At 43.7% G+C, this 244,444-nt stretch overlaps 5 protein-coding genes, 1 non-coding gene and 2 pseudogenes across 12 annotated transcripts; 5 read left to right on the top strand and 3 right to left on the bottom strand.

The window, feature by feature from the left end:
* Positions 1 to 3,962: 3,962 nt before the first annotated feature.
* LOC118720861 lies at positions 3,963 to 7,240 on the bottom strand (annotated as a pseudogene).
* Positions 7,241 to 8,122: 882 nt separating this feature from the next.
* CEP89 (centrosomal protein 89) lies at positions 8,123 to 70,876 on the bottom strand. Of its 3 annotated transcripts, none has more exons than XM_045582578.1 (19): positions 70,727 to 70,876; positions 67,919 to 68,025; positions 59,319 to 59,477; positions 55,833 to 56,016; positions 50,612 to 50,708; positions 47,107 to 47,141; positions 45,905 to 45,947; positions 43,467 to 43,685; positions 41,533 to 41,678; positions 38,422 to 38,472; positions 38,172 to 38,255; positions 36,016 to 36,119; positions 35,065 to 35,180; positions 31,432 to 31,612; positions 30,149 to 30,316; positions 29,477 to 29,618; positions 26,488 to 26,577; positions 15,311 to 15,480; positions 8,123 to 10,402 (listed from the first exon to the last, which is right to left on the bottom strand). In XM_045582578.1, exons 1-19 carry the CDS (start codon positions 70,763 to 70,765, stop codon positions 10,165 to 10,167), a joined length of 2,373 nt encoding a protein of 790 aa, XP_045438534.1. In that variant the 5' UTR covers positions 70,766 to 70,876; the 3' UTR covers positions 8,123 to 10,164. The 3 variants fall into 3 exon arrangements, with proteins under 3 accessions (XP_045438534.1, XP_045438535.1, XP_036296868.1); XM_045582579.1 differs by having other exon boundaries at positions 41,533 to 41,675; XM_036440975.2 differs by having other exon boundaries at positions 47,107 to 47,135.
* Positions 70,877 to 71,130: 254 nt separating this feature from the next.
* On the top strand, positions 71,131 to 74,044 carry FAAP24 (FA core complex associated protein 24). Its single transcript, XM_036440616.2, has 6 exons — positions 71,131 to 71,174; positions 71,354 to 71,474; positions 71,589 to 71,728; positions 71,913 to 72,065; positions 73,089 to 73,943; positions 73,979 to 74,044. Exons 2-5 carry the CDS (start codon positions 71,369 to 71,371, stop codon positions 73,335 to 73,337), a joined length of 648 nt encoding a protein of 215 aa, XP_036296509.1. The 5' UTR covers positions 71,131 to 71,174; positions 71,354 to 71,368; the 3' UTR covers positions 73,338 to 73,943; positions 73,979 to 74,044.
* Positions 74,045 to 74,512: 468 nt separating this feature from the next.
* On the bottom strand, positions 74,513 to 129,638 carry RHPN2 (rhophilin Rho GTPase binding protein 2). Of its 3 annotated transcripts, XM_036440614.2 has the most exons (15): positions 129,488 to 129,638; positions 116,160 to 116,275; positions 103,805 to 103,933; positions 101,447 to 101,522; positions 94,160 to 94,237; positions 93,665 to 93,789; positions 91,973 to 92,139; positions 90,037 to 90,224; positions 89,485 to 89,641; positions 87,307 to 87,426; positions 85,706 to 85,900; positions 83,535 to 83,611; positions 82,871 to 83,017; positions 82,427 to 82,582; positions 74,513 to 75,819 (listed from the first exon to the last, which is right to left on the bottom strand). In XM_036440614.2, exons 1-15 carry the CDS (start codon positions 129,554 to 129,556, stop codon positions 75,556 to 75,558), a joined length of 2,064 nt encoding a protein of 687 aa, XP_036296507.1. In that variant the 5' UTR covers positions 129,557 to 129,638; the 3' UTR covers positions 74,513 to 75,555. The 3 variants fall into 3 exon arrangements, with proteins under 3 accessions (XP_036296507.1, XP_036296508.1, XP_045438533.1); XM_036440615.2 differs by lacking the exon at positions 82,427 to 82,582; XM_045582577.1 differs by lacking the exon at positions 85,706 to 85,900.
* Positions 129,639 to 140,835: 11,197 nt separating this feature from the next.
* GPATCH1 (G-patch domain containing 1) lies at positions 140,836 to 199,245 on the top strand. Of its 3 annotated transcripts, XM_036440726.1 has the most exons (20): positions 140,836 to 140,968; positions 149,866 to 150,000; positions 154,562 to 154,647; positions 157,584 to 157,744; positions 158,294 to 158,391; positions 159,261 to 159,319; positions 159,940 to 160,182; positions 161,618 to 161,765; positions 166,227 to 166,306; positions 169,718 to 169,922; positions 172,115 to 172,411; positions 173,394 to 173,572; positions 175,428 to 175,555; positions 181,702 to 181,838; positions 182,163 to 182,326; positions 189,738 to 189,942; positions 192,615 to 192,722; positions 195,716 to 195,813; positions 197,343 to 197,488; positions 198,974 to 199,245. In XM_036440726.1, the coding sequence occupies exons 1-20, from the start codon at positions 140,896 to 140,898 to the stop codon at positions 199,002 to 199,004; spliced, it is 2,781 nt and encodes a 926-aa protein (XP_036296619.1). In that variant the 5' UTR covers positions 140,836 to 140,895; the 3' UTR covers positions 199,005 to 199,245. The 3 variants fall into 3 exon arrangements, 2 of the variants coding, with proteins under 2 accessions (XP_036296619.1, XP_036296620.1); XM_036440727.1 differs by lacking the exon at positions 192,615 to 192,722; XR_006741828.1 differs by lacking the exons at positions 197,343 to 197,488; positions 198,974 to 199,245 and having other exon boundaries at positions 189,738 to 189,984.
* LOC118721043 lies at positions 183,525 to 183,649 on the top strand (annotated as a pseudogene).
* An 899-nt stretch (positions 199,246 to 200,144) lies between the features above and the next one.
* Positions 200,145 to 234,282, top strand: WDR88 (WD repeat domain 88). Its single transcript, XM_036441220.2, has 12 exons — positions 200,145 to 200,554; positions 210,375 to 210,485; positions 211,607 to 211,695; positions 212,562 to 212,625; positions 214,804 to 214,942; positions 216,718 to 216,847; positions 220,300 to 220,487; positions 222,197 to 222,279; positions 223,996 to 224,064; positions 230,700 to 230,792; positions 232,521 to 232,664; positions 234,043 to 234,282. The coding sequence occupies exons 1-12, from the start codon at positions 200,219 to 200,221 to the stop codon at positions 234,280 to 234,282; spliced, it is 1,686 nt and encodes a 561-aa protein (XP_036297113.1). The 5' UTR covers positions 200,145 to 200,218.
* A 327-nt stretch (positions 234,283 to 234,609) lies between these two features.
* TRNAT-AGU lies at positions 234,610 to 234,683 on the top strand. The gene has a single exon. It is a non-coding gene; the product is annotated as a tRNA-Thr (tRNA).
* Positions 234,684 to 244,444: the final 9,761 nt, after the last annotated feature.

Genomic DNA, 244,444 nt, shown 5'->3' with positions numbered 1-244,444 from the left:
GTTACCACAGCCGGCTCCCCGTGGGGTAAGTTTAACAGCATTCCAGAGGTCCGGCTGAGGCCAAAGGTCACGGACAGAGCTGAGTGGGTGCCCGGGGTTCCTTAGGGAACATTTGGGACAGGCTGCCCGGGGAGAAGGGCAGGTTTCTCTGGTTGTCTCTTAAAGCCCCCGGGAGGACGTGGGGACCCTTCGGTCCCAGAGTCAGGGGCCTGACGAAGAAATGTGTTGCCTGCCCCCTTGAGAGGCCACACCTACTTGTCGGGGTGCCCACCAGTCTGCCCACCAAGGCCGGAGCCCCCCACAGAGCGCTCCTTCCTGGGCTCCCCACCAGGACACAGAGGCCAGAGGTCAGGGTGGGACCTGCCCACCCCAGAAGGACCTGCCGCGGGCTCGCCGGAGGCAGCTCTGCACGCCGCCAGCCCTCCTAATCCCAGCCCTGCAGACTGTCCCTGCCTCCCGGTGGCCGCAGAGGCTGATATCCTAACAGCAGCCAAGAGAGGGGGCGGGGGGGGGGCGGGTAGAAAGCACCCCCACCAGACACGTGGCTTCAGAGTCACTTAGCCTCTCTCCACGAATCGAGCTCTGCATGTGTGCCGGGGGCTGCTAGGAGCCCCCCAGGCCCCCCCGGACCAGTGAGGACACGGGACGGCTCACTCAGTTAGCGCAGAGGCTCCCTGCCTCCTGGGCCTCTGAAGGCCTGAGTTTGGGAATTCTGGGGTGACGATCCTCTGTTGAGGGTCAGAAGTATATTTCAGTTAAATTTTGGTCCATCGTGAGCATTTCTTTTTAGGATGTATTTTTATTGATTTCAGAGGGGAAGAGAGGGAGAGGGAGATAATGTGGTGTGCCCCGAGAATCGCACAAAGGACGCCTCAATCAAGAAGTCAAATTAAGGAGTCAGCTCGGCGGGCGTTATGGCTCCAAATCTCGCAGCCCCGATCCAGAGCAGCAGCCAGCTTATAAAGGCGAACACCACATCCTGCGAGACATTGGAAAGTGGAATTATCTTGCAAAAGCAATCTTTCAGAAGCAAAGTTGAGCAAAATTAATAGTCTCTAAAGGTTATCTATAGTTTCAGTCCCTGGAGCACTGAGCCGTCGGAAAGTATTCCCGGAGCCCTGGAGACAAGGAAAGCACTTTGTGGTTCTGGTCCCAGCACAGGAGGATAACCTTTGTGATGTGGGCTGGCAACCCACTGGGGTGATGCATGTGAGCTCCCAGGTCTCAAACTGGAAACTGAGGCAACTGCCCTATTGTTTAAGCAAGCAATAGGGTGTGTACAGAAGCCAGAATGGCAGGGTTAAAATTCAAACAGCAGTTTTTACTCGAGATGAATGTTACCATGCTTCACTGCTTCAATAGAAACATCAGTGATGAGAGGGAATTGTTGATCCATCAGCTGCCTCCTGCACGCCCCACACTGGGGATTGAGCCAGCAACCCGGGCATGTGCCCCGACTAGGAACTGAGCAGTGACCTCACAGTTCATAGGTTGTTGGTCGATCCATGAGCCACACCAGCTGGGCAGCGTTTCTTTTCTTGAAGCTGTTGTTTCTTTTTGTTGTTGTTGTTTTTTTCTTAGCAGAGTGAATGTTCAACCAATTATTATGCCTTCCCTCCACCCCTGAAAAGTAATCTGGATTTATTTTAAAAACACATCCCTCCCCCCAAATTCTTCAAAATCTTTGGCTCATTTTGTGTCTCATTCTTTTACCACCGGGCTGATATTTTACCTCATTGCAGTCTTACGGCTCATTTCCTAGGAAGTTTCATGTTATTTTTTCTGTAAATTCTACTGTTTACATTCCTGCCAAAGCGTTTGACCTTCACTTTCAAATTGTGTTTTTTTTCGATTGCAAAGGTGCTTGCTGTTTGAAGATATGAACACCACCTGCATTTTGTTTTGTCATCGTTTATTTGATGCATATTTGGGTCCCTTCTCCTGGGATGGTTTTAATTTTATCTATTTAAAAAGTATTTTATTGGTTTCAGAGAGGAAGGGAGGAGAGACAGAAACATCTACGACGAGATCGAATCATTGTGCCCTGATGGGGAATCAAACCTTGACCTTCATAGGTTGATGCTCAACCACCTAGGCATGCTGGCCAGGCTCCTGGGATGGTTTTAAAGCTGCGTCTCCTCAGCCTCCTGGCATCGCACTCTCTGGTTCATCTTCCTCCACGGACAGGCAGAGCCTTACATATCTGCTGGCTCTTCCTCTAAGACTGAAAGTCTGTTCCAGATCTGCTTCTGATTGTCAGACTTTCTTCCGTTCCTAAGTTCTCTGGTTCCTGCATCCCTTCCTGCTGGGGGATCCAGAAGACCAGGTAGCAGGCGATCACCTGCCTACCTGAATGCCAACCAGAAGAACCAAGGAGTCAGGGGAGTGAGCAAAGTCTCTCGGTGTCAAGGATTTACAGTCCAACCACCAAACAATCCACAAGGAAAGTACAATTTAAAACTCTTATCTGGGAAACAATCTAAATCTAAATATATCTGGGAACTACAGAATAGTGCAATACTACCTTTGAACTTTGTCCATGTAGTTTTTTTATATATATATTTTTTGTGTCCATGTATTTTTGAGATATAATCGACATATCTTCATTTCAAGGTGCAAGACATGTTTTAATATTTGTATATATTGCAAAATGATCACCACAGTGTTAGGGACAGAAATAAAATACGAGGGACTAACTATAGTTATAAGAAGTATTAATCATGCTCTATTAACTGTGATTGTTCTGTTCTGAATATAGACAGCCTGTTCTGACCGGCTGGGAGTTATACGCCCAGCACTTGGAGTTAACCTTGGAATGCAGTCCATTCTCCTTATCTGAGAACTGCCTATCTTCATGGAAAGATCAACAACCTTGTTGCCAAAACAATGGAGTCCCAGACCTGCCCACCCTTTGCAACCTCCAGCCCACAGTCCTGTAACCTCAACCATTATACCTGGCCTACTTTGCCAGGCCTGTAATTCCTACTTTCCCATCTACTCTTTGTCCTTCTGCCCAATATAAGCAGCTGGCTTCTGGGGTCGGGGTGGGGATGAGGTAAGCAGATTTTCATGGATGACCTGCTCCTCTCCATACTGCTGGAATAAATGCTCATACATGATTCAACACTGTCTCTTTTAATTGGCTCCAGTAGTGACAGGCAGCCTGGATGCACTTGTTATCTGGTTTCAACAATAAGTCCACTTAACATCTGTCAACTCAATACTTACAAAATTATTTTGTAATGAGAACTTTTAATATCTACTCTCTCAGTAACTCTCAAATATACAGCACAATATTATTAACTATAGTCACCATGCTGTACATTGCATCCCCAGGACTTATCTAGTAAAAGACTAATATGCAAATTGGCCTGTCACTCAAACACACAAGATGGCCACCCCCATGTGGACACAAGATGGCCGGCAGGGGAGGGCAGTTGTGGGCAATCAGCGTCCTGGGAGCTCATGGTCGGACACTGTCAACCTGACCTGATAAATTCCTAACTGGGCAGGACGCTGATGGTGGAGTTCAGAACTGTGGCCCCTCCGGGCAGGCAGCGCTGGATGGGCATGAGGACACTGGCCCTGCCCTGTGTCTGGATTTGGGTGGCTATGGAGGCAAACACGTTACAGACTTCAGAGTGGGACATTTGACCATATCAAGTAGGTTTCAGTAAAGCATTGTTTTTATTATTTTTTAATGCAACATACAAACTTTATTAAACAAAAGTAACAGGTAAAGTCAAGCAGGTACTTATATTTAAGAGAGAAAGTAACTAGATGAAATTTACCTTAAGCACCCTACAGCAGCCTGCTTGTGGTTGCGTTTGCTGGAGCTCTGCTGCTGTGAACACAGCTCACGCACAGGTGTGGGTGAATGATTTGTACACTTTTCAAGTGTTCACTGAAGACTTCCTTGTATACACACAGGCATCAAATTTTAAAACTGACGATCACCAGTATCTTCATTTTTGTTGATCTTGTGGAAGAGGTCGCCTAAGGAGAAGCATTTGTGGTTCTGGCTCATGAATCATGTAATGAACCAGCCAGGACTCTGTTGGACCTCCAGTGTCCTCCACTCCTCTGCTGACATCAGAGGGGTTTGGGTGGGTGTTTGGAAAGTTCTCTGGGGAACCTGACATGCCAGTACTCGCAGTGCTCGTCCAAGCATTTGTCTGAGTGGCAGATCTGCTGTGGGCCATCCTGCAGCAGAGGAGCGGTGCGGAGGGCAGCCACAGGGCGAAGGAGCAGGCACAGGTGTCCACGGCCCGGAGGAAATGACTGGCTGCCCTAAAGCATTGTTTCTAAAAGGTGCTAGCTATTTCCCCTCGTTCCCCTGGGCTGAGAGCCCGCCACTAGGACTCCTCCGGCTCTTCCTGTCCTGCCCCAGGGCGCCCCAGGCGTGTGCGGAGCCTGCAGGAGCTGCTGCGTGTGATCTGCTCCTGAACCCCAGGGTCCCTCCCAGGTGACTCCTCTACAGAGACAGACAGGACTGATGGGCATTTCCAGAACAAGACCCAGAGTCATGTAACACCTTTCACACATGTGAGGGCCCCAAAGGTAAAACCTGCTCCATTGGCAGTAAGTAATGACAATAAGTATGACAGTTCAGGAGTAGGAAGACCCTGGGGCCACAATAAAAATTAAATAAAACTGTCCAATTCTGTGCAGTTTTATAAAGGAGCCTCCTCTGAGGGGACTTGGCGCTGTGGCTCTGAGAGGGCAGGGCGGGGCGAGGATGCGCTCCCGACTCCACTGCGGGGCAGGATGGAGTTATCCCTAGCCCTCACCCAACCAATCAGGGTTAGCCGAGGCAGTGACATCACCACCGACCGGAGTAAAACCCCTGGACTGGGCGAAATTCGCTCTCTTCCGCCATGCTGCCGGCGTGAGTGGGACAGAGCCCCTGCTAGCATGGAAAAGGCTCTTTTGTTTATTGCATTGACTCAGCTCCCTGGTGGTCCTTGGGGATCACGAAGTCTGGGCGGAGGGGGGCAAAGGGCATGGGCCGGCCAGGGCAGTGCGGGCACCAGCCCATCACCCCCCAGTTGGGGCTCTTGGGCACGAATCACACGGACACACAGGGAGGCCCTGCGAGGGTCTGTCCTCTGATAGTGAGCAGTCCGTTCTGACTGTCCTGAGATGGTTATACGGTTATTACCCTTTCTCTGAGTTTATTCTTTATTTTATTTTGAATATTTTTATTTTTATTGATTTCAGACAGGGAGGAGAGAGATGAAACATCAATGACGAGAGAATCATTGATCAGCTGCCTCCTGCATGCCCCCCACTGGGGATGGAGCCCACAACCCAGGCCTGTGCCCTTGACTGGAATCAAACCCAGGACCCTTCAGTCCGCAGGCCAACGCTCTATCCATTGAGCCAAACCAGCCAGGGCTCTGAGGGTGTAGAATACTTCCTGCCCGGGGCCGGCAGGTTGATTCCCGGGAATCCACTCCAGGGCCCCAGCCTACATGGAAAGCCGGCAGAGGCAGAATGAAAGCAGACGCCCTCCCACCTTGTCCCCAGGATCTGGGCAGCTGGGTTTGCTGGTACAATCAGGGCTGATGGAAGGCTGAGGGGAGTAAATGGACACACTTTTTGCTAAGAATAGTGGACGTAATTCCAGAAGAAATAGCTAGAAGAAGGCAAATGGCAGCCTCTGAGCAGGGGGATTCTGGGGGCGGGTCTTGCTGCGGGTTCCCACTTCTGGCTGCGGCCTGTGTCATCACTCCCTGGCGGTGCCCTCCTCGGCCTCAGTGCCCGTCTGCGGCCATGTGCCCTCTGGGCACCTGAACCGGAGAGAAGCTGGGGCTGGGTCCTGCGAGCCCCCAGGGAAGCCCTCCTGTCGCCTCACACCTGTGTAGGTGTCTCCCCTCCCCCATGCCTGATTGGCAGCCGGATGGGGATGAAGAACAGGCCTTCATCTCTCTACCTGTCCCCGTCAGGCTTGCCCAGGGTCCACGCTCCTGTCTTTGCTGGAGTCCTGTCCTGCCCTCGCCCGCTATGCTCCTTCATTTTCATTCATAAACCCCAATCTCCCACAGTCTCCTCAACCCCACAGGGCCCTCATGCCGGCCCCTTCCCAACTCCAGACAGCAACACTTCAAAGCTGGGCTTCCATTTGGTCTCATGTCTTTTACTTTTTCAACAATTTACTGGAATCTTTATTATGCTATTTTTGACTCATTCTCCCCTCCCTGACAATTGGTTTTTGAAAGAGAAATGGGGGGAGAAAGAGAGAAACATCAATGTGAGAAACATTGATCAGCTGCCCCTTCCCGCCAGTCCCCTTGCATGCACCCCAACTGAGGATCAAACCTGAAACCTGGGTATATGCCCTGACTGGGAATCAAACCCACCACCCTTAGGTGCACAGGACTACATTTCAACTGAGCCATACCAGCCAGGACTGACTCATGCTTTTAAACGTACAAAAGAGATCATCCAGTGTCTATGTTTTAAAAATAATAAATGCAATGTCAGTACCACTGAGCGCGGGAGCAGGCCCCTCCCAGGCCTCCTGAGTGAGGAACTGCATTTCCGGTTTTCGGTCACCTTGCTTTTCCGTATAGTTTTACCAAACACACACACACACACACACACACACACACACACTGCTTCGTTTTGCAGTTCTGAACATTATGTGATTGGAATCACACTGCAACTCTGTTGAGATTCGCTGTGTTGGTACAACCTAAGAATGTTTCCTGTTGATGTGTGTGTGTGCTTCATTCTACATATACCATCCATCCTCCTGCCCCAAGGAAATTTTAGGGGCTCCATTTTCTGACTGCTATGACCATGCTACTCTGGCCATGCCCGTGTATTTTTTCCCTTGGTGCACACACGAACAAACTTCTCTAGAACATATACATACATACAAACACACAAGAGTGGAATTGCTGGTGCAATGGCTACTTGCACTCTCGGGGGAGGGGAGAATGAGTCAAAATTAGCATAATAAAAATTATGCTAATAATTAAAAATAAAACTCTCGGGGTTGAGGAGACTGTGGGAGATTTGTGTTTATGAATGAAGATGAACCAGCATAGCGGGAGAGGGCAGGCAGAACTCCAGCAAACACACACACACACACACACACACACACACACACGAGTGGAATTGCTGGCGCAATGGCTACTTACACTCAATCTCACCATTCAATGACACTGTTTCCCAATGCGAAGTGGGCATTGTCGGACATGGTTGTGCTGCTGACAGGTTCAGGGTGTGGCATTGTGGCTCCGTGTTTGCCCGTGGCGCTGTCAGCTGTCGGTATTGCTCCCGCTCATGGCTTGTCCTTCCACTGGGCAAAGAGTTCTTTATTTAATGCAGTCAAATGTACGGCTCTTTCCCTCTGCGGTTACAGCTTTTTGCATCTTGCTTAAGAAATCTTTCTCTGCCCTAGCTGGCTTGGCTGGGTGGATAGAGCATCAGCCTTTGGCCTGAAGGGTCCCAGGTTCAATTCCAGTCAAGGGCACAGGCCCGGGTTGTGGGTCCGATCCCCAATGGGGAGCGTGCAGGAGACAGCCAATCGATGATTCTTTTTCATCACTGATATTTCTACCACTCTCTCCCTCTCCCTTCTTCTCTGAAGTCAATAAAAATATATTTAAAAAATAAAAGAAACTCTTCCCTGACTGAAAGTTATGAATTCTCTTCTAGAAACTTAGTATTGTTTTCCACTAAGGAAAAAAGGTGATTTGTTTAAAATATGGTGTTGGAGGAGAGCTGTACGGATACGTTGGACCACCAGAAAGACGAACAAGTGGGTCTGAGCTAATTAAGCTGGAAACCTTGCTGGAGGCAAAAAAGACGAAACTGAAGCTGTCCTGTGTCCAGTGCATCACGAGAAGGCGGGTTCTCTGGAAAAGACAAAAGTCCTGGGAGAAACAGGAGCAGCAGGGAAAGAGGAAGGCCAGATGTGAGACGGGCTGACTCAGAGGAGCCTCCGCACGCATGCGTCCGCAGGGGCTGAGCAGGGCACTGACAGGACACTGGGCACCACGCACTCACAGGCTGCCAGAACGGCACACAATGCACACACGCACGTCATTTAAACACTCCTCGTGGCCACGTTTCTTAAAAAGTAGAAAAAAACAAAAACAAATGGAATCAATTTGAATACTTTATGTAACCCGATAGATACAAAATGCTATCGCAACATAAAAATTACTGAGACATTTGACATTCTTCTTTTCACAGTAAGTCTTCAAAATCTGGCATATATTTGATGCTTATGGTACATTTCAATTTGGGTGCTATTTTCATCAGAAATACTTAATGCTTGGCTGTCACAAAATTTACCGTGGAAAAGTGAGGCTCCCATACCCACGGGCTCACACGCAGCAGCTCCCCGGGAACTGCTGGCTGTGGGACCTCACGGCTCCAGTCCTGTGCTGGCAGTTCTTCTGGGCACGCTGGGCTGTGCCCAGGTACACCTGTCACCCTGTTCTCAACAAACAGTGCAGACAGAGATAAGCACCAAACATATAGTCACTGAATAAATAAATCAAAACCAATACAATTCAGACTTTTCTCCTGGCTCCTTAGATAACCACTGCTCTAAGAGAATGACACTCTGGGGAGAGGATGGCGTCTCCCGTTCTTCTCAGAGGTCAAGGGGCAAAGGGGTCACTTGTGACCCACTGCCCTCCGCAGACCGCACCTCCCAGGACTGCTGTGTGCTACGCTAGAGGCAGCGGGCTCGTGTGAGATCCGGGATCGTGTTTATAGCTGTTTGCCTTGGGTTACTTTGAACTTGATCAGGACCCTTCCACAGCCACACAGACCTCACCAGGACCAGGCCAGAATGGAACCCGTCCTGCTGACTGGAAATCTGCATGAGGCACTGGAACAGGTGCCCCTTCCCAGCAGCCCCAGGTGTCCGTGAACCAGTCTGGCCTCATCGCCACCCCAGCCTCCAGGCCCCGAGCCCCTCCTCTGTTCCTGAGTTCTTGCCTCTGCTCCCCTCCGTCTGTCCTGCTCCATCTCCCGAACCCGGTCCAACCTGCAAGGCCCGGGCGTTCGTCCCGCCCCTAAGCACCCGACAGCCTGCCCGTTCCTTGCCTCAGCTGCCTTGCTCTTGCGAGTCCATTTGTGTGTGTGATAAACAAGACACAATGTACACATGTTCCCTTCTCCAGGAATGCAACGTTCTCCTGGGCGCAGGGAAAACCCAGGACCAAAGCGGCTCTCCAGGGGGGACAATGGAGTGACCCCACAGACAAGCCACCCTCCCACACAGGCCCTCTCACCGACTGCGGATTATTGGCGCACGTTCCCCTGAAAGAACGAAGCTATTTGCTGAGCTAGCACATAGTTCTAAATCCTGGTGAGTCTTCTACCCCTGGAAAAGGACAATAAAATAAAAAGATCTATGATATTCCATCTGTTTTCCATCTAGCAATCAAAGCGCTCGGACGTAACTTTTACAGACGACCACGGGCAATGCTAGAGCTTATTTGCTCATCTGAGACAGCACAGCCCAGCGAGGAGAGCTTCTGTAAGATGCTCCAGGATCCCCCTCCGCACACTGCCTGGGTTCTTTCAGTGCCGGGGACAGGCAGCCCCGTGAGCTGGCATAACCAGCAGCAAGTCCCAGGGGTGGTCCTGAGAGGCCGGGCCCGAGGAGGTGGCACCGAGCGGAGCAGAGCCACAGCCGCAGGCGCCCGTCTTGGTGGTGGCAGTGGGCAGGGACCCCACCTTGGTGCCTAAAGGAGGGCTCTCAAAGGGGGAGGGGACTCTGTGACCCTAGAAGTACCTTCCCGGGAGGAGGGAGAAAGCCCTCCACTGGCTTAGGGAAAGGGTGCAACACGCTTTGCACAACTTCCTTGCACGAGTACCAGCTCCTGGATTTCCACTGAACAATAAAATGGCACCCGGAGATGCACAGAGACCATCGCTGTGCTCCCCACCGGCCATTCCCGAGGAGCCGGGGAGCAGCTCAGCAGGCCCGTTCCCCGAGCAGTGGGCTCAGGAGCCGTTCCGGTGGCGGTGTGGAAGACACGCCCGGGCTAGCATGCAGTGCAGCAGCACATTATTAAAGCAAAGCAAATGTAAGGCATGAAGTAAGCTTCTGGAACAGTTTATTTCTTCCTAGTCCTGAGAAGGAAAACACTGCAGTGTTAGGTGGGAGCTTGCCCTTCCCTGTCCTGGGCCCTAGCCCAGGGGCTCCTGCAGGCCCTGGCGGGGGGAGGGAGGCTTCATGTCACAGTAGCTGAGGCTGCCGTCCTCCAGCGCGTCGCCCTGAGCGAGGCCGGCGGGGCGGGGCTCCTCGGCGGCTCCGGTGCCGGTCCTCACGCCCGTCCTCTCCAGTGTCGCTCGGAGAAGTTCTCGGATTCTCTGGTTTTCCTTGGAGGTAGACTCCCAAACAACTTCCAGCTCGCCTTCCACGGCTCTGAGGAATCACCAAAACAGGAAAAACCGCACCATTAGGAAATACCTGGAGAGCCTATGAATCCCAAGGTAGCAAGCATCGAATGGAAGTCTGCACAGTTCTGTGCCCCAGCATACGGTCTATCTTTGAGAACGTTTCATACGCACTAAAGAAGAATGTATAGTCTGGTTTGGGATGAAAACTTTGTAAATAACAATTATGTGCAATTGGTCTAATGTGTCATTTAGGGTCAGTATTAATGCCTTATTGATTTTCTATTTGGTTGATCTATCTATAGATGTCAATGGGGAATTTAGGTTCACTACTATAATTGTATTTTTGTCAGCTTCTGCCTTTAGTTCTTTTATTAGTAGTTGTTTTTTTTATATTTTGGTACTCCTTGATTGGTCCATATACCATGTTCCCCGAAAATAAGACATCCTCCGAAAATAAGACCTACTTATTTTCTAAAACTACAGGTTTCCTTCTGAGTGAAATATAAGGCATCCCCCCCGAAAATAAGGCCCCCCTAGGCTAAACATGAGAGATTTGGTCCACTGATTCTGAAAGAAATGGAGTCACAAGAAATTCACCAGGAAATTCAGGAATTGAATTGTTATGATGATGTTCCAGAAGATGATGACATGATTGTCATTGAATAAATGAGTAAATTCACAGTTTGTCTGGTTTGTGTTGACAACTACCGTACTACCGTACCGTATACAGGTAATAAATTTTCTTTATTTTCATTTAACAATAAATGTGTACCGTATTCTTCTTCATGGAAAAATAAGACATCCCCTGAAAATAAGACCTAGCGCATCTTTGGGAACAAAAATTAATATAAGACACTGTCTTATTTTCGGGGAAATAGGGTATGTTGTTATGTCTCCTTATCATTATAAAATGCCCATCTTTGTTTCATTATCTTTTTTAGCTTGAAATATATTTTGTCTGATATAATGGCTATATCCGCTTTTCTCTGATGCCATCTGCTTTAGAGCAAGCATGTCAAACTTGCAGCTGGTGGGCCACATGCCTCGTTCTTTGGAGTATCATTTTCCATCCTTTCCCTTTGAGTCTGTTTGTCCTTGCAGCTGAGATGTGTCTCCTGAAGGCAGCAGACAGTTGGATTTTGTTCTGTAACCCATCCTGCCACTGTGTGTGTGTGTGTGTGTGTGTGTTAATCTTCACCAGAGGATATTTTCCCCATTGCTATCAGGGAGAACGAAAAGGAAGGAGAAAAGGGAGAAACATCGATGTGAGAGAGAGATATCAATTTGTGGCTTCCTACATAAGCCCTGACTAGGGCCGGGATAAAACCTGCAACTGAAGCATATGCCCTTATCAGGAATTGAACCTGCAACCTTTCGGTGCCTGGGATGACACTCTAACTATTGAGCAACAGTATCCAGGACAAGATGGACCTTTAAAAAAAGTGACAAAAGATACCATAACAGCCAAGACGAAACAGAGAAGACAATGGAATATGCTGAGAGAAAAAGCCTGTTGATGTAGAAATCTATACTCAGCAAAAATCATCTTACAAGACTGGGGTCAAAATCCAGTGTTTTCAGATAAGCAAAACTAAGAAAGCTTACTACCAATATCCTCTCACTAAATAATGTATTTTAGGAAGAAGAAAACTAATCTAAGAAAAAACTATTCTGAGATGTAAGAAAGAATATGTTAAAAGATTAATTAAGGCATATTTTTGAGTTTTGGTTTTTTTTTAAATCAATTCAAATTGGGCAGTATCCAATTAGCAGATAGAAAGGAGCTCTTGTGAGCTATATAAAATAAAGGATTTTACAGGTAGAAGAGAGCAGAAATAAGGAAGTTAAATGCACCTGGTTATTGGAAGGAGGCCTAATTAGGTAGATTACATAACTAGTGCTAATCAGGTGATTCCTACATGACTGATTTAAGACTCCATTTCGGCAAGAGCTGAAATTGTACATTTAGACTTTAATGGAATTGTGGGGCTTAGTATAAGCAATTCCATTTTGGGCTAGTTGTCTTGATTTTAACAATTATTAAGCAAAAAAATTGGTCAACTGCAGGTATATAAAAATAAACTATATATAAATAGTATTTAATTTGGGATGGATAAAAATAATGATATAAAAAGACATATCTAATGATACTAGATAAAGCATATAAACCAAAGGGGAAATCATTAGAGCTTGCATTTGGGGGGAAGAAATGTAGGTATGCTGATTAAATATATTTTTTAATGTTAAATATCTAGGGTGGAAGTTCAAGAGTAACTACTCAAAAAATATATAAATTTTAAATAACTAAAGGCAAAAAATGGAATGAGGATAAAGTTCCATTCTACTAATGGAATTCTTTTATTCTTTTTAAAAATATATATTTTATTGATTTTTTACAGAGAGGAAGGGCAAGGGATAGATAGTTAGAAATATAGATGAGAGAGAAACATCAATCAGCTGCCTCCTGCAGCCCCCCCCCCCCCCCCCCCCCCAACACACACACACTGAGCCAAACCAGTTTTGGCCTACTAATGGAATTCTAAGCCTCCTGTTTGGCAAGAAAGCTGGTATTGGTTCAACTTTTTACAAAGTGACTATTTAGATAGATAAGAACTTCTGTGACTACAGAAATCATGTAGATAAGACTTCATTCTGCTTGGCACTATAAGCATCTGGCTGATGGGAAACAGATAACTGCATTCTGCATGACATCAAATTCATGGATCCTACTAAAACTTGAAGAAAGTCATATCAGAGAGTCCTTCTTCTGCAGGCATCAGTTTATATTCGTCTGTCAAAGGCAACACAGCCATTATGAAAGGGTGGGCTTAAGTGTGAACCAAGTTCACCTTCACATAGCCTGCGATATTCCCCAATGTTTGTTTTTTTTTTAAATAACGTCTTTTTCATTTGGAACAATAAAAGACCCCGAATAGCCACAGCAATCCTGAGAAAGAAGAGTAAAGTAGGAAGGATCTCAATACCAGATTTCAAGCTGTATTACAAAGCCACTGTTCTCAAAACAGCCTGGTACTGACACAAGTACAGACATATAGATCAATGGAGTAGAACTGAGAATCCAGATATCAACCCAAATCACTATGCTCAACTAATATTTGACAAAGGAGGCACGAATATACAATGGAGTCAAGACAGTCTCTTCAATAAATGGAGTTGGGAAAATTGGACAGATACATGCAAAAGAATGAAACTAGATCACCAACTTACACCATACACAAAAATAAACTAAAAATGGATACAGGTCTTAAACATCAGACGGAAAACCATAAAAATACTAGAAGCATCCACAGGCAGCAAAATCTCAGACATATGCCAAAAGAACTTCTTCACTGATACTGCCCCTAGGGCAATGGAAGCTAAAGAGAAAAGAAACAAATGGGACTACATCAAAATAAAAAGCTTTTTTATAGCAAAAGAAACCATCAACAAAACAACAAGAAAGCCCACTGTATGGGAGAACATATTTGCAAATGTTACCACTAATAAAGGTTTAATCTCCAACATCTACAAACAGCTTATACAACTAAATAAAAGGAAGATGAATGATCCAATTAAAAATGGGCAATGGACCTAAACAGAATATTTTCAAAAGAAGACAGAAGAAAGGCCAAAAGGCACATGAAAGCATGCTCAAAGTCACTAAATATCTGAGAGATGCAAATCAAAACAACAATGCGGTACCATCTCACACCTGTCAGAATGGCCAACATCAACAAATCAACAAATGACAAGTGTTTGCGAGGTTGCGGAGAAAAAGGAACCCTCATGCACTGCTGGTGGGAATGTAGACTGGTGCAGCCACTGTGGAGAACAGTATGGAGTTTCCTCAAAAAACTGAAAATGGAACTCTCATTTGACCCAGTAATCCCACTCCTAGGATTATATCCCAAGAAGCTATTATAGAAACACCAATCAGAAAGGATATATGCACCCCTATGTTCATAGCAGCACAATCTACAATAGCTAGGATTTGGAAAAAGCCTAGGTGCCCGTCAACAGATGATTGGATCAGAAAACTATGGTACATCTATACAATGGAATACTATGCTGCCATAAAAAAAGAAGTAATTCTCATCATTTGCAGCAACCTGGATGGAATTGGAGAACATCATGCTGAGTGAAATAAGCCAGTCAATGAAAGAGAAACACCACATGACCTCACTCATTTATGGATAATAAAAAACATTATAAACTGATGAACCAAAAGATAGATATAGAGACAGTAAAGCAACAAGCAGACTGTCAAATTACAGTGGGGAGGGTAGGGAGATCTGGGGGAGATAACAGATCAACCAAAGGACTTGTATACATGCATATAAGTACAACCAATGGACACAAAACTCTGGGAAGGGAGGGTATGTATGGGAGGGTGAGCAATGGTAAGATGTACACAGATAATAATTTAATTTAAAAAATTTTAAAAAAACAAAAACAAAAAAAAATAACAACAACAAAAATATGTCTTTATTGCTTTCAGAGAGGAAGAGAGAGGGAGAGAGAGTTAGAATCATCGACGAGAGAGAAACATTGATCAGCTGCCTCCTGCACATCTCCCTACAGGGGATGTGCCGGTAACCAAGGTACATGCCCTTGACTGGAATCGAACCTGGGACCTTTCAGTTTCCAGACCGATGCTCTATCCACTGAGCCAAACTGGTTAGGGCTGTATACATGTATTAAGTCGTCACATTGTACACCTTAAACTTACTCAATGTTACATGTCAATTGCTGGGGAGATTTAAAAAAAGAAAACAGCAAGGAGCAAATAAAAATCAAGAGCAACATTAAATTCTGATAAGACCAAATACAAAAGCAAAAGTAAGTAATTAAATAAACAAAACAGATCTAGAGGGTTTTATTGGAAAATTCTACCAACATCCAAAACACACACATGACACGGGGGCGGCCCTACCTTTTCTGCTGCAGCGCCTCATCCAGGACGTCCTGCTTGTCCTGCAGCATCCGCTGGAGGTGCCGCATCTCCTGCTGGTACTGCGCTGTCTTGCTAGCAAAGTCCTCCTGCTGCTCTGACAGACAGTGACTGATGTCCTCCAGCTTCAGTGCAGCCAGCTTCTTGTACCCCTGGTGGAGGAGGAGGGCGCTGTGAGGGAGGGAGGCTGCTCGCTGCCCAGGCCGAAGCCTCGGATGCATTCCAGACCTACCTCCGTGTGCTGTCAGAGACCAGTGAGCTGAGTGAGCCCTGCAAAGGTCTGATATGGAAGGACAAGTCTGGATCATAAAGGTCATATAAAGTAACAAAAAATTTCAAGTATAATAAAACCAAATTTCTAATTTATATCATGCTGTAAATTATTTTTATATATTATAAATAAAATTAAAACAGAAGGTTCTGGCATACTCTGAGATGACTGAGATAAAGGACTAATTCATTTTCCTTCTCACATTTTAAAAAAATATTTTTATTGATTTCAGATAGGAAGGGAGAGAGATGAGAGGGAATCATTGACCGGCTGCCTCTTTTTTTTTTTTTTTTTTTTTAAATATATTTTATTGATTTTTTTACAGAGAGGAAGAGAGAGGGATAGAGAGCTAGAAACATCGATGAGAGAGAGTCATCGATCAGCTGCCTCTTGCTCACCCCCCACTGGGGATGTGCCCGCAACCAATGTACATGCCCTTGACCGGAATCGAACCCGGGACCTTTCAGTCCGCAGGCCGACGCTCTATCCACTGACCAAACTGGTTTCAGTGACTGGCTGCCTCTTGCACGCTCCCCACTGGGGATCGAGCTTGCAACCCAAGCATGTGCCCCTGACCAGAATGGAACCCGAGACCCTTCAGTCCCCAGGCTGATGCTCTATCACAGGCGTCCTCAAACTTTTTAAAGTGGGGGCCAGATCACGGTCCCTCAGAGAGCTGGAGGGCCGGACTATATGAACTACTGATTCCTACTGTAACACCTCGGCTGCGCTCACTGCCCAAAAAACCTGGCGGGCCGTAGTTTGAAGACGCCTGCAGCCAAACCAGCGAGGGGGTCCTTCTTACATTTCTGTGCATAAAATTTAAGGTTATGAATTTCCTTCTGAGCATTTCTAAAACTTTGTCACATATAGTCTGACTAATGGTATAGTTTACCTAGATGAAATTCTCTTTGGAAGTTATGACATTCTGGAAGGCAGTCCAAGATGGTAGCGTAGGAGGGCTCTAAGCTCACCCCTCTGGAGGACACATTAAATTTACATCTATATAATCAGCCATTCCTCAGGCGACATCTAAGTGCCAGCTGAAGCAGCTTCTGCACAAACAGGAAGACTATACAGAGAAGGCTGAGAGCTGCGAGTGCCCTGTTGGCGCTGAGGGGATTGTCCAGATGGAGGAACTGGTGAGCACCACTGTTTACAATTCTCCTGCACTTGGATGGGGCGGGCGCTTTATCTCAGTTTTCTGGCCGAGCTGCAGGGGTGCAGAGGCGCATCCCCAGCCACCCCTCCCAGAACTAGATCCAGCAGGAGGGCAGCACCCAGCCTATGTAAATGGGCCCTTTCAGCTGGAGATGGACCTGGTGGGTGTGGCAGGTGCAGCAGCATGCATCTGCTGAGCTGCACGCGGACACCCCCTGCCCAGGGTGTGGAACCAGCAAAATGCTGTGCCCGTACGCAAGGCTGTCCTATTGAGAGAAAGTTCAGAAACAGTGGGGAGCAGCTGCGTGCACATGTGGGGCTGCTGTGCCCAGAGAAAGTGTGGGGACACTGGGGCTCTGCAACCCATGCACTCAGAGTAGCCCTGCCCAGATCAGGTTCAAACAACAGACAATTAAAGTAACAGGGCACATTGCCCACATACTGGGCAGTGCAACCCTCACAGCATAGCCCCACCCAGAGCAAAAGGGCAAGGAAACACACTAGGTTGCCCTGCCCAGAGCCCATTCCTTTTGCCATGTGCCTTGCTCGACTATAACTGTCCTCCAGAAACATCTGGCACACAGATTGAGAAAAAGCTATTTCATCCAACTCATAGGAACAAACACAGAAAGTCAAACAAAATGGGGAGAGGAAGAATATGTCCCAAATGAAGAAACAATTAAAAAATCCAGAGAAAAACTCTGATAAAATGGAGATAACTCATTTGTCTGAAAAGAATTCTAAGAAATGGTTGTAGGGATGCTCAATAAGCTTGAAAGTAGAATAGAGAAACTCAGAGAACATTTCTTTTCTTTTTTTTTTTTTAATATATTTTATTGATTTTGTAAGAGAGGAAGGGAGAGAGATAGTTAGAAACATCGATGAGAGAGAGTCATCGATCAGCTGCCTCTTGCACACCCCCTACTGGGGATATGCCCACAACCAAGGTACATGCCCTTGACCGGAATCTAACCCGGGACCTTTCAGTCCCCAAGCCGACGCTCTATCCATTGAGCCAAACCGGTTTTTAACCTTTCAGTCCCCAAACATTTCTAACAAAGGGTTAGAAAATATAATAAAGAACCAATAATAAATAAAAATAACTGAAATGAAGAATACGTTAGAAGGAACAGAAATCAGATTAGTTAATACAGAAGAATGGATTAGCAACCCAGAAGACAGAATAGCAGAAATCACTCAATTAGAACAGCAAAATGAAAAAAATAATTTTATTAGAGAGAGAGAGAGAGAGAGAGAGAGAGAGAGAGAGAGAGAGAGAAAAACATCAATGATGAGAGAGAATCATCAATTGGTTGTCTCCTGCAGGCCCTACACTGGGGATCAAGCCCAAAACCCAGGCATATGTCCTGAATAGGGATTGAACCATGACCTCCTGGTTCACAGGTTGATGCTCAATCACTGAACCATGCCAGCCGGGCCGAAAAAAAGAAAAGAAAAAAAAATAAATAAATAAAAAGGGGGAGAGAGAGAGAGAGAGAGCGAGAGAGCGAGAGAGAGAGAGAGAGAGAGAGAGAGAGAGAGAGAGAGAATAAGAGATTTCTGGGACATTAAATGCCCTAACATCCACATTCAGTGATTCCAGTGGGAGAAGAGTGAAAGAAAGGGGCAGAAAGTATATTTGAATAAGTAATGTCTGAGAACGTCCCTAATCTGGGAAAGGAAACACGTTCAGGTCCAGGAAGCACAGAGTTCCAAACAAGATGAACCCACAGAGACACACTGTAATCAAACCAAGACACACTAATTAAAATGGCAAAGGTTACGCGAATAAAGAGACAAGAGACAGGCAAGAAGGAAACAAGGGAAATCCCATGAAGTTATTAGCTGATTTCTCAGAAGCAAGTTTACAGGCGAGGGAGTGGCAGAAAATATTTATAGTGCTAAAAGAACAGAACCAATGACCTAGAATCTGGCCAGGTTATCATTTCGAATTGAAGGAGAGATAAAGAGTTTCCCAACTCCCAGAAAACTAAAGGAGTTCACCACCACTAAACCAGCTTTACAAGAAATGTCAAAGGTCTTCATTTGCAGGAAAGAAACGGTACAACCAGAAATAAGGAAATACAGGAAAGAAAAATTCTCACTGGCAAAAGCAAATATACAATAAACACAGTGAATCAATCACTTAAAATGCTAATATGAAGGTTAAAAGACAATGTAGCAAAATTAATTATAACCACAATAGTCAAGGGATACAAAAGACAAGAAAAACATGATGTCCAAAACAGAGTGGAGGGGGGAGTAAAACTGTAGTGCATTTTGGATGCATATGAATTTAAACACCTATCAGCTTAAAATACTGTCATATATATACTAGAGGCCCGGTGCATTCATACACTAGGGGGAGGGGGGTATCCCTCAGCCCAGTCTAGGACCCTTTGCTCCTTACCTCCCACCTGCAGTGGAGGTAGAAGAGGCTCCAGCCACCACTGTGGGCTTGCCAGTTGTGAGCCTGGCCTCTGGCTAAGGGCTGTTCTCCCTGTGGGAGTGCACTGACAACCAGGAACCAGCCTGTGGGTTGAGCGTCTGCCCCCTGGTGGTAAACGCATATCATGACCAGTTCCACTGTTCAGTCGCTTTGCATATTAGGGTTTTATTATATAGGACTATTGGCCCGGTATATGAAATTCATGCACAGGGGAGGGGGTGTCCCTCAGCCAGCCTGCACACTCTCCAATCTGGGACCCCTTGAAGAATGTCCTACTGCTGGTTTACAGGGATTGGGCCTAAACCAGCAGCCAGACATCCCTCTTGCTAGCTCCTAATTGCTCACCCGCTGCCTGCCTGCCTGATTGCCCCTAACCACTCTGCCTTGCTGGCCTGCTCACCCCCAACTGACTGCTGTGCTCAAGTGCTCACCCTCAACTGCCCCCCCTGCTGGCCTGGTAGCTCCCACCTTCCCTCCCCACTGGCCTGCTCGCCCCCAACTGCCCCCCTGCTGGCCTGCTCACTCCAAACTGTACCACCCCCATCCCTCCCCCATCCTGATCACCTCCAACTGACCACCACTGATGGCCTGCTTGTCCCAACTGGCCTCCCTGCTGGTCTGCTTACCCCCAACGGCCCTGCCTGATCACCCACAACTGCCGTCCTATCCTGGCCTGATCACCCAAACTGCCCTCCCCTCTTGGCCTCTAACGGTCTCTACCTTGGCCCCACCGCCATGGCTTTGTCTAGAAGAACATCCGTAAGGTCTCCTAGAAGATCTCCCAGTTTAATTAGCATATAGATAGAGGCCTGGTGCACAGGCGGGGGCCGGATGGTTTGCGCTGAAGGGTGTCCTGGATCAGGGTGGAGGTCCCCATTGGGATGCCTGGCCAGCCCAGGCAAGGGACTGAGAGCTGTTTTCAGGCTGGCCATGCCCACGTCCCCCCTTCTGTCTCCCCCCACCCCCTGCAACCCAAGCTCCCAGCCCCTCTTTTCTTTTTTTTTCTTTTTTAGCACCTCCTTGAGCAGAGGCTAGAGCTGGCTGAAGCAGGTATCTGGGATTTATTTATCTTCTATAATTGAAACTTCGTAGCCTTGAGTGGAGGCTAGGCCTGGCCAGGGAAGGCAGGAAGCTTGGCTTCCTCCATTGTGGGGGGTAAACCCAAGCTTCCTGCTTGCTCCAGCTCCATGGCAGCTGCCATCTTAGTTGGGTTAATATGCATACTCGCTTCTGATTGGCTGGTGAGTGTAGTGGAGTGATGGTCAATTTGCATGTTCTTCTTTTATTAGTGTAGATATATATATATATATATATATATATATATATATATATATATATATATATGTATTTCATACACACACACACATATATATACATACACACACACACACATACCTCATGGTAACCACAAACCAAAAAACTACAAAAAAAATGCATAAAAAACAAAGAGAAAGCTATTCAATCAAAACGCAAAAGAAAATCAAATCAACAGAAAAGAGATCAAGAAGAAACAGAGAATAAAAAAAAACAACCCCAAAACCAAAACAATGAACAAAATGGCAATAAGCACATACCTATCGATAATGATTTGAAATGTAAATGGACTAAAGTGTTCCTATCAAAAGATATAGGGTGGCAGAATGGATAAAAAAGCAAGACCCACCTTTATGCTGCCTACAGGAGACTCACTTTAGTTTGGTCCTGGGATTTTGTTTGTTGGGAGTTTTTATTACTGCTTAAATTTCATTGCTAATAATTGGTCCTTTTAATTTAGTCTTAGAAGGTTGTTTATTTCTTGGAATTTATCTGTTTCTTCTAGATTATCCAGTTTATTGGCATATAATTATACATAGTATTGTTTAATTATCCTTTGTATTTCTATGGTGTCGATTATAATCTGTCCTCTTTCATTTCTGATTTTACTTACTTGGTTTTGCTCTCTTTTTAAAAAATATATTTTTTATTGATTTCAGAGAGGAAGGGAAAGGGGGAGAGAGACAGAAACATCAATAATGAGAATCATTGATTGGCTGCCTCCTGCATGCCCCATGTTGGGGATCAAGCCTGCAACCCAGGCATGTGCCCTGACCAGGAATTGAGTCATGACCTCCTGGTTCATAGGTCGACGCTCAACCATTGAGCCACCCTGGCCAGGCTGTCTTTTTCTCGATGCTATATGTTTGCCAATCTTGTTCATCCTTTCAAAGAACCAACTCTTCGTTTCATTGATCTTTTTATTGTTTTTAAAGTCTCTATTTTGTTTATTCTACTTGGATCTTTATTTCCTTCTACTTACTTTGTGTTGTTGTTTTTTTTTTTGTTTGTCTGTTTGTTTTTTGTTCTTTTTCTAGTTCCTTTAGGTGTAAAGTTAGATTATTTTTTTTGGAATTTTTCCTGCTTCCTGTGGTAGGCCTGTTTAGTTATGAACTTTCCCTTTAGAATTGCTTTTGCCAAATCCCATAATTTTTTTTTAATCCTCATCCGAGGAGATTATTTTCCATTGGTTTTTAGGGAAAGTGAAAGAGAGAGGGAAAGACAGAGAGAAACATCAATGTGAGAGACACACATCGATTGGTTGCCTCCTGTACGAGATCGACCAGGTCCTGGGCCCAGGGAAGAGCCTACAACCAAGGTACGTGTCCTTTGCTGTAATCAAACCCGGGACTCTGGTCCACAGGCCAATGCTCTATCCACTGAGCCAGACAAGCTAGGGCTGAGCATATTTTTATCCACTGATTTTTTTAGATCGTGGAAGTGAGAGAGGGATGGGGCAAGATGAGGGAAAGAAACTTTGATGTGAGAGAGACATCAATTGGTTGCTTTCCTCACTTGCCCCGATTTTGGCCAGAGATCAAACCTGATAACCAGGTACATGCCCTTGACCTGGAATCAAACCTGCAACCCTTCGATGCACAGGCTGACACTTTACCCACTGACTTATACCAGCCAGGGCTTGTAAGTACATGTTAGCTCATAGCCTTTTCTTCACTCTTCTCCTACTTCAATATGCTTAAGTGCCTCCTACTTGATTTTTCAGCTTTAAATGATAGCCTTTGACTCAAGTTATTACATATGAAGCAGCCAGCTAGTTTATTCTGCTTTCTACCTTCCTTCCCCCTTCACTTACCAGTTTTTCTTTGGCTGTATTGTTTTCACATTGGCAGAGAATATTTACATTCTACTCTATCAAACTTATCCCTGCTTTTTTTTTTTTATATATATATATATCTTTACTAGAGGCCCATTGCACGAAATTCATGCAAGAGTGGGGCTTCCTTCCTGGCTGCCAGCACTGGCTTCCCTCTAGCACCCGGGACCCGGGTTTCCCTCGCAGCCCCAGCTTCGTCCGGAAGGTCATCCGGTCTAATTAGCATATATCACTTTTATTATTATAGATTGATTTCAGAGAGCAAGGGAGAGGGAAAGAGAGGTAAGAGACAATGATGAGAGTCATTGATTGGCTGCCTCCTGCACACTCCCTACTGGGGATTAACCCCGCAACCTGGGCTCGTGTTCGTTACCAGATTCGAACCTGGGATCCTTAGTCCACAGGCCAATGCTCTAGCCACTGAGCCAAAGCAGCTCATGCCTTGTTTTAATGCTTAGTTCACAGTTTAGTATATTCTTACTATTAATACTTTTTCAAAGTCTGCCCAATTATTTCTTGGTAGGCTAAACTCTGTTTGATTGATCCTTAGGACAAAGTTTTTACATGGTCAAAATGTCTTAAGAGCAGCTTAGTTGGATGGAAATATCCTTGACTCATATTCTCTTTCCTTGACTATTTATGGATGGTAGCCCACAATTCTCTGGCATTCAGTGTTGTAAATGAAAAGTGTGATGCCAACATGGCTTTTTTCTTTGTTATACCTTGGTCTTTTGAATGAGTGTTCAAGATATTCTTTGTTTATCTTACAGTTATAGGTGTTGATGTCAATTTTCTGGATCCATGTGTTTGTTTTAGGCATATATTGTGTCCTTTCAATATGTAGATTCAAGTCTTCTTTTATCTCAGAAAGTTTTTATGAATTATGGTTAGACCCTAATAAGTTCCGTTGTTTAGTTTCTTCTTTGGAGACTGTACCAATAGGATATTGGATCTGTATCACTTTCTACTGAATTCTTTTGACATTCATATTTCTGCTTTCTTGTCTTTGCCTTTTTCATCTCTATCCTTTATGCTCCTTATTGTGCTTTTATGAATACACTAGAGGCCCCGTGCATGAAATTCATGCATGAGGCAGGGAGGGGGGTGGTCCCTCAGCCCAACCTGCACCCTTTCCAATCTGGGAGCCCTTGGGGGATGTCCAACTGCCAGTTTACATCTCTCTCGCAATCTGGGACCTCTGGCTCCTCACTGCTCACCTGCCTGCCTGATCCATCTAACTACCCTCCCCTGCCGGCCTGGTCACCCCTGTTAACTTTTTTGTTTTTTTAATCTTATCCACTTCACACACAATTGTATTTGACTTCCTTATTGGCTTCTCCCTTTCACACAATTTTTCTCTTTCCTTTTGTAACAGTTTTTCCTACTGACTCATCATTTATAAACTTTTATTTCCTCCTTCCCATTTTTCTCCTACCCTCCTTCTCTCCCCACATTCCTTCCTTCCTTTATCTTTACCCCTGCCCACCATCCCCACCTTAATTTTTTTTTCACTTCCTCTCTCGGACTTGCTTTGCTCTCTCCCCCAGCTCTGTAGCCTTTAAAAAAACAAAGAGAGGATCCAAGATGGTGGCTTAGGTAAACATCTAAACTGCTGCCTTGCACAACAATTTCAAAACTACAACTAAAAGACAAAACGTCTATCACCCAGAACCATGGGAAAGCTGGTTGAATGGAAGTCCTACAACTAGAAGGAAAGAGAAAAGAGCATTCAGTGCACAAGCACTGAAAAGCTGAGGCACGGAGCCATGTGCAAACTGGGCTGGCAGCGGGCGTTGTTTTTTTCAACCCAAAGGGAGACAAACTCCCGATTACTCTGAAATCCAGTTTATGGGGAGATGCGGGAGACCCAAACTCATATGGGGAGAAGCTGGACTGTCTGCCACTGGGTCGGAAAGTGAGGGTGGCTTGCTTGCAGAACTGCACGCAGGAATAATTGTTTACTGCGCTGGGGCGTGGGACATGGGGATGTAGTCGGAGATGCAGAGACAGCTGACTGGCAGCCATCGCTGTTTGCCACACCCTAGCCTAGTGACACCCTGAGACCCCACCCTGAACAACCTACAAACACACCCAAGCTCCAAGCAGTGGCTTTTGCAATATGAATGGCCTGTCCTATCACAGCTTACCCTAGCAAACGTGCAATCTGGGTCTGCTCCAAAACCTTCAAACCCCAAGCAAAAGGAGAAAACTGTAGTTCTCGTAGTTCCTGCAGGGTGGCCTCAGACAGTAGCTGACCTGCAGTCCATTGGAGATCCAGAAGCCAATGTACCTAGCAGTCAGTGTGAGACACCAGATTTCAACTCCTCACATCTATAAGTGACACATTTAAGAGGCAGACTCAGTGAGCACCAAAGTCCCACTGAAACAAATCCTGCACCATAAGCGTATCTCCAGCACAGCAGTTCTTCCATTATAGATACAGCAGGTCTTCACAGATAATTGGCCTGGAGGTCAATTCCTCCCAGTGTACCAACAGCAATTAAGGCAACACCAAGATTTGCACTCAGCCCACAAAGGGGTATACCAAGAGCATACACCTCAGGTGATTGGGGAGGCTAAGCTACTGGCCCCTACAGGTCACCTACCACACAAAGCCACTCCATCAACACAGGGAAGGAGCCAAAATGCGGAGACAAAGAATCATGTCACTAATGAAAGAAATGGAGGAAAGAAAACTACTGGATGACATAGAGTTCAAAACCACATTTATAAGGTTACTCAATAATCTTCTAAAAACCACTGAGAAACTTGATGAGACCTCTGAGGAGTTTAGTGAGACCTTCAAGGACTTTAATGAGAATGTCAAAAAAATGGAAAAGGACCAGTCAGAAATTAAGCATACACTGTCTGAAATAAAGAATATCTAGAAACTCAACTGTAGATCAACATACCCCAAGAATCAAACCAAAGATCTGGAATATGAGGAAACAAAAAACACCCAACCAGAAAAACAAAAAGAAAAAAGAATCCAAAAATATGAAGATAGTGTAAGGAGCCTCTGGGACAACTTTAAGTGTACCAATATTCAAATTTTTGGGGTGCCAGAAGAAGAGAGAGAGCAAAATACTGAAAACCTATTAGAAGAAATAATGACAGAAAACTTTTCCTACCTGGTGAAAGAAATAGACTTACAAGTACAAGAAGCGCACAGAACCCCAAACAAGAGGAATCCAAAGAGGACTACACCAAGAAACATCATAATTAAAATGCCAAGGGCAAAAGACAAAGAGAGAATCTTGAAAGCAGCAAGAGAAAAACAGCTAGTTACCTACAAGGGAGCACCCATATGACTGTCAGCTGATTTCTCAACAGAAACTATGCAGGCCAGAGGGAGTGGCAAGAAATATTCAAAGTGATGAACAGCAAGAATCTACAACCAAGATTACTCTACCCAGCAAAGCTATCATTCAGATTTGAAGGTCAGATAAAAAGCTTCACAGATAAGAAAAAGCTAAAGGAGTTCATCACCACCAAACCAGGATTACATGAAATGCTGAAGGGTATTCTTTAAGAAGGGGAAAAAAGAAGAAAAGGGTAAAGGTAAAAATTATGAACAACAAAATGACATCAAATACATTCCTACCAACAAGTAAATCTAAAAATCAAGTGAATAAAAAAATCTAAAAAAAGAATGGACTGGTGAATATAATAGAATCAAGGAAGGAAGTGGACTGACAATTCTCAGGGGGAAAGGGGTTTGAGGGGTGCAGGAAGAGACTGGATAAAAATCTTACACCTATGGATGAAGACAGTGGTGGAGGGTAAGGGCATGGGGTGGGGTGGGGAATCAGGTGGAGGGGAGCTATGGGAGCTAAAAAAGAGGAACACCTATAATAATCTGAACAATAAAGATTTATTTACAACAAACAAACAAATAAACCACATCTGCATTGTATCTTATTGTGCAGATGAGCTTCGGTTTATTCAATGAGTAGAGAGATGCTACCCCTGGAGAGGTGCCATTTCAGCCAGCAAAACCATGTGCTGCTTTAATCTCTGGGTGAGCAGCGTTATACACACGCGAGATGTATCTTCCTGTGGAAACCTGTACCCAGTCAGCCTCTGTTCCCATTTGAAAAAGTAATCTTTAAGGCTAAATGATCACTTACCTTGACTTTTTCCTCTAACCTTCCCATGCGAATATTGCCTTTCATAATTTTGTCGAGAACTCCATGTTTCTCATTTTCTAAACATTTGGCCTAAGGATAAAGGTGAAAAGAAAAATAATGGGCTCTCAGTTTTATAGAAAAATTAAAAGAACAAAAAATTATTCTGCAAAGAATATTATTACTCTCAACTGATCTCCATTCTGCCACTTGTTTTGGCCCAAACTCTCCCGGCCCCACCTGGATTCCCACTCCCTGTGTGAGGGGCTGTGGGCAAAGCTTGGCCAACAGCTGAGGAGGGGCAAGAGCTGGACAGCGTGCTGGTGTCCCTCCTGGGCACAGACAGCAGATCTGTGCCCAGGACCAGGGGATGGGAGAGGCTGCCAGGGTTCTAACACATTCTCCGTCCTTCAATCATATCCAGGGAGTAAGTGCCAACATGCAAATAAACTTTAACTTGAATTATTTGAGTAATTACAAAATTAAGGAGAACTTAATATGGATGCACAATGCTTTTCTCTAAACAAATGTCATAGGCAGTATTTCCAAGGAGGGATATACTTTGAAGCTGAATGATTCATATTAATATCTACATGGACATGAACAACTATGCACTATAAATTATTTCAAATCACTTAAAAATTATAAAACTGAGCATTTCTGCTAGAGTAGGCTAGTAGCGGCAATTCGATTATGAAAAAGGAAAAATAAAACAAAGACAGTTATTTAACTTGTCATAAGTCACACAGAAAACCCATCCCAAAGGCAGGATTAGAAATTAAGATGCCAATATCAATACAAAGGGCTTTCACAAAGCCCAAGAGACCAGAAAGGGGCAAGGTGGGAGTGTATGGCTACTAGAGGGGGCTGGTCTTGGGCTCCCCAGGGGAAGGACCTGTAGGGTCAAGGGGACAGCAGTGTCTGTACAGAGATCCCTCAGTGGGTAGGCCAGGGCATCTGAGAGCAGCTCCCTCCATGTCTGAGGGTCTTAAGACTCTAAGTCAGGCCTGGATTTCAGGCCATGATAACCAAGGTCAAGGCAGGAGGAGAAAACACATTTCTTTATGTCATGATTTGTAACTAAGTATTATATTTGAACACAGAGTATGTGGCGTCCATTTGTATTTCTATCCTAAGCTCATAAATATGAGGTGTGGACCTAAGGGTCAGGAAGATCTTGACTTCATCATGGAAGCCTGGAATGCTCTCTGGCCCATATGGGCAGCAGGAACGTGGTGTCCTACCCGTGCCTCCTGCATGCCCCCTAGGAGGGATCGAGCCCACACCAGGGCACATGCCCTAATCAGGAAACGATGCTTAACCACTGAGCAATACTGGCCGGGCTGGCTTTGTCTTTTCAGTGGCAATGACACAAGACAGCCAGGTCCCCAGGAATGCCTGCTAGATAAATGGGTTTGCTTGGCAGTGTATGTTTTTCAATAAGCCTCTGTTTGCCTCTTGATATAACAATGGGTAAGCCCAGGAGGCAGAGCAGAAGGGGAAACAGGGAAGCAACTGATGGATGTTTCTCTCTCTCATCAATGTTTTTCTCTCTCTCCTTTCCCCTTTATCTCTCTAAAATAAAATTTAAAAAATTTTTTTAAAAGATCAACATTTTCGCTGAAACCGGTTTGGCTCAGTGGATAGAGCGTCGGCCTGCGGACTGAAAGGTCCCGGGTTCAATTCCGGTCGGGGGCATGTACCTTGGTTGCGGGCACATCCCCAGTGGAGATTGTGCAGGAGGCAGCTGATCGATGATTCTCTCTCATCAATGTTTCTAACTCTCTATCCCTCTCCCTTCCACTCTGTAAAAAATCAATAAAATGTATTTTTTTTTTAAATCAACATTTTCAACATTTTCCCCCAAGATTTGGATACTATTTCTATTTCTTCTTATATAAACATAGATAAAACCTCTGTGCATTTTCCTATGGAGGAACTCAATATCTTTCTAGCAAACTGGAGTAAGCCTGTGACAGACTCTCCACACTTCAATCACCTGGGGAAGGGCCAAGTTACTTCCAACTTTGCCAATTTCTGACTCTCTCAGAAAGTCCTCAAGTCTCTTTTGTAATGACATCCATTAAACTGTTTATAAAGTTTATAAAGAATATAAAGTTTCAGGTTGTGTGTGTAATACACCTGATAAACTCCATTAGTTTACCTTTTAAAATATAATCCATCTGATCCTACACTACCAACATTGCTAAAATAAGCAATGAATTCAATGTAGAAAAATCATAAAATGCAGATAAATAAAATGATTTTAAAATTTTTCTTATAATTTTACCACGATTTAAAAACATCTCTTGTAATTCCACCACTTGAATATCTAATTCACTATAACATTTGGCAGTAATTCCTATCAGAGTTTTCTCAATGCATATAGCTTGGCAGAGCATCTATTTTATTTCACTGTACAATCTATTGTAGACATCTTTTAAAATAACTGCGGAGATACCAAGGATCATGTCCATGGCATCACTCTTGCGGCTGCACAGAGCTTCACCACCAATAATTTATACTCCCTCCCTGAGGACCGGTGCGTTAGGAACAATGGGGATAAATGTCACTGCCCTTTAAACTGTGTCCTTAGGATGAACTCTATTTAACCTTTCTATGAGTCTTATGTTTCTTTAAACTGGAAATATACTGTCAGTTTTACAGAGAGAATCTAAAGTTTCAGGTGTGTGTGTGTGTGTAATACACCTGATAATTACTATTCCTATTTAGTTGAATGGACTAATTCCATTAGTTTACCTTTAAAATATAATTTGCCATTATTTAAAAAGTTTGAGTTATTTGACTTTTAAAAATGTTTTTTCCCCATATGATTGAAAGATAAAATTTTAGAGAATTTGAAATTTTGCTGTTGAAATTTTTAAAAATGAAGCTGTTTATGGATAATTTTGTAAAACAAACAAAAAAATACTCCTGAAATTATGTTTGCATATAAACTTACAGTGCCCTGGAAGCAACTGAGGAGACTTACCAAATACATAAGATTGTCACGTTCCTGAGTTATATTCTCCGCCAGGCCAACAAGATTTGCTAGGTACTTATGAGCAGACATTTCATTCTCCATGGCTTTTTCAACCTGCTTTTTGAGGACATCAACTTTTTTTTGAGATCTCCTAAAGAGTTCCCCCAAATGATGGAATAAAAAAACTCATTAACCTGGATGGTTATAGCATAATGAATATCTGTATTATAAAAACATCAAGTTATTCTTCAGCAATCTAAATCTGTAAGTTTCAAGGTGAGAAATGGTAACTGAATTTAATTTTAAACTCAACATAACTATTGACTCAGAGTCAAGCCAATAGAAATCAGAAAATGCTTTGACACAATAAGCTAATAATATTTTATTCTATTCATTTTTAGATTCATGTTCTAAAAGTTACTTTTGAAAAGGAGTTCAGTATCCCAAAGTAGACTTTTAGGAAAAGGTTAGGAAAGAACTTCTACAAGTTTCATAGTCTTAGAATCATAACGCTCAATAATATGTGAACTATAGGCTAGAAAAATGCTGGTCAATAAAAAAGCTCTTACTATACTTATATTCCTTTCTATTGTATAGCCAATATTAGAAAAAGAAAAAGAAAGAATATTTTTCAACATCTTTTTTTAACTAAAAAAGCTGAAGGAAAATACACATAAAGACCTATTTGTTTTCTTCGCCCTTTCGAGCTCAGCTTCCAGCGCTTTGTTTTTAGCTGTCAAGTTGTTCTTCTCTAACAGCAAACTCTTCTTCTGCATTTGCAGGACCGCCAGCTTTTCCATCAGCTCTTCCATTTCAGCACTTTCTTTCTCTTCTTCCTTCTGCAACCGGCTAATGGACAAAAACAGCACAGGCTTGTATCCAGTGCACAGAGGCTACAATGAAGCAGCCATTTGGTAATCAACCCAGCACTCCAGCCCCTGGTGGGTCATGTGGAAGGCCTCTGCACAGCATCTCCCCACCCGGCCTTGGAGGACCTGGGATGGAGCGCCTGGAGGACAGGAGAGAGTGTGGCTGGGCACATAATTCTTTTTTTAAAACCAATTTTTTAAAAGTATATTTTTATTGATTTTGGAGAGGAGAGGAGAAGACAGAGGGGAGGAGAGGAGAGGGAGATGGAAACATCAATGATGAGAGCACATCATTGATCAGCTGCCTCTTACACACCAGGGATTGAGCCCGCAACCCAGGCATGTGCCCTGGCTGGGAACCAAGCCGTGACCTCCTGGCTCATAGGTTGACGCTCAATCACTGAGCCATGCCAGTCAGGCTGTGACATTATTATTATTATTATTAATTTTTTCCCCCTGGCTGGGTGGCTCAGTTTTTTTTGTTTGTTTGTTTATTTTTTAATATATTTGATTTTTTACAGAGAGGAAGGGAGAGAGAGAGCTAGAAACGTCGATGAGAGAGAAACATCGACCAGCTGCCTCTTGCACCCCCCCCACCGGGGATGTGCCTGCAACCAACATACATGCCCTTGACCGGAATTGAACCTGGGACCTTTCAGTCCGCAGACCGACACTCTACCACTGAGCCAAACCGGCTTCGGCTGTGACATTATTTTTAATGGCTGCGTTGTATTCCATTTTACGGTTGCATCCTTTCATTTAACCCGTTTCTTATTGCTGGATCACTAGGCTTCAGATCTAACTCTTTAAATTATCTTTGGTTCTAACATCAATAAAGGCTGGAACAGTAGAGAAAATATCATACACCCAAAGTGAAGAGGGTAGCCCTCAGAGACAGCCTCTTCTACTTTAATAAAGTATTTACCATCCTCAGACTCAGACACCTCTGGTCATGCAGCTACAATGACGCAGAAAGAGACTCAGAAAAAGATGGAACAAAGATTTAAAAAGAAAGAACAGAGCAACCTCTCCCCACTCAGCCTATACCAACATGCATTGGGGTGCATTACCCCTTGAAAAGGCATTAATACGTACTTTTGTAAATCATTTACAATCGTAGTATGAATTTTCATTGCTATTTTGCTCTCCAACTGTCTTTTCAGTTCTTGGCATTCGGTACGTAAATCCTCCAGTTGCTCTTTGCTTTCAGTTAGCTCCTTTTCTTGGCTCTGTGTTTTAGTCTCCAGAAGCATTAGTTTTTTAGTCAGCTTAGAAACTGAAAAATAAAAGGGATGGACAAAGACTTGGTACAAGAAATTTAATATATGATTAATAATTACTAATGAGCCAGCTTATAAAAAATAATATTTAAAAAATATTTTGAAGATTTATAAATTAATACCAAACACCTTGTACTTAGAAATTACCGTCTCTATATTGAGCATTCACTAAATATAAACTCTCTTAATGATGTTCAATATCTTGATATAATTGTTAAATATGAAATATTTAACAAAATATGGTTTTAGTCTTCAAGGAACTTTCTAAAAACTGAATGCTTGAGTCACATGTACATATGTGAGCACACCTCAGGATGTCGGCCCTAAAACTCCAAGGTTTTCAGGGACATTCAATTTGGTCAAATGAAACCAAGGATCCTGATTTAATGTATGATTTTGATTTAATATGGAACCCCAGCACTATTCCGTTTCATCACAGCATGCCCACTTAATAATCCTTAGCCCCTTCCTTTAATGGTTATTAATCCCCTAAAGCAGCCAGAAACAATGGCCATGCGTGGACTAAGGGTCACAAGGTATGGGTTTCCATTAAGCTACAGATAGTATCACAGCCTGTGTTATGTTTCAGCTCGAGTTCTAAAGCACAATGATCTCTGGCCATGTCCCCATGAAACCATATGAGAGACTCAAAGCTGGCCTCAAGACTTAAAATTAGTATTTACCTCACTCTTTTTAAAAATGTATTTATTGATTTGAGAGAGACAGAAAGATCGATTTGATGTTCCACTTATTTATGCATTCATTGGTTGCTTCTTGTATGTGCCCTGACCGGAGATCAAACACACCACTTTGGCATATTGGGAGGACATTCTAACCAACTGAGCTACCCAAACAGGGCCCCTTACCTCATGATAACTTGTGATTTTGCTCTATACAACACCTTGTCCATAAACCTTCAAGTTCGGGCTTTTGAGCATTAGCTTTCCCTTCTCTTGGGTGGGTGGCACCAATTATAATAAAACTAGAGGCCCAGTGCACAAAATTTGTGCATGGAGGTAGGAATGGGTCCCTCAATCCAGCCTGTACCCTCTCACAATTTGGAACCCCCTGGGGGATGTCAGATTGCCTGTTTAGGCCAGATTGGGCCTAAACTGGAAATTGGACATTCCTCTCACAATCCAGGATTGCTGGCTCCCAGTTGCTTGCCTGCCTCTGCCTGATTGCCCCTAACTGCTCCTGCCTGCCAGCCTGATCACCCCTAACCACTCCACTGTCAGCCTGATCGATGCCTAACTGCTCCCCAGCTGGCCTGATTGTCCCCAACTGCCCTCCCCTGCAGGCTTGGTCCCCCCCAACTGCTCTCCTCTGCTGGCCTGATCCCCCCTAACTGCCCTCCCTGCTGGCCTGATTGCCTACAATCTCCCTCCCCTGTAGTTCTGGTCCCCCCAACTGCCCTCCCCTACAAACCTGGTCTCTCCCAACTGCTCTCCCTGCTTGCCTGATCACCCACAACTGCCCTCACCTGCAGATCTGATATCCCCCAGCTGCCCTCACCTGCAGGCCTGTTCTTCCCCAACTGTTCTCCCCTGAAGGCCTGGTTCTCCCAACTGCCCTCCCTTGCTGGCCTGGTCTCTCCCAACTACCCACAACTTCCCTCCCCTGCCAGCCATCTTGTGGCGGCCATCTGGGTCCACCTAGGGGTGGCCATCTTGTGTCTTGAAGTGATGGTCAATTTACATATTAATCTTTTATTAGATAGGATAGCCAATTTTTCTCAACTGTAATTCTCAGTGGACAAACTCTTTCTATTCAGTAACATAAATTAAGACCAAAATTTATTATTTTTCTTCCCTTTTCTCATTAAGTTTTTGTTTTATGTCCGGTATCTAAAGTAAATAATAAATACTTCATCCTATTTGACATCATAGTATGTAATAATAAGATACTTCCTGGGCATCTGTTGAAACTAGTACATAGAAGTATTATAGTATAAAACTTTAAATCCTTCCACTCCATAAAACCATTTAGTTGGTAACAATAAATAGCTATTTCTGGGAAATTGAAAAATAACATAGGCAGCTGACTGAATCAGATAGGCCAAAAGATTAGCCTGGCCCCACATGACCAGAAGAATGATACCTATTCAGATCTGTTCTGTTAGTCAATAAGAAATTAATTTTCCCTGTCATCTCTAATCTTGAAAGCAAAGATAGGAGGCTCAACATCATTCACTCTCTCCCCTTTCAGACAAATAACGCCAGAGCAGGCGCACATACTTCTGTGCTGCACACAGACCAGGCTGTGGGATGTTCCATGGAGGAAACTCGGCTGGATGCTGAGAGATGCTCTCTCTTTCCAACATGTCCTGGCTACCAGGAACAAGTGAAGTGCTAGCCTCCAGCTCAGCAGCAGCAGAGGCTGTTGGCTTAACTCTTCCATGTGTGGAAAGGGGAGGGTTCAATATTGGGGCACAGGAAGGGAAAAAAAGGAAGGGTTACTTGGGCTCATGCTTGTGTTTTGGCCTCTTGTTCTATATTGATCTTCACTGGAAAAGAAAAATCAGTAAAACAAAAGGAAAAATGCCACTATCTTTTTGTTTATGAATTTTGGTTTTAATGAAAGTGGAAGAAATTACTCTTAAACCGGCCCACTTCGAAGTCCAGCTGTATATACTGAGGCTCCGAGGGGCGGGGAAGGACACCTGTGACAGTCTCTGATAGATTTAACCTCTGACAGCACTTCTGAAGGAAGGGCAAAGACAGAGAAACTGTTTAGAGACCAACTAGCACCACTTCTTTACTCATTCCACAAACAGATACAAATCCTTGTGCTGTCACCTACAATTGATTTATAAAATATACAGAATAATTAAAGCAATACTGGAGCCTAAGAAAAAGCAATTGATGCATTATGGGTAAAGGCTAGATATGTTATAACATAAACAACTGCATTTTGTGTGTCCGGCTCTGTGGAGGCTCCTCCGGTTTGTCCTCAGGTGGTCTGTGGGTGTCTTTTCTTTTTCTTTTTTTCTTTCTTTTTTTAAAAATTATATTTTATTGATTTTTTTACAGAGAGGAAGAGAGAGGAATAGAGAGTTAGAAACATCGATGAGAGAGAATCATCGATCAGCTGCCTCTTGCACACCCCCTACTGGGGATGTGCCCGCAACTCGGGTACATGCCCTTGACCGGAATCGAACCCGGGACCCTTCAGTCCGCAGACCCACGCTCTACCACTGAGCCAAACCGGTTTCGGCTGTGGGTGTCTTTTAGAAAATGGTTATTTTATATGATTTGTCATGGAATTTGTTCTAATAAATCATTCTATCACGTGGCAAAAAAAAACACACAAAAAAACAACAACTGCATTTCAGTAAGGAAACTGTATGCTAAAAAACACGATCTTCTGTTTCCCATTTCCATTTCAGAAAGAGGGGTACCAGTGTGAAATGACAGAACAAAATCACAGCATCGCCATCACAGCTCACCTTCCTGGAGACGCTCCTGGTGGGTGTCCTTGACTTTTTTTTGCTGAATCTCCAACTGCTCTATCAACAACCTGTTTTCCTCTAAAACCAGTTCCGCCTGACTCTGAAGCTGATGCCTACAAGTGATTTATAAAATTAGATACTGCCATTCAGGTGCCCAGTGGTTAGAGACTGTCAGAGTCTAAAAGAAAGTAATGGATGTTGTAGAAACGAATATCTGGACATGTTTTTGTTTTGTTGAGGCTCACCCAAGGATATTTCTTCCATTGATTTTTAGAAAGAGTGGAAGGGAGAAAGGGAGGGAGTGGGGAGAGAAACATCAATCAATTGCCTCCTACTGCACCTGGACATGTTTTAATGCTAAACATGTTATTAACACATTAACCTCACCATATGCATTAAATGGGGAGAAAGGACAGTATGAAGTTTAAATTATAAATTTCTTAGTAAATTTTAAAATGTAAAATTTCAAGTATATACAAAAGTAGTAAGAATGGAACAATTAACTCCCACATATATGCAACACCTAGCTTGAACACTCAGCTGCCAGGTGCGGGGCCTGCACAGACACACAGGGCAGGGCAGGGCAGGGCAGGGCAGGGCTGTGTCAAGTGTTCACTGTGCTAAAGCCCGTGAGCGGAGGAGACAGAGAAAAAGTGGGACCCAACAGGTTTGGGGTGGGAAAAGCATGTAGAAAAATACAACATCAGGAAATAAAAAGGACAGTAAATATAGTTCAAGTTTGAAAACCTATTTAGAACTTTTAAAGTAATCTTTAAAATACAAGTTTAGAATAAACTACTAGGGTTTCATTATACCTCATTAGTTTCTTAGAAACTCTCCCTTAAAGTATTTTACTGTAAAAAAGAAAACATATTTGGTGATTTAATAAAATTTATTCACATTATCTTTTGTTTTTAACTAGTAAAATATCAAACACAGACTACTTGCCATTCCTCACTGGTAACAGGACCACTCTTGGTTAACTGTTGGTGCAATTCTTTATTTTCTTTCACCACTTCTTGGGCGCGCATCCTGAACATTCTCATTTCTTCCTGAAATAACATTGATGTAAACAAATACACACATGCACACACACCTATATTTCTTAGTTCTGCTGCTATTGCTGTGGCTGAAATCAGATGTTAACAACTTTTTAGCGAGTCTCACAGTAACAGCAGCCTGACACCAGGAGCTGCCCCGGAGCAGCTCAGCCTGAGAAAAAGGGAGATAAAAACAATGCTGAGCCGAAACCGGTTTGGCTCAGTGATAGAGCGTCGGTCTGCGGACTGAAAGGTCCCAGGTTCGATTCTGATCAAGGGCATATATGTTGGTTGCGGGCACATCCCCGGTAGGGGGTGTGCAAGAGGCAGCTGGTCAATGTTTCTCTCTCATCGACGTTTCTAGCTCTATATCTCTCTCCCTTCCTCTCTGTAAAAAATCAATAAAATATATTTTTAAAAAAATGCTGAGCACAAGGAACCTGAACCTCAGGGTATAATCATTCAAATCCTACTTTCATCACATTTTTCTATAACTGCCAAATACTTGGCAAAATAAAAAGGTCATAAGAAAAGCAGAGATGCTTGTAAACACTACACTTTTTCCTTTGTTTAAAGACTTTGAAGGATAAAATGGAGCTTTTTAGATAAAAATAAGACCTTTCCAAGAGATTAGTGTGGGGGCTGGAGTCTCTTCGTTTGGCTCCATTACAACCACAAGAAAGTAAGGGATGTTGTAGAAACGAATATCTGGACATGCTTTTGTTTTGTTAATGCTCACCCAAGGAAATTTCAAATATATACAAAAGTAGTAAGAACAGAACAGTTAATCCCCACATATATGCAACACCTAGCTTGAACACTCAGCTGCCAGGTGCGGGGCCTGCACAGCTGAAACTAATGTAAAATAAGATTGGATGTTAGCCATTGGTTGGGAGATGAAAATGGTTGGAGCATCATCCAATACAACATTCATTGTTGCTTCTTGTATAAGCCTGACCAGGAACAAACACAAAACCTTGGTGTATTGGATGATGCTCCAACCAAGTTTCCTGGCCACAGCTCCTGACCCCTTTTAGAAAGAGCACTGAATTAGTAATTTTATTAATTATTAGGGTGGATATTTCATTATTAGTATAAGTTTAATTTGTCCTCTAGAAGAAAATTTTCAAAACTGCATTACAACCCTGGCCGGTCAGCTCAGTTGTCCCACCAGGTTTGATCTCCAGTCAGAGCACATACAAGAATCAACCAACGAATGCATATATAAGTGGAACGGCAAAAATCAATGTTCTCTCTCTCTACTCCACTTTCCTCTAAAATCAATAAATATTTTTTTAAATAATTTTTAAACTACATTACATGGGCCATGGACATGGGACTCTTAAGAGACCCTTCCAGGGGGGATCCCAGGAAAACCAACACTTCTCCCCCTGGACCCTTCCGCTTCCAGAGATCTCTCTGGCCCCTTCAGTGCGGGAACAGGGGTACGCAGCCTGGAAAGGCATGGGCACAACAGCAACACCCAGAGCCTTGGTCTGCTGTGCAGTTCCAATGAGCTTCTCTTCCAGAAGCCATTCCCCAAACAACAGAGGTGACCCAGGCAGAAAAGAATGAAAACCTCACTTTCTCACTTTTCCAACCGCTCAATGATTGGAATTCCCTGAGGTCGGCTCTTCACTGAATTAAGAAGTCCCCGAAAAACACCCCTGGCCTGCTCCCTTCCCCAGTCTGCCCAAATGTCCCTTCCAACAGTGGTGTTTGCAGCTGCAGACAATCAGGAAAGAATGCCTTGCACTGCCGCCTTCTCTGCACCCAGAGAGCCCAGCCCATGTGGGGTGCCTGTCTGGGAACTTCCAGTGCGCACCACCTTGTCCCTCCAAAACTCCACCTAACCCTGCCCACCCTCCTGCTCCACCAGTCACTCCCAACCTGCCTCCCCTCTTCCTTCTTTCCCTGCCTCCCACCCTGCTTCAGTCCTTCCTTCCTTTCTCCTTTCCTTTAACAAACATTTGGGTATCTATTAGATGTTTGCATAGGTACTCAAAGTTTAAAATGGTCTTATTTTATAATAAACCTTGACTCTTCTGACATCTGCCAACCTACCTGAAGGGTGGAAATGAGCTCGTCTTTTTCCTTCATTCGGTCTTCGTAAGCCAGCAGTAAGGGCGATAGGTACTTTGTGTCCACCTGAAGATAACAGTTGGTAAAGAAGGTTAATAGATTTCTTACATTTAAACACAATCAGCAATTTTTTTTAAAGATGATAAAATGCACTTAATTTGGAATAGATTTGAATAGCTATTCAAATACAGCCCAGAAAATATGGGCCTGAAATTAAATAAATTTTACTTACCAACCAGGGTGGTATAGGGCCCTTTGATGGTAGGCCTTCAATATTTATACTCTAAGAACAAAACACATTTTGAAGACAAATTAAACTATACTTCTGAAATTTCAAGCCTCAAGATATTCTTAGTTAACTATGCATCAGCAATCTGTGCATCTATGTGTGTAGAAAATGTTCTTTTGGAATGTTTGAGAGTAATTTGAGATAAAATGCCTCCTTTCCTCTAATACTTCAGTGTGTATTTTCTAAAAAGAAAAACCTTCACTTAGTCAACCACACTGCCATCATAAAAATCAAGAACTCAACAGCAATATACTATATTGTAATCTATAGAATGTATTCAACTTGCACCTATTTTCTATGAGTTCAACTTTTTTTTTTTTTTTTAATACCATGAAGTATTTTAGGAAGTATAACTGTTTAGTTTCTTATGACCCTTAGTATGCTCTGATACTGGGTACATAAATATTTACAATGACCATATTCTCTTGATGAATTGACTCCTTTACCATTATGTAATCACCTTCTTTGTCTCTTTTACTGTTTTGATTTAAACTCTATTTTGTCTGATATAAGCATAGTTACCCCTTCTTTCTTTAGGCTTCCCTTTACGTTAAATGTATGTTTCTATCCCTTCACTTTCAGTCTAAGTCTGTCCTTACAGCTGAAGTGAGTCTATTGTAGGCAGCATATAGTTGGGTCTTTTTTCCGTTTATCTATTCTGCCACTCTATGTCTTTTGATTGTAGGATTTAGTTCTTTCATTTAAATTAATTGTTAAGTATGACCATTTTAGTTGCCATTTGTTCACTGTTTGCTAGCTGTTTTGTAATTCCTTTCTGCCTGTCTTGCTCTCTTCCTTTGGGATTTGATGCTTTTCTGTAGTGGGATGCTTTGATTCTTCCTTTCTCTTTCTCTTTTGTGTACATCTGTCCTAGACATTTGCTTTGTGATTACCATGAGGCTTCCATAAAACATTTTTAACCTTTTAAGCTAATAACAACTTAACTTTGAGCTTCTAATTCGCTGGCATCTACATGCTCACATGTCTCCTCACTGGGTCACATTAAACACAAAGCTCTGTATTTTTCCACCGCCCCACATTTTGTTTTTGATATAATTTATGCCTTTTTATATTGTTTATCCATTAACAAATTACTGTATAGTTATTTTGGATACCTTTGTCTTTAACCTTTATACTAAAGGTATGATTTCCCACCATCATTACAATATTAGAGTATATTGAATTTAACTATATATTTACCTTTACCAGTGAGTTTTATACTTTTGTGTGATTTTGTTACTAATTAGTACCTATTCTTTTCAGCTTGAACAACTCAATTTTTTAAAAAACATATTTTTTTGTTGATTTCAAAGAGGAAGAGAGGAAACATAGAAACATCAATAAGAGAGAATCATTGATTGGCTGCTCCTGCACACCCCCTATAGGGGATGGAGCCTGAAACCTGTGCATATGCCCTGTCAGAGAATCAAACTGTGACCTCCTGGTTCATAGGTCAACGCTCAAATATTAAGCAACAGTGGATAGGCATTGAAGAATTCCTTTTAATATTTCTTGTAAAGCTGGTCAGCTGGTGATGAACTCCTTTGAATTTTGTTTGTCTGAAAAACTATCTCAGTTCTGAAGGACAACTTTTCCAGGTAGACTAATATGAGTTGGCAGAATATTTTCTTTCAGCACTTTGAATAGATCATCCTACTCCACTGTGGCCTGCAGTTTCTGCTGAAAAATCCACTTATAGTCTTATGGAGATTCCCTTGTATGTGAAGAATGTCTTCTCTTGCTATTTTTAAGATTCTCTCTTGGAGACTCAGACTCCAAGTGGGAGACGGCCATTTTTGTGTGCTCCTTTTACCTTTTGACAATTTAAGATAAGTGTTGCTTAGTAGTTGAGCGTTGACCTATGAACCAGGAGGTCTCAGTTCGATTCCCTGTCAGGGCATATGCACAGGTTGCGGGCTCCATCCCCTGTAAGGGGTGTGCAGGAGCAGCCAATCAATGATTCTCTCTTATTGATGTTCCTATGTTCCCTCTCTCTTCCTCTTTGAAATCAATAAAATATATATATATGTTTTTTAAAAATGGAGTTCTTCAAGCTGAAAAGAATAGGTACTAATTAGTAACAAAATCATGCAAGTATAAAACTCACTGGTAAAGGTAAATATATAGTTAAATTCATAATACTCCAATATTGTAATGATAGTGGGTAAATCATACCTCTAGTATAAAGGTTCAAGATAATGTGTTTTGGTGTGGGTCTCTTTATTAATTTTTTGTTAATCCTCACCCTAGGATATTTTTTCATTGATTTTCAGGGAGAGTGGACCCACTGTGTCCCAACGAGGGGACTGCAGGCAGCACCTAGACGCAGGATGATTAGGAGTCAGACCCTCAGGCAGCAGTCAGGGAAGTATGCAGTTATACCTCTTTCAGGGAAAAAGTGGGAGATGGCCATATTTGCTTGTTCCCTTTGTGCTGAGCCGGAGTGTACAGCTTTGGAGTTTGGGGGTGTGCTCCTGAGCCCATTTAAAAACTTTCTTGTTTTCTATAAACCTGTGTTGGACTCATGAATGCAAGTCCCACTGACTAGAGTTAGGTGATTTGGGGTCTGTATAAACTAGTCTGTCTTCTTTTGAGAATTAGTGCACTGATAAATTATAGTTCTAACTTGAGGAACAAGACTTAGAATGGAGCCCTAGTTGGTCTGGCTCAGTGAATAGAGTGTTGGCCTGTAGAATGAAGGGCCCTAGGTTCGATTCTGGTCAAGGACTCATGCCCAGGTTGTGGGTTCGATCCCCAGTGGGGGCATACAGGATTCTCTCTCATCATTGATGTTTCTGTCTCTCTCTCCCTCTCACTTCCTCTCTGAAATCAATAAAGAAATATAAAAAAAAAAAAAAAAAAAAAGGGAAGAGGGAAGAGGTTGAGGGGAGAAGGAAATAGGAAGGTCCCTAGACATGCTGTGCTTTGTATATGTATTTTTATGCCAAATTGTAATAAATATGAATTCCTCAATTCAACTTGAAAGGCTAAAAAAAAATCTGCAATCTGGAAAGCCACATCCATTGGTTGATTTTTCTTAATTGGAAACATTACCTCTTCCTTCGATAAATGCCTGAATTTTGTTTGATATCTGCTTAGTTCTACATTCAAACGATGGACTGTCATTTTCAAACCATCATTTTCATCCACCAGTTCTTGAGCTTGTTTTCTTAGGTAAAGTAATTCAGGTTCATCAACTACTGGAAAAAATTAATATTATTCTCTAAAAATGTGTATCAAATAGATTAAGATTTTATATAAATTGCTAACCAACTGCCCCTTTTTCCCTTTTGGGCTCACAGAGGCAGTGAATTACAAATATATAGGTTCAAATGAATAAAAGTTTCTAAGATTTTTAACACTAAATAGTCAACATTTTGGAAGTTTATGGAAATTTCTACATGTACAACTAATGAAAGTAAAATAAAAACTTTAGATTGAAAAGAAAAAGTCATTGTTTCCAATGATATATAAATATTTGTCTTCAAATCATAGAGTATAAATGGAAAATTTATTAAAATAACTTTCTCAAATATTAGAAAACATAATAGAAAATAGATCTCAAAAAGAAATAACATAAATAATGTAAAGTATCTAGAAATAAGTGTGACTAAAATTAGAAATATACAAGGTCTATAGAAGAAAATGATATAATCTTTCTTCAGGCAATAATATTAGCCTTATATTAATAGATAGACGTATAGAGACAAGATCAGTGAATATATGTATAACCTGAGTGGTAAAAAGGATTTGACACCCAGGGCATAAGCCATAAAAGAAAAACATCATTTAGATTTAAATTATCAACAAACTGAGAAAATATTGCATACATGGCAAAGGCTAACATCCTTAATACTCAAAATAAAACAATGAGAAAAAGCCAGATACCTCAATGTAAAGTCGGAAAATTTAGCCCTGGCCATGGTGGCTCAGTTGCTTGGAGTACCATCCAATGTAACAAAAGGTTGCAATCAGGGCACATACCTAGGCTGTGAGTTTGATACCCAGTCAGGGTGTGTAAGAGAGACAACCAATTGATGTTTCTCTCTCTCTCTCAAATCAATAAAAACATATCCTCAGGCGAAAAAAAAAAAAAAAAAGTAACATACCAATGTTAATTTCTTAGCATAGACTATTGCTAAGAGGTTGACATTAGAAACCTGAATAAAGAATATAATGCAGCCCTGGCCAGGCTGGATTACCAGTAGGGGACGTGCATGAGGCAACCAATAGATGTTTATGTTTTTTATATTTTATTTATCTTTTTTTTGTTACTGCTAATCTTCATCTGAGGATATTTTTTCATTGATTTCTAGAGAGTGGAAGGGAGCGGGGAAAGCCACATTCATTGGTTGCCTATTGCACGTGTCCCGACCAGGACTGAGGACTGAACCTGCAACCCAAGTATGTGCCCTTGACCAGAATCAAACTGGGATCCTCAGACTGCAGGGCAACGCTCTATCAACTGAGCCAAACCGGCTAGGTCTCAATGTTTATGTTTTGATCTCTCCCTCTTCCCTCCTCTTTCTCTAAAATAAATAAAAACATGTTTGTTAAAGTGGAAAAATTTATAAAAGAAAAAGAAAATGATATGCAAAGATATGCAAAAAATATCCAAGCTCACTGATAATAAGACAAATACAATTTAAAACGGATTACTTTTTTTTTTTTGCCTATCAAATAAGCAAGAAAAATATAATCCTCATCATTAGTAAATATGTGGTGAAAATACACTTTTATATGCTGTTCAATGAGATAAAAACTGATATGAAATATATGTAAATAGAATTTCTTTAGCATAACAATAATAACGATATAGCAGATAAAGTCAAATTTCAACATATATACGATATTCACGAAAGAATATTATAACAAAATATCAACATTGAAATCAATAAATATTACAACTTAAAATATTAACTCTCAAAATAAGAAAATGAGTTAAGTCCTGTTTGTTTCTTTAATTAAAAAACTGTAGTTGTCCCCACCTTCCTTAGAGGATGCTTTCTCAGCCTCTTTCAGCTTTCCATTCTCCTTTACTATTCTCTTAAATTTTAATTGTAGTTCTTTCATTGCTTGTTTTACTATGTTAAGTTCAAGAGTAAGGGTTTGGTTTGTTGTGTTCAGAAGCAAATTTTCTTCTTTTAATTCCTCAAACATTTCTTTGGTTATTTTTATACATCGTTGAAGTGTTTTACTAGTTATATCTGAAAAGGTATAAGGAAAACATTTTAAAATAGTGACATTTACAATTTTACATCAAAATTACATGAGACTTCATTTGAAAAACCATGTTAGCAACTAGTACTTTGTGTCAGGCCTCACGTTATCCTCTTTGCTCCTGGGAAAGAGGATGGCAGCACAAGAAAGAATGAGTGGTCTGATGAGACTACAGTGGGTGATAGAAGAGAGGTGACAGAGGAGGAAGCAGGAATCAGGGGAGGTGCTTGCATATTATAATATGCAGAGTGGAGGCCACCAGGAACCAGGAAGGCTTTAGGCAGAGGTGTGAAAAGAGGTTTTACTCTCAGATGAATCCCTCAGGGCAGCGGTAAAGAAAGGGAAGGGATGAGGCCCAGCCAGAAAAGCTCTGAGGCAGCACTACAAAGGGAACAGAGAAGGGATCTATGAGAGAAAGACTCAGGGGCTGAAGCCCCACAGGACTCAATGGGGAGGGGCAAATCAAGATCTGCTGCTGGGAAGACACTTGGCCAGACAAGGAAACAAGTGGAGCAAGAGAAGCTAAGCTCAGTTTAGGACTCAGGCCCAAAGCTCGAAAGGCAGCCTCAGCTGACATAGGGGAGCCACCAGGATGTGGGCAATACCTGTTAGCACCATGGAGAGAAGAAAACCAGAGATCACAAAGAATTTTAAGAAAGATGGGAAAGCCCTAGCAGGTTTGGCTCAGTGGACAGAGCAATAGCCTGTGGAGTGAAGGGTCCCAAGTTCGATTTCAGTCAAGGGCACATGCCCAGGTTGTGGCTCAATCCCCAATAGGGGACATGCAGGAGGCAGCGATCAATGATTCTCTCTGAAATCACTAAAACTATATTAAAAAGAAAAAGGAAAGATGGGAAGAAAACAGAGATATGTTCCATGGAGAGAGATGCTCACAGAGCTCAAAAAAGGTGAAAACTACAATGGGCTCCCTGGCCAGGGCACACCTCCAAATGGAGGTGGAAAAGAAGCAGAGCTTCTGTGGATAGACAAGGGGGGAGGGGGCGGCTGGTAGCTCCAGACAGTAGATTCAGCACAAACCCCAGGGGACAGGCAAAAGCTAGGGAGGGAACTGGTGACTCTAGATAACACCTTTTGACCCTGAAACGCATATATCCTCCTTAAAACATGAAAGGAAAGGCTAAGAAATGAGCAACTCCACAGCTACACTGAGAACAAGAGGGGAACCATGAGGAATCCCAGGAAGAAAACAATTGAGAACAGGTTGAAGACAAGAGCTGCAGCCTAAAATATGTCAGGAGACGTCAGCTACAAAAGGTGGGGATGCCTCACCCTGGCAGATAATACAACCTAAATGGCCTAGAAAGATGTCCAGTTAGAGCACCAGATGCGGCTCAAATCTTTCGGGCAGGGCAGGCCCGAAGGGGTGTAGACTCCCATAAGGAAGAGGGACTCCTAAGACCCCTGACTGGCCCGTCAGTCGCTGGAGACAGGCTGTGTACAACTGGCAGCCTTGCTGGTTTCCCCATCTGAGCAGCCTGCAATAAGCAGATACAGCGTCTCTAGGCAAACCAACAGGGCCTCTCAAGGACCAAGGTGGGCACACCACCAAGAACCAGCAGTGTCAGAACCAAGAGACACACCCAAGTCAAATTATAGAGGAGAGAGTGGCTGGCACAAAAAAGATAAGATTTTGAAATAAGTATATTTAACACTTTCAAAGAGATGCTTGTTGATATTTCATATAAATCATATAAGCAAACATTTTGAGTAATATATAAATTCAAAGGATGGGCTAAGTGGCAGAATATATACAAAGACGAATGAGCCTGTGGGCTAGAAGTTCGAGCCCCAGCAAACTCCTACAGCAACACCAAAACCACCAACATAGAATGGGTGAAAGTCAAGTCAACACTAAGAAAGTATGGAGGATAGGCTGAAAAGTCTTGATAACCAATATAGTTTTTGGATAGTGATGTGAAGCATAACAGGCAAACTACAAAATTCACTTTGAAAGCTCCCGAAGCTCCACAAACATTATAGGAGAGAGTGCCCCAGAAAACATCTCTAGACCTCACACTGCCTCCAGCCCCAGAGCAGAACCCTTATTTGCATATGCCACCCTCCCAGCATCTAAGCACATCCCTCAAGTCCTTCCAGCCACCACCCCCTGGATCAGAGCACAGCTCCTGAGGACATACTTCCATTATAAGCTTTTCAATCATAATCAAATTCAAAAGGCAAATACCTGGGGAGGGTGGAGGTTTTCCACATATTGGTATTTTTTCATCCTAAGGAGGAAAAAGTCATGAGCCTAATAAATTGAGTGTTAGCATCTTCTGTTCAAACTTTCTGTCTTTTTGCCTGTAAGTTTAGTCAGTCACTATGTCTTTATATGTAGGTCCCATGAGTGATGGGCCATCAGTTCACATTCTTAAAGCATGTGACATGGCTGCAGGTGCTGAGCAGAGAGATGTACGAAGCAAACTCCAGCCAGCCCTTTCTCCTTGTGACATGCAAGAAGACCCCATAAACTGCAGAGAAGCATGTTTTTCAGAGTGCTGAGAAAAGAATATAAGATCTTGCTTTTCAACACAAAACTTCGAGGAAAGGGAAAGCTTTAACTTTTGTTAATTTTTCCATTACACATCAGTCTGATAATAAGCTTCTAATTTCTGCTGAAAAAGTAGATGAGGTTTATAAATTAGCTAGAGGCCCAGTGCACAAAATTTGTGCATGGGTAGGGTCCTTAGGCCTGGTTGGTGATCATGGCCGATTGAGGCCTTCCAGATGCTGGCTGGGCCTTCCTTCATTCTGTGCCGTCCTCTGGTGGCCAGCACATGTCATAGCAAGTGCTAGGTCTGGTCAAAGTCCATAGGGACAATTTGCATGTTAGGCTTTTTATATATAGAGATTCTATTGATAAATGTTTAATTTTTAAATCCCTATGACCTCACACAATTCAAAACTTAAGTTAGAACTATTTCCATATTTGCAAATTAGTTACTGTCTATTCATTGTACATATTATGTAAGTGATTTCAAACCTCTCAATACATTAGTTTCATTTTTAAACTATGTATGGAAAATATTAATTTCTTCAAGTTTTTTAAGTTTAAAAAAAAACATTCAGTCTGCCCAGGATGGCTCAGTTGGTTGAGCATCGTCCTGTGTTGGTTTGATTCCTAGTCAGGGCACACACCTGGGTTGCGAATTCAATCCCTGCTTAGGCCATGCATGGTAAGGCAACCGATCGATATTTCTCTCTCTCTCTAAGCATGTCCTTGAGTGAGAATTAAAAAAGAAAGAAAGAGTGAAAAAGAAGGAAAGAGAGAAAGATTCAATCAGAAAGAACTCTTAAGGTTTCCCCCCAAGAAATCAAAAGTTATTTAAACATTATGATAGAAATTCAATCTATTGAGAAAACCAGTTTTAAAAAAACTAATCTTACCTTTAAAGTCAGAACAGAATGTGCACCATATGATTCTAAAAAGAAAGAAAAAATTAAAAGCAGATAAAGATATTTGATATCCCAGAAAAGTACAATCACACATAGAAACTCACCTTCTACAGAGGAGCTAAACAAGACAGGGAGTGGCAGCAGGCTTGGCCAGGTCACATGGCAAGCTGGTCCCAGAGTGAGGCAGGGAGCCCAGCTCTGCACTGCTCATCGTTGACTATCCTCATTCCTGAGCGCCTTCAGTGGCTCATAGCATTGCAGAATCAAGACCGAATTCCTCAGTGTGACTCCGAGCCCTTTCCATGTAGGGCTCCTCCTCACCTTTCCAATACACCCCACCCCAGTGCTCCCTCCACAGGCTCCCCCTGCAGCTCCCCAAATGGGCTGGGCCTACCCTGACTGGAAGTAGCATCCAACTTGGTCAGAATAGTTGTTCCTTGAAGCAAACTGCCTCAATGACACAAATGAAAACAAATCTTGTCCAGTAACTAATTTTCAACTTATAAATAGATACTTGTGATTAATATCCTCCATGAAGAGGTTGACCTTATGATCCAGTTTGCCTGTACCCCTTGTTGTAGTGAAAAGTTGGGTTTTCAACTTTTTAGAAGTTCACTGCTTTTAACTTTCCACAATTTGCAGAGCAGAAATAACTGGCTGAAAAATAAACTAGAAGCAAATATGCAAAAAGAAAAAGTATAGAATTCAGAAAAAGACAAAAATGCTTAAAGATGCATACAACATTATAAATCTACTTATTGGTTCATAACAATTACCAACACTTGGGCAACTAAACAATAAAGAGCTTATTTTTTTACAAAAAAGTAATCTTAATTCACTATTTTTAACCATGCAGGAGGCAGCCGATCAATTATTTTCTCTCAACATTGATGTTTCTATCTCTCTCTCCCTCTTCCTTCTTCTCTGAAATATATATATGTATTTATATAATGGTTATAAGGATGCTCAAGGAACTTAGAAAAAGACAGATAAACTCAGTGAGATAACAAAAAGATTTTAAAAAAACACACACATAGAAATAGAAATAAAAAACATAAAAAAGGACAGAAATGAAGAGTGCAGTAACTGAAATGAAGAAACAGCAAAATGAATCAATAGTAGATTGATGAAGCGGAGGATCAAAACAGCAGTTTGGAAAATAAGGTAGCAGAAAACACCCAATCAGAACAACAAAAAGAAAAAAGAATCCAAAACAATGAAGACCATTTTAGGGGCTTCTGGAACAACATTAAAAGGACCAACAGACCTAGCCTGTTGTGGCTCAGTGGATAGAGCATCGGCCTGCAGACTGCAGGTTTGATTCCAGTCAAGGGCATATGCCCAGGTTGCAGGGCTCCCTAGTAGGGGGTCATCAGGAGGCAACTGATCAATGATTCTCTCTCATCATTGATGTTTCTGTCTCTCTATCCCTCTCTCTTCCTCTTTGAAATCAATAAAAGTATATTAAAAAAAAAAAAAAAGAATATCCACATTCATGGGGGTGCAAAAAAAAAAGAAGAGAAAGAGCAAGAAATTAAAAGCCTATTTGAAAAAATGTCAGAAACCTCCTAACTTGGTGAAGGAAATAGACACACAAGTCCAGGAAGCATAGAGAGTCCCAAATAAGATGAACCCAAAGAGGCCCACACCAAGATATATTATAATTAAAATGCCAAAGGTTAAAGACAAAGGGAGAATCTTAAAGGCAGTTATTATCTACAATGGAGTTCCTATAAGACTGTCAACTGCTGAAACCGGTTTGGCTCAGTAGATAGAGCATCAGCCTGTGGACTGAAAGGTTCCGGGTTCGTTCCGATCAAGAGCATGTACCTTGGTTGCGGGCACATCCCCAGTGGGGGTGTGCAAGAGGCAGCTGGTCAATGTTTCTCTCATCGACGTTTCTAACTCTCTATCCCTCTCAATTCCTCTCTGTGTAAAATCAATAAAATATATATTAAAAAAAAAAAAAAGACTGTCAACTGATTTTTCAACAGAAATTTTGAAGGTCAGAAGGGACTGGCACAAAATACGAAAGGCCACAGTCTGATTCCCAGTTAAGGCACATATCTAGGTTGTGGGTTCCATCCCGGGTCGGGATGTGTACAGGAGGCAACCAATCAATAGTTCTCTCTCACATTGATGTCTCTGTCCTCCTCCCTCCCTCTCTAAAGTCAAAGGAAAAAAGAAGTAGATGGGCATGTATGAACTTAGGGAGATATTCAGGATGTGTCATTAGATTTTAAAAAGGCCAGTAAGAAAATAATGTGTATTTTATATACATATCCAATTGTATGTTAAAAGTAATTATCTAGCCCAAGCTGGTTTGGCTCAGTGGATAGAGAGTATCTGGACTGAAGGGTTAGTGTCAGCCTGCACATTGAAAGGTTTTGTGGGTTTGATTCCCAGTCAAGGGCACATACCTGGGTTTCAGGTTCGATCTTTGGCCCCAGTTGGGGTGCTTGTGGGAGGCAACCAATCATTGTGTCTCTTTCACATCACATTGATGTTTCTCTCTTACTCTCTCCCTCTTTTTACCTCTCTCTTCCTCCTTTCCACTCTCTCTAAAAAGAAATCAATGGAAAAAATATCCTTGGGTAAAGATCAACAACAAAAAATAATAAAAATTATCTATGAAGTACAATTTTGTGTGTTTAACTTGATATATTTGTGCATTTCTGTTTTTTTACACTGCAAAAGTAGTACTTCTAATTAAAAAAGGAATACAGTTTTTACATGACTTTAATATTCACAGATTTTCCCATATGGATAAAAAATGCCACCTAACCAATTGGTGTTTCTGCCCAGGTATTGCAAGCTGGCATTGTTTTCCAATCACCTCTCCTTGAGCCCAAGCAACTCTCAGAGGGTCCTGAGAAAGCAGTTATTGGTGCCCACTGTATGCAGGCTCTCTTTCTCACTTCTCAAACATAAGCCATCTTTTAGGAAACTGAAGAGAGTTCCCTGCCTTTACTATAATATTTTGAATTCTCTCACAGTGCCAGACAAAATACAGACAACTGGTAACATACAGTTAGAGTTCTATCATAATCATGTCTGTGCACTCATTCATCCAACAAACCCTTAGAGACAGCCTCCTGTGGGCTGGGCCCAGCTCCAGGCACTGGAGATAGCATGGAGACCACTGGGCTCCAGCCCCTTGCAACGCCAGGCCTCGGTCGGGGTGCAGGAGGAGAGTGTGTAGAGCTTCAGGGCCTGAGCCGTGGGCCTTTCCCCGTGTGTCCTCTCAGGGCTGACTGACAGAACTTACGAAATGGACTCCAAATGAATACAACCTGATATCCAGGCAACTGACTCTGAAATAACAGTTCCAGTGAAAATAAAATTCAGAAATATTCCTACTTGTAATAACAGAAATCACAGTATGGAGGTGCAAATGGCTATATGTTCCCCCAAGTTAACCAACATTTATTGTCACAAAATGTTTTTACTATTTGAAAAGTTGTGGCTGTCTGCTTTTGTTTATTTTGTTTTTTACCTTTTTCTTGTGTAGGCTGTGGTATAGGAGGTGAATCTTGCTCAGAAATATTTTCCTCATCTTCACTGTCCACCCCATGTGACAAGGGAACCTTCTGCTACAAGAGACAAAGGAGCAAACATGTGATCAAATTTCCTCCCAGTAAACTCACATGGCTTATTCCATATTTCTTCAGTGCTACCTCCCTCTCTGAGACGCAAAAGGACTATACTTGAAAGGGTGGGACGAAACTTCGGACTCCTTAGGAAAAGCCCTGTGGTAAAAGCAATGACATTGGAACTACACTTAGGCCATCCAGAACTTCAAATCCCACACAGGCTGCCTGGGCAGCCTCTCTTCCTCCTTCCTTCCAGAGACCAACCCAGAAAAAGGGGCTGCATCTGGCCTGCTGTGCGTAGCACCTTATACCAGCCTACCCTGGCAATGTTACCACGTGATCATCTCCACGTGAGACTAGTGCTGTCAACTTGCCCTGTGAGAACCCTCAGTCCGGCAACCCTCAGTTATGTTCTCGGGCTTTGTGAGTCCACTGTAAATGTTGTTTCCTCATGACATGGCACCTTCTCCTCCACTGCCTGTGAGCATCTCCTATGCAGAATGTTCACAGCAGCACTATTCCTAGAAGTACCAAACTGGAAACAACCAAATATCCATTATCAATAAAATGAGTAAGTAATTGGATGGCATAGTTGCATAATGCAATATTTTTAAAAATAAATCTTTATTGTTCAGATTATTACAAATGTTCCTCTTTCTCCCCACCCTCAGTTGCTCCCCTCCAACAGGTTCCCACCCCACCCTCCGCCCTTTCCTAACCCCCCATTGTCCTCATCCATAGGTGCACAGTTTTTGTTCAGTCTCTTCCCGCACCCCCCACTCCTCTTTTCCCTGAGAATCGTCAGTCCTCTCCCCTTCCATACCTCTGATTCTATTATATTTACCAGTTAATATTGTTCATCAGATTTTTAAATTCCCTTGGCTTTTAGTTTCACTTGTTGATAGTTACGTATTTGTTGTTCATAATTTTTATCTTTATTTTCTTCTTCTTCCTAAAGAACCCCCTTCAGCAATTCATATAATTCTGGTTTGGCGGTGATGAACTCTTTTTTTTTATTCGTGAAGCTCTTTATCTGGCCTTCAATTCTGAGTGATAGCTTTGCTGGGTAGAGTATTTTTGGCTGTAGGTTCTTGCTATTCATCACCTTGAATATTTCTTGCCATTCCCGTCTGGCCTGCATGGTTTCTGTTGAGAAATCAGCTGACAATCGTATGGGTGCTCCTTTATAGGTAAATTACCTGCTTTTTTCTTGCTGCTTTTAATATTCTCTTTGTCTTTTGCTCTTGGGATTTTAATTATGATGTGTCTTGGTGTGGTCCTCTTTGGGTTCCTTTTGTTTGGGGTTTTGTGCGCTTCCTGGACTTGTAAGTCTATTTCTTCCCCCAGGTGGGGGAAGTTTTCTTTCACTATTTCTTCCAATATTCTTTCGGTATCTTGATCTCTCTCTTCTTCTGGGACCCCCATAATTCTGATGTTGGTTCGCTTGAAATTGTCCCAGAGGTTTCTTACATTATCTTCAATTTTCTGGATTCTCTTGCCTTCTAGCTTCTGTGGAGGAGTGTCCTCTGGCTCTTTGTGTTCCAAATCTTTGTCTTGATTCCTGCGATCTTCCAGGCTGTTTTTAGGAGTTTGTATAATATTTTTTATTTCAGACAATGTATTCTTTATTTCTAGTTGATCCTTTTTCATATCCTCATAGGTCTCATTTATTTTATCGGCTTTTTTTTTAGGAAATTCTTGAAAAACATTAAAACTGTAGTTTTGAACTCAATGTCAATTCTTTTACTATCCTCCATCTCCTTCCTTTGTGTCCTGCCTCTTCTCTGCATTTTAGCTTCTTCCCTGATTTGATGGAATAGCTTTGTGTGCTAGGTATTCTGTTAGAACCCAGGAGCACAGCCTTTCCAGTTACCTGAGGTGGACAGTCTTGGTGCAGCCCTTTTTGGGCTATGTGTGCAGTCTTGTTGTTAAGCCTTGCTTGTTGTTGGTATTACTGGGAAGCGTTGCTCTCCAAGCCAATTGGCTGTGAGGATCAGCAGTGTCTCAGCTAGGAGGGCTTCTGTACTCCACTTGGATGGGGCGGAGTCTCGGGGTGGCGCAGACAAGCTTTGGTGAGTCCCGCAAGATTGGTTGCAGGCGCGTGCACCTCTTTGGTATAGGTGCAGACAAGCTTTGGATCCGTCCCTCCTCAGGAAAGTCCTATTCGCAGCGAACGAGAAAGCCAGCCTCTGGGAGGGCTTTTGTGCTCAGCTTGGATTGGGCGGAGTCTCAGGTTGGTGCAGACAAGCTTTGGTTTCCCGTCACCTCTTCCTTGAGTCCTGCAGTACTGGCTGCTGGCTTCACACACCTCCGAGAGATCTCTGCCACTGCCTGACAGTCTGGCCTCTCCCTGACTGGGGCCGTCTATCAGAGCAATAGGGTGGTTCTGTTTTCCTCCTGAATAAGAAAGCCAGCCATCTTACCTGTCCACCCTCTCTGCGTGCCTGTAGTAAGCCAGCCGCAAGCTCAGCCCACCCTCTCCGCATGTGCTGCGAGTAAGCCAGCAGGGAACTCAGGCGGCCACCTTTTCGCGTGCACAGGTCTCCGCACCTTCACAGTTCTTGAGGCTCAGTGTGCCTTCTCTCTTCTTCCCGGATGGTAGAGCCTCCTCTCAGCCAGCCGTCTGGCCCTTCAGGGCGATGTTTCCCCTGTTTTCCAGTTCTAAATTCAAAATTGTTGTGGTAGGCTGCATTCAGGTGTCTATCCTATGCCGCCATCTTGGTTTCTCTCCACATAATGCAATATTATACAGCAATAGGAATGAACCAATCACTGCATGCATAATAACTGAAGACTAAAAAACAACAACAAAGAATATCTACTATGTGATTAAGTTCACAGAATTTTCAGAATGGGCAAACCTAATCTAAGGTTATTTTCTAAGATCTAATCTACTCTTGGAGGTTAGGGCAGTGCTTACCTCTGGGGGAAGTAGTGACCTTTCTCTGTCACAAAAGAGGGACTTCTGAGGTACTAATAATGTTCTTTTTTTAAAAATCTGGGTGGTGGCTACTTTATAAAAATTCACTGAGCTGTACACTTATGATTTATGTATATTTTGTATATATTAATACATCAATAAATAAACCAAAGGCCTGACTAGTATAGCTCAGTGGTTGAGTGTTGAACTATGAAGCAGGAGGTTGTGGGTTCGGTTCCCAATCAAAGCACCTGCCCAGGTGTGGGCTGAATCATCAGCGGGATGGGGGCTGCAGGAGATAGCAATCAATGATTCTCTCCTGTCATTGATGTTTCCATCTCTCTCTTTCTCTCCCTCTCTGAAATCAATAAAAATACATATAAAAGAAAAAGAAATAAATAGACCAGAGGACTGTTACAATATTCAAAACAACATTCTAATTTAAAAGCTTTAATTAATCCTGGCTGGCATAGCTCAGTGGTTGACTGGAGGTCATAGTTTGATTCCAGGTCGGGGCACAAGCCTGAGTTTCAGGTTCGATCCCCAATGTGGGCGTGCAGGAGTGACAGCCCTTGCATCAAAGGGTTGCTGGTTCGATTCCTGGTCAGAGCACATATGGGAGGCAAGCAATCAATGGTTCTTATTTTCTTTTTTTTTTCTTTTTTTAAAATGATTTCAGAGAGGAAGGGAGAGTTAGAAACATCAATGAGAGTGAATCATTGATCGGCTGTCTCCTGCATGCCTCCCACTAGGGATCGAGCCCACAACCCAGGTATGTGCCCTTGACCGGAATCAAACGTGGGACCTTTCAGTCCGTAGACCGACACTCTACCATTGAGCCAAACTGGTTTCGGCTAAGAAATATTCTTGATAGGCACAAGGACTATAAACACCAATTTTAATGTTAATAGGGGAAATTGCTCACCTTAATCTGAATCCTGCCTCTGCAACTGGATGGGTGGTTGGTGAACCTTGGGCAAGTCATTTATCCTGTTTCTTTATATACTTACCCCCAAGGATGTGAAGTAAATGAAATGGTACATGTTGCCCAGCTAGTGTTGCTCAGTGGTTAAGCATCAACCCATGTACCAATAGGTTGCTACTTTGATTCCCGGTCAGGGCATATACTCAGGTTGTGGGCTTCATCCCCAGTAGGGAGCGTGCAAGAAGCAACTAATTGATGATTCTCTCTCCCTCCCTTTCTCTCTCTCTAAAAACCAATTTAAAAAAAACATATTTGAAATGGTACATGGAAGCTGCCTGGCATATATTAATGAAGAAAATATTAGTGAAGGAAAGGTCAATGCGTCTTCCTCACATACTGTCTATCAGCTCCCAGGAAGCTGGAAAAAAATCATTGTGAGACTACGGGAAATTGAAATCCCTTTCGTATAGCGGCCTTTCATTTATGCCATCTGCCAGGACAATGCAAAGGTTAGTATGAAACCTCTCAATTGCAATCAGCAGGAGGCATCCAGGAGGCGACCAATCAATGATTCCCTCTCATCACTGATGTTTCTATCTCTCTCTCCCTTGCTCTTCCTCTCTGAAATCAATAAAATATCTATTTAAAAAAATGTGATTCAAGTTGTGGGTAATCAATATAATTAATCAATATGAATATACTTTGAACCTGTCAGTCTTTATTTGTAGTTACCATTCTAACACGTTATAATGCTGGTGAAAAAGAGGAAGGAAAAAATAAATTACAGTGCTGTCAGGCAGTACCTCTGCTGTCACCTGTGATAGGTGCAAACATGGAGCCTACCGCACCAAGACACTGGGAGGTAAATACATGGAAGAGCCTGAAGTAGAGACTCACGGTAACCACTCAAACAGCAGCAGCTACTATGGAGGTAAATGACGATACTCCTTTTGTCAGGCATGAACTTGAAGAAAGGTTGCAACTATGACCTGGGAAAGGTGATAGAAAAGTAGCCTTTGGGGTCTAGGACAAGAACAGGATTACTTAGCATCGGAAGAAAATCTACACTGAAAATGTTGATGTTTGTTTTTGAAAGCTAAAGGAAAAGTTTTAAATTTTAGCCTAACCAGATAGAAAACAAGACTAGACACATTAAAAAAATAAATAAGCCCCAGAACAAAAGCCATCAAGGTAAAAGGGAGAAAAGAAAGTCCTTACACATTCACATTTACTGTAAGTTAGTGTCAAGGTGCAGACGGAATTCTGGAATGACAAATACCTGATTTCCGTGTGGCACGGCGTACACAGCAACACCAGCTCTTCCCTCTTCCTTATGAGCACTGACTTCCGAGGACTCCTTGTCGCTAGATGACAGGTGCGAGGGAGTGTCCTCTTCCTCCCTGTAGTCCAGCATTTCAAAGGATGGCAAAGACGTTCTCCCTGTCTCACTCTGCCAGTTCGGTCTGTAAAGTGAAAAATAAGTAACTAAAGCCGCCACTTACTTCACACTGGTACATATACATGTGTTAAATGCACTGCCTCTGAGCCCCCACCATGAAAGTATTATAACTACTTTTACAAAAGATATAGAAACTAAAGGATTAAGTCATCCACTATCCCATCTTTCTATTATACATACTTTTTATAAAATGTGTTTTTATTGATCTTTAGAGAGAGGAAGGGAGAGAAAGAGATTGAAACATTAATGAGCGAGAAACATCAACATTGATCAGCTGCCTCTTGGATGACCCCTGCTTGGGATCTAGCCTGCAACCTGGGCATGTACCTTGCCTGGGAATCCAACAGGTGACCATGGGTGCATGGGTCAACGCTCAACCACTGAGCCACACCAGCGGGCTCTCTGCACACTCTTTTAAAATTTCTTTCTAGTTTTTTACCGAGGTTCTTATACTTAACACTGCATACAATACAATCTGCTTCATTGTTAACAAGTTTTTAAAGTCAAAATGCTATAAGGTAAAGACTCAAGTAGTTACACCAGTTTAGTCAGCCATTTCCCTTACCTGGTTTCTCCCTCCCAATTTTCATTGCTATAAATAACCCTGAAATGGACATCTACGTGCAAATAATCTCTTCTGTTTTTAGGATTAATCCTATAAAACAAACCAGATGGCAAACTGCTTAGTCAACGGTATAAACATTTTGTGGGTCTACATGCATACCACACAAGATTATTTTAAAAATAATTTTCCAACCTGTGACTACATTGGTAATAATATTATAAAACTTGCCAAAAGAAATTAAATCTCACAATATAAATTTGCATCTTATTGAGACTAGATATTTTTCCATATCTGTGTGTAAGCCTTAATTCCTCTAGTGTGAATTGTCTATTCATGTCCTTTCTCCATTTATTTATTTTGCTTCTAATATGTCCATTCTAATTTGAAATTAACTTTCTTTTCTTCTAAAATTAAAAGCCTGACTTCATATTTACTGCAAATATTTTTCCTATTCTATTAATTTTTTTAACATACAGATAATTTTTAAGACTTTCTTTTAACCATCTAGATGTAGGAGTAAATAGCAGTTTTGATAAGGTTGGATATAAGATTTAATAGTCTCATTTATGTATATATGCAAATCAATACTTTCATTCAATAGAAATTTGTTTTGGAATTAGGCAAGGCTCAAAGCTGATTTTTCCAAAAAAATTGCTAATCAATATATTGTTGAATCCTTTCCTTTCCATTTGATCTGTGCGGTTGCCTTTAATAGAGATTAATATGCTTGCCAACCCTAGGTTCACGTCAGGTGCTCATGAACACTGCTCTATTACTGAACCTGTCCTCCTCTATTTTACTAACTCCACTATAGGTTTTAAAATATAATGGGGCTAACTCTGGCTGGTATGGCTCAGCAGTCAGAGTGTTGGCCCATGCACCACAGGGTCACGGGTTTGATTCCCAGTCAAGGGCACGTACCTGGGTTGCAGGTTCCATCCCCGATCCCTACCTCAGTTGGGGTGCCTGCGCTGTGATAGTCAACCAATTGATGTGACTCTTTCACATCAATCTTTCTCTCCCCCGCCCCTTCTCTCCCTTCTATTCTTTCTAAAAATCAATTAAAAAAATATCCTTGGAAGAGGATTAACAAAAAATATATAATGGGGCTAATGCAGCCTACCCCTGGGGTCAATATTCTTCCTTTCCCAGTTTCTTTTGATGGTCTTAGCTGCTTATTCTTCCCAACACATTTTAGAATCTTGTCCTCATATTTAGCTCTAATCTGCCAAAGTATAATTGCTAGCAAGAGAAAAATAGGCTATATTCAAATATCTCAAAATGGAGTCAAGATTAAAATGTAAAAACCAAAAATATAAACATGTCCTAGGAAGAAATACATGAGCATATATATAATGCTGTATATAATAGGGACGTTCTTTCTAGATTTGACAATAATGATAGAAAATACAAAGAAAAGGCTGATAGATCTTACTACATGAAACATACAGAATATTTGGCATGTAAAAATACAAACAAAAACAAAATTGAATAAACATGACAGATAAAGGGCAAATCTGGTTGTGTATCACCCACCGCTTATCCCTCAAGCCCTTAAAGCCCCCAGTGCTTCCTGCTTCTAGGGAGGATACCAAACCTCAGAACAGAACACTGGGCCCCTGCCCGCTCCTCAGGTTCTCCCAGCCACAAACATCTCCCTTCTGTTGCTCACATGTGTCATGCTCCCTCTTTCTCTGTCTAGGAAGCTCATCCCAGCCTCACACTGAGCATCCCCCATCCCTCAAGCCATTCCCACTTGAATCTTGTAAATTCCTCTGTGCTCTCCTCAACACTCTTCTGCAGGAGGAAACCTTCCTGACTCCCTACACCCGGGGTCGGCAAACTGCGGCTCGAGAGCCACATGTGGCTCTTTGGCCCCTTGAATGTGGCTCTTCCACAGAATAACACGGCCTGAGCTAGTCTTTTTTGAAGAAGTGGCATTAGAAGTTTAAGTTTAAAAAATTTGGCTCTCAAAAGAAATTTCAATCGTTGTACTGTTGATATTTGGCTCTGTTGACTAATGAGTTTTCCGACCACTGCCCTAGGCCTATGTTGCATTAACCCAGCTCAAGCAATGGAGGAAATGACATTAAAGAAGAAGAAAAGTTATAGTATAGATGTCAACAATGGTCAAATCAGTATGAGTGTTCAGAGGAGAGATACATGACAAACAGTGAGTGACAACTCTCACCATCTAGGTTGCGGCACAGAGAATCCTACTAAGGTCTAAAAGTAGCACTAAATTCACTGGCTCTGTGTGGCCATGAAAACCACCATTGCATTCACAAGCCATAATTTAACAAGATCCACTCCAGAGAAAACTCTGATACAATTCAAGAATAATTAATACCCCAGAACAGTGTTCTTTTGACATTGGTGACGAAAACCTCACTAATGCTTGGTGGTTGAAAATTGACCTATGAACCAGGAGGTCATGGCTCGATTCTGGGTCAGGGCATATGCCTGAGTTGCAGGATCAATCGCCAGTAGGGGTGGTGCAGGAGGCAGCCAATCAATGATTCTCTCTTATCATTGATGTTTTTATCTCTCTTTTTTCCTTCTTGTCTCTGAAATCGATAAAAATATGTTTTAAAAAAGAACAAAACAAAACAAAAAAACTCACTACTAAGCTCTAGTCATAATCACACACACACACACACACACACACACACACACACACACACACACACGCTGCTCCTCCTCTGCTCCCAGAGGAAGCAGAATCAGAGATAGGTCCTTACTGATGCCTCAGCTCTGAGGTGGTGGCATAGGGCGTGATGAAACTGTCATTTTCAAGGTAGGTCATGTCACTCTCAGACTGGGATATCCGTTGTGGCTGAGGAAGGGCAATAGTCCGGCCAGTCAATGTTGTCGCTAGAATGACCGCAGCCAGAGCAGACCTATGGAACAAAAGCATTCCAGTGAGATGGTGAAAAGGTTAAACAACAGGATACATATATTAATCAAAACACACCATCTGTTCTACAATGTTTAGTGCATATCTACTGACCACAGGCCTGCAGTCTGTTATGTGCCATCAAACAATCTTAATTCATTCTCACATCAACTTTATGAAGAGATATTATTGTCACCTCCATTTTTCATGTAAATTAAATGACTTGTCCAAGACTTCTAAGCTAATAGGAGATGAAACTAGATCTCTAATCAAGGGAGTCTATATTCAAATGGTTTTTATATTAAAACTAGTGGCCTGGTGCATGAAATTCATGCAGGGGGTCGGGGTGTCCCTGCACCCTCTCCAATGTTGGACCCCTCAGAGGATGTCTGACTGATGGTTTAGGCCTGATCCCACAATCTGGGACTGCTGGCTCCTAACTGCTCACCTGCCTGCCTGCCTGCCTGCCTGCCTGATTGCCCCTAACCACTCTGCCTGCCAGCCTGCTCGCTCCAAACTTCCCCCTACCCTGTCAGCCTGATCACCCCTAACTGCCCCCCCTGCCGGTCTTTTCACCCCCACTGGCCCCCTGCTGGCCTGCTCACCTCCAATTACCACCCTCTACCCCCTGCCAGCCTGATCATCCCCAATGCCCCTCCACCCCCCTGGCCTGATCACCCACAACTGCCATCCCATCCTGGCCTGATCACCCACAACTGCTCTCCCCTCTTGGCCCCTAACTGCCTCTACCTGGGCCCCACCACCATGGCTTTGTCCAGAAGAATGTCCGGAAGGTCTCCTGGAAGGTCTACCAGTCTAATCAGCATATTACCCTTTTATTAGTATAGATCAGTTGTCAGCAAACTGCGGCTCACTCTATTGGCTAAAGAGTTTGCGGACCACTGACCTAGACTCTCAATTCCAATAATTACAGGTTGTTGTTGTTCCTTGTGATTAAGCCCCTAACAAGTGGTCGGCAAACTCTTTAGTCAACAGAGCCGCAATGTCCCAACCACTGGTATAGATAAAAGAACAGGATAGGGGAAAAAGGAAGTATAAGAAGATATAAATTATTCAAAACCATAATATAGGAAAGATAGAATAATAGATTTACCCTCCCATCTGAAAAAGTAAAACAAAATAACAGACTTAACAAATGGCCCAGCTTACTGCCAGAGAGACTTCCCAGGTCTCAGCAAAGGAAGGAGAAACTGAGGTGGGGTCAGGCAGACTTCCTGAGTTGTATAGATGAAGCTGAAGTTCTGGGAACACAACAACAGGTAGAATTTGAAAGACAGAGTATCAGAAAGAAGAGAGCTGAACAGAGAAAACTCAGGAAATCTGAAGAAAGTCCCCCCTGAGGTTTAGAAAAATGCTCCTCAGTGCATGCATGCAAGGAAATTACCCAAGACTGGGGGAAGAACCATTCCTAAGGATTAGAGGAACAGTGCCAGATGCCTACATATGGTTGAGGTCAGTGTCTATTCCCAATAGTCAGACAGGAAAAAATTATAATTCAAGGGATGTTGGGAACAATATTCCAAAAGGACTTCAAAAGGTCTTGCCTCAGTAGTGGGGAATAATTAGTCCTAGACCTCACCTATCAAATCACAATGGCACTACCCAAAAGATCAAACTGGTTCAAGGTAACTTAATTGCAGTTACAAAATTTTGCAGTACAAAATTCAAGAAGATTTATCTATAATAAAAACAATATAATATGCTAATTAGACTGGACAGCCAAATGACCTTCCGGGCGTCATTCCAGACGTTCTTCTGAACGAAGCTGCCGTGGGGGCCAAGGCAGAGGAGGTTAGGGGCAATCAGGCAGGCAGGCGAGCAGTTAGGGGCAAACAGGCAGGCAGGCAGGCAGAGGGGTTGAGGGTGATCAGGCAGGCAGGCAGGCAGGCAGGCCAGTGGTTAGGAGTCAGTGGTCCTGGATTGTAAGAGGGATCAGGCCTAAACTGGCAGCTGGACATCCCCTGAGGGGTCCCACAGTGCGAGTGGATGCAGGCCGGGCTGAGGGTTCCCCTTACCCATGTGCACTGGGCCTCTAGTCCTATATAATAAAATGATAATATGCAAATCAACCAAATGGGGAACTATCAGTCACAATGACATGCACTGCCTACCAGAGTGCAGATGCTCAACACAGGAGCTGCCCCCTGGTGGTCAGTGCACTCTCACTGGGAGTCAAGCGGTTATGGGCAATCAGGCAGGCAGGCAGAGGGGTTAGGGGCGATCAGCCAAAAGCCACGCTGAGGGCCGGCGAGTGCAGCAGTGGTGGTGGGAGCCTCTCCCACATCCACAGCAGGTCTAAGGATGTCTGACTGCTTCTTACAGGCCTAAGCCATTGGTCGGACATCCCCTGAGGGTCTTGGACTGGGAAAGGGCACAGGCCACAGGCCGGGCTGAGGGAAAACCCCCCACTCCCCCAGGGCATGAATGTCATGCGCTGGGCCTCTAGTAGGTATATAAAAATATCTAGTACTTAATAACATAAAACTCACAATAATGTCTAGTATATAATCAAAGATAACCAGGCATGCAAAAAGACAAAAAACATAATAAAAAGAAGAAACAAAAAAATCCAGTCAGAACTGAACACATATGTCAGAATTAGCAGAGAAGGTCATTAAGACAGTTATAACTGAATTCCACATGTTCAAAAGCTAAGTAGAGAAATGAAAGGTTATAAAAAAGGCTTGAACTTCAGTGGATGAAAATTATACTGGATAGGGATTACAGAAAAGACTTATAAAACTGAAGGCATTACAATAAAAAATAACTAAAATGAATGCAAAGAGGAAAAAGTAATAATAAAAAAAGAACATAGTGAGATATGAGATTAAAAAAACTGCTATTGTTTTATGTTTTAAGCAACTAAGGTTTTTTGTTTTTGTTTTTGTTTTTTATATATAGTTTATTGATTTTTCACAGAGAGGAAGAGAGAGGGATAGAGTTAGAAACATCGATGAGAGAGAATCATCGATCAGCTGCCTCTTGCACACCCCCTACTGGGGATGTGCCCACAACCAAGGTACATGCCCTCAACCGGAATCGAACCCGGGACCTTTCAGTCCGCAGGCTGACGCTCTATCCACTGAGCCAAACCGGTCCCGGCATAAGCCACTAAGTTTTGGTGTAATTTGTTACATAGCAATAGTTAACTAATATAATGGCCTTCAACCTGTGCTGGAACAAACAGTTACCCATATGTGAAAAAGGAACTTGAATCCATACCGCCTATACCTCTACCCACATAAAAATAAGACCGACCAAATCAAATGTTGCTGAGGATGTGAAGAATCTGGAACTATACACTGCTGGGGGAACATAAATGGAATCACAACTTTGGGAGATAGTTTGGCAATTTCTTAGTAAGTTAAATACACTAGTACATGAAGCAGGTATTTCATTCCTAGATATTTACCCCAAAAAATGAAAGTATAAGTCCAATCAAACATTTGTATGCAAATGTTCATAGCAGCTTTATTTCTAGTAACCTCAAATTGGAAACAACCTAAATATCCATCAATAGGTGGGTAGATAAATAAACTGTGGCACACAGCAGGTTACATCGGAGATCTGTTCCTAGGGTGCAGTGCAATGAAACACAATTTTCGCTGTAAGCCGGAACCCACCTACATAAGCACCTACGTCACTCACACGGAGCACAGACACAGCAGTAATGAAGTGAAACAGTGAAATAAGTTTAAAAGAAAGATAACAATTCCTGACTTTATTTGTGGTAAATAAATAATAAAAAACATAAAGCACATATGTACATATGTCAAAATGAAATAACTTAGTTTTTTTATAAATAAATGGGAGATGGTGACGTAACCACGAAACGACATACGTCAAATCCGATGTAACCCGAGGACTGCCTGTATTCATGTAATGGAACATTTACTACTCAGCAATAATAAAACACAAATTAACTGGTTTCCACAACTATATAGATGAATGTCAAAATAATTATACTGAATGGAAGAGGACAGCTTAATTATTTTATGTAATTCTGTTTATATAAAATTCTAGAAAATGCAGACTACCTGGTTTGGCTCAGTGGATAGAGCATCAGCCTGCGGACTGAAGGGTCCTGGGTTTGATTCAAGTCAAGGCCACATGCCAGGTTGCAAGCTTGATCCCCAGTAGGGAGCATGCAGAAGGTAGCCAATCAATGATTCTCTCTCATCATTAATATTTCTATCTCTCTCCCTCTCCCTTTCTCTCTGAAATCAATAAAAATTAAAAAATAAAATAAAGCCCTGACCAGTTTGGCTCAGTGGATAGAGCATCAGCCTGTGGATTGAAGGGTCCACAGGCTGGTTCGATTCCAGTCGAGGGCATGTACCTTGGTTGCAAGAGGGGTGTGCAAGAGGCAGCTGATCAATTTTTCTCTCTCATCAATCTTTCTAACTTTCTGACTCTCTCCCTTCCTCTCTGTAAAAAAATCAATAGAATATATTTTTTAAAAATAAAAATAAAATAAAAGAGAAACAAAAGAAATAGTAAATCTGAAATTTTAAAAAAGAAAGAAAAAAGAAAAGAAAATGCAGGCTAATCTATAGTGACAGAAAGCAGATCAATGGTTGCCTGGGAATGGGGATGAGGATGGGTTGGTGAGGGGAATGGGAGGTGAAAGAGAGGGACATTCAACTTTGAGGAATAATAGATATTTATTATCTTGATGGTTTCACAGGTGTAAACCTACGTCAAAAATTTACCCATTATAGAGAGATCCAAGATGGCTGCGCCCAGGTGAACACCTAGCCGCAGCCGCACACAACAATTTCAATAAAATACAACTAAAATATAAAACGGACATTGCCCAGAACTACAGGAAGGTTGACTGACTGGAAATTCTACAGCGAGAAGCAAGGAGAAAACCAGAAGGAGGCGCGGAGGAACTGGAAAAGCCTAAGGTACGGAGACGCGGCGCGCGCGGAGAGGACAGAGCCAGAGAGGAGGGAGGCCGAGTGCCTGGCGGGCGTTCCCTAGCAGAAAGGAGATAAAACTCCGACTGTGCTGGGCCCCCGACTGCTCTGAACCCCAGTTTTAGGCCAGACCCCGGGGACTCAGGCTCAGCCATAGGGAGCCGGGCTGTAAGGCGGAACCCCGGGGAGAGGCGAAAGGAGGTCCCGGAGGCGCGCACACGGCGCGCAGAGAAGGGACGGTCGGCTGTGCCGCGGGATTGCCCTGACGGGAAGGAGACTGGAGCTCCAGACTGCTCTGAATGCCACCTCCAACTCCACCTCCAACTGAACTGAGCCCCAATACCGGGCTCATTGTGGGAGAGCATAGACTGTTTGGCAGCAGGTGAAAATCGAGGGCACCTTTCTCTCAGAGGCGCCGGCAGCCAGCACTGAAGGACCCGCATAGGGCAGGGCTGACAGAAGCCAAAGATGCAGGCTCCACCCTGAAACCCCGTCCCATCTGTAACTGTGAAATGCGACAACAAAATAGATCACAAACAAAAGAAATGGAGGACAAAAAGCGTCTGGATATAGAGTTCAAATCTACGCTTATAAGGTTTTTCAAGAATTTCCTAGAAAAGATGGATAAGACCTATGAGGACATGAAAAGAGATCAACTAGAATTAATAAGGAGTCAACAAAAAATGATAAGGGATCAACAAGAAATGATAAGGGATCAACAAGAAATAAAGAATACATTGTCTGAAATAAAAAATATTTTACAGAGTAATAAAAACAGAAGGGAAGATCGCAAGAATCAAGTCAAAGATTTGGAACATAAAGAGCCAGAAGCTAGAAGGCAAGAGAATCCAGAAAATTGAAGATAATGTAAGAAACCTCTGGGACAATTTCAAGCGAACCAACATCAGAATTATGGGGGTCCCAGAAGATGAGAGAGAGCAAGATATCGAAAACATACTGAAAGAAATAGTGACAGAAAACTTTCCCCACCTGGTGAAAGAATTAGACTTACAAGTCCAGGAAGCACACAGAACTCCAAACAAAAGGAATCCAAAGAGGACCACACCAAGACACATCATTATTAAAATTCCAAGAGCAAAAGACAAAGAGAGAATATTAAAAGAAGCAATAGCAAAGAAGGTTGTAACCTATAAAGGAGCACCTATACGATTGTCAGCTGACTTCTCAACAGAAACCATGCAGGCCAGAAGGGAATGGCAAGAAATATTCAAGGTGATGAATAGCAAGAACCTACAGCCAAAAATAATCTATCCAGCAAAGCTATCACTCAGAATCGAAGGCCAGATAAAGAGCTTCACTAATAAAAAAAAGCTAAAGGAGTTCATCACCACCAAACCAGAATTATATGAATTGCTGAAGGGGGTTCTTTCAGAAGAGAAAGTAAACAAAGATAAAAATTATGAACAACAAATACGTAACTATCAACAAGTCAATCTAAAAAAACAAGGAAATTAAAAAAAAATCTGATGAACAATATTAACTGTTGAATATAATAGAATCAGAGGTATGGAAGGGGAGTGAACTGACAATTCTTGGGGAAAAGGGGAGAGGGGGGCGTGGGAAGAGACTGAACATAAACTGTGCACCTATGGATGAGGACAATGGGGAGAGGGGAAAGGGCAGAGGGTGGGGTGGGAACCTGGTGGAGGAGAGCAATGGTGGGGGGGGGGGAAGGAACATTTGTAATAATATGAACAATAAAAACTTATTTAAAAAAAAATTTACCCATTATAAATTTTAAATATGGCCCAGGCAGTGTGGCTCAGTGGTTGAGCATCGGCCTATGAACAAGGAGGTCATAGTTCAATTCCCAGTCAGGGTAAATGCCTGGGTTATGGGCTCGATCTGTTTTTATCTCTCTCCCTCTTCTTCCTCTCTGAAATAAATTTAAAAAAAATTTTTCTAAATACAAAGTTGATCATAGCCCAATATACCCCAAAAAAACACACTGTTTTTAAAAAAGATAACTAAAGCAAAAATAGTAATATATTATGCAGTTTATAATAGATAAAATTAAAATGTATGATGATAGTTATACAATGGATGGGAGGGAGGCAAAGTAAATAACAAAAGACTCTTACACTATTATACTACACATGAAGTGGGATAATATCAAATATTAATTTAAGTGTTATTTTTTAAAAATAAAAAGATCTAGAAGTATGCCAAGTTTGCTAAAGTCATGTTGTTTATTTGGGGTTTATAAAGATTACAATCTGGGAATATATTTCTGTAAATCACAGAGACTATTAGAAGTTTTCTAATGAGTCTATAGCATGCTTGGCAGGATATGACCCGTTCTTTTTTTTTTTTTAATAAATTTTATTGATTTTTTTTTATAGACAGGAAGAGAGAGGGATAGAGAGTTAGAAACATCAATGAGAGAGAAACATCCATCAGATGCCTCCTGCACACCCTCACTGGGGATGTGCCCGCAACCAAGGTACATGCCCTTGACCAGAATCGAACCTGGGACCTTTCAGTCTGCAGGCCGACGCTTTACCACTGAGCCAAACCGGTTTCAGCATGACCCGTTCTTTTGCTTTTCTGCTTTATAATGGGATGTAAAGCTGCCTGTCTCGTTACTGCTGCTGCTACAGAAACATTTAAGTTATAATATCACTGCTTAATGGAGCTGGACAGACCTTCAAGGGCAGCGCAGCGATGCCACTGCTCGCCAGCTGTGAGGCTTCAGGCAAATGCTGACACTGGAGCTCGGAGAGATGCCAACAGGACCTCTCTCATGGGGTCACTGAGAGGCGGAGCACTTACTGGATTCCTTGACACAGAGTAAGTACTAATAAGTGGCTATTCTTATTATCAAGATTATACTAAAGGAGAAAACAAACACTAAAAATATTTGTGTTTTTTAATCAGGAGGCATACAATATTCTAGTTTCAAAGAACACTAGAAGAAGGTATCATCCCGGAATGAAATTTGTTCTCATTGTTAATATCAAGTCATGCATCCAGGTATCTAATGTACAAAAAATACTCTAACTTTCTCCTATATCTAAAATCTTTGAGAGCACAGGCAGGGGCCTTAGTTTTGATGATGTATAACACAAAGTCATCTAACCGACGTGTTAGGAGCCCTGGAGGACGTGGGAAATCCCAGGCCCTGGGGAGTGAACCCGCTTCTCATTCCCTCCCACAAAGCAGCTCGTTTGAAAGGCCGACTTGTGTTTAAAGAGAAAATTATGTCCACAATTAAAATTCCTTTTAACATACCATCAACTGAAATACTTGGGCTTTAATATTTTGAAAAATACTAATTGCATTCAATTACGAAATGTGAGGAGTCCACACCTGAAAGAGATAGGCCATTATCCCACAGAGAAATCATATTAAATTATGGATCCATGATAAATATTTCAAAGGACATGATTCTAATCACCCTACTTGTAATCTTGCCAGTTGGACCCACCACTTGGCGGCTGAGCACAAGGGTGACCTCAGTGCCTGCTCACCTGAGACTCACCTCGGTCTCTCTGGAGAGGGGTTGGGGCTGCGGGGAGGAGGTGTGCGGGGCACAGCTGGCTTCGGAGCAATGCTGGCTGCAGGTAGAAGGCCATGGATGATGTGTTTCTGCACAAATAAAACCCAGAACAGGTCACTGTGTAAAGAATCACTTGGGGCCTGCCACCACCCCTCCCTAGGCCTAAGAAGGGACACTGGCAGTTCAGGGGCCTAGCCCCACCAGGAGGCCCACTCCTCCCCACGCTCAAGTGGCCAGGCAGGCATGCCCACCCAGGGAGCATTTAGAGTGGGGCCTTTCACCTTTCCTCCTCAGAGCAGCTTTCCTGACCCCCAGGGGAGCCCCGAGGCACCTCCACTTGTCTTATAGCACTGCCTCCGGTGACCTCAGGCAATCACTTGCCAACCCCCTACAGAACAGAAGCTTCCTGGGAGCAGGCAACCATCTTTTCTTTATCAACCCTGAACTCCAGCACTTAGCACTTCGCTCTACACCTGTACATTTTAGGTAGTTCTGATAATGCAGAATAACAAAAACTAGTTCCTACACACATTAAAAGTAAGGGGAATCTGCTTTAGGCAACTGGGAGTCTCTCAGAAGTTTCTGAGAATAGCCCAATCATTCTGTGCACCAGCCATTCATTCACACCTACTAGAAGCAAAATGGCATGACAGCAATTAATAAACCTTGGAGAGGAGGGAGAGTGCAGAGGAAAACATGCAAATACTTACTATGTAACAGGGAATTATGGAACGTGCCAGGGGAAAGATAAGAAAAGTGCTGAGGTGACCCGGGGAGGGAAGGGGCCCTCTTATGCCCCTTGGAGAAAACCACAGAGAAATTTAGACTAGATCTTCAAAGATGGCTACTGCTCTCACATTCGGGAAATATGAAGAAAAGCATTCTAGGAAGAGGGAACAGCATGAACAAAGGAATGAAGCAAGACATTAGTGGCTTCATTTCCAGACTGGAAATAACAAGTATCGAGTTTGCTATAACATAGAGGCATCTGAGAGGGAGAGGCTAGAACAATGGGTTGGGACTAAGAATGGGGATTGTTTCCATTTAAGAGTTTTGAAACAAGACTAAGGTGATCCTGGGGCCCAGTGGGGAGCACCCACTGAAAATGCCCCCTGGAAAGATTAATGAAGCAGTGGTAGGCATAAGGTATGGGGAGAAGACAGGTACAACCAAGGGGAAAGCCAGGGTTGGGGCATCCTTCAGGAGGGATGGAGAGACCTTCCAAATGTCTCCTGCAGCATCCCCCCAAATCCTCAATTTCATTTGCATGCCAACCCCAAGAACAGGCATTCCAGAGCAGTGTCTGCTATATTCCTCTATTCTCCGTTTACCGCACTGTGTAGCACCTACCATCCCGCACTGGTCACACAATTTGACAGTTTAATATCTGCCTCCTCCCCCATTCCCCATCCTCCTCCCCCACCCCAAGGAGATGCTCAAGGAGAAAAAATAAAATAAAAAGGAATCCATATATCCTCCAAAAAGGCCTCATGATAAGGTCTTTTTTTTTTTTTTTTAATAAAGTGAATCTTCCATAATATGCTGAACATTTCTCACTGTACCCACTATAATCATTTCCCGCTGTGGTCTTCCGACCTCAGCCTCTAAAACACAGGATGGACCCATCTCAAACCACAGGAAGACCCTCATGGGCAGCCCCATCTCTTGATGACAGGTTAATGGTAGTGTGGCTGCTAAGTTGCTGTTGGTTCCTACCAATGAACCAAAATTCACTTCTTGCTACCCTTCCTCATCTCTATACATACTCTCTATGATGAATTATTTAAGGGTTCGTCTAATCCTTTAGATGGTGTGGCCATAGGCTGTCAACTAACTGTGGCTATCTGACACAGAGCAGGAACTCAACAATGCCACTCTGAGCAAGCAAACTGCAATGCAAAAACATGCCTCAAGTATGTCTTCCCTGCTTCTCAGCCTGTCTAAAATGCTCGCTGCAGCTGCGGGGGCTGAGAACAGGTAGCCAAGTCAGACATGCTTTCTATCCTCGGTTTAAAACAGAGTTCAGGAATGCCCTTATCAAAATGCTTTCTGCTCACTTAAAGTATTACGTTTATGGAGAACTGAATAGAAGGAGGTTTTGAGTTTCGCCAGGCAAGTGGCGAAAGAGACAGCAGCACGAGAGTTGGGGGTGTACACAAAGAGTGATTATAATGATAGACTGTGGAATTAGAAACTAGGGCTGGAAATGAGGACAGGGAGAACACTGGTAAGATCAATAGACTGGTTGTGCGGGATGGGGATGGGAGGTTTGTGTTAACGGATTGTTGGAGTCAGGTAACTAGAGCAAGTACGTAGCAAAAAAAAAAAAAAAAAAAAAAAAAAAAAAAAAAAAAAAGCAGAGAAATAGTGAGGAGCTGCTGCATCAGTTCAGGAAGAAGCTGGAGGACAGGGCGGGGCGGGAACAGCTGCCAGATGTATCTGGTGGGCAGACTCTGAAGAACTTCCCATAGGGTGTCCGCGGTGGGTGGCGGGAGGAATCAAGAACGACTCCCTGCTGGGGACACCAGCAGTGGAGCAGGTCTGTGGCGGGCAGGAGTGAGCTCCCCGACACCTGAGAGAACGATGTGGGGAGACAGGGCGATTCCTGTCCCACTGAGGCTCACCTGGGACGAAGGGTTCTTTAGAGCACAAAGGATCTGGGCTTTTCGAATGGAAAACCACTGCCCCGAGCGCCGCTACCTTGCCTCAATCTCAAGCCCAATCCCAAACTCTCCTCCTGTCACTCCTGGTGCTCGGGCCAGGGCGCGGGCCGCGCGAGAATTTACTTACAAACTGGCTCTTGCGGCCTCTCGGAACGCCCAGGAGCATCTTTGCTGCGGGGAATGGTCCCACCGCGTCCGGACAGACAAGCCAGTCTCCTCAAAGCCCAGGACCGCTCCCTAAAGCCCGGTCCCCGCCCGCCGGCCTGGCCCCCGGACGCATTTTCCACTCCGGGGACTCGGCAGCAACCGCGTCTGCCACTGGCTCTGCTTCCCCACCGGCCAATCAGGGCCCAGGATACTTCCTGCCCGTCGCTCTTGGCAACCAGCGGGTCCTGTTCAAATCCCTCCGGGGCGGAAACTGTGCGTGCTGTCCGTGCTCTTATTGGCCAGAGGAGATGTCGATTTCTGATGAAATAGCCTATCCGGCGCCGTGAGAGGAGGGCGGGCAAGACGAGAGGAGGCAACTGTGCAGCCCGGGCGCGGAAGGAGGAGCTGGGGTGTGAGTAGTCGGGCAGGTGACGAAAACGCGGGCCTGGGCCTCCAGGACAGGAATCTCCTGGTTCTTAGGCTTTGGCAAGTAATGAGAGAACACTGACGCCCGGCTCCTGCCAAGAGGCCCCGTCCCGGCTTCGAGGGGAATGCGGGGCCATGTGCAGGACAGCCTTGCATATCAGTCTTGCATTTCCCTCTTTAGATCGAGGCTACCGCCATGGAGAGGAACCCCCCTGCTGGCACAGGCCCTGTGCACGTGCCTTTGGGGCACGTGGTTGCCAATGAGAAGTGGCGTGGGTCGCAGCTGGCACAGGGCATACAAGGTCGGTGGGCTGCCCTCTGCAAAAACCCTCTCTTGTTCTCACCCCACTTTTAAAAAAACGTTCAACCAATTGCTACCTTTTTCATTCAAACTTATTTTCATGTCTGCATTTAAGGGAAATTTAAACTTGTTTTTGAAGATGGCCTAGCACCGGTAGATTTTTACTTGTCTGTCAGATCCTGCATTCTTTATGTCACAGAAGCCGATTTGGTGGCAGGAAACAGCTACCGAAAGAGGCTGGTTCGTGTTAGAAATGTAAGTACTGAATTGAAGACACTGACATTGGAAATTAATTTCTAGTCCTCCTTCCTCTTATGTATGGAATAACTTATATAAAACCATTGGCCATTCCAAACGTTTGGAGGGATAGCTGTCTTAAGCCTGAAAGGAATTTTGTTACAAAATGGTTTACTGTTTTGTTTTGTTTTTTTCCTTGAAGTCCAGCAATCTTCAAGGAATTGTGCTAGTTGAAAAAACGCCCACGAGTGAACAGTACTTCCCAGCCATACAGAAGTTTACTGTGCTGGACCTCGGGATGGCATTGCTTCCAGTGGCCAGCCAGATGGAAGCGTCCTGCGTCATTGTCCAGTTAGTAAGTGCTGCTTCCTGCTCCTCTGTAAGAGCCCTCTCTTGAGGATTCTCAACTGACCTTCATGGATCTTTCAGCAGCTTTGTTCGTTACGGTTTCTTCCTAAGCTCATCAATGCAATCCAGTCATTCTGTGTTGCTTCATAGAACCTTTTTGAGGAATTTAAGTCCAGAAGCTGCCCCTGCAACCAGCTGAGTTTGATACCTATTTTAGGCAACTGTTTACAAAGTGAACAAGTTGGAGACTTGATTTGAGACTCCCAGGCTGTGATGACTCCATCATTAATTACTCTGCATTGATGCTGGGGAAAAGATCCTCTAGCAGTTGCTTTGCCTCATCCCCACATATCTTATTAGCATTCAGTGTGCAAGGTAATGTTGTTTTTAAACCTTGTTGAAGATTATTCAACTTGATCGTACGTCAGAATTCTGTGGAGAAACTTTTCAAAATAGCAATACATGAGCCTTACCTCAGACCAGTTAAAAATCAGAATGTGGGAGTAGGGCTTAAGCATCGATTTGTGTTATGTTGTTGATGTTAAATCTTCTCCTCTGATGTGCAGCTAAGATTGGGAACTAAATTGTTCACAGATCCCTCCATGCTCTCTGCCACGTTTCTTGTTTTACTATTCCTAACTTTCCTTGATGTAGTGCTATTGTCTGCCTTCCTGTATCCATAACTGAAGACTGGGTTTCTCCTTTGACAGGCAGGTCTGATTTAGACATAGTCATCACTTAATCTCATACAACTGAAACACTTCTCAGTGGATCATAGGGCAAGTTTGAATTCCTCAGAGTATGTTCTCATTGGTTTTATCCTAACCCTTCTGGAAACCCAAGTTTTTACTTTTAAAAATTTTATCTCTACTCCTTTGTGTAGTCATATGGTCCACCTTTCAATAGTTTTGCTGATGAAAAATTGCGTTCATGATATGAAAACATTTGTAGTGAAAAGTTGAACCAAATAGAAAAACTGAAACTGTTAGTCCTCTAGAGGGTGCTCACGTGCTCTTTAATTTCCTTTTAGGTTCAAGAGCAAACCAAAGAACCCAGTAAGAATCCTTTTCTCAGGAAGCAGCAGGCTCGGCTCTCTGAGCCGTTCTTACTTCGAACTGTGCAGCAGATCCCAGGAGTGGGGAAAGTGAAAGCTTCCCTGCTGCTTCAGAAGTTCCCGAGTCTCCTGCAGCTAAGCAATGCTTCCATCCGAGACCTGGAGCAGGTCGTTGGGCAGGCAGCAGCTCAGCAAATTCATGCGTTCTTCACACAGTCCCGGTGACAGCTCTTACCACAGCATCTGCTACGGTTCTACTTTACACCAACTGCAGGCTCTTGTTTTCTTTTCACATTTAAAAATCAAGAAAAAAAGATTTCCTCTCATAACTAGTGAAAGATGAGGGGAGGCCTGAGTGGACCCTGCCAGCTGTCCTGTGCTGCTCCATGTGCTGGCATTTAAGTTGGTGCTGCCTGGCTCTGCTACCAGGAAGAGGGCCAGTGGCGATCTTCCTAAGAGAGTCCCTAGAATTAGAGACTCTGATTGATAAAAAAGCCAGCTTGGGCAGATTTGAATGTGTGACCTTGACCTATATCTGTAATGGAAAGATCTTATCAGGTTTCAGTGGATATGACCTTCTAAAGGAGACAGACCTACAATGAAGCACTGTGTACCATAAGCCCCTTGTTCCTGGTGGCAAAGCCACTGCTCTTCAGGTCTGGTCTTAAGGGTTGCTGCCATTGTAAATAAATTGTACAGCCTTTGTGTTTCCTCCCTCAATCGCTTCCTTTATGATGGCTGCAATTGTTTATAATCACTGGGCACATCTGAACACAGAAAGCCTGGAGTGTAGAGTACCCACTTAAAGATGAAAAACCGAAGTGTGTGTGTGTGTGTGTGTGTGGGTGGGTGGGGGGAGGGGGCAGGGGAAGAATTGGGGGGGAGTGGGAGTGTGTTTGTAAATGTATAGCCAACAATGTGAAGATACATAGGCAAATGGCAGGCAGCTGTGTCCAGAAAGAAGAGCTGGGGATCAAAAGGTACACCTGCCTATACAAAAAGTAAATACTGCCCTCACCAGTTTTGCTCAGTGGTTAGAGCGTGAACCCTGAACCCACGGTTCTCATTCCCAGTCAAGGGTATGTACCTCAGTTGCAGGCTCAATCCTGCTCCAGTCAGGGCACATGAGGGGGGTAACCAATTGATGTCTCTCTCTCTCTCCCTCCCTCCTTCCCACTCTCCCTTTCATTCTTTCTAAATCCAATGAAAAAAATATCCTTGGGTGAAGATTAAGTAAATAAAATAAAATTAAATATGTTTTCAAAGATACTAAGATAACTTGAAAGTCCAGTTTTATGAAATGTTAGTAATTTTAAAAAAACCACACAAATCATTTGTGCATTAATATAGAAGCATTTTGAAAGGAGAGAACTGAAGTGAAAAAAATAAAAAACATTAACTCAGGCAAATGAATCTGTTTATTTAAATATTTACACAAAAATGCCCTAAGAGCAGTGGATACACTTTCCCAAAGGTGTTGCTTCCCTTTTGATATTGCACACTAGAGAATATTTTAAATTCTTGTTAATTCTCAAAATTAGATCTCAATGCTATGTTTTTAAACTATATAACTTGTGCTATGTCAACAGTGAATCTTATTAGAATCACAGTATCATCCAGCTTATAGCATGAGAAATCAACTGGTAAGAATGTCATTTTAGGAAGTCAAATGAATCATTTACATCAGTACCTTCTAAAATTCAACCCACTTAAAAGACTTAAAATATACATCTATGTACTTTCTACTTTAAACAAAATGAAAAATGTTTTGAGTATCAAACAGTATATTATCTACCTTGTAGACAGCATCTTCATCTAACACTGCCACTGTGTTAGCAACTTGTAAATGACATGTAACTAGAAGGGTGCTCCAAAATGGTTTTATCTAATAAGTCATGACAAATTTGATACTAGACTTTATCTGGAAATAGCATTCATATTATATAGAAATAATAGTAAAATCTTGACATTTTAGGTTAATGAAGTCCCCTTAGAAAGCAGCTCTTTGTAACCCTTTTAGTAATACTAATTAAAACCCATCCATATAGTCCCTTGACTGCCTTCATTTGGGCTCATCTAGATTTTGGATTAAGGAATGATCTATTACCCAATTTATATGGAAACTGACATATAAGACCAATATAGGTAACCCCAATTTAACTCTGATGGTAACTAAGTCATAATTGTAGCCATTAAAAATTGCCATATTTTCATTGCTATTCTATTTCTAATACGTTGTGTAATAAATAACGTGCAGCAATATGGTGACAATCCTTGAATAAATTTGTTTTCCACACATTTCTGTAAGTTCCTTGTTACTTTCACTCATAGACATCCATTGTAAGGTTACACTGAGAAAACAGGATTGAGGCTATTTAGAAATTTCCCATTATGGCACAAATATGAAGGCCTTGCCAGCACTGGAAACGTTTGGGACTGAGCGTTAGTACAAAGAACTGTCGGAGGTAAGGAGGCTGAGAGGAGCGGGGAGCTTCTTCTTGACATGAGGCCTGACAACCCCAACCGATGGGAGGGACAAGGTGCTGGCGGACTTCTGTCTGTTCTTGCTGGTACCCCAGCTCAAGAAAGAGAGCTTTTTCGAGATTTTCTTCGTTTTATCAGTCTTATCATCATCATCATCTATGGCTAAGCAGATCATGGAGTAAGTTTTCTGCATCCCCACAGAGTATGTGGCACATTTATTATGCTGCACGTAGAGAAGGAAGAAAAGAGTGTTAGAAACCCTCAAGATATCTGATAAGTGACTGCAAAGTTTGAGACACATCCTCTTTAAGATTCAGTTGACAAAATTCTGAAACTCAGATGACTAATCCTTATATTGATTTAGGTTTTTAAAAACAAGGGCAGTTTTTAAGGAATACATTCACTTTTTAAGGTTCTTATATTTGAAAAAGTAATACATACTCATGATCAACAATATGAAAATACATATAGTGAACAATAAATGTTACTCCTATCTTTGCTCCAGGCCCTTCTGAGTTACACATGATTTCTGTTGCACTTTTGGAGATAATGTTCATAAACAGGTAATGATATGTGCATAAGTATATGTCACCATTTAATCTTATTTAAAAGGAACACACTATACACACTGACTGGTTTGCACTCTGCTTTCTTCACTTAACATATCTTGGATTTCAGTCTATGCCATTAGATATAGCAAAACTTCATTCTCTTTAAAGACAATATCGAATCCACAGTGAGGATGCCAATTAACTTTTCCCCCAATTTTAAGAGTATAGTCCTTAGTATTATATACATTCCCTTGTGGTGGTGCAACCATCACCACTGTTCACCTCCAGAACTTGGTCATCTTTGCCAAACAAAAGTGTACCTATTAAATCCAACTTTTAAAGGACTGTATAGGACTCCAATAGAAAATCTAAAGAAACTTGTTTTCTAAACACGTCCGTGTGGGTTATTGTAGGGAGCAGCCATAGGGTTAAGTCTCGAACTGACCTGTGGCAGGGCCACAAACAAGTACCAGCTTGGAGGGCAGAGCCCTCTAAATTAAATTTAACAATATAGCCCTCCCTAGTTCCTTCCCAGGTAGCTAATGGGCTGTGTGAGGTGCAGCAAGTGCTGCCAAAACAAGTGAAACTCATGAGAACATTGTAAACATGCTGACCACTCCCCTTGTTTTGATCTCACTATAAAATAAAGCCTCAGCTTACAAGCTGGGTCTTTGTCCACATCCAGGCCCAGGAGATCCACCGAGCCCCAGCTGTATTCTCTTGTCTATCTTTTCTTTAATCCTTCACCACCCCTCCTCAGGCTCACCTAACCCTTGGCTGTGCTGGCGCCGCACAGGTTATCACCTGCTTGTAGGGCTTGCCTAACAGTGAGATTGCTTTGTTCACCAAATGTTTATCAAACATCTCTGTTCCAGGCACTGAAATCAGGCCATTTATGTTAAGTATACATACAACAGACCTAAGTGGTTGGGTACATTGTTCATAATATAAATCAAGGAATTTGAGTGATGCAGCAATAAAGGAGGGTATTCACTATAAAATGTCCCTCTTCACTATAAAATACATGGCTCCTTTGGATAAGATCCTGCTCCCTTTCCTATAAAACTGCCATTAATCCCAAAAGATCTACAGGACACACGTGCTCTCAAAAACAATAAGACAAACTCCTGGAGGCAGATTTAATACCTGCAAACATTTTCAACCTTCAACCCGATTAAAGTCCATTATACAGAATAACCCCTCCCTGGAAACAATTCCCTTACCCAATTCCACCAGTAAATGTCAACTCTAATTCAACACTCACTGCCTCCCCCACATCTGCACCTAAACAGATGCCCTTACTGGAGGATATTTACCAAGCTGACTGGCTTCCCTTGACATTCTAACCCTGATCCCAAAGCTTTACTGGGCACCCCATTACCTGGCACTCCTACATTTCCCCAGTAACTTTATTTCTTTTCTCCTAGATACCTTCTCTCAAGCCCCGCACATGCCTCCTGATACCCTTGCCTTACATGTAATTGCATCTGTCCACAAAGAAAAGCCCTCTGGTGTACCTGGATCTCATGCGCTGTCTTCCTCCAGGTTTTCCCTCCTTGCACAGGTCTCCCAAACCTTTCCCACACAAGCTTGCTGTTACCTACACACACCACCACCACCTTCTTTGAAAAGCTTCCCTTTCCTCTTTCCCTAGGTCCGCCTCTCACCCCAGCTGCCACCCCAATGGCTCTGCTCCCTTAGGTCTTCCCTTCCCCCATTCATTTGTTTTCCTCTCATCTTCCTGGGGCTTTATGGAACTCTCAGGGTTTTATGGAGCAGTTTGAAACCATAGCTCTATGCCTTAACTGATTTAGCTCAGTGGATAGAGTAGGGTCCCAGGTTCGATTCCAGTCATGGGCATGTATGTACCTTGGTTGCGGGCAGCTGATCAATGTTTCTAATTGTCTCTCCCTCTCCCTTTTCTCTGTAAAAATCAATAAAATAGCTTTAAAAAAAAAAAAAAGAAGAAGAAGAAGAAAAGAAAAGAAAGAAAGAAACTATAGCCCTAGTCAACTTCTACATTACATGGATGAGCAAACTGAGGCCAAGGAAGGGGTATTAACCTACGGAAGACTACATAGCTTGTTAATAGCAGAGAAGGCCTGATTCCAGTTCTTTTTGATTCCATGCCTAGGATTCCACTATATCAGCAGTTTTCAAAAATATGCTCCACAAAGGAGTCCCAGGGGATACCCACTGTGATCCAGAGAGAATGTGTTTTTTGGGGCGGGGGGAGGGGGAGGAAAGGCCGATAATCAATTCAGCAGAGCTCTCAGCTCTATTCTCGTTATTTGGTTTTGTTTGAAGAAAAGGTTTAGCAGTTAAAAACAATGCTCATGCCTGGCTGGTGTGGCTCAGTGGTTGAGTGTCGATCTATGAACCAAGAGGTCATGGTTCAATTCCCTGTCAGGGCACATGCCGAGCTGCAAGCTCGGTCCCCAGTGTGGAGTGTGCAGGAGGCAGCCAATTAATGTTTCTCTCTCATTATTGATGTTTCTATCTCTCTCCCTTCCTCTCTGAAATAAATAAAAATATATTTAAAAAACAAACAAACAAAAACCAATGCTCAAATGTTATTATCTAGAAACCTTGCTGGGAGGAAGGATTAACCACATAGTAATGGTTATTATAACACCTGCCGTATATGAACGGAAACATATCGCATGCCAGGCACTGTTTTCCCCATTTCCCCGAGGCTGAGCTGTCCCCTGAATTGGCCAAAGTCACACAACTGGCAGCAAAGCCAGGACTCAAATCTAGGCAGATCCTTGGTTTTCACCACCACTCCCTTAGCCGGAAAGAAGCCTTTCCATCTCGGTTCAGGGGCCGGGCCCTGTGAAGCCACGCCTCTCTCTCTGTCGTGCCTCTACTCCAGCTCTTCAGCCCAGAGCCCAGCCTTTGTTCATCCTCCTTTTAGACAAACCTCTTTTCTCTTTCTGGTTAGGATCTTGATCACTTGTCCATCAATTCTATGGAGTCTGCCCCTAAAGTACCATTTCTCATGATCCCCTCTCCCAAGGTGCTCCGTGAATCCACAGACTTTATTTTTTAAATTAAGATACAATTCACATCCCATAAAATTTACCATTTTAATGCAATTCAGTGGTTTTTAGAATATTCACAGCTGTGCAACCACCACTACTATCTAATTTCAGAACCTTTCCAACCCCTCCCCCCGCCCCCAGCCAAGAAACTGTCCATGAGCAGTCACTCCCCATTCCCAATTCCCCAACCCTAGCCCCTGGCAACCACGAATCTACATTCTGTTTCTGTGGACTTTCCTATTTGCACATTTCTTATTGGTGAAATCACACAATCCATTCACTCTCCAACCCTTTGAGTTCTGTTGCCATCTCTCCTTTCGTCTTTTTGTCTAGCTGCCAACTAGACATGCTCCTCCTCCCTCACTCTCCACCCCTTAACTTGTGCAACACGGTGGGCCACTCTCTCCAGGCAGGATTTTCTTCTCTTGATTCAGAAGTACCTTTTGCCCAATCTCTCTGACTCGCCCTCCTCCTCTGCACCACTTCTAACAGACCTCTAGAGTCTAGATGTTTGCAGTGTCTCAGGCCTCACCCCTCACAGGCAATTTCATTCAGTCTCTTCCAGCTTAAATATCATCACTATGCTGAAGATTCTCAAATATCATCACTATGCTGAATGTTCTCAAATATTTACTTCTAGCTCTGACTTCTCCCTTAAACTGAAGATATGAACATCCAGCCACCAACTTTACGTTTATATCTAGATGTCTAATGGCATACGAAACAGTCAAAGCAGAATTCTTTTCTCTCACTTCCACCCCTGTTCCTCATCATTATAAAAAATGACGCAGCCGTTCACGCCAAAAACTAAGGAATCATCTCTCTTTCTACCATCTTTTTTCTTTTTCTTTTTAAACACACATCTGAGATGCAAATCAAAACAACAATGCGGTACCATCTCACACCTGTCAGAATGGCCAACATCAACAAATCAACAAATGACAAGTGTTGGCGAGGTTGTGGAGAAAAAGGAACCCTCGTGCACTGCTGGTGGGAATGTAGACTGGTGCAACCACTATGGAGAACATATGGAGCTTCCACAGAAAACTGAAAATGGAACTCCCATTTGACCCAGTAATCCCACTCCTAGGAATATATCCCAAGAAGCTAGAAACACCAATCAGAAAGGATATATGCACCCCTATGTTCATAGCAGCACAATTTACAAAATAGCTAGGATTTGGAAACAGCCTAGGTGCCCATCAGCAGATGATTGGATCCAAAAACAATGGTACATCTATACAATGGAATACTATGCTGCCATAAAAAAGAAATTCTCATCATTTGCAGCAACCTGGATGGAATTGGAGAACATCATGCTGAGTGAAATAAGCCAGTCAATGAAAGAGAAACACCACATGACCTCACTTATTTATGGATGATAAAGAACATTATAAACTGAAGAACCAAAAGATATAGAGACAGTAAAGCAACAAGCAGACTGTCAAATTACAGTGGGGAGGTTAAGGAGATCTGGGAGAGATAAGAGATCAACCGAAGGACTTGTATACATGCATATAAGTACAACCAAGGGACACAAAACTCTGGGGAGGGAGGACATGTATGGGAGAGGGGGGCAATGGTATATGTACAAAGATAATAATTTAATTTAAAAAAAAACACACATCATCTACAAATTTCTGCAGCTCCACTTGAAAGTATGTCTCAGGTGCATCCAGTTCTCTCCACTGCCATTGCCACCCCTCCTAGTCTAAGCTGCTAGCATCACTGACCTGATGACTGCCTAACCAGCTTACCCTGCTGCCACGTGGCCAGCCTCCAGGCAGATATTCTTCTAAAGTAAACATCCTATCATTTCATTCCCTTCTTCAAAGGTTTAATGGATTCCAAAGTCCCACTGCTGCCAATGAGGCTGTCTCCCTCCCACCTCATTTCCTGTCATCACGATGCTCTAGTCAAAAGGCCCTCTTTTTGTTCCTTCACCGGGAGCTTAATCACGCCACAGGGTCTCTGCACCTGCTGGCCCCCTGCCCAGAATGCTCCTCTTATACCTCTTCAAATACAGAGGTTCCTCCTCGTCACTCCAGTCTTTGTGAAAGTTCTGCCTGAACTTGTCATTATACTCCCTACCCCCAATCATCCTATTATGTCACACCTTTTCTTTGCAGCACTTATCGAAATCACAACCATAATCATTTGCTTATTTAGTGCCAGCTTCGTGGGGGCAGGAACCTTATTTGTCTAGTTCCAGCTGTAGTTCCAACACCTAAGAAGGGCCTGGCACACAGCTAATGCTCAATCAATATTTGCTGAATGAATAAATGAATGTTGTTACAGAGGGAAATCTCTAAGGTACACTGTCAAATGCAGCAAAGTGTGATTCCTTCCACTGGGGGGAAGAAAGGCTATAACTCCACATGAACTTGCACAGGCATCAAACATGTCCCAAGATCTCACAGGGAACAGCAATGTTATCTTTGACAGGTGGAGAGGATCTGTCAAATGACAAGCCTTTTGTACCATTTGAATATATTTTTACTATGAATATGTATTACTTTTGTCATTAAAAAGGATATACTCAGGCTCTAACCAGTTTGGCTCAGTGGATAGAGAGTCAGCCTGCAGACTCAAGGGTCCCAGGTTCAATTCCGGTCAAGGGCATGTACCTTGGTTGCAGGCACATCCCTGGTAGGGAGTGTGCAAGTGGCAGCTGACCGATGTTTCTCTCTCATTGATGTTTCTAACTCTCTATCCCTCTCCTTTCCTCTCTGTAAAAAATCAACAAAGTATATTAATAAAAAAAATTTAAAAAAAGGATATACTCAGGTCCAGCTGGCATGGCTCAGTAGTTGAGGTTGACCTATATACCAGGAGGTGACGGTTTGATTCCTGATCAGGGCACATGCCAGGGTTGTGGGCTAGATCCCTAGTAGGGGCCTGCAGGAGGCAGTGGATCAATGATTCTCTCATTATTGATGTTTCTATCTCTTGCTCTCTCTCTCCCTTTCTCTCTGATATCAATAAAAAAATTTTTAAAAGGATATAATCTGGAAAACAAGGCTATTGGTTATTTTATCTACAGGATCAATAATACAAGTTTTCTAGAACTCTCTGACCCACGGCAAGCACATCCCAGCAATGGCAAGCTTAGGAGTTCAGTCATTTGTGGCATGCTTCAAATGCAGGCAGGAGGAAGAGGGACCGGGAAAGACCTCTGAGGTTACACCAACTTCACCCCACTTTGCTCTTTACTACCAGGGGTGTCAGCGCTCACCATGGATGAGGTGGAGTCCAGGAGGCTCACAACTTTCATCTCAATGTCGTCCTCGCCAAAGCTCTTCAGCAGTTTCATAACCTCGCTCACGGTCAGCCATTTACAATCCACATTTTGAATGGAAACAATATAATCCCCTTCCTTGACTCCTGCCAGCTACAAAAGTATAATGTAAATAAAAATCAACATTCTGCTCATTCAGTTCCTGGAATCAGTTTCCAAATTCATTAATAAAATAGATATTTGCATAAATTTTCTTTAAGAAATAAAAATCTTTTCCTCTTTAGGCATATGTAACATCCATAGAAGCCTTTTTAATAAAGAAACCCTACGTCATTCACCCACAAGTTTGTTGTTTGGGCAGCTTTCTTTGTATTTTACCAGTTTGACTGCTTGCAAAGATGCCAGTGAGTTTTGCCCCCGCCTAGACCAGCACACACTTACCGCGGCAGAGCAGTAGGGATCCAGGAAGTAGACTTGGACTGGAGAGTTTCCTCTCAAGGTGAACCCTAAGTCCCCCTCTTCTGCGGTGAAGTGAATGCTTCGAGGAGATGTCCATCTCTTGTTAGCCGAGAACACGGACAAAGGACCCTTTGGAACAGAGCATCATTAGCTGTGGGATCTGAAGGCTGAGTCAGGCATTTGAAAGCTAAAGGGAATGTTGCCTTGTTGTCTTTGCAGATGTCATGCAGCTGGCTCAGACTCTAATGTAATGACACCATCTGAGGTAATACATGCTACAGCAGTCATACAAGAACATGAATTGCCATGTTCTCTAAAATAGCCAATATATTTTAAATAAAACTGTCTTACTTAAAATCCCTAATTAAGAAAATCTAAAACAGGGCTGGGGAAACTTTTTTTTCTGCCAAGGGCCATTTGGATATTGATAACATAATTCGAGAGCCAAACAAAATTATCATCTTAAAAATTATGTTGCTATGAAAAAAGCTCCTAAGTTCATTAATTCCGAGTCCTGCCTGCAGTTGCCATAGCAGAGCCAGATGTTCCCCATCCCCGATCTACAATATCTAAAAATAACCTTTTACATACTTGCAACACATAAAAGCTGTCCCTTAGGTCATTATAAAATAAGCACTCAACATACCAATTTCTGGAAGAAGTCTGTTGCGGTCACCTTGGAGAACTGTGGCACTATAATTTCAACCTCTTGCTCAGTTTTAGCTAGAAAATAAGGTTAAAAGAGAGAGTATAAATATTTCTGTAGTTAAAAGTTATCTTCGCTGAAACCGGTTTGGCTCAGTGGATAGAGCGTCAGCCTGTGGACTGAAGGGTCCCGGGTCAAGGGCATGTACTTTGGTTGCGGGCACGTCCCCAGTGCGGGGTGTGCAAGAGGCAGCTGATCGATGTTTCTAACTCTTTATCCCTCTCTCTTCCTCTCTGTGAAAAATCAATAAAATATATTAAAAAAAAAAAAAGTTATCCTCGATGCTGGACAGGTAGCTCAGTTGGTTAGAGCATCATCCCCATATGCCAAGGTTGCAGGTTCAATCCCATCAGGACACATACAAGAAATGACCAATGAGACTGATGGCATGGCTCGGTGGTTGAACATTGAACTATGAACCAGGAGGTCAGGGTTCGGTCATGGTCAGGGCACATGCCAAGGTTGCAGGCTCGATCCCCAGTGGGGGGCATGCAAGAGGCCTCCGATCAATGATTCTCTCTCATCATTAATGTTTCTATCTCTTTCTCCCTCTCCTCCTCTCTGAAATCAATAAAAATGTATTTTTAAAAAGAATCAACCAATTTATGCATAAATAAGTAGGACAACAAATCAATGTCTCTTTATCTCTCTCAAAATAAATTTTAAAAATCAAAGTTCAGGTCTGAATCTTTGCTCTGAAGGGAAGAGGCAGCAAACCTTGCTCATTTATATGTGGAATCTAAAATAGTCCAACTCACCCTGGCCAGTTTTTCTCAGTGGTTAGAGCACTCGCACAGGGGCCAAAAGGTTGCGGGTTCGATTCCGGGCCTTGATTAGGGCACGTGCAGGAGGCAACCAAGTGTCCCTCTCACATCGATATTTCTCTCTTTCTCTCTCCCCTCCCCCTTCAACTGTCTGAAAATCGATGGAAAAAATATCCTCGGGTGAGGATTTTTTTAAAAACCATAATAAAAAAAAAACGAATAAAATAGTCCAACTCATCAAAGCAGAGAGCAGAATGCTAGATGCTAGGGGTAGTGGTAGGGGAAATGAGGAGATATTGGTCAAAGGTACAAAGTCTCAGTTATACAAGATGAGTAAGCTCTAGAGATCTAACTTACGGCATGGTGACTATAGTTAACAATACCATACTGTATACTTAAAATTTGCTAAGAAGGTAAATCTTAAGTGTTTTTTTACAAACACACACTGATGAACGAGGCTGTTTTTTTAAATTTTTTATTGATTTTATTTTTTTAATATACTTTTTAAATTTATTTCAGAGAAAAATGGAGAGGGAGAGATAGAAACATCAATGATGAGAGAGAATCATTGATCAGATGCCTCCTGCACACCCCCTACTGGGGATCGAGCCCACAACTTGGGAATGTGCTCTTGACTGGAATCGAACCTGGAGCCCTTCAGTCTGCAGGCTGACACCCTATCCCCTGAGCTAAACCAGCTAGGGCTCAATGAACTAGGTTTTGAAGAATTCCTCCTGTATCCCCTGGTTCTACTATATCAATGAAAGTTTTAGGTGCCATTTCATAATAAAAATAACTTTTGTCTCTGAAGAAAAATACATGTTGGTGCTAATAAAAGATGGAGTAAACAGGAGAAGGAGCAAGCCTAGAAGAGAGAATAAGGATGCATTGGTTTTCAAACCAATAAAAGGTTTGATAAAACCAGTTGTAAAAGGCAGATGTCGAAATTATACAAGATGGAATGTGGGTGGGTGTGAAGCATAGCAAAAATGTCAACACGAAAGGGAGTCTCCTGAGTGGAGGTGATGACTGGAACTCCAAGGAGGTTGGGCGACTTTAAGGAAAAGTCAGCAAAGGGGGTGGAGAGGGACGTGAGAATGGACAAGGTGACAGGGCACCCGGACACCGTGAGGAGCAGCAAGGGGCAGGAGGGGAGTCAGAAGCCACCAAGGGGCTGGCAAGGACAAGACTATAAAAAACAACCCTGGATTCAGGCACAAGGAGCATTTTGCTCCTCCCAGTGCCCAGCCCCTGCAGAGTGAGTTAATAAAAGCAGTGTGCCCCACGTGTCACTGCTCCTCACACCGGGCACACTCGGTACCTGGCACAGGCACCCAGATCACTCACAAATAATGTCAGGAGCATCCATCAAGTTCAGCAGGTCATCGTCCTCCTGGTGCTGAGTGTACTTGAGCTGGGATCGCTGGTGTGCCGCGGACAGCACCTCCTGCAGCAGCTCGATGTTGCGGAGCTTCTTGCACAGGCTCACGCCCCTCACGGACTCCTCGTGATGGGTGATGGCTTTGCGCAGATGGGACTTGCCTGCCAACAGGAAAGCAACACCATGTGACAGTGCAGCACAAGTACCTCCAGGAAAGCCAAAGTGCCCAAGGACCAGCCCAGAAAGGTGGGCATTCTCTTTTTTGAAGAATCTGCCCAGATGGCTTAAGTCTCTCTAAAGTGCACGTGCAATGTGCTCATTTACGTACATAAAACAGCCATTCACCATATATTCTCTGAATGTTCTAGGCAGTGGAGATAAAGCAATGCATACATGGAGCTTACATGCTCATGGCTGAAGACAGATAATTAACAAAGCAGTATGCGATGGAATGTGTGGCAATCAGGCTATGGAGAAATGTGAAACTGGGTAGGCAGATGTGGCAAGAGAACACTGGGAATGGAAAGTTGCTCTTCTATGGTGGGTGATCAGGTAAGACCTTTTTGAAGATAACTTTTGAATAAAGCCCCGAAGGAAGTAAGGAAGAAGCCATGATGATATCTATCAGAAGAGCATTCCTGAAAGAAGAAACAGCAAGTGCAAAGGCCCTGGGGCAGGACCATGCCTATGCGTTCAAGGGCAAGGAGCTTGGGAGTGAGGCAGAGAAGGGTAGGAAGTGAGGGCAGAGAGGAGCAGGGGCTGAACCAAGTCCATGCAGGGTGAGGACTTAGCTCCTACTGTGAGTAAGGTGGGAGTCCATCAGGGTGTAAGTAGGGGACTGATGTGACTTGACCTTGTGAATGGACTATGAAGGAGCAAAGAGAAAAGCAGGAAGATCAGCTATGAGGCTTCTGCAAATAGCTGGGCAAGCTGTGTAACCTCTCTGGGACTATTTCCTCGACTGAAATATGGAGATCATGCCATATCTATCTCATAGGATTGTGTGAGGTTCAGCAAGTCTACGTCAGTTTAGTAAATACTCTATGAGTGTGGCTTGGATCAGGGTGTAGGGTGAGAAACAGCTGGCTTTCTAGGTAGAGTCAATGGGATTTGCTAATCAGTTGTGGGGAGAGAGAACAGAGTGAGTCCAGGTTTGTGGTCTGCACACCTAGAAGGATGCAGTTGCCATCACTGAGATGGGGAAACTATGTGGCCGGGTGGGTAGGTAGGGGGAGGGGTGGTAGTGAGACTTGGTAGAGACCAAGCCAGGACAATTCATTATCAGTTCTCAGGTGTGACCTGAGAAAATGAACTACTGTGTCCGTCCCTCCACCTGAGGGGTGATGAAAGACTGTCAAAGCTGTCCACTGGGAGGACTGGCCCTCGCGGAACCTGTGAGAACACAGCTCTGGAAGCCCGGAGAGATGAGAGGACTACGCCTCATGGTTTCTGAGCCCACAATGGCCACAATGACTCTGGACCTCTGCTCTCCAAGCCTTGCCCTGGAGACATGCCTGAGGCTCTGTGAGCAGGACCAGAAGGGAGGGGCGGGAGAGCCCATACACACCCAGCTGCCGGCGCTGGCCCGCGTCTTTCAGCGTGGCCAAGGGCGTCAGCCCCTCCGGCATGAGGTCGTAGAGCTGGGACAGGCACTTCTCCTGGTGGTCCTCGTCCGCACCCGGCTTCACTGCAACAAGAGCCGGGATGAGTCCCTTCCCGCGCACTCGGCTGAGGGCTCCGGAGACGGCACCACAGGCCCCTTAGAGGTTTCTCTTCCAACCACATCTTCAGCTTTTACAAGGCACTTGGGATACAAGACAACAGGTCTCCTTCCTGCCCCTGGATAAACTCCACAAGTCCTTGCATATTTAGGGCTCATAATTTGGTTTTGAGGTCCCGCTTTCAACCCCTCCAACCCAGCCACTTCGAGGAACCTCCTATCACAGCCTCACCTCAAACCTCTGCCGGCCTCTGGGCCTGCACCGCCCCTGGAACATGCCTCCCTCTAACCTCACCAAACCACTCCCCACTACGCTCAACACTTTTGGCCTCCATGTCAGAGCTCAGGCAGCTGCTCTTTCCTTCCTTGATCAGCTAAAAAAAAAAAAAAAGTCCTCCTAAGAGCTCAAAGTCCAACTCAAATGAAAAACTGTCCATGACTGTACAAAGAAGTCCAACTGCTGTGTGACTGGCACCTCCACCGAAGCACTGTGTTTGCGTTGGTTCACATGGCGCACCTGCCTGGCAGACTACATAATACACCAGCAGGAAGTAGCAGCTGACACATTTAGGGAGCCCACCGACATACAAGGCACTATTTAGCTTTACACACGGGCACTGTCTTCACAGCAGCCCTGCGAGGTAGGTCCCCTTTGTATCCTCATTTAAAGATGAGAAAATTGAGGCACAGAGCAGCTACTAAGTAACCTGCCCACGGTCACACAGCTATTAATGGCAGAGCTAAGATATGAACACAGGGAGTCTGGCTCCAGAGGTTATTCTCTTCGTTATGCAGGGGGCTGCCTTGATTAGTACTAATTACAACAAAATTCCCACCGACCTGAGATCAGAGCTAAAACGAGGGTGAGAAGAGGGACACACACACCTCCAGCTGAAAATTGAAGGGGGTGCCAAAATCTCAAGAAGTATATAATTGTTTAATATAAGTTTCTAAATATCAAAATCAATGCAAAAAATCCATGTAAACAAAAAATCAAAATTTCTTTTTGCTTCAGCATAGCACAGTAACCAATCCCTTATTCATTTATTTATTTGTTTGTTTATACTTTTTTTGAGAGAGAGAGATAGGAAGGGAGAGAGGGAGAGAGGCAGAGAGGGAGAGAGGGAGAGAGGGAGAGAGGGAGAGAGGGAGAGAGGGGGAGAGAGGGAGAGAGAGGGAGAGAGGGAGAGAGGGAGAGAGGGAGAGAGGGAGAGAGGGAGAGAGGGAGAGGGAGAGGGAGAGGGAGAGGGAGAGGGAGAGAGAGAGAGAGAGAGAATCAATCAGTTGCCTCCTGTATGCACCTGATCAGCAATCGAACCTGCAACCTGGTACATGCTGTGACTGGGAATTGAACCCACGACCCTGCGCTGCATGGGACACTGCAACCAACTGAGCCACACCAGCCAGGGCCTCCATCTTTATTTAATATTTTGATCACCTCTGGCTGGTGTGGCTCAATTGGAGTACTGTCCAGTACACTAAAAGTTTGTGGGTTCAATTCCTGGTTAGGATACATACTAGGTTGCAGGGTCTTTTCCCAGTCAGGATGCATATGGGAGGCAACCAATCGATGTTTCTCTCTCCCTCCCTCTCAAGTCAATTTTAATAAATTTATCACCATGAATTTTTTTTTGGCATTAATTTTGATTCATTTAAAATGTCACATTACAATTTTATCTTGATTATTGAGTTCTGGGGCATGCCCTTAGATTTTGTGCCTCAGACAAATGCCTCCTAGTTTATGCCCAGGTCTTCACCCTGTTCTAGATCTCCTTACCATCACCTGCTCCATCCTAGGCAGAATTAACTTCCCCCTTTCCTCCCACAGTGGAAACATATTAATGCCTAATTACTCCCTGGCCTATGTGACCGCTATTTGGACCAACATGTACTTCCCACCCTCAGCCCCTAAGCTGTGAGCTTCTCCAGGGCACAAAGACAGCCCCTGTCCAGCTCATAATCTCCTGGAAGCAGGAAAAACACAACCCTGACCGAAGCCCAGAGCCCCCGACCCCCAAGCCTTACACTGGTGGTCGATGAGGAGAGTGGCTACGAAGTAGTGGGCCAGGGCTCCGTAGTGGTGGGCCTTCACGCAGGCCACGCTGGCCCAGGAGTAGGGGATGTTCTCCTTCACTGGCGCCTGGCTCATGGCCGCGTGCAGCTGCTGATAGACCTCTCCCACCTGCAACGGAAGGGATGCTGGGGAGGGGGCGCCTGGCACAGGAGCCCTCACGTACCGGGATGAAGAAAAAGAGCCCTTTCTTCTATGCAGCAGCCCCTGCCAGAGACCGCTCCACAATCTGGGAGCGACTCCAAGGATGCTTCATGCTGTCAGTGTCAGAGCTAACAGGGAGATCAGGCAGCTGACATTATGCCGGTTTTTAGGCCAAGCTGCAGATGGAATCAGTGATCCATATCTGAAACGCCACTGCTTGCCAAGAAAATGCAAGCCAGTACTGTGGCCAGGATGGCACTCTGCCCAGTCACAGGCAGCTGCCATGGGAAGCCCACTGCTTCCAAACAGCCCGCACCAATGTGTCCTGCCCTCTGTGAGCCTCAAGAACCAGGAAGGCTTACCTTGGCGGCCTCCTGAGCCACCTTCACCAGCATGAAGAACTCATTCTGGATCCCAGGGAGGCAGACTTTCTCAAACACGATTTCTTGGGCCTGTGCAAGCATCATTTTGACCAGCACGCTGAGCATGGCGGGGCTCATGTCATAGCTCGGTGTGTGAGTAAATGTCTCTTTCAGGTAGTTTAAAACCCCTACAATTGGAATTATTTTTGCACATTAGTTGGGGATCATATTTATTTCACCATGCTACTCAGAAATACAGAGAATGATAGAAGCAAAAATATAAAAGTGGCATCCTGGAGCATCTTTAAAAAATCTGTTTTTCAATCACTGTAAGATCCAGCAATTCTACTCCTAGGGAAACACACCAAAGAACTGAAAGCAGGGACGTAAACTGGTAGTTGTGCAACGACATTCATGGCAGCATTTTTTGCAATAGCCAAAAGGCAGAAACTACTTAAACGTCCATTGATGGATTAATGGATAAACAAAATGCACTATAAACATGCAATGGGGTATTTTTCAGCCTTAGAACGGAAGGAAATTCTGACACATGCTGCAATATGGAAGAAGACATTATGCTAAGTGAAATAATCATAAGAACACATATTGCATGATTCCACTGAGATGAGCTGTGTGGAATAGACTGGAATTCATACAGACAAAAATAGAATGGTGTTTGCCAGGGGTTGGGGAGGAGAGAGAATGGAGAGTTACTGTTTAATAGGAACAGAGTTTCGGTTGGGATGATGAAAATCCCTGGAGATAGATAGTTGTACAACCATGTGAAAGTACTTAATGCTAATGAACTGTACTCAAAAAAACTGTTATAATGGTGATTTGTTATGTATCTTTTACCACAGTTTACAAAATGATAGGGAGCATCTGAGATCTTGCTTCCTGGCAATGTCATCAGTTTGGCTCAAATAAATTCATAAAAATTCTCTCAAAAAAAAAAAAAAAAAGAAAGAAAAGAAAAAAGATAGTGCTCTCTTCCAAAACATTTACATCTGTATTAAGAAAGAAACCCAGCCTGGCTCCCGTCCATTGCTGTGCTCCTGGGATGATTGGGAGAAAGTCCAAACCTGACTTCAGAGAAGGCAAAGCAGGAGGCAGGAATGACCGAGGGCTCTCGGGGGACACTGAACACTTGGTCTTTCAGAAATTCAGGGCTTTTGCCCAGGAAGCAGGAAGGATCAGCGCAGCCCATTCCAATGGAAATTTTCAAGCTGTGGCCCTCGGCTCGGTTTTTTTTTTTTTTTTTTTTATGCTTTAGAAAATTAACTGTCACAACATAAACAGACATCAACCTGGAGCTAAAATAAAATCTCAACCATGAATCCCATCGGACTGGTTCCTCTGGTTTTACCACAAAGCACAGACCGCTCTACAGAAAGATGGCAACCGCGGCAGGCTGTCTGCTCCCCTCTGGGTTCCAGTGTGTGCCCGGCACAGGCCCTGCTAGAGGGGACTCCTGGACACCACCTGGGACCCACTCACTGCACAGGCCTCTCACCCTGGTGCTCCCTAGGTTGGTAAAAAGTGACACTTGATCAAGGGCCAAGAAGAGCAACCTTAGGTGGGCAGGCTTCAAAGAATCAGCAAAATGTAAAGGCATAAGTAGTAACAGGCACCAATGATTTTTTAAAAAGCCTGTTTTCACTATACTCTGTTCTTCAGTACAGCGCTCATAGGAACACTCCATTCACTGCCACCCTTAGGGCCACTCATTTGGAAAGGATTAATCGTTAACCATAGGATTCACGGTGCACATGAGCCATAACCCAGACCCAGACGGGTCCAACAGGGTGTAAAATGTTAAGGAATTCCCTTGGAGGGAAATTACAGCTGTGCTGGAAACTTTCAGGCCCATGAGACCCGGGAAGGACCCACAGACCCACTTCAGTTGGGGTACCCAGCAGCCCTCTCGGAGACACACCTGCGGCTTTCTGAAACGCATCCATCGCACCCTCCAGCCCAGCTGGTGTCTGCCGGTTATACCGGGTCCCGATCTGTGTGTAGAGGGCTCCGATGTTAAACAGAATGCTGGCTTTCTCCAGCAACAAGTTCTGTTGGCTGACCGGAACCCCGGTGAGGGAGTCATACCTATTTAAAAGAAATGTGTTGTGAGAATACAGATTACTTGGCTAGTTAACACCATTTGGGGGGGGGGGGGGGGAGGACAAAACTTATTTCTTGAATAAATTAAAAAATGCACATGCAATGAGGCCTTCATTTCCAAACAAGATGATGGGCCTGATCACACTGAAGATGCACAACAGCACACAAAAGTAAAGTTTCACAACCAAGATGCCCTTCAGCGGGTGAATGGATAAACAAGCTGTGGTACATCCATACAGTGGACTGTTATTCAGCACTAAAAAGAAAAAAAGCTATCCAGCCATAAAAGACATGCAGGAACTTTAAATGCATTTTGCTACGTGAAAGAAGCCAATCAGAAAAGGCTACATACTGTCTGACTCCAACTATATGACATTCTAGAAAAGGCAAAACAATGGAGACAGAGAAAGAATCAGTGGTTGCCAGAGTTCCAGAGGGGAATGGGCGGGGGCAGAGGAGGGGACACAAATAGGTGGAGCACAAAAAACCCATGTTTAGGGCAGTAAAAGGACTCTGTATACTGTAATAGTAGATACTTGTCATTATGCATTTATCCAAACCCATTTAGAATGTACAACCTCAAGAGTGAACCCTAATGTCAACTATGGACTCTGGGTGATGCTGTGCCAACTGTAGTAAGTCAACATACTGCTTTGGTGGTTGATGTTGGGGAGGGTGTGTTGTGTGGGGCAGGAGGTGTATGGGAAATCTCTGTACCTTCCCTTCAATTTTGCTGTGGATCCAAAACTGTTCTAAAATACATATTTAAAAAAAATAAGGCTTCTCCTAAATAAAATACAAACCCCTCATAATTCTTGCTCAAGTCTAAAAGATTTAGGATTTGTTTAAAAGTTCACACATCAACCAGCAGGTAGGCATGGAGCTTCTCGTTAATTTAAGACTGAGGCAAAATCACCGTTAGCACCTTCCCAGCAGGCAGCTAACAGGATCTTTACAGCCACCTGCCCTTCCTTTCCCAGGACAGGCATCGAGTGGGCCTGCTGTGGGATAATTTAACTCTGAATTTAACCCTCCCTGCCGGGACTTAGTCTCCTCTCACCCCCACTCAGAACAGGCACAGCAGCTGTAAAGTATTTCAGCAACACTAATCTTAAAGATTCAGCTTTATTTTTTATTTGATCTATTTCTGTTTGCACCCTTGTCATTGGGACAAAACCTGATTCCCAGCCCCCACCTCATCTGGGACAAGAATCTTGCTTCTTGTTAGTTCCACCTCGGAGCCCCCGTGTTTCCCCAGGATAAAATGAGCACGAAAAAAATGCCTCTTCTCCTCGGCTCACTTGTTCTGAGAAGCAAAAGGCAAAGTCTGTTGCAGGTTTCTCCCTTTGGGTCCCCTTGGAAATAACCACTAGTTTATCTACATGTGCTGCGTCAAGGGGAGAATTAGAGAGAGGGGCCCACAGTGCAGGGGAGCCTCTGTGGTGCCCAGGCTCCAAGCAGTGACCGAAGGGGGGCAGCCCCAGCACCAGCCCTAGGCCCAGGCACCTACCACGTAAACAAGATCCCCATCTGCCGGGTGGGCGGGAAGAACCGGCTCTCAACAAAGCCCAACTGGAGGAAATAACTCATCAGCAGCTCAACCCCAGCCTCGTCCCGGCTGGGTGTCCTACAAGCCTGCAAGGAAAGGAACCAGCACCGCGGGGTGAGGAGGGAACACACAGCTGGAAGGTGCTCACACCCGCTCTTTCTTGCAGCTTGGCCCTGCTATTGGTATCATGAACTCCAGGAGGGGTTCATGATACCAATAGCGAGGGCTGGGATAAACTCCAGAGTGCCAGAATCGAGCCCCAGCCATGCCAGTGGGCAGGCCTCTTCCTTTCTGTGGCCTTATGTTATAAGAAGAACAGATTATTCCAACAGCCCCTCCCAATCACCTCCAACCATCTGCGATTCCGTAAGACTTCAAATGCAATAGGGAGAATATTCTGAAGACTCACAAGCTCTCGCAGGCACCCTCCCTTCCCTGCTGCATACAGAAACGTACTTGTCTCAGATCCATAAGATCTGCTATGTCATCCTCATATAGGTAGCTGTCTTCACTGTAGTGTTCCAGAATAAAATCCTGTAAGATAAAATGGAGATGAGGTCTGATTCAAAACCATAAAGAGGTAAAAGAGTAATGTCTAATGTGCTCACTGAAAAATACATGTAGCCATAGCTGGTTAGGCTCAGTGGATAGAGTGTTGCCTGGGTTTGATGCTGGTCAAGTGCACATGCCTGGGTTGCAGGCTCGATCCCCAGTGGGGGCCGTGTAGGAGGCAGCCAATCAATGATTCTTTCTCATCATTGATTTTTTTAAAATATATTTTATTGATTTTTTTACAGAGAGGAGGAGAGAGGGATAGAGAGCTAGAAACATCGATGAGAGAGAATCATGGATCGGCTGCCTCTTGCACACCTCCCACTGGAGATGTGCCTGCAACCAAGGTACGTGCCCTTGACCGGAATCGAACCCGGGATCTTTCAGTTCCCAGGCCAACGCTCTATCCACTGAGCCAAACCGGTTTCAGCCATTGATGTTTTTTATCTCTCTCTCCTCTCCCTTCCTCTATGAAATCAATAAAAATATATTTAAAAAACAAAGTCTTTAAAAAAATAAAATAAAAATACATGTATAATACAAAGAAACTTATGAGAGATTGTACACTACCATGATTTTCTGAGTGACAGGGTTTATTTTCTTAATTGTGTTTATGTGTGTTTAAAATTTTTGCTTTTGTTGTTTCAATAAAAAGGAAAGCTGATATTATTATTTCTAAAAATGTCTTTGCAACACAGGTAAGTGACCTGAACATTAAATGATTCTGGTAAATGTCGCAGATATTCAGGGGCTCAGACCTGCACCCTCTGCGCTCCCTTCGTACCTGGGCACAGGGTCTTCCTGGAAAAGGAAACCTGTGCCTGGGGAATGCTACCCTCAAGGCCTGCGCAGTGAGCGTGTGACAGCAGCTCTGGCTTGTCCACAAATGAAGCCCTGCAGAGACTTCTCACTGGGCCCATTGCCCAGAGCTTGAGCTCACTCAGTCACAGGGCACTGCTGATGAGCATGGGCCTGTGCCAGGCATGTTCCCAGTGCCTGGGCTACATCAGTGAACAAAACAAAGATCCTGCCCAGTAGAGCTTATATTCTCTCAGGAGCACAGACAATAAGTAACAGACACAACAAATATGTAAATTACACGGTACATTAGAAGATGGCAGTATTACAGGGAAAAGCAAGAGCAGTATAGGGGGTGGAGAGCACATTCTTGCACACTTTCTCTGTGAGCACTGGCTCTCCTGGGCTGCGAGAAAGGTGAGGAGAGCCCTAACTGATCTGGCTCAATAGATAGAGCGGTGGCCTGCAGACTGAAGGGTCACAGATTCGATTCTGGCCAAGGGCACGTACCTTGGTTGCGGGCACATCCCCAGTAGGGAGTGTACAGGAGACAGCTGATCGATGTTTCTAACTATCTATCCCTCTCCCTTCCTCTCTGTAAAAAAGTCAATAAAATATGTATATATATATATTTTTTAAAATGTGAGGAGAAATTGTGCAATTATGTTTCCCAAGTGTCTATGAGGATTTTCTTTACACACTTTCTACAATAATAATGTAATTAAGCAGGTAATTATTAAACTTTGATGGACATTAGTTATGTCATTCTTTCATTTAATTCATAAAATCATTTTAAAAATTTTTAAATTGATTTTAGAGAGGAAGGGAGAGGGAGAGATAGAAACATCAATGATGAGAATCATTGATTGGCTGCCTCCTGCATGCCCCACACTGAGGATTGAGTCTGCAACCCAGGTATGTGCCCTGACCAAGAATCAAACCATGACCTCCTGGTTTATAGATCATAGACCACTGGGCCACAGTGGTTGGGCTCATACATAAAATCATTTAAATAAGATAGATGTGGCTTCTGCCCCCATAAATTTGCCGTTTGTTGACAGCAACAATTAGAAATATACTCATGGATGAAAATGTGCAACACTGTAAGGTGCATGTTTGTCCAAATTAGATTTGATTCTATAATACTAATGAATTTCAATTAAAACCCAAAAAGTACTGTTTTTGCAAAACTCGACAAAGTATGAAAGTAAAAACATGAAAGAAAAGCTAAGAACGTTTTGAAAAGCACAGTAATAATGGAGTCTTGCTCTAGTTACAAAGTATTGAAACACACAGGGGTTAAACAGTGAGAAATGGACAGACAATGAAACCAGATATGGGTCTGACACAGACTGAAGCAAATTCAAGAACTAGGTATATAACTAAAGCAAAAATTCCAGGAAGTGGGGAAGGCCGAAGCATCCAACAGATTCTGGGAGGAAGGAGGAGGCACACACAAATGGTGTGACTGCTGTGAGTTTAAGGAAAGAGCTATATGGTGGTACGGATGGCGTGGGACCTCAGGCCATTAGAACCCCAGAGCTAAAGAACGTAGGGGGAGAAGGATCTTTGGAAACCCAGAGAGGTGGCTACCTGAGGTGGTTTCTGAACAGCCACCATGACCTTCCCTACGGGAATGCAAAAGGAAGCCAGTTGAGCCCTGGCCAGCGAGGGTCACTGGTTAGAGCGTTGGCCCACGCACTGAAGGGTCACAGGTTCAACTCCCAGTCAAGGACATATACCTGGGTTGCAGATTCAATCCCCAGGGTTGGGGTGAATTCAAGAGGGAATCAATTAATGTGTCTCTCTCACATCTATGTTTCTCTCACACTCTCTTTTCCTCCCTCCTCCCTCTCTCCCTTCCACTCTCTCTAAAAATCAATAGAAAAATATCCTCGGGTGAGGATTAAGAACAACAACAACAAAGGAAGCCAGTTGAGAGAGCTGGGAATAAATGCCCAACTTCCCTCTCTTCCCATCCTCTCATCTCAGGCTGGTGCCCCTCCCTGCTGGCCACACCCAATAAGAAACCACAGAGAGCGGGAGCTGGTCGCTGTCTCCCTGGCACAGAGCAGGGTGGAAGAGGGTGCGGTGGTGGGGGGTGGAGGGAAGGAGGAAAACAGACATCTCCCAGCACCACAGATGGATTCTTTACACATAGTATCTGGGAAACTGGCTGCCTATTTGGTGAAAATAAGAAGTCAAAGCCTTACACCACACATTTTACACCAAAACAAATTCCAGACAGATGAAAGATTTGGTGTTAAAAAATTTTAAACAGAGCAGGAAGAAAAGCAATAGCAAAATATTTGTGACATCTTAGAGAATGCCTTTCTAGAGATGCCAGCAAGGCAGACTGCAAAGAGAAGAACTGATAACTTGAACAACATAAAATCTGTATGAAGAAAAATAGTGTTTTTTAAAACTGGTTGTTGCTTATATAACAAAAGTTAAAGGAAAGATGCCCCAGCTGGTTTGGCTCAGTGGATAGAGCATCAGCTTGTGGACTGAAGGGTCCCAGGTTTGATTCCAGTCAAGGACACATGCCCAGGTTTTGGGCTCGATCCCACAAGGGGGCATGCAGGAGGCAGCCCATCAATGATTCTCTCATCACTGATATTTCTAACACTCTCTCCCCCTCTCCTTTCCTCTCTGAAATCAATAAAAATATAAAAAATTTAAAAATAAATAAAAAATGTTAGTCACCTCATAGTTAAAAAAAAAAAAGTTAAAGAATGTACTGAGAGAAATATTAGCAATATATAACACTAAGAGTTACTACCCTGCACATGTTAAAAAATAAAACCACAAAGCTGTTTTATGTAATAAGACCAACGCTATGGAAAGCAAAGGACAGTATTAGTCAGTTTGAAAAAGAGAAATGTAAGGGCCACATACACATACACAAAAAGGTACTCAACTCTATTTCTGATCAAAGAAGTGCAAACTTTAATAAGGTATCACTTTTGTCTTGAGTTCACAAAAATAAAAAAGATAGTTTTTTAAAATAAAAATGATGAATGATACCGAGTATAGCCAAGGGTGCAGGAAGACCAGCAGTTACACACTGTGAGGAACGTAGGAGGACCATTTCTGGGGGGAAGTTACATAATATAATATGTATGTTTGACCTGCCAGATTCACGTCCAGGAATTTATCCAAAGCTAATATTCAGCAAGGTGTGTGAAGAAGCTAACGGAGAACTGCTGGTGGGAGCTGCCTAGAGAAGGAAATTAATAGCTGCCTTGTTTAGCTCAAGGAGACACCACACTAAGCCCTCATGCAAGGGAGGAGTCACACTTCCCCCAAAATCAGAGGAAGAGCACAGGTGTCCAAAGATTAAATGCTGAGCAAGTTATTGGGGAGAGGCAGTGGGCTCTGAGGATCCCTCCATGTCTTGGTATTTTCTGAATGTTTTGGAATAGTGTTTTTAATTAGAAAAATAAATAAAGCTCTATTTAAAAGCAAAAACCACAACTTGAATTGTCAGGGAAAAGAATGTGGTTTGATGGTGCTCATAAAAAAATTATTTTTATATAAAATTTTATGGATTTCAGAGAGGAAGGGAGAGACAGAAACATCAATGATGCGAGAGAATCATTAACTGGCTGTCTCCTGCATGCCCCCTAATAGGGATCTGCCTGAAATCCCGGATGTGCCCTGACCGGGAATGGAACCGTGACCTTCTGGTTAAGAGGTTAATGCTCAACCATAGGTTAAACGAGCCACACTGGCCAAACCTGATGATGCTTTTTAATGAGACCATTTTAAAGCCCATTTCTTTACAATAATACCAAATCACATTGTGAGGCTTTAAACGCCACACAGACACATATGACGGATTTGAAGAACATCTGAATTACCCTAATGCAGTGATTGGCAAACTGTGGCTCACAAGCCACATGCGGCTCTTTGGCCCCTTGAGTGTGTCTCTTCCACAAAATACCACGACCTGGGCCAGTCTATTTTGAAGAAGTGGTGTTAGAAGAAGTTTAAAAAATTTGGCTCTCAAAAGAAATTTCAATCATTGAACTGTTGATATTTGGCTCTGTTGACTAGTGAGTTTGCCGACCACTGCCCTAATGAAACCAGGCAAGCTATTTCTGTAGCACCTGTCTGTTATTCTGACGCACAAATGTGGAAGGAAGAAAACAGAATGTCCCCAAAGGTTCTAATTTTTGTCTGACTGACATTTGTAGAGTCCCTTTTAGGCTGAAATGACATGGTTGGGAGCCTCAGCTGAATAGTAGTTGGCCATGCCCACAGCACGTGATTTTTCCCACTGGCTTTAATGTGGAATTCAGCATGTGACATGTTTGAATCCTTACAGATGCCCATAAAATTTCCAAGTTTCTCAAGACTCTCCCTTTAAAATGCCTACTACACTCTTGCAGCTCTAGCAAAAAGTAACAAATTAAATCTTAAGAAAATTATCCTACAAAAGCAACTGAAGACATTTCCACAGACAGTCTAAGTGTCAGACCTGTCACAGTATCCCATCTAAAAGTTCAAGTAGCCTGTGCAAGACTGGCATAAAACTGTGTTTTCTACCCAGATAATTCCATCTCTGGTGATACGAGGCCCTGCAAGCTACCAATGTCCTTCTCGAACTCCAAAACGAGCCCCCGACTCACGGGGACCTGCACCAGATTACACAAGGCTGCAGGCAAAAAGGTCCGGAGTGAAAGGGCTTAGGTCAAGTGAGTCACAGTCTCTGCTCCAAAAGGGAAGTCAAGTGCAGAAACTTTCAAAGCATTAACTGACTGCTTTTAAAAGGACAAATGCTATAGTGCCCCAAATACCATATAATTTTTTCTTTTCTAAACTAAAATTAGTCCAGAATGAGTCACTAGGATTACTATGAAAAGAAACTTAATTCTTTGAAGCACTTCTTCATGATGCTGGGATTAACTCCTATATGCCAGGCCTGTGCTGGAAAGCTCAGAGACAGGCACTACCTTCCACCCATCTCCACTTTCTCCTCCTAATTGGAAGTCTGAGGTGATGTGATGTGTTAAAACTCAGACTGAGGGAGCAGGAGAGGAGAAACAGGAGGGTATTCCAGGTTTCAGGAGGCTCTCCTGGCACCAGCCTGCAGGGGAGGCATTTCCTGCTGCCTCCAACCTGAACTTCCTTCCTGAGCCCTGCAGGCAGGGCCTGTGACACACCAGCATCCAGTGTGGTGGCAGGCACAGGTGGGCCTACCGGTATGGTCTGCCTGACAGAGACACAGTCAAAAGGAACCACATACTGTTCAATTGTAAGAGGTGAGTTGTATGGTATACAATTTATATCTCAATAAAGAAATTATTTTTTAAAAAAGAAAGAAGCAAAGAAAGGACAAAGGAAGAAGGGGGGGGGGGGGGAGATCCCCAGAAATTGGGTGGAGGAAAAACAACCACCATAAACTCTAGTTATTCATGTATTTAAGGATAGTGAAAACCAGCATCTTTGATTTACTTTGAAGTGCATCAAAAAATAAGATAAGCCTGGACAGTGTAGCTCAGTGGTTGAGCATCAACCTATGAACCAGGAGGTCACGGTTCAATTCCGATCAGGGCATATAAGCAGGTTGCAGGCTCAGTCCCCAGTCTGGGGCATGCAGGAGGAGGCCAATCAGTAATTCTCTCTCATCATTGATATTTCTATTTCTCTCTCCCTCTCCCTTCCTCTCTGGAATCAATAAAAAATATATTTAAAAAAAACCAAAAATGAGTTGGTATACACACATAAGAAATGAATAAATCTGTGAGAAAGTAACTATAGTAAAATGTTCATGGTAGAATCTAGATAGTGAATATATAGGAGTCCACTGCAAAATTCTTTTATCTTTCCTGTAAGTTTGGAAATTTTCATAATAAAACATTTAGGAAAAATATTTAGCTATTTCCCCCAAAATATGGTTATATCAGTTATAAAATTTAACAACAAAAAAATACTAAAATAGGATACAATTTTTTAATTCCAAAGCATGCCCACTACAGACCCTTTTAAAAATAAATAAATAAATCTTTATCGTTGAAAGTATTACATATGTCCCCAAATTTCTCTATTGACCCCTCCAGCACACCCGCCCCTCGCCCCAGGTCTTCAGCACCCTACTCTCTGTGGCCATGCATACAAGGCACCACAGACTCTTTGACTTGGCCTCAGGGTGATTAAAGAATACCAGAAGTCCGTGTTAGGTTCTCTGTGCAGCCTGCCGAGGGGGTTCAGGCGCACCCTGCCGAAACCAATGGATGCTTGGCTAAATTTCTACATCTCTAATCGGAGTACTTCTCCCATTTCCCACCTGAACCCAGCAGGCAAGGCCTGTGACACACCAGCACCCCGCTCAGGGACACGGGTGTTTAAGAAAACAGTGATTCCAGCTCCCATTGCTTTAAGATTTACCTTGAGAACGACTGAGAAGTCAACATCCTTGGTTTCCTTCAGGCCGAGTGGAATCAGCGGGATTGTAAACGTCTCCCTACGAGAAGCACAGCTCCTTGGTTTGTGAACATTCCTATACTGGCCACTCTGTACCCACCCCCTCCTCACTTCAACCCCGAACACCAGTTCATTTTTCCATAAAGAAGCTCTGGACACATCTGTGTCCTGGTCCCAGCCTAACACACAAGAGCCTTCCACCATCTCAATCAGTTTATCCCTCCAATCCCAACCCTTCCTTCAGTAACTGTGCTGTGAACCTCTCCTGCAGCCTCATCCCTGGGCTCTCAGTTGTGTCCTCCTTGGTGCAGGCCTCTCTGGGTGTCTCATCACCGCATGAGGAAGGCCTTGAGGGTAGATGCCCCATCTGACAACTAAGTGCTCCAAGCTCCCAGCCCAGGGTCAGGCCCTGGCTAGCTGCTTCCCCTCCACCACCTTCCCCCCACCCCCCGAAACTGACTACTTGGTTACCTCACAGGTTACCCTGGGAGTGCACCCTGAGCCTAGTTCTTAGGGGCAGGGCCAACAGGAAGTGAACCTGGCTCAGGCTGTGCTCTGCAAACAGGGATTTAGCTCCCTGACCTGTAACAGGAGACCTCCCGGGGCTGCCCAGCCCGGCCAGGGGAGAAGGCCAGGAATGCTAAGCAGGGTGAATGGACAATGCAGCTGTAAGCTGAGACTGTCTCTGTGCTGGAGGGAAAACAAGGGGCTGTGCTCAAAGCAGGCGAGACCCAACAGGGCATGTGGCTTCCCAAACCCGCAGGGAGAGCTGGACCCCGCTGGAAGGAGATGAGGACTGGGCATGCCCCTCCCCTGTCCTCAGCATCCTCCTTCTCACCCCACGCAGGGCTGGAGGCAAGGTCTGCTCTTTCTGTGCCTGTCTCAGAAACCCCCTGGCCAGGGCACCCCAGCCCCACTCTTGGGCTAACCTCTGACCTCCCTGTGTTTCTCATCTGCCCAGTGAGATTGTTTCTTCCTTGCCTACCTCACAGAAGTGTTTAAAGATCAACTAAGAAAGAGGCAATCTGCTTTGAAAACAGGAAGGGCAGATTCAAATGCAAGGGGGCATTATGAATGTGCACGTCTCTCCCCTCTGCCCAATGGCCCCGGGGACAAATGGCCACGTTAGAGCCACATTGAAGCCTTAGCTGCATGTCTCTGTAGGAGGTCTTCCTCCCTGTGCTTCAGGACAACAGGTGGGAATAGGAAGCATCCGCCACTTATCAACAAAATGTGGCCCTGCCTAGCCTCCTTGAGGAACTTTGACCTTTTGGAATTTAATACCAGAGTGCAGGCTGGGAGAAACACTGCACTGGTGCCGATTAGGTGACCAAAACCACACTGTGAGCCCAGAGCTGGATGAGCCAGGGCCCATGGACGTCACAAAGGGGAGAACAGAGGTGTCACAGGTCTCACTCGCTAACGTTCTCCCTCCGGCTCAGAAAAACACACCTGTGGCGGGCAGAGGACTGGGACAATCAGGAAAAGCACATTCCAAAGATGACTCAAGGTTTTCAAATGTCATCCTCCGGTTAATCCAGGGATCGATTTTCTGACTGAGTTTCCCCTCGGGCTCTCCTAGCTTTTAAGAAGTGTCACCTCCTCACGCAGAAGAGTATGCAAACTCTTCTTTGAGCTTCTCAAAGTGATTTCTCCTTAAAGATGGACAGTTCCCACCGTGGGGTGAGAGACTCCCTGAGCTTTCTGAAAGCCACACCTTAATACCTCGCCTCACACAGACACTCCCCATGAGACACTTCTGAATGAGGACATCCGCTCCTCAAATATTTAACGAAGCACATTTCTGAAGTCTCAGTTGCTTCTCCTCAGGGAACTCCCACGAGTCCCCTAATCTTTGACATGAAAGGCAGTTTGGACATTTTTGCATTCTATCAACAAAGTGATCCAGGCCCTGTGCTTGGTGGTGACGCCTGAGCATCAAGGGAAGAAGAAAGAGCACCTTGGGCCTCCCTGGCAGGTCGGCTCTCAGAGCTAACCACAAAAGCTCTTCCGGGGCATTTTTATGGCCGAGCACCCAGTTCCTGTGAGAGAGGCCATCTCCTTGCCTGGATCCAGCCGTGCAATTCTCCCATAGACCACGTTCCAACAGGGCCCAGGACAAATAAATGCCCTTCTGTCCAGTTCTCCAGATGTTCCCAACAAGCTCCAGAGGATCATCCCTGGCATCTTGCTCAACCCCAACCTAATCATTCCCCTGCTTCCCGAAGTGGGGACTCCTTGCCCCCAGCCTGTCCGCGCCATTCGTGGCGTGGCACGTCCCGAGGCCCAGAAAGCACCTGGAGAAGCGTTACCCACACTTACTCTGTGCTCTGATAGACTCCCACAGAGATGTTGAGCGCCTCCAGCTCTTCCTTGAGCATCTGCAGGTCTGAGTTCACAAAGCTCAGTTCCAGGCGCACTTGCTCGCGTACCTTGTGGTTCGTGGCGGCTCTGTTAAAAAAGAGGGGGAGAGAAGCACCCTCAGCCAGATATCCTAGCTGCTTGTTGAGCAGGCCCCCCATTCCGTGCAGGGAAGCTCTGAGATAACACCTGCAGGTGTGAGTGCCAGATGTGACCAGATAAGGTATCTCAGGGATGCCAGGCACCTGCCCCTTTTTGAGCCACACATACCAGCAAACGGCCATGGACACAGCCAATGACACTGAGCTTCCAGGCATAAATCCTAGGACATTTTTGCAAAAAATCAGCATTGAGAAGAGAACAGAGAACTGTTCACAGTCACCCATAAAGGACCATAAATTATCCCCTCAAAAGAAAATGGATGAGAAAATAGAGGAGGTAACACTCCCCAGCTCATTCTACGAGGCTATTATTATCCTGACCCAAAACCAGAGCAAGACATCACAAGATAGCAATATGACAGACCAATATCCTTCATAATTAAATATGCAAAAATCCTCAATAAAATATTAGCAATTTAAACCTAGCTATATATTAATATATGATATAAAAGATTATATACCATGGTCAAGGAGAATTCACCCCCAAACTGCAAGGTTGGCTTAACATCTGAAAATCAATTAACGTAACATACTATATTAATAGAACAAATAATAAAAAAACACATGATCACTTTAATAAATGCAAAAGAAGAGAACGGGGGTCAGTTGATTACAGCATTGTTATAATACACAAGGTTGCAGGTTTTATCCCTGGTCAGGGCACACACAAAAATCAACTAATGATCCTAGCCGGTTTGGCTCAGTGGATAGAGTGTCAACCTGCAGACTGAAGAGTCGTGGGTTCAATTCTGGTCAAGAGCACATGCCTGGATTGTGGGCTCAATCCCCGATTGGTATATGAGGGAGGCAACCAATTGATGGTTCTCTCTCATCACTGATGTTTCTTTTTCTCTCTCCCTCTCCCTTCCTCATTGAAATCAATAAAAATTAAAAACAAAAAGAGAATCAACCAATGAATGCTTAAGAGGAACAACAAATTGATGTGTCTCTCTGTCTCTCCATTTCTCTCTCTAAAAATCAATCAATAAATTAAAAACATTTTTTTAAAAGTACAGGCATGATATTCCTCAAAGATATTTCTGAATCAGTTCCAGACCACAACTATAAAGGGAGTCATGATTTTAAAATATATATATTTTATTGATTTTGTACAGAGAGGAAGGGAGAGACATAGAGAGCTAGAAATGTCGATGAGAGAGAAACATCGACCAGCTGCCTCTTGCACACCCCCTACTGGGGATGTGCCCGCAACTCGGGTACATTCCCTTGACCGACACTCTACCACTGAGCCAAACCGGTTTCGGCATGGAGTCATGATCTTTTTGATGGTGGAGGGTCTTGCCTTCAATTTGTAAAAATGCAACATCTGTGAAGTACAATTAAGTGAAGAGTAATACAACAGGCATGCCTGTAGTTGATAAGAGGTATGCCCAGCTGCTTTAGCTCTGTGATAAAAACTTTAAACAAACTAGGAATAAAAGAGAATTTACAAAACTTGATAAAGGGCATCTATGAAAACCCACAGCTAATATCATACGAGTACTTCATGCTTTCCCCCTTATGATGATCAGGAATGGGCAAAAATGTCCACTCCTGCCTCGGCTAACCAACACTGTACTGGAAGTACAAGCCAGTGCCAATAAGGTAAATAAAGAGATTAAAGGAAGCTGGATGGGAAAGAAAGGGTAAAACTGTCTTTATTCACAGATGACATAATATTGACATGAAACAAATACTAGGACTAATAAATTTAGCAAAGTATACAAAAATCATTTTACATCTATATACTAGCAATAAACAATATTCAAATGATATTAAGAAAACAATTTAATTCAAATTAGCATCAAAAAGAATAAATTTTAGAAAAGAAGCACAATACTCTTACACTGAAAACTTCAAAACATTGCTGAGACATTAAGTGCCATGTTTATAAATTGGAAGACTCACCATTGTCAAGATATTCCTTCTCCCTATTGACATTTTCTATTGATATAATAAAATTGCAATAAAAAAACAGTCAGCTTTTTTGTAAATATTGACATGCTGACCTTAAAATTATATTGAAATGCAAAGGACCTAGAATAATCAAATAATTCTGAAAAATAACAAAGTTGGAGGACTTATGCTATCTGATTTTAACACTTATTATAAATCCACATAATCAAGACAATGTAATATTGGCATAATGGAACTGAATAGAATCCAGAAAAAAATCCTTACAAGACAATTCCAGGGTGGAAAGTCAGACTTTCTTTCTGACAATTGGTCCTGAAGCAATTGGACTTCCCTGGATATGTCAATGTCCCCAAGACTATCCCCAGGATCAGTGACTCATCAGGAGGCCTCACAGGATTCAGAATAGTTGTACTCATGGCTCTGACTGTTTTTATTTTTTTATTATCTTATTTTGTCTATTCCTTATTTTTAATTTTTCAATAATTATTTTTTAAATAATTATTGTGAAAGTATTACATCTGTCCCCTTTCTCACCCCCCCCCCCATTGGCCTCCTTCAGCTTGACCCTGGCCCCAACCCTCACCACCTCACTGTCTGTGTACATGGGTTATGCATATATGCATACAAGGTCATTGGTTGATTACTTTCCACCCACCCTCCCCCACCTTCCCTCCAAGATTCTGCACTCTGTTCCATGCTTCCATGTCCCTGGGTCCACTCCATTCATCAGTTTATTTTATTACTTAGATTCCACATATGAGTGAGATCATGTGATACTTGCCTTTCTCTGACTGACTGACTTAATTTAGCATGATACTCTCCAGGTCCCTCCATGCTGTCTCAAAGGGTAAGAGATTCTTCTTTTTTGCTGCTGCATAGTATTCCAGGGTGTAAATGTACCACAGCATTTTATCCACTCACCTACTGATGGGCACTTCGGTTGTATCTAGATCTTAGCTATTGTAAATTGTGCTGCCATGAACATAGGGGTGCATACATTCTTTCTCCAAATATATTTTTTAAATTGATTTCAGAGAAGGGAGAAGGAGAGAGAAACATCAATGATCAGAGAAAATCACTGATCGGCTGCCTCCTGCATGGCCCAAACTGGGATCAAGCCCACAATTTAGGTATGTGCCCTGATTAGGAATTGAACGGTGGCCTCCTGGTTCATAGGTCTACACTCAACCACTGAGCCATACGGACTGGGCTACATTCTTTCTGATTGGTGTTTTGGGTTTCTTAGGATATATACCTAGAAGTGAGATGACTGGTCAAATGGCAGTTCCATATTTAATTTTTTCAGGAACTCCATACTGTTTTCGATAATGGCTGCACCAGTCTGCATTCCCACCACTCATGGCTGATTTATTACAGCAAAGGACACACACAGCAAAATCATCAAAAGGTGCATAAGGTGAGGTCTAAGAAAGGTGCATAAGGTGAGGAAAGGTGCATAAGGTCTGAGAAAGGTGCACAAGGTAAGGAAAGCAGGCACAGGTGGCTGAGACCCCTTCCCAGGGAGTCACCCAGAACAGCTTAATTTGTCCAGCAGGGAGTTATGACAATATATATATATAATTTGCAAATATTTTCTTCTAGTCTGTGGCTTATTTTTTCTTTGTTTATTTTTTTGTTTCTTTTTATGGTATCTTCTGAATCACATAAGTTTATAAATTCAACAGAGACCAACTTATCCAGAATGCATAGAGTTCTGTTCACTAAATAATAAAAAGACTACTCAATTTTTTTATGGGCAAAAGATATGAATAGACATTTTACTGAAGAAGATTTATGAATGGCTAATAAGCATAAAATGATACTAAATATCATCTATATATATAAAAGCCAAATGGATGACCAAACAAACTGTGTGGGGTGGCCAGGCTGGCAGGGGAGTCAGTGAGGGGCAACAAAACAACCGAACAGCAGGCTGTGTGGAGTGACCAGGCCCTCAGGCGGGGTGGAGGGAGTTGGGAGCGACCAGGCCTGCAATGGGGGCAGTGAGGGGCAACCAAACAACTGAGCAGCAGGCTGCCTGGGGTGACCAGGCCCATAGCAGGGTGAGTGAGGAGCAACCAAATGATTGAGCAGCAGGCCAAAAGGGGGGTGAGGGAGGGGCGACCAAACAACCAAACAGCAGGCTACGTGGGGCGACCAGGCTGGAGGGGCAGTGAGGGGTGACCAGGCCAGCAGGTGGGGGCAGTTGGGGCAACTTGGCTGGCGGGGGGGGAGGGGGAGAGTTGGGGGTGTCCAGGCCAACATGGGGGGCAGTTAGGGGTGGTCAGGCAGGCAGGTGAGCAGTTAGAAGCCAGTGGTCTCAGATTGAAGAGGGTGCAGGCTGTGCCGAGAGGACTCCACCCCACACGAATTTTATGGCCTCTAGTTAGTCAATAAAGAAATGCATATTGAAAGAATAATGAGATATCGATAAACATCCCTAGATTACCTATAATAAAAAAGACAATAATGTTATTGAGGATGTAGAGAAACTAGAACCCTCCTATACTGGTGAATGTAAATGGCACAGCCACTATGGAAAACAGTTGAGTAGTTTCTAAAAATGTTAAACATTAACTTACTCTTTAACATTGTAATTCTGCTCCTAGGAATCTATATGAGAGAAAAGAAAGCCTATGTCCAAGCAAAGACATGCAGGTCAATGCTTACATAGCATTATTCCTAACAGCCCCAAAGTGGGAACAATCACCTGGCAAACAGACAAACGTGGCACATCCACAGAGCAGAGGAGTGGTGAGCAATGTGAAGGGAAGAACTTTACCCAAGTTCTCCAGGAGAGGTTTTGACACAGACTTGGAGACCTTACAGGTGGTTCCTCATTTTATACAGACTAGGAATCACTGCAAAAACAAGTGTCAATGAAAACCAAGTACTGAGCCAGGCCTTGCTGCGCACATTTCCATGAACCATCCATGCAGGTCCTCAAGCCATCCCTTAGACCGAGTACGGCACTAAAATGTATGCTCATCTCATGGGTGGACACCTGAAGGGCATTAGCCAAGAGCTCCAGCCGAAGAGAAGGAACCTGACCACCGCCCCCTCCTCACTGGCGAAAACCCGGCCACCTGTTGTTAGCTTTGCTTTGCTCACCACCTGTTCACCCTGCCTGCAGAGGGCAAAGTGCTAACACTTCCCCTACAGGCTGCCCTCCCCCCTGGGGTGGCTCCTCCGCCTCACTACATATCTGGGTCCACCAGTTTCTGCCCATGATGTAATTATACTTCTTCTCAGTCCCCCTCTCTACCCCTCCTTTAACCGAACTCCTCCTTGAGGAACCAACACGTTTTTGCCCCTCCCCCTCAGATGAAGCCACCTGACCCTGGCTGCAGATGTGACGGCACCTGCCCACTTACTGCCCAATAAAATGTCCACACATGTACATCCGGGCTCCCCCAGTCAGGCAATGAGATGTTGGAAGCTCAGCTCAGTGATTATCATTGGTTTGGGGATTTTTTTGGCCCTGATCATCAGTAAAAAATACATTTTATATCTCAATGCAGTACATGTACACACACCCCTAAAATGAAATTCTCACAAAACCATCCTTTGACATAAATGTGATGCATGCCCATAGAGTGTATTCCACTCTAATAGGCTGTTTTATTAAACACACTAGTGTTTGCAATTCTCCCATTTGGATTTTCCGATGCTGAGTGCCCAACAATTCATTTCTGGCACCAACTCCCAGGTGTAGCACAGGCGTGGTGGCAAAGGACACACCCACTTAAAGCACCAGTTGCAAATACAGGGCTCTAACCTGAGAAGGGGTTTCCACAATCCCCTTCTCAGGTTAGATAATTCACTACACAGTGGTCGGCAAACTGCGGCTCTTGAGCCACATGCGGCTCTTTGGCCCCTTGAGTGTGGCTCTTCCACAAAATACCACGTGCAGGCACGCATGTACTGTGCGATTGAAACTTCGTGGCCCATGCGCAGAAGTCGGTTTTTGGCTCTCAAAAGAAATTTCAGCCAAAACTGGTTTGGCTCAGTGGTGGAACGTCGGTCTGGGGACTGAGAGGTCCTGGGTTCGATTCCGGTCAGGGGCATGTACATTGTTTGCGGGCACATCCCCGGTGGGGGGTGTGCAGGAGGCGGCTGGTCGTTGTTTCTTTCACATCGATGTTTCTAGCTCTCTATCTCTCTCCCTTCCTCCCTGTAAAAAATCAATAAATATATATATTAAAAAAAAGAAAAGAAATTTCAATCGTTGTACTGTTGATATTTGGCTCTGTTGACTAATGAGTTTGCCGACCACTGCACTAGAACTCACAGAACTCAGGAAAAACACATTACTTAGATTTACTGTGGTTTATTTTAGAGTACAACTCAGGAACAGCCAGATGGAAGGGACCCATAGACCAAGGTGGGGCATGGAGGTTACATATCCTCTCTGCCATCAATTTTTCTACCTCTGCATATTTGCCACATCTCCTCCCTCTTGATTTGGCAACAATTTGGGAATTAGAATTTGCAACAAATCAATGAACTGCTCTTTGTGTGGGTTACTCTCCAAAGTGTTGGTGGCTAGGCAGGATTTGGTTTCCACAATGCTGACCTTTGGGTACACCAGCAATTTTCAACCCTTTTCTTCTCCTGGCACACATAAACTAATTACTAAAATTCTGTGGCATACAAAAATATATATACATATATATACAAATATATATATACATGTATATATATGTATATATATATATATATATATGTATATATATATATTGCCAATATGACAAAAAAGGTATAATTTTTATTGATTTTTTTTAATTACCTATCTTTTTGCTTCCAAATGACTTTTTAAAAAATCTGGTGCCTACCCCAAGCCGGTTTTGCTCAGTGGATAGAGCGTTGGCCTGTGGATTGAAGGGTCCTGGGTTTGATTTGGTCAAGGGCATGTACTTCGGTTGCAGGCTCCTCCTGGCCCAGGCCCTGATCAGGGCATGTGCAGGAGGCAACCAATTGATGTGTTTCTCACACATGTTTCTCTCTGTCTCTCTCTTTTCCACTCTCTCTAAAAATCAATGGAAAAAGATCCTCAAGTAAAGATTCATAAAAGAGAAAATCTGATGCCTATACTTGTATATAAGGATTGGGGGAAACCAAGGATTAACCAATCAGATGTAGCCTTACTATGCAACATAATAAGATCCAACTTTATTATATGACATATATTTATGGTTAGAAACAGGGCATTCACACTAGACAGCTATTGTTGTGTTGGCTATTGTCATTTTTTTATTTAATAATCAAAGTCGAAAAAGAGGCCCTAGCTGCTTTGCCTCAGTGGATAGAGCTTTGGCCTGTGGATTTAAGGATCCCAGGTTCAATTCCAGTCAAAGGCACATGCCCAGGTTGTGGGCTCAATCCCCAGTTTGGGGTGTGTAGGAGACAGCCAATCAATGATTCTCTCTCACCATTGGTGTTTCTATCTCTCTCCCTCTTCCTTCCTCTCTGAAATCAATAAAAATATGTTGATAAAAGTTGGAAAAGAGGTCAGTGTCCCTGACTACATACTGAGGTATTGCATGCTTTAAAAAGTCTTTCAGCACACTGGTTGAAAATCACTGGGGTATACTAATGATTCAGAAATCAACTATAGAGTTTGAGCTGTTTCTTGTACAGATAATGATTTTTCACTGATTCACTCATGGAAAGGGGCTTTTCAAAGAAGGCACACCAATTCAATATGGTGCATGTGTTCAGCTCCTGGATCCAGGCTGGGGGAATAGCTTGGGGCAATAGATAAGAACAGAATCAGTTGACTAGACTGAAGTTAGGAAGTAAGACCAGAGCCTTGGTCTCCTCGATATCTGAGCTGCCTTTCCAGATGGAAAAGAATGGCTTCTACGGGCCTTCTCGTTAGAACATGGCTTTTCTCAGCTTCCCTTGGGTGTGTCCCTCCTCTGAGGCCCTGTGGTCTGGGTACAGCCAAGAGGCCTTGAGGCCCATGGATGAGGCAGCAGGCGTTTCAGCCCTTTCCTGCCCGGAGTCTCCAGGCCGCCCTGACCACCAGGGAAGGCCCGCTCCCATGGGTTTTCATAAAGCGCACGCACATACTACAAACGTCCGGAGTTAGAAGGTGTGCCACTTCCTTTGTCTAAGACAGTGATCAACCCGCCACGTGTGAACAGGGGAAGGAAAGCCACATTCAATTATTTCCTGAGGCTACTGACCACATCTGCACATGGTTTCCTCAAGTTGGAGTTTCTGAGGCCTTTTCCACCAGAAGAGTCCCTGTGTGATTATGGCTTCTTGTCCCAAGTCCAACATTTCCTTAACATCCCCATGGTTTGTTTTTTAAATGCATGTGAATTTGCATTCTGACCCATATATCTCCATTTGCCTTTGTGTCATTTCCCCTCTCCAAGGTCCTTCAATAAAATTGTCCTTCGAGGAACAGGCACCAGAGGCTTGCACCAGCTTCCAAGGCCTTATTGGAGCAGGTTGGCCTTAGTCCATCTGACCCCACATCCTGCTCAGCCAGGGGTTCAGGTAAACTCAGGCAGTTTTGTCTGCCTGGTGCTGTCATGTAGGCACAAGGCTAAGGCAGCAGGTCAGCCGAGCAGCCAGGAGATGGGCCTCCAGCTCATCTCTCAGTGTTAGAAGGCAGGTCTCAGGATTAGGGCAGGCACTGAAGGCCATGGAGAGCTTGCACACCCCACTGCAGAGACACGCGCCAGCCCCCTCAGAACGGACAGTGTGAGCAGTCCCTTACCTCAAGTCACTCTCCTCACAGCCAAAGCCACCCGGGTCACCCTGGCCCAGAACTTCATGACCCTTTGGGCTGGAGGTCACAAACTAGAGGTTTGTGGGTCTTGTTTGCTTGACTCCAAGGATGTTTATTCCCCATCGTCCCTTCAGCTAGTTGCCAATATGTAAAAATTCAACTATTAGAGGATTAAACACAAAAAAATCAGATCTTTATAACAGTGTTTCCCAAACTTTTGACATATGTGTACCCCTTCTATAATTTTCGTAACGCTGAGTACCCCTCCTACTCATGAGAATGTAGAATTGGGCGCAGCTAAGCACGGTGCAGTGCATATCCCCACCAAACTCTGGTGCAACGCGTACCCCCACCAAACTCTTCCCGTACCACACTTTGGGAAACACTGCTTTAGAATCTTGGGGGGAATCTGAAGACCTGGCAACCCTGGCCCTGCCCTCCACACAGGGCAAATTGCAGCTGCCCCTCCAAAGAGCATCTGCCCTGCACTTCGCCATGGTTTTACCGCAGCACCAGTCCCAACCCTTCACCCTTTGTCATGCCCATGAGGCCCCTGTAGGCCTCAGAGTGGGCCACCCCTGCTCCGCCCAACAGTAACCAGTATAAGAGGGGAACATAAAGCCCAAAGAGGTTAAATGACTTACCCTTGTTCAAAGAACCAATTAATATAAACTATCTGGCAACTTGCTTTAAATTTCACTAAGACTGACTGTGTCAGAGAAATGTCATCACATTTCTACCCAGCTTTTCTCAAGGGAGGGGAGGGAACTGGGAAGAGAGAATATTGTCCTTGCTTAGCCTGAAAAAGAACATTAAAAATACCTGATATCTCATTAAAAATATATATCTAATATCTTCCCAATCAAACTCCAGGAAGTTCATGGGCTCCTGGCTGATACAGATCAGAGGAGACTTTGCAGGGGTATAAACCCGGCTCCTTATGGTGCCGGCCCAGCTTCGAAGCCCCCTTACCAATGCAACTAAGGACTGGGACCCTTGCATTTCTGCATTTTGGTGGATGTTTTCCCAAATGCCCTCCCCTCAAACATATTCCAACCGCTCTACCTTTATCTGGGGGCTGGGATGGATAATGTGGGAACTTGAAAACAGAAGAGCCAACAGACATGACAGCAGGGGCCCAATTTATAACTGAAACTACCCCTTGCTGGCAGGGGCAGCCACCTCCTCAGCAACACGGGGAAATCCTCGGGGCTAGAGCTGAGCTTGGCTGAACGCCCTTTGCTTTTGGGAAACCGTTGATGCTGGCAGATTAATAAGTACCTTCAGGGTTTCCTCCGACAACATTCTCCACAGAGGGGCACTTTGAACCTTTAGGTCACTGTGAGAATCATTAACAATACCACTCCACCCCCACCCTGCCAGATCTACAACTGCCAGCTTGACAATGAGCCTGGGCCACTGGGCCTGAGAAAGGCTGTTTGCTGTTATTAACAGACCAAGACAGACAAAACTGCCCTAGTTCCCACCTTAGCAATCCCAAGTCTCTTGGTGAGAGAGGATCTCCCTGACGACCCTTTGTCAACCTCTATCACATTTCCCTTTCATCAACGCCTCCTCCTGACATGACGAGATGCTTACTTGGGTATTAAGATTCCACCACCAGAAACGAAGTGCCATGAAAGCAGTCTCATTTGAGTTGCTGGCAGCTTTATCCTGGCACTTAGTAGGTGCTCAACAAATCCATTTGTGGGGTGAGTGAGCAGGCAAAGAGAGCAACTGCAGCCTGCTTCTGGGAAAGCCACGGGGCAGGGCTGCCCACTTGTCCCCTCGGCTGCAGAACTGGCTTGTCAAAGTGTCAACCAAAACCAGCAGCCTCGGCATCATCCCGGGGCCTGTGCCTGCGGCCTGCCCAGCACAGCAAGCCCAGCACACAGCAGCCACTCCTGGAAACAGGGGTCTCTCCCGAGCGGCACTGGCCACATTGGTCCATAGTCCTGTGGACCTGACAATTCCCAGACTTTTCTGGGGATGGGGGCACCGTCAGCCATTTTAAAAGGTGAAACACTACAATATCTTCCCAGTCCCCTCCAGTAATAATCTCCCTTCTACCCTGTTATGGAAGTAGCTACAGAAGAGGTTCCCAGACACTTGGCCATCTCGGGATGTGTGTCCTGGGGCTAGTCCTTGAGTAACAAAACACAGGCACAGCACTGTCGCTCCTGAATCCTGGCAGGTTCCGGGGTTGTATATAATATTCTCCTGGGCCTTTGCAGTAACCCATAATAAAGAATGAATGAAAGTAATTCACGTACTTCATAAATGAGCGTTCAAACACTGACGGGAGTAAAATGAAAAGGAGAGTCACCTATACTCCCACCCCCCAACACTGGCCTTGCTCCCAAGAGCCAGCTCTAGTAACAGCTTCTCTTTTCATCCTTTTGGAAATAGTCTGTGCATACACAAAAGCATTTGTACAAATCCTTTAAAATAAACACAAGGCATGCTGTCATGCACCTCTTCCCCATCAGAAATTTGATGTAGAATTTTAGTCCAAATTCATGGTCAGAAATGTTTATTAGAGCTCAGATGAGTGGCCCCCAGGTGGAGTTGATCCCATCAATATGCATACCTGTGACTACCAGAGTATTGTGGTTCCTTTATAGAAACCCAGTTTGGTGTATTTATTTTCCCCAAACCTCTGAGCTACTTGGGCTCCCTAAGGCTGACCCACTGAAAACACCCATAAGCCGTATCCTGCCAGGTTTCGGGGTTCTCTGCCAGGTTCCCAGGCTCCACGTTCCTACAAGCACTCCATATCTCCTTCTGAGGCTCCAGGAGGCATGGGTCTCCCTTCCCAGGCCGGCAGGCACGGTGCCTGCCTCTACTACCCAGTGCGGAGGCAGCACGCAGTGGACAGGAGTTACTACCCCTACAACGCTGAAGGAAGTTCAGAAGAGGAAGCTGGCACACGTCCCTGCACTGTGCTGAAGGGGTGGGGAGGGCTTGGAGCTGCCTGTGACACGCGTAGGGCTTCACTGAGTTCCATGCTTGATATGCTTGATAAGTAACTATTTTACCAGCAGAGCATAATAATGAGTGCCCCAAGCATATTGGGCTGAACGGGGCCCCTCTCATTAGAGGGATGGACACTGGCAATGGAAATACCTCCACTCCCTCCTTTTTGCCTTCCTTACCTTTGTACATTTAACACACAATTGCCAAGTAGTGATTCAAGTGCGAGGCATACATAGGGAAAGTAGACAAGTCCCACAGAAAGCAGGGAAAAGAAACATGAATACGACAATGGGACCATCCTCCAGTGTCCCTCTATTCCCAAACACATGCAGGCTAGGTAAAAAACTTGGCTCTAACACAACCAAGCTCTAGCCGAGAAAGGGCCTGCTCCAGGTGCCAGGAATGCGAAGGAAACCCAAAGCTAAAACCGAGAACTGGAGAGAAAGCTGGGCAGGCCCAGGAGTTTAGGAATCGATGGCAGGCCTCAGGGGAGGCCATGGAGCCCACAGACACCTACTTCAGAAGGTTTTCCGCTCCTGTCCTCATCCGCACGGCTTTCAGGATCTGCTGGTTCAAGGCAGCCCTCTGATTCTGCAGTTTGCTGCGGCCAGTTTGTGCAAGGGGGTTACAGCCCTGAGGGAAAAGGAGAGATGCCCCAGTCAGAGGTCAGCCACTCTAAAACTGATGACAACATTTAATAGAACAGAAAAGGATTTTAAAATTAAACTTCTCTAAAAACAAAAGTAACAAAATGAAAAATATGTAAACTATTATATAAAGAAAATAAAAGTCACTTATAATATACTACAACCAGCCACTGTAAATTGGTTTCTTTTCTCCCCGTGTATTTTACATACATGTTATTTTCCACATTAGTGGCTGTGTCAGGGGTCCTGGTTTGGAGATTCACTAGGACTCACGGACTTGGCATGTAGTTACACTCATGGTTAAGATTATGACAGCAGCTTGGTAAGGATGCACAGATGGGTCACAGAGGAAAAGACAGAGGAATCAGGCTTCTTGGTGCTCTCTCTCTCTCTCCCATGTGGTCACAAGAGCACTCTCTTCTCCCAGCAACATGTATGCGATGGCTCTGCCCAGGTTGGCCCATCTGAGAATCAACACCTAGGGGTTTTATGGGGGGCTGGTCACAAAGGCACCTTCTGCCTAGCACGGACCAAAGCTCCAGGCTCCCAGGAGAGAGGTGTTCACTCAGCCACACGGCTTTTATCACCAGTCTAGGCACAGTAAGCAGCCTTATCAGTTTGGGGAAGGAGGCAACCCTCCAAGGGCCAGGTTTCTAGTCGCCAGGCCACGAGGGAGCCAACCTTGCAGGCAGGCCTCCCTAAGGGCAGCAGCCTCAGGAGTTCCGCACAGGGCACCAGAAGGTTACCATGCTTTCTCACTTCACACTCTATCGTGAAAATTGCCTTTATTATGAAGTGTTCCTCAAAACAATTATTTTAATGATTGTATAATACTGCCTCCTTAAAAAAATTTTTATTGATTTTAGAGAAAGAGGAAGGGGGGGATACCCTAAAATATCAGGCTGCCTCCTTTTTAGGATTTACCATGTCCTTATAGTTGAACAGTTTCCAAGCATCTGCGATAAGTAATTAATGCATATTGGTGAACAGGTAGCTTCATAAACTTCAAGTTTTTCTTTAAGAACATTTCTAGGGCAGGTGATGGGGTGTAACCTCTTTAAGGGCCCCACACACTAGACCCCATTATCTTCTAGGAGAGAAAAGCACTCCCTCCCTGTCCTTTGTCCCCTCTCCCTAGTCAGAGGCAACCACCAATCTACCTCCTGCCTGCATATATTTGCTTATTCTGGACATTTCATAGCAATGCCATCATACAAAATGTGGTCTTTGTAATAGGCTTCTAGGTTCATCCATGTACCTAGCATGTGTCAGTCCTTTTTGTCCCTACTACATCCCTGTATGGATGCACCCCATTTATTTACCCATTCGCCAGCTGATGGACATTTGGGGGGTGCTGTCACTCTTTGGCTCTTGTGAATAGGGCTGCTTATGTGTGTGTAACTTTCCGCGTGGTGATGTTTCCTTTCTCTTGGCAATGTATCCTGGAGGGAAACTGCTGTGTCATGTGGCTAATTCCACGTTTACCACTTGAGGCACTGTCAAACTATTTTCCAAAGTGATCATACTATTTTACATTCCCACCAACAGTAGAGGAGGGTTATAACTGGCCCATATCCTCACCAATACAGCGGGTCCTCGGGTTACGTCAGAGATCCGTTCCTACGGCCCGATGTAACGCATCGCCGTAAATTGGAACCCACCTACATAAGCACCCACGTCACTCGCATGGAGCACAGACACAGCAGTAATGAAGTGAGACAGTGAAAAAAGTTCAAAAGAAAGATAACAATTCCTGACCTTTACTTGTGGTCAATAAATAATAAAAACCGCCGAAACTGGTTTGGCTCAGTGGTAGAGCGTCAGTCTGCGGACTGAAAGGTCCCAGGTTCAGTTCCTGTCAGGGCCATGTACATTGGTTGCAGGCACATCCCCGGTAGGGGGTGTGCAAGAGGCAGCTGGTCAATGTTTCTCTCTCATCGACGTTTCTAGCTCTCTATCTCTCTCCCTTCCTCTCTGTAAAAAAATCAATAAAATATATAGATATTTTTTTAAAGAGATTAGTGAATATTTTTTTAAATATATTTTATTGATTTTGTACAGAGAGGAAAGGAGAGAGTTAGAAACATTGATGAGAGAGTCATCGATCAGCTGCCTCTTGCACACCCCCTATTGGGGATATGCCCGCAACCAAGGTACATGCCCTTGACTGGAATCGAACCCAGGACCTTTCAGTCCCCAAGCCGACGCTCTATCCATTGAGCCAAACCAGCCTCGGCATATTTAAAAAAATAATAAAAACCATAAAGCACATATGTACATATGTCAAAATGACAGAACTTTTTTTAAATAAAAAAATGGGAGATGGCGACGTAACCACGAAACGACGTAGGTGGAGTCTGACGTAACCCAGGGACTGCCTGTACTTGCTGTTTATCATTTCTATTATAACCATACTTTATCTCACTGTGGTTTTGATCTGCATTTCCTTGATGGTTCATGATTTGAACATATTTTAGCCAATTGTATGTCTTCTTTGGAGAAATATCAATTTAGGTAATTTGCCCATTTTTAAAAATGGGTTATCTGTCTCAACTTATTTATAGAATTAAAAAATATTATTTTTAATATTTGCCAAGTTGATATGCAAAAACAGGTATCCTCTTCTTTCAATTTGCATTTATTATTAGTGAAGGGAAGCTTTTTCCCCCCCGTATATTATTGATCACTTGAATTCCTTTGTTGGTGAATTATCTGTGTTCTTTGTCCATTATTTCTTGGGATATTTGGATTAAATGTTTCATTCTGAAAAGTTTAAGATCCAAATAAGTTTCATTCTAACCTAAGGTATTCTTCCCACCCAGCAAGTAGAAGCCCTGGGATCTGAGGAAGGCTCCTTTCCTGTTTGAAGCTTATCTTGAGGTCCTGCCCACTGATAGCGCTGTGGTCGCTCCCAGGGAGTGGCCCGCAGGCAGCACTGGTGAGAAGACTGCCCTTTTCCTCCAGCTGTGTCACTGCCAGGCAGCTCTGCACACACCTGGCCTCCACTAGAAGGCGGGAGAGTGGTTTATCTACAGCCCCAACCTACTCAGAGAATCCCTGTACCAGTGGCCTTTGGACTATTAACTCACGAATGAATGACGTGCCGAAACCGATTTGGCTCAATGGATAGAGTGTGGGGCTGCAGACTGAAAGGTCCCGGGTTCAATTCCAGTCAAGGGCATGTACCTTGGTTGCGGGCACATCCACAGTAGGGTGTGTGCAATCGGCAGCTGATAGATGATTCTCTTTCATTCTAACTCTCTATCCCTCTCTCTTCCTCTCTGTAAAAAAATCAATAATATATATATATATATATATAATTTTTTTTTAAGAAATGAATGACTTGTCTCCTTCTACAAAGATTTCTCATTTTCACTTCCCAGCGGGTTGCCTACACAGCCCTCCTATTTCAAATTAGAGATTCAGAATCTGAGTTGCAATCATCTTAAAATTAACAAAGTCTTAAATAGCCCCTGATTTAAAATAAAAATAAAAAAACTAGTTCTTTTTTCAGATTTGGTTAAAATAGCTTTAATATTAAGCTAACTTAACATTAAAGGGCTACATTAATTGCCAGCCTCTTTCCTTGCCACTTCCTAAAATTACTATGAAGGGATAGTTGAATCTGACTCAAAATTACATGGTTCATCAAAGCTGTGTTCCATTTGACAGAGAAGCTTTAATGACTAATTCCTTTACGTACATTCCCAGAGCTAAGATAAGCAGCCATTCCAGCTCATAGATAAGAAGTTTTCTTGCTCCTACACTTTACCCAACTTCTGGCTGGCCTGGAATTGCTACATCCTAACCAGCCCACAGATGTGAGGTCAAGTTTCTAGATAAGACATAGGAATGTTTAGGATTAGATTTGACTGAGTAATCAGACCCAAATGACATTACTTCTTACTGACAAGTAAGAATGCCAGGGCCTGCTAGAAACACCAGAAATGCCCATGGGGTTATTAGAGGCAGTGAGGGCGGGCATGGGACTTGAGCCCGAGTCTTTCCTGGCACTCTAAGATGGGCTGTGAGCAGCCTGAGCGTGTGTGGGAAATGCTGGGACAGCTCACCTGCCATCTCCTTCACATGCTCCCTGGCTGAGGGCTGTCCAGCATCACTGCACATCCTTTGGCACAGTGACCTATGTCCCACCCTCCCTCCTCACAGCCGAGGATGGTAAAACCGTACTCCACACCTCCTTTCCAAGGGGAAGAACATCTGACTCATGCCTGGCCATCTGGAAAATCAAAGGCCCCAGCCCTGAGATTGGTTCAGGGTGAGCAGCTGACACAGGACCATCGGTACCCTTCAGGTTTCCTTTTCAGTATCAGTTGTGAACCCAGGAGGATGTGAGGTGGGCAGTGCTATAGCCCCCTTACCACAGCAAGGAACTGTCTCCCCAGAAATAAAGCCAACCCCTGGGAGCAGAGCTGAGAAGCTGAATCTTGATGGCAACATTTGAGCCCCAGGTCAAGCCATTCCTCTAGACTTCTGTTACCGGAGGCAATGCATTCACTTTTGAAAGTGAGGTATAATAATTTACATAAAATAAGATACATATATTTTAAGTACATAGTTCATTGAGTTTGGACAAATGTATTGTATAAAAAAATTAAACATTTCTATCACCATATTCTTTTGCCTGTTCTAGAACTTCGTATTAATGGAATCATACAGTGTGTATTCTTTTGCATCTGACTTACTTTGCCCAATGTTTGAGATTCATCGGTGTTGGTGCACATATCTGGTTTGTTTCTTTTTAGTGTGAGTAGAATTCCATTGTAGGGATGGTTCACAGGTGTGTATCTGCCTAAGCCATTTTGGATTGGACTTTTCTGGCGCCCACAACTAAAACAGTGCTGAGAATAAGTTCACCTAGAGCAGTGGTCTAGATAAACTGCGGCTCTTTGGCCCCTTGAGTGTGGCTCTTCCACAAAGAGCGCAGGTACAATGCGATTGAAACTTCATGGCCCATGCACAGAAGTCGGTTTTCGGCCGAAACCGGTTTGGCTCAGTGGATAGAGCATCAGCCTGCAGACTGAAGGGTCGGAGTTCGATTCCGGTCAAGGGCATGTACGTTGGTTGCGGGCACATCCCCAGTGGGGGGGGTGCAAGAGGCAGCTGATCGATGATTCTCTCTCATCAATGTTTCTAACTCTCTATCCTTCTCCCTTCCTCTCTGTAAAAAATCAATAAAATATATATATTTTTTAAAAAGAAGTCAGTTTTCAGCTCTCAAAAAAAATTTCAATCGTTGTACTGTTGATATTTGGCTCCGTTGACTAGTGAGTTTGCCGACCCCTTACCTAGAGCAAGGCTGGGGATCCTTTTTTTCTGCCAAAGGCCTTTTGGATATTTATAACATCATTTGCCAGCCACACACAATTATCAACTTAAAAATTATGTTGCTATGAAAATGCTCCTAGATTTATTGAATTTCAAGTCCCGCCTGTGGTTGCCTTGGCAGGACATATCCACCCCTGACCTAGAGTGAAAAGTCTACTTGTCCGGCATGCCCTTATGTACAGTCAGATTGTTCAGCTGGAAACAAGTACTGAAGAGCAGGACAACCTAGGCAAACACTGCAGACGCTTGATTTGAAAGGAAGGGAAGGATACTTAGCTTACACCAGCAGAGACTGGCACTGAAGAGGTGGGTAGGCCAGGCCACCGGGAAGGCGGACACAGAAAGAATGCATCAGTCTTTCCTCCCAGACTGGGAGCCTGCTCTGGGCAGGACCTGGCACCTGGCACCTTCTATCTGGAGAACTAGGGGGTCCTTACCCACAGCTACAGGAAAAAGCCCATGCACACAGACGTGTTTCCAGCAAACTGAGGACACAGTGTGAGCTTGGGGTCCCTAAGTCAGAAGACGGACGGAGTGAGGAATTACAGTGCACAATCTCCTGGCTGGAGACCCTCAGGGCATAGGGAGCAGGTGCTTTCTGCTGCTTCTCTAGCGCAGATATGTTCTCTGCCTTCCTCACTCCTTCCTAGTTACATAATTCCTCACTCACTCAAACACCAAACTCTGGAAACGGAACTGTTCGTTTACGAGTTAGCCAGAAGCTGTTAGCCAGAAAGCACAGAAATAGCATGCAATACCCTGCAATATACAAAAACGTTTCATTTAACTCTTCACCACGCTAGAGATTCAGGACAGGCTGGGTGAACAGAATCCAGCTTTTGCACATCCATAACAATTAAAAAATGAATCTAGCACTTGGAAAGAGCCCCCCCGCCCTCCCGGATCTCCACCAGGACTGCAGCCTGGGTTCAGCTGCCTCCCAGCATGCCATCCCACTCACCCACAATATGAATCAACACTCAGCCATAACCTTCAGCTAGAGGCTCCCTTCAGTCAGTTCTACAAATCTTCATAAACACCTACTGTGTGCAGCTCAGGTGTTTTCCAACAAGCTGAACAAATAGCAAAGGGTTTCAATCACAAAATTTCCATGCATCAAATGTATTTCTACACCCAACGAATGACCTGCTTATTTCAACCAAATAGGATGTAGTCACCAGCAGTTAATAGTCCTTATCTAGGAGGTGACTGTGTGGGGTGAGGACTGGGATATTTCTAGTCGAGTGTGATTTTGTACACTTCTGTAATTTTACAACAATTTATGCTCCTCTTATAATACAAATAATATTGAAGAAAAAGAAACTACTTCTGAAATGGCTTTCAATCACCTGCCTTTTCTCTTCTGACAATCCAATTTGAACTCTGGGCCTCCTGAAGACATATGGCCATAGTGAACTTGTGGGTCTGACCGGAAAGGCCAGAAAGACTTGTATCTCCCCCCATCGCTGGGGCTGCAGGCGAGAGACCTCATGTGCGCTGGCACCCCTTGCTGTCCGCGGTGGCACACACTCCGTCCTCTGGCCGCTGCACCTGCAGTTTCACTGTCCTCTGTGGCCACCTCCAGGGTAGCCTTTGAGTCATGAGACTCTGGTACCTGAGCCAAACGCGGAAGTGATCAGCCCAAAGCCAATACCTGGTCTCATCAGGTGGTGTCTTGGAACGCACCCAAATAGCCCCAGGAAGTAAGGGACATTTACAGTGACTCTCCTCTGAGTCACCATGAAAAGTCTATTTCTGCCAGGGGACCCCTCCTGGCAGGATCCCAGAGTGTGAGAAGGTATTTGTCAGACACACCCTCTGGGCCTCCAGTGTGCACCAGTGCCGTTAGGCCCTCCCCGAGGCCATGGCCAGCCTGGGTGCATGCAGCCCAGCTTTAGGACCTTGTCTCTGACAATGGTGGGGTCTAGGGTGGGGAGGGGGCAGCATCACAAACCTTCATATCCCTCCTCCTCTCCCACCTGGGAAAGGATTCAAGGCTCCAAGGGGCCTGGAGGGACATCACCACTACCCAGCAAAGCTGGAGCTGACATGGCCTGGCCCAGCAGAAGGCTTCCCCACACTCCTGTATAACATTAAATTACCCCCCAGAGAGGAGTGGTCAGGGAAAGAACTGGGAGGAGCTTCTGCCTTCAGTGCCGGAGCCTCCAGGAGGCCCAGAGGAAACAAGACCGACCATAAACCAGGACACTGTGAACCTTGGGGCCCTCTCCAGTCTGGAGGTTCTGTGAATAAGAAACAACTTCTCCTCCAGCTCCAGAGTAAAAACAAGGGAGCTAAATTCATTTTGGGTCATTAGCGTTCCCCAAGGAGGCAGAGGCAGAGATAAGGACTGACAATCGGCACTTTGTGAGCGCTCTGCTCATTCAGGCCCTTTCAGTAGTCCCGGGAACAGCTTTCTCTCATTTCCCTCCAGCTGGCTTTCTCTTGGCCAAGAACAGGTTTTCCTTCAGGCTTTAAGACTACAACACCTGGGAGCCCGGGAGCTGGCCCTGCTCGCAGGATGCAGTGCGCTAAAAACTTGCTTTACTCTGCGTTAACGTAAGCCAGAGCACACATTCCTCAAAGACTTTCATTAGGATGAGCATTAAAATATATGTTTAACCAATGGACACAAAACTCTGGGGAGGGAGGGGATGTGTGGGAGGGAGGGAGGGAGGGGGGCAAAAAAAAATCAATAAAATATATTAAAAAAATTAAATTAAATTAAATTAAATTAAAATATATATATATGTTTAGGGGGGAAAAGAAAACATTCCATTTCCACTGGTCTTTCTCTTAAGAAAGTAATTTGTAATACAATCTTACAGAGCTGTACCTTTATGTGAATTTATGTAAAGAAAGGAAAAAGTGAGAAGTCAGAGAAGAGAGAAATATATTGTGATAGATCAGAAAGTGTTCTGGTTTTTATTTATTTTTTATATTTACTTACTGATTTTAGGGAGGGAGGGAAGGAGAGAGGGAGGGAGGGAGAGAGAGAGAGAAACATAAATTATTGTTCCACTTACTTATGAATTCATTGGTTGCTTCTTATATGTGCCCTGACCGGGGATAGGACACACAACCTTGGAATATTGGGAAGATGCTCTAATCAACTGAGCTACTGGGCCAGGGCAACTTTTTTGTTTTTAATCCAAAGACCCGCATGCTGTCAGCCCAGGTTGCTGAGGGGTGCCCATGCCTGACCTGGGGCCAAGTTGTGTTCGTGTCCTTCGGTTCTGTACAGCCAAGTCCTGTAAAACTCCAAGAAGACCCTGGCTTCCCTCTCTGCCAATGACTGTCTCACACATTCAGGGACCAGGCCCAGCCAGCAGTGGGTCTTTAGGCAATTAATCTTCATTGTACGTACGAGACACACAAAGCTATGGTTTGTGGACCCCCCACATCCCACTTTTTGATCTCTGTTCTAAAGCAAACAGCCGATTCCTGGCCAAGCATGGGCCAAGCTATGGGACAAAGCACCAACTCCCCTCACGGCTCAGCACCCCACGAAATGAGACCCACTGTGAACAGCAGGCATATTTGAATCAGGGTCGAGTATGCCCCAGAAGCTGACCGCTGTCAGGCCCCGAGCTGTCACTCAATAAATGCTTTGGAATGAATGGAGAATGGCATTTTCAAGAAAAGAAGAAGGGGAGGAAAGGCAGGATAAAGAGAACAGGATGGCCCAACTGGTGGGGCTCAGTGGCTGAGCACTGACCTATGAAACAGGGCACATGCCTGTGTTGCCAGCTCTATCCCCAGTAGGGGGGGTGCAGGAGGCTGCCAATCAATAATTCTCTTTTATCACAGATGATTCTAACTCTGTCTTCCTCTCTGAAATCAATTACATATATATATATATATATATAGTGTGTGTGTGTGTGTGTGTGTGTATATATATATATATATATATATATATGTATATATATATATTTTTTTTTTTTATTTTTTTTTTTTTTTTAAGAGAGAGAACAGGATGAAAGAGAAACTCGACTTCAGTAGAAATTGATTTGGTCCTGTAAGAGTGCACAAAATTCCAAAAACAGGATGGGGAGCCTGCTTGGGGCAGCCTGTATGATGCCCTGACTACATCTCCAGTCTGGAGGGTCCTCGCTACTCCTGGCTGGCTCACCCACCCACAGCAGCTATTTCCAATCCTCGAATCCCGACTGGCCTCCTGGGACCCCTCCACCGCTTCTCTCTTCCCCTTGAATCTTCAACAAACCCACCCTACCCAACTTCTTCACCTTCACTCGGCTTTAAAAAGGCTCTAGACTTCTCATTCTGAAACAAACCTGCCTCCTTCGCTCCTTAACCCCATCTCCCTGCAACAACTATCGTCTCTGCCCTTCTCTCCTGCAACTGCCACATGGACTCTTTGGCCCCAACTCTCGTTTACTAACAACCCCCAAGGACTCAATCCTAAAAGACTAAGTCTTCTGACTTGTCATCCTCACTTCTTCTCCACTAAAAAGACTCTCAGCCCAAACCGGTTTGACTCAGTGGATAGAGTGTCGGCTTGCAGACTGAAGGGTCCCAGGTTCAATTCCAGTCAAGGGTATGTACCAGTAGGGAGTGTGCAGGAGGCGGCTGATCAATGTTTCTCTCTCTTCGATGTTTCTAACTATCTCTCACCCTTCCTCTCTGTAAAAAATCAATAAAATATATTTAAGGGGGGGGGGGGAAGACTCTCTCAGCCCAGCCTGTATGGCTCCGTTAAGCTTCGACCTGTGAACCATGTGGGTTCATCCCCAGTAAGGGGCCTGCAGGAGGCTCCAATCAACGATTCTTTCATCATTGATGTTTCTATCTCTCTCTGCCTTTCCTTTCCTCTCTGAAACAAACACAAAAAAACCTTTTTTTAAAATACTTTCTCAGCTTCCTAACACTGCTGCTACCCTCCTGAATTGCCTCCCATCTCTCTGCCTGTCCCTCAAGTGGAGGTACTATACCCTCTGTCCTGGGTCCTTTTTCACAATATCCCACACGAGTGGCCCCAAAGCCACATCCCCAGCCAGGGTGCTCTTGGGGCTGCCAAGTCCTTAGTGTAACTCCCACTGGAACCACTACATGGAGGCCTAAAGTCCACCTCCCCAATAGCAGCCTCCTGGGTCCCCACGTCAGTGAGGCAGAGGACCATCCGCTGAGACACCTAAGCAGACCTCCCAACCATATCCCACCCATTAGTTCTTCCCTTCCCTGCTGACTCTGCTGTTGCTCAGGCAGGCCCTCGTCATTTCAACCTCCCCACTGGGTCACTGCCTTCAGTCTGTTAGGGGTGCAGGCTGGTGGGAAGGATGGATGAGGAGGCTGTGTTTGCACAGCACGTTACATAACTGCCTGAAAAACCATCACCAGTCCATATCAGAGTAGGAAGGGCAAAGACAATGGAGATCCAAGGGTCTAACTCCAGGCCCCAAACTCTAACTCCCCATGCCTCGCTCCACCACTGCCTCTCCCCCATCTCCCATCAGCCAACACCTCAGCTGTCAGGGTGGTCTTTTCTGTGACATGAATCTCACACATCTGGTCCTGCATAAACCACTTGGATGGATCCCTGACTCTCTTCCCAAGCATTCAGTAAGCACAACCTCCCCCAACAACCTCCACACCCAGAGGCTTCCTTCCATTCGTCTCAGGGGGTGTGATTTAATGTTATACACGTGTGCGGAAGCCTTCTGCGGGGCCATAGCCGACTAGGGTTAGGGCTAGTCATGGGGGCTCGGCAGCTCCATCTTTGCTGGGTAGTGGTGATGTCCCTCCTGGTATTTGGACCCATCCCCTTGGAGCCTTGAATCCTTCCCAGGTGGGGGAGGAGGAGGGATGTGAAGGTTTGTGATGCTGCCTCCTCCCCACTCTAGATCCCACCATTGTCAGAGGCTTCTCCTCTACCTATCATTCAAGGAGACTTTTTTTAGGCCAAATTAGCTTCTACCACAGATCAGGAAGGGTTCAGTGCTAGCACCTTTTATTTATTTATTTAATAAATTAAATATTTATTTTATTTAATCCTCCCACAAGAATATGTTTTTATTGATTTGAGAGAGATGGGGAGAAAGATAAACATCAAACTGTTGCCTCCGGTACACGCCCGAACAAGGGTTGAACCCAAAACCTAAGAATAAGTCCAGACCAGGAATCGAACCCGCAACCTTCTGATGATCCAACCAGCCTAGGCACCGGGCCAGCGTGGCACCCTCTTTTTTACATTCTTTGGACTGGTATGATATAGCACAATGATCATTACAAGGTCTCCTTTTCAAAAGACATGTTTCTCGTTGTAAACCAGTGATTCACCTAATTTCACACCCATTATTCTCTTATCCACAGAAGCTGCATCTAAAAAACATCCCACTCTGGATCTTGTCATGGCTCCCTGGCTATCTGCTCTTTCCTGAGCACATCTCCCGCCGGAGAACCTGTTCTGGAAGGCTTGGGAACCTAACCCTCACAGGTGCTCTCCGTCGCTCATTTCCTCCAGATGGTGCGGTAGCCCTGACCTCCTCCTGCTCAGAGAAACAATTCAGGGAGGAAATGAAGTCCCAAAAAGAGGCAGCAACTCACAGAAGACTATAGAGCAATTTTGTGGGGGTGGCAGTCGGGTTCCCGGGCCCTAGGACTGAGATCTAGTGATTCCCAGGCCCTGCCTCCTCCTGCAATTCCATGCCCTGTGATCCTCTGTCCCAAACACCACACATAATTAGAAGTTATAATCATGTAATTCCATGATGACATCTTTGAACTTAAATATACCTTAAAACTACTCTTTTTTTAAAAACGCTAAAAGCAATCCACTTAAAAAAAAAAAAAATTCCCCCACTCTGTCCTCACCTGTTTCCTGATCCCCCTCCAGTCCTGCCCAGCCCCTGGGGTCACCGCTCCCCACCAGAAAGCAAAGCCTCACCAGGAAGGAGGAAGATGCCAAGTCCCTTTCCCACTGGATCATTCGACTTGGAACAATTAAGAATTGATTTTTTTTTTTTTTCTGTGGGAAACAGTTTCACTTCCCTGTTTATAATTACACACTTTACCTTCGGTCATCTATCTTATAAAAAAAAAAAAAAACACAACAAACTCTCAACCCACCCAGTTAAACCTGGCCGAGCTCCAAGGGCTATTTTTAGACCAGCGTGGACCTGCGAGGAGGAAGGGTGGGAGGTGTCACCGAGTCCAGGCTCCAAAGCATCTTCGTGGCCCCGGCCTCGCCACCTGCGGGCGCCCCCCCCCCTCCCCCAACATCCGTCCCGCTCAGCGGGCTGGCCCCGTTTTTCGGAGGCCGCGCGGGGGGGGGGGGGGGGGGTCGCCTGTACACGCCAAGCTACTGCGAAGCCCGCACTGGCCCAGGTGCCTCCAACCATCGAATAAATCACGTTTGGATCGAATGAAACAATAAAGCTGTTTGCAGGAAAAATAAATCAATCACGTTGGCCGCGCTCGGGCCCTTCAGGGCGACTTGAGGTAGGAGAAGGGGCGACGCCCGAGGTCACCTCCCACCACAGCTCTCCCCCGCCCTCTGAAAAATCCAAGAGACGGATCCTAGAGGCAAAGGACCGCCAAGTCGCTTCCCTCCATCTCTCCTGCCCCGTGCCCCGGCCGAGCGCTCGGTCCTAATGCGCCGCGGAGAGGAGGAGGAGCGGGTCCCTGCCCCGGGCCCACCCTCCGGCCCCGGAAGCCACCTGCTCTCGGAGGCGGGTGCGTGGCCGTCCTGCCCCTCCGCACCCCGAGCTCGGCCCGCCTGCCCCCGGCCGGCGCGCTCACTCCCGCTCCGGCCCCGCGGACCCCGGCCGTGCCCTCCGCTGCCCGGGGAAGGGGGTCTGCGGCCCGCAGCTCGCCGCCCCCCGAAGCCACCGACCTTCCGAAAGTAGCCGTCGTCCTTCTTCTCCAGGGGCTGGGGGGCCGCGGGCCGGAGCGCGTCCGTCATGCTGGCGGCTCGGGCGCCGAGTGCCGACTGAGACTGAGTGGCCGCTGCGGCCCACGAGAGCGCTCGGACCGCCCCGCCCCGTCCCGCCCGCCGGCCCCTCCGCCCCCGCCGCGGGGCCGCCCGGAGGCGCGGAGACCCGGCGGGCCGTCCAGACCCCGCCCACCGCCCCGCCCCGGCTCCTGATTGGCGGGGGCACCGGCGCCCCGGGCGCGAGGCCTCAGCGGCTGCGGTGGGACCGATGGTCGCGCTGCTCGGGCTTCCCCGGCCTCCGGGACCTAGTCTCGGCGTCGAGCTGTCTCAGCCCGGGGTGCAGGGACGCGCCGGGGTCCCCGCGGCTGCACTGGCCCCGGCTGGCCGCCCGCCCTGCGTCTGGGGGCGAGCTCAGCGAACTAGGTGAAGCCGCGGCTCCTCCCGGCGCTCCAGCGGACAGTGATCGGACCTGGCGCCGCGGCCAGAGCGCGGGGCTGGCCGCCGAGGGGACCCCGGCCTGGTCCGTTCGGGTGCTCAGGGAGAGCTGGCCGCACGCCGAGGGCCTCAGCCCGGTTGGCGCGGCAGTCCGCTCCCCGTGCCCCCGTCCTCGCTGCGGACACGGGCAGATCCCTGGGGGATGCAGACGGCTCCCGGAGATGGGGTCCGCCCATGACGGGGTCTCCAGACTCGATGGATGTCCTCGAACATGTGTCTTAACCACCGCTTCAAACCCAGTTTTCTCAGCTACGAAATGGGGCCGGGTCCCCCTCTTTGGCTGGTGAAAGTATGACAACCAAGGTGCGCGTGAAAGCTCTCAGCTGGGTTAGGGGACGCACCTGGCTCAGCCAAAGCGAGATTTCGGCAACTTGGTTCGCTCTACCTTCTCACCCACCCCTGACCCGTAGACTCCAGACGACGCCCCTCAGAACCGGGTCCCAGCATCTGCGGTCCGGAGCCGGAAGCTCCCAGCCTCGGGGGCCTTGCCCCTTACCCCCTGGGCCGCCGTCCTGCGGTCACAAAACCCCTTCCCAGTTGCCGCAGTGTTTGGGGGCCGCGGTGGATGCCACGGGTAGAACAAAACAATCTACTTTCAAAGCAAGCTAAGCGTTTTCTTCTCATATATGTATATATATATATATATTTATATATATATATATATATATATATATATATATATATATATAATTTTAAAAGGAGGTGCATTCAGAGTTGTTCTAAAGTTTTAAAATAGTAACAACAACCAAGTAAATGTCAAAAATATCCACCTGTCACTACCAACTGCAAGATGCTGCACAAGAAAAGGTGTTCCCGGAAAGGACTTTTAATTTTAAGAAAAAAACCTGGAGAGTTTTAACCAGCTCAGCGCTGGGACAGGTGAATGGGGAAATTAGCAGGTGCAAAACACTCTCCTTATCTCTTAGGGTAAGAAGTTATGGGTGACCAGCTAATTTAATATGTTAGTCATCCTATGACCCATCGCCTTGAAAAGGTACCACCCCGACTGTGTGTGAGTGTGCGTGGGGAGGGAAGGGGGGATTAACCAAAGAACTATTTTAAAAATTATTTTTATTGATTTCAGAGAGGAAGGGAGAGGGAGAAACAGCAACATTGATGAGAGGATCATTGATGGGCTGCCTCCTGCATGCCCCGCAACTGGGATAGAGCCCTGCAATCTGGGCATCCAACTGTGACCTCCTAGTTCATAGGTCATTGCTCAACCACTGAGCCATACCAAAGAACATATATGAATATATGCATAGTCCATGGGCACAGACTAATAATTCGTGAAGGGGTGTGGTGGGACTGGAGCGGGGGATCCAAGGAGGTGGGGAATGGGACATCTATAATACTGTCAACAATAAAAAAATAAATTAAAAATAAAAGAACATTTTTTACCAAAACCACACATATACAAAAAGTATCACCTCCAGACACAAAACAGCTGCTTTGGTTTCTGGGATCCTGGGGGTGGTGGGTCACTCTAACATTTGTAATACTATTCCTGTTACTACTGCTTCTATGATAATAAAGTTATCAATAGGACCTCAACTCTAGCCAGAAAATTTATAGCTATTATGTTTCATTCCCATGACCCTTCTATAAATAAATGGATTAAATAACCTCCATTTGATAAGACTAAGGCTCAGAGGACTGAAGTGGCCAATAGCACACTCCTCTGTGTCTGAGATCAGTTTTAGTTCAGGCCTGCTCACTGTCATTCACTACCATCTTCAGATTTCTATCACCTTGAAGTTCCAGTCAGTTTTTGATTTGTCTCATATACTAACGTTTCACTTATACTATTATTGATTTAATAGTATTTAAATTTACTCACTTTATTTAAACAAACATTATTTAAAAAAAAAACAAAAAACAACTTAAGTCATAAGGAGAAAACCAGGAGCATTTTGCCATATAGGGAGGTAAAAGTTAACATAGTGAAAACCAAAATCTGGTATTTAATCTAGCCTGACACCATTGCCTTTTTATTTTTTTATTTTATTTTTTTATATATATATTTTATTGATTTTGTACAGAGAGGAAGGAAGAGAGATAGAGCGTTAGAAACATCGATGAGAGAGAGTCATCGATCAGCCACCTCTTGCACACCCCCTACTGGGGATATGCCCGCAACCAAGGTACATGCCCTTGACCGGAATTGAACCCGGGACCCTTCAGTCCCCAAGCCGATGCTCTATCCATTGAACCAAACCAGTTTCGGCCACTATTGCCTTTTTAAACTGATTCTTTGATTAAAAAGGAACAGCAAGAGAAGGAAGCATGATGTTAAAGACATACCAGCCTACTCTAGGGCTAGCTCCTGAGCATCTTTGGAGGAAATCTCTGAGTCCCAGCAGGCATTTCCTGGCTGTGTGAGCCACATGGGTATCACTCCTTGGGGCATGTAGGACTAGACATTCTTGTGGCTCTGATAAGATTGTAATTAACTAGTAACACTATAATTAATAGTAATATCAAGGTAAGAAACATTCAAGCCTGTGAAGAATTTTTGTAAATTTATTTGAGCCAAACTGTTACCAAATGCCAGGAAGCAGAATTTCAATGAGTTGAGATAATGCCCCAGAGAATGGCAGTTTTGCACCCAGTTTTATACACTACAACCAAAGGAAAAGATGTAATTGGGTTACATGGAATCCACTGGTGACAGATTAGGAAGGCAGGAGAAAGCAAGTGGTGAAACCTCTGGGATTGGATAAAAAGTAAAATAATAGACACACTTCTTTTACGTAGGTGGGTTCAGGATAGTTAGCAGTTAACTCAATAACAATGAAGGGATTTATGGTCTCTGCAGAGCAGTGCCTGTGCTTTGAGAGGCATGAAAAAAGGAAAGCTACTTTGACATTTCAGTGATATGTTTTTTTTGTTGTTGTTGTTTTTTTAAATATGTTTTATTGATTTTGTACAGAGAGGAAGGGATAGAGATAGAGAGTTAGAAACATCGATGAGAGAGAGTCATCAATCAGTTGCCTCTTGCACACCCCCTACTGGGGATATGCCCGCAACCAAGGTACATGCCCTTGACTGGAATCGAACCCAGGTCCCTTCAGTCCCCAAGCCGACGCTCTATCCATTGAGCTAAACCAGTTCCGGCTGATATGTTATTGTAGATGCAAAAAGACAATAGGTTCAGTTAAGGTAAAGATTGACCTTTGTCAGGGGAAATACCAATCTAGAATATGACTACTCACCATAAACTGCTTTTTGTTTAAAAAGTTTTGAATTACAGCCCTAACTGGTTTGGCTCAATGGATAGAGAGCGTCAGTTCTCGGATTATAGGGTCCTGGGTTCAATTCTGGTCAAGGTGAGTTCAGGAGGCAATAAATCGATGTGTCTCTCCCTCTCCCTTCCACTCTCTCTAAAAATTAATGGGCCCTACCTGGTTTGGCTCAATGGATAGAGCATCAGCCTGCAGTCTGAAGGATCCCAGGTTTGATTCATATCAAAGGCATATGCCTGGGTTGTGGGCTCCATCCCTAGTAGGAGGCATGCAGGAGGGAGTCAATCACTGATTCTCTCTCATCATTGATGTTTCCCTCTCTCTGAAATTAATAAATAAATAAAAATGTAATGATAAAAAATAAAAATCAATGGAAAAATATCCTCTGGTGATCCTCTGGTGAGGATTAACAACAACAACAAAGGTTTAATTACAGACCATCCTTTGTGGTTACTTAATTATTTAATTTTATTTATTTATTTTATTTATTTGTTACTTTAGGTCTCTGATTTTTAAAAAATATATATTTTATTGATTTTTTACAGAGAGGAAGAGAGAGGGATAGAGAATTAGAAACATTGATGAGAGAGAAACATCGACCAGCTGCCTCCTGCACACCCCCTACTGGGGATGTGCCTGCAACCAACGTGCATGCCCTTGACTGGAATTAAACTTGGGACCTTTCAGTCCGCAGACCGATGCTCTATCCACTGAGCCAAACCGGTTTTGGCTCAACCCACCTTCTTATCTGCAGTTTCCTGAGAAGATTCTGAGATTTGTGCTTTCTTGCATATCTGAATAAGAAAGGTATGGACAAGAAAGGTAGAGGGGTTTTAAGTTGTTTAAATATCAGAATGTCCATACCTGTATATAATTTTAAAAATGTATTTTTACTAGGCGCCAGGTGCACAGATTTGTCCAGGGTGTCTCGCCCAATCCCAATTGGCTGGAACCCAGCAGCAAGTTAACCTACTGATCAGAGAATCTACCCCTGGTGGTCAAAAGAATGGTCCGGTCGGACATTTAGCATATTAGGCTTTTATTAGGATTGATGCCGGAAACCAAAACTGAACATTGTCACTGGTATGTAAAGAGAGCTGGCCAACCTTGATGACTCTGAATGGTCAGAGCTATTAACTCATTGTCTAGGTCAGTGTTTCCCAAATTTTGACATATGTGTACCCCTTCTATAATTTTTGTATCGCTGAGTACCCCTCGTACTCATGAGAACGTAGAATTAGGCACAGCTAAGCACAATGCAGTGCATATCCCCACCAAACTCCGGTGCAATGCGTACCCCTGGGGGTACGCATACCATACTTTTGGAAACACTGGTCTAGGTTGAGTTCACTAGTGGTAAAATGTAAAAAGAGCTGGGTAACTGAAACCAAACATTGTTCCCTGGTAGTAAAATGTAAAAAGAGCTGGCCAACCTTGATGGCTCTGAATGGTCGGAGCTATTAACTCATGTCTAGTAGAGATAGTGGTAGTTGAGGCAACTTTAATTTGTTAATTATATATAAGTTCTTATTGATTTTTTGTTGTTGGAATTTCCTGCCTATGAGATGTCTTTGTTTCAGAATATCAATAAAAGGAATGGTAAGCCGAAACAGTTTTGGCTCAGTGGATAGAGCATCGACCTGAAGACTCAAGGGTCTCAGGTTCAATTCTGATCAAGGGCATGTACTTTGGTTGCGGGCACATCCTCAGTAGGGGGTGTGCAAGAGGCAGCTGATTGATGATTCTCTCTCATCGATGTTTCTAACTCTCTATCCCTCTCTCTTCCTCTCTGTAAAAAATCAATAAAATGTATAAAAAAAAAAAAAAAGGAATGGTAAAAGGCCAGAGCACTGGGTAGTCCTCCCCTAGAGGTGGACTCCCGCCTGGCCCCCATTTTCCCAAATTAACTCTTTTCCAGTCTCTCTCTTCATTTTAATGTGTGGCCTTCTCCAGAAACCGGACTCTGAGTGGGTCCTGAACCACACGGTCGTGTTAAGGGATCCCACAGATTGATTTTTAGAGTTAGGGAAAGGGCAGGGGGTGGGGGGAAGAGAGAGAGAGAGAGAGAGAGAGAGAGAGAGAGAGAGAGAGAGAGAGAGAGAGAGAGAGAGAGAAACATCAATGTGAGAGTGAAACATCCATCAGCTGCCTCCTACACAACTCCTACTAGAGATGGAGCCCAAAACCCAGACATGTGCCCTGACTGGGAATCAAACTGGCACCCTTTGGGTGCATGCTCAACCAACTGAGCCACACTGGTCAGGGCATACCTGTATATAATTTTTATTAGATTTTATTTGAGTTAAACTGATCACAATTGCTGGGAAGCAAAATCTCAAATGCTCCAGAGAATGGGTTTCAGTTTCTTTTATCTTTCTGGAAATAAGGAGGTTGGGTTCCAAGAGCCAACATTCCAAGAAAAAGTGCAATCTACCATCTCTTAAAAGTTGGATGTGGGAATTGTTTTATTGTTGCTTTCGCTATATTTTGTTGTTGTTGTTGTTGTTGTTGTTAACCCTCACCGGAATATATTTGTTCCATTGACTTTTAGAGAGGAGAAGGGAAGGGGAGAGATGCACAGAGAGAAACATCTATGTGAGAGAGACACATGAATTGGTTGCCTCCAACACACATCCTGACTGGGGTAGGAATCAAGCCTGTAACTGAGGTATGACTGGATTTGAACCCAAGACCCTTTAGTCCAGGGACTGATGCTCTAACCACTGAGCAAACTCACTAGGGCTTAAATTCTTTTAAAAATTGAATTTATTGGGGTAACATGAGTTAATAAAATTATATAGGTTTCAGGTGTACTTCTATTATACATCATCTATATATTGTATTGTGTGTTCACCACCCCATGTCACATCACTTTCCATCTCCATTTATCCCTTCTCTACCTCCCTCAATCCCCCTTTTCTTTTGCTATATTCTTTTAGTCTTTGGAGTCTAGATTCAAAAAGAGAGCATATAGACTCCATTTCTATTTATTTATTTATTTTTACATCTTTATTTTTATTTTTTTATTTAGTAACTACCATTTATTCTTTTTTTGTTTTTGTTTTTAAATAATAGGTAAATCTTTATTATTCATATTATTACAGGTGTCCCTCTTTCCTCCCTCTTCCCCCATAGCTGCCCTCCACCTAATTCACAACTCCACCCCATGTCCTTACCCCTGCCCTGTCTTCATCTATAAGTGTAAGATTTTTGTCCAGCCGAAACCATTTTGGCTTAGTGGTAGAGCGTCGGTCTGTGGACTGAAAGGTCCCGGGTTCGATTCCGGTCAGGGGCATGTACGTTGGTTGCGGGCACATCCCTGGTAGGGGGTGTGCAAGAGGCAGCTGGTCGATGCTTCTCTCTCATCGATGTTTCTAGCTCTCTCTCTCCCTTCCTCTCTGTAAAAAATCAATAAAATATATTTTTTAAAAAAAGATTTTTGTCCAATCTCTTCCCTTACCCCTCAGACCCCCTTCCCCTTGAGAATTGTTAGTCCAATCCCTTTCTATGTCCCTGATTCTATTATATTCACCAGTCCATTTTGTTCTTTAGATTTTTTTATTCACTTGATTTTTAGATTCACTTGTTGGTAGGTATGTATTTGATGTCTTTTTGTTGTTCATAATTTTTATCTTTACCTTTTTCTTCTTTTTCCTCTTCTTAAAGAATACCCTTCAGCATTTCATGTAATCCTGGTTTGGTGGTGATGAACTCCTTTAACTTTTTCTTGTCTGTGAAGCTCCTTATCTGACCTTCAATTCGGAATGATAGCTTTGCTGGTTAGAATATTCTTGGTTGTAGGTTCTTGTTGTTCATCATTTTGAATATTTCTTACCACTCCCTTCTGGCCTGCATAGTTTCTGTTGAGAAATCAGCTGACAGTCGTATGGGTACTCCCTTGTAGGTAACTAGCTGTTTTTCTCTTGCTGCTTGTAAGATTCTCTCTTTGTCTTTTGCCCTTGACATTTTAATTATGATGTGTCTTGGTATGGTCCTCTTTGGATTCCTCTTGCTTGGGGTTCTGTGTACTTCCTGAACTTGTAAGTCCATTTCTTTCACCAGGTAAGGAAAGTTTTGTCATTATTTCTTTCAATAGGCCTTTAATATCCTGCTGGCTCACTTCTTCTGGCACCCCAAAAATCTGGATGTTGGTATGCTTTAAGCTGTTCCGGAGGCTCCTTATGCTATCCTCACACTTTTGGATTCTTCTTTCTTTCTGCCTCTCTGGTTGGGTGATTTTTTTCTTCCTTATATTCCAGATCTTTGGTTTGATTCTTGGGGTACATTGATCTATAGTTGAGTTTCTGTATATTCTTTATTTCAGAGATTGTAGGCTTAATTTCTGACTGGTCCTTTTCCATTTTTGTTGGTATTCTCATTAAGTTCCTTGAAGGTCTCACCAAGCTCCTTGGAAGTCTCATCAAGTTCCTCAAAGGTTTTTAGAAGATTCTTGAGTAATCTTATAAATGTGATTCTGAACTCTGTGTCGTCCAGTAGTTTACTTTCCTCCATCTCTCCCATTTGTGACATGTTTCTGTGTCTTCTTATTTTGACTCCCTCCCTGTGTTGATGGAGTGGCTTTGTGTGGTAGGTGACCTATAGAGACCAGTAGCTCAGCTTCCCCAATCATCTGAGGTGGTCGCTTTTGGTATATCCCTTTGTGGGCTGAGTGCAAAGTCTTGGTGTAATTAAGCCTTGATTGCTATTGGTACACTGGGAGGAATTGACTCCAGGCTAATTGTTTGTCTATAAAGAAAGAACTGCTGTGCTAGAGACACCTTTTGTTTCAGTGGGGCTTTGGTGCTCACTCAGTCCGTCTCCTTTATGTGTCACTTATTGGTGTGAGGGGTTAAAACTGAGCACTAGGAACACTGGCTTCTGGATCTCCAATGGGGTGCAGTTCAGCTACTGTCTGAGGCCACTCTGCAGGAGCTATCACAAGAACTATAGTTTTCTCCTGTTTGCTTGGAACTTGGCAGTTTTGTTGCTGGAGCTGCAGTTTATATCCTTAAGCTGCCACAATAAAGGCAATTTATATGCAAAAGCAGCTGTGTGGTGCCTGGGCCGGTCTGTAGAATGTGCAGGTGGGGCCTCAGGGTGGGGCCTCAGGGTGGGGCGGGGCCTCAGAGTGGGGTGGGGTCTCAGGATGTCACTAGGCTGGGGTGTGGCTCACATGATGGCTGCCATCATCCTTCCCTGCCCTGCCATGTTTCCAAGTCCCCGCATTTCCAAGTCCCTGTGTCCCTGCGACCCAGTGCAATAAACAATGATTGCTGCGCGCACCTCTGCAAGAGAGTCACCCTCATTTTCGATCCCGATGGCCAACAGACCAGCTTCTCCCCGTAGGCGTCTGAGTCCCCCTCGTAACCCCAGAAACTGAATTTCAAAGTGATCGGGAGCTTGTTTCCCTTCAGGTTGAAAAAAAAAAAGCCGGTGCCCAGTAGCCTGCCACCAGCCCGATTTGCGTGCTTCTGTACCTAGGCTCTTCAGCTTTTCAGTGCTTGCACTCCTTTCTCTTTCAGCCAGCCTTCCCGTGGTTTTCAGTGATAGATGTCCTTTATATTAGTTTTAATTTTGAAATTGTTGTGCGAGGTGGCAGACCAGTTGTTTACCTATACCGCCGTCTTGGTTTTTCTTTTTATATTTATGTTTATTTTTGTTTATTGATTTCAGAGAGGAAGTAAGAGGGAGAGGGAGAGAGAGACATCAAAGATGAGAATAGGTCCCAGGCTGCCTCCTGCACATCCCCTACTGGGGACTGTGCTCAAAATTGGGGTGTGTGCCCTGACTGGAAATTGAATCATGACCTCCTACTGAATAGTGAGCCACACTAGTGAGGCTAGACTCCACTTCTTCTTTTTTTTTTTTTTTTTTTTAATTATATTTTATTGATTTTTTACAGAGAGGAAGAGAGAGGGATAGAGAGTTAGAAACATCGATGAGAGAGAATCATTGATCAGCTGCCTCTTTCACATCCCCTACTGGGGATGTGCCCGCAACCAAGGTACATGCCCTTGACCGGAATTGAACCCGGGACCTTTCAGTCCAAAGACCCACGCTCTATCCACTGAGCCAAACCGGTTTTGGCTAGACTCCACTTCTTGATGGGAAACAATTTTAGAACCCGTGGTGTTTTGTGTTTTTTTTTTTTTTTAATTTTTATATTTGGTAACTTTTGTGGGTATGTATTTATTTATTTTTAATTCTTACCTGAGGATATGTTTATTTTATTTTATTTTATTTTGTTTTAGAGAGAGGAAGGAAGAAAGAGAAAGCGCGCATGAAAGGGAAACATCAATGTGAGCAATATCTATTGTTTGCCTCCTGCATGCGCCTGGGACCAGGGATTGAACCTGCAACCTATGTAGTATGTGCATGGGAACGAAGCTCCAACCAACTGAGCCACCCTGCCAGGGCCTCGTTCTTATTTTCAAAATTATTTATTGAATGTTTACCACCTGCTAATCATTATTCTAAGCTCTGAGGATACAGCAAAGAAAAAAACCCCTATGTTCTTATGGAGCTTACATCCCAATAGAGAAATATAATATATATAATAAAGTAAATCAAATATAAAGTGTGTTAAAAATATAGGGTCAGAGAAGGTTTCACTGAGAAAGCAACCTTTGAGCAGAGCCTTGAGGAAGGTGAGGCAATGAGTCATGTGGTATCTGGGAGAAGAACATTCTAAGCAGAGGAAACAGAAAGTGCAAAGGCTTTGAGGTCAAATGTGCTGGGAATATTTAAGGAACAGCCCCACGCCCAGAGAGTGGGGATGGGTGGTGGTGGTAGGGGTGGGGTGGGGTGGGGACATTTTAACAACAGCCTAGTGATTGACTCACAGCCTTCTGACCCTCATTTGAAAACTTGGGCTTCTAGGTCTGGTTTTCAGCTCAGCCTTATCCCTTACTAGCTGAGCTTCATTTTCCTCTGATGTAAAAATAATTTTGGGTAGGATAACAGCACCTAATTTGACAGGTGTTTTGTTTCTTTAGGCTCAGTAAGGGAGCCCTCAGCATCCCCCACCCACCTCACAGCAACCTCTTCCTTGTCTGCTTGCCCTTTCTGGTTTTCTTTCTCTTTTCAGATTATTTCCTTTTCTCTCTCTCTCTCTCTCTCTACTTCTCTCTCTCCCCCTTCTCTCCCCGACTCCTCTTTACCCTTTTCTTTTAATCTCTCGTTTATTTTTCTCTTTTGATCAAGCGTTGTCTTGGTCTTCTTTCACCACGAGCCACGGGGTTTCCACGTGTGTGCATCCCTCCAGAGGTCTGGAAAGGGGTTCCACGTATGCAAGATGTATCTGGGAGCACAGGGACTTTCCCAGCAGGTGACGGGGTGGTGCGGAGGGGTATCTGCTGACAGTCAGGGCAAAGGGCAAGGGCCAGGGGGCCCGCCCTGTGGCCAGACAGCCGGGTGGTTTCCCTCTTCCCTCAGGCGTCTCCTAGCGTGGGCGTTTAGCTTTCCCTAGTCTCCCAGGCAACGCCTTCCAGGCCCGCCTCCTGCAGACGAGTGTGAGAGCGAGGCGCGGGCCTGAGGCCGGAGGCCTAGGTTTGAGCGGCGGGAAGAGCGGAAGGCTTTTGGCCGGCCGAGGCCTCCGTAGCGAGGGGGCGGGGCCCGGGAGGGAGCAGGATGGCGGCGCCGGACAGTGACAGCGACGAGGACTTGGTTAGCTATGGGACAGGCTTGGAGCCCCTGGAAGAAGGTGCGAGTCCGTTTGGGGTTCAGGATTCGGGGAGAAACGCATAACACTTGACTGACTCCGGGCCATGACTCCCAACTGCGGGCGCTGGGGACGGCGAGGAGCGAGGCGGGCGCCGAGCTGCCGCGGTGCTCACGTTCTGGCGGGGCGGGCGAGAGACTCAGCGGGATGGGAAATAGCCAGGTGACGAGACAGGCTCCTGTGAGAGTGGGGTTTGGGGTGGTCAGGCACGTCTTTACTAGGAGAGCATGCTTGAGGTCAGATTTGAAACAGAGGAAGGAACCATCCGTACGTGGATCTGGGGCCAGAGCGTTTCAGGTAGCTCGGCCGATGCACAGGCTCTGCAGTCGGAGCAGACTTGCAGACGGAGGGGCAGAGCAGGACTGGTGTCGGTAGAGCAGAGAGTGTAGGAGTGTGGGGGAGTTCGTTGGGGAGTTCACACAGGGGAGAGATGTATATTTGAAAGGTTATTCTACCTATTTTGAGAATAGGCGTCGGGTTGGGGGCGGGCAAGAGTGAAGCAGGAAGATCAGCAAAAAGAGGTCTGGAGATAATGATGTCTTAGCGGTGGCGGTAGTGTCCTGGGTCGATATATACGTTGAAAGCAGAGTTGACAGGAGTTGCTGGTGGAATGTAGGGGAGGGCAAGACAAGCAAGCTTCTCTCCCATGTTCTGGCCTGGTCCTCTTAATGGCTTGATTTGTTCAGCAAACTATGTATTGAACGCCCAGTGAGGACTGATGGCAGTTCTTTCCTGTGGGAAAGACAAAGGAAGCATGGTGGGCGGGGAGTTACTTGCACACCTCCTATTGGTGGAGATCTCTTTCCTACCCTGACCACATCCTGCTAGTTGGTTGTACTTTTGGGACATTTCCACTGGCCCTTTTATTACCTATGAACAGTTCTAATCATTAGAAACTTCTGCCGTATACTGGCCCTGCTTCCATCCTCTGCTTACGAAAGACAGAGAAAGGCTAGTCTGCTGACAGCTCTTTATGTGTTTGAAGACAGCCTTTGAATTTTTTTAAGACATCTCTGTACCATGCTTAACATCCTTAGCTCTCAGATACATTCATTCAAAGTCCTCTACCCCGGTTTGTCAAAGCCTTTCTCCAAGTATGGTGCCAGAGTGTGGGTAGAACAGGGCCATCACCACCGTGCCTTTCATTCTAGACTGAATTTTTAAATATAGTCTAAGATTACATTAGCTTTATTGGCAAATACATCACCCCATGATCTCAGAGAATTTGTTGACAAAGATCCTTTATTTAAAGAGTTTCAAATCAAGTTAAGAGCTGTCAACTTGAGAAACATTCAAGCCTGTAGATTAGGGGTGTCGAACTCAATCAGAGAAGGGGCCAAAATCTAAAATCCAGCCTAAATCGCGGGCCAAATGGTTTACTGAACAGTCATAAACTGTCATTGTGATGGAAACGCAGCGGAGTGCAGTGATGACAGCGCGGTGCGGGCCACATTGCAAGGCCTGGCGGGACGGATTTGGCCCGCGGGCCTTGTGTTTGACACATGTGCTGTAGATAATTGGTAGAAGAGTTTGAGTTTCTTTGAACCAAACAGGATAAGCCTGGATGCAAGATCTCAACAGACTAAGAAAAATGCCTCCCAAAATGATAGTTTACCAAAACGATGATTTACAGGTGTTTTATTATGATTATGATTATTACTTTAAAAATATATTTCATTGATTTTTTTTTTACAGAGAGGAAGGGAGAGGGATAGAGTTAGAAACAGTGAAGAGAGAGAGAAACATCAATCAGCTGCCTCCTGCACATACCCTACTGATTCTGTGCCCGCAACCAGGTACAAGCTCTTGACCAGAATCTAACCTGAGACCCTTGAGTCCACAGGCCAATGCTCTATCCATTGAACCAAATCGGTTAGTGCTTATTATTATTTTTAACGCATTTGACCTGCCCGCTGTTGCTCAGCAGTTGAGCGCCAACCCATGAAGCAGATCACGGTTTGATTCCCAGTCAGGGCACATGCCTTATGACTCCATCCCCAATAGGGGGTGTGCAGGAGGCAGCCAGTCAATGATTCTCTCTCATCATTTATGTTTCTACCTCTCTTTCCCCCCCCCCTTCCTTTCTCTGAAATCACTAAAAAACATATTTTTAAAAAAAAAGCATTGGCCCTGGTCCACATGGCTTAGTTGGTTAAGCATCTTCCCATGCACCAAAAGGTTGCCAGTTCGATTTCTCATTAGGGCACAAGCCCAGATTGTGGGATCAATCACAGTCTGGGTGGATAAGAGAGGCAACCAATCAACATTTCTCTCTTAAATGGCTATTTCTCTCCCCCTCCTTCTCTCTCTAAAATAAATAAATAAATAAATAAACAAACAAATACATAAATTTTAAAAAAGGCATTTGGAGTTAAGGAGGGGACCTAAGGAAGATTAAATGAAATTGAGAGAAAGCAAGGTGGGGATAGATCACGGGGCAGTTAACAAGATTATGTGTTCTCTTGAGAGTGGTTACATCTCTGAGGCGACTGAAAAGAGGACTTCTTTGGCATTTTAAAGATGTGTTACTTGCACACCTCCTTACATACACAAGAATAATGGACAGGGTTTGCTCAAGGCAAGGATAAATCTTTCTAGAAAAGTTACATGCTTTGGGTGTGACTACTCACCATGACATGCCTGTTAAGAATTTATGTTCAGGTCACCCTATGAGGTCACTGATCTTGTCAGACTTATTGTAGAACTCCCTTTTCGTCCACAGAACGAAAGTACGAGGTTCATAAGTGCAAATGTATGTGACAGTAGACAGGAAGTAATAACCTATGCAAACTAGCGGGAGAACTTGAGAAAGCAGCATGGGATCCTTTGAAAACTGGTTTGAATTTAGCTTTGCAGGGCAAGGGTTAAAATGCATAGTGGTGCTTTTTATAATCACCTTAGGCAGCTGTTCATATCTATATTATATTTCTGATCTCATAGTTGTTTCCTTGTGAAGTGACGTATTGACATAGTGACATAAATTAACTACTTGACCTATATTTTTCTAAATCTTCCTTTTTTGATGTTGCATGAAATCTGAAATGAAGCCTAATGGTCTAATCTTGCTTTGGACATGGAAGGAAAGGACATTTGATATATAGATTTTTTTTTTTCCTGGCCTGACATTATCCTTCAAATTCTCACTATTAGAACTTTTTAAAAAAAATATATTTTATTGATTTTGTACAGAGAGGAAGGGAGATAGTTAGAAACATCGATGAGAGAGTCATCGACCAGCTGCCTCTTGCACACCCCCTACTGGGGATATGCCCGCAACCAAGGTACATGCCCTTGACCGGAATCGAACCCGGGACCTTTCAGTCCCCAAGCCGACGCTCTATCCATTGAGCCAAACCGGTTTCGGCTCACTATTAGAACTTTTTAAAAATATACATATAAATTTTAATTTTAATTTTATTGATTTTAGAGAGAGGGGGAAAAAGGAGAAAGAGAGAGAATAAATCAATTTGTTGTTCCACTTATGCATTCGTTAGTTGATTCTTGTATGCGCTCTGACTTGGGATGGAACCTACAACCTTGGTATATAGGGATAACGCTCTGACCAACTGAGGTACCCAGCCAGAAGTTTGAGTATTAATTTGTTTCCCAAGCACTTTGACGTTTAAATGCATTCTGAGTACATTTTACATTATAACATACTAGACCCATAATCATTTTTGCTTCCTGCTTTGAAGTCTTAGTGACAGGTTGGACACACATTGTTAGAGGAAAGACTCCACTACTTAATTAAAGTTGCTGTCCCTGATAGAAAGGTTTACTGGCTGCACTGTCACACACAGACCCAGAGACATCATAGGCCCTCTGGCTGGAAGGAAGGGGGCACCAGTACTTACCTCCTCTTTCCTTAGACACTTTCACGTGGCTCTAGAATTGTCACCTCCAGCTCATCCTGTTACCAGAGGGGTTTGGGCCCCAAGTGTGTCTCCTAGGGCTCACTGGTAGTGTGTAGATTCTTGACTTCATGTAGGCAAGATTTCACAACATGAGTCCGGGTGGTTTTGAGAGTATGTTTATTAAAGGTGGGGACAATGAAATAAAGGAAGGGCTTGAGGAAGAAGAAATAAGAGGAGAAAGTCAGAGAAAAGGGGGCCTTGGAGACAGGTTCAGGGAGTAAGCCTGGGTCGAGATGCTGCTGCCCACTGCTCCCCTGATTGCAAGTCTTGTGGGGCCCTTAGAATTTAGGAGAATAAGAGCAAAGATACAAGACTTGGGTGTGCTCTAGTGAGAGCACACTGTGGATCCTTTGTCTTGAGGCTTTTAAAATCTTTTCTTGGCTGGCTAGGAATCCTAGGGGAAATCTACGAGGAGGGTCTTAACAGAATATTCATTAGCTTTCCAGGTGTGTCCTTCGATATGTTGATTCATCAAAAAGTGCACACAGACAGGTCATGTTATTTTCTGGTTAGTTTTATTTGTAAAGAATGCATTGAAGAGGGACTGGGACCTAGACTGGTCTGCCCAGGGAGAGTCTGGAATGTGTAAACCATTTGCTCCTAAGTGTCCTTGGTTAGGGAAGATAAAACCTGTGATTTATTAGCTGGCTATAAATTGCTCAAATTATTTGGCCTTGTCTAATTATTTTGTCTCAGTTTCCCTTATTCCACTTGTCAAGGACTTTCCCTACCTTACTATCCTGCCTGAATCCTAAACCAAATTAGTTTTAGGACCAGTTTCTTCCTCTTTGATTGCTATGACTCTCCCACTTAAAACGATCCAGTGTGGCTCAGTGGTTGAGCATTGACTTATGAACCAGGAGGTCATGGTTCAATTCCTGGTCAGGGCACATGCCCGGGTTGTGGGCTCGGTCCCCAGTGGGTGTTGTGCAGGAGGCAGTCCATCAGTGATTCTCTCTCATCATTGATGTTTCTATCTCTCTCTCCCTCTCCCCTCTTCTCTGAAATCAATAAAAAACAACTATCTGTGGCTCCCATCACCCATAAGACATGTCACAGACCCTGCAGCACCATGTTCAAGGCCCTCTTCATGATCCTCCCTTCGGGTTTCATGTTAAATTTCTTCCCTGCCAGCCAGTCAGACATCTGACAATACCCTTTCAGGCCTCTGTTTGGAATTGTGCTCATATTTGCAGCCATCAAATTCTGCTCCGGCTTAGAGTGACGGTGATGTTGTGCTCCTTACACATTGTCGGAAGAATTTCTATACGTGCAGGTCTCCTCTGCCAGGCGCTGGGCACCTGGGAGCAGGGATGGAGTTGCATTTAGTATTCCATCCCTGGGATCTGGAACAGCGCTGTTTCAGGAAGGCCCTCAGTAAACTTTTGGTCAGGGATGAGTGAAGGACAGTATGGGTGGTGTCCCTGGCCTGGAAACCAAGTTGAGATCTGATTTCAGCTTTGTACTATTAGCAGTGGACCTCAGGGCAGATACTTAATCAAAGCATCCTTATCAGGGTATGACATAATAATGTGTGTGACAAGAAAGGGTTAGTTATTACTAGTAGCAATAATTATAACAAGGCCTGGCTAAAATGCCACCTTCTCCCTGGAGTTTTCCATGCTGTAGTTAAAGGTGGCGCCTCTTCAGGAGTCCTGTGGTTGGCCCTCATCATCTACTGCCATGGGCCCTGAGCAGTTATCTGCAGATCTTACCCCCCCCCCCCCCCCCTTTTAGATCAGAAGCACCTGGAGAATGGAGCTAGACCAGCACCCAGCATTGGGAGGACCTGCCCTCTCCCACCTTAACCCGATGACTGTTCCCCGCAACAAACTGGCAATAGGTGCTAACATTGAGAAACTCTACCTTTGCTAAGAATCATGCCAGGTGCATGTGTGCGAATATAGTGTGTTTACTACTTTTCTAAGATATGGTGAAAATCTTGGATTGTGGGTCCTAAGTTGTAAGTTCTTTAAAATGAAATGTAATGATAGCTGATATTAACTGAGCTTTGCTAGGATCAGACACTGTGTATAGGTCTCTGAATGTGGTATTTAATCCTCAGCTTCAGTCTACAAGATAGGCTCTGTTGGAGGCTTTATTTTGTAGTTTTGGAGGCTAAGGCTTATGGAGATCAAGTAACTTGCCCACGTTTACAGAGCTAGCAGGTAAGGGAGTTTGAGCCTAGATTTGCTGATCTTCAAATTCTGTGGATTACTCTTGACTACCTTACTGTGAATTATACTCCAGAAATGACCTAGACACCTCATAAGCTACAAGTAAGAATTTAAGACAGTGAGACTGGAAGTTCTTTTATTTTTTTAAAATATATTTTTATTGATTTCAGAGAGGAAGGGGGAGAGAGAAGGAGGGAGGGAGAGAGAAACATCAGTGATGAGAGAGAATCAGTGATTAGCTGCCTTCTGCATGACCCCCACTGAGGATAGAGCCTGCAATGTGGACATGTGCCCTGCTTGGAAATCAAACCCTGACCTCCTGGTTCATAGGTAGATGCTCAATCACTGAGCCATACCAGCCAGGCAACTTCCTTTACTTTTTGTTCCATCTTCCAGAAGTAGTAACTGGCTTAATTATTATTATTTTTTAAATATATTTTATTGATTTTTTTACAGAGAGGAAGAGAGAGGGATAGAGAGTTAGAAACATCAGTGAGAGAGAAATATCGATTAGCTGCCTCCTGCACACCACCTATTGGGGATGTGCCTGCAACCAAGGTACATGCCCTTGACCAGAATAGAACCTGGGACCTGTCATTCCACAGGCCAACACTTTATCCACTGAGCCAAACCAGTTAAGACACTGGCTTAATTATTGAAGTAACAAATACACATGAACTTTAGGACACATCTTACCTATTGTGAATGGTAATAATAATAATAATAATAATAATATATAAAAAGCCAGGGGCGGTCATGACTGAAACAACTGTATGATGACCAAACAGCAGGTTGCATGGGGTGACAAGGTCAGCAGGGGGGTTAGTGAGGGATGACCAAACAACTGAACAGCAGGTTGCTTGGGACGACCAGGCTGTCAGGGGTCAGTTAGGGGTGATCAGGCCAGCAGGCAGAAGCAGTTAGGGCTGATCAGGCTGGCAGGGGGTGGGGGGAAAGTTAGGGGCAATTAGGCAGGCATGCAGGTGAGTAGTGAGGATCCAGCTGTTGTGAATTGTGAGAGAGATATCTGACTGCAGGTTTAGGCTCGATCCTCTGTACCAGTAATCAGACATCCCCCCAGGGTTCCCGGATTAGAGAGGGTGCAGGCTGGACTGAGGGGACCCTACGCCCCCCTCCCCCGCCCGTGCACGAATTTTGTGCACCGGGCCTCTAGTGGTAATAATAATAATAATAATAATAGTATTATCTCATACTTTAAAAGTATTTATTGCATGCCCTCTTCTTGCTAAGCACTTCACAGGCATTATCTTATTTAATTTGTATAACAATTCTATTAAATAGTTATTACTATTAGTTTCATCCCCATTTTATTTTTTAAGCTTATTTAAAATATGTTTTTATTGATTTTATTGATTTTTTGAGATAGCCATCTATTGGCTGTCTCCCACATGCCCCCTACTGGGGATTGAGCCTGTAACTCAGGCAAGTGCCCTGAGGGGAATCAACCAACTTCTTGGTTCATGGATTGACTACTCAACCTCAGAGCCACACCTGCTCATCCCCATTTTACAGATGAGGAAATTGAGGCACAGAGAGGTTTAGATGACTAAAGTCCCAGTGCTAGTAAACATGGAATTTCAGAGAGCTGTGGCTCTCAACCCTGTGTCCTCAACTACTGTATAACTTGCTTTCTGTATTGAATGTTTGAAACTAATTTGATGGTTACTTTTATTTTAGATTCAGAATTTCCAATTGGAGTTGATAAAACATTAAGTTTCTTTCTGCTTGTGTAACATAGCAACCCAATCCTTTTCAGTAAAATAGGAAAAGGAATGAGTAAAGAATAGTAACTATAACTCTAGTTCAGTGGTCGGCAAATTGCAGCTCACTAGCCACATGTGGCTCTTTGGCTCCTTGAGTTTTAGCAAAGGCCAGCTTGGAGTACCCTACTTTAGTTAATAACAATGTACCTACCTATATAGTTTAATTTAAAAAAATTTGGCTCTCAAAAGAAATTTCAATCGTTGTACTGTTTATATTTGGCTCTGTTGACTAATGACTTTGCCGACCACTGCCCTAGCTGGTTTGCTTAGTGGATAGAGCATCGGACTGCGGACTGAAAGATGTCTCAGGTTCGATTCCAGTCAAGGGCACATGCCTAAGTTGTGGGCTCTATCCTCAGTAGAGGGCATGCAGGAGGCAGCTGATGCATGATTCTCTCTCATCGATGTTTCCACCTCTCCCTCTCCCTTCCTCTCTGAAATAAATAAAAATATATTTTAAAAAAGGATAAAAACTGTAGAATCAGAAGATTCCCAGAAATAAAGAAACTTCTAAAATTTGGAGAAAATGGGCAATACTAAAGGAAAAATTCTGGAGTTGGGAATGATATGAAATTCTAAAAGAGACATAGAAATATATATATTTTTTTGTTCCAGACTTCTGCCTGCCATGTGACACACCAGCATTTGCTTCCTTCACTGCCAGTAGATCTATTTCCATCTATTTGAACTCTCCTTTCTGGCCAATATAATTCAGTTTTCATAATGGAAATTAGTGGGAAAAGCAGGCCATTTTTGCTAAGATATATTTCTAATATAAATAAGAGAAATCTATAATTGCTTTAGACTATAAAGAAAATTGGTAAAATTAATACTTCCTAAGCTATATAAGCTAGAGAAGTCTAGGAATAGGAATGTAATTAAAATTACTATATTTGATGTTATTGGAAGTGAACAATTCATTATATTTAAGAAATGACATCTTTCTTAATGTTTTCCCTAATCCATTATCCTTTTTCCTCTTTCTCATTCAATTTTTTTTTTAGGTGAGAGACCAAAGAAACCAACTCCTCTTCAGGATCAGACTGTCAGAGATGAAAAAGGAAGGTATAAGCGGTTTCATGGAGCCTTTAGTGGAGGGTTTTCTGCTGGGTACTTCAACACTGTTGGCTCAAAAGAAGGTATGATTTTCCTACTTATAGCTATGTTATTGCTAAAGGAAGAGATTGAAATGTCACAAGATTCTCATCTCCCTACCTCTCTTTTAAAAAAACTTATAACATTTTAGTACATAAATTGTACACTTTTGTCTTCTCTGAACATTTGGAATATTTCCAGACTCAAGTTTGATTGATTGCAACCTGAAAATGAAAGAGTTTTTTTCACTAATATAAACCATAACTGGATGATAAAATGATGATAATGACTTCCGTTTTACATGGCATCTTACAAAGATCTACTCAGTTAATCATGGTCTCACACGGCTCAGTGACTAAGGAGGGCAGGTGTCGCAGCTGTTTTGTAGATGAAGTCGAGGATCAGACTCCTCTATCCTGACATGGGACCAAGCCTTCACTTGTTAGTATATACTCTCAACCTGGAGAAAATCTGTTATATTTTTCACATGGTGCAACATAATATATTCTGCATCCATTGAAGTAATGTATGTTTTTTAAAATGTTTTAACATAGAAACTGGAGGGAAAATGACTTCTATATCTCAGATATGAATAGAAGATGGGCTGATTACCTCATGTAGGAATTAAGAACAAGATAAGATAGATCTTTTATATGTTTATTTTTTATTAAAAAATAAGTTTTAATATAGTCAGTAATACTATAATAACTATGTATGATATTGGATGGATACTAGATTATCAGGGGATTACTTCATAAATTATATAAATGTCTAACTACTATGCTATACACTTCAAACTAATTAATATTATATGTTAAATAATTGGAAAGTAAATTAATTAAAAAATAACTTGTACACAGAAACAATCTATACTAATAAAAGGGTAATATGCTATTTAGACCGGGTCGACCGGACATCTTCCGAATGCCTGACTTCCTTCTAGACAAAGCCACGGTGGCTGGGTCCAAGGCAGAGGCAGTTAGAGGTGATTAGACCAGCAGGGGAGCAAGCAGTTAGGGGCAAGATCAGGCTGGCACCTGGGAACAACCAGTTAGGAGGGAGATCAGTCTGGCAGAGGAGGGCAGTTGAGGATGATCATGCTGGCAAGGGAGGGCAGTTGGCGATCAGTCCAGCAGGGAAGGGCAGTTGGGGGTGATCAGGCCAGCAGGGGAGCAGTTAGGCGGTGATCAGGTTGTGATCAGGCCAGCAGGCGAGCGGTTAGGAGCCAGTGGTCCTGGATAGTGAGAGGGATGTTCAACTGCCAGTTTGGGGCCTAAACCGGCAGTCAGACATCCCCGAGGGGTCCCAGATTGGAGAGGGTGCAGGTCGAGCTGAGAGACACTCCTGCCCTGTGCACACGTTTTGTGCACCATGCCTCTAGTGGTAAAATAAAGATGAAAAGTAATGCAGGAAAGAAAAAAAAAGAACCATGTTAAAAAAAAAATGGTTGGTGTAAATAAGATGTTAAAGCTCAGTATTCAGAATGTGTAAAGATCAGTTCAGTAGGCAAATAATCAAAGTATCTGAACAGTTAACTAATACTTCAGATGAAATAGAATACTATATGGAATATTTAGCTTTATTATTAAAAAAAAACAAGTTAAGATAACAAATTAAGACACTAATTTGCACATTATTACAATGTTAAAAATGGCAGTAGGGTTGTGAGGAAAAAAGCACACTAATACATTGCTGATTATTATAATTATGGCTTTGTTGCAATTTACAGTAGCTAAGATCTGAAAAACAACCCATGTGCCCATCAGTAGATGAGAGGATAAAAAAGCTATGGTACATTTACACCCTGGAATACTATGCAGCAGTAAAAAAGAAGAATCTCTTACCCTTTGAGACAGCATGGAGGGACCCGGAGAGCATCATGCTAAGTGAAATAAGTCAGTCAGAGAAAGACAATTATCACGTGATCCCACTCATATGTGGAATCTAATTAACAAAAAAACTGATGAATAGAGTGGATCCAGAGACATGGAACATGGAGCAGAGCAGAATCTCGATAGGGTGGGAGGTGATCAATAAACGACCCTGTATGCATGTGTGCATATCCCAGGGACACAGACAATAGGGTGGTGAGGGCCTAGGGGGAGGCAGTGGTTGGAAGTTGGTTCAAGAGTTTCGATGGGGAAAAAAGGGGAGCTTAGGTAATACTTGCAACAATAAAGATTAACAAAAATAATAAAATTAAATCTTTCAGTCATGAAGAAATAAATAATTATGGCTGTGCTGCATATTACAATTAAAAAGTAAGATCAGCTGAAGCCAGTTTGGTTCAGTGGTAGAGCGTTGGCCTGCGGACTGAAAGGTCCCAGGTTCGATTCCGATTCCGGTCAGGGGCATGTACATTGGTTGCGGGCACATCCCCGGTGGGGGGTGTGCAGGAGGCGGCTGGTCGATGTTTCTCTCTCATCAACGTTTCTGGCTCTCTATCTCTCTCCCTTCCTCTCTGTAAAAAAGCAATAAAATATATTAAAAAAAAACACAAACAAACAAAAAAACAAACACACACATGAAGCCCTAGGAAAAAAATAAAAGATGAATATTTCCTATTTAAAAAAAAAAAAAAAGTAAGATCAGTTCAAATGATTACTGAAGTAGACAGTAATATGTTAATATACTGAAATGTCTCTTTACCATTAGGAATGACATATTCAAGGACTATGAAGAAATAGGGCAAAGACTACAGAAATCGAAAGTGGAGGAAGGTGCTGGGCCCACAGTATTGCCCAAGAGAGCAGATTCTTACTCTCCTGGGAAACCAAACTCCCAGGTTGACCCAGAAACCTGCTCCACCCATCTGCCAATAGTAGATCTACCCCGCGCTCCTCAGCAAGACTTGTAGGATATCAGAAAGTAGAGAAATCTGCCCCTTAGCGAAATTTGATGGCCAGAGGGTTACAGATCCATTTGATGGCCAGAGTATTCTCTCTTTAGTCAGGGCACATGCTTAGTGACTGTGGATGGGGAACAAGAGCGTTAGTTATAGGACTCAGGTGTTTGATGGAATTGGGGACCTGCTATGGCCATTGCCTGCCCTTAGACCAAAGTCCTTGGGTTAGGCACCCTGAATGTGCATTGCTTTTGTAGCTCCCTCTTTTGCCATTCTTTCTTGGCTGACTGTACCTTGACATCTTGTTTCTTTTTATCTTCCTTTAATTTTTAAATTCTTAATTTTTTTTAATCTCTTTTGACATATTGCTTTTTATTTTTAAAATTTTTAAATTTAAATTTTTCCTTTCTTATTTTTGTTTTGTTAATCCTCATTTGAGGATATTTTTTTCGTTGACTTTTAAAATACATATAGTTTTATTGATTTCATAGAGAAAGGGAGAGGGAGAAAGAGAGAAACATCAATGATGAGAGTGAATCTGCATCGGCTACCTCCAACACGCCCCCTACTGGGATCAAGCCTGCAACCCTGGCATGTGCCCTTGACCAGCAAACCGGGACCCTTTAACCATTAGCCAGTGCTCTATTCACTGAGCCAAACCAGCTAGGGCTCCATTGATTTTTAAAAAGAGAATGGAAGGGAGAGAGAGAGAGAGAAACATGGATATGAGATGGACATATCAACTGATTGCCTCCCACAGGTGCCCTAACTGGGGCCAGGATCGAGCCTGCAACTGAGGTATGTGCCCTTGACTGGAATCGAATCTGCAACCCTCAGTCCATAGGTCGACACTCTGACCACTGAGCGACTGGCTAGGGTTAAAATTTTAATTAATAAATATGTTTTTATTGATTTTTAGAGAGAAATAGAAACATCAATGAGAAGCATCAATATTGATCAACTACTTCCTGTACACCCCCTATTGGGAGTCCAGTGCCCTGACCAGGAATTGAACTGTGACCTCTTGATTCCTAAGTCAATGCTCAATCACTGAGCCACACTGGCTGGGCCTAAAATTTTAAATTTTTAAAAATATATTTTTATTTCTGAGAAGAAGGGAGAGGAAGAGATAGAAACATCAATGATAAGAGGGAATCATTGATTGGCTGCCTCCTGCATGCCCCCCACTGGGGACTAAACCTGTAACCCGGGCATGTACCTTTGAGTCCACTGGCTGACGCTCAATACACTGAGTTAAACTGGCTAGGGCTAAAATTTTAATTTTTTTATTGAATATGTTGGGGTGACATTAATTAATAAAATTGTGTAGGTTTCAAGTGTACAAATCTATAATGCATCATCTGTATATTGTATTTTGTGTTCACCAGACATATTGTTAATTTGATATGCTAATTTGTTAGTGTAGGTTGCTGTTCTGCTGGTCTCGGAGTGGTCCTGCCTTTTAAGGTGACCTCAGATCTGTTGATGTTCTTTTCAGGTTAACTATCCATGTGTAGTTTGATTTTGCTTGGTTCCAGTTTTTTACAGGAAGCCTCACTGTATACACTAAGCTCTGACAAAGGGGAGATGGAGGTTAATAAGTTTGTGTGGAATAATTGGGTCTGTATGTGCAGTGAGATGGGAAGTAGCAGGAGTTTGTAGTTATTGGGGCTTTCAAGTCCACACACGTTATTTAATTATTTAGTCATAAGGCAAAATGCTACCTGGGATTGTAATGTTCTAAACTCTTTTCTTTGAAGGATGGACGCCCTCTTCCTTTGTGTCTTCACGACAGAACAGAGCAGACAAATCTGTTCTTGGTCCGGAAGATTTTATGGATGAAGAGGTGGGTGCACAGAACTTGAATTCTAGTTAGTTTGTAATTGGTTATTGTAGCACCTTCACCTTCCTCAGAAAGTTCAGTGTCTGATTTCCTCTTTATCAGGTTTTATCTTTTCAGTATTTGGATTATAGTGCCCTGTGTATCACTGGATTCTGATTCATGAGAGCAGCATCTTATGATGGGGGTAGTTTCTAAAGATAAGAGTGTAGGGAATGCTGGGCCAGCATGGCTCAGTGGTTGAGCATCAACCTATGAAGCAGGAGGTCACAGTTCATTTCCTGGGAGGCCGGTTCAGTCCTTGGTATGGGGCATGGAGGAGACAGCCAATCAATGATTCTCTCTCCATCTCTCTCTCCCTCTCCTTCCTCTCTGAAATTAATAAAAAATATTTTTTAAAAAGTGAGTAAGGAGAGCCCTTCCTGGGCAAGCTCAGTTGGTTGGCGCTTTGTCCTGTTACACCAAGGTGGCAGGTTCCATTCCACTGCAATAAAACCAATATTGGAATAAAGCAAGTCGTGTGAAATTTTTGGTTTTCCAGTACATATAAAAGTTATATTTTTACTCTATATAGTCTATAAATGTGCAATAGCATTATTTCTTTTAAAAAATTACATATCTTAATTAAAAAATACTTTTATTGCTAAAAAATGTTAACCATCATATGAGGCTGTAGGAAAAATGGCACCTCTAGACTTGCTCAATGTAAGTTTGCCACAAACTTTCAATTTGTAAAAAATGAAATATCTGCAAAGGACAGTAAAGTGAAGTGCAACAAAACAAGGAATGCCTGTATAGGCAAATTTATTTGAAAAAGGCTGTTACCTCCCAAGTGAAGTCTTCATTGAGACAAGTCTACAGCCTTTCACAGTAACACACACTGCGGTTTGAGCAGTGAGTGCAAGAGAAGGGAGTGGAAGGAAGCCTTGTGCAGGCACCTGGGCCCACTGTTTTTTGTTGGTTTGTTTTTATTGATTTCAGAGAGGAATGGAGAGGGAGGGAGAGCTAGAAACACCAATGATGAAAGAGAATTATTGATCGGCTGCCTTCTGCACACCTGCTTCTGGGGATGGAGCCAGCAACCCGGGCAGTGCCCTTGACCAGAATCGAACCTGGGACCTTTCAGTCCTCAGGTCAATGCTCTATCCACTGAGCCAAACCGGCTAGGGCTGGGCACATTGTTAAAATGACTAACTGTAAACTTCTTAGGTAAGAGTGCTGATGGAGGGTTCTAAAGTGGTCTGGCCAACCTTGTAAGGTGTGCTCCATTTTGTTTAAAACTAAATTCCCCTTAACTTAAAACCTAGTCTTGGATTCATTTGTGATAAAGATACAATAAAATACTTATATCAGCATGTTTTAGGCTGCAGGTAAGAGGCAAGGGAAGTCTCCTTCCTGTCTCACTAGCATAATCCTTAAGGAAACATATCTCATGTAACAAGAAGTCTAAATGCCATTGAGGCCCCAGGCTCGCTTTCTTCTTCTTCTTCTCCTCCTCCTCCTCCTCCTCCTCCTCCTCCTCCTCCTCCTCTTCCTCCTTCTCCTCCTTCTTCTTTAAAAATATATTTTTATTGATTTCGGGGGAGGGAGTGAGGAAGGGGAAGAAAGAGAGAGAGAGAGAGAGAGAGAGAGAGAGAGAGAGAAGAGAGAGAGATATCAATGATGGGAGAGAATCACTGATGGGCTGCCTCCTGCATACCCCACACTGGGGACCGAGCCCACAACCTGGGCATGTGCCCTGACCAGGAATTGAACCGTGACCTCCTGGTTCATAGATCAACACTCAACCACCGAGCCACTCTGTCCGGGCCCAGACTCCTCTCAGTCTTCTTTTGCATGTCAGCTTGCTCTTACACTACATTGCCTCATGGTTGCAAAAAAAAAAAAAAAAAAAAAAAAAAAAATGACTGGCTTTATCCCATGAACAAGACACGAACCCCCATTCCTTAACCCTCTCCCCACCCAGCCTACACACACTAGGGAGCAGGTGCCTATACAATCGCAGGCAGCTGTGGGGAAAGAGGTAGGGGGTAATGACTGTTGGACAGGCAGCCAACAGTAAATGCAAAAGCACTCAGCTCAGGGCCTGGCACATAGGTGCTCACAAATGCTTATTGGCTGTGACTCTAGGTTCTTCCTGTATTCTTAGCTTGGTAGTGCTCCTTGTGGCCTCACTGAGTAGCCACTATTGTGCCCCGTCCTTGTGTTGTGGCAGATGCACGGGAGAACGATGAGCCAGCACTCTGAGGGAGGAGAGTTTAGCCTTTATTTCGCAGACCTGCTAGTCCAGAGGAATTCCGGGTCCAAAGCCTAAACTGAACTCGTGGGGAGCTCCGGCCTGTATCTCCTCCTGAGGCGGGACCCTCGGGCTCCGCCCACGTCCGCCGTGGCAGGGCCTGGGTCAGGCTCTGCAGCTCCGCCCATGTTCAGTCAGAGTGGGGAAGTAAGACTACAGTTTTAACCAGGTTCTGAACTGGGTTGCAAGCCCCCCCCCCCCCCCCCCCATTTTCCTTTTCGCTTGGCCACTGGCCTGATCTGAGGGTGCCAAGTCAGTGTGTAAAGTCAGCTGCTCACCTGATCCCAAACTCCGTTTTGTCGTTTTAACTTTTTTTTGTTTTTTTTGTTTTGTTAATCCTCACCTGAGGATAGTGTTCCTTTGATTTTTAGGTAGGGTGGAAGGGAGGGAGGAAAGGAGAGAGGGAAATGTTGATGTGAGAGAGACACAGTTGTCTTTTGCGTGCCCCTGATTAGGCCCAAGGGTCGAACCTGTAACCCAGGTACGTGTCCTTGACTGGGAATTGAACCCAAGAATGGTCCAACACTCCAACCACCGAGGAACATTGTCCAGGGCTTAACTTTTTAAAGAACTAAAGCTACATAATGCATCATGTTTAATCACTTCCCAAATAATGAAGTAATTTTGTTTGATTTTTTTTTTTAAGGATCTTAGCGAATTTGGGATAGCACCTAAAGCAATTGTTACCACAGACGATTTTGCTTCCAAAACCAAAGACAGAATACGAGAAAAGGCCAGGCAGTTAGCAGCTGCTACTGCCCCTATTCCTGGAGCCACTCTGCTTGATGACTTCATAACACCAGCAACGTGAGAGTTTAATTTTGACTTTTCTGATCTTGAAATTACTGCTTTGCATATATATGATGATCTTACTTAAGGAAAGCTTGGTTGCAAGTAGGACAAGCCTTCTCAGCCTAACTTGAATGCAAAGGGGGGTTTTCCTGAAGGGTCTTGCATTGTTAGTGCACAGAATGCTCTAGATCTCCAGCCTCATTCTACCGTCTCATTCTGCACACCTCCTTGTTCTGCTCCTGGGCACGTGACCTAATGACAGCCTTAGACTTTCATGGTTTCCCAGGCCCCAAGCTTGATAAGGACCATGTGGAGTCCCTATGTGCCTGTTCTGGGCCTAGGAGAAAAGACATCTGATCAGCTTCCTCATGTCAGACATACACCCCAAGTCCAGTCATCCAGAGCATGTCCAGAGTGGCCAGGCCATGCAGTTCTAACATGAATGGGGGGAAGGGTTCAGGTAGGACAAGATTTTGAGCTGGGCAGGAACTCAAAGGCTGCTTACTTCCTGCTGTTCTCTAATGTTACAAAAAGAAGTTTCTTTCCAATGCCTTGATATCCTAGATTATCTGTTGGTTTTGAATTGCTGAGAAAAATGGGTTGGAAGGAAGGACAAGGGATTGGTCCTCGAGTAAAGAGAAGACCACGCCGACAAAAACCTGGTATGTAATACTTCTTTAAAAATTTACTGATTTGGAGAGAGAGAGGAAGAGAGAAACATTGATTTGTTCCACTTATTTATGCATTCAGTGGTTGTTGCTGTGTGTGCCCTGATTAGGGATCGAACCACAATCTTGGGGTATCCTCTAACCAACTGAGCTACACAGCCAGGGTCCTAATACTTTTTTTTTTTTTTTTTAATGTTTTTATTGATTTTTAGAGAGAGAGGAAGGAGAGGGATAGAGAAATAGAAACATCAATGAGAGAGAAACATCATTAATTGGCTGCCTCCTGCACACCCCCATATTGGGGATCCAGCCCAAAACCCAGACATGACCCATGACCTCTGACCAGGCATCGAATTGGTGACCTCTTTGTTTCTGGGTCAGTGCTCAACCACTTAGCCACACTGGCCGAGCCCTAATACTTTGTAATGGCTACATGTTCTAGAAATAAAATTGCTGGGTGGTATGCAGGTATTTTAAGGCTTTTTGTGTGTAGTGTGAAATAGCTTTCTGGAAGAATTGCACTCGTTTACATTCCCATCAGGAGCATATGAAACTGTTTCCTACTTCTGCCAAAACTGTGTCACAATTTAACGGTATTGTTTTCTATTCTATTTCTTGCCCTTGCTCTCCCAACCAGACTATGAACTCTTGGAAGCAGCAATAATTATTTTAGGTTCTCCCTAGGGCTGGAGGAGTAGTGGTTACTCATTTAGCACATTGTTGCCAGAGTGCCATGGGGCAACGGCTGGGGGGAAACAATTTCAGAGCGATCAGTCTCCAACCCTAAAGCTGTAGCACTTTTTACAAGGGCAGCTTGGATTTTCAGTTTCCCATGACTGATGCATCTGAAATCTCTTGTACAGATCCTGGAGTGAAAATCTATGGCTGTGCATTACCTCCGGGAGGCTCAGAAGGATCTGAGGTATTATATATGAGATGACTGTAGCATTTGTTACTTCATGAAGGTGAAATTTTACAAATTGATTAAAAATACACACACACACACACACACACACACACACATTATTGATTTTTTAGAGAAATAAAGAGGGAGGGAGAGAGTGATAGAAACATCGATGAGAGAGAAACATCAACCAACTGCCTCCTGCATGCCCCGTGCTGGGGATCAAGCTGGCAACATGGGCATGTGCTCTGACCGGGAATTGAACCATTGACCTCTGGTTCATGGGTTAATACTCAACTTCTGAGTCACACCTGCCAAGCCAGAAGCAGTTTTTGAAATGAATCATATCCCATTGCAGTGAAATACCCATACCTTGAAATTATCCTCATAATGTCAGACAATGTGTTCAGCAATATGCCTGCCAGCCCCATAGATAACCCAAATCTATTTAGAGTCTTAAAATGAAATTGCTTATGTTAGTATCATTTGTTCAGGGACTTGATGTAGTGATTTGTAATAGTGGAAATTAAAGTTTGGTAAATGTTCTGTTTGGAATGAATCACTGCATTTGAAAATAGTGTTTTAAAGGCTTACTTTGCGCCAGCAAGTGACTCACCTTCATTCCACTTTTTAAATAGGATGAAGATGATGACGACCTGCTAGAAAATGTGACCTTTGCACCCAAGGATGTCATGCCTGTGGATTTCACACCTAAAGATAATGTACATGGACTGGCTTACAAGGGTCTGGATCCCCACCAAGCGCTGTTTGGAGCTTCAGGAGAACATCTTAATCTTTTCAGTGGGAGACCTGAGGGAACCAGCAATCTTCTTGGAGATATTGGAGTGAATAAAGGGAGAAAATTGGGAATTTCAGGCCAGGTAAGTGTTTCTGTTTTATAAACATGGAGCTATTGACAAATGAGAATATTTCTTATTATATTTGCCCCATAGTAGGGCATTCATTATTGATTGACTACATGTAGGCCTCAAAGTGGTCATATTTTCCTTGGGATTTGTTTTGAAGATATGTGAAGTATACCTACGTGATTTTATTTTATTTAAAAAATATATATATTTTATTGATTTTTTTTACAGAGAGGAAAGGAGAGGTGATAGAGAGTTAGAAACATTGATGAGAGAGAAACATCGATCAGCTGCCTCCTGCACACCTCTTACTGAGGATGTGCCCGCAACTAAGGTACATGCCCTTAACCGGAATTGAGGCTGGGACCCTTCAGTCTGCAGGCCGATGCTCTATCCACTGAGCCAAACCAGTTTCGGCAACCTATGTGATTTTTTAAAAAAATATATATTTTTTATTGATTTTTTACAGAGAGGAAGAGAGAGGGATAGAGAGTTAGAGACATCAATGAGAGAGAATCATCGACCAGCTGCCTCTTGCACACCCCCTACTAGCGATGTGCCCGCAACCAAGGTACATGCCCTTAACCAGAATCGAACCTGGGACCTTTCAGTCTGCAGGCCGACGCTCTATCCACTGAGCCAAACCGGTTTCGGCGACCTACGTGATTTTAATATTTATTGCTGAGATCCTGTAACCTATGTTCTTGGTGGTGTTAGTTCCCAGGAATGAGGACCACTTTTTCACACTGTTGTGGGGCTGATCAGAAAACCACACTTACCCTTTTGGTTTAGTTAATAGTTGAATTTCAGTCTGCCTCCAAGTTCAGGTCCAAGTTTGACTACCTCCTGGACTATTTCCTAGTGCCGCTAGCCCTAAGATGGGAGTGTAGGTGTCAGTTTCATATGGGAGACTTGCTTTGTATTATACCTTTGAGGAGATGGAGAGTTTTTCCTGACTGCCTGTCCTCTCAAACTGATTCAGAGGTTCTTTCCTAAATTACACTTAAGAAATGTCATTATTGTTTTTTCCAGTTCTTTTAACAGAAAGGGATACTTGGAGGTCATGTCCCTAAGATTAGGGGTTCTTACTTGGCTGTTACAGTAGTGGTGGTCTCCAGACCCTGTCACCAGCTCTGTCCCAGGCCATACTGAACAGCAAGTGAACTCTTCCTTTCTCCATTAGAGGCCCCATTTCTCCTCCTGCATTGCTACTTGCGTGCCTTCTCCATTCCTCTGCCCATGCTAGGACCCGGACCCATAGCTGCTGCTGGGCATGGCATTCACATCTACAGGACTGGAGTCTGTGTATTAATCTGGGCTTCCCATTTGCTTCTTTCTTGGTGATCTTACCGTGCTAATGTGGGCCGTTCAATTACATTGTTGAAGTAGCTTATCCTTCAGTGCAGACATACTCTAACCCCGTATTGCTGTTTGAAACCTTGCTTTGAAGGCTTTTGGTGTTGGTGCCCTTGAAGAGGAAGATGATGATATCTATGCAACAGAAACTCTATCCAAGTATGACACTATTTTGAAGGACGAGGAGCCTGGAGATGGACTCTATGGCTGGACAGCGCCCAAGCAGTATCAACGTCAGAAAGGTGATTCCATAGACCCACACCTGATGGTGGGATCAGTGTGAGTTATCAGGAAGAAGGGTTGGCAAGCTTGATGCTGCAGTGTCAGCCTCCAAGGAGTAGGGAGTTTTTGGTCAAAGATGCAGATTGAGAAACAAAGTTAGAAGGAGAGACGCCCAATGTGGAAAGTAAGACAGATGCAGGATTTAGAATGGGTTACAGCTGCCAGGCCAGTGTGGCTTAGTGGTTGAGCATCAACCCATGCACCAAGAGGTCATCAGTTTGATTCCCAGTAGGGTGCATGCAGGAAGTAGCTGGTGTTTCCATCTCTTCCTCTCTCTCTAAAATAAAAACAAACAAGAAATGAAAAAAGAAAAAAAAAATCATACATAAAAAAAGAAAAGATTACTTAATTCCTATTAAAAATAAAATAATAAAATGGGTCAAAGCCAAAGCCAGTTAGCAAGGCAGGGCCGTGCGGGGAGGAAGAAGAAGTCTGGAATCAGGGGAGGAGCAAGTGTGTGGTCAGAGTGAAGTACTTCCAGCTCGAGGAACAAGGCAGGTGGTGAGAGGAGGCCAACTCCAGCAGTAGATGTGAAGGCCAGGCGTGGTGACCGGGTGGTAGGGATACTGAGAGCCATAGGAAGATGGAGCTTGGCGGCCAGCCTGTCTTCTACTGTGCCTCTGGCTCTTAGGGGGCTCTTACTGGGCAAAGAGGTGGAAATTTGAATTTCACATCAGAGTCTATAGTGATTCAGAATCTAGGTAGTTTTTTAATTATTTATTGATTGATTGATTTTTCAAGAGAGAGTGAGAAAGAGGGACAGAGAAATATCGATTTGTTTTTCCACTTATTTATGCATTCATTGGTTCAGTCTTGCATGTGCCCAGGCCCAGGGTTGGAACCCCCATCGTTGGTGTGTTGGGAGGACACTAACCAACTGATCTCCCTGGCCAGGGCCGGTAGTATTTTACATTTTCAATCCAGAAAAGGTGTAGGGAGGAGGCAGGGCTACATAGGTATTTGTAGCATACGATTTGGAACTAATCAGACCTGAATTTGGATCCCTGCTTTCTCTTGCCCAGCTGTGTGGCCCTAGGCAAGGCTTGTAACCTCTCTGGGCATCATTTGCAATGTGCGAATAAAATCCTCTCTCTGGCCTAGCTGGTATGGCTCAGTGATTGAGCATTGACCTATGAACCAAGAGGTCACCAGTTCAATTCCTGGTTAGGGCACATGCCTGGGTTTTGGGCTCAATTCCCAGTAGGGGGCATGCAGGAGGCAGCAGGTCAATGTTTCTCTCTAATTGATAATTCTGTCTCTCCCTCTCCCTTCCTCTCTCTCTAAAAATCAATAAAAACATATTTAAAATCCATTCTCAAATAGTATGAGGATTAAATGACATAACTGTGATTGGCTCCTGCCTCAAAAGCTGATTAAATGGCACCTACTATTTATTCTTCAGTTACAATAATAATCATCACCCAAATAAAGTTAGGAGGCAAGAACTGAGATGAAAAACAATCTATTCAGACATATGTAGCTATAGTCAGATAAAATTTGACCTAACTCTTATAGAATACATATAAAACCATACTGTTGAAATATTCTAAGCATCCCCAAAATGATGCCATTTTACATTTCTGGAAGAGAAGACAGGTGTAAAACAGTTTTTAGAAGGAAGTTTGCTTAATGGTTGTGAATACAAACTCTGGAGACTGCCTGGGTTTCAGTACTGGCTCTCCCCACTTATCAGCCATGACCTTGACAGGCTACTTAACTTCTTTGTGCCTCAACATCCATGCCTGGACAGTGGACATGACAATGGCATAAGTGTCCCATGGAGGCTGTAATGTACATAAAGGGCCTGACCTTGCCTGGCACACAGCCAGCACTCTGTAAGTGAGTGGCCTGCCATCATTGCCACAGAAGATGCTAGAAGGGTGTGCTCCCAAATGTTAGTTGGAATTATCTCTGGGTGATAGACTACTTTTATTTTCTCCCTTTTGCATATTTTTATATTTTTTGCTTTATCTTTATATTTTCAAAATTTTCTACTAACTTATCTTTATAACTTACAAGAAGTTATATAATATATATTAATGTTATAATATGTTAATATAGGTTCTATTAAATGCAAATTATTTATTATATTATATCAATATATTAATATAATTTGATATTATTATTATTAATAAAACATGTTGGCCGAAACCGGTTTGGCTCAGTGGTAGAGCGTCGGTCTGTGGACTGAAAGGTCCCAGGTTTGATTCCGGTCAGGGGCATGTACATTGGTTGTGGGCACATCCCCGGTGGGGGGTGTGCAGGTGGTGGCTGGTCAATGTTTCTCTCTCATTGACGTTTCTAGCTCTCTATCTCTCTCCCTTCCTCCCTGTAAAGGATCAATAAAAAAAAAAAATTATACAACATGTTTTATATGTATATATGTATATATAAAACATGTTGTATAATAATTACTAAACTGTAATAAATAAGATTTTTGTTGTTGTTAATCCTCACCTGAAGACATTTTTCCATTGATTTTTTAGAGAATGTGGAAGGCAGAGGGAAAGACAGAGAGAGAAACATCAATGAGAGACACATCAGTTGGTTGCCTCCTGCATTTGCCCAGATCAAGGCCTGAGATTGAACCTGCAACCCAGTACCTGCCCTTGACTAGGAATCAAATCCTCGACCTTTTGGTCCTCTACCCTTTGGGGCAAGGACTGATGCTCTAAGCACTAAGCAACACAGGCCAGGGCTTTTCCTTTATAGAACACTTTTGCCCGACTGATTGATCCCACCCCTTCCCGCATCGAGCTTGGGCAGATGTCTCTCCCTGAGCTCCCCAGCTCCCTTTATCCCACAGGCTGTCGACTCCTTCTCTCTCCCATAGCTGGCTGCCTCTTCTCTCCCACCCCTAGGGCTACGTGATCTCTACAGCTTTGACCTTATGATTTTTCTTTCTTTTTTTAATTGACTTTTTTTTTGAGAGAGAGAGAGACAGAGAGACAGAGAGAGACAGAGAGAAGGTGACTTGAGAGAGAAAAATTGATTGGTTGCCTTCGATATGCACTCAGACTGGAAGTCGAACCTGCAACTTTTGAAAAATATATATATTTTATTGATTTTTTTTACAGAGAGGAAGGGAGAGGGATAGAGAGTTAGAAACATCAGTGAGAGAGATACATCGGTCAGCTGCCTCCTGCACACTCCCTACTGGGCATGTGCCTGCAACCAAGATACATGCTCTTGACTGGAATCCAACCTGAGACCCTTGAGTCCACAGGCCAATGCTCTATTCACTGAGCTAAACCCATTAGGGTGAACCTGCAACTTTTTTATGGATAGGACAACGATCCAATCAGCTGAGCTACCTGGCCAGGATGTCCTTAAGGTTTTCACTGAGTAAATCTATAGTTAGCCAGTCATAATGGTTCTTATTTTTTTTGTCTGTGATCCATAGGGCTATAATAAATATTCTCATGGCTCTTTATGCACATTTGCTGTATGTATAATTCATAAAAGTAAAACTGTAGGGTTTTAAAAGAATATAAAATGACAAGAATGTGAAATTTAATCACAAATCACCTTACAGAATCTTAAGAACTTCCAGAAGCTGGTACAAAAGTTCAGCAGGAGTTGAGGTACAGAGTGATTTTGTTGGGGAGGATAGTTGCCGGGCCTTGCAGCAGTGCCGGCGGGGGAAAGCCTCAGGCCCACCTGCACTGAGGGCTGACCACCAGCTTAGGACGGACACCAGCTGGGTCACTGCTCATGGTGGTCATGGGCATGGCTGTGGCTACAGAAGATGTAGCTTGTGCAGACTGAGTTTTGACAGATCCACTGTGCGCAGGAAACCCTTGATAATCAAAGAGCCTTTGCCAACGGGGTTGTTTCTGCGACCAGCGGAGGATCCCTGGCTTCAAGTCAGAGGGCGTTGGTCACTTTGTTTCCTGGATTAGTTATCTTTGTCTCTTATTAGAATTTCACGTGAGAAAAAGACAAAAGTGCCTTTTAATTTGTAGATACTAAGATTAGGTTACTGGCTGACCTGGTTGCATTGCCTTTGTATCCTATTTGGATGGTTGCTAAGAAAATTGGGAGGTAGTCTCAATGGTTCTTCACCTGGTTTTAGAAATGACCCTCTCACAGTTATGATTTTTACTTTTGTCTGTATTTCTTCACTTTATGGTTTTCCTTGAGATCTTTTACTCCACAGAGTGTACGTTTTGGTGCCCCTTAGCTTAGGACTTCAAGCACTTTTTCTGGAGGGCCACAGCCCTGGGTCCTGGGCAGCCTAAGCGCTGTGGGCGGTGTGGGCCTGGCTGCCAGAATCAACAGAGGTATTTCCTCCTTTACTGTTATCTCTGTGAGATATCACGGGTGACAGGTAGCATTTGTGTGCTTAGAGATTAGAAGCTGACGTCTTTGTCTTATTCTTATCTATACTTCTGAATTTAATCAATGATATCATTTTGTAGAATCAGAAAAAGACCTTCGATACATTGGCAAAATATTGGATGGATTTTCCTTGGCTTCTAAGTCTTTGTCTTCTAAGAAAGTAAGAGTTTTTATTTTTTACTGGTTTTAGTACTTAAAATATTTGCTGAGTTATATCAACAACTGGAATGATAAGTAAATTCTGTTTTCAAAAGTACCAGCATAGTTACTAACGATTGAGGAAAACATGTCCTGTATTAGAAATGGCAGTCAGTAGCTACGTTGTATCCAAAACAGCTAATTGCTGATCTTTTAAATCCAGACTTAGAGTGAGTAGTTTTTTCCATTAGAAACTGGTGGGAGAATGGAATTGATAAAATTCTAGGGACAATGTAATTTAAGGAAAATTAGGAAACTTTCAGAAAGCTGTAATGACCCACAGCCCTGAATCCTCCTTAATGCTTGAGGCAGTAACTAATGTGGACAAGGTTCCCTGGCCTCCTTGCTTGGCAAAGAGGAGGGAGAGAAGCCACGTACATGCAGTCTGGGGAGAACTCTGTGCATTTTCCAAATAGTCCTGTTTCTATGAGATTTTGTTACAGCTTTTGTTACAGGTGCTCTTTTTTTAAAAAAATATATATTGATTTTTTACAGAAATGAAGGGAGAGGGATAGATAGACAGTTAGAAACATTGATGAGAGGGAAACATTGATCAGCTGCCTCCTGCACACCCCCTACTGGGAATGTGTCCACAGCCAAGGTACATGCCCTTGACCGGAATCGAACCTGGGACCTTTCAAACTGGTTAGGACCAAGTGGTGCTCTTTAACACCCCCTCAGAGTTACCTGTTCCTAGATGGACATCCCAAGTTAGTGGTGCTGATAGCTCAGGAGAGGCTCCTGGCATTTATTTTGTTGGTGTAATGGGCTTCTTGTTTTTCATTCAGCACACATTTGTCTTGGCCTGTGGTTCTCCAGAACTGGGGCGGCCAGGAGCAGTGCAGCCTGAGGAACTACATTTGGCATTACTGTGGCTGTCATTGATTTTGTCTTAATAGTTAATGTATTGTAATAATGAACAGAATATATTTAAAACAGTGTTGGGTGCATACTAAGCTGTTATTACTAACAGAAATGTCAGATATGTCAAAGGAGAATGTAAGTTTTTTACATTTGTGAAAGGGGAGCATAAAAATGCTTGAGCAATACTCATTTGACTCAGGTTCAAGGATAAATAGGACAAAGTCCTGACCCCCAAATAGCTCCTATTCAGTGAGGGTGCAAGACAGACAAGCTCACTGAGGGGTAGAGTGCCATCAGCGGACAGGTGGGCTCTGGGCTTCCCGAGGCTCCTCACTTGGAGCGGGAGTGATTCAGGAGAGTGCTATGTTCACCTGCTTTTTCACAGTCAGGCAAGTTTTCTCAATATGTGGCTGAACACCCACCTCTAAATGCTTTGACTCTGATGGAGGATATGAAGACTTGTGTGTACGCACCCCTTTTCTGCCATGCTCTGTTGGAGTTTTGGGTCTTGGTAACACATGAGGGTGTTTGCTAGCTGTTTGGGGCACATGTGTCAAACACAAGGCCCGCGGGCCAAATCCGTCCCGCCAGGCCTTGCAATGTGGCCCGCACCGCGCTGTCATCACTGCACTCCGCTGCGTTTCCATCACAATGACAGTTTATGACTGTTCAGTAAACCATTCGGCCCGCGATTTAGGCTGGATTTTAGATTTTGGCCCCTTCTCTGATTGAGTTCGACACCCCTAGTTTGGGGAGTCTGTTTTTCAGAGAAGGTGGTCAGGTGAAGATGGTGAAAAATGAGATTTCCTACCAGTGAAAACACCATTCTTCTATAGATTTTCATCATGCCAGGTGCTCCCCCACAGGGAACCACCTGGGAACCTTACAACCATCTGGGAAACCTGGGAAACTCCACTTGTTGCTGACTTTGAGGGGTGGGACGCAGGCATCATTACACTTAAAAACCTCAGGTGAGCCCAGTGTGCAGCTGGGGCTGAGAACTACTGCCAGCGGGCATTCAGTGTGTCACTGGTTACAGGCTCAGGGTTTCAGGCAGCTGAAAAAATCTAGAACACAGCTTACATAGGACTGTACAGAGTGAAAGAGAGGCCAAGTGCAAGGGGGACCATTTATTTATTTAAAAAAATATTTTTATTGATTTCAGAGAGAGAAAGGGAGGAGGAGAGAGATAGAACATTGATGAGAGAAAAACATCATCATCAATTGCTGCTTCCTGCAGCCCCCCTATTGGGGGATTGAGCCCGAAATCTGGGCATGTGCCCTGACCAGGAATCCAATTGTGACTTGGTTCATAGGTCATTGCTCAATGATTGAGCCGCACCAACTGAGCAAGAGAGACCATTAAAAATGTCTAATACTTAAAATCAACTTAAAAATAAAATAAAATAAAGTTTATTTGAGCCAAAACTAATGACATATGCTAAGAAGCAAGATCTCAAATGCTTCTTTAAATACTTTATTTTTAATTTATATGATCTATCATTAATGCCTGAGTTCCCCAAATACTATATTTTAATTTCGGTTCAGTTAGCTGTTTTTTAAATTGATATTTTTTGAGAGGGAGTGGGAGAGAGACAAAAACATAAAAACATAGAAACATAGAAATATCTATGTGAGAGTGAAATATTGATTGGCTGCTTCCTACTGGGGATTGAGCCCACAACCCAGGCATGTGCCCTGATCAGGAATTGAACCAGCAACCTTTCTGTGCATGAGCCAGTGCCCAACCAACCAAGCCACACCAGTCAGGAACAGTCAGATTTTGAATTAAAAATACCTCAGATAGCCCTGGCTGGTTTGGCTCAGTAGATAGAGCATGGGCCTACAGACTGAAGGGTCCTGGGTTCGATTCCAGTCAAGGGCAGATGCCCGGATTACAGGCTTGATCCCCAGTAGGGGGCGTGCAGGATGTTTCACTCTCATCACTGATGTTTTTCTCTCTCTCCCTCTTCCTTCCTTTCTGAAATCAATAAAAAAAAATAAGTTAAAAAATACCTCAGATAAAAAAAACTAAGGCCTAAAATTCCAATTTGGAATTGAAACAACCAGAAAAATATTTCTGAATTTAAAAGTAACTTGTTTAAAGATATTTTTTTCTATGCCTTGAACCATACTTTTCTAAAATTTCTGATACACAGTGGGCCAGTTCTGCACGTGGGCCTGTGCATCATGTTATCGTTGTCATCGTTCTTGTTCTTATATGAAACATGCATATTAGCATCTATGTGTAGCATGGGCAGGGCTGATATTTAAAATGTCTGGTTGTTAGATCAGTGTGGTTCTGGTGACCCTCCACATCCAGAATGGATGTTGGCTGGGCACCAGGATGGTCTGTTCCCACTGCTGCCTACCCACCTGCTGAAGTTAGCCTGGGAAAGGCTGGGTTAATAATGCTCAGAGGTAACAGGTTTTCTTGGTTAAATCAAACACCATCATCTTGCAGTTTGTATTTTCAGAATTTTGTTCTGTGTGTGTGTGTGTTTTAAAGATTTACCCACCTCCTGAATTGCCAAGAGACTATCGACCAGTGCATTATTTCAGACCTGTGGTAGCTGCAACCTCAGAGAACTCCCACTTACTTCAAGTGTTATCAGAATCAGCTGGAAAGTCAATACATGACCCAGGGACACAGAGTAGACACCAACTGAATGCCTCCAAGCGGGGAGAGTTGCTAGGAGAAACACCTATTCAAGGTATGTGCCATGGAGGAGATTAAAGTAATTAAATTGATGATAATCTGAGTGATCAAAATCAAAATGGAAAGATGTTTTCCAATTGAAATTTCCCATGATTTTGTATTCCCAAACTGGGAATAAAATTGCTTATTGTACATAAACATTAGTGTACATCCTTTACTTCTTAAGACTTGTTTCCCACCATCAGTTTCACTTATGTCATTGAAATTACAACCCTTATCTTAAGCTCAGCAGTTTTCAGATTTTAATAATTGTTCAGCAATGTTGCGAAGACTAGGGACATGTGTACCTTCACTGCCTTTGCACAGCCTGGGAACAGGATTTTTTCCTCAGGGGAAAGCGTTCTGTAGCACTTTCCTGAAAGCCTGAAAGGAATGAATGCATGTGAAAGTGTGGGCAGATGTGGAGGGTCCCCTGTATGTTGGAGCAGAAAGATCCACTAAGCAAGATGAACTTGTACTTGCCCTTTGGGTATCTCAAATATAATAGACCCAAACAGAAGTCTTGGTTCCCACTTCTTTCCCCAAACTTGCTTTTTCTCCAGTCTTCCCCTTCTCAGTAAATGTGACCCACTGCTCAGATCAGAATGTAGGAATTCTAGTTTTCTGCTCCTCTCTTTCCTATCTAACCCTATCCACAGCTGACCCTCTCCAAGTCCTCTCATTTCTACCCCATATGCTTTTCTGTATTTCTGCTGCTTCCTCCTTGGTCTGAATGCCCATCTATTCTCACCTGGACTATTGCAGTAGCTTCCTGATTTGTCTTATTTGTCCTCTTTAGTCCATCCCCCTCAACAGTAGCTAGATGAACCAAATTATATCACTATTCCCCTTAAAATGATCTAATACTTTTTTTTTTGGTTTATTTTTATTTATTGATTTGAGAGAGAGGAAAAGAGAGGCATTGATTTAAAAAAATATATATACATATATATATATATATATATATATATATATATTATTGATTTTTTACAGAGAAGAGGAGAGAGGGATAGAAAGTTAGAAACATCAATGGGAGAGAAACAATGATCAGCTGCCTCTAGCACACCTCTTACTGGGGATATGTCCTCAATCAAGGTACATTCCCTTGACTGGAATCGAACCTGGGACCTTTCAGTCTGCAGGCTGATGCTCAGGGACTGGAGGTCTGGAGTTTGAGACATTGATTTTTTGTTTCAGTTGTTTATGCATTCATTGGTTGGTTCTTGTATGTGCCCTGACTGGATTGAACCACAACCTTGGCATATTGAGATGACTCTCTAACCAGCTGAGCTATCTGACCAGGGCCACCAGTATTTCTTCTTTTTTAAAATATATTTTTATTGAATTCACAGAGGAGAGGTGAGGGAGAGAGATAGATAGAATCCTCATTGATGAGAGAGAATCATTAATCAGCTGCCTCCTGCATGCCCCACACTTGGATCAAGCCTGCAACCTGGGCATGTGTCCTGACTGGGAATCGAACCCTGAACTTCTGGTTCATAGGCTGACACCATATCAGCTGGGCCTTCCCTTATATTTTGGCTTCTTCTTTTTAGTTAGAAGTTACCTCAAATATTATCTCTTTAAAGGGACCTTCCAGGCCTTCCCCGCCCACCAGACAAGCTAGGTATCTCTCCCTCCACCCCCACAGCTAGCCCTCTCACTTAAGTCACCCTCAATCACATCACCCTGTTTTCCCCACAATACTCCTCCAATAGCAGTCCTCTGGTGTTGGTTTTTGGCTTCTTTAATGTCCTCCTGCCTCATTTGTGAGAGGAGGACCTTGTTTGCATTGTCCTGCAGCTCCAGGTCAGTGTGTGGCATGGAGTGAGTGCTCAGTGAGTGTTTGTGACATGAGTGGATGTGTGATGGGTAACTCTACTCTGAACCGGAGCTTGTGCTGGGCAGGACTGTGGAAATGGAGGCCACCAGGGACTGGAGGTCTGGAGTTTGAGATGTCAGCTTCCTCATTCAGGGACCACTCACTGGCCTGATAAACATCCAAGTTGTAACCTCCATTTTTACCAACTGTAAAATGGGCTTAGATTTTATTACTGTCTAGATTACAGGGGTAATTTAAATACAGATGAAATAGTAAATGTAAAATACACTAATTACATGAATTTGTGATATTGAAAGTGTATGTACAGAAAAATGTAAATAAACTTGTTTTACTTTTAATCTCTTCTTATTATTGTTTTTATTTAGGTTCAGCTACCTCAGTGTTAGAATTTCTGTCCCAAAAAGATAAAGAGAGATTCAAAGAAATGAAGCAGGCAACTGACCTTAAAGCAGCTCAGCTCAGGGCCCAGAGTCTGGCCCAGAATGCCGCAAGCAGCAGAGCCCAGCCCCCCTCTCCAGACGTCGGACACGGCTCTTGGCACACGGCATTGCGTGGTGGGACAGTCACCACAAAAGCCAGCAACTTCAAACCTTTTTCCAAAGATCCAGAAAAGCAAAAACGATATGAAAAGTTTTTAGCAAGTATGAAACGGGGTCAAAAAGGTGAGTGCTAGGCCTCGGTCTCCCATGTCTCAGCCAGCGGCAGTGTTCTCGGTATTCTGAGATTTAAAGTTGAAGCACCCTGCTCTGCCAGTGTGCTTCGTTCTGCGGGAAACAGTGCAGAGGTTTCAGGCCCTGGCTTTTGCCCTTCGGAAGGAAGAACAGTTGGCTTGTGTTTCTGTTGATCTCAGCTCCTGAAGCTAGCCGTTTAATTAGAGAACATGCCGTGGTGGTGGCTAATGCTAGATTACAGACCATTTACTGTTTGCAAATGCTTGATCTCTCAAAGTGTTGTATTTTACACAAGAGAACAAGGTCATCTCCCACTTATCTTAAGGTTGTGCCCACCCAGCCCTCATCATAGTTGAAAATTTGATTTATAGAAGAGAGTTGGCTGTTGAGTTATTATACAGGGTAAAAAACCCACTCTGATCTATGAAGTAAATAAATATGGCCAGACGGGAGAGGGCTGACTGTTATACACAGCAGTCCTTGTAAGAAGTTAGCAAATTTAAAGGGTTAGATTTTCCACAGCAGATCTTTGTGTATTGTACTTGAACTCACTACTAAGAATCCAGACCCCAAATGTTTATTTGGTAAATAAAAAAAAGTTAGAAAAATAAAGAAAGTTAGAGAAAGGAATATTTTTCATTTAATAAAAAAATAAATTTATTTATTTAATTAGGAATGTAATTGGGATGAACTTATTGTTTGGGAATGGTAACAGGTTCCTTGTTTCGAAGATGTAATCAAGCATTAGTTCCCATTTTTTTTCCTCTGATGTATGCAGTAGAATTCAAAAGAAACATCATTTTGAGAGAGTCAGCAATATGACCTGTCAAGAACCTCCTTACCATGCTCTTAAAAACCAGCGTGAGAACTTGTCTCTGGTGAAATCTGTAGGGACCCAGTGGTGCCACCAGGCGTTCCCTTTAAGCCCATGTTTTTCCTAAGAGTGAAGGGTTTCTTGTTCTCTGTACCGTAGATGCTCTGGAACATTGTCTGGATCCCAGTATGACAGAGTGGGAGCGAGGCCGAGAACGGGAGGAATTTTCTCGGGCAGCCCTGCTGTATGCATCTTCCCATTCGACCTTGTCCTCCAGGTTCACTCATGCCAAGGAGGACGACGATGCAGATCAAGTAGAAGTTCCTCGAGACCAAGAGGTCTGTTACCATTATGTCCCTACCTGGTATATTTAAAAAGAAGGTTTTTATTGATTTTTTTTTTTTTTTTTTGAGAGAGGAAGGGACAGAGAGAAAGAGAGAGCATGCATGTGAGAGAGAAACTTCAATCAGTTGCCTCTCATATACATCCTGACCAGGGATTGAACCGATGACCTTTTGGTGCACAGAGCAACGCTCAACCAACTGAGCCACTCCAGCCAGGGTGCCTGGTGCATTTTAAAAAAAAAAATTTATCTTGCCGAAACCAGTTTGGCTCAGTGGATAGAGTAGAGTGTCTGTGGACTAAAAGGTCCCAGGTTCGATTCCAGTCAAGGGCATGTACTTTGGTTGCGGGCACATCCCCGATAAGGGTTGTGCAGGAGGCAGCTGGTCGATGTTTCTCATCGACATTTCTAGCTCTCTATCCTTCTTCCTTCCTCTCCGTGGAAATCAATAAAATATATATTTTTTAAAAATCTTGAAAGTATTACCAATATCCACCTTCCTTTCCCCATTGACCCTCTCCTCCCCACTCCTGCCCCCTTCTCACTCCTTATACATCATTAAAAAAAATTATTTATTTATTTATTGAGAGAGAGAGAGAGAGAGAGAGAGAGAGAGAGAGAGAGAGAAAAGGGGGAGGGGAGAGAGAAATATCAATTTGTCGTTTCACTTGTTTATGCATTCGTTGGTTGATTCTTTTACTTTTTAAAAATATATTTTTATTGATTTCAGAGAAGAGGGAGAGGGAGAGAGAGAGATAGAAGCATCAATGATGAAAGAGAATCATTGATTGGCTGCCTCCTGCACATCCCCCACTGGGGAACAAGCCCACAACTTGGGCATGTGTTCTTGACCAGAATCAAACCTGGGACCCTTCAGTCCACAGGCTGACATTCTATCCACTGAGCCAAACTGACTAGGGCTCATTGGTTGATTCTTGTAAGTGTCTTGACCAAGATTGAACCTGGAACCTTGGCGTATTGGGACAATGCGCTGACCAACTGAGATACCTGGCCAGGGCCTACCTGGTACATTTTTATTTTTTATTTTTTAAAATATATTTTATTGATTTTTTAAAGAGAGGAAAGGAGAGAGAAAGAGTGCTAGAAACGTTGATGAGAGAGAAACCGACCAGCTGCCTCCTGCACACCCCCTATCGGGGATGTGCCTGCAACCAATGTACATGCCCCTGACCGGAATCGAACCTGGGACCTTTCAGTCCGCAGACCGACGTTCTACCACTGAGCCAAACTGGTTTTGGCTACCTGGTGCATTTTAAAATTAAAACATTGCCTAGTTGCTGAGTGAAATAAATCAGTCAGAGAAAGACAATATCACTCATGTAGAATCTAATTAACAAAATAAACTGATGAACAGAGTGGATTCAGAGACATGGAAGCATGGAACAGTGAGGAATCTTGGAGGGAAAGTAGGGGAGGGTAGGTGAGTGGGAAGCAATCAACCGAAGACTTGTATACATATATGCATAACCCATGGACACATAGTGGGATGCAGGGCCTGGGGCGAAGGGCGGAGGTGGGTGGGAGGGGAGGTCAATGAGGGAAAAAGGGGCATATGTAATACTTTCAACAATAAAGATTAAAAAAAAAACCACACACACAAAACACTGCATAGCTAACTATTTAAATTGCTTCAGTGAAAAGATCAAAATATACATGGCATTGTAAAATTATAAATTACGTTTATGTTTTTAGCTTCCAGTGTACTTTAGCAAAAATGTAGCATGACCGGTTGTGTAATTGTGAAAAATTGCTTGGAAACTTGTAAATAGAAGAGCAGTCAGGTCAGTTGTGTGACCACCTGATGACACAGAGTGAATGTCTTTTCCCAGAATGATGTCAATGACAAGCAGTCGGCTGTGAAGATGAAGATGTTTGGGAAGCTCACCCGAGACACATTTGAATGGCATCCTGACAAGCTTCTATGTAAGAGGTTTAATGTGCCTGACCCTTATCCAGAGTAAGTTGGATAAACCTCCCCTTCTATCAGTACTTATCCTATATAATAAAAGGCTAATGTGCAAATTGACCAAACAGCAGAACCACTGGTTGCTAGGACACACACTGACCACCAGGGAGGCAGACACTCAATGCAGGAGCTGTCCTCTGGTTGTCAGTGCACTCCCACAGGGAGAGTGCTGCTCAGCCAGAAGCCGGACTCATGGCTGGTGAGCGTAGTGGTGGTGGCAAGAACATCTCTTGCCTCTCTGGCAGTGCTAAGGATGCCCTAAGCCACATGTGTCAAACACAAGGCCCGCGGGCCAAATCCTTCCCGCCAGGCCTTGCAATGTGGCCCGCACCGCGCTGTCATCACTGCACTCCGCTGCGTTTCCATCACAATGACAGTTTATGACTGTTCAGTAAACCATTCGGCCCGCAATTTAGGCTGGATTTTAGATTTTGGCCCCTTCTCTGATTGAGTTTGACACCCCTACGGCCTAAGCCATCAGTCAGACATCTTCCGAGGGCTCCAGGACTGCCTGAGAGGGTGAAGGTTGGGCTCAGGGATGCTCCCCTCACACACACACACTCCAGTGCATGATTTTCATGCACTGGGCCTCTATTAATTTATATACAGTTTACATTTAAAATGTTACTTATGTTTTATAACTCTTTATAAAAACTTAGTACTTCTTATTTGAATATAAACACCCCAAGAAAGCACATACAGTTGAATCAGAGACTTTGTTAGAAGGTTTAGGTATGCAGTTGACCCTTGAACAATGCAGCAGTTAGGAGCTCTGACACCACCACCCCAAACTCCAAAAGTCCACGTAAAACTTTAAAAAAATTACACTTTATTTATTTATTTATTTATTTATTTATTTATTTTTAAATCCTCACCCGAGGATATTTTTCCATTGATCTTTTATTTTTTTTATTTTTTTTTTTTTATTTTATTTTTTTATTTTTATTTTTTATAAGTTTTTTTTTTTCATTTTATTACAAATGTTCCTTCCCCCCCCCCCCCACCATTGCTCTCCTCCACCAGGTTCCCACCCCACCCTCTGCCCTTTCCCCTCTCCCCATTGTCCTCATCCATATGTGCACAGTTTATGTTCAGTCTCTTCCCACGCCCTCCTCTCCCCTTTTCCCCAAGAATTGTCAGTTCACTCCCCTTCCATACCTCTGATTCTATTATATTCAACAGTTAATATTGTTCATCAGATTTTTTTTTAATTTCCTTGGTTTTTAGAATCACTTGTTGATAGTTACGTATTTGTTGTTCATAATTTTTATCTTTGTTTACTTTCTCTTCTGAAAGAACCCCCTTCAGCAATTCATATAATTCTGGTTTGGTGGTGATGAACTCCTTTAGCTTTTTTTTATTAGTGAAGCTCTTTATCTGGCCTTCGATTCTGAGTGATAGCTTTGCTGGGTAGATTATTTTTGGCTGTAGGTTCTTGCTATTCATCACCTTGAATATTTCTTGCCATTCCCTTCTGGCCTGCATGGTTTCTGTTGAGAAGTCAGCTGACAATCGTATAGGTGCTCCTTTATAGATTACTACCTTCTTTGCTCTTGCTTCTTTTAATATTCTCTCTTTGTCTTTTGCTCTTGGAATTTTAATAATGATGTGTCTCGGTGTGGTCCTCTTTGGATTCCTTTTGTTTGGAGTTCTATGTGCTTCCTGGACTTGTAAGTCTAATTCTTTCCCCAGGTGGGGGAAGTTTTCTGTCACTATTTCTTTCAGTATGTTTTCGATATCTTGCTCTCTCTCATCTTCTGGGACCCCAATAATTCTGATGTTGGTTCGCTTGAAGTTGTCCCAGAGGTTTCTTACATTATCTTCAATTTTCTGGATTCTCTTGCCTTCTAGCTTCTGTGGAGGAGTGTCTTCTGGCTCTTTATGTTCCAAATCTTTGACTTGATTCTTGTGATCTTCCCTTCTGTTTTTAGGACTCTGTAAAATATTTTTTATTTCAGACAATGTATTCTTTATGTCTTGTTGATCCCTTATTAATTCTAGTTGATCTCTTTTCATATCCTCATAGGCCTTATCCATCTTTTCTAGGAAATTCTTGAAAAACCTTATAAGCGTAGATTTGAACTCTATATCCAGACGCTTTTTGTCCTCCATTTCTTTCGTTTGTGATCTATTTTGTTGTCGCATTTCGCAGTTACTGATGGGACGGGGTTTCAGGGTGGAGCCTGCAGCTTTGGCTTCCGTCAGCCCCGCCCTATGCGGGTCCTTCAGTGCTCGCTGCCAGCGCCTCTGAGAGAAAGGTGCCCTCGATTTTCGCCTGCTGCCAAACAGTCTATGCTCTCCCACAATGAGCCCGGTATTGGGGTTCAGTTCAGTTGGAAGTGGAGTTGGAGGTGGCGGTCAGAGCAGTCTGAAGCCCCAGTCTCCTTCCCGTCAGGGCAATCCCGCGGCACAGCCGACAGTCCCTTCTCTGTGCGCAGTGTGCGCACCGCCGGGACCTCCTTTCGCCACTTTCCCGGGGTTCTGCCTTACAGCCAGGCTCCCTATGGCTGAGCCTGAGTCCTCGGGGTCTGGCTTAAAACTGGGGATCAGAGCAGTCGGGGGCCCTGCACAGTCGGAGTTTTATCTCCTTTCCGCTAGGGAACGCCCGCCAGGCACTCGGCCTCCCTCCTCTCCGGCTCCTTCCTCTCCGCGCGCCGCGTCTCCGCGTCTCCGTACCTTGGGCTTTTCCAGCTCTTCCGCACCTCCTTCTGGTTTTCTCCTTGCTTCTCACTGTAGAATTTCCAGTCAGTCAACCTTCCTGTAGTTCTGGGCAATGTCCGTTTTATATTTTAGTTGTATTTTATTGAAATTGTTGTGTGCGGCTGCGGCTAGGTGTTCACCTGGGCGCAGCCATCTTGGATCCCCTTCCATTGATCTTTTAGAGAGAGTGGAAAAGAGAGGGAAAGACAAAGAGAAACATTGATGTGAGAGAAAAATATCAATTGGTTGCCTCCTGCGTGAGCCCCGGCCAGGAACCCGCAACCAAGGCACACGCCCTTCACCAGAACGGAATGTGGGATCCTTCGGTCCACAGGCCAGTGCTCTGTCCACTGAGCCAAACCGGCTGGAGCTGTGACTTCTGTTTTTTAAAGGTCCAATGAATTCTCATTCCAAAGATTTTTTTTTGCGTTATTTTTATTTTAGAGAGAGGAAGGGAGAGGGATAGAGAGAAACGTCATTGAGAAAGAAACATCGATTGGTTGCCTCATAGTGGGGATCAAGCCTGCAACCTGAGCATGTTCCCTGACGGAATTGAACCATGCGTGACCTCTTGGTTCATGGGCTGATGTTCAACCACTGAGTAGCACCAGCTGGGCTCACGTATTACTTTTGACTCCCCAAAAACGTAACTACTAGCAGTACTGTTGATCAGAAGCCTTACGGGTAACATAAACAGTCGGCATATTATTTTGTATGATATATGTATTACATATTGTGTTCTTACAATAAAGTAAGCTAGAGAAAATAAAATGTTAAGGAAATCATAAGGAAAATTCATTTACTGTATCTATTTTTAAAAAATTTACATGAAAGTGACATGCGCAGTTCAAACCTATGCTATGTTTTTAACAGTAGAACTTTTCCTTAATGGAAATCATCTTCAAAGTTAAATTCTAGCTCTTATTATACTCAGGAAAAAACAAATGGTTACTAAAATCACCCATTATAAATTCTTTTAAAAAAAATAAATCTTTATTGTTCATATTATTTCAAAAGTTCCTCATTTTTCCCCCCTCCACCAGGTTCCCACCCCACCCTCTGCTCTTCCCCACCCCCCATTGTCCTCATCCATAGGTGCACAGTTCACGTTCAGTCTCTTCACGCACCTCCCTCTCTTTTCCCCAAGAATTGTCAGTCCACTCCCTTTTGTACCTCTGATTCTATTATATTCAACAGTTACTATTGTTCATCAGATTTTTTTAATTTCCTTGGTTTTTAGATTCACTTGTTGATAGTTACATATTGGTTGTTCATAATTTTTATCTTTATTTTCTTCTTCTTCCTAAAGAACCCCCTTCAGCAATTCATATAATTCTGATTTGGCGGTGATCAACTCCTTTAGCTTTTTTTTATTTGTGAAGCTCTTTTTCTGGTCTTCGATTCTGAGTGATAGCTTTGCTGGGTAGAGTATTTTTGGCTGTAGGTTCTTGTTATTCATCACATTGAATATTACTTGCCATTCCTGTCTGGCCTGCATGGTTTCTGTTGAGAAATCAGCTGACAATCGTATGGGTGCGCCTTTATAGGTAACTACCTGCTTTTCTCTTGCTGCTTGTAAGATTCTCTCTTTGCCTTTTGCTCTTGGAATTTTAATTATGATGTGTCTTGGTGTGGTCCTCTCTGGATTCCTTTTGTTTGGGGTTCTGCGGGCTTCCTGGACTTGTAAGTCTAATTCTTTCACCAGGTGGGTGAAGTTTTCTGTCACTATTTCTTTTAATATGTTTTCGGTATCTTGCTCTCTGTCATCTTCTGGGAGGCCCATAATTCTGATGTTGGTTCGCTTGAAGTTGTCCCAGAGGTTTCTTACACTATCTTCAACTTTCTGGATTCTCTTGTCTTCTTGCTTCTGCAGAGGAGTGTCCTCTGGCTCTTTGTGTTCCAAGTCTTTGACTTGATTCTTGCAATCTTCCATTCTGTTTTTAGGACCCTGTATAATATTTTTTATTTCAGACAATGTATTCTTTATTTCTTGTTGATCCCTTATTATTCCTTTTGATCCCTTATTATTTCTGGTTGATCATTTATTATTTCTAGTTGATCCCTTTTCATATCTTCATAGGTCTTGTTTATTTTATCGGCCTTTTCTAAGAGATTCTTGAAAAATCTTATAAGCGTGGTTTTGAACTCTATATCCAGTCACTTTTTGTCCTCCATTTCTTTCATTTGTGATTTGTTTCCTTGTCTTGGCATTTTCGCTGCTTCCCTGAGTTGGTGGGATGATCAGCTGTATCTATGCCAGGAGATAGCCTTATTCAACTAGACTTGGAAAACTGCAAGAGCCTCTGTGCTCAGGTTGGATGGGGCGGAGTTTCAGGGTGGAGCCTACAGCCTTGGCTTCCGGTTAGCCCCACCCTATGAGGTTCCTGAGTCTCAGTGTTCCTCAGTGTTTTTTGGTACTTGCTGCAAGCACCTCTGAGAGAAAGGTGCCCTAGAGTTTCGCCTGCTACCAGACAGTCTAGTCTCTCCCCCAACAAGCCCGCAACTGGGGTTCAGTGCAGTTGGAAGTGGGGTTAAGAGCAGTCCGGAGCTTATGTCTCCTTCCCGTTAGGGCAATCCAGAAGCTCAATCAACAGTCTGTCCTCTGGGCGAAATGTGCGCGAATCGGAGGCTCTGCCTTTTGCTGCGCCCCTGAGCTTCTGCCTTACAGCCCAGATTCCCTCTCTATGAGCCTGGGGCCCGAGGGTCTCGCCCAGAACTGGGGTTCAGTGCTGTCGGAACTGGGGCTCAGCACAGTTCGGAGCTTTTGTCTCCTTCCCCCTAGGGCAATCTAGCAGCACAGTCAACAATCAGTCCTCTGCACACAATGTGTGCGACTCCGGGGCTCTGCCTTTCGCCACTCCCCTGGGCTTCTACCTTACAGCCCAGATTCCCTCTGTATGAGCCTGGGTCCCCAGGGTCTGGCCTAGAACTGGGGTTCAGTGCTGTCGGATTTGGGGTTCAGCACAGTCCAGAGCTTTTATCTCCTTCCCACTAGGGAACGCCAGCCAGGCACTCAGCCACCCCTCCTCTCCAGCTCCGTCCTCTCAACGCACACAATGTATCTCCGTACCTTAGGCTTTTACAGCTCCTCTGATTTTCCTTATGGTTTTCTCTTTCCTTCTCGTTGTAGAATTTCCAGTCAGTCAACTTTCCTATAGTTCTGGATAATGTCCACTTTATATTTTAGTTGTATTTTTTGAAATTGTTGTGTGAGGCTGCAGTTAGGAGGTTACCTATGCTGCCATCTTGGTTTCTCTTCCCATTATAAATTCTTAAGTTGCTTTGACAAGTGAAAACATCTTAGGGGACCTTTATAGTCAAGTAGGAGAGCTACAGGTGAAATACATGAGATGATAAGCTTTATAGGAATTAGATTTTTTTCTCACAGTTGTTATTAAAATTAAATTCATATTTTATTTTTTCTTTTCAACCCTCAGCTCAACTTTAGTTGGCTTACCAAGAGTGAAACGTGACAAATACTCAGTCTTCAACTTTCTGACACTCCCGGAGACAGCTTCCTTGCCTACAACTCAAGTCTCAAGTGAAAAAGTACCACAGCACCGAGGGCCCGACAGTGAGTAGGGCTTCCTCAGGTCCCTGTGCTGACCATGGTCTGTTGGGAAGACAGAAATAAAGGGTCATCTAATCCTAAGGATACACATAGTGCACACTCGCCTCCCATAAACATAATTGCTCATATGGATACCTTAGCTCATGTAGTAATGGTCCAGATGTGTCCTGTTGGGGTTGGTACTCTGCCTCAGCATCTGCCACATGCCCCACACTTTGCACAGTGCCCGGCCTGTAGTAGGGTCACTGATGTTCTTGAATGAGCTGTAATGAAAAACTTGTTTTTTGCTTGCTAATTCTGATGTTATGTCTATGTCCTACTTTTCAGAATCAAGAAAATCCAGATGGGATACATCTAAACAAGAAAAGAAAGACGATTCCATTAGTGAATACTTAAGTTTGGCTAGATCAAAAGTTGGTCCACTTGAACAAGAGTCCAGTCCGTTCGTAAACAAAGAGGAAGTGCATATGAAGGAATCACTCTCAGATAAGGTATTTGGGCTTCTGGATCTCTTTGCCAGGCTAGCTGTGGCCTTCGCCTTTCTCTATAGTGAGCAGGGCTCAGCGCACGCTATGAAGGGCTACGTATTAAATATTGAAAGCTTTGTGGACCATAGTCTCTATTGCAACTATCCAACCCTGCTGTTGAAAGGAACCACGGGAAATGTGAAAACAATAGGTTACTTGTATTTTCTATAATAATAAAAGTGTAATATGCAAATCGGACAAACGACCAAGCAGCAGAACGACTGTCCAGACGACCTTCTGGACGAGCATGCTATGACATGCACTGGTGCCAAGCTAGCCAAGGTGGGCGCTATGTGATTTGTTGGGGGGCCCCACCATCGCTCCACAATTGCCCTGCAGAGCGAGGCCCAGGCCACCCTCTGTGGGGCGATTGAGGGGGCTCCATGATCGATCACTCCAAAGAAGGAGGCCCAGGCCCCCAGCTGGCTGGGCGATAGATTAGGGGAGCAGGGAGGTCCTGTGATTGCCCCAAAGAGGAAGGCCCAGGCCATTTTCTGTGTAGCGATTGATCACAGAGCCCTGGCAGGGTAGGCGAGGCCTCCCTCTGCGTGGCGAACAATCTGGAGGCCCTGCGATCCATCACACCCCACACCTGTCACCTGCAGAGGGAGGCGACCAGTGGTGAGGGGAAGGGTAGCAGCACTGGACAGATGGCAAGCAGTGGCAGTGGTGGGGGCAGGGCCAGCTGCTGGCAGCTGGGGGAAGGAAAGCACCAATAGGCCCTGATCGCTGGACAGGCCTAGACGCCCTACCCAAGGGGCCCCAGATTGTGAGAGGGCACAGGCTGGGCTGAGGGACAACCGCCGACCCCATGCACGAATTTTGTGCACTGGGCTTCTAGTGTTCCAATAAAACTTATTTACAAAAACAGACAGTAGGTTGGATTTGGCCCATGGGCTGTAGTTTGCCAACACCTGCTCTACTGTCCAACAATTTGAGTCACAGCTTAAATCATCTGAGGAGAGGTTATAAATTCTGCCTAGAATGGTTTTCACTTAGCAATAACCATTTAAACAAAATTCAATGTATTTGTATTAGAAAATATAATTTTCCAAGTAACAAGTATTATTCTCTTTTGTGGAGAATATAGAGAGAATATCCATTAAAAAAAATTACTGTTTTTAATAGTTAACAGTTGTACTTAATAAAAAGTTGCTTTTATTACCCCTGGCAATGGGCAAAGAGACACCTGATTGGTGGTTTTGCTCTTATATCAATCAAGGGCAAAGCAGTTGTTCATCCTAGCTTTTTTTTTAAAAATATATTTTATTGATTTTTTACAGAGAGGAAGGGACAGAGATAGAGAGCTGAAACGTCGACGAGAGAGAAACATCAACCAGCTGCCTCTTGCACACCCCCTACTGGGGATGTGCCTACAACCAATGTACATGGCCTTGACCGGAATCGAACCTGGGACCTTTCAGTCCGCAGACCGACGCTCTACCACTGAGCCAAACCGGTTTCGGCCCTAGCTTTTATTTCTCACCTAGTAGTGGAGTGCTGGGTAATAATTTACTTACAGATTTAACTTTATAAGAAACTGCCAGGCTGTATTCAAAAGTGGTTTTTGCTTCAGGTATTTTGAAACTCTCGTTAATTATATACTCATTTCAGATTATTATATCTTTTTTGTAAATTGACTCTTTTATCATTAAGTAATATATCTTTTGCATAGTATGTATTTTTTTCATCATTTTAACCTATCTAATTCATTACCTTTAAAGTGGGTTTTTTATAAAAAGCAGGTAATTGTCATTGAGTCTTTTTTTTTTTTTTTAATGCATTTGGTAATATACATGGTTTAATTTGTGTTTTGATCATCTGCATATAATTTGTTGATATATTTGGATTTAGATTTACAATTTTATTATTTGCTTTCTGTCTGTTTTTATTCTTTTTCCCCCCTCTCTTTTCCCTTTTCTGCCTTCTTTTGTATTAAATAATTATTATTCCATTTTAATTAATTGTTATTGTATTTTAAAATATATTTTTATTTCAGAGAGGAAGGGAGAGGGAGAGATAGAAACATCAATGATAAGAGAAAATCATTGATTGGTTGCCTTCTTCACGGCCCCTATTGGGTGGGGATTGAGCCCGCAACCTGGGACTTCTTAGTCCATGGGACAATGCCCAGTTTATTGAGTCACACTGGCTAGGCAATTTATCTATTAATTATTTTTTACTCTCTTTATTTTTTAGTGATTATTTTAGGGATTACAATATACATATTTACTTCTTCACAGTCTACTTAGAATTGATACTTTACCCCTTCAAATGTAATGTAGAAATCTTACCACGTATAGGTCTCTTTTCTCTCCATTTTATATTGTCTTATACACTGAAAACTTGATCAGACAATGTTTTGATTTTTACTTTCAATGTTATATATATATATATATATATATATATATATATATATAATTTAAAAAAATATATATTTTATTGATTTTTTACAGAGAGGAAGGGAGAGAGATAGAGAGCCAGAAACATCGATGAGAGAGAAACATCAACCAGCTGCCTCTTGCACACCTACCAGGAATGTGCCCGCAACCAAGGTACATGCCCCTGACCCGAATCGAACCTGGGACCTTTCAGTCCGCAGACCGACGCTCTACCACTGAGCCAAACTGGTTTCGGCATCAATGTTATATATATTTTAAATAACTGATGAAAAGAGAATAGTCTATTATATTTTCTGAGGTATTTATCATTTCTGTTGTTCTATCTTCATTCCTGAAGTTCCAGGTTTCCTCTTCTATCACTTTCTTCTGTCTGCGGAACTTCCTGTAGCATTTCTTTTCAGCACTTCCAGCAAATAATTCTTTTAATTTTCCTTAATCAGAGAATGTGCTGTATTTTATCTTCATTTTTAAAGGATGCTTATGCTAGAAACAGAATTCTGGGTCAACAATTCTTTTCTTTTAGTCCTTAAAAATGTTATACCACTTCCTTTTGGCTTTCCTGATTTCTGACAAGAAATCAATAGTCATTCATATAATTATTTATCTCTTTATATGATGTGTTATTTTCCTCTTGTTTTTTTATTTTATTGATTTTTTTGCAGAGAGGAAGAGAGAGGGACAGAGAGTCAGAAACATTGATGAGAGAGAAACATCAATCAGCTGCCTCCTGCACACCCCCACTGGGGATGTGCCCACAACCAAGTTATATGCTCTTGCCCGGAATCGAACCTGGGACCTTTCAGTCCACAGGCCGATGCTCTATCCACTGAGTCAAGCCGGTTTTGGCTCCTTTTGTTTTTTTATTGTGATGTGTCTGGGCATGATTTCTTTGAGATTATTGTGTTTGGGTTTTGCTGAGCTGCTTGAATCTTTAATTTTGTCTTTCCCTGGATTTCGACATTTCCAGCCATTACTTTTTTCAGATATTCCTCCTGAACCACACTCTCACTCCTTTCTGTTCCTTTCCCCCTCTCTCTGTTGTTCAAAACAGATAATTTCTATTGATCTGTCTTCAAGTTTACTGACTTTCTTCTATCTGCATTCTGCTAATGAGCTCATATAGTGAATTTTTAATTTTGATTATTGTATTTTTCATTTCTAAAATTTCCATTTAGTTCTTCATATCTTTTATTTCTTCGCTGAGACCGTTTTATCTTTCCAGTTGTTTGCTCTTATTCTTAGAGCACAATTGTAAATGCTGCTTTAAAGTCTGTCTGATAATTCCAACATTTTGTCAATTTGGGTTTGTATCTGTTGGTTGTCTTTTGCAAGTTGAGATGTTCTTGGTTGTTTGTATACCAAGTAATTTAGGTTTGCATCCTAGACATTTTGAATATTATGCCATGAGATCCTGGGTCTTTTTCACATTCTAAGAAGAATGCTGAATTTCTTTTTTCTTTTCTTTTTTTCTTTAGTAGACAATCAACCTAGTAAGTAAGTTCAGGCTGCAATTCCAACCCCTCTTCTGTGGGCTGTGGTTCAGATGTCATTCCGGTGTTCAGAGCCTTTCTCTTCAGACCTTTTGTGCGTGTGCACTTCCCAGTGGCCTGGGACCTGTCTGGTAGTTAATCCCATAGTTCTGTCATCAAAGCCTGTGGTTTGCTGTTTAGAATCAGATTCAGCCGAAACTGGTTTAGCTCAGTGGTAGAGCGTTGGTCTGCGGACTGAAAGGTCCCGGGTTCGATTCCGGTCAAGGGCATGTACGTTGGCTGCAGGCGCGTCCCCACTAGGGGGATGTGCAGGAGGCGGCTGGTCGATGTTTCTCTCTCATCGATGTTTCTGGCTCTCTATCTCTCTCCCTTCCTCTGTAAAAAAAAAAAAAAATTAGAATCAGATTCACACATGCATAGCTTGGAAGCGAGCCAGAAGCTCATCGACCACGTTATAGGAGCTCCTCCTCTTCATGATCTTTCTGACCCTTTCTGATTCGCTGGGCTCCTCCTTCCATCCTCCAGTCAGAAAGCTAGGATGGAGATATATATATTTAATTTTTTATTTTATTTTATTTTTTTCATTGATTTCAGAGAGGAAGAGAAAGGGAAAGAGAGATAGAAACATCAATGATGAGAGAGAATCATTGATCAGCTGCCTCCTGCACAGCCCACACGGGGAATTGAGCCCACAACCTGGGCATGTGCCCTGACTGGGAATTGAACTGTGACCACCTCCTGGTTCATAGGTTGATGTTCAACCACTGAGCCACACTAGGCAGGACTTATTTAAAAACTGATTTTTGAGAGAGGGAGAGATGGAGGCTGGGGGAAGGGAGTGAAAGAAAGAGAAAAACATCAATCTGAGAGAGAAACATCAGTAAGTTTCCTCCTATATGTGCCCTAGGCCGGGGATTGAGCCCAGAACCCAAGTATGTGCCTTGACCAGGAATCAGCCCTGCCACCTTTTCGTGTACATGATGATGCTTTAACCAGTCGCCACAGTGGCCAGGGCAGAAAGCCAGGACTTTAGATTCCCTGTTTTGCCTTACACTTCCTGTGACGTTCTTTGTTGTTGGAACCAAGTGGCAGGAAGGGAAAAAAGCAGTGGGATTTGATCCAGACTGTTGGAACCATGGCACCTGTGGTCAGAGAAAAAGGTTCCCCTCCTTCAGAGCCTGGCAGCTGATGCCACCTCCCCTGCTGCCACTTTGGATTGGAACTTCTCCATCTGGCTTTTTAAAAATTATTATTTATTTATTTTTCCTTTTTCCTTTTTTATTTTTTTATTAAGGTATACATGTGTACATATCTTCCCATTGCCCCCCCCCCCCTTTTTTTTTTTTTTACTCTTACCTTTTTTAATGGCATAAAACCCGACTCAGAGACTCTGGCTCTGTGATTCGGTCATTAGATTAGAAAGTCTTCTCTGTTTTCTCAAAAAATCATGTTGATACAGTATGTAGATAAGTTTTTCTGGAGAGTTTGTTTTGTTTTGTTTTGTTTTGTTTCTTTTTCACTTGTTAGCTGTGAGGCCTTAAGGGGCTCTTTCCTGATCCGGGTTATTTAATATGTATTTTTTCTGCTTCTAAGTTTTTATTAACGTGACATTTAAAAACAAGCACGTCCATACCAAGTGTGGAGGATAAGAGAGGGAGAAGAGGGGAGAGAGGGCAGGGTAAGGGATTCTGCTCTGTTGGTACCAGAGCTCCCGTTCATCCCCGTTGTCGTGGATTCCACCTGAGGTGAAGGTGCTGAGGAGTCCTCCTGGGGCTCCATGCCCAGAGCTCTCCTCTCTCGCACTGGGCCACCCGGGCCTGAGCCGTTTTGGACTGGTGACTGGTAATATTTTTTCTTTGAAGTCAGCACAGATGGTGGAGGGTGGTGAGGAAGCTTTATAAACATAGATGCTATGTATTTGGTGGGTATTATGGTTGTCATTTGATTCCATTACAGCTCCTGTTACATTTCAGAAAAAATATAAACAAAAAAGATCAGCTTGTATAGTTATCTAAGAGTAGAATATCTCATATATTTATGACAGTCCTGCCTGTACATTTAATAATATTGATATCATTAAGGGCCACAAATGTCTATGGACACAGATGTCAGCCAGCTGTCATTCAGTTTGTGGTCCATGCATGTGACATTGGTATCTATGGTTTGACCTAAATATACCAGACACATGATTTTTCTAGGGCATCACTACCTTGATTTCCTGTGCTTCACTATCAGGCTCTCTCTTCTGACTTTTTATATGATTAAAAATATTTTTTTTTTTGAAAGAATCTCAGAAGCTTAAATACAGTACAGGTAAATCTTTCTTGAACTGCTTGAGCATAGATGCCACAACACTCCTGTGTGTCCTTCAAAGAAGCACTTTCTCCTATGTAATCAGAGTACGTCCATCAAAATCAGGAAATTAATATTGATATGTAACTATTCTCTAATTCTCAGACCCACTCAAATTCTACCAGTTGTCCCAATAACGTCCTTTATTATAGTGAAAAGGGTTCATTCAGCATCACTTAGTCATGTCTCCTTAATCTCCTTCAATCTGCAGCAGTTCATCAGTTTCTCCTTGAGTTTTATGATCTTGCTACTTTTGAAGATCACAGGCAGTATTTTTAAAAAATATTTTTTATTGATTTTTTTACAGAGAGGAAGGGAGAGAGATAGAGAGCCAGAAACATCGATGAGAGAGAAACATCGATCAGCTGCCTTCACAACCCCTACTGGGGATGTGCCTGCAACAGGGTACATGCCATTGACGTGAATTGAACCTGGGACTCTTCAGTCCACAGGCTGACGCTCTATCCACTGAGCCAAACCAGCTAGAGCATACAGGTAGTATTTTGAAGAATGTTCCTCTATTTGGGCTTGTCTGATGCTCCCTCGGAACTACATTCAGGTTCTTCATCTTTGGCAGGAATTCCTCAACAGGGAGGGATGCTGGCATGCTTGCATTGATCCTGTCATGTGGCGCAGGCAGCGATTTGTCCCATCACTGGCGATGTTCACTTGAGTAATGTGGTGCCTTCCAGGGTTTTTCACTGTAAAGTTCGTCTTTCCCCTTTCTAATTAATAAATACCTTTTTCATTTCTTATTAATTTTTACTTAATTATTTTAAGTAAGTATTTAGAAGTGTTGAAATATACATACACTGTTTCTCATCATCAATCATCAAATTGTCTCCATGAGAGGTTTTTTTTTTTTTTTTCCCCCCCATGAGAGTTTTCAGCTGCTTCTACCATTCAGCACATCCTGCAGCTGTTGAGTCAGAAACACCACAAAAATAAATATTGTGGTGATAATTGTTTAGTTCTGCAGTATGTGAGTGTGGAGACCCATGTACACGAACATAAACAATGGTGTGTGTGTTCGTGTGTGTGTGTGTTTGTGTGTGTGTGAGTGTTCTAGAACATTTGGCTCCTTTCACTCTTCCTTCTTCATTCCTGACTTGTATTTCACTGTTAACACAGCCGGTAAACAAAGGTGTGGATTCACAGGCTGAAGGAGGAGATAGCCGCCCATCCATGGACTTATTCAAGGCCATCTTCGCCAGCTCCTCTGAAGAAAAGTCCTCGTCCTCCGAGGAGGAGCAGGGCGACAGCGAGGACGACCAGGAGGGTGCCGGGGAGGCTGGCTTCAGAAGTCCCCAGGAGGAACTGCCGTCTGTGGCTCACAGTACGTGAGTATTTCAGACTTTGGGATCTAAAGGAGAAAACAGTGATGTCTCTAGAGAAGCTGCTGCTTTGCTTAGTGTGTAATTTTAAACCAGGACAATAGCAATCCATGGTGTGTTTTTTTTGTTTGTTTTTTTTAGAAATCTTTTTTTTTTTTTAATAAGTTTTTATTGTTCATATTATTACAAATGTTCCTTTTTCCCCCCCCCCACCATTGCTCTCCTCCACCAGGTTCCCACCCCACCCTCTGCCCTTTCCCCTCTCCCCATTGTCCTCATCCATAGGTGCACAGTTTATGTTCAGTCTCTTCCCACGCCCCCCTCTCCCCTTTTCCCCAAGAATCGTCAGTTCACTCCCCTTCCATACCTCTGATTCTATTATATTCAACAGTTAATATTGTTCATCAGATTTTTTTAATTTCCTTGGTTTTGAGATTCACTTGTTGATAATTACGTATTTGTTGTTCATAATTTTTATCTTTGTTTACTTTTTCTTCTGAAAGAACCCCCTTCAGCAATTCATATAATTCTGGTTTGGCGGTGATGAACTCCTTTAGCTTTTTTTTTATTAGTGAAGCTCTTTATCTGGCCTTCAATTCTGAGTGATAGCTTTGCTGGGTAGATTATTTTTGGCTGTAGGTTCTTGCTATTCATCACCTTGAATATTTCTTGCCATTCCCTTCTGGCCTGCATGGTTTCTGTTGAGAAGTCAGCTGACAATCGTATAGGTGCTCCTTTATAGGTTACAACCTTCTTTGCTCTTGCTTCTTTTAATATTCTCTCTTTGTCTTTTGCTCTTGGAATTTTAATAATGATGTGACTCGGTGTGGTCCTCTTTGGATTCCTTTTGTTTGGAGTTCTGTGCACTTCCTGAACTTGTAAGTCTAATTCTTTCACCAGGTGGGTGAAGTTTTCTGTCACTATTTCTTTCAGTATGTTTTCGATATCTTGCTCTCTCTCATCTTCTGGGACCCCCATAATTCTGATGTTGGTTCGCTTGAAGTTGTCCCAGAGGTTTCTTACATTATCTTCAATTTTCTGGATTCTCTTGCCTTCTAGCTTCTGTGGAGGAGTGTCTTCTGGCTCTTTATGTTCCAAATCTTTGACTTGATTCTTGCGATCTTCCCTTCTGTTTTTAGGACTCTGTAAAATATTTTTTATTTCAGACAATGTATTCTTTATTTCTTGTTGATCCCTTATCATTTCTTGTTGACTCCTTATTAATTCTAGTTGATCTCTTTTCATATCCTCATAGGCCTTATCCATCTTTTCTAGGAAATTCTTGAAAAACCTTATAAGCGTAGATTTGAACTCTATATCCACACGCTTTTTGTCCTCCATTTCTTTCGTTTGTGATCTCCCATGGTGTTTTAATCTTTTACATTTTTAATTGGAGTAGACCCAAGTTCTGTTTTATTTGTATGGTATGAACCTCTGGTATGTTTTTAGGATAGCTGTGTTTGATAATGTTGATTTTTCTACTTATCCTAGTTGAAAAGATTTAAGAATAGTAAATATCTTGTTTAAAAATAGCTGTATGTATATATGTATGTATTTTAGAGAGAAAGGAAGGGGTGGAGAGAGAGAAACATTGATTTATTGTTCCATTTATTAATGTATTCATTGGTTGATTTTTGTATAATATGTGCCCTGCCCTGACCGGGGATTGAACCTGCAACGTTTTGTGTATGGTGACAATGTTCCAACTGAGCTTGTTTTCTGCCCTGATAGTCTGTGGTGGATGTGGGTGTAATTTTTGAGGGCCTTTAACCAAAAAGTTACGTAGCAGTATAAAAAAATTATTCTTAGGTGATTGCAAATGTTACCCTCTATTTTATTTCTATAGAAAAAACTCAACTTACGTTTTTATTATAAAGTCATATATATTTGAATTTAAAAGTATAAATATGCCGAAACCGGTTTGGCTCAGTGGTAGAGCGTTGGTCTGCGGACTGAAAGGTCCTGGGTTCGATTCCGATCGAGGGCATGTACATTGGTTGTGGGCACATCCCTGGTAGGGGGTGTGCAAGAGGCAGCTGGTCAATGTTTCTTTCTATCGACATTTCTAGCTCTCTATCCCTCTCTCCTCTTCTCTGTAAAAAAAATAAAAAAAAAAATATATATTAAAAGTATAAATATATAGAAAGCTTAAGTTCCCAGAGATCACCATCCTGAACACTTTTGATGCTTATGTTTCTAGACTTTTTCTATTCTTATCTCTCCTATTTGAAAATATAGTCATCTGTTTTAAAAAAAGATTATTTATGTGAACATGATAATTTGTTTATATTCAGTTTTTCTCCTCTTTGATAATTCATTTCAAGAGAAATTAAACTTTCTGAGTCGGGGTATAGTCCTATATCCCTGTTTGTAAGTTGTATTTTTCTCAGATGTCCCTTCTCCGAGGACACCTTTCAACCCTTCCGTTTGCAGCGGGTGATCAGGAAGCCGTACACACGCCTATGTTACAGACACTGGTGCACTTGGTTGCCTGTGCCCTTGTGTGACTGACTTCCCAGCTCTAGAGCCCATGGGGTGGGAGGTCAGGTCCGTGGTTCACCACACCTGTGTCCTCAGGTGAAGGAAGGCATATGTTATCTGGTGGCAACAGACGTTAGTTAAAGACTTATATACATTTGGCAGATATATAAAGTTAATACCTGGTGTTTTTCAGCTGATGAGCCGGCCCCCCAGGAGCCCGCACCTTCCTTCGTGATACAGAAGACGCAGATAGACGAAAGAGAAGAGTTCGGCCCTCGGCTGCCTCCTGTCTTCTGCCCCAGTAAGTCCGTGGCTCATCTGTTTGCACTGGCACCGGAGTGTCCCCTGACATGTGACAACTCTAACTGTGTTATATCCACCCAGCAAATCCAGCACGAGGCCAAACAAATATACACGTTTGTGGCTGGTTTATCTGTTCTCAGCCACATTTGAAACCCATTACTCCACCTGGTACCTTAGTGACAGTTGTTGCTTTACTGCCTCAGAGTCCTTTCAGCTTTTCTTTTCTAACTTTCAGATATTTCAAATATTGTCATTTATAGAAATAAAAAAGTAAAAATCTAGGACACAAAGATGAGAAGGAAATTTCAGGGAGTAGGGTATTCTGAGACTTTTTATACTTTGGCAAATGTAGCAAATCAAGTAAAATTAGTTATTTCAGAAGTAAATACAGCCCATCTTCCTCCTCCAGCAGCTGTTAACGCCTTCTGTTCAGGGCCATCGTAAATTGACCTCTTGTGTTTAAATGGTTAGACTGGTTTATCATTTCTCTGAAGACTGGGTTAAAAAACCTCTGAAAATGTACCCCAGGTGCATGAATAATGAATGATTTTTATCTACTCTAGTTTCCTGTAGCGCTCACATATAAATATTGTTGTAGTTAATTAATCCAGCCCTCAAAGAGACAATAAGAAGCAGAGAGAAGTAAAAAGTGAAGTTTTGAAAGTTACAGTGAATGTATTATTTACATCTTTAGCTTAAAGTGTTAGCTTTTAAAAACTAAGTTATTTATGCCCATTTCTCAGTTCGTCCTTGATATCCTTAAAATAGTTAATAACTTAATTTGGTCTATGGGTTATTGAGGGAAAATGGTTTTTAAAAAAATAGCATTTAAAAAGGAAGTTATTAAAACCACAATGAGCTGGACTGGTGTGACTCAGTGGACTGAGCAGTGGATTGAGCATAGATAGCCCTATGGACCAAGAGGTCCTGAATTCCACTCACGGCCAAGTCTCATGCCTGGGTTTCAGGCTTGATCCTCAGTAGGAGGCATGAAGGAGGCAGCCAATCAGTGTGTCTCTCTCATTGATGTTTCTATCTCTTCCTCTCCCTTCCTCTCTGAAATCAATAAAAATATATTTAAGAAAAACAACAACAATGACATATTACCTCACAAACAATAAATGCTGAAATGGATGTAGAGAAAAAGGAAACCTAGTATACTGCCGGTGAGAATGGTGTAGCCACTTGAAAAACAATATGGAGTTTCCTCAAAAAATTAAAAATGGAACTGCCATTTGACCCAGTAATCCCACTTCTGGGAATATGTCCTAAAACCCCTAAACATCAATCAGAAAGGATTTATGCACCCCTGTGTTCATAGCAGCATTATTTACAATAGCTACGTTTTGGAAACAGCCCACATGCCTATCAGTAGATGAATGAATTAAAAAGCTGTGGTACATGTGCACATGGAATCTAGGCAGCTGTAAAAAAGAAGGATCTCTTATCCTTTGAAATAGCATGTATGGACCTGGAGAGTTTTTTTTTTTTTTTTTTTTTTTAATGTTTTTATTGATTTCAGCGAGAGGAAGAGAGAGAGAGAGAGAGAGATGGCAGCATCAGTGATGAGAGAGAATCGTTGATTGGCTGCCTCCTGCACACCCCACCTGGAGACTGAGCATGTGCCCTGGCGGGGAGTTGAACTGTGACCTCCTGGTTCATGGGTTGGTTCTTAACCACTGAACCATACTGGCTGGGCTGGAGAGTACTATGCTAAGCAAAACAGGCCAGTCAGAGAAAGACAACTTTACATGATCTCTTAATATGTGAAATCTTACGAATAAAATAAATCGACCAACAAAATAAGTCCCAAGGTGTGGAGGCATGGGAGCCAGGAATGAGAACAGATAAACCAAAGAACTCATGCACTTATATGCCCATGGACACAGACAATAGAGTGGTAAAGGGCTAGGGAGTGGGGAGGGGCTGAGTGGATGGGGCAAAGAGGGGGGAAGGGCAGGGGGAGTATCTGTAATATCAACAATAAAAATAGTTTTTAATTAAAAAAAATAAAGGTTGGGGAGGTCAGTTTTTGAAAAATCTGACCAAACTTTAGGAATAGAAAATTGTAGACACCTGTTAACTGGGTTTGGAAAATATCCATACCTGAAACACTTGGAACTTTCTTTAGGTGGAAAAGGATGATTTAATCATTTAAACTGCTTCTGTTATTAGGGGTTTTTGCAGGGTACCAGGAGATTAATGACCTATGAAAACATTTCAATCAGAATTTGGAGGTGGAGAATTTAGGTGCCTGCAACTTGTAATTTTAATGATTACACATTTATTGTGTTGCTCTGATGCTAGTGTTTTAGTGTTTCTACTTATAAGACACATGCTTGTTGAATGTGCTTTTGTGAAGGAGGGTGATGTGAGAGGAGCTTATATCCCGGATTCCAGGCTATAGGATTCATGTTTGAAGTCCCATCTAATCCTCTCTGTGTCCCTAAGGAGATAGGGAGTCTTCTTATTCCTGTTTTATGGAAGGGGACACTGAGACTTGGAGAGCTTAAGCAAGATGCTCAAGATCGATCACAGCTGGTGACACAGCTGAGGTTCAGACTCTGAGCTTACTCTAGGATTTTAAATTACAAAGGCTTATGGGTATTCTAGTCTGACTTATCTTCATCTGGCAAGATGCTTATTGGATCACACAGGTATTATGTTGATGTTTCTGGCAGTTTTTAAATGTAGGGTGAAGATACATCCCCCCAAAATGTATACACACTCTAACAGCTGCTAGCTCAATTTTGAAAATGAAATGTATTTTAATAAATGCTGCCTTTATATTTATTCAAAGTATGTGTATGCATGTTTTTGGAACTCCCTGAGTAGAGCTAACCCGGGATATGCTAATCTGTTTGTATATCAGTGAGGCAGGGCAGGAGTTCTGCTTGAATGTTAGTCATCCCATCTAAGGCATAGTCTTAACTCAAGAATTTAGCTTTATTTCCCCCAGTCCTTCATGTGTTTATTGCATTTGTGTTTCAGATGCTCGCCAGAAACTTGAGGCTCCTCAAAAAGAAAAACGTAAAAAGAACAAAGAAAAACACAAGACCAAGAAAGAGCACAGACGGAAGAAAGAGAAGGTGAGTGGCTGCTGGGTGTCCGGGGCTCAGTGTGGGGTTTGTCACTCCTGCCTCTGTCATTCAGACCAGCCCTCAGGAAGCCCGCTGCAGTGTCTTGTGGCCAAGATGGGGGCACATGGGTTTTTCAACACCTTGACAGAAGTATGGACTAGACATTCTTTGTAAACCTTCGATTTTCAGAAACTTCGTTTTTCTTTCAATAGAATAATTTAATTTGTTCAGTTGTACTTTAAAAAGTTTATATTTGTGATCATTAAAAATTAGGAAAAAGGACGTTTAAGTATCTTAGAGTAATGGTTGAGTATTAAATAACAAAAAATTTATTTGATCGTTCATTCAGTATTAAATGAAGGTGTTATTTTGTACATTTCTCATTACATAGAGATGTTGGTCCATAGTTTAATATTTGAAATAAAGAAAACCTGAATGTTTAATGTATGTGTTCACTGTTGACATCCCTTATCTCATTGTCCATGTCTTTTTTTTTTAAATATATTTTTATATAAAAAATATTTTTATTGATTTCAGAGAGGAAGGGAGAGAGAGAGAGAGAGAGAGAGAGAGAGAGAGAGAGAGAGAGAGAAAAACATCAATGTGAGAAAGACACATCGGTTGATTGCCTCCCACATGACTGGGTCTGGGGATCAAACCTGCAACCCAGGTATGTGTCCTTGACCAGGAATTGAGCCTGTGATCCTACTGTGTGCAGGTTGTTGCTCTAACTATTGAGCAACCAGCCAGGGTGAGATAGGCTTTTAATTCAATTAATATTAGTGTTGGGTCCCCAAAGTGGTCTGGGCAGTAGTAGAATTTATTAGAAACATCTCCCTGATTGATTATTTAAAAAAATGGTTCCTGAGCATAGAAGATGAGGAAAGTTCACTTGTAGCGAAAGGAAAAAGTTGGTGCTAAAAGGTAGGTTCAAAAACCAAAACCAAATTCATTGGTTTCTTACCAGTGTATCTACTGTTTTCTGACTTTCTACCAGTTTCTTCTTTGTGCATTTCCAGTGTTCGCCATCCTGATGTGTAGTTTATCACACACGCCTAACAAAATGGGCCAGTCAGGTTTATGGATAAGAGGGTGCTAAGTGCCAAGGCAGTATCCTGCCTTCATCTGCTTGGTTCTGCTGAGCCTATTGCTAGAGGATCGGTTCTGTGAGTGGATAGTGGGCAGAGCTGAGTGTTCCTGGCCTGTTTCACACTAGGCTAACGTTCATCCCAAATGAGGTTTTACTATTTTTTTTAAAATATACATTTTATTTTTAAAATATATTTTATTGATTTTTTTACAGAGAGGAAGGGAGAGGGATAGAGAGTTAGAAACATCAATGAGAGAGAAACATCGATGGCTGCCTCCTGCATACCACCTACTGGACCAAACCAGTTAGGACTTGCTATTGTTTTTGAATGACTCCAGCAACCAATGCCTCATTAGCATGTCATTATCCTGAATTAGGAAGGGAAACACCTGTGATAGTGTGTGTGCTTGTGTATTCCAACATCTTTTTTTTTTTTTTTTTTTTTAAGAAAAAGAAACATCGGAAGCACAAACACAAAGGCAAGCAAAAGAACAAAAAGTCAGAGAAAAGTAGTAGTTCTGAGAGTGCTGACAGCAGTGACAGCCAGAGTGAAGAAGATACTGCAGACATGTCACCCCAGGAACTGCTAAGACGGTAGGCAACGGAAGACAGTGGTTTTTATGAACCTTTCAAAGGCCCCTTAAAATCTTGGTGTATTTGCTTAGAGGCAAACGTCAGAAATGATAAACTTGTATATTAAATAGGCTTGTTAAAAAGTTAACTTTTAATTACATATGTAATATGTGAATGTGAAAATTCATACTTTACAAATAAAACTTAAAGTGTCCCTTGACCAACTCCCCAAACTTCTCTTTCCACAGTAACTTTTGCTGTGAGTTTCACTTGTAACTTATAAGAATTTTTTGCTTAACTATACACTGGTAATGTGTACATATGCATTTTATTATGTTTTGTTTTTAAAAAATATATATATACATTTATTGATTTCAGAGAGAAAGGGAGAGGGAGAGAGAGAGGAATATCAATGATGAGAGAGAATCATTGATAGGCTGCCTCCTGCACATCTCCCACTGGGGATCCAGCCAACAATATGGCATGTGTCCTTGACTGAAATCAAACCTGGGACGCTTCAGTCCACAGGCTGATGCTCTATCCACTGAGCCAAACCAGCTAGGGCTGCATTTTTAATATAAATAATATAATTTTATGTAACAGGGAGTGTGAACATTTAGAATGAACAAATACTGTCCGATGATTATAAAAGTACCTTGTTATTACATCAAATGTAAATGGTACAGAAATGTTTGCCAGTGTGATGAGTAAAGAATAGCATCTCATTTTAATTTTCTTTTCCTGGATTACTAACGAGGTTGAGCATCCTTTCCTCTGTGCCTCAGCCTTTGCCATGTGCTCTTTTGTGAATAGCTTGCTCATGTACCTGCATAGTGTTCTGTTTCCTGTGAGATTGCTTTACTGGTTTTTAGTAATTAAAAAATAATAATTTTGGATATTAATCCTTTGTGTTTAAGTGTATTACCTGTCATATAATTTTAACTGCCTTTGTTGTACAGAAGCTTTAATTTTTGATGCACTCATTTAACCAATTTTTTTGGTATGTTTTTCATTTTTGTCTTTTAAAGGCCTTCCCTAACTCGATTTTATATATATGTAAACTGTTTTCAGGCTTTTGTAGTTTTCATTTTTTTAAAAATATATATTTTATTGATTTTTCACAGAGAGGAAGAGAGAGGGATAGAGAGTTAGAAACATCGATGAGAGAGAATCATTGATCAGCTGCCTCTTGCACACCCCCCACTGGGGATGTACCCGCAACCAAGGTACATGCCCTCAACCGGAATCGAACCCGGGACATTTCAGTCCGCAGGCCGACACTCTATCCACTGAGCCAAACTGGTCCCGGCTCATTTTTTATTTCGTACAGAATAGTGTAACCATCTAACTTTTTTCAAATGTATAGCCAGTATCAGTCAGGGTGAGTAAATTAGCAGTGATGAAAAGGAAACCCTGCATCCCAGTGTCATAGCATAGTGAAGCATTAATAAAATTGGTCTTTCAGTTCATATCTAACTTTCTTTCTCTATTTTACTTCTTTTCCAGGTTAAAACATCTTCCCTTGCAGAGGCAGTAGCTGAACTCTGCCCTGGCCTGTTCTGAAACTAGATCTCCTCTATGATGGAAGTCCATTGATTGCTCAGTTAACACATTGTACAGATTGTATTTATATGTAAATTCATGATGTAAAATAATTTTTAAAATCTTTCAAAGGCTGCCTTGGAAGGTCACAGAAATTGGTTTATATTTTTAACTTCAGTTAGTATCAGGAAAAAATTCAGATGGTACAGTTTAATTAAAATGGATTTTTCTATTTCCTCCTTGATTTTTTTACTTCTTGAAACTAAAGAAGAATGAAAAGTAAAGACTGTTCTCTCGTTTTGTTATGAAGAAAGCCAAGTCCAGACTAGGACAGGTGAACTTATCGAAGGGCCTGGGGGGAGGGAGGTGGCCGGCCCTTTCCCCTCCTGCAGTGTTTCCCTGTGTCCGGCTCCTCCCTCGGGTGGGTGGTCGGTGGCAGCCAGGAACCCAGTGGGAGGAACAGTGCCGGCTCCTGGCAGCGCCCTCAGCCTCTCAGGGCAGAAGTCACCAATGTATCCCAGGCACCAAGACCAAGAGCCAGCGAGCTCACGCCCACCCTCCGGCCCCTCCTCTGAGGCGGCCTCCTCTGCACTGAGACCTTTGATAAAAGCGAATTACAGTGTTTTCTAATATTATAAAAATAATATCATAGGAAAATCAGAACCATTTTTAAAGGAAAAAGGAAAGAAAGGCACTTCTGTCCACCCAGAGATGACAAGTCTGGGTATTTTGTAATATGCACACGGTCTTTTTCTAACCATAGGACCACTACCCGAGTGGCACTGACCTTGTGTTCTGTGATTTTCAAGGGCCTGTGACAGATATTTCCCTCCTGCTCTACATATGGTGTGCACCTGTCCCTATTACTGCATCTCCATCCATCAGAACCTGTTTGCTAACTTAATGGCCATTTCCCTGTCGTTGGCATAAAGTGGGTTGGCTGAGAGCCCCTCCAGCGGCAGAGGACACACACAGATGGTCCTGGCAGAGGGAGCCAGGGAGACAAGTAAGATCTAGAGGACGGGGCCGCAGGTTGCACACTCGTGTCCTGGGTGCTTTTGTGTCCGGAATTCGAAGCCTCTGTTCTCCCAGGAGAGGAAGCGGCCGGATTGCCGGGCCTCGGGGGAGGGCGGAGTGCCGGGTGCGGGCGGGCACGCGAGGCCGCCGTTTGCAGCCAGGCCGGGCTGGCCGCTGGCACTCTGCTCCAGGATGGCCTCGCAGCCCCCGCACCCTTCCTGGTACCTCCAATACCGGTTCTTGGGCAGGAAGACGTACTCCTCCATGTACCCGGACAGGCGTGGGAAGAGAGCGCCCCGGGAGCGGCCGCCCGTGGCCCCCTCGGACGGCGCCTCGGGACGCAGAAGGCTGTCTCTGGGGACCCTGGTCAAGGCCATTGTCGTCTTCAAGAGGCTGGCCGCGGACATCCGGCGGGGCCACATCCTGCCCTGCCTCAACCCCCTGAGCACCGAGCAGAAAGCGCCCGAGAAGCGCTCCGTGGCCATCCCTGAAAAGACGTTCTGGGGCGACCAGGAGCCGCTCTCCAAGGTTAGCGCTGTTTGGGGAGGGTGGGGGGGAGGGCACTCGGGAGAGCGCCCGGACAGACTCCCCCGTGGAGCTCCGGGGGCTTCCCACCGGGAGTCGCTGGGGAATCAGGATTGTCCTGGGAAGGGGTGGGCGGTGGGGACAGTGTTTTTAAGCGGCTACCCTGACCCAGCCCAGACTCCGGGCTCTGGCTGAGGCTCTAAACACCCCTATGGTGACCTTCCTGAGTCATGGAGGAGCCCTCCCTATCCATTAAGAAGCACTAGCAGCAACAGAAAACTTAGAATAGCCATAATAAAATAAAAACATAAAAACCTAACAACACTACTTTCTATTCTTAAAAAACAAATACATATATATATATTTATATATATATATTACTGAATTTAGAAAGAGGAAGGAAGAGGGAGAAAGAAACGTCAATAAGAGAGAACCATCAATCAGCTGCCTTCTGCTGGGAACAGAGCCCACAACCATGTGCCCTGACTGGGAATCCAACCCGGGACCCCCTGCTGCATGGGGCAGTGCTCAACCAGCTGAGCCACTCTTGCCAGGGCACTGCTTTGTATTCTCAGTGATGTAGGAGAGATGTTGTATTGATACACACACACACACACACACACACACACACACACACACACAAAGACTGTAGCTGGAAAGAGGAAATAATCTGTGAACAGAGACAATTCTTGGGGGTGAAAAAGAGGATTTTAAGCCAAATCCTCCATGAAGGCTTTAACGTCGGAGGGGAGGGCTGAAACAGAAGCATCCAACACAGGAGAGATCCGGAAGAGCCAATGTGCAGGTGAGAGGTGTAGGGTAGGGAGGGGAGATGGGGGAGGAGAGAAACACCAGAGGAAAACAAGAAAATCTCCCTGGGCTGAAGAAAGACTGAAGTGCGCTCATGGAAGAGATGGTGAAGCTCGGTGAAAGACTGGACAGAAATCCAGCCTGTGCCTGGGGCAGGTCATTCATTGCAGGGGCAGGTCAAGGCTCTCGCGCACACAGAGGGAAAGCCTGGATCAGACTGAGGTCTCGGCTTCCCCAGCTGTCCTCAGAGCAGACTGTCACTGGCTGAACCCCACCCTGCACTGGGGACTCCATGGGGAAGTTGTTTGAAGAGAAAGCAAAATGCTTTGCTCTGCTTTAAGTTATGCTATTTATTCTGATTTTTTAACAGTAAAAAAGGAGAGCACAGGGATTGTATTTTATATTCTCAGCAGAACATTCTCAAGATTCAAATTCAACAGGTATAAAAGCTTATAAAAACAACAACAAAAGTCTCTTTGGCACCCTTACTCTCCCAACTTCTCTATTTCTCTCTAGAGGGGCAACATATGTTTTAAGTTTCTTTTGTATCCTTACAGAGGTGTTTATGAATCTACCAGTACATACATAAATTGAGGCATACTTTATAGACCCCTTTTGCACCTTAATTATTTTTTTAAATCCTCACCTAAGGGCATGCTCAGAGAGAAAGGTAGGGAGAGAAAGAAGGAGGGAGGGAGAGAAAAAGAGGGAGAGAGACTGACAGACAGAGAGAGAGAGAGACAGACAGACAAACATTGATGTGAGTGAAACATCCATCACTTGCCTTCCACACATGCCCTGATCCGGATTGAACCAGCAATCCAGGTAGGTGCCCTGATCGGGAATCCTACTGGCAATTTATCAGTGCATGGGACGACACTCAGTCAACTGAGACACTCTGGCCAGGCTAAAACAAATTTTCAAATGAGTATATTTTAGGGATCTTTCCACATCAGTGAAGAAATAACTTCCTTGGATTGATTCCCACCCGGCTACTACCCAGCCTGGGAGACCTGGTGCCAGCACCTGGCCAGCCAGGAGGCCCCTGCCCTGGGATACTGTGTGGTTGCCACCTGAGTGCCAGTGGAAGCTGAGCTGAGCTGCTTTCCAAGGCTTCACCCACAACAAAGCTGACAGACCCCTAGTTCTTGTAGGATCTGGACCCAAGGCCCTTCCACTTTCTCTCTCTGCCAGTGTGGCTGCTCCTGGCTCCCAGGGGATCAAAATCACAAGCCCCAGTACTGGACCCCCGTTTGGGGTGTGGGGGGCAGTTTACTGTTTCCCTCCATGAAGTTTAATTTATGAAACCTCCCCCACCTTATAAACCAACCCTAAGGAGTATTTTAAATTCACACAGACTTCATGAAAATTTAAAATTAGATAGAATATATTTTGGAATAAAGTGAATTTAAGGCGCGCACACACACAGAAAAAGAAAAAGAAAGAAAAAAAAACATCCTTGTTCCTTTTGATGAACACAGTGGTAAGTATTCTTGGCGAGCTGTCCTCTGATGGATTTAACCAGTTTCTTGCGGATGCATACTTAGGTGGCTTATAATTTTTTTTTGGCCTGAGATTTTTATAATCCATCAGATTGACAGAAATTGGGAAGTTCTATAAAACTCTGAACAAAGGCATGTGATTGCTGAATTATATGTTAAGAATTTGTTTAGTTTGCCCTAGCTCCATGGTCGACAAACTGCGGCTCGCGAGCCACATGGGGCTCTTTGGCTCCTTGAGTGTGGCTCTTCTACAAAATACCATGGCCTGGGCCAGTCTATATTGAAAAAGTGGCGTTAGAAGAGGTTTAACTTTAAAAAATTGGATCTCAAAAGAAATTTCAATCATTGTACTGTTGATATTTGGCTCTGCTAATTAATGAGTTTGCCGACCTCTATCCTAGCCGGTTTGGATAGTCCACCTGTGGTTCGATTCTGTTTAAAGGCACGTACCTTGGTTGTGTGCAGGAGGCAACCAATCAATGTATCTCTGTCACGTTGATAATTCTCTCTGTCTCTCCCTTTCCTGACCGTTCTCTCTAAAAATCAGTGGAAAAAATATACTTGGGTGAGAATTAACAGAACAACAACAAGAAGAACATGTCTAGTTTTGCAAGAAACTGCCAAACTGTCTTCCAAGGTATCTGTACCATTTTGCATCCCCACCAGCAATGAATGAAAGTTCCTATTGCTTCACATCCTTGTCAACATACAGTGCTGTCAGTGTTCTGGATTTTGGCCATTCAAATATTATTATTGTTGTTTTAATTTTCAAATTCCTGATGACATGTCAGGAATATCTTTTCACCTGCTTATTTGCTATCTGTATATCTTACATTGTGTCTATTAAGATCGTTGGCCTGTTTTTTTACTTGTGTTGTTTATTTTCTTATTGTTGAGCTTTGAAAGTTCTTTATATACAGTTGTGCTTTGGTATCCTTGGGGAATTGGTGCTAGGACCCTTCCCTCATGCCCAAGATACTGAAATCCATGTTGAAGTCCCTATGTAAAAAGGTGTAGGATTTGCATATAACCTAAGTAATCTCATATACTTAAAAAAAATATTTTCTTTATTGATTTCAGAGAGGAAGGGAGAGGGAGAGAGAGATAGAAACATCAATGATGTGAGAGAATCTTTGATTGGTTGCCTCTTGCATGTCCCACACTGGGGATAGAGCCCACAACCCAGGCATGTGCCCTAACCAGGTATTGAACCATGACCTTCTGGTTCATAGGTTAATGCTCAACCACTAAGCCACGCCTACTTTAAATCATCGCTAATGCCTTATCCTATATAATAAAGAGGTAATATGCAAATTGACCATCACATCCTCACAAGATGGCTGCCTTCGACCAGGCCAGCAGGGGGGTAGTGAGGGATGACCAAGCGACTGAACAAGTAGGCTGTGTGGGGCGACCAGGCCAGCAAGGGGGTTAGTGAGGGATGACCAAATGACTGAATAAGCAGGCTGCGTGGGGCAATCAGGCCAGTGGGGGGGACAGTTGGGGGCAACCAGGTCAGCAGGTGGGGCAGTTAGGATCAACCAGGCCAGCAGGTGGGGGGCAGTAAGAGGTGACCAGGCCAGCAGGAGGGGGCAGTTAGGGGTGACCAGGCCAGCAGGGAGTGACCAGGCAGGCAGGCAAGTGAGTGGTTAGGAGCCAGTGGCCCAGGATTGTGAGAGGGATGTCTGACTACAAATTAGGCCTGATCCCCAGTATTGGGCCTAAACTGGCAGACATCCCCCGAGGTCCTGTATTGGAGAGGGTGCAGGCTGGGCTGAGGGGATCCCCATCCATGCATGAATTTCGTGCACCAGGCTTCTAGTACAATATAAATGATACACAAATACTTACACTGTATTGTTTAGGAATAATAACAAGAAAAAAAAAAGTCTATATGTTTAGTACAGACTCAACCATCATTGTAGACCTAACTACATACTGTAGTTCACATCTGCAATGATGACACTTTTTTTCCTGATATTTTTGATACATAGTTGGTTGAATCAACAGATGAGAAACATGAGTATATAAGGGCCAATTCAATTTTGGATAACTCTGAGTTAACAGAGGTGTCTTTTGCAAATATTTTCTCCCAGTCTAATGGCTTGTCTTTCCATTCTCTTGACATGGTCTTTCACAGAGCAGAAGTTTAAAATTTTTATTAAGTCTGGCTTGTCAGTTGTTTTTTCAAGAATAGTCCCTTTGGTGTCATATCTACAAAGTCATTGCCATACGCAACCAAGAATGTCCAGATTTTCTCCCATGTTATTCTCTAGGATCTTTATAAATTTTCATTTTACATTTATGTGTGTGATCCATTTTGAATTAATTTTTATGAAGGGTTTAAGGTCTATGTCTAGATTTATTTATTTTTACATGTGGATGCCCAAGTTGTTCCAGCACCATTTGTTGAAACACTATTATTTCTCCATTATATTGACATTTCTCCTTTGTCCAAGAATAGTTAATTTTCCTTATAGGGTCTATTTCTGGGCCCTCTAGTCTGTCCATTGACCTATTTGTCTATTCTCCCACCAATACCATTGTGTCTTAATTTCTGTTGCCTTACAGTAAATCTTGAGGTCAGGTTATGTCATTCTATCAGATTTCTTCTCTTTCAATAGATGTTCTGGATATTTCATCTCTACAAATTTTAGAATCTGTCAATATCCACAAAAATAACTTGGTGAGATTTTGATTGGGATTCCACTGAATCCATAGGTCAGGTTAGGAAAAACTGACATCTTGACAATATTGAGTTTTACTATCCATGAACATGGACTATCCATTTATTTATTTCTTTGATTTTATTCATCCAAATTTTATTGTTTCCTTATATAGATCTTCAACATATATTGTTAGATATAAACTGAAGTATTTAATTTTTTGAAATTTAATAAATCTTTATTGTTCAGATTATTACAATTGTTCCTTTCCCCCCCCCCCTAGATCCCCCCACCTGGTTCCCACTCCACACTCTGCCTTTACCCGCCCCCCCCCCGCCCCGCAACTGTCCTCATCCATAGGTGTACAATTTTTGTCCAGTCTCTTCCTGCACCCCCCACACCCCTTTCCCCCCAAGGATTGTCAGTTACTCTCTTTCTATGCCCCTGATTCTATTATATTCACCAGTTTATTCTGTTCATCAGATTTTTAATTCATTTGATTTTTAGATTCACTTGTTAATATGTATTTGTTGTTCATAATTTTTATCTTTATCTTTTTCTTCTTCCTCTTCTTAAGGAATACTTTTCAGCATTTCATATAATGCTGGCTTGGTGTTGATGAACTCCTTTAGCTTTTTCTTATCTGTGAAGCTCTTTATCTGCCCTTCAATTCTGAATGATAGCTTTGTTGGGTAGAGTGGTCTTGGTTGTAGGTTCTTGCTATTCATCACTTTGAGTATTTCTTACCAGTCCCATCTGGCCTGCATAGTTTCTATTGAGAAATCAGCTGATAATCGTATGGGTGCTCTCTTATAAGTAACTAACTGTTTTTCTCTTGCTGCTTTTAATATTCTCTCTTTGGCTTTTGCTCTTGGCATTTTAATTATGATGTGTCTTGGTGTGGTCCTCTTTGGATTTCTTTTGTTTGGGGATCTGTGCACTTCCTGGACTTGTAAGTCTATTTCTTTCACCAGATGGGGGAAGTTTTCAGTCATTATTTCTTTAGATAGGTTTTCAGTATCTTGATCTCTTTCTTCTTCTGGCACCTCCATAATTCAGATGTTGCTATGCTTGAGGTTGTTCCAGAGGCTCCTTACACTATCTTCAAATTTTTGGATTATTTTTTCTTTTCTAGTTGATGTTTTTTGATACTTTATATTTCAAATCTTTGACTTGATTCTTACAGTGCTCTAGTCTGCTGTTAGGTCTCTGTATAATATTTTTTTATTTCAGTCAGTGTATGTTTAATTTCTAGTTGGTTCTTTTCCATATCTTCGAGGGTCTTGCTAAATTTATCGGCCTTTTCTAGGAAATTCTTGAGAAACCTTATAATTGTGGTTTTGAACTCTATTTCCAGTTGTTTGCTTTCCTTCATTTCTTTCATTTGTGACCTGTTTCTTTGTCTCTGCATTTTTGCTGCTTCCCTGAGTTGGTAGGGTAGCTTTGTGTGTTAGTGTCCTATAGGGCCCAGTGGCTCAGCTTCCCCAGTTACCTGAGGTGGACACTCTTGGTGCACCCCTTTGTGGACTGTGTGTGCAGCCTTGTTGTAGTTAAGCTTTGATTATTGTTGGTATCACTGGGAGAAATTGACCTCCAGGCCGATTGACTGTGAGGATCAGCTGTGTCTATGCTGGGAGAACTTCTTTGCTGGAGACGCCTTATGAGACAAGACTTGCAAAATTGCAAAAGCCTTTGTGTTCAGCTTGGATGGGGCAGAATCTCAGGGCTCCTGAGTCTCAGTGTCCCTCAGTAATTGCTGCAACTACATCTGAAAGAAAGCTGCCCTTGAGTTTTGCCTGCTGCCAGAAACTCCAGTTTCTCCCCACATAATTCTGGGTTCCCTGAGTCGCGCCCGGAACTGGAGTTCAGCACAGTCAGGAGCTTCCGTCTCCCTCCTGCTTGAGAAAGTCAGCCATGCACTTAGCCTCCAGTCCTCTCCACACGCCTCTGTACTTCAGCCTTTTGCAGCTCCTCTAATTCTTAATGTTCTTTTCTCTTTCCTTCTAGTTGTAGAATTTCCACTCTGTCAGATTTTCTGTTGTTTGGGATGGTGTCCGTTTTGTCTTTTAATTGTAGTTTTGAAATTATTGTGCAAGGCAGAAGTTTAGGTGTTTATCTATGCCACCATCTTGGTTTCTCCTCTTTTCAGTATTTGATTTTTTGGTGCTAATATAAATGATACTGTATTTTATTCTCTTATTTTTTTTTCAATGATACTGTGTTTTAAAGCTAAAATTCCACTTGTTCATTGCTAGTACTAATATATATTTCATAGGAAAGTGGTTAAACTTCTGCATATTAGCCTTGTATCCTACAACCTTTCCATAATCACTATTAGTTTCAGAAGTTTTTTATTGTTATTGTTATTTTGGATTTTGTATATAGTCATCTGTGAACTAAGATACTTTTATTTCTTTTTTCCCAATGTTATACCTTTTATTTCCTTTTATTATCTTATTGCATGAGCTAGAACTTCTAGTACAATGTTAAAAAGGATGGTAAGAGGGAACACTTTTGCATCATACCTGATCTTAGTGGGAAAGCTTTGAGTTTCTTACCATCAAATATTATGTTAGTTGAAGGGTTTTTGTAGATATTTGTCAACTTGAGAAGTTCCCTATAGTTTGCTGAGCAATTTAAAAAAAAATAATGAATGGGTATTGAATTTTGTCAAATACTTTTTCTGTACCTATTGATAAGATCACATTATTTTCTTTTTTAACCTATTGATGTGATGGGTTACATTAATTTTATTTTTGAATATTGAACTAGTCTTGCATACCTGAGATAAATCCCACTGGATCATGATGTATAATTCTTTCTATACATTGTTGGATTTCATTTGCTAATATTTGATGAGGATTTTTGCTCATGAGAGATAATGGTCTGTAGTTTACTTTTTTGTAATATCATTGTCTGTTTTTGGTATTTGGGTAATGCTAGACAGCCTTAAAATATGTTAGAAAATATTTCCTCTACTTCTATCATCTGAAAGAGATTATACAATAGAAACCTGGTATAATTTCTTCCTTAAATATTTGGTAGAATTCACCAGTGAACTCATCTTGGCCTGGTGTTTTCTGTTCTGAAAAGTTATTAAATAATGATTCAACTTCTTTTTAAAAAAATATATTTTATTGATTTTGTACAGAGAGGAAGGGAGAGAGATAGAGAGTTAGAAACATCAATGAGAGAGAGTCATCGATCAGCTGCCTCTTGCACACCCCCTACTGGGGATATGCCTGCAACCAAGGTACATGCTCTTGACCGGTATCGAACCCAGGACTCTTCAGTCCCCAAGCCGACGCTCTATCCATGAGCCAAACCAGTCTCGGCTGATTCAACTTCTTTAATAGAAAAATACCTATTCAAGTTATCTATTTTTTCTCATGTAAGTTTTAGCAAATTATATCTTTCAAGGAATTAGTTTATTTCATTTCAAATTTGAAGTTAGCCAATTGCATTTCAAGCTATGAAATTTATGGAAAAAGAGTTATTTATAGAATTCCTTGGTTATCCTTTTAACATAGAATCTGTAGTGATGTCTCTTTTATTTCTTATATTAGTAACTTGTGTCTCCTCTATTTTTTTTCTTAGTTGTCCTAGCTACAGTTGATGTTATGTTTTGAAGCATAAAAGTTTTTAATTTTTTAAAATTAATGTAATGTCCAGTTTATCATTGCTGCTTGTGCTTTTTAGTTTAGGAAACCATTGCCAAATCCAAGTTCATAGACATTTACACCTATATTTTCTTCTAATATTCTTGTAGCTTTAGCTCTCATATTTAGGTCTTTGATCCATTTTGAGTTAATTTTGTATATGGTGTCAGGTAAAGGTCCAACTTCATTCTCTTTGCATGTGGATATTTCCTTGTCCCATTTGTTGAAAAGACTATTCTCTCTCCATCTTTAATTATCTGGGCATCCTTGTCAAAATCAACTGACCAAAAAACATGAGGGGTTATTTTTGGATTCTCAATTCTATTTTATTGATCTATGTGTTTATACTATGCCAGTCCTACTGTTGTAACTTTTATGTAGTAAGTTTTAAAATTGGTAATTGTGAGCCCTCCACCTTTTATTAAAAAACAAATTTCTCTCATTCATTGATTCTAGAGGAAGAGGGAAGGAGGGAGGGGGAGGGAGAAGGAGAGAAAGAGAGAGAGAGAGAGAGAGAGAGAGAGAGAGAGAGAGAGAGAGAGAGAGAGAAAGAGAGAGAAAAGAGAGAGAGAGAGAGAGAGAGAGAGAGAGAGAGAGAGAGAGAGAGAGAACGAACACCGATTTGTTGTTCTAGCTATTCACCCACTCATTGGTTGACTCTTATATGTGCTCTGACCAGGAACCAAATTTGCAACCTTGGCGTATCAGGACAATTCTCCAACTAACTGAGCATTTATCAGAGGCCATAACTAGGGCCACCTTTGTTCTTTTTCAAGATTGTTTTGGCTATTCTGCTTCTTTTAAATTTCCATATACATTTTAGGATCAGCTTGTCAATTTCAGCTAGGATTTTGATGGGTTAGTGTTGAATTTGTAAATAATTTTTAAGGGTATTTTCATCTTAACAATAGTAATTCTGCTAATCCATGAACATAGGAAGTTTTCCCACTTATTTAAGTCTTTTAAAAAATTTCTTTCAACACTGTTTTGCAATTTTCAGAATATAAGTCATATATTTTTGTTAAATTTATTCCTATTTTGATGCTTTTATAAATGGAGTTTTTCTTAATTATTTTCTAGGTTGTTCACTGCAAATGTACAGAAATACAATTGATTTTTAAAATATTGAGCTTGTATTCTGCAACCTCCTAGAATCACTCAGTCTATTTTTTTTTTTCTTTTTTAGATTCCATATCAAATTCTGACTGGACACCAGAACCTTGTGAGTTCTTGTCACTTTTGCGTGAATGACACAAAGGTCCTCAGCAGCTCCTTTGACTACACGGTGAAGCTGTGGGTAGGTGATCCCAAGATCGGTGAATCAAAACATCCTGTTTACTTACGTTGCCTCTTTAGGAGTTCCCCAGTCCTGAAGTCCCGGTTCTCAGGATCACAAGCATTTGGGGAGGGCTTTTTGAGCAAAGTGCAGGGAGGAGAAACAGAAACGAGGGCTCGCATTATGTAAGCCCCTGGAGAGCGGCGAGGTTAGTGTAGCAGCTGTTAGACTGTGGGTTTGAAAACAGTGGGAGCAGGCGATAGAGACCACTGGACTGGGAGCTCCTCACCTTTTGTTGGAGTCCCAGTGTGTCTAGGGCCTCCCTGGGGGTCTGTGCTGTGTCATCTCTTTGGGTCGCTTATTTGGAAAACTGAGTCCTATCCACAGAGATGGTATGGCCATGCCTTGCTGGCCACAGAGGACAGGAAAGTGGCCAAGCCTGGGACATGTTTATGATGGGAGGGTGGGAGAGGCAGACCTGGAATCATAGTCCAAGGTGCAGGAAGCAGGGGAACAAGGAGCAGGGTGTGTGTGTCATGATCAGACAAGGTTGCAGAGAGGTGGCTGCCAAGAACTCTTCAGAAGACTCTGGGCAGAGCCAGCAGACCCTGGTAGGTCTGTTTAGGGGCCTCGCTGTTCAATCAGGAGCAGGGGTGGGGGTGGAAGTGCTCACAGGTGACTGTGTGGCTGGAGCTGGGCACACGGTGGAGGACAGTCACCTCTGAGTCTTATCATCTTCTCTAGCTTCCGGGGCAGGAGAGGGACGGGGTGGAACGAGTCAAGCATGGTTCCTGAGCCTTGGGCTGGGCGTGGGGTCCCTGGGTTCTGGTTCAGGGGACCGGGTGGGGGATAGCTTGGAGGAGCATCTTGTCTGTCACTGGTGCGTACCAAGGCCAGGCAGAGGAGGCAGGAGGGTTTGGGAACTGTCCGCGTAGTTCAGGCCTCACACCTGGGACCCACTAGCTGTGTGACCCGGGACGATGTCCTTTCACCCTTTTGAGTTGGGTCAGAGTCACAGAGCAGGAGGTTCTCATACTTCGCTGTCACAGACAAGCTTGGGGCCCATGTGGAACTCAGTCCACAACTTCAGCCAGTGCCTCAGTGACCACTCGCTCTCTGTCCCTCTCCCCTGTTGATTTGAGGATGCGATGGAGGGAACTATTATCCGGGATTTTGACGACGGGCCCGAGACTCCTGTTTTGGCGTGCAGTGTCACGGCCGACAGCAGAAGGTGACCTCTGCTTCCTTCACAAGGGTCAGGAGCAGCGAGAGTGGGGAGGCAGGCCAGTGGACAAAACACCAGGGACAGTTGAGTAAAAACAATAAGGGAATTTAATTTTCGTGGAAAGTTATCTTATGTAGTGGACAACGATTGCCTTGGAACATGCAATATAATGAGGCAAAGGTACATTTTATTATTATTATTATTTCAATATATTTTATTGATTGTTTACAGAGAGGAAGGGAGAGGGAAAGAGAGCTAGAAACATCGATGAGAGGGAATCATCGATCAGCTGCCTTCTGCACATTTCTCCCCTACTGGGGATGTGCCTGCAACCAAGGTACATGCCCTTGACCGGAATCGAACCTGGGACCCTTCAGTTCGCAGGCTGACACTCTATCTACTGAGCTAAACCGGTTTCGGCTACATTTTATTATTTTACTAAATGTACAATAAAACATTTTAGAATGAAAGGAGCTATCAACATGTTGTTGTTTTTTCTGTTAAAAATTAGACATGTGAGCAGGAGTAATTGATCTTTGTGAGGTGTAGATAATGCCTTAGGAGAAGATGGTCAGTTATCAACAGAAGAGATGATGCTTTTAATGCCCTAAACACAAAAGAACAGATTGGGCGACTGAGGGAGTGAGGAAGGAAGAGAGCCGCCTGGTGTGCTGTGCGCCAGGTGCCCTCTGTGTTCGGCGAGAACCCACCGCTCTCGGGGGGCAGGGTGGGCAGCTCATGGAGCATCACGAGGGAGATTACAATGCTAGTATTTGCAGTCTTAGTCCTAAGTGATCAATATTTTCTATGAGGAAACCATATGCATAAATGTCTCCGTCATAAAGATCCTGTGCTCGTCATGTTATTTCCAGAATTGCTGCGGTGGCCTACGACAAAACTCTGAGGACCTGGGACCTTGAAACAGGCAAGCTGCTGGTAAGCATGCCCGGCCCAAGGGAGAGGTCGGTGCACCTGACCTCGCTGGGCCTCCCGGAGCCGGGGGCAGGGCAGGGGGTGGGAAGAGAAGCCAGTCTTTCAGCAAAAGAGAATTTTCTCAGGGGCGCACGATGATGGAGAGCGGGCATCGGGGGAGGAGAGCTTGCTGGAGCAGGCAGGAGGAGGGCTCTGCTTGAAGGAGTGCTGCAAGTGGGAAGGGGTGGGGATTATGGGTCATGGCATTTCGGGCCGAGGGTAAGAGACCCTCCTCTGTGAGGTGTCTGGATTGGATGAGGCAAGAAGTAGCACAGAGGCCAGAGGAAAAGGCCCCTTGGCCAAAGCATAAAGGTTCTGGGCCTTTTCCAATCTGTTCTTCATCTTGAAGGGGCACCACCTATCCATCCAAACTGCCCTGAGACGCCCTCCCCGCCTCCCGCCCAGGCCCCAGCAGCCCAGCCCTGCTCAGGCATCTCCTTAGAGTCTCCTGCTCCATTTCCAGTGCCCTTCCCCCAGCAGCTCCTCACGTCTCCTCTTCCTTCCTCCTCTTCTCTCCCCGTGAAAAAACAATCTTTCACCATGGCCTGTGTTGCTCAGTGATTGGAATGTCAGCCCTCAAACCAAAGGGGCCCGGGCTTGATTCCCAGTCACGGCCTCATACCTGGGCTGCACAAGTCACCTCCGGCCCTGGTCAGAGCACAGAGGGAAGGCAACCAATTCCTGTGTTTCTCTCACATCAATGTTTCTCTCTCTCTCTCTCTCTCTCTCTCTCTCTCTCTCTCTCTCTCTCTCTCTCTCTCTCTCTCTCTCCCTCCCTCCCTCCCTCCCTCCACCCTCCATGTCCTCCAGGATAGGAGACCCTGACGAGATGCCTCCTCCTCTTCCTCTTCCCCTTCTTCTCACTCTCTCTGAAAAGCAATGGAAAAATATCCTCAGGTGAGGATTAAAAAAATTAAACATCTTTCTTGTAGTGCAAAGATCACTATATATTCATTATGAACTTTTTTTTAGAAAGACAAGTCAAGATAAAAAAAAACACCCAAAGTTAAAAACCTTAAAAGCTCCAGAGATTATAGTTAACATCTTTCTGCCTCTTTTCCTATGTTTACATAGGAACACAGACAAGTATGTTCTGTTAACAACATAGTGTCATTCAGTACACATCAGCATCATGCTTTTTAATAGGTGTGTGGATTCCATGGGACCAGCAGGTCATGCTCTGCTCCACCATTCCCTGGTACAGGACGCTCGGCTGCTTTCACTCTGGCATAAACAATGATACAACGGGGAAAGTGTCCATAAAATTTTTATGCATATGCAGCAATACTTTTTGGATATAGAGCTGGATTTTATTACTAATTTGGTATAGAAACTTAGTGCTTTTAAAATTGCTCTCCAGAAATCTGTGCCAACTCATCCCCTGGGCACTGGAGGAGAGCCCATTGTCTCTCACCCTCCTATACCAGATGTCATAATTTTAAAAAATTAAAAAATTTAACAAATTTTGTAGGTGAAAATGAGACTACTATTGACCTTTAAGCATTTATTTATTTATTTTTAAAATATGTTTTATTGATTTTACAGAGAGGAAGAGAGGGATAGAGAGTTAGAAACATTGATGAGAGAGAATCATCTATCAGCTGCCTCTTGCACACCCCCATACTGGGGATGTGCCCACAACCAACGTACATGCCCTTGACCAGAATCAAACCTTCAGTCCGCTGGCTGACGCTCTATCCACTGAGCCAAACCGGTTTCGGCGACCTTTAAGCTTTTAATCAAATGCTTACTTCTTCTCTTGTACTAGTAAATTTCCCGTTCTTGCCTCCAGCCAGGTTTTCTATTTTGGATGCTTTATTTCATTTCTTTGCCAAAATGAACAGGGATATAGTTGGCCATTACTAGAACCTTGCTTCCCATTCTGCTGCGTGCTCTCCCTGCCCTTGTTCATCAATCATGGACATAGATTTATTAATTAATTACACTTATTAATTAAAACCAAATGAACTAAAAATTCAGTTTCTTATTTGCACTTGCCCACTATAAGTGCTCAATGCCACCTGTGGCCAGTGGCGAGGATGTTGGACAGCATATAGATGGAACGTTTTTATCACCACAGAAAGCTCTACTGAGCAGCTGGGCTAGAGAGAAAACAACCTTTTAATCCTTGCTCTATTCCAGTGGAAGATCAAACATGGAGGCTTCTTAACCTCCTGTAACTTTTCTCCTGATGGTAAATATGTGGTCTCGGGCTTGGATGTGGATCATGGAATCTGTATAATAGAAGCAAGAAACGCCATGGCTGTGTCACACATCAAAGGTGAGTTTGCATGGGTTCCCTGTTCTGTTCTGTCGGCCATGGTAACAGCTGCTTGTCACTTGACTGACTGACTTTCAGTTGCTTTATTTGGTGAAACTGTTATAATATGAGCCACATAATTAAAAATATATATATTTTATTGATTTTTTACAGAAAACAAGAGAGAGGGATAGAGAGCTAGAAACATCGATGAGAGAGAAACATCCATCAGCTGCCTCCTGCATACCCCCTACTGGGGATGTGCCCGCAACCAAGGTACATGCCCTTGACCTGAATCAAACCCGGGACCCTTCAGTCCGCAGGCCAACGCTCTATCACTGAGCCAAACCGGTTTCAGCATGAGCCACATAATTAAAGATGGGACACGGATTGCTAAAAACACTTGGTAAGACTAATCCTCATCAGTTAAACTTTCTCATTCAGTTTGTGCTTGTAATAAATGAAACAATGTTCTGTTCCAAACGTACGTGAACATTTAAAGCCTAATCTATTGAATGGAAGCTCAGCCTTCTTAATGTTTTGCTCTATTTTTTAAATATTAAAATAATAATTATTGTGTATAAATTTCCTGGTGGTGATATATCATTATGCAAGATGAGACCATTGGGGGAAACTGGGCATACAGGATCTCTTCACATTATCCTTATAATTTCATGTCAGTTGACAGTTATAGCAAAATAAATAATTAAAAAATACATAATCTTTGTAATAAAATTTTGTGTGTAAAGTCAAAGACTATTGTACCTATTCTGTCTCCTCCCCAGAGATGCCTATTATAAACAACTAGAGGTCCGGTACATGACATTCGTGCACTGCTGGGGAGGTGGCCCTCAGCCCCGCCTGTGCCCTTTCTCGCAGTCTGGGAGGCCTTGAGCTGATGGCTTAGACCTGCTCACCTTAGACCCGGACATCCTTAGTGCTGCCGTGGAGGCAGGACAGGCTCCCACCACCACTGCTGCTCTCATCAGCCCGGCTTCTGGCTGAGCAGCACTCCCCCTGTGGGAGTGCACTGACCACCAGGAGGCAGTTCCTGCATTGAGTGTCTGCCCCCTGGTGGTCAGTGCACATCATAGCAACCAGTGGTTGCACCATTCATCCAATTTGCATATTACCCTTTTATTATACAGGATATGTTGCTGGGTGGCCTTCCTGAACTGTGTGTGTGTGTGTGTGTGTATTTGCACACGCAGTGTTATTTCCCATATGTGCTTTATGTCTGTTTTTATCAGTGTGAACCCATGATATGTGCAGTGCTCCACAGCTTGTATGTTTCCCTTAATGTATCACTTCCTCCTCTACCTCTCCTCACTCTCCGGGTTCTAGCTGCTCACCATGCTTCTCCATGCCCTACCCCACCTCTAAGCTTTTGCTCACGCTGTTCCTTCTGCCCGTAGCACTCTTCCCTCCTGCTTTCCTTGATAACTTCTGGGCCCTTCCTCGACCTCTCAGGGCTGCCCCGGGCTGGCCCAGACTTCTGCCGGCCAGGAGCTGTGAGGTACCTCACCTTCTTCTCATGGCCCCTGGCATGCTGTGGGCCATTGCCCACTCAAGGGTGAATCCCCATCAGACTGGGAGCTCTGCTGGGACTGGGAGCAGATCGGCTGTGCTCCTGTGCAAAGCCTGGCACACGTGGCGGGCACTCAGGAAGGTGTGAGGATGGAATGGTGTTTCTGGACTGTTGTCACTGTCGGGGAGTAGTATGAGCTTCTGGGCCATGAGAAGCAAGTGGCTCAGGATGTGGAATGTGGATAATGAGACCTTTCCGTGTGCCACAGATCATCATGCAAGATCAGTCACAGGCTGCTGCTTCGACCCCGATAGCCAGAAGGTGGCTTCTGTCTCACTGGACAAAAGCATCAAGATCTGGGACGTTACCTCCCAGGCCACCCTGCTCACCATCAACAGGTGAGGAGGGGCCCGGGAAGCTGGGCCGCGTCCTGCAGCGAGGCGGGGGGCAGGGTCCCCCATCGTGCCCTCCTGGGTTTGGCCTGCACACCTTCAGCTTGTTAGCCAGCATCCATGCTGGGCACCTCCAGCTTGGTCACAGGTGCTATGAAGAGGCTGCAGAGGTGGGAAGGGAAGGCAGGGAAACCACCAACTGTGACCTGTGGGATGGGCAGTGCATTTGTCTCAATGTGAGTCAACATAATCTTAACTGCTTTTAATGTTTGCAAGTAGTAAACATAAATATTTTGTTCACACACACACACACATTTGCTTCAACTGAGAAACATAATTTAGAAAACTCAAGAGGAGAAGGAAAGTCTACTCTATTTACCCATATTTGCTTACTATGTTCTGTCTTCCTTTTTGACGTTGCAAGTTTCTTTCATAATTTTACTGCTTTCTTTCTGTTTAGAAAAACTTCCTTTAGCCATTCTTTTGGGGTAGGTCGGAGGGCCATAAATTCTCTTAGTTTTCTTTAATCTGAAAATGTCTTGATTTCCTCTTCATTCCCAAAGACTATTTTTGCTGGATATGTAAATCTGGGTTAACAAGTTTTTTCTTTTTCTTTCAGCATGTAAAAACTGTCATGTCACTTTCTCTGGCTTCCATGGTTTCTGATGAGAAATCCACTGTCATTCAAATTGTTTCCCCCTTTTAGGTGAGGTGTCATTTCTCTCTTGCTGCTTTCAAGATTTTTTTCTCTGTCATCACTTTTCAGAAGTTTAATTATGATGTGTCTGGTGTAGATTTCTTTGAATTTATTCTATTTGGAATTACATATTTTTGAATCTATAGGTTTGTATGTTTTGCCAAATTCGGTGACATTTCAGATATAATTTCTCTGATTACTTTGTCAACCCCACCTTCTTTCTCCTTTCCTTCTGGAACCCTGGTGAAACAAAGGTTTAGATATTTTTGTTATAATCCCACAAGTTCCTGAGGTTCTGTCCCCCACCCCGCCTCAATTTTTTTGATAGGTTATACTGTCTGCCTTCATAGTCACTAATGCTCTCCTCTGTCCTCAACATTGAGTTTTTAATTTTGGTTACTGTATTTTTCAGTTCTGAAATTTCCATTTGATCAGTCTTTATAGCTTCTATTTTTTTTTTTCTGAGGATTTCTATCTTTTTGTTTGTTTCAAGCATGATTGTAATTGCCCATCAAAGCATTTTTAAAAAATTTAAACTTCACCAGAGGATTTTTTCTAATTGATTTTTTATTTTTTGTTAATCTTCATCTGAGGATATCGTGTCTCCTCCCCCTTCGTCCCTCCTGGCCCCCAGCATTGATTTTTAGAGAGAGTGGAAGGGAGGGGAAGAAACATGGAGAGAGAAACATTGATGTGAGAGAGACACATTGATTGGTTGCCTCCTGCACATGCCCCAATTGAGGCTGGAAATCGAGCCTGCAACCAAGGTACATGCCTTTGACTGGAATCGAACCCATGACCCTTCAGTCTGTGAGCTGATGTTCTAACCACTGAACAAACTAGCTGTTTTTATCAGTGTGGACCCATGGGATGGCACATACATTGGTTGGTTGTCTCTGTATGTGTAGACTGGCTAGGCTAATTGATTTTTAGAGAGAGGGGAAAGGAGAGAATGAGAGAGAGAGGTGAGAGAAAAACATTAGTTGGTTGTCTCTGTATGTGCCTCAACCAAACCCAAAACCTAGGTATGTGCCCCGATCAGGAATTGAACCTGCAACCTTTTGGAGCATGGGACAACACTCCAACCAACTGAGCCACCCAGCCAGGGCCCATCAAAGCATGGCTACTTAAAAGAGCTAGGGATGGGACTGCCGTTTCCCCCAGGATATTTGGCTGGAGTAAGGTGGGTATGGCCTAAGGGTGTTCTGTTTTCTTGGGGTCTTCCTTTGGCTAGGGAGAAGAGTTTCTCTCATTCTCCCTTGCCTTGTTGTTATTGTTACAATATGTCCAGTGCCCAGTCCAGGATATATGAAGCAAAAAGGAAACCCTAGGCCCTCACAGCCCGCCCTCCTTTGGTCCCAAGAGTCCTGGCTTGTCAGCCTTCTTTTCTCCACCCTTCCTAGTCCTCTGCTCTGTAAACGCCCAGGGCTGTCATCCGTGCTGTGCGGGAGGAATAGAGAGAAGTGCCTGGGCTCCATCTGGTCCAGACACACACGTGCAGCACAAGCACTTCCCCAAACATTGGTACTGAGAAAAACGGTCTTTTGTGAGAAGTGGAATTTGTTTGAAATGAGAACCCATCCTGGAAAAGAGAGATGGCCCTGGTCTGAACTCCAACGACAGTGTCCAGGTTCTGGGGGGGCCTTTGTTTTCCATCTCCAGGTTTAAACCCCAACGAGAGTGTCTGGATGTCAAAATGGTTCTCAGCTCAGGTACAGGAATCTGGAAGGTTTTACCCTGGACGCCCCTGGGAAGTTGACTCCTACCCACCCCCCCACCACCACATGGATCTTGCTCAGTGTGTGCATTTCAAAGAAGCGAGACAGAGTCCAAAACTCTGACCTGAGCACTAGAAAACAGTTTTGTCCAACCCTTTCCTCAGGTAAACGGATTGGTTTTATGACCCGGGCAACTAAGAGATGCTCATTTATGTTCATAGATTTGCTTGAAAACTCTGTCTATAACAGGAGATGAGAATCATGTGGATAATACTTTGAGGATGACAAACAACAAAAAGAAGTAGCAAAATGCTCAGATTTTTTTTTTTCTAAAACAAGAAGACATTTAAAGATTGAGAATGGATAAGCCAAAACTACAGTAAATAAAAGTACAACATTAAAATATGCTTTAATGACACTGAAGACAGACAAAGAGAGGGAGAAAGAAAGAGAGTGAGCAGCTGAGGTAAAGAGGAGGGGGTAGGGAGGTTGGGGAGACTAGCCAGGCTCCATGTCCTGGAGAGAGAGGAGCTGGAGACTGAGCAGGGGAGGCATGTGATCCAGCACCCAGGCCTGAAGGGCTGTGAGTCCATTAATCATCCGGACAGCTGTTCCAGCTGCTGTCTCTCCTCAAGCCTCAAGCTGCTCTGGATGGTGCAGTGTTCTCTGCAGGGGCAGTTTGCATCCCAGTGGACACTTGGCAGTGTCTGCAGTGTTGGTTGTCACAAGTAGGTATGAGAGCTACTGGCATCTAGTGGGTGGAGCCCAAGAATGGCACCCAACATATCACAATGTGCAAATCAGTTCCCTCTCACAATGAGTTATTCAGTACAAAACTCAGTATCGCTATGACTGAGAAATCCTGGGACAGTGAGACGTCGTCGGAGCAATTACTGTCTGGACCATAGTAGGCAGGAATGAAGTCCATGGGTCACAGGGCATCAGCTCCAAGGCTCTCTCCCTTCCCCCTCCCCCCATGAGGGTGGGTCATCAGACTTTGTAGGAGCCGAGTGCCAACATGTGCACCCTTCCATCTGTTCCAGGGCACATACCAATGCGATCTCAAGCTGCTGTTTTACCTTCAGCGGCCATTTCCTGTGTACAAGTTCTTGGGATAAAAGCTTAAAAATATGGAACATCCATACAGGGGAGTTTCGAAACCATGGAGCCTGTGCAACTCTGATGCACGGCCATGAAGGTTCTGTGAGTTCCTGCCAATTTGCCAGAGACTGTAAGTAATCCACACTTAGGAGTATTCTGCACCCGTGGGAATGCTGGGCAGAGTACCTCATGTTTCATCCACATGAACTCTCCTCAGCACAGAGCTGACTTTCAATGCTGCTGGCAGTGAGGGTGGATTTCTTTTCCATGAGAACACAAAAAAAAAGGCAAGAGAGAGATTCATAGACATAGTTTTTAAGTGACAGAAACTCAGTTCGATGTAGTATAAGTAGCAAAAGAAATTAACTCCTGCAATGGGCAAGTCCCGGGTCAGGTCTCACTTGAGATGTGGCCGGGTCCAGACACTCAGCCTGTGTTGCCAGGGAGCCAACTCCTCTACTTAGATCAGCTTCTTCCTTGTATTGGTATTTCCCCCAAATAGGCAAAGTGGCCCCTGGTAGTTCAAGCCAACAGTGGTTCTGGCTGCTGGCACTCCTAGAGAAAGAAGCTCCCTCTGATGGCCCCAGCACGAGTCCCATGGAAGACTCCTATTGGCTCAGCATGGGTCACATGCCCATCTCTGAACCAATCACTTTAGTAGGGGATGAAAGGTACTCATTGGCCTGGTCTGAGTGACTTGTCCTTCTCCAAGTAAAGAGGTTAAGGTCAGTACACTCTGAAGCAGAGGGACTGATAACAGGTGAGGGGAATTGGGAAGCTATTTCCAGATGAAGGGCAATGACAATAAGCTGCCATGGCAGTGGGGGAGTGACTGCTCCCCATACCTAGGGGCCAAAGGTTAAACTCCTCCATCCTCATGGAGTGTGTGTGTGGGGAACACCCAGGCAGTACCCACACAATCACAGTATGACTTGAGGAATGCAGGGGTTTTTCTGAATAACTTTTCCTCTTCAGAAGCAGCCTCTGTGTAAGTCAGACCCCACTATGAGGTGCCTGCCAGTTTCTGCCCTTGGCTTTATTGGGTTCAGGGTTGCCCAGAAAATCGCTTCTATTTGCAGGTTCCATATTTGTAAATTGCAGGCTGAAATTAATTTGCAACCCTAAAGTCAATACTCAGGGCACTTTTGTGGTCTCTCGTGGGTATGTGAATTGCAGCAGGGAGCTTGAGTTAGCCTGTGCATGCAGCCCCACTGAAGTTGAATAAGGCGACTCACTGCCTTCTTGCTTCATCTCTCTTATCATAACGTGCACTTTCTGTGGTCCATTTAGTGCCACGTTTCACAATGTGAGCTGAGTTGGTGAGTTGCTGTTGAAGCCGCACCCCTAGTCCAGGGTTGCAGTGCTGTCCAGTGTTCCTGAGTGAGACAAGGCTGTGATATGCTTTACGGGAAAACACACAAATACAGAAGCTTTGTTTGGGCAAGAGCTACAGAACTGATGGCCATGAATTATAGTGAATAAACAATATATAACAGATAAGGTGTCTTTAAACAGAAACCGACATAAAACAGGTTATATGTCGATCAGTTAAGGAAATGTGACCGGAGGCTCACAGGAACATAACCCTGTATTTTCCTTAAGAACAGTGGTTCCGTATTTGCTAATTCAGTGTTTGCCCTGACTTGACAGAATGTAACTAGCATTAGTAATGAGAATCAACTGTAATTGGGGTTGCACAGTCAGGAAGGGGTCAGAGGGTCCTCAGAGTGAGCCACGGGGCGCCTCACTGACGCAGCCGCAGGCCCGCTGGGACCGCCCACAGGAGGAAGCCGCTGGCTGGGGAAGATGACCTCTTGAGACTCTCATTTTGTGTTGCAGCATCTTTTCTCGTGTCTGGAGGGTTCGACAAGACTGTGGCTCTTTGGGATGTAGGAGAAGGCTATCGGAAGCTCTCCTTGAAGGTACCAATGCCAGCATCGGATAGAGCATCTGAGCTCTGTTCCTTGGTCATTCCATGTGGGGTGGTGGGTGCTGGGGGAAAGCAGACCTAGATGTCACCCTTGGAGCTGATACCCCTGTGGGGAAGGACAAGCAAATCATCAACAGTGTGAGTGAAATGGAGAAACCACAGCGGGCGATGTGCTATTAGAAACGGACGGCAGGGACAAGTCGGTGGGTGGGGAGGGAGGGCCTGATGGAGAAGGTGGCCTTGGAGCTGAGAATCAGATGGCGATGAAGGACTAGAAGAGTAAGGCTCTTGAGGGAGGGGATTTCATGCAGATGGAAAAGCAAATGCAGAAGCTCAGAGATGGAAAAGTGTTTAAGAACAAGAGCAATTACTGTGCAGAAGGCTGAATGCCACAGTGAGGCGCGCACAGAAAGCTGTGGGCTCCAAAATGGAGGGCATCAACCGGGTGCTTTTGGCTGCAAGTTAGAGAAGACTCCACTCAAAGTAGCTCTATAACAAGGGCATGGGTTATCCAACATGGCCAGAATCCAGAGGTCAGGTGGTCCCAGGACCGACCCCTTCACTGCCGCTGTTCCACCCTAAAATGTCTGCACCTTCCCTGATCCTATGATTGCCTGGACCTTTGCCTGGGAATGCTTGCATCCATCAGTCTTGGTCTCTCTGTTCCCTGTGACCAAATGTAGATGATATCCCCTTGACCACCACAGCATTCAGTCTCCCAAGCCTGGTCTGTCTGAGCTTTCCTCTCCAAGCATTTCAAGGGGCAAAAGGAGTTTACATCACAGCAAATAAATGGCTAAAAATTGCATGTTCAACTGCCCTGTGCTTAAAATTAAGTCCTTTTGTCCTCCTGTTCATTTGTTCTACTCACTTTTCTTCTCTCTCTCTCTCTCTCCTTCCACCCTCAAACTCTTGCCCTTTTGTTATGCACATCAGTTTAACCTTCTCTCTGGTTTCCTGTCCTCCTTCCAAACCACGTTGCCTCACTGTCCACCTCTTTGCACAAGAGAAAGGCCAAAGAGTGACAAGGCTGCGAACACAGAGCCCTGACGTCATCAAATGTCTGGCCAGCAATGGTGTCCATCTCCTCTGAGCTCCTTTGTATCTGAGGAAAACTATCCCCCACTTGCCTAAGCTTGTAGTCATTTGAAGCTAAAAGCCCTCTCGCCAGTTGGACCTGTGAGTAGCATTCCCTAGGTTCGAGGGCCTAGAACACAGAAAGCAAAAGCCTGCAAGAGGTGCTCTGGCACCAGCTGGGAATACAGCAACTCTTTTCCTGCCCTGTTTTTAAAACACGCACGAAGGCCCAGCCTGTGTGGCTCAGTGGGTGAGCATCACCCCTGCACCAAGAGGTCACGGATTCCATCTCTGGTCAGAGAACAGGCCTCTGCTTTTGGCTCAGTCCCCAGTAGGGGGTGTGCAGGAAGCAGCCAATCAACGATGATCATCTCTCATTGATGTGTCTATCTCTATCTCTCTCCCTCCTTCTCTCTATAAAAATAAAGAAAACAAAGAAGACACACATGTGTACCACAAGCCTTTGCATTCTGTGTTCTACCTTAAATGTCCTTGGCGAAACCAGGGAAGCACAATTACTAGTAGTTACTCTTATATGTAAGCAGCATTGGGTTCTTCACTTTTTTGTGTTGTTTTTGTTGTTCTACGAAACCTTTCCTCTGGATCCTTGTTAAAATTCTGTTTTCCTCAGGGCCATAATGACTGGGTGATGGATGTTGCCATTAGCAACAACAAGAAATGGGTCCTGTCTGCTTCAAAGGTAAAGGTGGCCACTCTTTGAGTGACTTAAAATCTCCATTACATCTGTGATTAGCAGAAGCGCTGTTGTCAAGTAAAATTGCTGGGCAGGCTCAGTTTGAGGGCCATACCTGGCCAGGCCGTCCCCTCCAGGGAGCCGCGTGTACAGGGAAAGGGGGTCCCTCTGTCCCTCATGTGGGGAGTTGCCAGGTATTTCTGTGTCTGTACCACTGGCATTTGAGTCTTATTGGAACAAGGGCCTGGCCAGACTGGTGAGTACAAGAGGCCTTGGAGGGGAAGGCGTCAGCTGTGGACAGGAGCAGAGGTCACCCTGAGGTCCCAGGTGGGTCTTCCCTCCCTACCACACTACGCCCTGGATTCCCTTTCAGTGGCCCATAGTGACTAGCCCAGGAGGACCAGAGACATCATTTTCTAAGCTGAGAGTTGGTAGATCTATGAGACTGAGGACAAGACTCGCCTACCATTACTAACTTAGTTGGGAGCCAACCCAGGATACTGCCACATCTGACAGAAAAACCATATGTGTCATTTCTTAATTTTATTTAAAAAAAATTTTTTTATAAATTCATTTTAGAGAGGGAGATATATCAATGTGAGAATACACACCCACTACCCGGGATTGCACCCTAACCCAGGCATTTCTCCTACTGGGAATCAAACCAGCAACCTTTCGGTGCATGTCCCGACCAACTGAGCCACACCAGTGGCTAACCAACTGAGCCATACCAGCCACACCCAGCTGTGTGTTATTATTTTCATACTAAAGGCCTGGCCTGCAGGATCAGGCCGAAACTGGCTCTCTTGTCATCTCCTGAGGGTTCCCAGATTGCGAGAGGATGCAGGCCAAGCTAAGGGACCACACCACTGGTGCATTTATCGGGGCCAAAGAGGGACACAAGAAGTTGGCCAGCCGGGGAGGGACCTCGGGAGGGCTCCAGTGTGTGTCCAGCCCATCTCTCTCAGTCCCAGATCGGCTGGACCCCAGCAGCAAGCTAACCTGCTGGTTGGAACGTCTGCACCTGGTGGTCAGTGCACATTGGGGCTTAGCATATCATTTGCATATTATGCTTTGGTTGGTTGAATGGCCGACCAGACAACCATACACTCAACATATTAGGCTTTTATTATATAAAATAAAAACATGAAAATGCCCTGTCCTGTATTGCTCAGTGGTTAGAGTGTCAGTCCACACACCAAAGGATTGAGGGTTTGGTTTGATTTCCAGTCAAGGGCACCTATCTGGGTTGCAGGTTTAATCTGAGCCCTGGTCAGGGGTCATTCAGGGTCAACCAATCAATGTGTCTCTCTCACATTGATGTTTCTTCTTTTCTCTCTCCCCCCTCCTTCCCTTTCACTCTCTTTTGCAAAAATAATGGAGCCTGGCCAGTGTTGCTCAGTAGTTGAGTGTTGACCCAGGAACCAGGAGGCCATGGTTTAATTCCAGGTCAGGGCACAGGCTATGGGTTCGATTCCCAGAAAGACATGCAGGAGACAGCCAATCAATGATTCTCTCTCATTCTATCTTTCTCTTCCTCTCCCTTCTTTTCTCTCTGAAATCAATAAAAACACATTTTTAAAAATTGCTGTAAGAGAACAATGGAAAAATATCCTCGGCCGAGGATTAAAAGGACAAAGAAAGAAAGAAACAAAGGAAACCATGAAAAATGATTGTCAGTTATAACTCAGTAAAGTGGAAAAAGTAAAAATTAAAACAAAATATGAAAAATGAGTGTTTATTTGAAATTGTTTTATTCTCTATGTTTTACTTTTCTGTTACATAAATGCTGTTCTTTAAACAAAGCAACAATAGGACTAGTTAACAGCAATAATTAGTAGTAATTAATAGTAGGACTAATTAAACAAATATGTTTAAGAAAAATACAAAATATTTTATAATGTTTTTGTCCTCTGATACAGCAATTTATTTAGAAGTTTAAAAAGTATTTATTAGAGAGGAAGAGAGAAGGAGAAGAGGAGATAGAAACCAGTGATGAGAGAGAATCATTGATCGGCTGCCTCCTGCATGTTCCATATTGGGGATGGAGTCGGCAACCCCTGCATGCACCCTGACCTGGAATGGAACTCTGACCTCCTGTTTCATAGGTCAATGCTCAACTATTGAACCACATCAGCCAGGCTGAATATTCTTAAGATACATATATATAAGACTTTATAAAAAAGAGAATGTAAATAGAATAGGATTAATTAACTGTATTTATTTATTTCAGCTTTATTGATATATAATTGATATATCACATTGTATACGTTTGTGGTGTACAATCTGTTGATTTAATACACTTATATATTGTTAAATAATAACCATCATAGCCTTAGCTAACACCTCCTTCATGTTACATAATTACCATTTCTTTTTTGTGATGAGAACATTTATGTTTTATACTCTTATCAAGTTATTATAGATTACCCAACATTATTCATTTTATAACTGGAAGTTAGTATCCTTTGACCAACATCTCCTAGTTCTTCTTTTCTTTTTCAATATATTTTTATTGACTTCAGAGAAGAAGGGAGAGGGAGAGACATAGAAACATCAATGATGAGAGAGAATCATTGATTGGCTGTCTTCTGCACACTCCCCACTGGGGGTCAAGCCCACAACCCAGGCATGTGCACTGATCAGGAATTGAACCTGGGAGTTTTCAGTCCACAGGCCAACGCTCTATCCATGGAGCCAAGCCAGCTAGGGCCCAACATCTCCTGTAGCTTCTATCCCCAACCCCTGGTAAACACTGCTCTACTCTCTGTTTCTAGGGATTTGTCTTTCTCGGTCTGACTTTTGTCACTTAGCATTATACTCCCAAGGTCTGTTCATGTTGTCGCAAATGGCAGAATTTTCTTCTTTCTCATGGCTGAACAATATTTCATTGTATCTACATATCACCTCTTCTTTATCCATTCATCTGTTGACAAACACAATAGCCCAGATATGTTCCCATATCATGCCTATTGTGAATGATGTGGTAATGAACATGGAAGTGCAGGGATCTCTTTGGGATCTTGTTTTCATTTTCTTTGGGAATATACTCAGAAAAGGGGATTGCTGGGTAAAATGGTGGTTCTATTTTTTATTTTTTGAGGAACCTCCATATTGTTTTCCATGGTGACTGTATCAATGTACATTTTCACCAAGAGTGCACAAGGGTTCCCTTTTCTCCACATCCTCATGGCACTTATCTCTTATCATTTTGGTGACAGCCTTTCCTTTTCATGTACCTGTTGGCCATTTGTATGTCTTCTTTGGCAAAATGTCTATTCAATTCCTCTACCCATTTTTTAATTGGAATTTTTGTTCTTCTGTTATTGACTTGTATGAGTTGTTTATGCATTTTGGATATTAACCCCTTATCAGATATACAGTTTGCAATTATTTTCTCCCAGTCCACAGGCCTCCTTTTCATTTTATTGTTTCTTTTTTGGTTCTGTTTTGCTAATCCTTGCATGAGGATTTTTTTTTCATTGCTTTTCAGATAGAGTGGAAAGGAGGGAGGAAGTGGGAGAGGGAAGGAGAGAGAGAAAAAGAGGAAGAGAAAGAGAGGAGAGAGACACATCGATCTATTGCCTTCCAAGGGAGCCCAACCAGAGAGGATGGAGAGCAAACTGAGGTAAATGCCATTTAGTAGAATTGAACCGAGACCCTTTGGTGTGCAGGCCAGTGCTCCACCCACTGAGCACACCAGCCAGGGTAGGCTATTTCTTTTGCTATGCAGAAGCTTTTTAGTTTGATATAGACCCAGTTATTTATTTTTGATTTTGTTTCTGTGCTTTTGGTGCCATATCTGAATTATTTTCCTGAAGGTATTTTTTTAAAAAACATTTTATTGATTTTTTACAGAGAGGAAGAGAGAGGGATAGAGAGTTAGAAACATCAATGAGAGAATCATCGATCAGCTGCCTCTTGCACACTCCCTACTGGTGATGCGCCTGCAACCAAGTACATGCCCTTGACCGGAATCGAACCTGGGACCTTTCAGTCCCCAAGCTCTATCCACTGAGCCAAACCGGTTTCAGCCTGAAGGTATTTTTAAGATAAGGCTTCATAATGGCAAGTAAACTTTGCAGACAGTTTGACACATATTCTTTCATTTGAAATATTGTATCTGGCTTTATATAAAATGCTGAATAGTGGAAATTGTATCATGTAATCATTAGTCAAAAAAGTATTAACAAAAAAAAGAGGCACAGCCAAAGCCGGTTGTGCTGAAAGGTCTCGGGTTCGATTCCGGCCAAGGGCATGTGCATTGATTGCGGGCACATCCCCGGTAGGGGGTGCGCAAGAGGCAGCTGGTTGAGGTTTCTCTCTCATCGACGTTTCTAGCTCTCTCTCTCTCTCCCTTCCTCTCTGTAAAAAATCAGTAAAATATATTTTTAAAAGAAAAGAGGCACAAAAATTTTAAATTTTGATGAAGTCCAACTTATCTATATATTTTGTATTTTGTTGCTTGTGTTTTGGTGTCAAATCTAAGAAACCACTGCCTAATCCAATGTTACAAAAATGTACCTCTATGTTTACTTCTAAGTCTTCTAGTTTTCTAGTTTTCGGTTTTGGAAACCAAGTAAAAAATAATTGACAATAAATGTGAGGTGTTATTTTGGGCTCTCAGTTCTACTCCATGGACCTATGTTTCTATTTCTTGTGCCTGAGTTACCCTGTCTTGATAACTGTAGCTTTATAGTTACAAAGTTCTTGTTCTAGATTGTTTTGGCTATTCTAGGTCCCTTGAATTTCCATATGAATTTTAGGATCATATTTAGTGAATATCTGCAGAGAAGTCAGCTGGGGTTTTCATAGGGATTATGTTGAATCTGGAGATCATTTTGGGGGCTACTGCCATCTTACCAATATTAAGTTTTCTGATTCATTGAACGTGGGATGTCTTTCTATTTATTTATGTCTTCTTTAGTTTTAATTCTGTGTGTTTTGCAATTCTTTTGTTAAATTTATTCCTAAGCATTTTTTAAATAAGTTTTTATTGTTCATATTATTACAAATGTTCCTTTTCCCCCCCCACCATTGCTCTCCTCCACCAGGTTCCCACCCCACCCTCTGCCCTTTCCCCACTCCCCATTGCCCTCATCCATAAATTTATTCCTAAGCATTTTGAAGCTAAATGAAATTGTCCAATTGCAAGATTGTTCATTGCAAGTGTATAAAAATACAATTGATTTTTGTGTATTGATTTTATATCCTGCACTCCTACTAAGCTTGTTTATTAGTTCTAATAGCTTTTTAGTAGATTCCTTAGGATTTACTATATACAAGGTCATATAATCTTCAAATAAGATAATTTTACTTCTTTTCTAATTAGCTGCCTTATATTTCTTTTTGACCACATTAGTATTTTTGTGGAAGATGAAGAACTTTTGAATAATTTAGAACTTGCCTGTCTCATCCCACATTGTTACCATATGTGCTTTTCACATTTTCCTCTCCAGCAATCTCCTCCACCCCCCCCCCCCCCCCCCCCCCCTGCAGTTATTTTCTGCACACGTGCAGTATGCTTTGTTCTGGTTACTCTGCAGTCTAATTGTTTTGTTAAAAGACAGTTTTCTTTTCATTCTCACCCAAGGATATGTTTTTCATTATTATTTTTTTGCTTTTTTAGAGAGAGAGTGAAAGGGAGGGAGGGAGAAGGAAGAGAGAGAAGGAAATAGAGTTAGAGAAGGAGAGAGAGAGATTGGTTGCCTCCTGTACATGCCCAGACTGGGGCCAGGGATTGAACTTGCAACTGAAGTACAGGCCCTTGATTGTGAATCAAACACTTATCTCTTCAGTTTTGGGGCTGATGGTCTAACTATTGAGCAAAAAACGGCAGGGCTAATTGATTTTTTAAAGTTTGTTTTTAATTAAATAGAGAGAAAAGAGGGGGAGAGAGAGAAACTTGGGTTGGTTGCTTCTGGTATATGCCCTGATCAGGACTGAACCTGCATCCTAGGTATGTGCCCTGACGGGGAACCAAACTCGCAACTTTTTGGTGTCAAACTGCAGCCTTTTGGTGTACTGGAGGATGTGCAGGGCCCCTAACCCAGTGTTACATGTCTGTCATTAAACACAACTGTGTAGCTTCCTTTTCTGGTGACATGGGTCATGCTGGCATTGGTCTTGTATTTGATCTCCTTTTCATTATCCTAACTCTTACAAAACAGATCACAATAGGCACAGTGTTAAAAATTCTCTCAGCACTACCTTGAAAGCTCAACAGATAATCCATAGGTAGAATCAAAGGCAAACTGTAAAAACTCAGAGTTACAATGCAGTTAAGTTGAATATTTAAGTCGCATCACTGAGAGTGAATCACAGTGATGGATGATTATTGTGAACTGCAAATTGTAGAAAACGGTATTGACCTGTGGAAGGTGAATCATTTATGCATACTCACTTGGCATTAAAGATATTTTACTTCCACACCCATTGCTGAAACATGGGCTATGGGGCTTGCAGAGCCAAAGCTGGAACGGTGCTGGGGAAACTGACAGTTGGTCCCCGAACTCTGCTCCTCTGCAGGCCAAGGTTCTCCACACAAAACCTGATGAGATGCACCTCCTGCCCCCTCTCCCCGCCCCCCGCAGCCCACAGAGCCCACATTGTGACGCTGGTTTTCTCTTTAACGTTTTTAGGATAGGACCATGAGACTGTGGAATATTGAAGAAGTTGACCAAATTCCTTTGGTAATCAAGTGCAAAAAGAACCTGGGCTTAAGCGTGAACCAGGTTGGTGCTGGATAAAATTAAGCCAAGTGAAGGCTTTCATTAGTTACCACTACAAATTAATTTATTCTTTGAACCAGACATTCAGTAACTGGGGATGGAACCATGAACAGATTGAAATCCTTGTCCTGAAGGAGCTTAAATTGTAAAAGGGGAGAAAAACAAAGAAATAAAGTATTTAGTGAGCCACATGGTGCTGAGTAATTGGGAGAAAAATTCCAGGCAAGGGGAATGAGAGTGCCGGAGGCTGCTCAAAGCGTAGACAGGATAGGTCTCATTGAGAAGGCGACATGTGTTCAAAGACTTGAAGATGGTGAGGGAGTGAGATGTGCAAGTGTTTAGGGGAAAAACTTCCCAACAGAGGGAACAGCCAGTGTGGAGACTGGTACTATCTGAGAAGTGGAGGGAGGGAGGGGACTGGGAAATGAGCCTGAGGGAGCACTGGGCACACGGCTGGATGCTGCCTGAGCCTCCTACACTCCGGCCGCAGACCCTGTGGCCAGGCTCTCGGTGCCCCGTTGCCATGGAAAGGGCTCAGGTGCCCGCTTCTTCGGTGAAAGATCTCGATGGTAGGGCGAGCATGTCTTCGGCTTCACCAGGTGCAGCCAGGGCTGGCCACAGAGGTCCTCCCTGGGCAGAGCAGGCCTGTCCCTACTAGGACCATGGAGCGGACACCTGGCTGCCACTGTAAGGGGCTGAGGCCTCTTGAGTCCTCCTTCCCTTAGAATCCCACGGTCGCCTCGGCTTGTCTGGCCGGGAGCCACTGCTTCCGGAATGACTAATTCAGGACCAGCATGGCGGGGTAGGGAAGTGGGGGGTGGACCCACATGAACCTCGTTTTTGTGTCCAGCAGGTTCTCGTGGCCTTGGTGGCCATGTTGGCCCTGAGGCCCTGGAAGCTGACTAGCTACAGAGCAGTGCTGGCTCATGGCCTTCACCTGCCAGCAGGAGCTGCCTCTTCTGAGCCCTGTTATTCTGGGGTTGGGCCATGAGAAATTATACTGTGGAATAAGGAAAATTTAATTTTTAAAAAAGGCTGGATTTTCTCAGAGGCCAGATTTCTCAGAGGGCCTGTCCCACACAGGGCTTGGTCTGTCCTCCTGCAGGCTTTGTATCCTGAAATAGGCAAGAGTGGTAAAGCCCAGGAGCTTGGGGTGCCAGGGCAGGGGCATGCCACCTCACAGGCTTGTCTCAGGGGCCTGTGTTGTGATGGGAACTCCCGAGAGACCTCTGCCCCACGGTGCTGCTCACTGGTTTGTGGGAAGCGGATGTAGTGAGTGAGCGGGCCTCCCTATCGACTGTTCTCTGGGTGCTTTGGCCAGAAACAGCCTCTGGGGTGGAGGAGGATGCTCAGCAACCTCATCATCTAGTGAAACTTTCTGTTCAGAAATTGTGCTTATTCGCAATTCCTTAATTGATGTTAAGGAATTAGGATATCCCCTTGGCCCATGGTTCTTTGCACAGAGCAGAGGTTGGGGTTAGAGCCCTGTCGTCTCCACTGCCAAACAGCTTGCCATCTTGCCCCCAGGTCCCCCGGCAACACTTGCATAGCTTTCTGGGGGGAGAGAGGGAGAAGCCTGTGCTGGTTCTCTCTCAGTGGATAGAAACCCGAGAGGAGAGGCAGCGCTCTCCTGAACCCAGCCCACGGTGGGTGGCCAAGGCGAGGGAACGCTCACTGCATGCCCCTACCCTAACATCCTCTTTCCTATTATTTTTAAACATTTCATGTCAGTGTGAAGTATGCGAAAAGCCTTTCTCCACCTACGACAGTGACGTCTTTTCTAAAACAGTCACCAAATGTGTGTTCTGCCGGATGGATGCCAGCTTGTCAGCAGAGGCCTCATCATCATCGGAAAAGAAGGACTCACTCCCAAAGGCGGGCAGATTGGGCAATAAATGATGGCCACGGGCCCTTGGAGTGACGGGAGCACAGGCCAGCTCTCCTGTAGGTTCCAGGCTGCAAGGACCTTTCTCTGGGGCCCTTCCCTGGCTGGGTGGGCCTGTCTCACTGGGGCAAGAGCCATGCCCTCGCTGGGCTCCCACCACTGTTCCAACCTCCGCTACACACACCCTGTTGAACAGGATCGGATGCTTTTAGTTTTCAGGCAGAATAAACCGAGATCCTTTTGGAAAACGAGTGTGCATGTGAATTTCTGGAGCATTCTTGCTGTTTATGAGCGTTATGTCCTAGCGTTCATCCAGACACACTGGGATTCCCATTCTGAGCTCTGGAGTTGCCCTGTAAAGCAGGCCTGGGGGGCTGGGACTAGCAACCCCTGTGGAAGGGCTTGTAAAACGAAGAGGAAGATGTGTGGGGCCTCCTCTGTGGAGGAGACTGTGGGTGGCTCCCTGTCTAATGCTCCCAGGTGGCCGCCTGCCCAGAGCAGAGGAAGTCTGTTAGGGAGGCAGGTGGTGAGCATTTCTATCACAGAATGCTTCTTACTCTCCACCCCAGACCTTTCAATTCCCAGCATGCCTTCTGCTGCCACAGAATATGCATAATCTAATTACTTTAGAAGTGAAGTTTCAGTTGCCAAACACAAAGGGCTCCCTTTCCCATTGCGCATGCTCACATGTCAAATATCATTCGGATGCTCCTTGGTCCATTTAAAAAACATAATTGCAGGACTCACTTATTTAGTGCCCATTGTCTGGCATCCTATAATTCTGCTCAGGAGCACCATAACCTGATGGTCATTCTCTGGGCTTAGTGATACCCTCCTCAGTCACAACCCTGGTGGCTGGTCAGCAGTCACCCATTTATTTACACATGTCAAAATTCAGTCTCTCAGCAATTCGGGTCTCCTTTGAAGAGAAGTCCTATTGCTAGTAGAATCTGTTTTCTGACACAAAAAGACATGCATAGATGTATTCTTTCCGCTGTGGAGGATGGGTGGTCTACGTGCACCAACACTGTCCTCAGCGATGGGCATTTAGGTCGTTTCTCGTTTCTTTGCTATTACTAATAATACTGGAGAGAACCTTCCTGTGCGTATATTTTTGCAGAAACTTACATTTCTGTGGAGGAGACTTTCCCACCTGAGTGGCTGGGTGAATGGATTAGCAGTATATGGTTTTGTTGTAGATCAAAGGCGGGGGCACAGTGGCTGATGTGTCTGAGTAAGGGGACCCAGACTGGGCAAGAAGAAGCCTGGTGGCACCCGTGAACGGTGTTGGTGCTCCAAGGGCAGTAGCCGGGTCCCTTGAAGCTCTCCATCCCAGTGCCCCCGGATATTCCCCTCTCCGGGTCCCAGAGAAGCGGCCCAATGGAAGCTGTGGGTCTGGTCTCCGCGGGCGAGCAGACGAGCCGCCAGGATAACAGCGGTCGGAGCGCGGCTGCGGCGGCCACCGCGGAGGGCGGCAGCGCGCGGGTGCCGAGGGCGGCAGCGCGCGGGTCCGAAGCGCGGTCGCCGCGGGCCCCCCTCGGGGTGTGCGCCCGCCCAGCGCCGGGGAGCGTGCGGTCCGGCCGCGATAGCGGGGCGCGGACCTTCTGAGCGGAAGGGGACTGGCCTGCGGTACAGCCCGGCGGAGTTCGGGCGCCAGGGCCGAACGAAGGCTATGTCTTGCGCTAGCATCTCCCACAGAAGGAAGCCGCTTGGCTTCCCACCCGGACGCGGACACTGCAGAGAAGCGTAGGGGAACGCAGCGCGGGGCCCAGCCACTGCGCGCGGGCGCAGGGATCGCGATGCACCTCTGCTCCCCTCAGCAGCTTTTGCATACTCCACGCATGCGCCCGCCGCCGGCGGCAGAACTCGTGCGCATGCGTGCACCGCTGGAGCATATACTAATGGGGAATAGATTCTCGCGGTACCCGTGCGGGCGGCGCCGTGGCTTAGTTGGTTAAAGCGCCTGTCTAGTAAACAGGAGATCCTGGGTTCGAATCCCAGCGGTGCCTTCGTCCAGCCCCTTGGGCAGCTTTTTGCCCACTTCCAATTTTGCTCTGCACCGCAACCCTTCTCCTCCCCATTTGGGGGCGAAAGGGTGATTCTGAGAAGGCATTTCACAATCCGTCCTGCATGCGGCTGGATGGGGCGCTAGCCCTCCCTGGAGTCCACCGGAGGATAGAATCCGGCCGGCGTGACCAGGGTAATCAAAGTATGAAAATTCTAGGGAGGGAACGGATCAAGCAGTCCCCCGAGTTTGGGGCCAGCTCTTCCAGAGGGCCAGGAGTGAGGCTGCGCCCTAAAGCCCGGGCTGGGTGCAAATCCACGGTCGGACAGCCTGACTCACAGCAATTGAGTCTAAGTCTCTGGGGACGCGGTGAGGCATTGGGATAATAAAAAAAAAAAGTAACCCAGGATTTCTCATGTCAGTCGCAACAGGACAGTCTCAACGAGCTGCAGAAATTGCAGTTCCGTCCTCAGTCTGTGTCCCCAATACTCATTCATCTGCCCCAGAAGCGGCTCTTCTCTCTTGCTCCCATGGGTTTAGGTTTTACATTTTGCTTTGAGGTCAATTACTTACCCTTTGTAGCTTGGTTGTTTTTGTTTGATATTGCAAAGAAAAACTTTTAGGGATACTTTGAGGCTTTGCAGTTCTAATAGGAGCATCAGAGATGAGTCTTGGTCACAGGGCTTGAGTCATTGTGAGCCGGACATTTTTCTGACCTCTTTACTGCTTGCCTGAGGGATATCAGTCAGTTTTGAGCATGTGTCTGTTATGTGGCCAAGGGGAGATGCCAAAAATATTTTTTCTTTTTTAGCTTTAAGAGTATAAATTTTGCACATTTTTGGGTAAAATGTAATCCTAAATATGTTCTTTTGCTTGATGTTATTGTAAATGGAATTAAAAAAATATATATGTTTTTATCGATTTCAGAGAAAAAGGGAGAGAGATAGAAACATCAATGATGAGAGAGAATCATCTGTCAGGTGCCTCCTGCATGCCCCACACTGTGGACAGAGCCCCCAATCTGGGCATGAGTCCTGATGGGGAATCCAACCATGACCTCCTGGTTCATAGGTGGATGCTCAGCCACTGAGCGGAGATGTACACCCTGTCAGCTGCTCCCTGGGAAGTTTCACATTTGATGATCCTCTGGAGAATGACCTCAGCTTGGGGAGGGCTCCTTGGACAGCCTCTCAGGAAGAGCTCCGTCTTGCTGCCAGGTAAGGGCAAGGAGTGAGGTCTCCACTGTCTGGGCTCTCAGTTGGAAGAGACAGAAATCCGTCATTGATACACCTCATTCTGCTCATTTGTGCGGTTGCTTTTATTTTATTTTTGTTATGGGGCTGTGCCCCTGAAAGGGAAGGGGAGAGACACACAGAGAAAAACATCGATGTGAGAGAGACACATTGACTTGTTGCCTCCTGTGTCCACCCCGACCTGGCCAAGGAATGAGCCTGCAGCCAAGGTATACGCTCTTGACCAGAACCATACCCGAGATCCACTGAGGCAAATCAGCCCAGGCTGTGTGGTTATTCTTATAAATCAAACTATAATGTTGAATGTATTTGTACAAATGATATTTATAAAATATTATAAGTGTTTAATAGGTTAATGTAGGAACAAAACGTTTCATACCATATTTTAATTTTTAAAATTAGATTATATTTTAACACAAAAACTCATCCAAGTTTAATTTAAACTCAGCAAATGTGGAGTGTCTACTGGGTGTAGGATGGTTTACTACATGCTCTGGGGGCTGTAAAAATAGGTTTAGAAGGTCTTGGGGGCGGGGAGGGAGGAAAATCAGGCTGGCAGGACATTACGATGGGGAGGAAAGGTCAGGTGTAGAAATTAGTTCGGACTGGTTTCCAGACTTCATTTGGGGCTCCTCATGGCTCTGTGCCCCTGAGATACTCTATTACTCTATTACTTCCTTCTGAACTGAGATTGGCTCCTTAGAAGGCTGTTGAAATCAGTCATCCTGGAAAATAAAATGATGCCAAGTCAGTCACTAGTTGTGCTGACTCTACTACATCAGACAGATTATGTAGTGTACTTGTGTGTAGCTGGGACTGAGTTTCATAAAGAAGCTTGGGAACCTTGCTGTAAGGAAGTTTTAGGGGTGTGTTTGCTGGTGAAACTTTGGTGGGCCAGCCCTATGAGAACAACAGCTAAGGGTGGCCTCACAGGTGGGGTCAGACTGCTAAGCCAATGACTTTCAGTAAAGCCACACTGGTGACAGTTAAGCCCTGTAGATGGCCAAGCTAATCAGATTCATGGGGGGACCTGCACCCCTGATTTCCCTCTGCCAGTGTTCCCCACATTCTTTTTAATGCATGCTAATAATATCCATATAATAAAAGGCTGATATGCAAATAGATCGAACAGCACAACTGAACAACTGGTTGCTATGATGTGTGCTGACCACAGGGGGCACACACAGAACATGACAGGCATTGGCCGTGGTGGGATGGTGGAGCAGGTGAGCGGAGGCGTCAGGTGCCAGTCGCTGTTATCAGGGCTAGCCTCTGGTGATTACTGAAAATTTTTTGCTCCTGTGCACCGCAGTCCCACCTGGCGCTTGCACCTGCTGCTGGTACCAGCCCCATTTGCACCCTCTGTCGGCGCTGGAGCCACCATTTGTACTTGCTGCCGGCTCCTGGCACCGTTAGTGGGTGCAAGCAGCAGCTGCCAGCCCTGATTGCCCCTCAAGGTTTCTCCACCTCCCCTTGCTCCTGAGGGGTGATTGAGGTAGCAACCTCTGCTCGCACTCATTGCTGGAGCTGGCCCTAATTGCTCCATGCCCATCAGCAGGTGCAAGCAGGGCTGGTGTTGTCAGTTTGTGGGAATGGCAGCAGCAGGAGTGGGACTGTTGGCAGATAGGAGACCAGGGGCCTCGGTGGGAGGGGCTGGCGGGGGCAGGGAGGGTGGGCTGAGACCCGCCCCTGTGCCCTCTGCAGCCTCAAGGCCCACAGTTCCTTTCAAGGTACACAAATTCCTGCACTGAGCCCCTAGTATAATTATAAATCCATTTCATCAAACAAATATTCCTAGACCACATTTTCTAAATTTATAAAATACCAGTATTGCCCTGGCTGGTGTTGCTCAGTTGGTTGGGCATCATCCTGGGCACCAAAAGGTTTCAGGTTTGATACCTGGTCAGGGCACATGCCCAGGTTGTGGGCTCCATCCCCAGGGTGGGGGCATGCAGGAAGCAGCTGATTGATGGTTCCCTCTCACATTGATATTTCTCTTTCTTCCTCTTATTTCCTCTCTCTCTCTAAAGAACAATAAAATACTTTTTAAAAATCAGTATTGAGCTAAGAATTATTCTAGATCACAGCATTTCAAAATGAGATTGGAGGTAGACAAATGAAGGGACCTGCAATTATTATTATTATAGTTCTAAAATGAACAAATTTATAATTAGCATGTAGTAATCTATTAGCTATATAAGCATGTACAATTTATATCAATAATACTGATATAATGCTGGATTTTGTATCCAGCCACAGTAATCTGTCATGTATAGTTTATTATTGTATCTTTGAAAGAAATGTGTTTTTTATTGATTTTAGAAAGAGACAGGAAGGGAAAAGGATAGAAAAGATAGGAACATAATCATTGATCATTGATCAGGATCTGGAAAAGGGGCCAATGCACAAATGAATACACCAGATAAGAAATATGAATTTAGAAGGCATGGGGGAGCCAGGTGGAAAACTTCCCTCTAGTGGGGAAGCTCCCCCAAAACTCAACCTGTCTGCTTTTTCTTCACTTGAGTACACATTTGCCTTTTAGGAATGCAAACAGGAATATCAAAGGTAAAGTTTGGTAACAGTAAAAGGATTATCAGGTTAGGGAATGCCTTGAGCCATTTGGCCAACATAAGGGTAATACTGTGCTGATTTTCAGCCCTGCTGAATGTTGCATTAATGTGCGAACTACTGTTGGTCTTAGCCTCTGGCAGTTACCCTTTCTCCTTTTAAGAAAAAAAATATTTTTATTGAATTCAGAGAGGAAGGGAGAAGGAGAGAGCTAGAAATATCAGTTGTGAAAGAAAATCATTGATCAGCTGCCTCCTGCATGCCCCACACTGGGGATGGAGCCCACAAACTGGGCATGTGCCCTGACTGAGAATTGAACGGTGATCTCCTGGTTCATAGGTTGATACTCAAACACTAAGCCACACTGGCTGGGCCACTGGCCTGCAAAGTTTCTGTTGAGAAATCATCTGACAGTCTTCAGTGGGGAGGGGAGGAAGATCTGGGGGAGATAATTGATCAACCGAAGGACTTGTGTACATGCATATAAGTACAACCAATGGATATAAAACTCTGGGGAGGGAAGGTAAGTATGAGAGGGAGGGAGGGGGGCAAAAAAAAAATCAATAAAATATATTTTTAAAAAAATGCCCAGAAAAAAAAAAAAAAAAAAGAGAGAGAAATCATCTGACAGTCTTAAGTGAGCTTTCTTATAGGTAATTAACTTTCTCTTGCTGTTTTTAGGATTCTCTGTCTTTAAACTTTGCAATTTTATTTTATTATTTAAAAAATTGAAAGAGAGAGAGAGAGAGAGAGAGAGAGAGAGAGAGAGAGAGAGAGAGAGACATTAATTTGTTGTTCCACTTATTTATGCATTCCTTGGTTGATTCTTATATATGCCCCACCAGGGATTAAACCTGCAACCTTGACGTAGCAGGATGATGGTTTTAACAAACTTAGCTACCTGGCCAAGGCTAACCTTTGCCATTTTAATTACTATGTGTCTTGGTGTGGTCCTCTTTGGGTTCATCTTTTTTGGGAGTGTCTGTGCTCTCTGGACTTGTGTGTCTTTTTCCTTTACCAGGTTAGGGAAATTTTCTTTTATTATTTCTTCAAATAGGTTCTTGATCCCTTTTCTCCTTCTGGTACTCTAATAATGCAGATGTTATGATGCTTCCTGTTGTCCCAAAGGTCCCTTAAACTATCCTAATTTTTAAAAAGTCTCTTTTCTTTTTGCTGCTCTGATTGTTTTTTTTTCCTACCTTGTCTTCCTAATTACTGATTCGATTCTCTGATTCATCCAGCCTACTATTTATTTCTCCCAGTGTATTAATTTCAGATAATGTTTTCTTCATTTCTGACTTTTAAAGTGGTTTCTATGTCCTTTTCATGCTGTTGAGCATATATATATATATAGTCTAAACATGCATATACATACACCTATATTTCTGTTTGTCCATGTACATTAACAAATGAGCTCAATTTCTGACTCCAATCTAGCACTATAATATTTATTCTAGCATCTCCCCTCACTTATTCTTCTCAGTCAGTGAAAAACCTGTTGCCCTCATTATTTCCAATACATTTACTTATTGTTCAACTCTACTATACATGTAAAATAGTTTCAGAATTAATAGCCTATATCTGTTTGAGAAACAAATTTGCCAACCAGAGTGTTTCTCCACAGCTCTCTTTGCTTTAGTCTTACAGTATCTAGTCAAAACTTCATCTCAGCTCCTTTTTTCCTCATAAGTTTCAGTGTGGCTGAGCCACCCATTTGTAAATATTCATTTGTCACTGGGTACATTTGATCTTGATTTCCTGACATTCTGGGTGGTTTCTAAAAATTTGCAAACAGAAAAATCCATTCTTGTGGTTCACAAGTCTATAATTTAAAAAAAATATGTTTTATTGATTTTTATAGAGAGAGAAAAAAGGAGAGGGAGAGAAAGAAACATCAATATGAGAGAAAAAGATCGGTTGCTTGCTTCCTGTCAAACCTGAAACCTGGATATGTGCTCTGACTGGGAATTGAACTGCCAACCTTTCAGTGCATGGGATTATACCTAACCAACTGAGCCATACTGGCTAGGGCCAGTTCTATAATTTTATTTTTTGGACAAATTACACAAACTGATTTTGCAACATTGAACCAGCTTTGCATTCCTGGGATAAGCTCCATTTAGTTGTGACATATTATCATTTTAATATATTGCAGGATTAAATTGGCTAATATTTTGTTGATGAGATTGCAATTATGTTCATGTGATATATTTGTGTGTAGTTTTCTTTTCTTGCAAAGTCTTTATTTTATTTTATTTTAGTATCAGTATAAATCTGGCCTCATATAGTGGGTTGGGAAAATTTCCTCCTGTTTTATTTTTTCTAAAAAGCTGTGTAGAATTTATATGATTTCTTCCTTCACTGTTTGGTAGAATTCATCAATGAAACCATCTGGGCATGAAGTTTTCTTTGTTGGAAGGTTTTCATTACAAATTCAATTGCTGATAGATCTAGCACTATTCGCTTTATCTATTTCTTCCTGAGTGAACTTTGGTAGCTTCCTATAAAGTTAAACATATATTGTGAATGCCGCATCCATTTGCATCTAGGATTCTAGGTCTGGAGAAGGGGCTGCACACCAATGAATATACTAGACAAGAAATATAAATTTAGAAGACACGGGGAGCCATGTGGAGACCTTATTCTCCTGAGGAGAGGCTCTCTGAAACCCAGCTTTATATTTACTTCGATACACATTTTCCCTTTAGGAATGCAAACAGGCATATCAATGGCAAAGTTTGGTAAACTATAAAAGGATTGTCAGGTTAGGGGATTGCCTTCAGCCATTTGGCCAACAGCAATATTATGCTGATTTTCAGCCCTTGCGGAATATCAAAGTCCTTTAGCCTTCCAGCAGACTTCTTCCATAATTATGCTACTTGTTGGTCTTAGCCTCTGACAATATATTTATCATACAATTTAACAATCTCACTCATAGATATTTACCCAAGTGAACTGAAAACTTATATTTACTTGCCTGGACCGGTTTGGCTTAATGGATAGAGCATCGGCTTGGGGACTGAAGGGTCCTGGGTTTGATTCCGGTCAAGGGCATGTACCTTGGTTGCGGGCACATCCCCGGTAGGGGGTGTGCAGGAGGCAGCTGATGTCTCTTTCTCATCGATGTTTCTAGCTCTCTATCCCTCTCCCTTTCTCTGTAAAAATTCAATAAAAATATTTTTAAAAAAGACACAAAGCAAAATGTAAAGAACGTTATTTGTTGGTTTTCTAAGTGGCATATTTAAATAAGTAGTTGAATGAACTTTCTGAATGGACATATCTGTTGTTCATTTTCTGGAAAAAATATCATGGCCTTGTTTTTTGCACAATTTCCTTTGCTGACAATATAGGGATTCAAGTGCAAGAAAGTCTGTTGGTGATCCCCTGTCTGCATGCAGTTCTCTAGGTTCCAAGAATTATGTTAAGTGGAACTTGGCCTCAGTTGCCTGAGAAAAATGTAGATTTGTACTTCCAATGCTAGATAACTTGCTTGTTATCTGAGATTTAGGAGCTGGAAACCTGTAAGCTTTTGGTGCTGATTATTTCAGCTGTTGTGATGCTAATGATTCACATATTAAAAAAGAAAATCCTGGAAACCTGCTAACGGAGGAATATCAAAGTACATTCATTCTGTTTTCAAAGGTGCCATTCTGAGAGGTTTAAGGAGGCACAATTTTATTTGGTCATGTTACTGAGGGTAGTACTCATCCCTCCTTATTTCTGAACACTGTTTTTCCTTAAAAAATTGCAGAAGGTAGGAATAGGTAATTCACAAAGAAAGGCAAATGGCCAATACACATGAAAATATGTTCAACTGAACAAATGCAGATTGAAGCCATGAGGTAGTTTTCCTTCAGCCGCATGAGAAAATATTTATAAAGGCTGATGGTAAGATCCAGAGTTGCTGAGAAACTGAGTACCTTTTATGGTACAGTTTGGAGCTGTGCTTCAGGTTTAAACTGCTCCCTGTGGCCCCAAAGCCAGACCTCCAGGCACTCATCCTAAAGACCTGGCGGGACACTCTGTGAGGATGGAGACAGGTTATTTACTAAAGATTGCTCCGGAGAGAGACTGGAAACAGCCAAATGACAGGTCAGCTCTCCCTGGAGGGAGGAGGTAGCCAGAATGAGGGCGTGAAGGTGGAGGCATGTTGTGATGTATCACCAAATAAAAAGCTGTAAAGATACCTATGATTCCATTTCTGTATAAACTCTGTATGTGTGTTTAAAAACAGTAGTCTGCCCAGTCTCAAGAGACAAATACTACCTGATTCTACTGATACGGTGCCTGGAGGAGTCAACTCCACAGAAGCAGAACGTGGGATGGTGGTTGCCAGGGGCTGGGAAGGGGAGGATGGAGAGTTAGTATTTAATGGGGCAGAGTGGGAAGATGAGAACGTTCTGGAGATGGATGATGGTAATAGCTGCATAACAGGTGAATGTACTAATGCCACTGAAAATGGTTAAAGGGGTAAGTTTTATGTTATGCATATTTTACCACAATACATTAAAAAAAAAAAAAAAAGCAGCTGGAAGGATATTTGCCAAAATAGCAATGTTATCCTCTGGGTGGCTGGTCTTTGTCTTCTTCACAATGAGCCTTTATAGTCTGTGAGCCCATCTTGGCCAACCAGCGAGCTGTGGATTCATTGAATCTGTTCACAACTTAAAATGTTGTTGAGTTGGCCCTGAACCTACCTGCCCCCACACCTTCCCTCAGGTGGTGCTGTTTGACACATTTCCCCTAGAAGCTCTGTGTCATTTGCCCACCTTCCTTACCCCTTTCACTCCACCCCATATTGCCCCACAAGAATGGCGAGGTGGGGGCAGACTCTGGGCTTGGGTCCTGCCACTTTGCCTGGTAGAGGAACATCAGTTTTGATGCCTGAAGCCTGCTCTTACTCACAGTAGCCACCATCACCTTTTCTAACCACTGAGGGCTTTGTGGGCAGGGGAGAGGACAGTCTGGGGGCAGTTCATGGAACCCACAGCAGCAAAGCTGTGAACTGGCTTGGGCTTGGCACTTGCAGAACAAGGGGCATTCCCAAGGACCAGCCACCAAACTCCTCACCGCCCAGTTTCTGCCACTTTCCACATCCCTGCCCTCCCTGTTCTGGAACTGGGGTCCGAAAGAGGTGGTGATTGGCTGGTCTTGGTCACGTGCCTGTGCATGCTCGCAGGGTGCAGGATAGGGTGTTGATGAGTAGACCTTTGGATTTCTCACAATGACAAGGGGCAGGGCATCCTCAAAAGGCAGCTGGAAGGGAGAACTGTGCAGCCCAGCACATCAGCAGTTATCCTCTAGAGCAGTGTTTCCCAAACTTTTGACATATGTGTACTGCTTCTATAATTTTCGTAATGCTGAGTACCCCTTGTACTCATGAGAACGTAGAATTAGGCGCAGCTAAGCATGGTGCAGTGCATATCCCCACCAAACTCCGGTGCAACGCGTACCCCCACCAAACTCTTCCGGTACCCCTGGGGGTACGCGTACCACACTTTGGGAAACACTGCTCTAGAGCTTAGGATCTTTTTGCAAGCTGTTCCTTCCGTCTCCAAACCTTTGCCTGATTAGCTCCTTGTTATTTAGTTCTCAGCTTGAAGGCCACCTGTGCAGGCTTTGGCCACCTTGGTGCATCCCTCAGGCAGGCCACCTGAAGTCCCTCCGTCCTGATCCCGTGTTTTATTTTCTGTAGTGCACTTACCTTCATCCTGGGGTGTTGTGCTCCTTTACTTATCTGCATGTTAGAGTCACCTCTCCCTAGTCCTTGTATTAGTCAGATACAACTGCTGTAACAAAATATCACAGTTGGGGGCCTACACTTGGAAATGGATTCTCTCACAGTTCTGGAGGTGGAAGTCCAAGATGAAGGTGTCAGCAGGTTTCATTTCTTGAGACTTCTCTCCTTGACTTGCAGATGGCTGCCTTCTCACAAATGTTC

The sequence above is a fragment of the Pipistrellus kuhlii genome, unplaced genomic scaffold (genome assembly GCF_014108245.1).
Source record: "Pipistrellus kuhlii isolate mPipKuh1 unplaced genomic scaffold, mPipKuh1.p scaffold_m20_p_17, whole genome shotgun sequence".
NCBI lineage: Eukaryota > Metazoa > Chordata > Mammalia > Chiroptera > Vespertilionidae > Pipistrellus > Pipistrellus kuhlii.
Note: the sequence above shows the minus strand (reverse complement) of the source record. Positions and strands in the feature narration are given on the sequence as shown.

What these genes read in the sequence shown, in the direction of transcription:
- CEP89 (XM_045582578.1), bottom strand. Translation starts at nt 70,765, where the DNA reads ATGCTCCTGGGCGTTCCGAGAGGCCGCAAGAGCCAGTTT. An exon ending in GAAAGCATCCTCTAAGGAAG is followed by an intron (nt 41,679 to 43,466) that starts GTGGGGACAACT and finishes AATTTTTTCCAG; the next exon opens with TAGTTGATGAACCTGAATTA. An exon ending in AGGGCGAAGAAAACAAATAG is followed by an intron (nt 29,619 to 30,148) that starts GTCTTTATGTGT and finishes GGAACTCTTTAG; the next exon opens with GAGATCTCAAAAAAAAGTTG.
- FAAP24 (XM_036440616.2), top strand. Translation starts at nt 71,369, where the DNA reads ATGGAGAGGAACCCCCCTGCTGGCACAGGCCCTGTGCACGTGCCTTTG. An exon ending in GGCTGGTTCGTGTTAGAAAT is followed by an intron (nt 71,729 to 71,912) that starts GTAAGTACTGAA and finishes TTTTCCTTGAAG; the next exon opens with TCCAGCAATCTTCAAGGAAT. An exon ending in CCTGCGTCATTGTCCAGTTA is followed by an intron (nt 72,066 to 73,088) that starts GTAAGTGCTGCT and finishes ATTTCCTTTTAG; the next exon opens with GTTCAAGAGCAAACCAAAGA.
- RHPN2 (XM_036440614.2), bottom strand. Translation starts at nt 129,556, where the DNA reads ATGACGGACGCGCTCCGGCCCGCGGCCCCCCAGCCCCTGGAGAAGAAG. An exon ending in GGAGTCTATCAGAGCACAGA is followed by an intron (nt 101,523 to 103,804) that starts GTAAGTGTGGGT and finishes TGCTTCTCGTAG; the next exon opens with GGAGACGTTTACAATCCCGC. An exon ending in TGGACTCCACCTCATCCATG is followed by an intron (nt 75,820 to 82,426) that starts GTGAGCGCTGAC and finishes CTCTACGTGCAG; the next exon opens with CATAATAAATGTGCCACATA.
- GPATCH1 (XM_036440726.1), top strand. Translation starts at nt 140,896, where the DNA reads ATGGCGGCGCCGGACAGTGACAGCGACGAGGACTTGGTTAGCTATGGG. An exon ending in AATTGGGAATTTCAGGCCAG is followed by an intron (nt 160,183 to 161,617) that starts GTAAGTGTTTCT and finishes CTTGCTTTGAAG; the next exon opens with GCTTTTGGTGTTGGTGCCCT. An exon ending in AAGTTCCTCGAGACCAAGAG is followed by an intron (nt 173,573 to 175,427) that starts GTCTGTTACCAT and finishes GTCTTTTCCCAG; the next exon opens with AATGATGTCAATGACAAGCA.
- WDR88 (XM_036441220.2), top strand. Translation starts at nt 200,219, where the DNA reads ATGGCCTCGCAGCCCCCGCACCCTTCCTGGTACCTCCAATACCGGTTC. An exon ending in TGGGCTTAAGCGTGAACCAG is followed by an intron (nt 230,793 to 232,520) that starts GTTGGTGCTGGA and finishes ATTTCATGTCAG; the next exon opens with TGTGAAGTATGCGAAAAGCC. An exon ending in AGAAGGACTCACTCCCAAAG is followed by an intron (nt 232,665 to 234,042) that starts GCGGGCAGATTG and finishes TCCGGGTCCCAG; the next exon opens with AGAAGCGGCCCAATGGAAGC.